Source organism: Canis lupus, chromosome 27 (assembly GCF_003254725.2).
Source record: "Canis lupus dingo isolate Sandy chromosome 27, ASM325472v2, whole genome shotgun sequence".
NCBI lineage: Eukaryota > Metazoa > Chordata > Mammalia > Carnivora > Canidae > Canis > Canis lupus.
Window position 1 is genome coordinate 17212531 of NC_064269.1, and position 256357 is coordinate 17468887.

Sequence of the window (256357 nt, forward strand, 5' to 3'; positions counted from 1 at the left end):
TTGAATTAGCCTCAGTAAGTCAAAAAAATAGTTACATTTGAGTATTTACATAATCATACCCATGATTCACAATGTTGATAATCCTTTTTTTATTTATTTTTTTTTAATTTTCATTTATTTACGATAGTCACACAGAGAGAGAGAGAGGCAGAGACACAGGCAGAGGGAGAAGCAGGCTCCATGCAGGGAGTCCGATGTGGGATTTGATCCCGGGTCTCCAGGATCGCGCCCTGGGCCAAAGGCAGGAGCCAAACCGCTGCGCCACCCGGGGATCCCCGATAATCCTTTCTCACAAAGATACACACACACACACTTAAAAAGAAAAGTTTTGAATTACAAAAGCAATAGATGCTTGTTGTAAACATTTTTAACAGTACAGAAATATGAAAAATAAAAGGTAGAAGTTTTTCATGTTTTTTTAAGCACAAACATGTATACAGTTTATTTTGAATATAAAGGTCATGTCATATATTTTTATTTCCTGATTTTTCCATGAAGTTATATATTAGATATATTTTTTTCTATCAGCACAACCACATTCTTAGCATTGCATTGTATAGATATACCAGAAATTATACAACCATTTCCTCCTGGTAGAAGTAAGATTGTCTCCCCCTTTTTAATATCATGAACAATGTTCCAGGGAACATCACTGCACATATATTCTTTTCTTGTGTGTTTTTATAGGAGAGATTCTGAGAAGCAGAATTGATGAAACAAAGTGTATGAGTGTTCTAAATTGTGAAAGCAGGTACACATTTTAATTGCTATTCTTGTACTCTCAACCTTGGTTTGGTAAGAGGGAACACCGCCAACCAAGGAAAATGTTTTCTATAGAAGACTGCTAAAATATCTTACTCGTTCTATGGCCTCTGATTCTAGAGGACAGCCTGCCTTAGCTGCCTGAGGCTCTAGTGGCATAACATTGTCACCTCTGTAAGAAGAGATGGCCCTGGGATTTTTTCGAGAATATGGAGTTATATATTTCTTTTCTATTAAATTTAGGATATAAATTTTTTTTAAGATTTATTTATTTATTCATGAGAGAGAGAGAGAGAGAGAGACAGAGGCAGAGACACAGGCAGAGGGAAAAGCAGGCTCCATGCAGGAAGCCCGATGCGGGACGGGATCCTGGGACTCCAGGATCATGCCCTGGGCAGAAGGCAGGCACTAAACCACTGAGCCACCCAGGCATCGAGGATATAAATTTTTTAAGTGAAAGGAAACTTAGAGATCAACCCCTTTGTTTGGGGGGGATATACTTTTACTTGCAAGGAAAAGAACTAAGTCACACTGGCTGAAACAATAGAAGGAATGTATTGGCTTACATCAACTGACAAATGACAGATATTGGGCATTATGATCTGATCCAGAGTTCATGATATACTCTGATATTTATTTATTTTTAGTTTTTAAAATATTTATTTATTTGACAGCATGCACAGTGGGGAGAGGCAGAAGCAGACTCCCCCTTGAGCAGGGAGCAGGATGTGGGGCTCCAAGGACCCCAAGATCATGATCTGAGCCTAAGGCAGACACTTAACTGATTTAGTGACCCAAGCACCCCATATACTCTGCTTTTTTAGAGTTTCTCTTGGCTCTGCCCTATTCTGTATGTTGGCTTCCTTCTTAGCCTGGCTTTCCTTATAGAGCTACCAGCAATTCTAGGGACTGAATACTTTATTTATTTATTTATTTATTTATTTATTTATTTATTTATTTATTTATTATTTTATTTATTTACTCATGAGAGACAGAGAGAGGCAGAGACACAGACAAAGGGAGAAGCAGGCCCCTCATAGGGAGTCTGATGCGGGAATCGATCCCTGTGCCCAGGATCACGCCCTGAGTTGAAGGCAGACACTCAACAGCTAAGCTACCCCAGTGTCACATACTTCTTTATTTATATACAAGGCAAAAACAGGGTGTTCCTTCCTCCAACTATCAAACAAAATTCTGGAACCTCAAACTAATTAGACCAACTTAGGATAAGTGTCCATCCCTGAATCAAGTACTCTTACAAGGGACATAGTATCACAAAGTCTTAGCCTACAACTAAGAATAAGGCCAATCCCACCCAAACAATATGAATGCTCCACAATGAGGGAGATGGGGGAACGGATTCTGAGTAAACAACCACCACTTAGGGAGAAACCTTTCCTCTGGCCTCATGTTTCCAGAGAGATACTTCTAAAAAGTAACCCCTTGCTTTCTCCTCCTCTGACTGGTAGATACCAAATTCTGACATTCATGCTCATTTCTCCACTGGATGGAGCTAATCTAATTAAAGGTTGCAAGCTGGATCCCTGGGTGGCTCAGCGGTTTAGTGCCTGCCTTTGGCCCAGGGTGTGATCCTGGAGTCCTGGGATCAAGTCCCACATCGGGCTCCCTGCATGGAGCCTGCTTCTCCCTCTGCCTGTGCCTCTGCCTCTTTCTCCCTATAAGTCTATCATGAATAAATAAAATCTTTAAAAAAAAAAAAAAAAAGGTTGCAAGCACTGAAGATTTAGCTATTTTCTTTCTGCCTGGAGTTTTTTGTTTTGTTTTGTTTTGTTTAAAGATTTTATTTATTTATTTATTCATGAGAGACACAGAGAGAGAGAGGCAGAGACACAGGCAGAGGGAGAAGCATGGAGCCTGACGTGGGACTTGATCCCAGGTCTCCAGGATCAAGCCCTGAGTGAGCAGAAGGCTGCTGAGCCACCCAGGCTGCCCTCTGCCTGGAGTTTAAATGGGACAGCAATACTACCATAAAGGTAGATGCTCTGCAGGCTCAAATATCCCCTACTATTTGCTGTGCCAGGGTCTGGCTTAAGGGAAGAGTAGGTTGGAGAGACCGGGAATAATACAGCAAGTCTTTTTTTTTTTTTTTTTTTTAAGATTTTATTTATTTATTTGAGAGAGAGCACGAGAGCACAAGTGGGGGGGAGGAGAGGTTAAGAGCGGAGGGAAAAGGAGAAGCAGACTCCATGTTGAGCATGGAGCCCAACACAGAGCTTGATCCCAGGAATCTGGGATCACCACCTAAGCCGAAGGCAGATATCCAACCTACTGAACCACCCAGGTGTCCGTACAGCAAGTTTTTTTTGCCCACAGATCTAAATTTCTCTCTTCTATTTTTTTTTTAAGATTTTATTTATTCATGAGAGACAGAGAGAGAAAGAGGTAGAGACACAGGCAGAGGGAGAAGCAAGGCTCCATGCAGGGAGCCCGACGTGGGACTCAATCCTGGGTCTCCAGGATCATGCCCTTGGACTGAAGGCGACACTAAACTGCTGAGCCACCCGGGCTGCCTTAAATTTCTCTCTTCTAATCAGTTTTATTGGTAATAGAGTCTATATTTTGTTCTCCATCTCTTGGTGTCCTATGTCTTCTCAACCGGTTCTATCTTGGGACAGAAAGTTGAAGTTGCTTTTTGCCCTTTTTTTTAAAGAAAAATTAATTTATTTATGATAGACATAGAGAGAGAGAAGGGCAGAGACAGGAGGAGGGAGAAACAGGCTCCATGCCAGGAGCCCGACGCGGGACTCGATCCCGGGACTCCAGGATCGCACCCTGGCGCACCCAAAGGCAGGCGCCAAACTGCTGAGCCACCCAGGGTTCCCCGCTTTTTGCCCTTTTAAAACCCAATACTATGCTATTCCACATTCTGGCTACTTTAGAGCTTTTCCTACCCACAGATGGAAACACCTGAATGTGATTTTCCAGGCCTATCCTTGACCCATTTTCTGCTTCAAATTGAGACCTTCTACCCAATCTAGTACCTGCATTTTCTATTTAGAATTTGTCATTGTGCTTATGTTATTGGAATTAGGCTCCTGCAATGCCTGGATGGCTCAGTGTTGAGTGTCTGCCTTTGGCTCAGGGAGTGATCCCGGGTCGGGGATTGAGTCCTGCATCAGGCTCCCTACAGGGAGCCTGCTTCTCCCTCTGCCTGTGTCTCTGCCTCTCTCTCTGTGTCTCTCATGAATAAATAAATAAAATCTTTAAAAAAAAAAAAAAGGAATTAGTCTCCTATCTTACATTCAGTCACTCTCCCTTGATGTGCTGATAGTACATTGGTATCTTGGATCTGACTTTGGTAACCTCGGTCCCCAGTTCCTTTCTTAGACTGGGCCTTTGCCAGTTCTCCTCTATGTTAGTTTTCTAGGGCTGCTGCAACAAATTACCACAAACGTGGGTGCCTAAAAGGACAGAAATAGATTTCCTCAGTTCTGGAGGCTAGAGGTCCGTCCGTACTGGCAGTATTGGTTCCAGTGTTGGTACTGGCAGTGTGAGGGGGAATCCATCCCATGGCCCTCTCCTAGCTTCAGGAGTCTCCAGGCAAATCTCAGCATTCCTTGGCTGGAGGCGACATCACCCCAATCTCTGCCTCTGTCTTCATGTGATTTTCCCCTCTCTCTTTCTCTTACAAGGACATTAAAATTAGATTTAGCGCCCACCTTAAATTCAGAGGCCCTCATCTTGAGATCTTTAACTTAATTATATCAGCAAAGACCCTATCTCAAATAAGGTTATATTCACAAGTAACAGGGAACAGGACTTGGAGATATCTTTGGGGAAGACACAATTCGACCCATATACACTCTTCATTTCTTAGTCCAACTGCAGAAACTGTGATTCTTGTGACTTCCTGAGGCTTGCTGCTTGCTCAGACTTCTGAATGTTACCTGCATTGGAGCCTCCCTTCTGCCCCCTTTTCAACAACTAAATCTTATGACACTTTTTATTGTCTAGACACCATCTAGAGATATGGCCCATCTTGGATGCCAAGACTGACGGCCAAACTCTTCCTATGTTGTTATCGGAGTACAGATGCATGTCCACCCAACACCATCACCCTCTATTGTTTATCATACATCATTGAGTGGGCCGGGGCTATGGTCTGGTATCTCCATTGGCTGCATATGATTATAAATGGTCATGTTCTGCTATATTCTGAGGTGTTACCTAAGAAGCACTGGACTTCTTAGAAGTTTCATCAGGAATTGCAAATATTTATGGACGCCCAGGTGGTTTAGTCGGTTGAATACCTGACTCTTGATTTTGGCTCAGGTCATGATCTCAGGGCTGTGAGATGGAGCCTGTATCAGGCTCCATGCCAGGCGTGTGAAGGCTACCTAAGACTCTCCGTCTGGGGACGCCTGGGTGGCTCAGCAGTTGAGCGTCTGCCTTTGGCCCAGGGCATGATCCTGGAATCCTGGGATCGAGTCCCATGTCGGGCTTCCTGCATGGAGCCTGCTTCTCCCTCTGCCTATGTCTCTGCCTCTCTCTGTCTCTCATGAATAAATAAATCTCTGAAAAAAAAAAAAAAAGACTCTCCATCTGCCTCTCCCTCTGCCCCCCTTCTCCTCTTTAAAAAAAAAAAAAAAAAAAAAAAAAAAAGAAAAGAATTTCAAATATTTACAATAATATCCAAGCACTAGTTTTCTGATGCCATAACTTCTGTTAACAGTCAAATAATGAGATATTGTATGTTAAAATATTTAGCTCAATGCCTAGTATGTAAATACAATACCTTCTATGTATTCTATGCTTTCTGTGTACCAGGCATTGGGCTAAGCACTCTATACATATTATCCCTTTGAACTTCATAACAACCCTATTTTGATCCTTATCGTACAAATAAAGAAATTAGTTTAATAACCTTAAGCAAATTGTCTTATAGGTGAGGAAGGAAGAAGGAAGACGTGAAAACAGTCATAGGTAGTGTGACTGTGGAGGGGGTCGCCTTTGCCAGAAAACCTAACTACCTCAAAAAATGCCAGGTGAGAATGGAAATTGAACAAGATTTTTGTAAGAATTTAAATCAATTCTTGTCAATCAACAAAAATGGCAGGAACTTTGAAACTGTAAAGTTTTGAAATATAGAATGCAATTAAAAATTGTCATTTATCTTTTGGCTTTTTTATTTTTAAATAGATTTTATTAAAGTCCAATTTATGAATATTAAAATGTACCATTTTGAGAGGACAATTCAATGGGTTTTGACAAATGTATGTGTCTGTGAAATGACTACCATAATCAAGATATAAGATTTTTCCATACTCTAGAAACTTCCCTTGTGCTTTTTTTGTGGTTGGTTCCCTATCCCACCCAACCCCTGGCCCCAGGCCGCCATTGATCTGCTTTCTGCTCATTTTAGAACTTCATGTAAATCCATTAATATGCTATGGACTCTTCTGCATCTGGCACCTTTGGTTCAGCATATTTTTGACAGTCATCACCTGGTTGCAGAGATCAGTAGTTCATTCTTTTTACTAATGAGTAGTAGCTCATGGTATATCAATCTACTTATCCATTCATCTGATGATGGCCATCTGGATGGTACATTTGTCATAAGGCAGAAACCAGTCATTTGAACAGGAAAATCTAATATAATTGTTAACTAGTAATAGACAGTTAATAACTTAAAGAGGTACAAGAGGAACTAGAAGTAGTAAGCAGGGTGAAGGAGAGCAGACTCAGGGGGAACCTAGGACTTAGAAGAGGATGCCCTGTCCCCAACAAGGCTTTGATTCTGACCTCTTTGAAAAGAGTTGGCTATCATAGGAATGCACAGCCCGCTTGTTAGTTGTGAAGAAACTTGCCAAAGGACATGGGCCAGAGCTGCCCCATAGGTGGCCTGTAATTACTAGGTGATGGTGTGGCCAGGGTCTGATCTGTAATAGCAGTCTGAGAGTGGGAAGAGCAGGACCTGAGATTGTATCTAGACCTACTCAGTGAGGTGACTCAGAGGTGAGTGCTACCAAGTGTTAGCACCTGTTCTGAATAAAAATATGGAAAAAGAACCAGAACCCAGAAGGTAGGTGCCTTCCTGCTGATGTATTTCTTGTAGAGTTCCTCCAGTGCCCTCAATTTGACAAAGGCTAACATTGTGCCAGTTGGCAGAGGGCAGATGCTTACAGGCTCCTGCTCTAATATCACAAAGCGGAGTGAAGAAGGATAGATTCAAACCTGAGAGACAATAAATTGTTAGCATAGGTTTTTTTTTCGTAGTTTGGGACTATTATGAATAAAGCTGTTATGAACTTTTGTAAGAACAAAACTTTTTGTGATCATATGTTTCCATTTCTTTTGGGAAGTATATAGGAATGGATTTTTCCTAAGTGTTTATTTAATTTGATAAGAAGCTACCACATGGTTTTCCAAATTGTAGCATTTTGCACTCCCACTAGCAATGCCTACATCTTTCCCAACACTTGGTATTGTTTGTCCTTTACATTTTATTTTACTTTTATTTTTTATTTTTATTTTATTTTATTTTATTTTTTTTATTTATGATAGTCACAGAGAGAGAGAGAGAGAGAGAGAGAGAGAGAGAGGCAGAGACACAGGCAGAGGGAGAAGCAGGCTCCATGCACCGGGAGCCCGATGTGGGATTCGATCCCGAGTCTCCAGGATCGCGCCCTGGGCCAAAGGCAGGCGCCAAACCGCTGCGCCACCCAGGGATCCTGTCCTTTACATTTTAGCCATTCTGGGGATGCCTGGGTGGCTCAGTGGCTGAGCATCTGCCTTCGGCTCAGGGCATGATCCCGGGATCCAGTATAGAGTCCCACATCAGGCTCCCTGCAAGGAGCCTGCTTTTTCACCTGCCTATGTCTCTGCCTTCTCTCGGTGTCTGTCATGAATAAATAAAAATCTTAAAAAATTTTTTTAGCCATTCTTGTGCATATGAAGTAGCATCTTTTTGTGGTTTTATCATCCCTGATGTAATTTAGTCACATTTTTCATCTCCACATGTTGAAATGGTGATGTTGGGCTCTTTATCCTATTCTTATGGGAAATAAGCATGTTTTCTTTTGTGAAATGTTTGTTCAAATATTTTGCCAACTTAAAGAATAGCATTGTGTTGGGGCACCAGGGTGGCTCAGTGGTTGAGCGTCTGCCTTTGGCTCAGGTCATGATCCCAGCGTCCTGGGATGGAGTCCCACATCGCACTCCCTTCAGGAAGCCTGCTTCTCCCTCTGTCTATGTCTCTGCCTCTCTGTGTCTCTTATGAATAAATAAATAAAATCTTTTAAAAATTGCATTTACATTTGAGTTGTAAGAGTTCTTTAAACATTTTGGATAAAAGTTCTTTGTCAGATAAATGTACTGCAAACATTGTAACATTGAGTTTTTTTATCACAAAATACAATCTACCCAAAAGAGAAAAAAATAAGCTTGTAGTATTTTTTATTTTTTATATTTTTTTAGATTTCACTTATTTATTCATGAGACACAGAAAAAGAGGCAGAGACACAGGCAGAGGGAAAAGCAGGCTCCCTGCAGGGAACCGACATGGGACTATATGGGACTCGATTTCAGGACTCTGGGATCACGCCCTGAGCCAAAGACAGACGTTCAACCACTGAGACACCCAGGTGTCCAAAGCTTATAATATTTTTAATGTAGGCTTGCTATTGTTTCAATAAGCAGACAGATAAGTACCATTAGTTTTTATAGGTATATGTATTTATATTCATAGAGAGACCTTGAAAACATACTACAAAATTATAGCTTCTCCTTAAGTCTTTTGAATTTGAGTGGGGTAAATGTTTAGAATGGTCTTTATACCTTTTAGCTGGGAGAAGCCTGAAGATTTTGCCTGACTCTTCCTTTTACTCTTTTTTTAATTTATTTATTCAGAGAGAGAGAGAGAGAGAGAGAGAGAGAGGCAGAGACACAGGCAGAGGGAGAAGCAGGCTCCACGCAGGGAGCTCGACGTGGGACTCCATTCCAGCTCTCCAGGATCACACCCCAGGCTGCAGGCGGCACTAAACCACTGCGCCACCGGGGCTGCCCTGATTCTTCCTTTTGATAACTCCCCAAATCACACTTACATAAATGCTCTTTTGGCTGCAAGTGCCAGAATTCCAATTTAAATTAGCTTAGGCAAAAAAGGTTAAATTCATGATAGCAGTACAGGATGCTTGCTCTGTTTGTCTCCTCTGTTCTGTCAGCCTCATTTTTCCCTCTCACTATTTTTCTTCATATAATAGAAGCGTGACTACTGATACTTCCTGACCTTTTCAGCTTACAACAGTCTGCCTGCAGAGAGACCATCTCAACTCTCTGGCCCAAGTCCAAGACCAATGGGAAATGGTTCATTGACTCAGCTTGGGCCACAAGTCTTCTTCTAGATCAGTCAACTGTGCAGAGAGGAGGGAGAGATGTGTGTGTGAAGTATCATATCATTGTAGGTCTTGAGAGAACAATTTGATGGGATGAAGGAAAGGGGTTCTCAGAAGAAGGAGGCAGTCCTGAGAAAAGAATTGAATCTACTATAGTATTATTGGGGGAAAAAAGTATGAGAATAGGACTAGATGATGAATAGGAACTAATGTTGGACGTTTTATGTGAGGTAAAGGGAGAAAAGAAAGTTTGGGCATTCCATTGAAAAAGTAAGGAGACATTTATGTGAGACTTTAGATAAACAGACATAATCAAAATGTCAACTAATATTGTGCCTAACTTACTTTCAAATACTTCAGTAAAAAATAGATAAAAATGGCACAATGTTAATATTAAAACTCAGTGATGGGTATATTGAGGTTCATTATTCTAGTCTTTATATTTGAAAATTTTTCATTATAAAATGAAAAAAATAGGGATCCCTGGGTGGCGCAGCGGTTTGGCGCCTGCCTTTGGCCCAGGGCGCAATCCTGGAGACCTGGGATCGAATCCCACGTCGAGCTCCTGGTGCATGGAGCCTGCTTCTCCCTCTGCCTATGTCTCTGCCTCTCTCTCTCTCTCTGTGTGACTATCATACATAAATAAAAATTAAAAAACAAAAGAAAAAAATAATCAAATTCCAAAGTGGATCACTAAAAAGAAGTAAACAGGCAAAAAATTAGTCAACTCAGATAAAGAGATTTCACAGACTTATAGATATTAGAAATGAAAAGGCCTTTAAGATTCTACAATGCTACAATGCAGTCTTTTAGACTTTGCTCCTGGTTCTGCCACTAACAGTGTATATTTGGATAAATCACCAAAATTCAAAAAAAAAAATCACCAAAATTCTGTGAGACTTAGATATTTTTATTTGTAAAATGAGAAGACTGGTTTAACTGATCTCAAAAGTTTGTGAGTTGTGTCAAACTCACTCAAAACTAGCATTCAGGTGTCAAATCCCGCAGGTGAGAAAAGAGTATAAAAAAGTAAGTCAACCCCACTTTCCTGGCATTCAAGACTCTTCAGCTCTGACTCCAGCTGAACTACTGTCCTCTACACATTTTTTTCCCTCCCTCTACACACTTTTTACCCCAGTCATTTCTTCTGTGGGAATGTCTCCCCTCCTGTCTCTAACTCATGAAATCCTTTTGCTCTTGTAAGGCCCATCTCAAATATTGCCACTTTCATAATATCTTACTGAATTCCTTAATAAGATTTGACATCCCTGCTCACTAGATCCTATATTGCTTTTTGAACTTGTCATGTGGAATACACCAGATTTTACTTTTTATTATCTTTTTGGTCTTTTAATTATCTTTGAAAAATATTTTCCTTTCTACTACATTATTAACTCCTGAAGAGGAGGGATCATGTCTTTTAAAATTCCATATTCTCAAAGCATTAGCACAATAACTTACATAAAGGAGATTCTTAGTAATACTCGATTCATTGTAAAAGGTAGAGAAAAATGTACGCAAAACCGTGAGTCAGCTTTTTGCTACCAAACTCTTATTGGCATAAACTAACCCTGTTTCTGAAACTATGAGGAGAGAATATGATTAGCAATTTTCCAAATAAACTTTTGTTGTGATAAGTTTCCCAGAAACCTAAAACCCGGAAGAAAATGTCAGTCAAGATTTCCTTTTGTTGGAATTGTGATTATTTGGCATGTTTCGTGCTATCTAGAGGTTAAAGTTGGGATCACTATTTTTTTTTTTTTTTTTTTAGATTTTATTTATTTATTCATGAGAGACACACAGAGGGAGAGGCAGGGACACAGGCAGAGGGAGAAGCAGGCTCCATGCAGGAAGCCCGACATGGGACTTGGTCCAGGGACTCCAGGATCACACCGTGAACTGAAGGCAGGTGCTTAACCACTGCGCTACCCAGGCATCCCGGGATTACTATTTTTTTTTAAAGATTTGATGTATGTATGTATTTATTTATTTTGATTTTATGTATTTATTTGAAAATGAGAGAGCACAAGCAGGGAGAATGGCAAGCAGAGGCAGAGGGAGAAGCAGGCCCCTGCCAAGCAGGGAGCTCAATGCAGGGCTCCATCCCAGGACCCTGGGATAATGATTTGAGCTGAAGGCAGATGTTTAATTGATAATCACCTAGGTGCCCCTAAAGTTGGATTATTGCCTCCACTGCAGGTTCTCAAGTCAGGCAGCAAATATACAAGGAACAACAGCAGAACGAAAGGCAATGCTCTAAGTATCTGAGCAATGATTTGCTACCTCTGAAGGATTCTGGTAAATCCTCAAATGGAGGGCATGATTTACGCTTGGAGGAGCTGACCCTCTGCTAGGTTCTGTGGTCTGCAGGAAGTTGAAGAGTGAGCCGTTGACTGAGCACTGCTAACCTGGTGGCATGTAGTAATTCTGTTAGTGAAGTGTGGCCCAATGAATGTGTGGGGCCTGAAATTACTTTAGCAATTTCTGCTGTCTTGGTTTTATGTATGTGTGGATGGCCTGATGGAGGTGAAGAATGGTATTGACAAGAATTGTCTTAGCATGGGAAGAGACATGAATCCCTCTTTTCCTCAACACAATTTAAATATTTTGGATGATTTATTTCAAGTCATTTTTTGTTTGCTTAGCTAAATTAATTATGTCATTAGTTTAGAGGAAAACATGTATGCTCATGATACATAGTTAATTCTTGCTTATCCTTTTATTTCATTGCAATTTAACGCGGAATATACCTACACGGTGTCATTCTGAAGTGATAATTAAGAATGTACCCAGGTATTTTCAAATTAAAGATTAATTTTGTAATTTGTGACAATTCTCTGCAAAGCTTTGGGAAAGATTTTGGAGATGTAGTCTATTTTTTATTTTATTTTATTTTTGATGTCTATTTTGATGAGATTTATATCTCATAATTGAATGCATTGTTTGCGTTTCTTTCAGTTTTTTTAAATCTTAACATTAATGCAAGGCTCACAAACTCATAAATCAGTTGCTTTTCAAGTGAACAAAAAAATGACATTCTTGTGGCTAGTGCAGATGGTAAATTCATTTTCTATTGTGCTTTGTTTGATCAGTCTAGAATCTAACAAGCATTCTGTAAGAAGCGATCACCAACAATTGTTAGGAGAAACACATATACATTCCAGTCACTCCCTCTCCTCCTTATTAGTGAAATTGTTTTATGTATTTCAGTACTTATCTCTATAGGAGGAAAAACAATAATTTTATAGCACCAAGTTAGCACACGTTCATAAATATTACCGATATTAAAGTTTGTATATTTTCTAGTAGCATCAACAACTTCTTACTACCTGGATAACCTTTTTTTCATTCATTCAATAAAAATAAATTGAAGGGCTTAGGGGGACCAGGGTTCTGCTAGATACTAGAAATATGATAAAACACAGAGCACGTCTTCTGCTCCTTGGAGCTCACAATCCAGATAAGACAAACAGAAAAAGTCATTACAGGGTGCTTTGAAGAAAGAATGCAGGGTGCAAAAGGAGCAAAAGGTCAATTACCTAGGCTGTGGTTCACCAGGATTTCTGGATTCTTCTTTCATTTCAAAATTGAAGAAAGCAAGCGAGGAGACAAGCTACAGTAAATGATGGTATGCATGCATACGTATCTTCCAGGAAGAGCATTATTCAGTCAAATAATTGTTCGTTCTCTCAGTTCACCTGCCTGGAAGGTTTGTGTGCCTACCAGGTATTCGTGATGCCCCCCCCCCCCGCCCCATCTTCTTCTCAAATCCTTAAAGAGTAAGGAGGGGCGCGGAAGGAATGACAACGTGGACATGGATCGATTGGGTTTTTCATGTCTCAGGGGAATAAAACTGGTTGGCGAGCTGCTTCTGCTTCTGTAGGCTGGAGTATCCGAAGCAAGAGCAGGGTAAGAAAGCCACGGCCTTGTGAGGAGCAGAGTTCAGGGTCTAATTCCTGTTGCCTTATCAGCCTCCAGTTATACCTGCAGGAGGAGCTAATATTATCCACCGAGTCCAGAGCTAGGGAACTGGGGGGCCCTGACCTGCGAAATGTCAGGATAAAGTACGGAAAGGCTGGCGGGGGTGGGGTGGGGGTGGGGCGTGGAATAGGCAATTGTCCTTTTCGAAGTCTCACGCTTTGTGGATATTGGGGTGTCACCAATTCACTGAGTAAGGACGGCTCGGAGATGGGGGTGAGGGCTGAGGAAAAGAGCCAAGGTCTGAGCTCTTAAAACGAGGCATTTACCCACGTCACAGTTTAAAAGATGCTGATGGGGATCCCTGGGTGGCGCAGCGGTTTGGCGCCTGCCTTTGGCCCAGGGCACGATCCTGGAGACCCGGGATCAAATCCCACGTCGGGCTCCCCGTGCATGGAGCCTGCTTCTCCCTCTGCCTGTGTCTCTGCCTCTCTCTCTGTCTCTCTGTGTGACTATCATAAGTAAAAAAAAATAAAAATAAAAATAAAAGATGCTGATGGTCCAGGCGGTGGTGGGAAATGGTCTCAGACCGGCTGTGAAGCTTCCCCAAAGCTGCATTTGATGTATTTATTTATTCATTTTTATTTTTAAGGCCAGGTAGCGTCTCCCACGCCGCGGCTAACGTCCTCGCCCGCCGCGGAGGCCAGCAGGCGTGTGCGCGGCCGCCCCCTGCGCCGCGGCCCCGGCGGGCGCGCTCCATCCCGCCCGCGCCGCGCGCCCCCGCGGAGCCCGCCGGAGGGGCGTGCGCGCGCACGACGGAAGGGCGCGCTCCCGCCCGCCGCGCGCGCGCTCCCCCCGCCCCCTCCCGCCCCCTCCGCCCCCTCCGCCCCGCGCGCCGGTGCTCGGCGCCCCCGCCCTCGCCGCGCTCCCACAGCCCGAGCGCCGCTCAGCTGACCGGCGGGCGCCAGACGCCGCGGCTTCCAGTGCGCGAGCGCAGCTGCGGCGGCGCGAGCCTCTCACGCCGACACTCCCCCTGCGCGCCCCTCCCCCAGCCGGGAGCGGGACCGACTGGGCGCGAGCTCGCGGCCGCTTCTCCGGCGCCGAGCGAGGAGCGGGGAGCGGGGAGCGGGGAGCGAGGCTGCGGTGACGAGCGGCGGCTGCGCGGCCATGGGCGCGCCGGTGTCGCCCTAGGACCGGCGCGCGGAGACCGCAGCCAGGGCGGCGAGCCCTCCCGAGAGGCGGCGGCGGCGGCGGCGGCGGCGGCGGCCGGAGCAGCGGCCGGGATGAGCGGGAGCGGCGCGGCGCCCGGCCCGGGCTCGGGCTCCTCCCCGGCCGCCTGCCGCTTCGCGCACTACTTCGTGCTGTGCGGGATCGACGCCGACAGCGGGCTGGAGCCCGACGAGCTGGCGGGTAAGGCCGGCGACGGCGGCGCGGGGGTCCCCTCAGGGACGCGGCGGGGACGCGCGGGAGGCGGGTTCCAGACAAAGTCGGCTCCCGGCGGCGCCCGCTCTCCATCCGGACCGGCGCCCGGGCGGCGATTTAATGACATTGTTATTTATGCCGCGTGCAGGGTGCGCTGCCGAGCCGGCGGGCGTCGCGCCGCTGAGGGAGCCCGCCCGAGGCTTCCGCCTGGCCGGCGCGGGGTTATTAATAACGGGGGCGGGGGCGGGGGCGGCCTCCGGGCACGGCCTCCGGGGCACGGCCGCGGGGCCGCAGCTGCTCGCGGAGGCGGCCGGTGGGGGAGGCCCGGCGCGCGCCGCCTCCCGGGCCTCGCCGCGAGCCGGTGCATCCCCCCGCGCCCCCCCCCCCCGCCCCCAGCCTCTCCGCCCGGCCGCGAAGTTTCGGCCCCGGCACGTGACGCGGCGCTCGGCTCCGTCGGGGGAGAGGCGCCCGAGACCCGGGCTGCGGGGGCTGCGGGGGCTGCGGGCGAGAGCGGGCGGGAGGCTGCTTGGACTGCATCCCTGCGGTCCCCGGGGCGCGCCGCTGCCCGCCTCGCGCTCCGCGGTGACGGTCAAGTCACCTTTAGGAATCCTGTCCATCTGGCGGCGTCACGGGAGCTGGGGAGGACCTTTGAACGCTTGAGACTCCGCACGACGCTTTGTTGACACCACCTACGCCGGTGCTGACTTTAGGAGTTGGCCGTCCTCCCCTCCGTGGGGTGCGCCGTGTGTGTTGCTACTGCTCGGCTCTTCCCGCAGGGGCACCGGCCGGGCCCTCCTCCGTACCCATCTGATGGCGCAGTGCAGGGCTGAGCTGGGAGCCGATGCTGGGGAAAGGGGCCGTTGGGGGATGACGGGGAGGGGTGGCGGGTAACGAGTGCGCAGTGCCGGCAGGAGGCCGAGGAGGAACAGCCCATTTCATTTTTCACGCCTCTTTTCGTTCTGCTGGCCTTCTTGGGATCTGAATCTTGATTTTTGGCGGTGGTTGTTAATGGGCGAGACAAGTGACACCTATCGCCTGAACTTTATCTGTGTCAGTGTTAAAACACTTAGGTCATAGTCTTTCAGAACAGCTCGCTTTGGACGTGGCATGCCTTATTGCTCGCACCAATGTGTATTTTTGTCTTCCCCTTTACTTTTTTGGGGGGTAACAGAGGGGACTGGAGAGACTGTATTAAATAATAATAGTAAACAAATGTGTTCAGCTCTAAGATACAGTGCTGATCAACCTGTGTCTTAGCCGAGCAAGTACCTTTCTAAGCCAGGCTCACAGCAAAACATTTTCAGCAAAAACTACGTGTCTAGTTTTAAAGATTTTTGGAAAAGAGGGATTAAGTACCAGGATTTTCGGTATGTGTAATTATATAACCATATTGTTTCTTGAACTGAGATTTCATGTACACGTGAAGAATGGCTTTGTTAAGGGATATGAAGTTAGAAAACATGTCTGCAGAGAAATTCGGAGAGATTCCTCTTTTGAGATTGAAGGGATTGTTTTATTTTTCTAGAGCCCTTTCTCCCTGAAACATCCTAATCATTTGTAGTACCGGGTCACTTGGAGACGTTTTGTCAGTAGTGACTGAAGAAAGGAAAAAGCCTGTATTTTTTTCTTTTCTATCTCAAGTCTATATGCCTAGTAAAGCTAAAACAACACCTGTAGGTGTAGTGCAGATGGCTTTAACAAAATTAAGCAGTAAAAAATTAATTTTTAATTCATTTTTTGGACACTGGCTTCTCCGCTTGGAATACTATGTATAACTGAATGCTTGTTTGAGATTTACGCTCATGATATTTGGTATTTTGAAATAATAGTAATTTTTGTCTGATAATATTTTAGTATCAGTGATTCATTTAACAAAAAATTTTGAAAGCCTTAAGGTATAGATTGTGTTCTAGGCATCGAGGACAGCTGTGAACAAAGCAGTAAAAAATCCCTGCCATCAGGACACCTGCGTAGCTCTGCGGTTGAGCGTCTGTCTTCAGCTCAGGGCGTGATCCTGGGGTCCAGGGATTGTGTCCCTCATCAGGCTCCTTGTGGGGAGCCTGCTTCTCCCTCTGTATGTGTCTCTGCCTCTCTCTGTGTCTGTCATGAACAAATAAATAAAATCTTTAAAATAATCCCTGCCATCATAGTGCTTACGTTCTAATGTAAACAAATGATGAAAATATATAGTTTGCTAGATGTCAATAAGTGCTATGAGGAAAAATAAAGCAGGGAAATGAGATGTACCAGCAGAATGGTGAGATTGTCGGGTTGCAGATTATTTATTTATTTTTATTTTATTTTTTTAAAGATTTTATTTATTCATGAGAGAGAGGCGGAGACACGGGCAGAGGGAGAAGCAGGCTCCATGTAGGGAGCCCGATGTGGGACTCAGTCCCGGGTCTCCAGGATCAGGCCCCGGGCTGAAGGCGGCACTAAAAGGCTGAGCCACCCAGGCTGCCCCGGGTTGCAGATTTTGAATGAGATGGTTAGGGAAGGCCTCACAGAAAAGGTGACCTTAGAAAAGAACCTTGACGGAGATGAAGCAACTTGTGTGGATTGTCTTGGGGAACAGCACTGCAGGCAGGGGAAACGGTGCATTCAGAAATGAGGTAGGAGAGTGCCTCATTTGTGCACTCTCCTAGTAAGGAGGCCAAGGTAGAGCTGTAGGAGGAGAGAGTAGTACATACGATCATAGAGAAAGGGTAAGGGAGGTTGTGTAGGGCCTAATAGACATTAGGCTTCTTGCCTAATAGACAGTTGTTGAACTTCTACTCTGAGACAGGAAGCAACTGGGATGTTGTGAGCAGTGCAGTAATGATACTTGATGTACTCTCTAAAAGGCTTGTTGGACTGGCTTGTTGATGAGACTGTTAGAAGCAGTTAGAAGCTGTTGATTAGACTGTTAGAAGGTTAGAAGCAGACTAGCTAGGAGGCTCTTTTTTGCTTTGTGATGTAGGAGGTGTTGGTGGCTTAGACCAAGGCGATAGCAGTGAAGTAGTGAGAAACTGGATGTATTTTGGAGGTAGAGCCAGCAGGACTTGCTGATGAATTAGATAAGATATTCGTATTCAAAGAAAGTGATCAAAGATGACCTTAAGATTTTTGGCCTAAAGAATTATAAGCATCTCTATTTACTGAGATAAGACTGATAGCGAAGCAGGCTGGAAAAGAATAGTTCAGTTTTGGACATGTTACATTTGAGATATCCATTAGACATTCAAATGGAGGTGTCAGGTGGGCAAGACCTCTCTCAGGGGTCAAAATTTACATGTAGACATAAATTGAAAGCCATGAAATTGGATGGCATTACCCAGGGAGTGAGTATAGATAGAAAAGAGAAAAGGCTCAAGAGTTGAATCCTAGGGATAATCCAACATTCAGGGGTGAGGATGAAGAGGAAATTGAAGAAATTAAGAAGCATGGCCAGTAAGATGAGAGGAAAACAAGAGAATGTAGTACCAGGTTCCCAACTAACAGTCTTCTTGACTGTTTCCACAGAGCTTCATTTGGGGATGTGGAAACAAGGCCAGTGAGTTAGGCAAATTTGTCAGGAGGTTGTTTCTGTTTTGCTGCATTAATTTCAAAGTTAAATATAGTTAAGTTTCTATTTTACTTTTATGGAACTGATCTATTTTTATCACACTGTTTCTTAGCAAGTTGTCACCTAGCCTGTAGAAGGTCTAAGTGACTTCTATTAAACATGAATTCTGCTGATTGCTTTGTAGACTTTTTTTTTTTTTAAGATTTTATTTATTTATTCATGAGAGACACAGGGAGAGAGAGAGGCAGAGACACAGGCAGAGGGAGAAGCAGGCTCCATGCAGGGAGCCCAACGTGGGACTCGATCCTGGGTCTCCAGGATCACACCCTGGGCTGAAGGTGGTGCTAAACCGCTGAGCCACCAGGGCTGCCCTATTAGAGCTTTAGATTTTTTCTTAGATACTTCTTGTAGTAAAGCCTAGCTTTACCAACAGTGGAAAAGACTTCTTTTATATTTAATATATATACACATACACATGTATGAAATATGCGTATATATACAAAATATATGTGTATGTACATATACATATGAAATATTTACATCTGAAATATATATATATATACATATGAAATATATGTGTGTATATATACACACACACCCACACCCAGGTATGCTGGTATTTCCTATTGTCCTTTCTTTTTTTTTTAAATCTTTTTTTTTTTTTTTTTTAATTTTTATTTATTTATGATAGTCACACACAGAGAGAGAGGCAGAGACCTGGGCAGAGGGAGAAGCAGGCTCCATGCACCGGGAGCCCGACGTGGGATTCGATCCCGGGTCTCCAGGATCGCGCCCTGGGCCAAAGGCAGGCGCCAAACCGCTGCGCCACCCAGGGATCCCTATTGTCCTTTCTTTAGTTCATCTTAGCTATTATGCTTCTCCTATACACTGTATATTTTTAAAATACACTTTATCCATAAACAAATGTCCTTTAGATATTAAAGTAGAAATATTTACGTTTTTTAAAATGTTAAATATATGAAAAATATTTCAAATTGATTGTTGCATAAAGAAGAAAGGGAGGGGATCCCTGGGTGGCTCAGTGGTTTAGCGCCTGCCTTTGGCCCAGGGCATGATCTGGGAGTCCCGGGATCGAGTCCCGTGTCAGGCTCCTGGGCATGGAACCTGCTTCTCCCTCTGCCTGTGTCTCTGCCTCTCTCTATGTCTATCATGAATAAATAAATAAAATCTTAAAAAAAAAAGAAGAAATGTGTAAATAGAAGTTGTTGGAATTAGTTGAGATGTAGAAAGGCAGACATTTTGAATTTTCTTTTATGCCTCTCATTTCCTCTGAGACCTAGCTGTAGGAATTTACATGGCTTGATTTACAGCAGTAGATCTTTTAGGCAATAGAAAAATGAAGGACCTTTATTTAAGTAACATAAATATGCAAACTCCCAGGAGGGGGCTTATGGTTTTTGCCTCTCTCTTCCATAGTACCTTATATATGGTGTTTAATAAATGAATGAGTATAGGGATCCCTGGGTGGCGCAGCGGTTTGGCGCCTGCCTTTGGCCCGGGGCACGATCCTGGAGACCCGGGATCGAATCCCACGTCGGGCTCCCGGTGCATGGAGCCTGCTTCTCCCTCTGCCTGTGTCTCTGCCCCTCTCTCTCTCTCTGTGACTATCATAAATAAATAAAAATTAAAAAAATTTTAAAAAAAAAAAAAAAAAAAAAAAATAAATGAATGAGTATAAAGTTTACATATGAGTCCACAAGTTGTGTGGTGGCCAGAATATTTTTAAAGCACTCCAGTGGTAGTTTGGATTCAGTTCTGCTGAGGAATACTGAAGTATGATGGGTGCAGTCACTGCCACAAGCCTTTGTTTAGAGTTCTTCCTTGTTGCCTCTATTTATTTTAACTTTGGTTTTCTCGGGTATCGTTTCCAGAAGAGCTTTGAGGCAGTGAATATGGTTTAAATTCAAATATAATTAACCCTCGAACAAAGGGAGGTTGGGGGCGGAATGACTTCCCCCATACAGTTGAAAGTCTGGATATAACTTTTGACTCCCCCCAAATTTTACTAATAGTCTCCTGTTGACTGGAAGCCTTACTGAAAACATAAACAGTCAAATAATACACACTGCGTATATTATTCTATTACATTCTTAGAGTAAGCTAAGGAAAATTTTTTGAATATTTACTTATTTTAGAGAGAGAGAGAGTGTGTGCGCACAAGTGGGGAGGAAGGGCAGAGAGAGAGGGAGACAAGCAAACTCCCTGCTAAGGAGGGAGCCTGATGAGGGACTCCATCCCAGGACCCTGAGATCATGACCTGAGCCAAAATCAGGAGTCTGACACTTAACCAACTGAGCCACCCAGGTGCCCCAGAAAAAAGTGTTTTTTTTAAGATGTATTTATTTATTTTAGAGAGAGGAGGAGAATGCGTATGCATGTGGAGCAAAGGGAGAGAATCTCAAGCAGACTCCCTGCTGATCAGGGAGCCCAAGGATCTCACCACTGTGAAATCATGACCTGAGTAGAAACCAAGAGCCAGAGACTTAACCAACTGAGGCACCCAGGCACCTGGAAGAGAAAATGTTATTAAGAAAATCATCGGGATGTCTCGGTGGCTCAGCAGTTGAGTGTCTGCCTTTGGCTCAGGGCATGATCCTGGAGTTCTGGGATTGAGTCCCGCATCAGGCTTGCTGCGAGGAGCCTGCTTTTTCCTCTGCCTATGTCTCTGCCTTCTCTCTGTGTCTCTCATGAATAAATGAATAAAATCTAAAAAAACAAAAAAAAAATCATAAGGAAGAAAAAATACATTTACTACTGTACTGTATTTAATTTTTAAAATCTGCATGTAAGTGGATTTGCATAGTTCAAATCTGTGTTGTTCAAAGGTCAACAGTAAAACATGTAGTTGATACTGACAGTATCATGCCATGATAGTTCTGAAAGGAGCCTTAGATATCATTTACAGTGAAGAAACCAAGGCTAAGAGATTAGGGGCCCTGAGAACTTTTTTTTTTTTTTTTTTTTAAGATTTTATTTATTTATTCATGAGAGAGAGAGAGAGAGAGAGAGGCAGAGACACAGGCAGAGGGAGAAGCAGGCTCCATGCCAGGAGCCCGATGTGGGATTTGATCCCTGGACTCCAGGATCATGCCCTGAGCCGAAGGCAGGCGCCAAACCGCTGAACCACCCAGGGATCCCTCAGAGAATATATTTGACTTGCAGCAGACAGCAGACTAGAGTCTGGTTATTCCAGTACACTGTGCTCCATAGTTATTTTATTTAAGCTTAGAAAAGAGATGAGCTTGACTTGAGTTTAGCAAGCACTTCAGGCTGCATGTCATAGTCAAGACTGTTAAAGTATGCCTTTTGAAAACTGGCCTGCTGCTGCATAGGCTTTATGGGTTAGAGCTGCCCTGATCTGACCACCATTGGTAGTATCTTGGTTGTTATCTTGACATTGTTAGTCTTAAACCTAAGTTATTTTACCTGGAATAAATATTATTTATTTATTTAAAAAAATATTTATTTATTCATGAGAGACACAGAGAGAGAGGTAGAGACACAGGCAGAGGGAGAAGCAGGCTCCATACAGGGAGCCCAATGTGGGACTCAATCCCAGGACCCCGGGATTACCACCTGAGCGAAAGGCAGACAGACACGCAACCATGGAACCACCCAGGTGTCCCCAGGAGGCTCTCTTATAAACAAAAAGTCCATTGGAATAAACTGGGAATTCAGAATGTAGCAGCTTTTCAGTGCCACTGAATTGTGACAGTCTCATATTGGCTGGGCTGTTGCCAGGTAAGAAGAAATCCTTTCTTCCTCCTCAGGTAGTCATTTGTGTTTGCAAGGTCTCTCTCTGTTGGTTCTGCTATTGAAGTGTGGTGGGGCATGAGAGCTCCCCCTTCTGGCCTGTGGCTTCCTATTTAATGAGGTTTCCCTTCATACATTTCACACCATCCTTGGCTCACAATGTATTATATTTGGGAGTTTAAAAGGTTTGGCCTGGAAACTGGGAGGCTGGGGAAAGAGAAATACAAGGATCAGCCTCTGTTCTAATAAGGCCAAAGAAGATTCAAGGTCTAGTTACTATGAGATAGTGTTAGCTTGATTTTTAAAATTCACTGGGAATAAAACGTTTTATAGTGAAATTGGCCTAGCAGTCAGCGCAGCTAAATTCCCAGTGATAACTGCAAGGCTCAGGCTTCTGTTCAATTGGTTAATGCAGGGCATATCTGCATAAGGAGCTCAATATGAGAGAAGATGAAGCAGGAAGGGAAAGGGGACAAGAGGAGGACAGAAATGTCTTTGGAGAAGAAAATAATAAGGGAAAGAAAAACGGGATAGGGAGAGACAGAGGAGGCTGGAGGAGTGCAGGTAACATCTGCTGAGGTGTTAAGACAGGAATTTCAGGTATTCTGAAATTTGCTTGTACTAATTCCACTGCTGGTCACAGATTTGCTTGGAGTAATGAAAGTATCTAAAATACAGTGCATTATTAGTTATGATTTTCATGAGGCTCCATAGAGAGGAAAACCTTTTCCTCTTCTGAAATTTAATGGAGGATAGAGACAGTTTTCCTATGTAAAATACTTTAGAAAACGAGTGCTATTATGTCCAAACCCTTAATATTTTTGATTGATTACAACCTAAATTTTGTTTTTAAGAAAGTCATAATTAGCCAGTACACTTTGGATTGTTTTTGTTTTTTTAAGATTTTATTTATTTATTCATGAGAGAGAGAGAGAGAGAGAGAGGCAGAAACACAGACAGAGGAGAAGCAGGCTCCATGCAGGGAGCCTGATGTGGGATTCGATCCTGGGACTCTAGGATCACGCCCCGGGCCGAACGCAGGCGCCAAACTGCTGAGCCACCTAGGGATCCCCTAATTGTTCAATATTAAATATTTACAGTGTGCCAGTTGTGTAGTATATATAAGTGACAGTAACCATTCTGTAAGAATCTGTGACAAAATAGCAGTAATAACTAACATTTGTTCACTGCTTTCCACATGGCAAGCAAGCAAGCTCGGTGGTAAATGCTTCATAATTATTGCTTCATTTAATCCTGACAACCACCTTAGAAGGTGGCATTATCTTCTCTGTTTTGCAGGTGAGGAAACGGAGACTAGGAAGTTTTTAAGTACTTCACCCAGGTTCTTACAGTAATTGATTATATGGGAGGAGGGATGGACATAAGTGTCTTCTCATATTCTGAACTTCCTATACGGTATGTCCTGTATTAACAAATGAAGCAGAAACCTGAACTCCGGATTGAAAGTCTGTCTGGCATGATCCATTCATGTCCATAACCACTACATTTGCCATCTCCTTAATGACATGCACTATTATAATGCAGATTGGAAAAATCTACCAGTGTAGGGACCACATGGATAACTTTATAATCAAATGAGATTATCTTTTTGCTTCTTATAGGAAAAATATTAAGAGGGAGACTACTGGTCTTTATGACTTTATGGTCTGGCCTAGCTTGTCTCTTTTATGGTCAGCACTGATAATGTCTCTTGTGTGAATGAATTCCCTTATTCATTCATTAAAAATTGAGGAGAGTATATATATGATGTTACTGTTGTTTTTATTAATGAATGTTTATAAAGATTTTACTATATAAATATAAAGCATTTACTAACTTCATAAATCTTTCTTTTTATTTTTTTAATTTATTTTTATTTACTTATTTATTTTTAGAAGATTTTATTTTATTTACTTATTTATTTATTTTTAAAAGATTTTATTTATTCATGAGAGACACAGAGAGAGAGGCACAGACACAGGCAGAGGGAGAAGGAGGCTCCATGCAGGGAGCCCTACGAGGGACTCGATCCTGGGTCTCCAGGACCACGCCCTGGGCAGAATGCGGCGCTAAATCACTGAACCACCGGGGCTGCCCTCTTTCATCTTTTTAAAAATATCTTTGCTCTTTTTACTGGGTTTTATCATGTCTTTTCTTAGCATAAATTATTACTTGTCCTTAGATAAGTTTATAGTTTTTTTAAGATTTTACTTATTTTTTCACGATTGACACAGAGAGGGAGAAGCAGGCTCCATGCAGGGAGCCTGACACGGGACTCGATCCTGGGACTCCAGGATCATGCCCTGGGCTGAAGGCGGCGCCAAACCACTAAGCCACAGGGGCTGCCCTGGTTTATGGTTTTTAAAAGGAATGTATGTTTACTTATGAAACCATAATTAGAGCTGGATGCACAGTCAGGAGCCAGGAGTCCAATCCTGGCCTGTGAGTTAGGACATCTGTGGGCTCAATGTTTTCATCTATTTCAAAGGGGTTAAGTGAAGTGACTGATTTCTGAACATACCACTCCTCTCTTCCATGAGCCTGAACTTGTTTTTGAGTGAAAAAACTAAATGTATCTGTTTTTGAAAAAATTAATCCTAAATGATAGAGTACAAGGGTATATATATATGTGTATATATATGTACACCACATATGCCACATGAGGACCAATTGAGTAATTATAATTTCAGCCACAAGGAAAGGAAAAAAAATCCATTAGTCTTTGCAGTTCCCTTTACAGGAAAGGTGCAGTTTTTAATAAGTTTTTTGAAATATTAATATCAGTTCATGGACTCTCAGTTATTATTTACATTGGCCCTTAGGGAGCCAGGGACCTCTGTTTGAAATCCCTGTATTAGATAATCTCTAGAGGTCTATACTAGCAGTATGAATGATACTGCCAACTATCCACAAATCGGATACTGCCAACTATCCCACTGTAGGATCTTAGAATATTTTTTTTCCACCTAAAATTCTTCATTAGCTTTCTTAGGATTCAGACTCTACCCTGTATCTTATTTTGTTCAGGCTGCTTATAAATAACAAATTTATTTCTCACAGTTCTGAAGGCTGGGAGTCAAGGTCAAGGTGCTGGCAGATCCTGTGTCTAGGGAGGACCCTCTTCCTGGTTTACAGATGGCTCTCGTGTGGAAGGGCTGACAGCTCTCTTGGTTCTCTTTTATAAGGGCATGAATCCTATTCATGAGGGTTTTACCCTCATGACCACTTCCCGAGGGCCCCACCTCCAAATACCATGACACTGGAGATTAAATTTCAACATAACGAATTTTGAGAGGGACACATATTTAGTTTATAGCAACCTGGTTTGGAAAGCTCTTCGTGATCTGGTCATGTCTACTTTTCCAGCCTTTTCTGATCGGATCACTCCTTCATGGCTATGTTGATTTTCTTGAAGGTCCTTAAAAACCGGAAGCTCTTGCTAGTCTCATACTGTGTTCATCTTCTCTTGTCTCCCTGAAATCCTCTTTTTAGACCAGCATTGTCCATTATAAATATAATATGAGGGATCCCTGGGTGGTGCAGCGCTTTGGCGCCTGCCTTTGGCCCAGGGCGCGATCCTGGAGATCCAGGATCAAATCCCATGTCAGTCTCCTGGTGCATGGAGCCTGCTTCTCCCTCTGCCTATGTCTCTGCCTCTCTCTCTCTCTCTGTGTGACTATCATAAACAAAAACAAAAACAAAAAAAATTATAAATATGAGACACATATGTAGTTTTAAGTTTTCTAATAGTCTAAAAAGAAATAGATATTAATTTTGATGATGTATTTTATTTATGTATGTAGGATATTATTTCAGCATATAATCAATATGAAAATTATTAATGAGATACTTAACATTCTGTTTTTCTTACTAATCTTCAAAATCCAGGGTGTATTTTACACTTACCTCACATCTCAATTTGGACAAGTCACGATTCAAGTTTTTAATAATCGCATGACAGAGCAGCCCCATATCTTTACAATATTGGCTTCTTCTCATCATTTAGGTCTCTGCACAAGTGTTACCTCCTCAGATTGGCCTCAGACCATCCTGTATAAAATAGTGTTCTTCCTTTCTCTGCCTGCCCCACTCTTGCCAGTAGCCCTACTTTATTTTCCTTGTAGCACTTATTGGCACCTGACAGTTTACAATAAATGTATTTGTTTACTTTTACTTTTTAAAGTCAGTTTTCCCTATTAGATTTTTGGCTCCTAGAGGGCAAGACCTTTTTCCTTCTTGTTTATTATTGCATACACAGTGACCAAAATAGTGACACACATAGATTGTTAGAATAAAATAATTTCGAGATAATTTGAGATGGACAAAAATAGACCTTTTCCTTTTTATTACTGAAATTAAAATTAGCATATTTGATTTATGTGTGGGTTTTTTTATCCTCTAAAATGGAATCTAGAGTTTTTTTAAAAATGAGAAACTTGGGATGCCTGGGTGGCTCAGCGGTTGGGCGTCTGCCTTCAGCTCAGGGCATGATCCCGGAGTTCTGGGGTCGAGTCCCACGTCGGGCTCCTGCATGGAGCCTGCTTCTCCTCCCTCTGCCTGTGTTTCTGCCTCTCTCTGTGTCTCTCATGAATGAATAAATAAAATCTTTAAAAAAAAAAAAAGAGAAACTTGAGATTGATGAAATAGCAAGAGAGGAGATAAATGATTAATTTTTGTAAAAAAGTAGGGATGCCTGGGTGGCTCAGCGTTTGAGTGTCTGTCTTCAGCTCAGGGCATGATCCTGGGATCTGGGATCAAGTCCCACATTGGGCTTCTCCCTCTGCCTGTGTCTCTGCCTCTCTCTCTCTCTGGGTCTCATGAATAAATAAATAAAATCTTAAGAAATAGTTTAGTAAAAAAATGTATGTCAGCTTTGTGGTGAGCTCCTAAAATTTCTTAGCCTATTTGCTCTTGAAATATACTATGACAAATTAATAATCTTTTTAAAAATCAGTTTTATGCAAGCAAGTGTATAGGTAACAGCAAATTTGTTTTTGTTTTTGTTTTGTAAGCGTATGACATTTATTAATAAACTAATGCTAGATGACATATAAATGGTGAGTAGTATTTATAAAATGTCAGAAAATGTTGTACTAAAGATTACTTGTAGCTTCAACTCTGACTTTAGAGGAATATCTTAGGAAAATGCCTTCATAGTTTCCTCCTTCCTGGCCATGTCACACCAGTTTTAGACAGTCAGCAGGACAGTTCCTTTGTTTCTATGAAGTTTAATTCTCTATATTTTCCCCCATATTTTGTCTGTATTTTTTTTTTAAATTTATTTATTTATTGAGAGACACAGGGAGGTGGAGACATTGGCAGAGGGAGAAGCAGGCTTCCTGCAAGGAGCCTGATGTGGGATTCAATCCCAGGACCCCAGGATCAGGACCTGAGCCAAAGGCAGATGTTCAAGCACTGAGCCACCCAGGGGCCTATTTTGTCTGTATTGTACAGTACTAAAATGTTACCATCTAATGACCTTTTAGCCAGAGATTCTAAAAATTTTTAATATGAGACTGTTTTTTCCACATTACTTTTCAAACAAAATGAGTATACGGAGCTAAGAAGTGAGAATTCTAGGAAAAAAAAAGGAAGTATATTAGATGCTCCTGAGATGGCACATCATGAAGATAAGTTGCTTTCCCAGACATCCCTGTGCCTTTTCAAAGAATCTGACTTTTACTAATTTTATTCTAAATTAAATATTATAACTTTTAATTAACATGAACTTTTTGAGTTAATACCTTTCATTTTTCTTTTATAAACTTATATCACTCGTACAAAGCTATTTTTTAATTCTTACTTTAAATGACTTTCAAAGACATGTACTAGCACTATTAAGTCAGAAGTCACCTTAATACAATGAAGCTATGAAAAGAGCTGACATTTATAGAGTCATGAATTGTGATTGGTGATTTATAAACATTACTTTTGGTCTTCACACTAACTTGAAGGTGTTATTTTCCTCATGTGAAGTGTTCACCAAACTCTCAGGGACTGAAAGCTGGGATTATCTCCCAAGCTGTCTGACTGCAATATAGTCCTCTTCCACTGTGCTCACCACCCCTTTGGATCCTCTAGACCAGCTGTCCTCGACTAGAGAGTGGTGACACATTGGTGGGCCTGCTGGTTCCGAGCTGAGTCACAGTAATTATTAACAGTAGTTGAGATACTGAGGTTGTAAATGATACGGGTTTTAAAAATAAGTGAGTAGAATCAAGGTTTTCTCTCTAATGATGCCATTCTCACTCAGTTCCATTCTCCTGTGCTTTTATTGGGTGGAAGAGGAAGAGGTGGAATCATAGGCACCACTGTAGTAAAAAAAAGAAAAAATTGTTCATAATCTGAGGACACACATGGGAGTATGTTTTTCAATACTATGCTGATCTAGACAATTAGATACTTTTTAGATACTTTGCTCAGTTATAAAATGTGATGGTTTCTTGGGAAGAGCTTTAAACCACAGAGTGAAATAAAAATAGGAGGTAAAATTATAATTTTAAAGAGTTGTAGAGTCTTTTAAGTTCAACTCTGCTGTGAGGACCAGCATGCTGAATGCTTAGATGCAGGTTCTGAAGTCTGAAACCTGGGATGCCTGGTTGGCTCAGCAGTTGAGCGTCTGCCTTCGGCTGGGGATGTGATCTCAGAGTTCGGGATCGAGTACCGCATTAGGCTCCTGCATGGAGCCTGCTTCTCCTCCCTCTGCCTCTCTTTCTGTGTCTCTCGTGAATAAATAAATAAAATCTTAAAAACAATAAAAATAAAATAAACTGTGAAACACAGTTTTAAGATAATTTAAAGTAGTCTATTTTCTACATCACAAAGGCCTTGTGTGATGTAAATCCACCTGTTTTACATAATTTTCTCCTACCCAAGCCTGGAGAATCCAGGTACCTGCTTTGAAGACCAAGTTTTCTTGCCCTTACTTCTTGTCTTCTTTTCCAGTATAGCACGTTCTTACAGTCATTTATTTAACACAGAGACTTACTCTGTAGTTCAAGGAAACAGTGTAGAAGTGATACATAAATTAAGTTTTTGATAGTCTATTTTTTAAAGATTTTATTTATTTGACAAGTTGAGAGCGCACAAGATGGGGGAGGGATAGAGGAAGAGGGAGAGGGAGAAGCAGCAACCCCCCCCCCCCCCCCAGCAGGGAGCCCGACGTGGTGCTTGATCCCAGGACTCCGGGATCATGATGTGAGCTGAAGACAGACGGTTAACTGATTGAGCCACCCAGGTGCACAGTTTTTGATAGTCTTAATTCTTCTGTTCAGTTTGGCACAAATTTGCTCAGACCAGACTTTTTGTACATTTTTTTTCCTAATCCTTTCTTCAGAGATCACCCTTACTTTCACCTCAGTCCTCATGAAACTGCTTAAAAAATTGCTCGTTTGGGGGGCAGCCCCAGTGGCTCCCCGGTTTGGTGCCTGCTTCAGCCCAGGGCTGATCCTGGAGACTTGGGCCTGCGTCGGGCTCCTTGCATGGAGCCTGCTTCTCCCTCTGCCTCTGCCTCTCTCTCTGTCTCTCATAAGTAAATAATATCTTAAAAAAAATAAATCCTTCAGTTACCTTCATCTCCAGCAGGAACTGGGCAGAGTTTCTTATTTTCCATGGCTTTTCAGGCATAATACTTTGTGTTCCTAGTATACCTTTAGTTTCTTTTTCTTTTCTCATAGTTATTTGAGAAAACAGGGACAATCTGGTAGATCAATATTTTTTCTGTATAATAAATTTACATCCTTTTTTCCCTTTCTTTTTGCTGTAAATTGGGACTAAAATAAGGAAGGATTGTTTCCCTCTAGACAGGTGAGACAGGAATTGTTGGGAAGGAGAGTGAGCATCTTGGACTCTTTTTTTTTTAAATATTTATTTACTCATGAGAGAGCGAGAGCGAGAGCAAGAGAGAGAGAGAGAGAGGCACATAAGCAGAGGGAGAAGCAAGCCCCATGCAGGGAGCCCGATAATGGGACTCTATCCCAATCCCAGTACAGGTACCGTAGGATCAGACCCTGAGCCGAAGGTAGATGCCCAACCACTGAGCCACTCAGGTGTCCCCTTGGACTCTTGTATGATTTCTTGATTATAAGAATCGGCATCAGCCTATCGAATGGAATTCCATGAGAATCATCTACAGACTTGCATAGGAATAATTTGAGCAGTAGAAATTTAGAACTGGTTATAGGTTTAAAGATTATGGATGATTCACTTCCAGGACCACAGTGTTTTATTTTATTTTCTAGGTTAATTTCTCTTCACTTCATTTAACCCTAACCTTTAAGGAAATTTAAAAGGCTGGGGTAACAAGATAACAGATTGTTTCAGAATGTTTCCCACCTCCTGTCTCAAGTGTATTCTATTTCTTAATAAATAAACTTTTGTCTGGATTTCAAGATATTCTGGCTCAGCTCCAGGGAAATTAGCTTTCCACCTTGACTTCATTTGCTTTGTGCCATTGTTCATGAGAACAATGACTGTGATTTCACAGTTTCTTGAGGTGATTGTGCCAAAATAGGTTATTTTGTTTAGCTGTTCTCACTCCTGGCCAGCAGTGCTTATTTTTCCATTGGCAGCTATAGCCACCATTTTATTTTATTTTATTTATTTTTATTTTTTTAAATTTTTATTTATTTATGATAGTCACACAGAGAGAGAGAGAGAGAGGCAGAGACACAGGCAGAGGGAGAAGCAGGCTCCATGCACCGGGAGCCCGATGTGGGATTTGATCCCAGGTCCCCAGGATCGCGCCCTGGGCCAAAGGCAGGCGCCAAACCACTGCGCCACCCAGGGATCCCTGATTTTAAATAAATATGTGAAAGGTGTGTGTGCTCAAATGTAAAATTTTGTGTACTCTCACAGTGAAGGATGAACAGACCTCATTTACTGTGAACCACGCGTAAACTGTCTTGTCCCTGGTGGAAGAGGCCAGCAGGAAGAGTGTAAAATACAGGTGTATGGAGGGTGGAAGGCAATAGAAAATCACACCTCAAGTCAAAAATCCTCTTTTCTTGATCTTACTAATTTTTCTCTCACCCCCTCTTCTACTTGGAACACAGATTTTTATGGTTAAGAGTGTGAGAAATTGTACAGAGGTATCCAGATTAGTGTCCTAGACCCTGGAGCCCCCACAGGTTTAATTCAGGGCTGGGGGAGTCATTACAGTCTCCTGCACAAATGTTGCACCTACTCAAGTTTAACAAAATCACATTCACTCTTCCCTGGAATGAAATCTCTTCAAAGCAGGAGTAAAAATTTAGCTTTTTTCTGAAGGTAGCCATAAGGCCAAGAAGTAGGCATACTTTGTTGAATCATTAGGGGGCAGAGGGCTCGATGTGAAATGTCTGTTGACATGTATGCATGTTTAGTATTTATTTCTGTGCCCCACTGAACTCCGTTGAATAGATCAGGTGACAGCTTTTATCTATCTGAAAGTCAGTCTTTGAGAGACAGCTGAAGCCTTGGTGTATGTGTGTGAGGGAGAGAGATTGGTGGTGTTTTTTTTTTAAATATAGGAGAAGTAACTTCTTAAATCCTTTGCTTTTAAAAATAAGAAATTGTTTTGTAAAATTCAGATTTGCTTTGGGACTGACAGTGTAAATGGTTGTATTATTTTAGTAAATACAACTGAAGAGTTTTTGAATGTCTTCTGAAATGAGATATAGTCTTCTCTCAAGTGTGGGAACTGTTTTATTCCCTGTTCCCCTGATTCCCTGACCTCTGCCTTTTGACCCTGCTGCTTTGTGATGAGATTATGGGCCCCTGAGCTTTTCCCCAATATACCCGAGGTTTCCTTACACAGCAACATAAAACTTTATGCTTCCTTAAAGGATGTTCTTAGAATTCAGAAGAACATTCAAATTTAATTGTGGACATGAGTTTTGTAAATATTTTTTTTCTTTAAAAAGTCTTTTTCTTTTTTTTTTTTACTTTCCATAGTACCTATGTATTTTCTAATAGGAACTTTAATTTGTGGGTATTTGTATTTGTATGACAATGTGTTTTTTCTTTGGAGTAAAATTTTGTAAAGTAGTGTTGATTATTTAGGGAGAAACTAAAATTAGAGCTTTCCAGGATAAGGGAACCCAAGAGAGACCCAGCTGTTTACTCTCCATTAGTTGTCTATTAGGTATGAAAAGTTAAAATTTGGATGTAGGGAGTGTCCTACAATAGCAACAAAATGAATGTTTTTGGAGAAAAATCAATGCATTAATCTGCTTTTCTTATAATAAAGGCTTTTTAGAAACTTTATCAGTTGTTTAAAATAGAGTAGAAAGAGAATCAGGGATAGACCAAAGGAGATGAACCCATATGGTTTTGCTACTTGTTGGTAGTACATATAAGAGGTTGTTTGTGTTTTTTTTATCCCCCCCCAGACATTTTAGTAGGACTTTCTGAGGAATGTCTGTTTTATACACTGAAATATTCCGCCAGGAGTGAGGATAAATAAAATAATTGTTGTGAAATAATAAAAGGCAGTAAGTGCTTTTTAAAAAATTGTGGCTTTTAAATTATAAAAATAATGTATGCTCATTTTAAAAAATGGAGAATACAGGATTGCATTAAAGAAAACAATGATTACCTGTAATCCCAAAGGGGTAGAATTTAAAATAAAAATAGAAGTTCTGATTTCTGGTCACTAATTAGAAGCCAGAGTGACCATTTTACTGAAGTGGTGTGGTTAAATGAGCTGAGCAATAATCTGAGAAACACAGTAACATTTTTTTATGTCAAAGTCATTGCCACTGATTTAGCATGTGACATTTTTAAAGACCTCTGTAAATAATTGTTGATTGAAAGAGTGAATAAATAGAGTTGTCTACTTCAGGTGTTTAATTTGAGGGATAACAATTAAATTCTTAGTACTTGCAACTTTTTTAAAAACCAAAATTCTTTATACTACCAGTAATTAAGGTGAAATGGGAAAGAAAGAATAGCTTTGAAACTGAGGAGTTTAATGTTACAATAATCTATCACAATTTTTTTTTCCCCACTATGGAAAAGAAAGGGGAAAGAAAGCACTGGTGACAAAGGAGATGGGAAGACAGGAGAGAAGCTAGTGAGCAAGAGGCAGTTCAGTGACAAATAAGGTAAACTTTTGATCTGGGAATCTGATTTGTTTGTAGTCACATAGCAGGATGGAAATTTATTTAGATGGTATAAGATACTTCTGACAGAAAATCTTTGTTCAGGTTTCTGGAAGAGAATAATATTTTAGGGAGACTGAATCTGGAAGCAGCAGTAGATTTAACACTTGTCCCTCACAACTCCTTTCCTGTCTCCCTTTGTAGGGACTGTGTAAACATTTCATGGTCAGTGCTGGCACTAGCTGTAGAGAATACAGAGAATGTCTGTTTTTCTTTTCATGTAGTGGAGTAGTAAGAACAAGGACAGTCTTTTATTGTTTTGCAGTGTTTTGGCTGAAAATTACTTTACTCCTAAAACACACTTGTTATTAGTTTCATATGTTTAAAACAAATTAAGACCTTAAGAAAGCAAAGAAGGGATATTTGTCATAGTAATTGAAAAAACTTATACAAGGGTAGATGTGCTTATCTCGTTTTCTTTAAATCAATTTATTAGCGTGAATAGGATTTTTGTTGTAATGACAGTGCTTTCTAAAATTTTTTTGAGTAAATTAAACCTTCCAAAAAAGAAAAAAAATACTTAAAAATTTCTTTTTAAGCACAAAATGAGGGGGGAGAGAGAGAGAGAGAGAAAACCCTAGTTAGTTTTTGTCTGGAGAGAGATTATTTGCATTTTTGTTTCTACTTAGGTTATTTTTTAGGATGGGCAGAATTAAGGTGAATTTTGGTTGCTCTAAATACTGTGACCGGCACTGGTTTTTAAAATTTTTTTTTTTGGAGCATATAACACAAGAAAGTAGAGGAGCAAACTATGGGGGAAAAGGAGCTTATTTTTCCCCACATCTATGCTCCCCTATTTTGTTTCTAGAATCAAATGTACATGTTACATACTTAAAAGATATGTAGACTAGCTTGCTTTTAAGTATTTCATGGAGTGGGAGATGATTTTGTAAGAGAGGTTGAATCTAACTTTTGGATGATTTTTCTGTCACAGTGCTTGTGGTTATAAGTCAGAGAGGAACCCAAGAACTAAAGGAATTTAGCTGCTTCAAATAACAAGTTTTTTTAGGGGTGGGATGTTCAGGTATAATTTGAGCAGAGTTCTGGCATTGCAGTTCTTTATGCTCTGTTTGTCCCCAGTGTTGATGACTTCCTTTTCAGTGTGGCTTTTTTCTTTCAAGGTGATAAAATGGTGGTAGGAGTTCAGGCTTCACATTTGCATATCACACCCTCCCTAGAAGAGATTTAACTTTCCTCCTTCACTCCCCACTCACATTATGAAATACAAATCTAGGTCTTTGCTGTGATTAGACCACTTTAGGTCGCACTTCCCCTGAGGCCAATTTTTAATACAATAGTGTGACAAGGAAGATGGGATTAAAGTAGAGACCAGGGCGCTTGGGTAGCATGGTCAGTGGACTGTCTGACTCTTGATTTGGGCTCAGGTCCTGATCTTGCAGTTGTGTGGCTGAGCCCTGCATCTGGCTCCATACTCAGTGCAGTCTGCTTGTCCCTCTCCCTCTCCTCCTCCTCCTGCTTTATCTCTAAAACAAATGAATAGATAAAAATCTTAAAAAGAAAAAAAAAGCTGTCTAAAGATGGTTCGGGATGAAAACTAGGGCTGCTTCACCATGGAAGGGGAAAGGAAGTGGCTGTTGGTAAGCAACCTAACTTAATGCCAGACTATGAAGAAGGCCCTTTGAGAGACAGAAAAGAGCCCCTCAAAGGTTTGGAGCAAGAGAATGTCAGCTCAAAGCTGTGCTTTAGGAATATTACTCTGGACGAAGGGTGTAGAATGGAATTAAACTAAGAAGAAACTAAACCAATTAAGAAATTGTTGTTCTGCAACTTTACCAGATTCATTTATTCTGATAGGTTTTTGTTGGACTCTTTAGTGTTTTCTATGTATAATATCATGTCATCTGCAAATAGTGACAGTTAAATTTCTTCCTTCCTGACTTGGTTGCCCTTTTTTCTTTTTTTTTTTCCTTTCGAATTGCTGTAGCTAGGACTTTCAGTATTATGCCAAATAGAAGTAATGAGGGTTGGTGTCCTTGTCTTATTCCTGACCTTCGAGGAAAAGCTCTTTTGTTTTTCACCATTGAGTGTGATGTTTGCTGTGGGTTTTTCATTTATGGGAGGCTTTATTATGTTGAGATATGTTCCTGCTAAATGCACTTTGTTGAGTTTCTGCATGAACAGATGTGGAATTTTGTCAAATGTAGAAGACTGTTTTACAAACTAGAGGAGAAGGGCCTGAATTAGGATAGTGGCAGTGGGAGTAAAGAAAAGAGGATGGATATAAGAGAGAGGACAGACATTAGATAAATTGATTGGACAACTTTATTGTATGTGAGATTGAAGGAGGGATGAGACACATAGAACTGAGATTTTGGGCCCAGGCAACAGGGATATATGATGGTGTTATTCAGAGAAGGAAGGAACACAGGAGGAAATAAGTTTTAGAGAACATTTAGGTCCATTTTGAATTTGTGGTAGTGATAGTACATATAACTATTTTCCTTTACATCAGGGAGGACTAAAACTACTTTCTTGGGACACCTGGGCTGCTCAGCGGATGAGCGCCTGCCTTCAGCCCAGGGCATGATCCTGGAGTCCCAGGATTGAGTCCCACATTGAGCTCCCTGCATTGAGCCTGCTTCTCTTTCTGCCTGTGTCTCTGCCTCTTTGTCTCTCATGAATAAATAAATAAAATCTTAAAAAAAACAAACAAACTACTTTCTTTACATCTTATTATGATAGAAATATTTATGTTAAAGGGTGTGTGTACAAATAAGTGGTGGAGCTAGAACTTGAATTCAGGGCTTCAGATGCAGAGTTCTGTGTTCTTTCCCTAATGTCACACTTACCTCCGTTTGTAGACATAACTCATGAATTTTTCCCTCCCTCCCTCCCTCCCTCCCTCCCTCCCTCCCTCCTTCCTTCCTTCCTTCCTTCCTTCCTTCCTTCCTTCCTTCCATTGAGGAACCAGGAATGGGTGCATGTTAATTTAAATCTGTACTTTTAAACACAAAATATAAAAATTCTCTAATTAAGAAAAATGTAGAGCTAGCCAGATACAAGCTGAGACTAGTTTTGAATTAGGATGGTTTGCTGGGCATTAATTAGTAAGTAATTTACCTATTTTCTGCAGTGCTTCAGTTTGTAGCTAAAACACAGAGGTTTTTTGTTTGTTTGTTTGTTTGTTTGTTTTTTTAACACAGAGTTGTTTTTGTGATAGACTTTAGTAGTGCATTTAAAATGTATCTGTATTCTTCAGCAGTGAACCGTATATCCTTTGACATTTTGGGGTTTGTACAGCAAGCAATTGTCTAACCAGTTGGAATGTCTGCGGGGTGCTTGCCATGGGTTCTAGGTGTCCCTACCTAAACTGTTGAGGTCATCTGGTAATACTCTAGAACTGTGTGTATTGTTTAGCTGATCTTGCGTAAATGGTGCTTACTTTAGAGCCTGACGGGAAGTTAATTGCTTGCTAAACATTAGCTATTATCCTTATTAACATAATTGGTTGGAGGAAGCCTCAGACACTCTGATGAGATTTAAGGTGTTGATAGAACTCTCCTTCAATTTCAAGACAATCCCTCAGAGGTTGTGTCCTTTTTTTCCTGAGGGATAAGTTTATCCATATAAAAAAAAAAAAAGGTAATACATTCATGTGGTATCATTTTCAGAATGTTTAAAAACATATATCTCATCCTTTTTCCTAGCCTTTCAGGTCCTTTCCTCAGACACAATCATGTTACCATGTTCTTGTGTGTACTTCTAGAGGTATTTTCTGTGTTCCATGGCATGTTTTTAAAGTTAATTTTAGATTATACTCTTTGAACTTTGATGTATTTCTCTTATGCATGTTACTGCCTTTTTACCTCACTTTTTTTTGTAACAATAATAAAGGTATTGTTCAAATTATATTTTCTATCGTTTGTTTATTTATTTATTTATTTATTTATTTATTTTAAAGATTTTATTTATTTTATTCATGATAGTCACACAGAGAGAGACAGAGAGGCAGAGACACAGGCAGAGGGAGAAGCAGGCTCCATGCAGGGAGCCCGACGTGGGTTTCGATCCCCGGTCTCCAGGATCGTGCCCCGGGCCAAAGGCAGGCGCCAAACCGCTGCGCCACCCAGGGATCCCTATTTTCTATTGTTTAAAGCAGGTCAGATACAGTCCCTAATTTGCAGTTGGCAGTCCTGTTCAGAGATGCTAAATGAATTGCCTAAGTTTACATTGCTAGTGGCATAATAATAATAATAATAATAGTTATTATTATTATTTTGCTAGTGGCAGAATTAGAACCAGAAGGAACGTTCTTCTGAGTCCAAATCCAGGCTCCTTTCACTACAGAGGAACTTAGCCATTCTCTTGTGTCAAAGACACAAGATGGACAACAATGCACTTGTACCTATAAAGAATGATAATAAACCCATACATGTTGCCTTAAATGACATTGTAAATGAAAACACGAATAGCTTTGGGCCATTTTACACTTGAGATTACAGATTTGGTTGGCTGCTCATCTATTTTAGGAGTAGATTATCTACATGTAATTAAATGCACCTATATAAGCAAGACATACAAGTTAGGCAAGAGGGCTCAACAACATAGATGTAAAAGGACTCAATAGGTAGAATCTTTTCTTTTTAGCAGGTAGTTGAAAGTCATCCACAAGTGTAAATACATATGTTGAATTAATAAAAGTTTTACTTAAAACCTTTATTATCTGAATTATATGATATCACCTTGACTTTATAGAGTCTTGTGCTGAAGGGAAGTTTCAGTGGATTATAGTAGTAAAGCAGGAAATTATACAGTATAGAATATTTTTTGTTTAGAAAATTAAAAAAAAAGTGTAGAAAATTTGAAACGTAAAATATGTTAGAAATAGTTACCACTTTTCTGTGTATGCTTCTAAAGATACTGTGTTCCTCTCAAAGCTCATGTTTGCTATAATATTTTCTCTATATAAAAGAGAATAGTTTAGTTAACTCTCAAGTGCCTGTCAACTAATTATCACCTGATCGCCAGTATTATTTCATCTTCACTGTCCTACCTCCTTATTATGCCTGTGAGTTGGTACAGTATTATTTTGTAATAAATTCCAGATTTTATGTCATTTCATCCATAATACTTTATAATGTGTCTCTAAAGATAAAGGCTCTTTTTTTTTTGTTTTTTTTTGTTTTATTGTATTTTTTTTAAATTTATTTTTTATTGGTGTTCAATTTACTAACATACAGAATAACCCCCAGTGCCCGTCACCCATTCACTCCCACCCCCCGCCCTCCTCCCCTTCTACCACCCCTAGTTCGTTTCCCAGAGTTAGCAGTCTTTACGTTCTGTCTCCCTTTCTGATATTTCCCACACATTTCTTCTCCCTTCCCTTATATTCCCTTTCACTATTATTTATATTCCCCAAATGAATGAGAACATATAATGTTTGTCCTTCTCCGACTGACTTACTTCACTCAGCATAATACCTTCCAGTTCTATCCACGTTGAAGCAAATGGTGGGTATTTGTCATTTCTAATAGCAGAGTAATATTCCATTGTATACATAAACCACATCTTCTTTATCCATTCATCTTTTGTTGGACACCGAGGCTCCTTCCACAGTTTGGCTATCGTGGCCATTGCTGCTATAAACATCGGGGTGCAGGTGTCCCAGCGTTTCATTGCATTTGTATCTTTGGGGTAAATCCCCAACAGTGCAATTGCTGGGTCGTAGGGCAGGTATATTTTTAACTGTTTGAGGAACCTCCACACAGTTTTCCAGAGTGGCTGCACCAGTTCACATTCCCACCAACAGTGTAAGAGGGTTCCCTTTTCTCCGCATCCCCTCCAACATTTGTTGTTTCCTGCCTTGTTAATTTGCCCCATTCTCACCGGTGTGAGGTGGTATCTCATTGTGGTTTTGATTTGTATTTCCCTGATGGCAAGTGATGCAGAGCATTTTCTCATGCATGTTGGCCATGTCTATGTCTTCCTCTGTGAGATTTCTGTTCATGTCTTTTGCCCATTTCATGATTGGATTGTTTGTTTCTTTGGTGTTGAGTTTAATAAGTTCTTTATAGATCTTGGAAACTAGCCGATAAAGGCTCTTTTATGTCCACTTTAATATAGTGAATTTTGATTTTCTATTTATTTTTTATTTTTATTTTTAAAAATTTTTATTTATTTATGATAGTCACAGAGAGAGAGAGAGAGAGAGGCAGAGACACAGGCAGAGGGAGAAGCAGGCTCCATGCACCGGGAGCCCAATGTGGGATTCGATCCCGGGTCTCCAGGATCGCGCCCTGGGCCAAGGGCAGGCACCAAACCACTGCGCCACCCAGGGATCCCTGATTTTCTATTTAATCTTTAGATTTCAATTACAATTTATGTATCGAATAAATACTATGAAATGCCGTAGTCTCATTAACCAAATGCAGTAATTAAATCAAGAAATACATTTTATGTGTGCTTTTAACATTTTTAAAGTAATATTGTCAGAGGTTTTGAGGAAGTAACTAATTATTAAAAATTATTCATATCCCAGCTTAGAAATTTAGAAATCTTAAAAAGTTTCTTTCTTTTAACACTTTTGTTATAAATAAGCTTGTCAATATGGCTGTTTCATTATATTAGTTAACTATTGCTGTGGGACAAGATTATCCTAGAATACAGTGCTCGGGGATCCCTGGGTGGCTCAGTGGTTTAGTGCCTGCCTTTGGCCTGGGGTGTAATCCTGAAGTCCCTGGATCGAGTCCCATGGCGGGCTCCTTGCAGGAAGCCTGCTTCTCCCTCTCTCTGTGTCTCTCTCTCTGTGTCTCTCAGGAATAAATAAATAAAATCTTAAAAAAAAAAATAAAATACAGTGCTCAAAACAAATGTTTATTATCTTGCATACTTTGTGAAGGTCAGGAATCTGGGAGCAGCTTAGCTGGGTGCTTCGGGCTCAGAGTTTCTCTTACAAGGTTGCAGTCAAGCTGTAGGCAGGAGCTGTAGCCATCTCAGGGCCTTGCTCAACTGTAGCTGAAGAATCCGCTTCTAAACTCATTCTTGTGATTGGTTGTTAGTAGGCCTCCCTCTCTGTTCCTCACCACTTGGGCCTCTCCAGTAGGCTGCCTGTGTGTTCTAATGATGTGGCTGCTGGTTTTTCTCAGAGCAAGTGATCAGAGACAGGGAGGGACAGGGATAGAGAGAGAGAGAGTGAGAGAGAGAGAGAGAAAGGTCCATGAGAGAAGTCAAAAAATTTTACAGCCTAATTTCAGAAGTGACAAATCATCATTTTTGCCTTATGCTATTGGTCACACATACTAGCCTGCCTGGTACACTGTGAGATGGAACTCCACAAGGTTGTAAGTATCGGAGGCAAGGTCATTGAGCCATCTTGGAGGCTAGCTACCACACTGATTTGGCAGTGTTAAAGCTTTTAAAGCTCTCATTTGGGACTTATAAACTTCAGGAACAATTTTATTTTATTTTATTCATTTTTAAAAAATTTTTGTTTATTCATAAGAGAGAGAGAGAGAGAGAAAGGCAGAGACGCAGGCAGAGGGAGAAACAGGCTCCATGCAGAGAGCCCAACATGGGACTCGATCCCAGGTCTCCAGGATCACGCCCTGGGCTGAAGGCGACCCTAAATCACTGAGCTCCCTGGGCTGCCCAGGAATGATTTTAAAAAGAGCATACTAAAGCTATAGTCGTGTGCAGGATTTTAAAGCAATCTGTATTTGAAAGAAATAATACATATCTATTTTATATATTTTTTAAGGTTTTATTTATTTATTCATGAGAGATAGAGTGAGAGAGAGGCAGAAACACAGGCAGAGGGAGAAGCAGGCTCTACACAGGGAGCCTGATGCAGGTCTAGATCCCGGGACTCTGGGATCATGCCCTGAGCCAAAGGCAGATGCTCAACCGCTGAGCCACCCAGGCATCCCTAGATCTACTATTTTAGAGAAGCACTGTTGCAGAGTTTGAGCCTGGGCTCTGAAGCCAGACTGCTTTGGGCAAGTTATGTAAATTCTCTTTACCTAATAATAATAGTACTCTCAACTCCTCTTGGGATATGCTGGTCAAATGCTTAGAACAGTGCCAAGCACATAGGAGGTGCTTATAAGTTTTTATTTTTATTGTTAAAAGACCTTGAGAATACAAGTGAACTCAGCTGCTTCTGTATCTGGAATATATGGTGGAATGTTGGAAGTTGAGTCTGGAGAGATGTGCAGGGACAGTGTGCTCCTTCACCACTGAGGCTATGCAGAATTGATTTGTGTTTGAAACTGTTGCTAACCCTTGGCAAATAGTGTTTATTTTAAAGTACTTTAAGAAAGTGGTTAGCTTCTGTAGCACTTCTTTGTCAATTTTTGCTTTGATAGTAACACCTGGATTTATTCTTCAGACTCAGCAGTACATGGCACACAGGTGTTCTTTTCTCTTTAAAAAATTTTATATAATCTTCGTTTCAAAGAGAAGTGATGGTGGTATTGCTTTTTAAAAACAGAAAAGTAAAATAAAAAAAAAAGAATGAAAAGGGTTGTAGTGGAGGGGAACTGAAACGTGCTTGATAAATTATGTAAGGAAGCATTTGGCTTTGGTCAGAAATTTAGTTGTTAGCCAGCTGCAAGCAAACCCATCTGGCACACTTTTTCATTATTCTTCTGAAATATTCATGGACTCCAACAGTCCCTGCCTTGTTTCCCTTAGATCGTCACATATTCTCCTCTTCCGGTAGCCAATCTGGAGTTGGAGTGAGTTGCCCTTGTTTTGTTTCCTTGTTGCTGTGGATGTAATCAATAAAAAAATAGACACTCAAGGAAAAGTTCATATATACTCGAATCTCTTACAAAATAAGCTGTGAGGCAAATGAAGTAATGTGTAGGATTTGAGAACAGACTGGCTAAAGGAATCAGTCACTACAGTTCATTATGCTTTAAAGTATCTGTAGTACTTTAAACATCTCTAAATTATGAATCTCTTCTGATTATTAAGCAGTACTCTTTTTAAAAGAAATTTTATTTTGATTTAGAGTGCATGTGAGTAGTAAACTTTGTTTTCTTGGTAAAAGATATTTGCAGGTTTCTTATCAATATCCTGTAGATCTCTTGAAATCATTTAGGATGCAGATCAAGGGAGATCATTTATATTTTTAAAATTAACTTATTTTACTTACAGTCATTGATACCAAGAATATTATTTAGCATTAAAAGTTCTGGAAACTCGTCCGATAAATTCCTCTCAAAGCTTATGAGACTGCTTTTTTATTCAATAGTAACTTGAGATTCACCTGGTTATTTCTACTTCTTTTTTAGGGAGAAACTTTACCACTATTTAGGAATGTCTTAGATGTTCAAATATGATTTTCTTCCATTAGCTCCCTGGTTTACATGAGAAGAGAGCCCCTTTTTTTTCCTTTAAAGGAGGTTGGCAGTTTGTTCATACCGACTGCTGAGATTTTACCTAGTTGAATGATAGATTAAGATTTTAAAAACAGAGTGGGGTTGATCTTCTCATTTTTGTAGGTTAGCTTTGTGACAGCTGTTGAAAAATAGGGGCTGCTTGTGTCAAATTAGTATGATATGGATTTTAATGTTTAAATCTAATCTTACTTTGGTTTCTCTTGTTTTAGCTTTGTTTCTTTTGTCTGCTCTGGCTTTGCAAGATGAAGAAACATAATGTCTTTATTGGGGTCAGTGCTTCCCAGAAACCTGGCTGACTTTAATGGTCAATAGGACCCATTTGCCACCTTTTAAACAAAGGATTTGAAGGCCTTGCAGGCTGCCCATCTGTCTTGGGAAGCTTTGTGCAGCCCGTGTGCAAAAAGAAGTTTTGCTTGACAGAAGGAGGCCTTTCTACAGAAGTATTTAGAATTTGTAAAAAACAGTTTTTAGGTAAATACTTGTAGTTTTGTGCTGTATTACAAATCATCTGATTTTGTCCTCACGTTTAGGAAGAGAGGAGTTGGGCAGAATTAGAATTCTTATCACTGAAGAAATTGAAGCTATTGTACAGCAGCTTTTTTAGAGTAGAAAGAAGTTGAAAATTAGTTGCTTTTTGTCACCTATTATTCATTTTATTTTTCTTGTAAAACTATCATTTCCTGGATTATATACTACTACAAGCCATTTATTTAAAATTTTATTTTTTTGGGAGTAATTCTGTAGTATAAAATGTATTTACTCTTTACCTATGAGTACTTCATTTGCTTTTTTTTTTTTTTTGTCAGGTAGACTTTGGGCACTAATGAGGTAGAGCTGGTTAGGTGTATTAATTAGCATTATTTCTAAGCATACCTTTCTGCCCTCTAGACTTGAAGCTTCTTGAGGGAAACAGGTTAGCATGGTAGTTAAGAGCATGGGTTCTGAAGTTTATTAATATTTTTAAAAGATTTTGTTCATGAGACACACACACACAGGTAGAGGTAGAGACATAGGGAGAGGGAGAAGCAGGCTCCCCGTAGGGAGCCTGTTGTGGGACTCCATCCTGGGACTCCAGGATCATGCCCTGAGCCAAAAGCAGACGCTTAACCACTGGGCAACCCAGGTGTTTAATCTGAGTTTAATCTGATATTGAATCCCAGTTTTGTTATTTGCTAGTTTTGCCTCTTAAATTTTCTAGGTGTTGCATTTTATTATCTATAAAACAGGGATGTATTTAACTCATAAAGTTGGTGGGTTGATTAGTAAGATTGTGTACGGTATCTGGGATACATAGGAAACAAGTATAATAACCTATTATTCATCTTTAAAACCTCTTTTCATCTGGTACAGTGCCATGCACATAATAGATGCTCACTGCAGATTTGTTGAAATGGAAAACTTCCAGAATATGTAGCCAATATGGTCAATATATTTGATAAATTTATTGAAAAGGGAAAAAAATGCTCATGCATCTGGTATTTATACCTCATTTCGACTATAGTCACTGTACTTGAGGCCTATCAGTCCTAACAGGTGCACAGTACATGTTTGAATAAATTCTTGCTTTTTCATTTCCTTATTGAAATGCAGTTTTTTCTGTTTGTCATTTTATTTTAAGCTAAACTGATTGGAGTGTTAGTTGTCTTTTTTGAAAACCGAAACTATGAATTTAGGAAGTCACATGTTGGTTAATCAGATTTAAATGATGATATTCTTTTTTTTTTTCTTTTTGAAACTAAGCATCAAGCCTCAGGTAAGCCTCTTAGAGATAAACTGTTATAGTTATATGGAGCAGAAATTATTTTTTATTTGCATATGCCTGGAATTAGAGTATATCTTCTTGCTGTTTCTATATTGCCATGTGTGGGTAAGGAAATACTTTGCTGTGCTTTAAGTTGTGTTTTATTTTCCCCTCCATGATTCTCTTACATTAGTGTGTAGCAGCTGTATGTTTATGACTCAGAGAAGGGCTCTGAGAATATATAGCTTCTTTTTGATAGTTGACCTTTTTTCTTCATTCTTTGTATATGGAGTTATCTTTTCAAGTCCCTAAACATGAGTGGAGTCTTGACAAAACTGTCAAGCTAGCTAATCTCTCATTCCATTTTCTCATGCAAATACTTTTGTAATTCTAGTATTTTTTTCTCTAGTCTTTGCTAGATGAGATGAGTTCATCAAGGGTAAGACCCCCCCCCCCTTTGTTTTTTGGTATGGAGGGGACTGAGAGCAATTTAAATAGTGTGGACGGGGTAAGCCTCACTGAGAAGTGATCTTTGAGCAAATACTTGAGGGAAATAAGGGAGTTAGCCAAGAAGATATTTGAGATAAATCCCTTTCAGGCTGAGAGAACAAGAAGAGCAAAGGCCTTCAGTGAGGCCATGATGGTTGTCTCGTGACTTTACAGAATCTTTAGGAGTCCGTGAAAACGAACAAATGGGGTAGAATAACAGGGCAGAAGGGTCGCAGGAGGCCAGGAAGACCTTGTATTATTGAAAGGGTTTTATTTATTCATGACAGACACAGAGAGAGAAGTAGAGACACAGGCAGAAGAAGGAGCAGGCTCCATGCAGGGAGCCTGACGTGGGACTCCTGGGACTCCATCCCGGATCTCCAGGATCACGCCCCCTGGGCTGAAGGCAGGCGCTAAACCGCTGAGCCACCGGGGCTGTCCAGGGTATTGGTTTTTAACTCAAAGGGAGATTTGGAGCCATTGCAGGATTTGCACAATAGAGACCCCTGACTTAGTTTTAAAAACATAAATCTGGCAGTCATATATAAAGACTTAATTTAGGGGGACAGGGAGATTTGTCAGGAAGCTTGCAGTAATCTAGGTAAGATATAATGGCAGCTCAGAACAGATGGTGGGATATGATTGGGTTCTGGATATATTTGGAAGGATTGAAGCAGTAGGATTTCATTACCAAGTGGTGGGGTGTGAGAGAAAGGGAGCAGCAGTCCAGGGCGACTTCAAAGACTTTGACTTGAGGAACTTGAAAGATGGAGTTGCCATCAATTTAAATGGGGAAGACTGTGGGTGGCATGGGTTAGAGAAGGGGTGGTGCAAATTAGGGATTCAGTTTTAAATGTGCTGAGTTTGAGATGCCTGTTAGATATCTTGGTCAAGTATGCAGTAAGATTTGTAAGTTTGGAGTTAGAAAAGAATGGAATTCTAAATTATGCATGTATTTAAATCCTTGAGATTAGATAAAATCACCAAGAGAGAGATTGTAGCTAGAGAAGAACAAAAGGGCCAAAGATAGCATGCGGACACCAACATTAAGACTATCAGTAAGCACACTTAAAACATTTTAGGTACAAAATTGTGAGTATTTTTTAATGGGTAGAATAGTAAAGAAGATGGCAACAGCCCCTGGAGTGTCTCTTTTTTCTTCCCCCCTTTCCTTCTCTTACAAAATTGTTAAACATTTTTTTATTTAGTAGTAAGCTCAAGGTCACAGTAAGCAACCGACTCTTTTCTTGGTAGATTAACATCGTGTGATTTTGTTCCTTTCACTATTTCATTGGTATTCTTAAATTTTTTATTAAGCATCAGGTATTTAATTGCTTAACAGATATTAATGAATGCTGTCAGATTCTTCTATTTCTGTTACACTTTCATTAAGTTGGACAATGAAACAAAATACAGGCAGAGTATCCTTACTGTTAACAATATATTTATCTATAAATTCTGAAAATGACCAGCTGTTGGACATGGTAGGTTTAATTTTTTTTCTTGTATTTTTTCTCCTTGCCTGAGATAATTCCAAAATATTTGTGTTTTGGCAACTTTATGTGCTTAAGCAGCACATCATAATGAATGATAGAAGGCACCCAATGACACCCAATCTAGCTGATCTAGCTGGGAAATTCTTGCCAATACTTTCAATTAGATTAATGGAGCAGATTGTGAACTATAATATTGCTTAGGAGAACCTGTCCTCCTCCTCTCTTCCATTCTGTATTCCCTGTTCTTTAAGCTTGCCTTTGAATTTGATTTGTTGAGGAAAAGTATCTTATGGAGAGTAGCTTGACTTGCCATTAGTTCATTTCCTCCACTAATGGAAAGATTCGAGTAAAACAGGTCAGAAACTGATTATTTTCCCTCTCCTCTGTAATAAGGAGTATCTTCAGTACTAGAATGGTAGAAAGTTTGCTTTTTGCTTTTCACCTGTGGCTAAAATGTTTGTTCCAAATGATGTATTTACCATTTGAATTAAAGCGTATTTGGTGATTGAATGATATTTGAAGGAACAACTATACTTTTTCCCCTACATATAGATAATGCTTTAACAATGCTGAATAAGTGACGGCCAGAAGAATTTGCAGTCAATCCTAATGAGGGATGAAATGGTGTTAGTTGCATTTGTTAATAAAAATCAATATCAGACTACATTCATGAGGTTTCTAGTTTGAAGAACCATGGAGTTTTAAATACTAAAAGAAACTTCCAATTGCTAAATGGACACATAGTCAATTCTTATTCATTAGATTGATTTATGTTTGGTTTTACTCTGCAATTAAGCCAGTCCTTTTTTTTTTTTTTTTTTTTTTAAGCCAGTCCTTTTAAGAGGGAAGTAATAAACAGGAGTTGATTTAGAGCATTGTGCGAAATGTGTTTTTATCCATCAGTGTATTTTTTTTGTTTTGTTCATGAAGTATGGGTTCAAATAATTGTTAATACAATATCCAGTTTTATTTACAAGGTCAGATAAGCCTTGTAAATAAAAGCTTGTTTGTTTTTTTTTTTAAGATTTTTATTTATTTATTCATGAGAGAAACAGAGAGAGAGGGGCAGAGACACAGGCAGAGGGAGAAGCAGGCTCCATGCAGGGAGCCTGACTTGGGACTCGATCCTGGGACTCCAGGATCACGCCCTGGACCGAAGGTGGCGCTAAACCGCTGAGCCACCCGGGCTGCCCTAAATAAAAGCTTGTGACCCTTGGGTACTAAAAGACTAGGAATCGAGTTATTTGGATCTTGCCTCTAAATTTTAGGAGTTCTAAGAAAAACTTGAAGTTAGACCCAGAAAGCCTACAAGTTTCCACAGATCAAAGAACTGTGGCTGACTTTTCTTATTTTACCATTCTTTTGATTTCACTGGAATAATCTTTGATGGGAAAACTGAAAACTCATGTTCTTATGAAGTATCACCAATGCAATTGCCTTTTGCTCCAAGCCCCAGAAAAAGAGGAAAAGGAGGAGCAGTAAAGCTCTGATCCATATTGGTACATCACAAAGAAGGAGATTCACAGTTGCTCTCTATGTGGAATTACTGAAAAGAATAAAACTTTGTGGTGATTGATATACTTCCATATTACTTTACACAGGGCTCTTGGAGTATAGTTAGAGCTAAATGATCATCATAGTGAGCTCGTAAGGCTAGAGTGTGTGATTGATTTTGTTTAGGGGTTGGCAGACTTAAGAGCAACTTTTCCTTGCACTATTTTTGATGTGGCAAAAGTGGTGAGCATCTCTGGTTTTAGCAGGTTCAGATTGTTCCTTCTTCTTTTTCTTATTTCTGCCTTTTTCCTACTCTCCAAAAAACCTGAAGTGTTTGTTAGTAGTTAGGTGGGTGAGGTTTTTGCTTTTGTTTTTTTTTCCATTGCTAAACTTCCTTATTCATCCCAGGCCTTGAATTTGTACTTCTGCTTTCTGCGTTTTTTTTTTTTTTTAATGTAATTGTAATTTTCTTTTAAGATTTTATTTATTTATTCACGAGAGACAGAGAGAGAGAGAAAGAGAGGTGGAGACACAGGCAGAGGGAGAGGCAGAGTCCAGGCAAGGAGCCTGATGTGGGACTCAGTCCTGGGACTCCAGGATTACGCCCTGGGCTAAAGGCAGGCGTGAAACTGCTGAGCCACCCAGGGATTCCCTGTAATTGTAATTTTAAAACATTGTGAATATATCATACACGATCTTTTAGAAAAATTGGGCTATACATGACATGGAAAAAGTAAAGAAGAATACCAATCGAACTGTGGAGAGATAGCTACTGATACATTTTAGTGGACATCATAGTTGTACCTATTCTATACATGAAGATGCAACGTAAGTAGTTTGTATGTATTTAATGTTATAGGTAATATTAATATATAAACATGTTTTAAATATTTTTGTTTCGTATGTTTTAATAATTGTATAATTTCACAGTATACAAATACTGTCTTAACCTTTTAAAACTCAATACTATGTTTTATTTATTTATTATTATTTTTCAGATTTTATTTTATTTATTCATAGAGACAGAGAGAGAGAGAGAGAGAGAGGCAGAGACACAGGCAGAGGGAGAAGCAGGCACCACACAGAGAGCCTGACTGGGACTCGATCCCGGGTCTCCAGGACCACGCCCCGGGCTGCAGGCGGCGCTAAACCGCTGCGCCACCGGGGCTGCCCTCAATACTATATTTTAGAGATGATTCCATTTTATTTTATTTTCATTCATAACAATTTATTTATTATTTCAGAGTGTGCAGTGGGCAGGGCAGAAGGAGAGGGAAAGTCTCCAGCAGCTCCAGACCAAGTGTGGAGTCTGACATCAGGAACCTGAGATATGACCTGAGCCAAAATCAAGTGTTGGACTCTTAACTCAGTCAGCTAGCCAGGCACCAGGAGATGATTCCATTTCAGATCTCCATTATCCTTTTTTTTCCCCCTCAACATTTTATTTATTTATTCATGAGAGAGACAAAGAGAGGGGCAGAGACACAGGCAGAGGGAGAAGCAGGCTCCATGCACGGAGCCCAATGTGGGACTCGATCCTGGGTGTCCAGGATCACGCCCTGGGCCGAAGGCAGGCACTAAACCAGCTGAGCCACCCGGGGATCCCTCCATTATCCTTTTAATGGTAAAACAGCATATACTTAATAATGCAGTTTTATTTATTTATATATTGCCTTCCTATAGGTTCTTAGGTTGTTTCACATTTTTAAAATTATAAACAGTATTGCACAGAATTTCTAGTAGGAAGATCTTTGCACACATTTTTATTTCTTGAGGTCACATCATTTCTGAGGGTAACTACTGGGTCAAGCGGCATGCATAATTTATTTTTTTATTGCGTATTACCAAACTGCCTTCTGTAAAGGCTGTACCAGTTTACTCTTCTACCAGTATTCTTGAAGGAATAGTATTGGTTTTGACTTCTTTTTTACCCTCCACTGTGTATTTTGTTAAGAAAACACACACCACTGAAACATTCAAAAGCTTTTTATTCTATAAATAATAGGTTTCTTAATATTGTTCTTCAGAAGCCTCTGGAATACCTATGTGTCATAAACTTCTGTTCTGAAAATTAAGAATGGCCTCTTATGAAAGCCCATATGGCCGAAAAAATAATTTTTAAAATAATACTTAGATACCATAATTAATATTTGCCTTTTAAAATAATTTTAATAATCTGAGGTTTTATTTACATTTTTATTAATAAAGTAATTTCTTAGAATTAAGGGGAAAAAAAGGCAGTGCCTTTTTAGTGTAACAGGAAGACTTGATTATCATCGCTGTGGGAGCAAGTGATACATTTTAATGCATTTCTGAACTTGCCTACTGAAGCCACAATTAGAAAATGAGCCTGGCTTTGCAGTATTGTGTTTATTGATCAAAGGTCTGAGTTTTCAGCTGCACTCAATAATATATTCTCTACATAAGGAGACTGTAGCACTGACCTTTAAAAAAAATAACCATTAATTAATTAAATTGGTCTCCTTGAAGGCACTCTTGCTGAAAAGATCTGTCCTTTTACCCAAAGAAGGAAGCTTGATTAATTTACATATGGTAGATTTGGGAAAATGTCAGGTTCTCATGAATTAAAAAATATATATGTATGGAAAATTCAGTTGTTGAATTCATTTCCAGAAGGATGTGGTGGGAATCAGGTTTGTTGAGAGGCAGTATGTCATGTGAGGAAAAAAACCTGGTCTCAGAATCAGATAGTTTGGTTTTTACTCTTGTTGGAAGAGTCACTTAACCTCTCCAGGCTTCTGTTTTCTCAACTGAGTGGAGTAGATTCAGCATGCCCTTCAGAAAGTTTAATGAGCATGCCAGTCACCTAAAGATCTTGTTTAAATGTTGAGTCTGGTTCAGTAGGTTTGGGCTGGGCCTGAGGCTCTGCATTTCTAAGAAGCTCCTGGGAATGCCAGTGCCTGGCTTGCGTATCACAATTTGAATAGCAAGAAATTATGATTTCTATGTTTCCTTTTAGTTCTAAAAGTCTCATTCTAACTTAAGCTATTGTAGACATTAAGTTTAGTACCTTAATACTTTAGATATTTTTAATATGGTAAGGTTTAAGTGAAAGAAGACAAATGTTTTTACACCTTCAAGTTTGCTAGGGAGAATTTTTTCTAATCATGTCTAAGATTTGTTTTAAAATACTCCAGCACTCACTTCCTCCCCTTAAAAAGTTGGGAGAGGAATAAAACAAGAATGACAAAATACTAATATTGTTGAAGCTGAGTGACAAGTACATGGGGTTTCATTATACTTTTCCTTATTCTCTGTCCTTAGGTATGTTTGAAAATGTGTTTAACACAAAAAAGTAAAGGTAAAATACAAACAAATATAAATTTGAATCTACCAGGAATATAGACTGAAGTTTTATATATATATTTTATATACATACACACACACACACACACACACGTATATATGTATATGTATACACATGTGTGTATGTATAGCCTCAGGCACCCAGTACTAACTTCTAATAGGAAACAATGTGGCAGTGACCTGAGAGAAACTCTTTGAAGGAGAAAAGAATAACAGCTAATGAAGAACATTTGCTGCAAAGAGAGAAACTCAGAGCTGCAGTTCTCCATGTGCAAGTCTCGGGCTGTTTGTTTCTGTTAAACTTTGCAAATATGTCTATGCCAACTAAATTTGAATGTGTTAGTGTGATATTTTTGGAAATTCACTTTGAGAACTGTAAACTCAACATAGATTTTGGTTGCTGTTGTTGAATATATCAATCAAATATTACTATATTTTTATAGGACAAAGATATTAATGTGCACTTCCTGTATTCCATTTTAAGCAAATGTTTACTTTTATTCCAATGGCCTCTTAGATGTTGGGTTATAATGTTGCTTTTAAATCCAGAGTAGGGGATCCCTGGGTGGCGCAGCGGTTTAGCGCCTGCCTTTGGCCCAGGGCGCGATCCTGGCAGACCCGGGATCGAATCCCACATCGGGCTCTCGGTGCATGGAGCCTGCTTCTCCCTCTGCCTATGTCTCTGCCTCTCTCTCTCTCTGTGACTATCCTAAATTTATAAATAATAAATAAATAAATAAATAATAAATAAATAATAAATAAATAAATAATAAATAAAAATAAATAAATCCAGAGTAATTTTACACTTTGCAATAAAGTCTTGATGATTGCTACTAAGTAGGTATTTTTCAGCTAGGAGTGGCGAACAAATAAAATGGAGAAAGAATGTAAGTTAAGTTTTTTGATACAGATTTGAGGAAATGATCAGAAAATGGTTCTGTAGAATGACACCTGTGTAGGAAATAACATTTTGGTATGAGCTAAACAAATATCTAATATAAAGCTAACTTACCTAGATTAGTTATTATATAGGTCATATATATAGTTTATAATTTGACAATATTTAAAAAGCATGAATTAACATAGGTTATTAAAGACAACTAGAAAATAAAAAAATGTTTTAGAAATGTAAACTCCAGCCACAACCACTGTTATTGTATTACTATATTTCCTTTTGTTTTTGGATGTGATCTTATATAGTTTTTCTCCTACCTTATATATCCTTTTACCATAATTTTTCCACTGAACATTATAAAATATTCACTTTTCATTACTCATTCTTTTGTAAACATTCCCTGAGTGAGATAATTATCTGTCAAGTCTGGGTGAAGACCTTCATGGTCCCCAAGCGGGAAGTCTAGAAATATCTTTCTACTTTGATTTATTTTTAGGCTAGGTACAGGTTGTCTATTATGGTGAGTAGAATGGATATAGGAAGTCATTTTCTGCTGGAGAGACCAAGGCAATTACAGGGTCCATCTGATATTTGAGTGAGTTTTGAACTAAGATTCTTATATGCATTGTGAAAAGAATGTAATCCTAGGTTGAACAGAGCCACAGTAGGACCGTTAGTCCAGACCTGTGATAACTCTTATGCCAGGATTCAGGACTTCAAAGATTCTTCTTATGAAAAATCATACTTCTGAATCAAATCCCAATATGAACTTACAGGGATAATTAGGATTTTATACTGGTAATTCTTATCAGTCCAGGGAATTTAAGACTCCGCAAAAGTCAGTTTGCCATTGGCCTTAAGGACAACAAAACAAATACATTTATATATGTGCACACGGATTAAATGAGCTAATACAAAAAAAGTGCTAAAAACAGTTCTTACCACATAATAAGAATGTAAATGTTTGGTATGATGTATAGAGCTGAAGTGACTTTTTTTTTTTTTTTTAAAGATGTTTTATTCATTTGAGAGAGAGAAGCACAAGCAGGGGTAGAGGGAGAAGCAGATTCCTGCTGAGCAGGGAGCCCAATGGGGGAGGGGGTTTGACCCCAGGACCCGGAGATCATGACATGAGCTGAAGGCAGATGCTTAATCATCTGAGCCACTCAGGACCCCAGAACTGAAGAGACTTTAAGTCAACTTTTATGTGTAATGTTAAATATATCAGAAGCTTTTGAATCAGGAAAGTGTGAATTTCTTTGAATACTGGATAAATTGAACCAAGTTGAAAATAGTAATTAAACTTGTTTCTGTCTCTCCTTCCGTTTCCCATTTTAGCCATTTAACCAAGAACCTTTCTCGGTTTTATCCATTTCTGTAATTTAAAAGCCTTTTTTTCAGATGCTGGAGTAAAATAGGAGATGAATGGTGACTGGTTATTAGAAGCAGGAGAACTAGCTAATAACCTCATTGGTAACTGACAGCTGCAACTTGAATATAAGGTCCTAGGTCTGTGTTCCTCTAAAGTTTAAAGCTTACAGAAGTATCAATGTACTTGTTCTTTTAAGGAAATTGTTTGAAGCGTGTTCTCAGAGAATTTTCATCATGTCTGAATGTAGTTTGAACTGGACAAATTTCTATTCTTATCATCAATTGATGATAATTGCTTTGAAAGATGTGAAAGTTGTGTATTCTACTTTAGAAATTTAGTAATTTTTCATTTCTGACACATTCAGTTTGTGGTTTATTTTGATTTCCAGGTCTCTAGCAATGTTAATTTTCAAACCTAAAATTTTTAAAAAGATTTTACTTACTATTTGAGAGAGAGCATGGCTGGGGGGATGGTGGGGAGAGGAAGAAGCAGACTCTCCACTGAGCAGGGAGCTGGACATGGGGCTCGATCCCAGGACCCTGGATCATGACCTGAGCTGAAGGTAGATGCTTAACTGACTGAGCCACCCAGGCGTCTCCCCCAAGCCTAAAAATTTTAAACTATGTGGATATTATGGATTCCATTGAGAATGTAATAAAATGTTTGAACTGACTTTCTAGAAAAATGTATGTTCAAAATATTATATAAAATTTCAGACTTTGCACAGAAATCTCAAAACTTGGCCACATATTTTTTAAATAGAGGTATAGTTGACATACAATGTTACATTAATTTCAGGTGTATGAAATAGTGTTTTTTTGAAAGAGCATGAGCAGGAAGGGGGGAGAAGAATAAAAAGAAGCAGGCTTTCCCTGAATAGGGGTGGGACTCTATTCCAGGTCTCTGGGATCATGACCTGAGCCGAAGGCAAGTTGCTTAACCAACTGAGCCATTCAGGCCCCCTTACAACATAGTGATTTGACAACTCTGTGTTATACTGTGTTCACTACAAGTGTAGCTACCATTTGTCACCATACAATGCAGTTGCAGTACCTGCTGTAATTCCCGTGCTGTACCTTTCATCCCTGGAACTTATTCATTCCATAACTGGAAGCCTATACCTACCAATCCCCTTTACCATTTACTTGTCCACCCTCTCACTCCCCAATCTCTGGCAATTGTAAGTTCTTTGTATTTATGAAACTGTTTCTGTTTTTTTGTTTGTTTATTTTTTTTATTTTTTATTTTTATTTTTTTAAAAGATTTTATTTATTTATGAGAGAGAGAGAGAGAGAGAGAAAGAGGCAGAGACAGAGACAGAGGGAGAAGCAGGTTCCATGCAGGGAGCCTGATGTGGGACTCGATCCCAGGACTCCAGGATCATGTCCTGGGCTGAAGGCAGGCACTAAACCGCTGAGCCACCCAGGGATCCCCTGTTTGTTTTTTTTAGATTCCACATATAAGTGATACAGTATTTATCTTTCTCTGACTTACTTCACTTAGCATAATACCCACTAGGTCTGTCCATGTTGCTGCAATTGTCAAGATCTCATTCTTTTTTATGACTATAATCCATTTTATACACACACACACACACACACACCCACATCTTCTTTATCCATTCATCAATCCACTAGACACTTAGATTGCTTCTGTATCTTGGTTATTGTGAATAATGCTGCAGTAAGCATAGAGGTACATATATCTTTTTGAATTAGGGTTTGTTTTCTTTGGGTAAATGCCCACTTATGAAATTACTGGATCATATAGTATTTTTACTTACAATTTTTTTGTAGGAACCTCCATATTGTTTTCCACAGTGGCTGCACCAATTTATATTCCCACCAAAAGTGCATAAGGGTTCCTTTCTCTCCACATCCTTGCCAACACTGTTATTTCTTGTTTTTTTTGTTTGTTTGTTTGTTTTTTTGATTTTAGACATGCTGACAGGTGTAAGTTGATATCTTGTTGTGGTTTTGATTTGCATTTCCCTGGTGACAAATGATGTTAAGACACATTTTTTTGTGTGTCTGTTGGCCATCTGTATGTCGTCTCTGGAGAAATATCTGTTCAGGTCCTCTGTCCATTTTTAATTGTATTTGGGATTTTTTTGGTGTTGGGCTATATAAGTTCTTTGTATATTTTGGATATTAAAACCCTTTATCAGATACATGATTTGCAAATCTCTTTTCCCATTCAGTGGGTTGCCTTTTCATTTTGTTGGTATTTTTCTTAGCAGTGCAAAAGCCTTTTATTTTGATTTAGTCCTAGTTTATTTTTGCTTTGTTTCCCTTGCCTGAGGAGACGTATCTAGAAAAATTTTGCCAAGGCTGATGTCAAAGAGATTACTGCCTTTGTTTTCTTCTATATACTGTTTTTAAAAACTGTTGATCCTCTATAGATATAGAACTGCTGTGTCCTACTGTATTCAGTTTCATTAAAATTGAACCACAGTCGCTGGTGTTTAATTTGCATAGCACAAAAGTTCTGGATTATGTGTTTGAGAGCAATAATTTTTTGGAGGGTGCAGAACTCAAGGCATTGGCTACTGATATGGCAAACACATCTGTTTTTATTATTTTGTCTTTTTAAAATGTAATATGGGAGATTTCTAATAAAAATTGGCATAATTTTGTGTTGGGCATTTTTCAGAGGGTATTTTCTTTTTTTCTTTTTTTAAATTTTTATTTATTTAATAGTCACAGAGAGAGAGAGAGAGGCAGAGACATAGGCAGAGGGAGAAGCAGGCTCCATGCACCAGGAGCCCGTCGTGGGATTCGATCCCAGGTCTCCAGGATCGCGCCCTGGGCCAAGGGCAGGCACCAAACCGCTGTGCCACCCAGGGATCCCTCAGAGGGTATTTTCTTGAGCAATGGTTATTTAATTCTTTTTCTGAGACTTGGAATGCTCTTGTGGAATGCTTAATTGGGTCTTGGTCTTTTTTTTGGGTCTTGGTCTTAAGTCCCATGTCTCACGGATGCTGGACCTCTCCTTTGACTAGCTGCATATATATATATGTGTGTGTGTGTGTGTGTGTGTGTATGTATATACACATATATATATGCTGCATATATATATATTTATTTATTATATTCATTCATTCATTCATAGAGACACACGGACACATGGGGGTGGGGGGCAGAGACACAGGCAGAGGGAGAAGCAGGCTCCATGCAGGGAGCCTGACCTGGGACTTGATCCCAGGTCTCTGGGATCACGCCCTGGGCTGAAGGTGACGCTAAACCTCTGAGCCACCCGGGCTGCCCTGCATATATTTTTAAATTAAGGAAAACCAGAAAATCTTCCAAGGCGTAAGTAATTTGAGCTTCTTTCATGGAATGCAGTTTTTTTTTTGTTTGTTTGTTTGTTTGTTTTTTGGAATGCAGTTTTCTTCAAGAAATGCTAGGTCCATCCAATTTTAGGATGACTGATTGTTACAAAATTTTTTCTAGTTCTTTTGTACTCTGATGTCTACTACCTTGTGATGTTACAGGTTGCTGTCACCTTGGTGATCTAGTCCAATGCCATAGCTTTAATATGATTCAATATCAGCACTGTACTGATGGTAAATTTATATCTCAGCCCAGACCTTCTTCCTGAAGTTCAGACTTAAATATCTAATTGCCTTATTACTATCTCCATTTTGAAATAGCATCTCAAAATCGTGTGTCCAAAACTAGATTCCTATTATTTCTCCTAAAGACTACTCTTCCCCTTCTCACTTGATAGTCCATCTCTTAAAAGCCTTGGAGTCATTCCTGACTCCTCTCTTTCTCACAACACTCCACATTTAGTCTATCAGTACTCGTTGCTTCAACCTTCAAAATATATCCAGGATCTAACTACATATCACTAAATCCACTGCTACCACCCTGGTCAACTACTGTCCTCTCTTGTCTAGATTACAGCTCCATAGATAGTTCCCTGTTTCTTTCTTCCTTTGTCTTCCACCCTCCAACCCTACCCAGGTCTTGTACATAAAAAGTTGAAAGAATAGGTATAAGAAACACCTGTGTAATTCACCTGTTGTAACATTTTGTTACATTTACCTCACGATTAGGTTCAGGCTAAGCATTTTTTTTTTTTTTTTTTTTTGGCAAGAATACCAGTAATGTTGTATAAAGACTATTCTTAACACAACTGCCAGAGTAATTCTTTTAAAACATTATGTCAAAGCACAACACTTCTCTGTGTAGTCTCCAGTGGCCCCCACTTTGCTCAGAGGAAAAGTCAAAGCCCTCCTGTGATTTGGTCCCTTGTGACCTGTCTAGTCTTCTCTCCTCTCACTTGTCCCCTCATTCACTGAGCTGCCTTGGGGCTTAATGCCATGCTGTTCCCTGAATGCCATGCTGTTCCCTGTTACCTTTTCTCTGGCCATTCTCATTTCCTAGAATGTTCTTCCCCTAGATGTTCTTTGGCCTACTCCTTGCTTGCTTTCATGTCCTTGCTTACATGTCCTCTTCTCAGTGAGGTCTTTCCACACAATGATTTAAAAAATTCCAGCTCCTGAGGCACCTGGGGGGCCTAAGCCTTGGGCTCAGGTCATGATCCTGGAGTCTTGGGATGAAGTCCTGCATGGGGCTCCCTGCTCAGCGGGGAGTGTTTCTTCTCCCTTTCCCTCTGCCCTTCCCCCTCATTTGTGTGTATGCTCTCTTTCTCTTTGAAGTAAAATCTAAAAAAAAAAAATAATAATAATAATCCCGGCTCTCTTCTGCTATCCTACTTTCTGTTCTTCAGTGCTCCTTTACTGTTGTGTTTTTCCATAGCACTATTATCTTCTCACAGACTATGTCACTTACTTATTAAATAATTTATTGTCTACTTCTCCTACTGAAATATAAGCACCACAAGGAAGGAATCTTTGTTTTGTTCACAGATCCATCCTAGGATTTTATTTTATTTTATTTTATTTTATTTTTTTTTATTTATTTATGATAGTCACAGAGAGAGAGAGAGGCAGAGACACAGGCAGAGGGAGAAGCAGGCTCCATGCACCGGGAGCCTGATGTGGGATTCGATCCCGGGTCTCCAGGATCGCGCCCTGGGCCAAAGGCAGGCGCCAAACCACTGCGCCACCCAGGGATCCCACCATCCTAGGATTTTATATTCATAGCAGGCACACAATATTTTTTGAGTAAACATGCAAAAATTTTATGTATTTTAGAGATTTATTTAGTTGAGAACAAGAGCTCGAACAGCAGGGGCAGAGGAAGGAGAGAAGCCGACTTCTGCTGAGCATGGAGCCCGACGCAGGGCTCTATTTCACAACCCTGAGGCCATGACCTGAGCCAAAACCAAGAGTTAGATGCTTAACTGACTGTGCCACCCAGGCGTCCACATGAAAAAACTTAAGATGAACGTATCCAACTTTGCCTTGCCTCACGAAGAATCCAAGGCAAGATTAAAAAGGGAAAAAAACACTTTATTTTGAAATAGTTTTAGATTTGTAGAAGAGTTCCAAAGATAGTACAGAGTTCCTAGGTGTACTTCACCCAGCTCTCCAAATATTATTCCACATAACTATGGTACATTTATCAACATTGGGATAATACTGCTAATTAAAACTATAGGCTTTATTTGGATTTCACCAGTTTTTTACTGCTGTCCTTTTTCTGTTCCAGTGGCCAGTCCAGGATACCACACTATATTTGGTTATGTCTTTTTAGTGTCCTTTAATCTATAGGGAGACTAAATATTTCCTAGGAATACAACCTTTTGTGAATTATTGTGAAACACTACAACTTGTGCATTATTTGAGCAGGTGACTATGTCTAAGGGAAAGATGATAGAACTCAGGAGCACTAAAAATATAGAGTCACAGGGCATTGTTGCCCTTTAGACAAGGTTCTATGATTTGACCTATTCTATGAGTTAGATGCAGAATATATCTAGTTCCTTCTCTTGCCATCAGAACTTCCTAGCCCCATCCATGTTATCATTTTAAAAAGTGATTTCTAGGGCAGCCCGGGTGGCTCAGCAGTTTAGCTCTGCCTTCTGCCCAGGGCGTGATCCTGGGGACCCGGGATCAAGTCCCATGTCGGGCTCCCTCCATGGGGCCTGCTTCTCCCTCTGCCTGTGTCTCTGCCTCTCTCTCTCCTGTGTTTCTCATGAGCAAATAAATAAAATCTTAAAAAAAAATAAAAAATAAGTGAATTCTAGAATAACTCTTAACCATTTGTGGCTTTTTAATGGGTAAATTTGACTATACAATTTCACTCGTTACCTATCTACATTATTCAGTGGTAATTAATTCTATACTACAGTAAAGATATATTGAATTCTTGCTTTATGCAAACCACTGCATTAGGTCTTGGGAAAGTGGGTGCAAAGAATAAACAATTTTTACCATTCAGAAACTTAGTTTCTGTTACAGGTAATATAATATATGATAAGTATAATACATAATAACAACTGTTTGGGACACCTGGGTGGCTCAGCAGTTGAGCATCTGCCTTTGGCTCTGGTCGTGATCCTGGAGTCCTGGGATCGGGTCCCACGTCAGGCTCCCTGCATGGTGCCTCCTTCTCCCTCTGCCTGTGTCTCTGCCTCTCTATCTCTCTCTCTCTGTGTCTCTCATGAATAAATAAATAAAATCTTTAAGAAGTAATAACAGTTTTGCCAGCATAGAGGAAGTTATTAATTTTTACTGGGGGAAGTGAGAAATGGGTGAGAATCATAGTTGGACTTGCCCTTAAAGTATGCAAAATTCTAATTTTTTAAAGCAGCTTGACTGATATAATTTGTATACCCTACATGTAACAAACATACCATTTAAAGTAAACAATTCATGGAGTAACAGGATAGCTCAGTTGGTTAAGTGTCTGACTCTTGCACTTGGCTCAGGTCAGGATCTCAGGATCAAGAGATCAAGCCCTGCATTAGGCTCTGCCCTCAGCACGGTTGTGCTTGAGATTCTCTCCCTCTGCCCCTCCCTCTGCTCCTGTGTGCTTGTGCTTGCACATGCTCTCTCTCTCTCTCAAACAAAATACATAAAACCTTAAAAAGAAATAAACAATTCAGGACACCTAGGTGGCTCAGACAGTTAAGCATTTGCCTTCGGCTCAGGTTATGATCCCAGGGTCCTGGAATTGAGTCCTGCATTGGGCTCCCTGCTCACCTGGGAGCCTGCTTCTCTCTCTGCCTGCGGGTCCCTCTACTTGTGCTCTCTCTCTGTCAAATAAATAAATAAAATCTTGAAAAAAAAAACACATTTGTTTAAAAAAAATTCAGTGGCTTTTAGTATATTTGCAGAGTTATGAAACTATCACCACAATCAACTTTAGAACATTTTTTCACCCCCAAAAGAAACCCCATACCTATGTTGATTCCTTTATTCTTCCCTTCGCTACTCTGGCAGTTACAAACCTACTTTCTATCTATGTAGATTTGCCTATTGTGGACATTTCATATCAAATGGCATCCTATAGTATGTGTCTAACTTCTTTCACTTAGTATATTTTCAAGTATAAAATTTTCATATTGTAGCACATATCAGTACTTGATTCCTTTCTGCTGACAAATATTCCACTATATGGACATACTACATTTCATTTTTCCATTTATCAGTTGATGGACATTTGAGTTCCTACTTTTTGACTATTATTATGAATAATGCTGCTGTGAACATTCATATACAAGTTTTTGTGTGGACATATATTTTCAGGAATCTTGGGTATTGAAATTGTGAGTGGAATTGCTAGGAATAGTCAGACTGTTTCCCAAGGCAGCTATACCATATTATATTCCTACCAGCAGTGCATGAGGGTTCCAGTTTTTCCACATTCTAGTCAACATGTGTTGTTGTTATGTTTTAAATTTTAGCTTAATCCTGGGCAACCCAGGTGGCTCAGCGGTTTATCTCCACCTTCGGCCTGGGGCATGATCCTGGAGACCCGGGATTGAGTCCCACATCTCCCATGTCAGGCTCCCTGCATGGAGCCTGCTTCTCCCTCTGTCTATGTCTCTGCCTCTCTCTTTCTCTCTCTGCCTGTCTCTCTGTCTCTCATGAATAAATGAATAAAATCTTTAGAAAATAAAAAATAAAATTTAGCCTAATCCTAGTATGAAATGACATCTCATTGTGGTTTTGATTTGTATTTTCCTGATGACTAATGATGTTGAGCATCTTTTCATGTGTTTATTGGCCATTTGTATATATTCTTTTGAGGCATCGAATTTTAATAGGTGGAGAAAGGGGAAGCTAAGGAAGCACTTCAGCCAAGAGAATAGGGACAAAGTCCTGAGAAATGGTGAGACAGTCAGTAAAGCTAGAGTAAGGTTCCCAGAGGAAAGGAGTGAGAGAAGATGCTGGGAAATTGCTTGGACTCTTAAGTTTGTTTTTTGATGGGTCAAGTCACACTGTCCTCTGCTTATCTTAAGTTTACATTGCTCAAATTTCAAGGATATTCCTTTTTTTATAAATGTCAAAAAAATGTTGTGGCTAGTTCATTCAGTTGATTCATTCAACCCTAAATAAAGAATTATTGAGGGCCTACCTCATTTCAGGTGTTCTTAAGCCCACTCAGGGAGAGGGGGTAAATCAGTGAGTGAAAATAAACAAGATCCTTGGTTTTCATGGAGTTTATTTTCTAGTGGGAATGATTTTGCACCAATAAAATCCTCTTTTTTAGAGACTGCTTTTATCCCAGCATTTCAGAGTTTGGTAAACAAATCCAGGTCTGCTTTATTTATGCTGTTGCTGATTTTATTAACTTGGGTCCCAGCTCCTTTCAGCTTTCACCTTTTCAGATTTTGGTTTTAATCTTTAATCACCTTTACACAGCAGCATCCTGAAATTCCTTTTGGCATCTTTGTTTCTTTTTGGGGGGACTGTTGCGGCTGAAGTCCTTTCTTCCCACTGTAATTGGTACTAATAAATCAAAAAGTCTGGTAAACTATAAAGAAAGGTCATATGTATATTTTAAACCTTTTCTCTTAAAACCTGCATATGTATGTTTCATCAATATGTTTTAGGACCAAGGCTTTTTTCCTTTGAAGAAGGATCTGCTAACTATAATTTTTTTGTGATGTTTCTTAATATAAACTCCACATATAATGAATCATGTATCTTTAAAGTGGAATGAGAATTTAAAGCCATTTCAAAGAAATCTGAAGGCAAAATCCTTCTAGAGTTTTACAATTTTCTACCCTAATCTTTAGTCTTCCTAATCTAATTAGACAGCAGTTTCGTGTTTAACAACTTGGCCAAATATATACATTCAGCTTTATTTTCATAGAAATTATCATTTTTTTCAGAGTGGTATTTTATAGGTTTGCTTAATAATCAAATTTTGAGGGCAGCCCGGGTGGTTCAGCAATTTAGTGCCGCCTTCAGCCCAGGGCATGATCCTGTGTCTCTGCCTCTCTCTCTCTCTCTCTCTCTCTCTCTCTCATGAATAAATAAAATCTTAAAAAAAAAAAAAACCAAATTTTGAATTCACTGTCATGTTATACCTACATAAAGAGTTTGGAAATGGGTGTGATAAGCAGATTCAAATAGAGGAAGCAGAAGTGCTACTGGCCATGAGCATTTTTGGTCTACTGGGGACACAACCAGTTCAATCCAGGCTATTGGTTAGGAAAGCTGTGGTATATTCCAAGTTACATAATCTTCCACTGTGTTCTCCTAGCACACCGTAGATACCCCTTATTATACTTATCTCACTGCTTTATAGCTATCTACTTGTTTATCTTCCTTATGGGGTATCATACTCTCTGAGGGCAAGAGTATACTCTCTTGTTACGTTCATAGTTCCTAGTATATACTTGGCATATAATTATTTATTTTATTTAATTTTTTTTAAATTTATTTGTTTATGATAGTCACACAGAGAGAGAGAGAGGCAGAGACACAGGCAGAGAGAGAAGCAGGCTCCATGCACTGGGAGCCCGACGTGGGATTCGATCCCGGGTCTCCAGGATTGCGCCCTGGGCCGAAGGCAGGCGCCAAACCGCTGCGCCACCCAGGGATCCCTAATTATTTTTTTTAAGATTTTACTTACTTATTCGTGAGAGACACAGAGAGAAACATAGGTAGAGAGAGAAGCAGGCTCACCGTAGGAAGTCTGATGTGGGACTCGATCCCAGAACTCTGGGATCATGACCTAAGCCAAAGGCAGATGCTCAACTACTGAGCCACCCAGGCATTCCTATATATTTATTTTAAAAAATAAATTAACTACAGGCTCAGTGTAACTCAAAAAATGACTAGGCTATTAAAAAGTAAGTTTAATATGACTCCTTAGTTGCATTGTTATATGTACTGTTTGGAATAATTCCACTATATTCAATATATTTATTTTAAAAAATAAACTACAGGCTCAGTGTAAATCAAAAAATGACTAGGCTATTTAAAAATAAGTTTAATATGACTCCTTAGTTGCATTGTTGTATGTACTGTTTGGAATAATTCCACTATATTCAAATTGTGTTGAACTGGGATGGTAGATTTTAAGATACATGTTGATTAACTGGAGCATATCCCTAAATTGTTAATTTTATGAGATAGGGCCTATGTCTATATTAGTAACTGCTGTATCTCCGATACCTATAATATTAATGCCTCACAGAAGATACGTGCTTGGAGTGTTAAAGAAGAAACACAGGGAGAAGAGAATAGGATGATGTAGGTTCTTTACTATTTTTTCAGAAATGGTAAATTGATTACAGAGTGTGCTTTCTTAGAAGAGGACATTAGTGAATATATCAGTCAATTTTGAAAATTTGAGGCCTGGTCTTACAGAATAAAATGTGGACCTCAGTAGGTCTGGAGAGCCAAACTGGGACTAGAGAATTATAGGAAAGCTGTAGGACAGCAGATTGCATCTTAAATTTTTTTTCTAATTTTTAAGACTGTTTTTTAAAACAGAATATATTACTTCATGAGTTCACTTGAACAGAAGTTTAATGACTTACATCAGCGATGTAAAAAAATTTTTGTGTGAGATGTCAGATTGGTCTAGATAAATTCTAAATTAATCTTATTTTAGGCCCTGTGAACAGTAATCTCTTGCTTCAGTCTTCTGTTAATATTCTTTATCAGAATATTATTTTTGTCACATAAGTTAGACATTAAGGAGAAATAAAAATGATTTCTTATCTCCATTTAATTTTTCTTTGATAGAGAGCAGATATTGTATATTATTACAGTACAAAAAAAACTTTAATGGTATTCTTATGGTTTAGAAATCTAGATGGATTGGCATTTGATAAATCAGATTTTGAAAAGTCTCAATAGTCGGCTTCATTCATTAGTTGTACACTTGGTTGTGTAAATTAATCTGGCATCAGATTGCTGATAGTACAATAACATTTGTTAAATTTGCTGAGCACAGTAGTCATTATATTTCTGCAATGATATATGATGAACCTGAGTATAGTAATGAATAAGTTCTATGAGATATTACTATGAGATAGTACTATAGAATTCTGGATCTTTAAATCTTTGCTGCCTCATATCATAGCACTTTGCAGAGTGTTTTATTCATAGAAGCTATTCATTAAAGGGCTGAAAAATCTCTTGAGTCCTTAAAAAAACCAATCACCCTTATGAGGAATTATTTTTTATTATACAAAAAGTTGATAAAACAAAAGTGTTTTGGTTCAGATATCAAGATCATTAAATTACCTTGTTAATTTACTGTTATATGAAAAAAAATCTTAATTATGTCTTATACATTTACCCTCCAATTTTTTTTTTTTTTTAAGAGAGAGGGAGAGAGAGAGAGAGAGAATACATGCATGCAGAGTGGGGAGGGAAGGGTAGAGAGAGAGGGAGAGAGAATCTTAAGGTTTCACACCCAGTGCAGAGCCTTCCCATGGGGGCTGGATCTCAGGACCTTGAGATGACCTGAGCTGAAATCAAGAGTTGGTCACAGGATGCTTGGGTGGCTCAGTGACTGAGTATCTGCCTTCAGCTCAGGGTGTGATCCTGGAGTCCTGGGATCGAGTCCCACATCGGGCTCCCTGCATGGAGCCTGCTTCTCCCTCTGCCTGTGTCTCTCATGAACAAATAAATAAATAATATTAAGAAGAGTTGGTCACCTAACTGAGCCACCCAGGCACCCCTACCCCCAAATTTTATGATACATAACTATAAAAATAATTTTTCTCTAACTGCCAAAAAAACTTGTTTTTGTGCTTCCTTTGCTCTCTTCAGATGGGCTTTTTCTAGTTTTTCCATGTTAACATCTGTGGTGCATTCCTTTTTGAATAGTACCCATTCCTGTCATGTCTACAGTATTACCTTTCTCGTAGACTCATGTGTATGTGGCCCAAAGAACAATTTTATTTTCTAGAAGAGCTAGAGAATATACAGGTAACTTTCCTGTTTCCCTTTGTGTTGATCATTTTGAAAAATTACTGGAGGATGGTGCTTCCAAATTAGTTCTTGAACTTCATGTGGAATCTTTTGTTTGGCTTCTTCCACTCAACAAAATGTCACTAAGATTCATCCACATTATTGTATGCACTAGTAGTTATATCCTTTTTTATTACTGAGTTGTGTTCCATTGAATGAATATACTACAATTTATATATCTGTTTGCTTGTTGGAGGGCATTTGAGTTTCAGTTTCCAGGTTTTTTTGCTATTATGAGTAAAGCTGCCATTTTGTACACAGTGTTTTGCGGATGTATGTTTTCTTAGTAGAACTGTAGGCAAATGGTTAGGCATATGTTTGATATGTTTAATTTTGTAAGATAAATTGCCCAACAGTTTTCTAAAGTAGTTTTACCGTTTTTGTTTTATTCTTGTGGGAAGTGGTTATACCGTATTTACTCTAATTCTTTTTTTTTTTTTAAGATTTTATTTATTTATTCATAGAGACAGAGAGAGGCAGAGACACAGGCAGAGGGAGAAGCAGGCATCATACAGAGAGCCTGACGTGGGACTCGATCCAGGGTCTGCAGGATCACGCCCTGGGCTGCAGGCGGCGCTAAACCGCTGCGCCACCGGGGCTGCCCATATTTACTCTTAATTCTTGTAGGAAGTCTCTTAAGAGCTGGAATTTTTCTTGGCCATATTTTTGTGACATTTTACTACAGGGCAGTAGATGCTTAGAATTTACTAATAAAAGATAACTTCATTTAAAATATGATATATGGGTGGCTCAGTGGTTTGGCGCCTGCCTTCGGCCCAGGGTATGATTCTGGAGTCCCGGGACCGTGTCCCACATCGGGCTCCCTGCATGGAGCCTGCTTCTCCCTCTGCCTGTGTCTGTGCCTCTCTCTCTCCCTGTGTTTCTCATGAATAAATAAAATCTTTAAAAAATAAAATAAAATATATGTTATTCCTGTGCTTATTACTAAGGGTCCTTCCAACTCTTTTTTTTACTCCATGCATTTGTTTATCCCTTCCCATATACATTCTTCCACTGATGTTTCTAAGACATGATTCAAAATTACTCATGATTAAAAAAAAAGAAAGCTCACTAGTTTTTACTTAAAAGACAACAAGGAGGCTCACTGAGCTATTAGAGATGTTAATTAGGATTCATTTCCTTTAATATGCTAGAAAGAATGTTATGATGCCACTTTACTGATGAACAAAATGAACTTAATCACATCCTAAGAGCTAAGTATTCTGACATTAATCTCTTCTCTCAGAGCACATCCCAGCAGTCTTAGGATTCAAGAGCTATTCTGGACAACCTTATAGAAACACATGTCTCATATATGCACACTGAAGGAATTTATGATAGTTTTGGTAATCCTGCAGTATTTTTCTCATACTTTTTCATTTTTAAAAATTGATGTAAAAATTTGTGTAACATGTTAACCATTGACCATTATTTTTTTTTAAAGATTTTATTTATTTGACAGAGAGCACAAACAGGGGGAGAGGGAGAGGTAGGCTCCCTGTTTAGCAGGGAGCCGGATGTGATGTGGGGCTTGATTCCAGAACCCTGGGATCATGACCTGAGCTGAAAGCAGATGCTTAACCACTTAACCAACTGAGCCACCCAGGTGCCCCAACCATTTACCATTTTAAAGTGCACAATTCAGTGGCATTTAGTACATTTACAATGTTTTACAACTCTTCATATACTTTTTAGGGGTGCCTGATAGCTCAGTTGGTAGAGCCTGCAGCTCTTGATCTTAGGGTCATGAGTTCAAGCCTCACGTTGGGTGTGGAGCCTACTTAAAAAAAAATAAAGGGTGCCTGGGTGGCTCAGTTGTTTGAGCATCCAACGGGCTGATTTCAGCTCAGATCATGATCCTATGAGCTGTGATCTCATGGGTTGACCTCATGGGTTGTAGCACCACAAGGAGCTCTATGCTGGGCTGGGAGTCTGCTTCTCTTCATCATCTCCTCCCCCCTCACTCACATATGCGTGCTCTTTCTTTCTCTCAAATAAATAAATCTTTAAAAAAAATAGTAATAAAATTTAAAAAGGAACAGTTTATTTTCAGGGAAACAGAAAAACAAAATTATGTCAAAACAGAAACTGTGGAAGGAGCTATGATGTCCTTCAACAGATGAATGGATAAAAAAGATGTGATTTTATCTTTATCTTTTATCTTTATATATATAAATATATACTATTTATATTATATATAATTTTTATATGTATATATAGATGCTTAACCACTTAACCAACTGAGCCACCCAGGTGCCCCAACCATTGACCATTTTATGCGTGCGCGCGTGCGCACACACACACACACACAATGGAATATTACTCAGCCATCAGAAAGGATGAATACCTACCATTTACATTGACATGGATGGAACTGGTGGGCATTATGCTGAGTGAAATAAGTCAGTTAGAGAAAGACAATTATATGGTTTCACTCATACGTCAAATATAATGATGAAAAGGACTATAAGGGTAAGAAGAGAAACTGTGAGAGACTCCTAACTCTGGGAAACAAAGGGTTGCAGAAGGGGAGGTGAGGGGGATGGGGTAACTGGGTGATGGGCGGGCATTAAAGGGCACATGATGAGATGAGCACTGGGGTATGCTGTATGCTGGCAAATTGAGTTTAAATAAAAAATAAAAAAAATATGGCAAAACAGACTAATAAGATGTCCTAACATTAACTCAAAAATAATGTCCCTGTGGTAAAATGATGTAAGAAATCTACCACCTTACACTGGGGCCACCACATTCCCACTAAAGTGACAGTATCTGGTCAGCAACAGGATAGCCTAAGCAGTCAGTCATCTTCTCTCCTGATGTCAGCTTTCTAAATCCTCCAAAATTGCAGGAATAGATCAGTTTTATCTTTCTTCTTGTAGGGATGGTGAGCATGTTTAGGGAATCCACCAAATTGGTCACCTATACCCTAAGGCTTTGGGAGTTTTGCAGACACATTCTGAACCTGAGAACAGCCCTTTCCTTGGGAGTAGGGAATTTCGGGCATTCTATAAAGTCTCCTTTAGAATGACTGACACACAAGTTGTTCTGAGGTCTCAGGCCACCCTCAGTAAACTGGAAGTTGCAGGGTGCCTGCAAGACCTGCTCCCTCCCCTTTAAAAATGGAAAAGTATTTAGATATTTTTGTCATTGATGCTTTACTAGGATCAGGTAAGAATTTGACAGATATTTAAAGGTTTTTTTTTTTTTTAAGATTTTATTAATTTACTCACGAGAGACACACAAAGAGAGAGAGAGAGAGTCAGAGACACAGGCAGAGGGAGAAGTAGGCTCCACGCAGGGACTCGATCCTGGGCCCCCAGGATCACACCCTGGGCCAAAGGTGGCCCTAAACCGCTGAGCCACCCGGGCTGCCCTCAAAGGTGTTTTTGAAAGATGTTTTTAAAATTGTTGCTATAGTCTCCCTCACATACCTACAGTCTTAAGAATTAAATACCATCTTTCTTGACCTAAAAAGGAATGGAAGAATAGGAGGAGGAAGGAGACATCTGTGAAGAAAAAATAGTCTGCTTAGAGAAATGATCATTCCAACATTCATCTTAATGATTAGAATAGGGTAGAATAGAAGCAAGAAGATGAAACTGAAGAATAACCTCCTTAAATAGTAGTATCCCAGTTTTGTTTTGTTTTTTAAACAAGTTGTTGGGGGATGCCTGGGTAGCTCAGCTGTTGAGCCTCTGCCTTTGGCTCAGGGCATGATCCTGGGATCCAGGATTGAGTCCCACATTGGGCTCCTTGTGGGGAGCCTGCTTCTGCCTCTGCCTATGTCTCTGCCTCTCTCTTCTTGTGTCTCATGAATAAATAAATAAATCTTAAAAAAAAAAAAAGTTGTTGGAAGAGCAGTATTGATGATTATGGGCATACCAAGGATATTGTTAGCAATCTTACTATTTGAAATGTCACACCAGCCATAATCTTTTTGATATTTCCCTCATCTGTGAAGTGGAGATCTGTCCAATTCCCAGAGGAAGGTGCTTTTAGGACTGCAGAGTATAGCAAATTTCAGCTCCCACTATGGCTGTGCTTTCCTAAAAATTTCCAAAGGTAATTTGACTCTGATTTTAGTTTTCTAGGGTCCTTTTAGAGCCAGACCCTCATAAAATCTGACTCCGTTGCACATTGTGACAGATGCTGTAGAAGGGAGTTTAGAGCAGAACATCTCTAACTTTCCCTGGCAGGAAATGGGGAGAGTTTCACTGAGAATGTAACACTGAACTAGGAACAGATGTTTGTTAAATGTGCAAGGATTGAGGGGAGGATGTCTTAAATATAGGGAAAACATTTAAAGGCAGGAAGAGAATATGACAGCAAGAAATTTACTATAGCCAACATGGGAGAGAAGAAGAAGAGTAGTAAGTATAACTGGAGAGATAATCAGGGCCAAATACAAGGTTTATATTACAATCTAAGGAATTTGGATTTTTATCCAGCCATAAAGAGGCACTGAAGGATTTTATGCAGGGGATTATAATGATAGACTATCATATTAACATATTAAGAAGATCATTTTTTGGCAGCAGTATGGAGGCTAGATTGACAAGGAGAACTGTTAGGAGTCTACTGGAATAATCTGGGCAAAAGATGATGAATACTTAAGCTAAGGCAGTCCCTTTCGATGAATTCAAACAGAAGCTAATTTCAATAATCTAAGGCTATGCTGCTCAGTATGGGAGCCACTTAACCACATGTGACTGTCGAGCATTTAAAACTTGACAACTCCAAAATGAGATATGCTGTAAATGCAAAATATTCAACCAGGTTTTTTTTTTTTTTTTATTCAACCAGGTTTTAAAGACTTAATATCCCACTAAAGTTTTTGTATATATAAAAAAAAACTAAAATAAAATAAAATTTTTGTATATTGATTACAAGTTGAAGCAGTGTTTTGGATACATTGGGTTCATATCATTACAGCTATTTTTATTTTCTATTTCTTTTTACTATTCTAAAAATGTGGCTCATAGAAAATTTTAAATTTTATATATGACTCACATTATATTTCTATTTTTTCATTGCTGACTAACTGCATTTCAGTTCAGTTACCTGCTTAACTTTTATGTTGTTTGATTAGAAAGTGTTTCATTTTAATTCATAATAAGTATCTGGCAATAGTGATAATGCAAATGATTTTCATATATTTGAGAAACAAGGTTGAAAATTCTGTAGGACTTTATAGCTAATTTTATTAGTAAGAGCCTCAACACAGTATCTGTAGGCAACTGGCTTTTGCAGGTGAGGTCACAATTCATTTTGAAATCCGTAAGTTGAATACTATTTATTCACTATTCCTACAAATAAATTGTTTTTGCAAAGACAGTTCCTAAATTGGTGCATGGATAAACTGGACTAGAGAAAAAGTTTATGTGAAAAACATTTTTTGAGACTTTTTTATGTGTTGTCTAATACTCTTAAAAGTTTTCGTTGTTGTTGTTTTTGCCATGTTCCAGTTGACAAAGGTCAAGAAATGCTGTACAGGTAACAAACACTACTAGCAGTTAGGGATGGCTGCATTATCAAAAACTATCTACTAATGGGCACAGAGTTTCTTTTGGGGATGATGAAATGTCTAAAATTAGTGGTGGTAGTAATGATACACAACCCTGGGTATACTACAAACCACTGAGTTGTGTATCTTTTTTTTCAAGAGGTTGTAAATCGTTTGTTGATTATACCTGATAATGGATGATACACAAGCTTTATTTTTTTTTAAAGATTTTATTTATTTATTCATGATAGAGAAAGAGAGAGACAGAGACACAGGCAGAGGGAGAAGCAGGCTCCATGCTGGGAGCCCGACGTGGGACTCCATCCGGATCACACCCTGGGCCAACGGCGGGCACTGAATGGCTGAGCCACCCAGGGATCCCCAATACACAAGCTTTAACCCCATCTATAATTTTATCTGATACCATAATTCAGTTTAGATAATATTGTATAGGATATGCCAGCAATCCTATTAATAACCAAATAAATTCCATGATTTGTCTTGGGTGACCATTTTAATGGTGAATTCTAGGTCATAACACATTAACTGTCAGTTCATCCACACCAGGGTTTGTGGAGACAATGGCTACTCTGCCCAAGCAGGTTGCAAATAAATTTCAAATGGAATCTGGAATCCCCCTGTAGGAATTCTTTTTTTTTTTTAAGATCTTATTTATTTATTTGACAGAACATGGCAGGCAAGGGAGAGGGAAAATAAATAAATTTTATGCTTAGCAGGAGCTGATATGGGACTCAAACCTAGGACCCTAGGGTCATGACCTGAACCCAAGGCAGATGCCTAACCAACTGAGCCACACAGGTGTGCCCCGCACCATGAAGGAATTCTAACTGCATATTGTTGGGGTAATTCACTGAGATGGCTTCAGAGTAGACTAACTTTACACAGCACATTTATTTATTTTTATTTTTTTTAAGATTTTAATTATTTATTCATGAGAAATAGAGAGGCAGGCTCCATGGAGGGAGCTTGATGTGGGACTCGATCCCGGGACTCCAGGATTATGCCCTGAGCTGAAGGCAGACGTTCAACCACTGAGCCACCCAGGGGTCCCTACATAGCACATTTAAAGAAAAACAAAACATGTATTCAGTGTCATGATCAGACTATTACATTTAGCTATCAAGAGCATGAGTGCAAAAAAATCTACATTAAAACCCTTTGTTGGAATGCTTTACGCTTTCCACATAAGAGAAACTAAAATAACCTGTTATACAATTAGTCACAAATACAGTCCTCGAGTTTTTTGCCCATGCATGTGAATATTGTCTAAAACATGTCTCCTTTGTAGCAGTTAGGCCTTCCCACAATGTGCTTGGCTGAGTTCACAAATCTGTTGTAACCTGTAGTTTCTCTTTCATTTCTCTGGCACTCCTCTCCTGCTAAGCTTTGTTTCTTGGAGGTAATGAAAACCTACTGCCACTGCCGTAGCTACCACTGCTGCTGGAACTTCCACAGCCACCTTGTTTCATGGTTTGTCATATATTCTGGAGCTCTGCCTCCAGAATTTCCTCCTTTCATGGGTCCAAAATTGGAAGATTGATTGTCATAATTGCCAAAATCATCATAGTTTCTACCTTCTCCAAAATTGCTTCTATCATTACCGTATCTGATATAGCCATTCCCACTGCTACCATATGTACCACCACCTCAACTGACACCAAAGCCACCTTGGCCACTGAAGTTTCCTTCATGACCAAAGTCGTCATTCCCACAAAAACCACCTCCACAACCACCACCAAAGTTTCCAGAACCACTTTGACCTCTGTGGCTGAATGAAGTCCTAGCCATCTCTTGCTTAGGTGGGGCTTTCCTTACTTCACAGTATGATATTTTTGAATGACAGTTTTACCTATGCTGTCTTAGTCATCAGTTGTTACAAAAGCAAGCCTTTCTTCTGGCCACTGCCTTGGTCAATCATGGTTTCAGTCGCTTTAGTTTTCCCTTACTGTTCAAAATAATCCCTTAGATGATGTTCTTCAGTGTCATCTTTAATGCACAAAAACCTTTTTCACAATTAAGTGGGTACCAGGTTTTTGAGAATCTTCTCCTGAGACTACCCTCTTCGGTTCCACAACTCTTCATCCAGCTTGTGTGGCCTTATATTCATGGCTGCACGCTCCTCCTCCACAGTGGCATATGTGACAAACCCAAAGTCTCTGGAATACTTGGTGTTTGGATTTCTCATTACCACAGTCCATGAGCATTCCCTGTTGCTCAGAATGGCTCCTCAGACTGTCATTGGGTTTCAAAGCTCAAACTTCAGTGAAGAGCTTCTGCTGCTGTTCGAGCTTTTTGGGAGGCTCAGACTTAGACATGGCACTGGTGTGAGAGGAGACTTTAATGATGCTTACTCAGTGGTGTCCACGGACAGAAAAGCTGAATTGTGTACTTTCAGAGGGTGAATTTTAGGGTATATAAAATATATCTCAGTAAAGCTGTCATAAAAAATATCTGGAAGTTACTGACTTATCAGCCATTTAATGAGAATTATATGCACAGATGAACAAAAAAGCAGCCATATGTTCAAGAACTACTATGATCAGATAAAAACAGTCTGCCCTTTTTTTGGCTCCTCACCAGCCCCACAAAGCTGGTGGTAAATATTTGGGAAAGCTTAGTGTCCTATTAAAAAATATATGTGTAGATAACAGGATTGAAAGGCTGACTGAATATACTTCATTCTCATTTAAGTTCTAGTACAAAATGAATGTGATACTCTGAAAGGTGTAGGCTGAATCCTGCAAGTGATTAGAAAAAAAAAAATACTCCAGTATTTTATCACTTAATGTTGATGTATTTATTCCTTAATAATTTTTTTAGTCAAATTTATATTCGTTTATATCTACTCTGGATCTTATTAGGCATGTCTCCAGTTTCTTGTACCTCAGGTTCATCCTCTAAAAAACCACACCGTTAAACTCACTAGATTTCCAAAGAAAAGCAATGCAGTGTTTCCAGCTATAGAGTGGCAAAGGATGCATTTCTTTTCCTTTCGCTACCATCTGAAGTAAGGAACATTTCCTGGCTAGCCACCAAGCACTCATCATCCCAGAAAGAAAGAAAAAAAGAAAGCAAATTTGGTGGATCTCTTTTTTCCCATGTATCCTCTTTCCAAGTCATTTCCACAGAAGTGCCAAAGTGTGGAAAGGAAGCTGGGCCCCAATTTTATGTCGTGAGCAAAACTCTTCACATAGATTTGTACACAGCTGCTGCATTTGTCCTCATCCCTTTTCTGAACAGTCTTGTTACTGCCGCCTTGCTCTGGGGCTGCTTTTGGTAACCTTTCTGACACAGGTTTAATGCTGATTAGTCCCCACACAATTCTAGGGCAAGGCTCCCTGCCAGGATAAAGAATGAACAAAATTGGTTTGCACACAGGCCAGCTGCAGTTGCTGCAGCTCGAGTCTGTCAAATGCGGACCATTTTCTTGTTTACCAAGATGAGGTTAAATTAGCACAGCATGAAGCAGAGGGATTAAAAAAAAAAAAAAACAGCTAGCTATGCTAGTTAAATATGATGCAGTGAGTATGGAATTCAGGTAATTTTAAATGTGTTTGAGAAGAGAAGGTAGTATACAGCACTAAGAGTTTGATGAAAAGCTGCTTGAAGGATTTGCTTGCTCTGAATGGGGGAGGGGGTAGGTGGACTGCATAATCTCTTAGAGATTATTCGAGTCTGGCATGTTATGAATTATTCATTTATGCGGTATTATTTTCTAAAATATTTGAATTAGCATGTACATGTCTGTAGAGCCATCTTTAGTAGAGGGACTTCCAATCTGGATGGGAAGGTAAGATGAACCATGTAAGAGAGACCAAACCCAAGAGGCTTTTGACTTTACCCATTGGTTTTCCCAGCCCTGTTTCCTGGCCTTTCATCTCTCTGCACTGTTCTCATTGCAGAGCTGGCCCACAGGGAGCCCACGCTTCTTGCCCCTCCAGTGCAAGGTGGAGGAGGAAAGAAGAGCCCCCTTGGAGCCTGCCAGGGCAGAGCAAATAGCTGAGGTTATAAAGGGGAGGTATAGTATAGGAAGGGTGAGAGGAAAAGAAAAGGCAAATATAGAGAAGAGAGAGAGACACAAAGGTGCTGGTCTGCAGTTTCATCAGACTCCCAGCCCTTCACAGCTGTCCAGACCCTCACCTCTGTCCCTCTGACTCTCAGATCCCTACTGTAGGGCTGGGGCAGTAGATTATGGGGAATGAATTCTCTTACAGACCAACCCCTGAGTACCACCACCAGGAAAACTAAGGTTATTAGCTTAAACTGCAATCTGTGTAGTTAGAGAGCATCCTTCCTTTTTCCCACTGTGTACTTCTCTTTCAGCTTGTTGCGCTATTCAGCTTCGTGCTGTACTTCTCATTGCCCTTCACCTTTGCTGATGTGGTTTTACCTTTTGCCTCAAGACCAAGGCAGCAGCAACGGGACCAAGTCAGGACACAGCAGTGTGGTCAGGGTGTGAAGAACTCACAGGCCATGTTAAGCTCAGGTTGGAGGAAACTGTCACAGGAAAAATAAAGACTTGCCTCTATTAGGTAGAAAGAACAGAGGAGTCATAGTGGATGGTGGAATGGTGGGATTATTTATACAAGTAGGATTTCAGCTGAGCCCTGAAGGATAGTGGTCTTCTGATCTCCAAGCCTAAAGGGTTCACTGAGGAGCACAAAGAGGGTTTTTATTATATCTCTAAAGTTTTATTTCTATTTTAAAAAATTGTGAAGCGGGCAGCCCGGGTGGCTCAGTGGTTTAGCGCCGCCTTCGGCCCAGGTTGTGATCCTGGAGACCTGGGATCGAGTCCCATGTTGGGCTCCCTGCATGGAGCCTGCTTCTCCCTCTGCCTGTGTCTCTGCCTCTTTCTCTTGCTCTGTGTCTCTCATGAATAAATAAATAAAATCTTAAAAAAAATTGTGAAGCAAATATAGCATGTTAACACTAGTTGAATTTGGGTGGAAGATACTTATGTGCAGGTATTCATTATTTCTGTTCTACTTTTCTATATGTTTGAAATATTTTTTTTAATTACAAACATGAAAAATAGCCTTAAAGCTGAGCAGCACAAGAGAAAAAAAGAATTTAAATAATATGCAAGTTGGTAGCCAGCTCTTAAGTAGACAAATGGTAATGGTAGTCACTTATCAGGGTCTTTTTTTTTTTTTTTTAAGATTTTATTTATTTATTCCTGAGAGACACACAGAGAGAGGCAGAGACACAGGCAGAGGGTGAAGCAGGCTCCATGCAAAGAAGCCTAGTGTGGGACTTGATCCTGGGAGTCCAGGATCACACCCTGAGCCAAAAGCAGACGCTCAACCACTGAGCCACCCAGGCGTCCTTGAAGGCGGCCTTGAAGGAACACAAAGATGGTATATTTTTATGCAACTAAAGAACTGAAAAGTGACTAAAGTCATACATAGTGAAGGAACAAATTAATGGAAAAGTGTAAAAAGTAATTAACAGGTCAAAACTTTTTCATGGCTTGGGCTTAACCTCGTTTAGGTGTGAGATATACTAATATAGAATTCATGCTGTGCATCACTAGAAGAATTTAATATAAATAAATAACTTATTTTAGTTATTATCACCAAAAGGAGCAAGCCAGGAATACTGCACAAGAAATAAGGGTAATCTGTACACCTGGTTTTCACACCCCTGTATCTACATGAAAAAAGAGAAATGTAAGCACTTCTCTGAAAGAGTAGCTTTAATGCATATATTTAAGTTCTTATAAAATATGCTGTTGTAGCCTCTGTTTTGATATAATTGTGTTCACCAGCTTGAATTATTGCTTTCTCAAGAACTTCTTCTAATAAGGACTAAGGGAAGAACCATTATTAATAATTTTTTGTATTCCTAGAATGCTTTGTTAAGCTTATAACAAAAACTGAATATATGTGTTGATTGGCAATATATAATTTTGAACAGTCTATTCACCCCTAGTAAAATTGTGTTCCTAGTGAATAAATTTAATCTTACTGTAAAAAGTATTTCTATGTAACGTAGTTTTTCTAAATCACAGTCTATTAATTATTTATATGTTATTGAAGTTCGAGTTTGTTGGGTTTTTGTTCATTCATTCATAAAAAATGGAAAGGCCATCCTAAAAGAATTTGACTTACTATAGTCTCTCACAGAAGTATAATTTAACAAACTTCTGGCAGTAACATTTATCTACCATGTAAGTATATCTGCAAAATTATAAGTATCTGGAATGGTCTTACGGAGGCACAAAATCCATAGTGCAGTTTTCCTGTTATTTCTCAGCTATTGTCAAAAAGAAAACCATTTTATCAAAAATAGTAATGATAATTTAAAAAACTTTATTCCAGTATAGTTAACATATAGTATTATATTAGTTTTAGGTGTACAGTATAGTGATTCAACAATTCTAAATATTATTCAGTTCTCATCATGGTAAGTGTACTTTTAATTCCCTTCACTTTTTCTTTTTCTTTTTTTTTAATTCCCTTCACTTTCACCTATCCCCCACCTTCTTGCCCTCTGGTAACCATCACTTTGTTCTCTGTTTTCTTGTTGTTGTTTTTGTTTTCTGTATTTAAGAGTGTTTTTTGGTTTGTCTCTCTTTCTCCCATTGTTTGCTTTCTAAATTCCACATATGAGTGAAATCGTATGGTATTTGTCTTTCTTTGATTGACATATTTTGCTTATTAGCACTAGGCTCTCTAGCTCCATCCATGTTCTTGCAAATGGCAAGATTTTATTCTTTTTTATGGCTGAATAATATTCCATTGTACTATATTTTCTTTATCCATTCATGTATTGATGGACACTTGGGCTGCTTCCATAATTTGGCTGTTGTAAATAATGCTACAGTAAACATAGGGGTGGGTGCATGTATCTTTTCGAATTAGTGGTTTTGTATTCTTTGAATAAGTACCCAGTCCTGCAAACACTGCATCATAGGGTAATTCTAGTTTTAATTTTTTGAGGAACCTCCATACTGTTTTCCACAATGACTATATTTTGTATTCCACCAGTAGTGCGTGAGGGTTCCTTTTTTCCCTACATCCTTTCCCAACACTTGTTGTTTCTTTTGTTTTTGATTTTAGCCATTTTGACAGGTGTATGTTGATACCTCATTGTAGTTTTGATTTGCATTTCCCTGACGACGAGTGATATCAAGCATCTTTTCATGTGTCTGTGGGCCACCTGTATGTTGTTTTTGGAGAAATGTCTGTTTATGTCTTGTGCCCTTTTTTGATAGGATTACTTGGGGTTTTTATGGTGCTGAGTTGTATTTCTTTATATATTTTGGATACTAACCCTTCAATAGTTTTGTCACTTACAAATAACTTCTGCCATTCAGTAGGTTGTCTTCTAGTTTTGTTGATGATTTCTTTTACTGTGGAGACACTTTTTATTTTGATGGAGTCCCAATAGTTTTTTTTTTTTTTTTCTTTGCTCTTGTTTTTCTTACCTCAGGAGACATTTCTAGAAAAATACTTTTATGGATGATGTCAGAGAAATTACTCCCTGTGCTCTGTTTTAGGATTTTTATGGTTTCAGTCCTCATATTTAGGTCCTTAATCCACTCTGAGTTAATTTTTGTGTTTGGTATAAGAAGATGATCCAGGTTTATTCTTTTGCATGTGGCTCTCCAGTTTTCCCTACACCATTTGTTGAAAAGGCACATTGCATATTCATGTCTCCTTTGTCAAAGGTTAGTTAACCATATAATCATGGTATTGTTTTGGGGCTTTCTGTCCTGTTCTGTTGATCTATGTCTTTTTTTTTAAATCCTGGTACCATGCTGTTTTAATTATTACAGCTTTGTAGTATAACTTGAAATCTGGAATTATGATATCTCCAGCTTTATTTTTCAAGATTATTTGGCTGCCTGGGGCTTTTATGGTTCCATATGAATTTTAGGATTATTTGTTCTAGTTCTCTAGTTCTAGTTGGTATTTTGATAGAGATTAATTAAGTCTGTAGATTGCTTTAATTAATATGCACATTTTAACAGTATTTGTTCGTCCAATCCATGAGTGTGGAATATCTTTCTATTTGTTTATATATCTTTTTCTTTCTTTCATCATAGTTTTATGATTTTCAGAGTATAGGTCTTTCACCTCCTCAGTTAAGTTTATTCCTTGGTATTTTTTTATTTTTGGTGCAGTTGTAACAATGGAATTGTTTTCTTAATTTCTCTTTCTGCTGCTTCATTATTAGCATCTAAAAATGCAATGGATTTCTGTACATTGGTTTTGTATCCTGCAACCTTACCAAATTCATTTATCAGTTCTAGTGGTTTTTGGTGCAATCTTTTGAGTTTTCTCTATATAGTGACATGTCATCTGCAAACAGTAAAAGTTTTACTTCTTCCTTGACAATTTAGATGCCTTTTATTCCTTTTTCTTTTCTGATTGCTGTAGCTAAGACTTCCAGTACTCTGTTGAATAAAAGTGGTGAGAGTGGACATCCTTATCTTGTTCCTGATGTTAGGGAAAAAAGCTTTCAGTTTTTCACCATTGAGTATGATGTTAGCTGTGGGTTTTTTTTCTTTTTCTTTTTCTTTTCCTTTTTTTAATGCTTTATTTAAATTCAATTTTCCGACATATAGTATAACACCCAGTGCTCATCTCATCATATGCCCTTCTTAATGTTCATCATCCTATTACCCCATCTCCTCCCACCTCTCCTTCTGCAACCCTTTGTTTCCCAGAGTTAGGAGTCTCTTTTTTTTTTTTTGAGTTAGGAGTCTCTATGGTTTGTCTTCCTCTCTAATTTTTCCCCACTCAGTTTCCCTCCTTCTCCTTATGGTCCTTTCACTATTTCTCATATTCTACATATGAGTGAAACCATATGATAATTGTCTTTCTCCAACTGACTTATTTCACTCAGCATAATGCCCTTCAGTTCCATCCATGTTGAAGTAAATGGTAGGTATTCATCCTTTCTGATGGCTAAGTAAAATTGTTTTTTTTTTTTGTTTGTTTTTTGTTTTGTGTGTGTGTGTGTATGTATACACATCTTCTTTATCCATTCATCTGTTGAAGGACATCGTGGCTTCTTCCATAATTTGACTATTGTGGACATTGCTGCTATGAACATTGGGGTGCAGGTGTCCTATCATTTCACTACATCTGTATCTTTGGCGGTAAATACCCAGTAGTGCAGTTGCTGGGTCATAGGATAGCTCTATTTTTAACTTTTTTTTTTTTTTTTTTTTTAATTTTTAACTTCGTGAAGAACCTCCACACTGTTATCCAGTTTGCACCAGCTTGTATTCAGCTGTGGGTTTTTCATAGATGGTTTTTACTGTGTTGAGGTATATTCCTTCTAAACTTACTGTATTGAGGGTTTTTTATCATGAGTGGATGTTGTACTTTGTCACATGCTTTTTCTGCATCAGTTGAGATGATTCTATGGTTTTTTATCGTTTCTCTTATTGATGCCAGTGATTGATTTGTGCATATTGAACCACTCCTGGAAATAAATTCCACTTGATTGTGGTGAACCATTTTTTTTTTTTTTAATGTATGTTGAATTCAGTTTGCTAGTGTTATATTGAGAATTTTTGCATCTGTATTCATCAGAGACTTTGACTTGTAATCTTTATTTGGTTTTGGTATTGGGATAATGCTGGCCTCATAGGTTGAATTTGGAAGTTTTCCTTCTCCATTGTTTTTTTTTGGAATTTTTTTTTAAGCTTTTACTTATTTATTAGAGAGAGTGAGCATGAGAGAGAGCGAGAGTGCAAGCAGGAGGAGGGACAGAGAGAGAGGCAGACTACCTGCTGAGCAGGGAGCCTTGTGCGGGACTTGATCTTAGGACTCCAGGATCATGACCTGAACCGAAGGCAGATGCCTGACTCAGCCACCCAGGTGCCCTTTTTGGAATAGTTGAGAAGAACAGTTATTAACTCTTCTTTAAATGCTTGGTAGAATTTGCCTGTGAAGCTATCTGGCCCTGGACTTTGTTGGGACTTTGGGACTTTTTTGATTATTTTTTGTTGTTGTTGTTACTTTTCTGATTACTGATTCAGTTTCATTGCTGATAATGGATCTGTTCAAATTTTCTATTTCTTCCTGTTTCAGTTTTGGTTGGTTATATGTTTCTAAGAATGTATCCATTTCTTTTAAGTTGTCCAATTTGTTGGCATATAGTTTTTCATAATATTCTTTTATAATAAAAAATTCTTTTATAATTATTTATATTTCTGTGGTGTTTGTTGTTATTACCTCTCTTTCATTTGATTTTGTTTTAGTCCTATTTCTTTCTCTCCTCTCTCTCATCCTTTTGATGGGTCTGGCTAGAGATTTATCAATTTTGTTGATATTTTCAAACAACCAGCTCCTGGTTTCATTGATCTGTTCTATTGTTTTTTAAGTTTTTGTTTTTGTTTTTGTTTTTGCTCTGAACTTTATTATTTCCTTCCCTCCACTGGTTTTGGGTTTTGTTTGTTCTTTTACTGGCTCTTTTACTGGTGTAAGGTTATGTTGTTTATTTAAGATTTTTCTTCTAGAGGTAAGCTTATATTGCTATAAACTTCTCTTTTAGAACAGCTTTTGCAGCACCCCAAAGATTTTGGACTGTTGTATTTTCATTTTCATTTATCTCCATGTAGTTTTTTTTTAGTTTTTATTTTATTTTATTTATTTATGATAGTCATACAGAGAGAGAGAGAGAGAGAGAGGCAGAGACGTAGGCAGAGGGAGAAGCAGGCTCCATGCACCGGGAGCCCGACGTGGGATTCGATCCCGGGTCTCCAGGATCGCGCCCTGGGCCAAAGGCAGGCGCCAAACTGCTGCGCCACCCAGGGATCCCTCCATGTAGTTTTTTATTTCCCTTTTGATTTCCTAGCTGATCCATTTATTGTTTAGTAACATATTATTTAACCTCCATGTATTTGTGCCCTGTCCAGATTTCTTCTCATGGTTATTAATTTCTGGTTTCATAGCATTGTAGTCAGAAAAGATGCATGGTATGACTTCAGTCTTTTTGAATTTGTTGAGATTTGTTTTGTGACCAAATATGTGATCTGTTGTCGAGACTGCTCCATGTGCACTTGAAAAGAATGTGTACTTCACGGTTTTAGGATGGAATGTTCTGAATATATCTGATAAATCCATCTGATCCAGTGTGTCATTCAAAGCCATTGTTACCTTGATCTTCTGTTTGAATTATCTGTCCATTGATGTAAGTAGGGTGTTAAAGTCCCCTATTATTATTGTATTACTCTATTACTTCCTTTATGTTTGTTATTAACTGCTTTATGTATTTGAAGGCTCCCATGTTGGGGCAAAGTATTTACAGTTATATTATATCTTCTTGTTGGATTGTTCTGTTTATGATTGTATAGTGTCCTTCTTTATCTCTTGCTACAGTTTTTGTTTTAAAGTCTGTTTTGTCCAAAATAAGTTTTGCTACCCAGCTTTCTTTTCACTTCTCTTTGCATGATAAATGCTTCTCCATCCCTTCACTTTTAATCTGCGTGTGTCTTTAGGTCTGAAATGAGTCTCTTGTAGGCAGCATAGAGAAGGGTCTTGTTTTTTTGTTTTTGTTTTTTTCTGTTTTTTGTTTTTTTTTTTAATATTCACTCTGTCAATCTGTGACTTTTGTTGAAGCATTTAGTCCATTATATTCAAAATAATTATTGATTTTTTGCCATTTTGTTACTTGTTTTATGGTTGTTCTTGTAGTTCTTCCCTGTTCCTTTCTTCCCTATTGTCTTCTCCCACGGTTAGTTGGCTGTTTTTAGTGATATGTTTGGATTGCTTTCTCTTTATTTTTTGGATATCTATTACTTGTTTTTGATTTATGTTTAGCATTAGGTTTGTATATAACATTCTGCTTATAGTAGTTCATAGTAAGTTGATGGCCGTTTAAGTTTGAACCTATTCTGTACTCTTCTCTCCCCACATTTTAGGTTTATGGTGTCATATTTTACATCCTTTGTGAGTCCCTTGACTGATTTTTATAGATAATACTTGTTACAGCTTTTTGCTTCCTACTTGTTTTACTCTTTCTTTTCGTCTTTCCTTTCTGCTCAAGAGTCCCCTTTAACATTTCTTATTGGACTGGTTTACCGGTCATGAATAGCTTTTGTTTGTCTGGGAAGCTTTATCTCTCCTATTCTGAGTGATAGCCTTGCTGGATAGAGGATTCTGGACTGCAGATTTTTCCCTTATAGTACTTTGAATATATCATGCCCTTATCTTCGGGTCTGCAAAGTTTCTGCTGAAAAATCAGCTGGTAGCCTTATGAGGTTTCCCTTGTATATAATTGCTTTCTTTTCTCTTGTTGGTTTTTAAATTCTCTATCATTACTTTTTGCCATTTTAATTATTATGTGTCTGGGTGTGGATCTGATGAGTTGATTTTGTTGAGGGATCTCTGTGCCTTCTGGATCTGGATTTTTGTTTCCTTAACCAGATTCACTAAGTTTTCAGCTATTCATTCCTTCCTTCCTTCCTTCCTTCCTTCCTTCCTTCCTTCCTTCCTTCCTTCCTTCCTTCCTTCCTTCCTTCTTTCTTTTCTTTCTTTCCTAAGATTTTATTTATTTATTGGGGGGGGGGGGGAGAGTGCACTGTTGGAGGGGAGAGGTAGAGGGAAAGGGAGAAGAGGGCTCAATCCCAGGACCCTGGGATCATGACCTGAGCTGAAGGCAAATGCTTAACCAACTCAGACATTCAAGGGCCTCTCAGCTATTATTTTTTAAAATAAATTTTCTGCCCCCTTTTATGTCTCTTCACCTTCTAGGATTCCTGTAGTGTAACTGGTTACTATGCTTGATGGAGTCACTGAGTTCCCTAAGTCTATTTTTATTTTGCATAATTTTTTTTTTCTCTTACATACGCAGCTTGATTACTTTTCATTACTCTGTCCTCCAGGTCACTGATCTATTCTTCTGTTTCTTCTAGCCTACTATTTATTCTATCTAGTGTATTTTTAATTACATTTATTGTTTTCTTCATCTCCTTCTTTTTATCTCTTTTTTAAGGGTCTCACTATGTCCTCCACTCTTCTCAAATCCAATGAGTATCTTTCTGACCATTACTTGAAGTTTTCTATCAGTCATATTATGTATCTCCATTTTGCTGAGGTCTCTTGCTGTGATTTTGTCCTGTTCTTTCATTTGGGATATATTCCTCTGTGTCCTCATTTTCTCTGCCTCTTTGTGTCTGTTTCTGTGTGTTAGGAAAGTCAGCTTCCCCCCTGCTCTTAAAAGTAATGAAGTAGTCCTGTAGCCCTATAGTGTAGTGTCCCCTGTTTACCAGAACCTGGTGCTTAAGAGTATCTCCTTAGTGTGTTGCATGAGTGCTGCTACTGTGGCTGAACCACCTTTTCTTACAGTGGCTCTCTTTGCCTGTTGTAGGCAGTGTTTGGTCCTTGTGCTGTTAGTGAGCAAGTGTGGGGCTGCCATGAGCTTGAGTTGAGTCAGACCAGGTGTTTGCCAGAGATGGCAGTAGCACCAACTGGAGGGCACTTTTCCCAGTGTTTTCCCTGAGAAGCTTATGTTGGTGGGCACGGCCTGCAGTCAGACCAGATGTCTGCCCCCAGTCCACTGCTGGAGCTGCAGTCTGTGGTTATCATTTTATCTCTCTGGGGCAGGAGTCACTTTGGAGTGTCACTGGCCCCTGTCCAGGCTGCTTGTACACTGCCAGGCCTGTGGCACTGCCCTGGATTGGCTCTGGCCAAGTGGAGGGGGAAGACCTGTAAGGTACAGAGTGGGAGGGTAGCAGGGTTTGGTGTAAGCAGATTATGTAGCAAGTAACGCTGAGCTGTTTCCCACTGGGGGCTATATGTTTATATAGGGGAATGTGAGGAGGAAATGGCACCCACCAGCATCTCTTTTCTTGGAGGAGTCTCCCAAGGATCTCTGCCCCTCCAGGACACCTCTTAAATTAGTAAACTACTCTTCTTGTTTGCCTCAGAGATTTTTCAAACTGCTGCTTCTATGCTATATCCTTAGGGGCTGTTTGTTGTTCTTTGTCTTTTAAGGCAGGGTCTAGGCTCTCCCAGAGCCAAACCTGCCAATTTCTAAAATTCCAGGTTTTAAGTCCCACTGGTTATAAGAACTCATAAAATTCGGGCCCTCTGCTTTTCAAATCACTGTGCGGTTTATTTTCCCCATACAGGATCCCCTATGTGCGGGTCTTTTCCCTTCTCCATGCCCTTGGCTCCTTCCTTACTGCAGATAGCCCTACAGGTTCCTTTAGTTCCTAACTGACTGCATTTCCACCCTACCTACCCTCTTCAGTGTGGCCTCTTCTCTGCATTTAGTTGTGGAGTCTGTTATGCAGTCTTCAGGTCATTTTCTGACTTACTTACTCTGATAAGAATGTTATCTATATACCATGGGACGAGGTGAGCTGAGGGTCCTCCTGCTCCACTGTCTTCCAGTAATGATCATTTTAACATATAATTTCAGTACAATTATAATCACAAATCTGAAATTCTTATTAAATGACTTTTATTCCTCCATGAAACTATTATTCTAGAATTTGTACAAACAAGGTAAAAATCTTCACATAAAGTCAGGAGCAATCTCATGTTCATTTAACTATCCCATATTTTTAATTATTCATTTCCTTAGTAAATGGTCCTTGAATTTGTATTATGCTAGGCACTGTGTAGGCCTGGAGATTCAGAGGTGAACAAGATACAACCTTATCCTCATAGAACTAAAGGCTTTTCCAGAAGAAATGCCTATAAACGTAGAACTGAAGAGTGGCTAAGAATTGGTGGAATATAGGGGCAGATTGGTGGGGACAATGCTGGAGGAAATATTTGCGACCGAACAGCATAAGTAAAAGTTGGCTAATTTGAGAGGATATTGTACATATGGTGAACAGCTAGTAATTTCTGAGTGACTAGAGTGCAGAATACAAAGGATATAGAAAATCCTGTGGGAAGGGTTAAGACATAAGCAGTCAGGTTGTGAAAAATGTTGAAGCTGTGTTAAGGAATTTGAGATTTATCCTTAGGATGATGAAGCACTACTGAAAAATTTTGAAAGAGTGTAACATCACATTTGTATTTAGAAAGATATGTTGGTGGCATTATGGAGTAAGAGTTGGTGGGAAGTAAGCTTGGGGGCACTTGGAACAGTGATGACATGTAATAATTCAGGATGAGAGATGGTACTGGATCAGACTATAGCAGTGGGGGTGGGGAGAATTAGATTTAAGAAAAATAGGTTAAATCAGTAGGATGAAGTATGTGATTAGATGTGGGGAATGAGAGAGAAAGAGGAGTCAAGGATGACCAGCTGTCTGGCTTGAGCCACTGGGTCAGTGGTTGTTACTACTCATTGATGTAAAGAAATTACCAGGTAGGGCTTTGGAAGTGATTCTCTCTTTGGTCTATAAGAACTCTTCTGAGTCCAATCATTTGTGATTCTTGACTAAGAAAGCTTATTTTACATCCTGCAGATTAGACTATTTTTACTGCCACTTACTTAAAAGTGGGAAGGAAGTAAACATGTCATTCCCAAGATGTCCGTATCTCTGACTACTCAAAGACTTCAAAATAATAGTTAAGATTTGTTAGAGTTCATTGGTTTGTTTGTTAGAGAGAACCCTGTTTTCTATAGGCAGTGTATAATTTTGTCTAGTTACATATATAACTTAGTTATGTATAGCCCTTTATAGTCAATATAGTCTTGTGTTAAATAGCTATAATGATGACAGAGCCATTGTTGTCAAGATGACAACATAAATATAATATTTAACTAAATTAATACATGTTAAAGAAAATATTTAACTCTTTAACTTATTGCCAATGGGAATACAAAATGGTACAGTCACTTTGAAAAAGACAGTTTGACAGTTTCTTATAAAAGTAAATACACTTTACCATATGATATAGAACTACTCCTTGGTATTTGCCCAAAGGAGTTGAAAACCTATACACACATGTTTATAGCAGCTGTATTCATAATGACCCAAACTTGGAAACTTGGAAGTGTTGCTTCCAAGATACTCTTTGGTAGGTGAATGGATAGTCTATGATATATCCATACAGTGGAATACTGTGCAGTGCCAAAGAAAAATGAGCTACCAAGACATGAAAAGACATGGAGGAACTTTAATTGCATATATATATATATAATGATTCCAGCTCTTTGACTTTATGGTAAAGGCAGAAGGATGGAGGCAGCAAAAAAGGTATACGTATGTAGTTGCCTTGGGTTGGGGGCAGAGAGCTCAGAGGATTTTTTAGGATAGTAAAACTCTTCTGTACCATACTGTAAATGATAGATACATGCCATTGCAAATTTGTTAAAACCTTGAAAATATATATTACCAAGAGAGAACCCTTGTATAAATTGTGGACTTTGGGTGATGATGCATGGATCTTCCATTTATTTAGGATTACCTTTTACTCAGAGACACACGCAAATTTTTTTTCCTGGCATCTACAGTATTTGTTGGAAATGCTGCTTATATCTTTTATATTAGTAACTATAGGACATTTCTTCCAACTACAAATCAGTACTTAATGGTAGATTCATGTTACTGAAGGGTTTGGATTTTATGCTTAAAATTATTTTCTTTAAAAAAGAAAAGGACCTTTATGGTAGTTCCTGTTTTTATAAGATAACTTCATTCATTATTGCCATTTTCCTTAAGTAGTTTACCTAAGGTCACATATAGTTTAGTTTATATTTTGTAAACTAAGTATTTATATTCAATATTTATGCTCTAGAAACAGAACAGCTAAGATTTTCTATGTTATGAGGATATTGAACCCTCTTTGCCTTTTTAAGATTTTATTTATTTATTCATGAGAAACACATACACAGAGAGAGAGAGGCAGAGACACAGGCAGAGGGAGAAGCAGGCTCCATGCAGGGAGCCTGACGTGAGACTTGATCCCAGGTCTCCAGGATCACACACCGGGATGAAGGTGGCACTAAAACTGCTGAGCCACCGGGGCTGCCCTAGAATGACTTTTAATCAGGAAGTCAAATCTGGCTAAGTACCAGATAGTACTCTGAGTGCTACAGTAAAATAGTGAATATGAATCCCTTTTAGTGTTAACCCTTCTTCAGGGATGAGTAAGGAGATAGCAGTACTTAGCAACTACATGAATTGTGGCATCAGTAATAGAGGAAAAGCATTGCGGGAGATGATGAGTTCAGTTTTGCAAGCATTGAACAAAGCTGCTGGTTACTGAAACAGCTGAGTACAGGTTCTTGGTGGGTAGTAGGAATTGTGATTTGAAATTCAGGGCTTGAGATCATCTTGAGGGTTTTCTTCTATGTCTGATGGAGACAGAAAGGAAGGCTTTGTTTTTCCTATAAGGAAGAGAAAAATTCTACTCTTCCCTCCTGTTTTTATCCATGGTTGTTTTGTTTTTTGCTAATTTTTAAAATTTGAGAAAGTGGTTAAAATGGTTTTTTTTCACCCTACCGTAGGTGACTTGACTTTTTTCTTAACTTTTTAAAGTATGCTAGACAGTAGCTTTGGGATCTAGGAAGTTCCTCAACAGGTCAAATTGTCTTCTTCCTAAGATATGTGGACCATGATTTCATAGGTTTGTGCTATCCCCCAATACCATTTTAAGAACTGGAATCCCTGCAGCAGTTCATTTTAAAGCCTGAATGCTCTAGCATTTTAGGGGAGGGCCTTGAGGACCTTTGGATAAAAGTGCATCTTGATGAAGAGACTTAGAGGCCACTTTCACTTAGCAACAATTACATCAATGGAGCCATTCTAGCTGCAAAAAACTTCAGGTAATTGTTGGAATAATAATACTTCTGTTCGATTCTTATAGGAAGATTTTCTTTCTCCGTGAATCTTAGTAACATTTTTTGGCCTGTTTTGCTCATATAACCATTTCATAGACCTTGAATCAGGGGGGCATTAGTAAAACAGATGAACCCTTTTTCCTAGCTTGTAATTTATATCTTTTTTTTTCTTTCTTTTTTAAAATTTTACTTATTTATTCACAAGAGAGACACAGAGAGAGGCAGAGACATAGAGGGAGAAGCAGGCTCCCTGCAGAGAGCCTGATGCGGAACTCAATCTCAGGACCCCAGGATCATGACCTGAGCCAAAGGCAGACACAACCACAGAGCCACCCAAGCAACCCTGTATCTTTTCTTTAAAGAACTAGTTGATTTCTTTTGCAGGTGTTTTGTTGTGTTTTGTTGAAGAGGATAAGAGGAAGAAAGTGGTATTCTTGTATATGTTCCTTGGTATTGCTGTGCAAACTAAATGGAGTTACTTGTTTCTGACTCCTTATAGTTTTTTTTTTTTTTATGAGAGTTTTGGCAGGAAAAAGTAATGAATGGAAATGAAGGGAAAAGCCTGTGTTAGCTCTGAGCAAATAACTGCTTCCTTGAGTCATACATCAGAATTGTTTCAGGTTGAATCATCTTAGAACTGTAGCCCTATCGTGTTACTTGTCAGCTATAAATATTTTAATGCTGGATGCCTTTCTTTTGTTCCTGAAGGCAAAGGGTGGCTCCCTTGGTATCCTTTTAGCAGAAAATAAGTTCTTTAGCAATAGGAAGGATTTGTTTATACTGTATAACATACAGCATCAAATAATAATATTAATACGCTTTCCCAGAAATATATTGCATAAAAGATCTTCACACAAGATAGGTCTCTACTAATACTAGTGTGTTGTTATTATGTAATCTGTATTTTATATATGAGGAAACCTTTGCTCAAATAAATTATGATTTGTCCTAAACTATTAGAACCCAAGATAGTCAGCTAGAAGTAGAACCTTGTTTTCTTGGCTATACTTATTACTTGAAAGTCACTATTATATTCTTCAGAATAATAAAATCATTTACTAAGCACTGGTAAACACATGGTACTTATTTGATTAACCTAAAAATTATGGACCCTTTCCTCTTAGGGAGTTTTTTCATATGTTAGCATACTTCAATGACTTTAAAACATTTTTTTTCCTTATCTCACATTTTATCAGAAAAGGGATAGTATGAAAAACATGGCTTAGAAGCAGAGTGCTTTGTTTATTCCTCATTATCAGAGGACTATAGATCTTGAATTAATTGCTAAGTTTATTTTTGCAAGTAAATAATCTGCTACTGTATTCTGTTCTTGGCAATATAATGCACAGTGCCTAATAAGAATTTGGTCTCTGTCCAGGTTCCTAGCACACAACTTCTAGAACCTGGTAATTTCCTAAGTAATAGGAGTGGGATCCTAATGAAGTAATGGTGGGCCCCTAGATAGCCTCAGGATAGGGGCTGGTTATCAGAGGACTTGAGTCAACTGGGCTTCTGGGGAAGGGAGGAAGTTAAGGATTTGAGTCATCACATGGCCAATGATCATATCAGTCCTGTGTATGTAGTGAAGCCCATTAAGAAGCCTAGGTACTGCAGGCACCTGGGTGGCCTAGTCAGTTAAACAACTGACTTGGTTTAGGCTCAGGTCATGATCTCGAGTTCATGAGATTGAGGCCTGAGTCGGGCTCTGTGCTGACTGCTTGGGACTCTCTTTCTCCTCCTCTCCCCCTGCCCCGCCCCCCAAATAAATAAAATAAATCTTTAAAAAAAAAAAAAAAAACTCTAAATACCAAAGGTTAGTGGAGCTTTTTGTTGATAAACACATTGTGTGTGTAGTGGTGGCAAGTCATATACCCCGATTCCACAGGAGAGAGCATGAAAGCACAGCATTCCCTCCCAGACCTCACTCTGTGTATGTCTCCATTTGTGTGATCCTTCTGATTTGCATCTTTTGTAATAAAACTGCAATCACAAGTAATAGTGCTTTCCTGAGTTTCATGAGTTGGTCTAGTGAATTATCAAACCTGATAGTCATGGGAACTTCCAAATGTATAGCCAACGTGTGAGAAGGGCAGGTGGGCTAGGGATCTCTGAAGTCAGGGCAGTCTTTTAGGGGTCCATGCCCTTTAACAGGTGACCTCTCCGCCAACACCAGGTGATTAGTGACAGAATTAAATTGAGGTACTTCCATTTGGGATTGAAACAGAATACATGTGTTGTGTATTCTAGATTTCCAGTGAATAAACTTCAGTAATTGAAGTGTATTTAGTGTTAGCTAAGTACAGTGTGGCTCTTTAATTTTGATGTGATCAAGGGATCCCGGGGTGGCGCAGCGGTTTGGCGCCTGCCTTTGGCCCAGGGCGCGATCCTGGAGACCCGGGATTGAATCCCATGTCGGGCTCCCTGCATGGAGCCTGCTTCTCCCTCTGCCTGTGTCTCTGCTTCTCTCTCTCTCTCTCTCTCTCTCTCTCTCTGTGACTATCATGAATAAATAAAATCTTTAAAAAAATTTTTTTTTGATGTGATCAAGAATGAAATGTGTTGTGAATTTCTTAGAAATTTAAAATTTACTAGATTGATATTGATGTGCTTTTATTAATATCTTAAACTTTTAAGATTACCATGGTTAGTGGTTTTTTATTGATGATTATTCCTCAGTAAGGTCTATAAATTTTCAGAGATCCTTCAGCTTTTGCTTGATTGGCTTTATGATCAGCCACTTAGACCTGCAAGATTGCTGACTGGATTTAGAAGTTGTATTTTTAGAAAGTTTAACAAGTCCATCATGGGTTAAAACCTGTAGTCTTGATTAGTAGCTTAGTAGTGGATGTGTGGCTTCTTCTATTGAAGAGTAGAGAGCATTCATAAAAAAAATTGGCAAACTCTGTCCCATATTTAAAGAGCTGCATTTATTTTGTACAATAAAAAGCAGTCTAGAGAGTTATCAAGAAATAGAAGGCATAATATAGTCAGGAACTGGTAACATAGTAAGAAGGTCAGTGCTAACACGAATAAAAAGCCAGGGTAATCCAGAAACACATAAATAGCTAACTGCTCTAACAATAACCCAAACTATCAGTGGCTTGAGACAATAAAAGTTTATTTCTCATTTAATGTTTAATCTAATGTAGGCCAGGGTGGGAGGGACTCTATTTTGCAGAGACATTAAGTGACCCAAGTTTTCTTCCATTGAGTGACCTTCCTATCTCTTTACGGTCCTATTTCTATTTGCATTTAGCTGATAGATGGCAGAGGACGGACAGGTATGTGCCTCAGCCTGGAGGTGACACATGTCACTTCTGGTTATTTTTCGTTGGCAAGAACTAGTGATTTGACCCTCACCCAGATGCAAAGATATTGGGAAGGAGAGAACATGGTTGTTAGCACCTGTAGTCTGTCACAGATCCAGGATCAGTGGTAGTTGTACTCTGGTGCTAAGGTAACTGGCGTGCCTTATCCAAGTGAGAATAGTGTGGGACCATTTCTACGAGTACAAGGTGGGGAAAAATGTAATGGAGTGAATGCAATTTTTAGGAGTTCCGTGTCATGTTATACAGCCTTACAAGGATAAAGTAGATAAACTTGCTGGGGATAGGAAGAATGGTTACCTGGGGGAGTATAACCTGTTTTAGCCATGATGGCATATGGAATGGGCAAAGTCAGCTCTCTGGGAAGACAAGATAGGAGAATGAGAGATCCTCACAGGGACTGTACTGTACTAATCCTATCCAGAGCATCAGTCACTGTGCCAGGCACAGTGTAGACACCTTTTATCTTTAAAAAACAAAACAAAACAAAAGCCTTTCCCTTCCATATATTCTCCAATATTATACATTTCTCATCTTTCCAGCAAAACTCTGCAGAAGAGTTACTTATACTCTTTGCCTCTACTTCCTCTCTTTGCATTCTTTCTTGGAACACCCCAACCTTTCACATCCACCTCTCCACAGACTTCTCTTCAGGGTCACCAGTGACTTCCACGTTGTTAACTCTTTCTTTGTTAAAACATTTTCTTTACTTGGCTTTCATGATGCCCATGCTTCTGGCCTTTCTCTTTCCTTACTGGTTGCATTTTTCATTTACCTGTTTGCCTATTCCTCTTTCTCTTAATGTTTATTCTTGAGCCTCCCAAGAACCTGACCCCAGCCTTTCTCTCTTCACCTACATTCATTTCCTTGGTGATCTTATCCAGCCCTGTAATGTTAAATACCATCTGTTTGATGCTGAATTTTCTAACTTCTCCCTGAATTTTAAACTCACATTTCTAAATGCTTGATGAAAAACTTCATTTGGATATCTAATAGGCATCACAGACTTAACATATCTAAAACTGAATTCTTTATTCCAGCCTCCCAGCCCTCTGGTAAAAACCCTCTCCTTCTACATTGTTCCTCATCTTAGTAAAGAACTACCATATTCATCTAGGTGCTCAGACTAGAAACCGTGGGTATCGTGATATCCTTCTTGACTACGCCTTTTTCTCACATCTAATTTGTTAGCAAATCATATCTTTTATGTCTTCAAAATATATTTAGGATCTTACTGCTTCTCCTTACCCTGATGCTATTTCCCTGATCCATCATCTTCTGCCTAGATTATTGTATCATCTTCTGCCTAGATTATTGCAGAAGCCTCCTAAGTTCTTTCCATTTCCACTCTTATCCTCTACATTCTGTTCTTACAGCTGTCAGGGTGAGCTTATTCAAGCCAAGTCACTTCTGTCTTTAAAATATTATGCTGAGTGAAGTAAGTCAATCAGAGAATGACAAACATTATATGGTCTCATTCATTTGGGGAATATAAAAAATAGTGAAAGGGATTATAGGAGAAAGGAGAGAAAATGAGTGGGAAATATCAGTGAGGGAGACAGAACATGAGAGACTCCTAACTCTGGGAAACGAACAAGAGGTGGTGGAAGGGGAGGTGGGCGGGGGGTTGGGGTGACTGGGTGACAGGCACTGAGGGGGGCACTTGACGGGATGAGCACTGGGTGTTACGCTATATGTTGGCAAATCGAACTCCAATAAAAAAACATACAAAAAATAAAAATAAAACTTTTTTTTTTCCCTAAAAAATAAAATTAAAAAATAAAATACTCCAGTCGGGATCCCTGGGTGGCTCAGCGGTTGAGCTTCTGCCTTCAGCCCAGGGCATGATCCTGGGATCCGGAATCAAGTCCCACATCAGGCTCCCTGCATGGGACCTGCTTCTCCCTCTGCCTGTGTCTCTGCCTCTCTCTCTGTGTGTCTCTCATGAATAAATATCTTTTAAAAAAATTAAAAACTCCAGTTACTCCCCATAAATAAAGAGCTTACCATGGCCTCAGAGGCCCTGTCTTATCGGGCCCTGGTTACCTCTCTGACTTTGTCTACCATCTCACTTAAATACATTGCACTGACCTCCTTGCTGCATCTCAGCCGTGACAAGCTCATGGATACCTTAGGGATTCCGCACTTGCTGTTTCCTCTGCCTGAAATACTCTTTCCTGAGATGACCTCCTACATAGAATTGAGAGCACACTTGGAGCTAGGCTGTGTAAGTTTGAATTTTAGAGTTGTCTGACCTTGGCCAAGTTATTTAACCTTTTTTTGCTTCAGTTCCAACATCTATAAAATTATAAAATAGGAGCTACTTTATAGAGTAATTATGATGAAATGATTTAATATACGTAGAACACTTAGAATAACACCTGCTCTATAGTAAGCACTGTGTGTTAACTATGATAATTATTATTACTTCACTAGGTCTCACCTTAAATGTCACCTGCTCAGAGATTATTTAAATCGTGGTAGAATCATTAGAATGGATAATGAATATGCAGCCTTCTAGGGGATCTATTTCGAAGAGGACAGCTCACTGTGATGTAGAAACAACCCATGTGTAGGAAATGTCTTTTTGTGAATGTCACAGGAGTACCCCTTCGTTGTTTTTTTTTTTTTTTTTAACCAACACGTGGGATCCCCTTGCCCCTGCTTTCCTTTCCCTAGTCAGTCTCTCTTGTAGGATCTACTGCTGTCCAGTATTCCCTCTACAACTCCAGATCATGTCAATTCAGGCAGGGATCTTTGGAGACAGACAGTTGGGGACCTGTAGTGATAGACATAAGAGAGAGAATTACCTCACCACTACATCCTCCCTTCCTTTTTGCCTCAGTATGGATTTCATAGGCAGCATCCATAACTCTCCATTTTCTCCTCTCACCTTTACCAAAATATTGGGAAAAATTTATTGACTTTAAATATTGTATCTACTATTACCTGTGTGGGTGCATGCTTGTGTGTGTGTGTGTTTAAACTTTCCCTTTAGAGTGAAAAGGAACAAAAGGAAAAGGGCAAAAGAAATTACCTTTTAACTTCCTATTTGTTCTCATTGTTCTTATCAGCAAGCTTTCTTTAAAACATCTAGACTTCTGTGGTATCCTTTGGGGACAAGAGGATAGGGAAGTATTGTGAGGCTTGCCCTTGTTTTGTGGAGAAAATACTCAGTCATCTGAGATGACAGGCTACAATGGAAATGGATAATGAGGGAGGGAACTTACTGAGGCCCTGGAAGCAGGTAGGTTTAGAGAAAGAGGGTAATGGGACCACTCAGGCTGAGAAGGCTCCAAGGTTGACGCATATCACAAACCCTTCTCCACTTGCAACCCTATATACAAGTGGTAGAAATTCTTACCCAGTGGCTTGGAACTGGGAGTACCTACTCTCAGTGCACTGAGAGGAAGTATGGAGCCACTGAAAATCCAGATCTAATGCTCCCAGCCACAGTGAGAAGAGATGTGTTCTTGGTATTCTAGCATCATCTACAAACATAGTAGCAGGCTCTTTATATTATGACATATTTGAGATGCTTTATGGAAGTTAAATTTTTGGAGCTCAGTCCTTCTAGAACTACACATTTACACTCTAGTATATTTATTTGTCACATTTCGATTTTATTTTATTTTTTATTTTATTTTACAGTGAGGGAGAGAGTGAGCATGAACTAGGCAGGGAGGAGCAAAGGGAAGGGGAGGCAGACTCCCCACTAAGCAGGGAGCCCAATGCGGGGCTTGACCCTAGGACCCTGAGACCATGACCTGAGTCGAAGACAGATGCTTAAGTGACTGAGCCACCTAGGGACCTCTTTTTTTAGTTATACATTATCTTTTTACATATATGTACTATAAAGTAAGCTTTCAAGTCCAAATTTGATATAACAGTGATTCACATTATAGCTTTGTATGAAGCAGATGCACTTATTTCATTGGAAATTTTCTAAAATATTTAGACCATGGTTTATTGGATTTTAGTAATCTGGAGGCGAGGATAAAATAATTGAATATCTAAATCTACTAAAAAGATTTTTGCTTATATATAATTCTCTAAGTTGACCTAGAATAACTTTCATATTTTTCCTTTTTTTTCCCCTTTGGTAAAACCAGAAACAGGAGCTATATGAAGTAATTGAACTATTGGTAAATATTCCTAGTGATATTCTCAGCACCCAAGAGTTTCTGTCTTAATTAGGACAGAATAGCCTTTAGATGAGATAGGCCAGAATTGTGAGACCAGTTAATGGATTAGTCTCCCTACTTTGCATCTCATTTTTGTGAGAGTAATATTTTCAGTTGTAAAGTCCAAGTGGGGAGATTTTTGTGTCATGGCCTAATACTTCCCTATTCTGCTACATCTGTACTCATTAATGAGTAGTAGTTCTTGTAAACCAGAAAGGAAAAACAAAAACAAAACCCTATCGTATGTATTTAATAAGTGAGGCCTGCTTCTTGAATTCTTCCTTGCTAGTCCCAATCATAACAATTGTTTGCCTCCCAGAAGTGTGCAGTATCCTGGAGGGGAGTATACTGACTTGTGTGCCCACTGGGGCACCCTCAGCCAGTGACCTTGTACACTGCCTGGGTGTATGTGTGGGGGCTATTCAGAGGTCTGTTTTGGGCCATCTTTCCCTGATGATAAATGTCAACATGCCATCTGGCTGTCTGGAAAGATCCAGATAACCTCCTTGGTGATTTCAGGGTGTCTTTGGCCTTTTGTAATGGATCAGTTCCTTTATTCCTTCAGTTCATGAGTTCCAAAGGCTTCCTTCCCTAGTTCTTTGTTTTTGTTATTGTCTTGTGAAGGGAGAGTGCACAGAGTTTCTGCAAACCTTGATTGGGATATTTCTGTATCCACTCTCACAATATATGTGGGCAAATACCCTCCCAGAGTAGAAGTGTAGCCTTTGTCCTAAGACCATTCAGACCTTTGAGGTATAGATAGAAAGATTCCCTGGCAATTAGGACCCTACATTATCATTATTTAGCTCTTTAAAGGGAGGACTGGATATCTAAAATTTGTAGACATCTGGATAACCTATTCAGAAGTTTTTACACTCTTCAAAGCTGCCAAGTTACAGAGGTCTAATGTGAGTTTCTTAACTGCCTATGTCCTTACTGTAGTAATTTTCCTCCAAGAGTTGACACTTCTGGTTAATAGCACATAAAGGGATGATTGATTAAATGGAACCTCAGTACAGAGCATACTTCAATTCATGTTTGCATAGAGTGATTTCCAAAAGGTAGGTTACTTATAAGATTGCATACTGTATGATTTTGTCCTTACATAATGGAATGCTTTTTTAAAACAGACTTGATTTTTAGAGCAGTTTCAGGTTTTAGAAAAATTGAGATGATAATACAGAGTTCCCATATAGCCCATATCACCCCAATCACACACATTTTTCCCTATCATTAACATCTTACAGTAGTATATTTGTTACAACTAACAAGTCAATTGATATATGATTATTAACTAAAGTCGTATGTACTCTATTCAGATTTCTTTAGTGTTTACTTAAAGTCCTTTTTTCTCTTGGGGGATCTCATCCTATATAACACATTATATTCAGTTATCTTGTCTCCTTGCACTCCTCGTGGGTGTGACTGCTTCTCTGACTTTGCATTTTGATGTCCTTGGTAGTTTGGCGCAAGTAATCATCAGGTATATTGTGGATTGCTTCTCTTGGGATTTATCTGATGTTTTTCTCCTGATTAGACTAGAGCTGTGAAATCCTTTGGTAAGACTGTTTAGCTTTGTAAGAAATGGCCATGCTGTCTTCCAAAGTGGCTGTATCATTTTGCATTTCCACCGAGCAATGAATGAGAGTTACTGTCACTTCATGTGTTTGTCAGGATTTGGTATAGTCATTTTTTTTGGACTTCAGCCATTCTGATAGGTTGTGCAGAAGTTGAGATGTAATTTTTAAGGTTGGTCATTTAGTCTTGCTATCATATTTTATCTGACTTTGGAAGCCTTGGCTTTCTCCTGATATTTCTCTTCAAATCAGCATTGAGAAGAATATATGTGCTTTTTTCCCATGTGAATAATTGTTAACAGATGTTTAGTATTTCGCATAATACATTAAGATAAAATTACCTATTTGTGCTTTCTTATTAAAAGTAGCTTATAAGCTACATACTATTAGTGTTAAGCTACATTCCATTGATGTTAATGTCTCATGTTTAATTGCTTTTGTTTAATTTGTTATTCTCATTTTCCATTCTTCAGAGTCATTTTGCTTTTGTGTTTGTGTTTCTTTGTTTATAAAGTTTTTTGTTTCTGTTACATTATGTAGTTTTGTACCAATGGCTAGAAGCAGATCGTCATGGCAAGAGCCAAGATGCTGCAAATACGACTTCAGGTAAAAATAAAATAAAAGTAAAAATAAAAATTGAGGTGTTAGAAATCCTTATTTTAATTCACCCCAAGCCCATAATAATTGATTTTTTGTTTTCATTATTGCTTGGGTAAAAAATAGGTATTATTTTGTATTTTTGTTCTCTCATCTGCATCTTAATTTTTATAAAGACCTCATTTGCTTCATGCCTTGAAAAAATTATTCACTAGTCTTAAGCTCTCTTGGCAGATATATACTATTTTCTGAGGAGGAAAGGCTGAATGAATTGCAGCTTAAATTTAGTAGCAAGTTACTTAACAGTATTACTTGGAATTAAGTTTATATGTGTTTGTAGTGGGGGATATTAATATTTGCACAAATTTACAATCCTTGATCATTTCAGGATAGTGTTAAAAAAAGGTAGATTTTAAGTTAAGTAAAGGATGTTTGTGTATAATTTCAATTGCCTGGGAACCCAAATTCTTAGACTGATTCATTTCTCCTGCTAAGTCTTAGAAGTAAATTCTAAGTTAGAAATTCATTTTTAATATGGGTTCAAAATGAAAAGACTAGATTGTTCACCCATCTCCCATCTTCAGAAGGCTTCTTAAAGATTCTCTTCTTTGCCTATTAATAGTAATGATAACTACATCCACTCATGTCTAAATCCTTAACAGTGTTATCAGAATTTCTACATAGTTGGTTCTTCCCTTAATTTACTTCAAAATGATATTTGCCAAGACAGCTATTTATATACAGCAACGATCTTTCCTATTGCCCCCTTTTTCCTGGCCGTCTAGTAAGTGGTGGTGGTGGCAATGGTGGTGGTAGTTCTATATTTTCTTTTCTTAGATTTGTGTTTCTTTTTAGTGAGTGTTTCCATTTTTTTTGCTTTTGTGAAATTTTTTCTCTCTGAAAAAGGTGATTTTCCTTCTCTCTCTTCTGGTGATTCCATTGTGCTTCAAGAGGGTGTGGTGTTCCTTAGTTAATAGAACAATTATATTGAAAATGGCACTCTCATGACTTTTCTGAGTTATCCTCTGCCCATTAATAACTTGATATATGAGTGAAGATAATGTTAGTATTTTACCAGACTCAGGCAGGAATTCATTAAAAGGTAAGTGTTGCAAGGAGTTATATCTTACATTATGTGCCGCTTATTCTGTTCACAAAGTGTTTCACATTTTATTGACACTTATGATAAAAATAAACATTTCTGTGGGTGGGTGAAGGAGAGGAATTCTTGGTTGCTGTATATTATCTGAGGATATCCTGTTCCTGAGTCGATAGCAGAGTCAGAAGCATAGACCTTTAGGACCAAGAGAGAATTTTTGTTTTGTGTTTTCTGTGATTTAAAGTGAAGGGAAAGTAGTATTTTTTTTTCTTTTTTTAATGAAGAAGTAATCAAAAAATTATTAGTGTTTGCATGAAAATCTAGTATCAGCTTAAAGATGTCGTTTACCCTTCCTGAAATCAGACATTCTGAACCCTAACTCTTCTTCAGGCACACTAACTTGTGGACACTTCCACATTTTTCCATTGATTTTGTAAGCATGCTCTAGAGGCATGTTGCAAAAATTCATAAACTATCCTCAGGGATGCTTTTAACAGTTTTTCTTCTAGCTGTGAAAGCTATCTATCTCTTAGAAGATGGAAATGTGGAGTAGAAAGATAGAGATGAAGCATTTGCCTAGATAAGTAAGAAGAATCCAAAGGAAAATAATCATTGGTCAAGGGCTAAAATTACAAATAGTAGGTTAGTTGCTGCAGCAAATCTGTTTAAACTCTGTGCCTTTATTCAGAAAAGCTTCTGTGTATTTTATATCACAGTTTCCAACAAGATTTTAGAGTGTGACATTTCCCTCCTTTGTGATCTGTTAAGTTTTGCACTAAAAGGTGTTTTGGTATGCATCTTTTCATACTTTTACCAAAAATGAAAACTGAGTCTAAATGCCCAATTATGATTTATAAATTACTTTGATATCTTTACTCATACAAATACTGGTAAGTGGCATTTATCTTTTGATATGACAGTTTGTGTTTTACGCTTAATTAAAACTTAAGTGGAAAAAACACAGGAGTCAGAATGATATTCCAAGGTCTTCTAATTCTTCATTCTCAACTTTTTGACATTGAGAATTGAAGAGCCATCCATCCTAACTTTTTTTTTGTATATTTTTTTATTGGAGTTCGATTTGCCAACATATAGTATAACACCCAGTGCTCTTTATGGAACTAAGGCATTTGGGAGAAACCGGTCTCCCGGGAATTAATTTGGTCAAGGAGATAAAGAACTGAGGTGACAGCTATAATAGAAGTTTTTTTAAATATGTAATAATCAAAGTATAGCCTCCCTTAATTTTTTCCAGAATTTTGGCAGGTAATAAATTTGGCTTAGAATAGCTTGTTTCTTTTCATAGGTTTAGGGTGTTTAAAATGTTCTGTCTACTAAACTAGACAACTCAGTAATGATGTTTCTAATTCTGTTCATTCTGTTACTTGTAAAAGCCTGGGTACAGTCACATTTGTCAGATTTCTGTGGAAGCACAAGCAAGATTGCCTCCTTGAGCATGGCAGCATTGTATATCCATGTATAAAATCTCAGGATCAGAAGTATGATTCAGGATGCTCAATTTGGGATGTTTCTTTAATAAATTAGATGTTTCCAAGTAGATATTTTATCACTATATATTGAAACAACAATAATTAGGTTACAGCAAAGATCATTTTGGTAGATTTTGATTTTTAGTATTGTTATCTGGCCAGGATGCTGAAATTCAGATTCTGAAGTTTTAAATGCAGATCCTTTATTAACAGTTCCTTTCAGTTGTCCATTGAGGATTTTACAGTTCAGACTATTAGAGGTAGAAATTGAATCAGATTTCAACATTATTAGTCAATATATCTATAAAATAAAAAATAAAACTATGACATGTTTGAAAAAAAAATTTAGATATTAGCTAATTATTAATTATTTATTATAGGTGAAAATTTTGACCAGAGTCCTTTGAGAAGAACATTCAAATCTAAAGTGCTGGCACACTATCCTGAGAATATAGAATGGAACCCTTTTGATCAAGATGCAGTGAACATGGTATGTATGTTTTTTCCATCTTTAGCCTTTTTGTTTCGTTAAGATGACAATAGTAAAAAAAAAAAAATGACAATAGTAAGTATATTTTGAATGTTTACATTATTTTATTGAATGTTTTAAATAAACAGTTCTGTAAGGTGGATAATATTGTTCTCATTTTATAGACATGGAAAATGAAGCTCTGAGAAGTTACTTCCCTATAGTTTCCACAGCCAATAAGTGTATACAACAGACTTTCAAAGCCCATTTTTTTTTAAGTTTTTATTTAAATTCCGGTTAGTTAACATACAGTGTAGTATTAGTTTCAGGTGTATAGTATAGTGATTCAATACTGACATACATCATCTGGTGCTCATCACAGCAAGTGCCCTCCTTACTCCCCATCACCTATTTCCCCAATATCCCACCCATCTACCCTCTGGTAACCATCGGTTTGTTCTCTATAGTTAAGAGTCTTTTTTGTTGTTGTCTCTCTCTTTTTTCCCCCTATGCTCATTTATTTTGTTTCTTAAAGACCACATATGAGTGAAATCATATGATATTTATCTTTCTCTGACTGACTTTTTTCACTTAATAACATAATACTCTCTAGCTCCATCCATGTTGTTGCAAATGGCAAGATCTCATTCTTTTTAATGGCTGAATAATATTCCATTGTGTGATTACTACCTCTTCTTTATCCATTCATCAGTTGATGAACACTTGGGCTATTTCCATAATTTGGCTATTCTAGATAATGCTGCTGTGAACATTGGAATGCATGTATTCTTCAAAGCCCATTTTCTTTTCCTACTATTAAGCTGTGTTGTGGGTTTGTATTAATTATACATAGATGCTTTGATAAACAGTAATATTTGTTTGCCTGGAAAGGAGCCTGATAGAAGGAGCGTGATTACAGTTTTCATATTTCAAGGAATGTTGTATGATGGGCCTGTAATTTATCATATTCACAGAGTAAAGAGGAAAAGGAACTTCAATTCATCATTTAGACATTAGTAGAAATTTATTTATAACGACTCTGAATTAATGCAATGAGTTACCAGTGGTGATTATAAGTACCTTTAGAGGGTCTTAGAAATAGTCATAGTTTTCAGATTATTTAGGAAGGGTCCTAACTAAAAGCCTGGGTAATATTTTGGGATTCCATGAATGGAATTCTTTGATTATAAAAACCAGAGTGCCCTAAAGTGAGCAAATCAGATATCAGGCATCATAGGCACAGAAATAATTAACAGTGGACTGAGACATTGATAGCTGTAGAGTGTTTTGAGTATTTTAAAGGTAGAGCCAACAGATCCCATTATGCTATGATACTATAAGGGAAAGAAATTAATATACAGTAGATACCTGCTAAATAGTCATGTAAGTTACTTTTGCATACATGCTTACATGTGCCCATTGAGAGTTCTTATTCATATTTTATAGAGGTTACTAACCCATAGTTATGCAAAGAGTCTCAACGGTTAAATCCAGATCATTCTTACTCTGTAGCTGACTTTTTCCCTATCTACATGCTGCCTCCTCCAAAGAAAAATGATATAACTTAGTTTTGAGCTGCACCTTAAAATGATGTGGGTCACATTGGACCTTTTGTGATATTTCTGTATCACAGTAAATTCATTCCAGTCTCAGTTTGCTGCAAAGAGGGAGTAACATGGTACTTTTTCTAAGTACAAATGCCTAAGGCACTTGGCACTTTGACTTTGATTCTTCACAGAACACAGTATAGTTATTTCTCTAACCAGAGATGCCATTTTGCTGGAATACTGTGAGGCCTAGCCTCATCTTTGGTGAAGACAGCATCATAGATATTAAGTAGAACACAACTGTTTGTTATATTTATGATACTTGGAGGGAGCACAGGCAAGCTTCTAACTAAAATAGTCGACAGCAATGACAAAAAATAATTTATCAGCTGCTGTGCCAGCAAATTAATAGAAAAGTATTAAAGAAAAGAGTGTCTAAATGAAGCAATGGAAACCTAGATAAGAATGTAAATAGACTACAACACTTGACTTCTTAAATTAGTAAGATATTTCAAAGTATAAATTTATCTGTGAGAAATTAGAATGGTTCTTACTACAGTATGAATCCATAGTCATTTGGAACAAAATGCCACTTTTTCTTTCTGTTAGTCATTTGAATGCATTAATAATGAGATATCCATGATAACTTTAGCCTTGATCTGTAAAGCATTCATCTTTAAAGCAGTGATCAGCTTCCTTAATCTGCTTTTGATATTTTCTTTACCCTTGCCTCTGGGGTTATTTTATGTAAGCAACCAAAGTCTTCTATGAAAAATAAACACATAGGCTTGTGTTTTAATGGTTAAACACCACATAGCATTTGTTTATTGCTGCAAATCTAAAAGGATTTGCTGGCATTCCTTGAAAATCTCTGAAAAGCATCCCATTAAACTAGTCTGCATTTGGGTCATAGATGTACTGCCCTTAATTTCCTCTGATTTATTTAGTAAGTGCATTTGTATGAAGCTATAATTTATTCCCACCTAGAGGTATAAAGCTTTCTTCTTGCCTTTAGCAAAATCTCACTCCAATGAGTCATCACCTTCTGTAATATCAGTCATTTAACAAGCAACAGTAGTGCTTTGAAGAAGGATGATTAATTTCATACAGAAATTAAATACTCCAGAGCAGTGAACGTTTTTAAATTAAAAAAATTCCATGAGTGCCATGCAAATGAAATAGAAAATAAATGTAAGGGACAGGTGAAATTGTTTCTGAATTAATTGCTTTCTATGTCTCTCTTGGTTGCTGATTGAGAGATTTTCATGAAAAAAAGGCAAAAGGGAAGTATCAGAAAACAAAACAACACCAACAGTCATATACCTAGAACTAACATATTTCAACATTGACAAATTTACTTCAGATTTGTACTTTTTCTTTTAAATGAAGCAAAGCATTGCAAATGGAACTGAAGTTCCCCTGCCTCCCCCTACCCCTGTTTCAGATCTCTGCATATTGGCATCCATGACTATATAATGTTCTGGTCAGTAGAACTTACCCTTAAGAATGTAGAGAACCTAGGGATTGTTAAGAAGATATGATCAGTACCTTTTTAAGCAACTTATATGAAGTATGAAGATTCTGTTTTGTATAACTGTTCTAAATGAAACATCTGATATATATTTTAAGTAAAAGAGTCATAACTTATAAAGCTTTTTATAATCTATAAAGCTCTAAGTTTACAATTTCTAATTTACTTCGATCACAAAGAAAGGTAGGGTGGAATGATGAGCAAAGAGTAAAGGATAAAGGGTTGACTGAGAAAAATCTATTTCAGATGCCTATCTTATAAGATTCAAAGGATAAAGAACTATATATACTTTTTAGAGACTCAGCAAGTGCTTGAATTTGAGATGGAGAACCCTTAGTTAGATTAATAGGGTTGACATTAGAATGAAACTAAGCCCTCATTTTCATCCAGGTTTAAGTTCATGTCTCACAATAAAATTCTAGGAATGGGGCTTTAATCCAGCTGTTACTGGAGGAGCCACTTGTTTTCTTTTTTCTTTTTTTAAATTTTTATTTATTTATGATAGTCACACAGAGAGAAAGAGAGGCAGAGACACAGGCAGAGGGAGAAGCAGGCTCCATGCACCGGGAGCCCGACGTGGGATTCGATCCCGGGTCTCCAGGATCGCGCCCTGGGCCAAAGACAAGGCGCTAAACCACTGCGCCACCCAGGGATCCCAGCCACTTGTTTTCTTAACTTTGCAGCTGGAATATTTACTGGTGTCTCAAATTTAACATGTCCAAAACTGAATTTATGATCTTCCCACTAGCTTTGGTCAGTAATGGTACAACCATCCACCTGGTTGTCTTAGCTGAAAATCTGGCATTATCCTTGAAGGTTCCCACTTTCTTACCCTCTCCCATGTGCAATCAGATATCTATCTACTTCTCTCTGTTTCTACACACTCACCTTAATCCAAACCCCCAAACTTAAGTTCCTATCCTTTCTATTCTTTACACTAAAGCTTCTGCGTCTGCTTTTCTTGGGAAGGCTCTTCCGCTTCTCCTTCTCCTGGTGAATTCTTAGTGACCCTTCAGGTTTCATTTTAAACAATTTTTCAGAGAAGCCATCCCTGACCACCCTTCCACCATTCAGTCAGGTCCCTTCAGATTCTCTTAGGACCTTTTAGCACCTTGTATCCTTTTGTAGTACCTATCACAATTGTAATTAAATAATTGATTATGTAGCTAGTTATCAGCTCTGTGTCTCTTGTCATAATGTAAGCACCACGAAGATAGGCATACTCTCCCTTATTCATTGCTGTATCCCTAGTTTTACATACAGTAGAGGCTGAAATCATTGACTAAATGAAGGAATGTTTGCTTACTTATAATACTTCCCTTCCCTTACAGAGAAGTATTGTTACCTTCCCTGCAAAGTCATCTTAAGCAGGAGTATTTAGGTGCTCTCTCTTCTCTGTTTCTATAATGTCTTGAACATACTCTGCAACAGCACTGATCCTGTTATTTTATAACCATTGGTCTGTGTGCTTGCCTTTTTTACCAGACTGTGAACTCCCTGAAGAGATTATTTTCATATTTGTCTTTTGAATTACCAAGATCTAATGTAATACATGACATAAAATTAATATTTATTAAAGGAAAAAGGTGGGAGAGAGGGAATGAACATCAGAGAAAGGAAAGGCAAACAGACCAACTTTGAATAATTTATTTTTGTGTAATAAGAGAGGGCATAGAAGTCATAGAACTATAGAAAATGGAAAAAGAAATTGTTAAAATTCTAGCCAAACTGCCTGAAATAGCCCAGAGAGATAATAAGGACGTAGTCAGCTCAAACCAGGAGCGATACACAGCATTGTGAGCCCACTTTTGACTAAAGTAATCTGATTACCAATGGTAATCCGGTAAACATTGACAACCCTAAATGTTTAGTTGTTTTATTGTGGGAGTGTGGGTTGGAAAGGGAATACTGTTAGTAAGGAGCAGTATTAGGGAAAAAGAGATTGTTGAATGCCCTAGTGAACAAATCTTGATTTATGCCTCAGGTTTTCTGAAAACTGAACCTCATAATTCCTACAAGAATTCTCACTTTTTAAAAAAATGAAAAGGCAGTAGCATTTTCCAAGTCATGGTTCCCAAATTAGAAATATAATTCTTACTTTTTTTGATTCGTAGGAAGAGAATTTGAGAGTTCTTACATCTGTTCTCTGTAGTGTAGAAAGTCATTCTTTACTTTGAGCACAACTTTTGGCAAGCTTTTCCTGTAAATGTTTGAATGCATGCTCCAGAAAGCTACAAAACCTTAGGGGAATATTTGGCAGCTGTTCAAAAACAGTTAGAGCTGTAATTTTGTGGTTTATGATGTCAGGAAAGCCTATCAAACTAAGTCTTTATTTCGACTTTGGAGGTCACCTGTGTTTCTGTATTGTCTACTACATGTAAAAAGAGAACTATAGACTTAATCAAGAGAGGAACTAAATCTGATCCTGTGCCGCTAGCTGTTGTTTTGTTTTCTTATTCACTTGTTTGTTTATTCTTTCAACAAATACATACATGGCATGCACTATCCCAAATAAGTTTGAACATAACCTGGAAAAAGAGGGATTCAAATCTTCCTTCCCATAATCTTTACTGATAATAATAGATGTCACATGGGTTTTTATTCATAAAACAGCAGAGAATCTCCTCTTCTTATAAAGATGAAAGCAATTTTAATGTAAAGACATAACTATAAAAAGGCCTTGTCATGGCCTTTCCTTACACAGCTATTCCCAAGATTGGGAATAAACAAATTTTCGTCTAACAAATTCAGGTATTTGTGTTTTACCTAACTCTGTTTTATTCTGCCCAAATATACATAGTAATGTAATTCTTACCAACATTTATAAAAATAATTACATAAAGCTACCTTAGTTATTTCTAGGTCTCATATTCAGTGTTTTGAAATATAAAGATAAAGACATTTTCACTGACCTAATAATACTAAGCTTCATGATTTTGCTTTTAGTATTATTATCAATTACCATTTATGGCCCCAAATAGTATATTGTTCTGTGCATGGTACTCTTGTATGTTTACAGTTGTAAAAATATAGCACCATTCCTAGAGTCACTTGCAATCTAGAGAGCCAAACAAAATAGAGAAACTAGTAATGTGTCAGTATACAATGTACATGTGTATACAGCGGTATACTTCCCCATTCACTAAAGACTTTCTAGAGGAAAAGTGACATTTTAATGGCATTTATAGGATAAAAGCAGTATTTTTTATGGAATGATAAAGGAAAGTTCTTTAAGATAGTATTTATGTAGAGACTTAAAGAAAGTTAAGGGAGTGTTTCCATTAGCTACTGCTGTATAACAGACCACCCCCGTATACTACTTAAGTGACTTAAAACATGGATTGTGGGTTTTTCATAATCTGGCCATTTTTTTTTTTGTTTGTTTTTGTTTTTGGTTTTTTTTTTCATATAGGGCTAGATAGTAAATAGTTGAAGCATTATAGGCCGTTTAGTTTCTGTCAGTTATTCATTTCTGCTGTTGTAGTGCAAAAGTAGACATAGACAATGCTTAAATGGATGAGTGCTATTGTGTTCTAATAAAATTTCAATTACAAAAACAAGTGGCAGATTGGATTTGACCTAAGGACTATGGTTTGTTGACTCTTGATTTAAAACAACAAAACTGTTACTTTGCTTACAAATCTGCAATTTGGGTATGGTTTATTAGCAAGGTAACCTCTCTGCACTACTGGGTGTCAGATTGTTTCGAAGGCTAAAGACTAGAATCATCTGAAGGTTCACCCACTCACAGGTGATATTTCCTGGGCTGGAAACATTGCTGGGGAATCCTCAATCTCTGTGCCATCTCTTTGTGTGATCTCTAGCATGGCAACTTCACATTGGTCAAATTTTTTATATGTTGGAGTGTATGTGACCAGAGACATGGAAGTTGTATTGCATTTTTAAGCCTACCCTGAAAAGTCACTCATTTGTCACTTCTCACCTCCGTTATATTTTACTTGACTGGGTGAGGGGTAGGCAGACTGGCCCTCTGGGCAAATCCAACTGGCTTCCTATTTATAAATAAAGTCATAACCATTCCTTATGTGTGGTCTGTGGCTGCTTTTGCACTACACTACAATGTTAGTGCTGAGTAGTTGTGACAAAGTTTATAAGGGCTGCAGAGCCTAAAATATTTATTATCTGGCTTTTTACAGAACAGGCTTTCAGTTCCTGGGTGTAGGCATACTCAGTGAGCCACCCATGACCTTGATGGGAGAATGGCAAGGTTCTAGAACAGCATTGTAGAACTATCTGGCTTTTTACAGAACAGGTTTTCAGTTCCTGGGTGTAGGCACTCTCAGTGAGCCACCCATGACCTTGATGGGAGAATGACAAGGTTCTAGAACAGCATTGTAGAACTAGAATTACTGTTGGAGTCGTTTTTAGAAAGTACAGTCTGCCACAGGGAATGAACTACATGGAAACTTAAAGGAAGATCGTTCCAGCCAGAGGGAACAACAAATTTTGGCAAGTGCCTGCAAGGTGTTTTCACAGAACAACAGTATGGCTAGTGTTGCTGGAACAGAGTAGGTGAGTAGTAGGAGATGAAGGCAGAGAAGTTGCCAGGGCCAAGTTCGTGTGGAGCCTTATAAGGGCCTTATATTGTAAAGAGTTCAGGTTTAGTGAGGTAAGAGGCCATTGCAGGTTTCGAGAAGAGGAACAAGATCTAGCTTATATTTTCTAAGGATCACTGTGGCTACTCTGTAGGGACTACAGTATGGGGATAAGGACAAAGGCAGGAAGACTGTTGAGCAGAATATTAAATAGTCTTCTAGCTAAGAAAGGAAGATGGCTTAATTAGAGTAGTAAGAGTAAAGATGGAGGAATTTGTTTCTGAATATAGTTTTGAAGGTGGAACCGATGGTCTTTGTTGATGGATTGGATAATGGAGTGAGAGAGAAAGAAGTCAAGATGACTCCAAAGCCCTGAGGCATTCTTGCTACCTCCTTGGACCCCCTCTGAAAAACACTGCGTTTCAGTACAGGAAGATTGACATGCTAGGTGGCACAAACAGTTCCATACCCCTCCTGCTAAAACCCTGCAGAGGCTTCCCATTGTCCTCTTCAGATTTCTAACATGACTCACCAAACACCTTCACAACGTAGTTTCTGATTATTTCTCTTGGGTTCTTTTTAACTTCCCCCTATCTCGCTTTCTGTTCCCCACCCAGAAAAAAACACATGTCACTTCCTCAAACCCGCATATTCTGTCTTCTGGGCTTTTGCACACGTGTCCTCTCTGCCTTCTCTCAATCTCACTAACAGCTATGCTCATCTTTAGGCTCCCACTTAGACTTCCTGTTTTTGTTTTTGTTTTTGTTTTGCTAGCTCCTTCTTTTCTAATTTAGGTCCTCCTGCTATGTTTTTTCCATGGCAATCTGTATTTACTCCATCACAGTACTTCCCATACTTTACCATTTATTTTTTAGTCATTTGTCATCCTTACTGGACTGGAAGTTCCATAGGAGCAGGAGCATGTCTTATGTCTTTTTCACCTGAATCACCCCCACAGGGCCTGGCTCATAAAGACACTTAATAACTGTTTGTTGATAATTTGAATGAAGGACACGTAACTTTTAAGGTGAATTGCATTTTCTTAAGTAACATGGGGAGAACTTCCAAATTTCACATCAGATCAATTGTTAAGTCTGAAAAAAGAAAAATATAATAGCTATGGTAAAATTATTTATATGCAGAAAGCATATTGTAATACAAAAACAAATACATAAGAATGATCATTATGTTAAGGTAGTTAAATTACAAAGTTTTTTTCAAATTTTTTGTAATTTTTATTTTGTTTAAAATGTTTTAAAGAATGAATTCTAATTGCATTTTAAGAATTTTAAATTAGGCATCTTTAACTTTCAGGTCGTTTTGTTCCCAAATTTGACTCAATCCTGGGTAGTTACCAAGACCTAAAGCATAATACTTACTGGAATGGATCTAAAATGTCATTGTTTCTACTCTTCTGCTTCAGTAAATAAAAAAAAATTTCCATTTTTAAAGTTTCTGTTTCTAAGATCAAGTATCATATTGCTCAAAATAGTAACAAAGTGATACTATTGTTTTTTTTTTTTCAATTTATCAAATGAGCCTTCACCTACTTCTCTAGTCCTCTGAAACATTACCATCATCACTTCAGAAATGGTGATTAATACTTAAATATTAAATGTTTGTAAAGTACCTTTGAATATTTTGCCTTCAAGTCATTGATTAGCAAATGTAGATAAAGAAAGTGAGACTTGGAGAAGTCACATGCAGTGTTGAAGGTCACAGGCTTGGATAAGAAGTTTACTGGGAGCAAGTCAAAGATCTCATTCTTAGTCAAACCTCCTGCACATAATATACAGTAAAGATGTTTTTCCATCTCTATATATTTATATATATGTATGTATGTATGTATGTGTATATATATGTATGTATATATAGATTTCTTTTAAAAATAATTTTATCAATGTGTAAATGAACTTACAGTGTATTTCTAAGGCTACTGCTAATAATATTAAATATGGATAAAACTTGTGTCCTTTTGAGTCTTGTTAGGTTATAAACAACAAACATTTTCTCTAGTTTGAAGTTATTTGTGTACAGCATTCTCATACTTTTCCCCCTTTCCTCCACAGTTGTGCATGCCTAAAGGGCTGTCTTTCAGAACTCAGACTGACAATAAAGACCCTCAGTTTCACTCATTTATAATTACCCGGGAAGATGGCTCTCGTACCTATGGTTTTGTTCTCACTTTTTATGAAGAAGTTACAAGTAAGCAGATCTGCACAGCAATGCAGACGCTCTACCAGATGCACAATGCGGAGCATTATAGCAGCGTGTATGCTTCATCCTCCTGCAGCATGGACTCTCTGGCAAGCAGTATTGATGAGGGAGATACAACTTCCCTTTTGAAACTCCAGCGATACAACTCCTATGACATCAGCAGAGACACCCTATATGTTTCAAAAAGTATATGTTTGATCACACCACTGCCATTCATGCAGGCCTGCAAGAAATTCCTTATCCAGCTTTACAGGGCGGTTACCTCACAGCAGCCACCGCCCTTGCCGCTGGAGAGCTACATCCATAACATTCTCTATGAGGTACCCCTCCCACCTCCAGGGAGATCACTGAAATTTTATGGTGTTTATGAACCTGTCATCTGCCAGAGACCTGGGCCCAATGAACTCCCCCTCTCCGATTATCCTCTTCGAGAGGCCTTCGAGCTTCTGGGGTTGGAGAACCTGGTGCAGGTGTTTACCTGTGTTCTTTTAGAGATGCAGATCCTTCTCTACTCACAAGGTAAGTCTTCCTTGGATTTTAAATCTTCCCCCAAAAAGTACTTATAAATCCAAACTGCTGCACCTCCATGGGGTATTTATTAGAACCAAATGATTAATGGTCAGAAGCCTTCTGTTTTGTGTAAAAGGAGCACCTATTTTAGGTGGGACCAGAGGCTAAGATTTTACATCTCTTTGAGGCATCAGTGGCTGTGGAGGAAAACAGGAAAGCCTACAGAAGCATTAATCTGATTGACTTGAATATATTTATTTTTTAATAGAAATAGGCCCTTTTTTCTAGATAGTACATAATCATCATAAAAGAAATACATTTCTTTTCATATTGAAAGTGAGAATGATGTTAGTACCAAGAACATGTAGCCAGCCATCTCATTTTTTGCAGATCAGTAAAGGTTCACATCAAAACTCTGTTGACATTGGACAGGGATAAATGAGATTGTTGACTCTGAAGTTTCCTAAGGCATTCATCTTTGGAACTTTGCCTATGGGAGATCTCACTAGCTGTGACTCTCCTGGGTTAAAGGTTCTACTGGAGTTGTATGGAGTGCTTTTGTTTTATTTTGCCTTTATTCCCAAAAGGAAGTTACCTTTGTGATGTTTTCCATTCAAAGTTCTCTCAGCATATACTTAAGAAACCTAACAAAATTTGAGTTTTATATTATGAGTGCATTTATGATGACTAATGTTGAGTCTAAACTAGAGTACTTGTTCCAATCTAAACATGATTTTGCAGAGGAAATAAAGATGCTCTGTCTTAATGAATAGTGAGTTGAAGGAAAATACAAAATGGTTGCTACACATCGATGTGTCCTTTGAAAAATGTGGCACAAATATTTGGGTTAGCTTTTTGCTAACTTGTATTTAGGCTAGCAGGATTGTAGTGCAATCTCCTGACTGCTGCCGTCAAGCTTATTTTACCACTTTCCTTTTTTTTTCTTTTCTATTTTAAATTATAAGTGAAGCTGAGCCAAGTAGGCTATATTTGTACTTCCCCATCTTGTGTGTATGTTGACACTATTTGTGTGTTGACAGCCCTTCACGAGGTTGTGTTTTCTTCAGTTTATCCTACATAATGTTCTTTGATAATGTGTTCTGATGTCTCAATTTTTGTTGTCAGGAAGTTCTCTAATGACCAATCTAAATTTTTTCCTTTCCTCTTGCTCTCACTTTCTTAGGGCTGATCATTACCTGTAGATCACGTGTTTGTATCTAAAACACGTAACTTTAAGTAATTTTCTCTTCCAATTTCTTCCCTTCTTGCTTTTTTCCCTGAAGCCAGGGTAGGGGTTAGAGAGTTGCTGGGGAAGAGCAGGGGCTCGGAACTGGATAATTTAGATCCTGGATTGAGAAGAGATCTTGAAGGTCGTTTGGTTCAGCTTTAGTTCTGACTTGGTTCAGCTTTGGGCCAGAAAGAATATTGGTTTTTGAAGTCATAACAATACTAGGTTCGGATCTCTGCTCTGTCACATACTAACTGTAACCACAGACAAGTTACATAATCTTCATGTCAATTAATTCATCTTTATGAAGATAACAGGGTTTTTCCCCTTCTCTCTCACTGATTTATTGTGAAGGCTAAATAAGAAAACCTGTACATGATACTTGGCACTAAATGATAGCTGATATTACTGTAATTATTATTGATTTATCAGTCCAACATAATCCCCTATAAATTATGTATATTTTAAGTTGCATGGGTCCAACATATTATTGCATTTAAAGTATAGCTTTGTTAAATTAAATAGTCAAGGCATTTGTTTCAGGGTTGAGGACCTAATAAATGTTCTCTTATATTGAATGTTAGGACTTTTTTTTTTTAGCCCAAAACAAAACAAAAAAAAACCTTTCATTATCACACTTTCTCTTTTAAAAGGCACTGTATGTCTCACCGTGTGTGGTCTGTCCTGAGCTGTCATCTTTCCACTGTTTGATTAGCTTATCCCAGCTGGTTCATGGAAGCTGTTGAAAAGTTATAATTGATTAATATCTGCCAATTTAATTCAGTTTCAGATGAAGAAACATGAGTGTTTATGAGCATAAATGAGATTTATTTTTTTTTTGTAAGGTTTTGTGGTAATTTGGTTTTATGAATCCTGAGATTATAGGACCCACATGCTCTCCTCACTCTCTCTGTGTCTCTCTCTTTCCCTCTACACACACACACACACACACACACACACACTTTTAAGTGTCCTACAAAAGAAAGTCTCATATTTTTTTTAAGATTTTATTTATTTATTCACGATAGATATATATATATAGAGAGAGAGAGAGAAGCAGAGACACAGGCAGAGAGAGAAGCAGGCTCCATATGCCAGGAGCCAGACGCAGGACTTGATCCCGGGACTCCAGGATCGTGCCCTGGGCCAAAGGCAGGCGCCAAACCACTGAGCCACCCAGGGATCCCCAGAAAGTCTCATATGTTAATTTTATAACCACTCACTGAAATCACTCTATGTTAGGAATTATACTATAAAAATGCCTTGTACTTTTTGGGGTTTCTTCTCTGTTCAACAATGAGTTACTGCTCTTATCCATGTTTTATCAAAAGAAAGTTGAGGCTCAGGGAAGCTAAGTAACCTTCCTGAGATCACACAGCTATTAGGTAATGTTGTAGAGGCTAAGAATGGGACTTGGATCTGTCTTTCTCCAGAGTACTTAACCACCATATTAACTGTATCAGGCACTACACTTAACCTTTCCTTATCTGTCTTAATATTTATTTTTAAATTATTAGCTCACTCTGCTAATCTGTTTTAAAGATATCATGCTAAATAACTGTAGAGTATAAAATGAAAGCTCTGCATAAATGCACATTTTAATATTGACAATGTCTCTCCCATTAGAGAAAGAGATTCAATTTAAATGAATGCAATAAAAGTGATTATGTTGATTTGTACTCTGGTGCCCTCCTTCATTCTTCCTGTGTTAAGGGGGTCTTAATAACATCTAATACTTCTTGTTTTATTCACTAATAAAGCTATGCCATAAAATTTAAAAACATTGCAAAGGCTAAACAATAACCATGAAAACCCAAAATGAATCAAAGTAGATGGATTTTAATGATGAAACTGTCCTTCTAGACGGATTTGAAATTCTGGTCCACAGCCCATTTAAACAGATTCAATCTGCCATTTACAGAGTGTGTATATTACACTCTAAAGTGTGTATTAACACTTTATGATGGTAACTAGCTAGAAGTTTTAAGTAGAGAATGCACCCAAGAGATAGAGGCTCTTTTCCAGGACCTCAAATCAGAAAAGGTAACTGGGAAGACTGGAATATGATCCTCTTTTCAGAGGAATAATGGAGGGAGGAATAAAAGGAGAGCTTAAACACTAGTGTCTGGTTTTCATGTCCATAATTAAAGTCTCAGGAACACTTTGGGGCCTTGCTTACCTTCTTTGACTCTTTACAATGGAGATAAGCAGTTACCCACAGCTCACACTGGACTGCCATCCCAGCCTGTGATTCCTTCACAATGCCCCCTCCCCACCTTTCTTCTCTTTCCTCTTGTAAATTGTGCATGAAGTAACCCAGTCAGAAAGTAGAAGCTACTTAAAGTTCTCTTGAAAAAGTTGGAAGCCTTCTAGTCACAAACTGCTAGTTGTGCTCAGCTGAACACCATAGCTGATTTGGTTATAGGATTTTTAAGGTTTTATTTACTTATTCATGAGAGAGAGAGAGGCAGAGACACAGGCAGAGGGAAAAGCAGGCCCCATGCAGGGAGCCTATTCTGTTTTAGGTAAGTTCTTGTATTTCAGTTTATTCTGCCAATCTTTCTGTCGCTGTACTAAATTTTTACTATAGCTTTAAAGTAAGTCTTGGTATCTGGTAGGGAGCTTCCCTCACTACTTTTATTTTTTTTCCCCAAGAAATAGACTATTCAATATGCATTTTTCACATGTGTCTATAGGTACATTGCAATATAAAATAATGGCATCATTTTAACACGTAAAGCTGAAAGAGCTTTCAAAATCATTAATCCTTTGAAGCCATACCATCATTAGCACTTTGTAACAAAGATAATGCTATGTTACAGACAATACTACACCTTTTTTATTAGAATTGCATTGAATCTGATTTGAGGACAATTGTCATATTTAAAATTTTGAGTTTCCCCTTCCACAAAAATGCTATAGCTCTCCACTTCTAAGGGTCTTGTTTAATGTCTCTCAGTGAAGTTTTTACAATAGTAAACAATTGCAAATAATGACAATTGTGTTTCTTCTATTCCAGTATTTCTCACCTTTATTTCTTTTTCTTGCCTTACTACATTAGCTCTCCGGTATAATATAGAATAGAATTGATAGTAGCAGGCATCTTTGTCTTTTTATTACACATTTATTTATTTAAAAAAATACACATTTATTTATTTATTTATTTATGAGAGAATGAGTGGGGGTGGGGGCAGAGGAAGAGGGAGAAAGAATCTCTATCTGGCTTCACACACCCAGTGTGGAACACAAGGTGGTGGGACTCCATCTCACAACCCTGATATCATAACTTGAGCTGAAACCAAGAGTTGGATGCTTAACCAACTGAACCACCCAGGCACTACTAAAAAAAAAGAACACTTACTGTTTCACTTTATTATAAAGTATAATATTTGCTGTAGTGTTTTTTTGGTGACTGCCTTGTAACAGGTTAAAGAAGTTCCCTTTATTCCTAGTTCAAGTTTTTAAAAATCATGAATTCATGTAGTATTTTATTGAATGCTCCTTCTACATCAAATAAGATGATCATATTTTTCTCCTTTTAATCACTTAATAAGGTGAAAAATCCATCCCTCTACTCCTGAGATACACCTTACTTGGTTATGATGATGTATCATTACTTTTTAAATATGGTTTGATTTAGTTGGTTCATATTTTTATTAGAATTTTTGCATCTGTGTCTTCGCTCCTAGTGTTCATTTCATGTACTATCTTGTCTGGTTTTTTTGTATTAAGGCTATTCTAGCTTTATAGATTGAGTTGGAAAGTGTTCTATTTTTTTCTGGAAGATAGAGAAGACTTTATTTAAGGTTGTAATTATTTGTTCCATGACTGAGAGAACTTGTCTACAATCTGTTTGTTGTTGTTGGGAAGATGTAAGTTACCAGATCATTCTAATAGTTTACTTAGTTTTTTTTAAATTTCTCCTTCTCCTCCTGCCCCCTCCTTCTGCCTTTCTCCTCCTCCTCCTTCATCATCACCATCATCATCATCAACTATGAACAAACACCAAATATGTTTTATAATACCACAGGCTACCCGCTGGTATTTGACCATGGATCCCATATAGCAAAAGAATCCTGATAGTTAAAAGATGCTGGCAGATTACTAGTTCTTACTAGTCCCATTCAGTCATTAACAGTTCAATCCATCATCTTTATTGTATGAAATGTCTCACAGGCTGAGGTTGCTCAGGTTTGCAGACTTCCATTCGTTCTTGTCAGGTCAGGTTCCAGAAGCAGTAGTGGTCTAAACAATACACGTTTCACCCTTTCAAGGCATGTGGTATAATTGAACTAATGAATTACAATAGTAGATAATTGTAGATAGAGATAATATTATCTCTTGCTCTATGCCTCTTTTGAGGTGTTAATGTATATTGGATTTCCTTTACTACATAATTCATTTATTCTTTCCTTTACCCTCAGCTGCTATTCCTCCTTTTTATTTAAACCCAGATGCTTCTACCTTTGGAATAGCATGCCTTAGGTTCCAGCTTAGGTTCAGCTACATACAAGTAGATTTCCGGCTTCTACAACTGGAAGCTCTTTGTACATTTCCAGAGTCAGTCCTGTAGGAAAAGAGGCTCCTGGTTGTTTATCTCCTCCTTGCATTCTCTTTGTAACAAGATCCTGTATAAATAGTTTCCATTTTATTTTGGAATTCATCAAACATTGCCTTCTCCATTAGAGTGTTTTTCCAGCATTACCTAAGACATCATTAGTATTTCAGGTTTCAAGATTATGTCTTTCCTTTTTTTTCTTTTTTAAAGATGTTATTTATTTATTCATGAGAGAGAGAGGCAGAGACACAGGCAGAAGGAGAAGCAGGCTCCATGCAGGGAGCTGGATGCGGGACTCGATCCCCAGCCTCCAGGATCACCCCCTGGGCTAAAGGCAGGCACTAAACCGCTCAGCCACCCGGGCTGCCCTATTTTATGTCTTTCATGCACAGGAACAGTTTAAATTAATGTTCAGTAGCAAGCTGGTAATTGACTCTCATGGAAATTCTCTAGTCCAGCATCCCAATACTCAATACTGGGACATGCTCACAGATTTTTGCCATACCCCAGTCTGTGCTTTGCACATAGGGCTGTGGTGCAGACTTTGTCCATACCAGGATTCCTGTTGCTTTACTCTGTAGGCTCAGACAGTTTTATTCCCATGTAGCTTGTCCAGTTAATATTGCTTGAAGGGCAATTTATAGGCTTTCTCTTTTACTTTTGGGGAAAGTGTTCTGCAGTCATACATAGTATCTGTTGCCATAAAACATTCAGGTAAGCCTGTTTGTTATTTTTCATTTAAAATTTTAGTTAGGTAACATACAGTGCAGTATTAGTTTCTGGAGTAGAATTCAGTGATTCATTGCTTACATACAACATCCAGTGCTCATCACAAATGCCCTCTTTAATCCCCATCACCCATTCAGCCCATCCCCTACCTTACTCCCTCAGTGTGTTCTCTGTTGTTAAGAGTCTCATAGGGTTTGTTTCCGTCTTTGTTTTTCCCCTCCTTCCCATATGTTTATCTGTTTTCTTTCTTAAGTTCCGCTTATGAGTGAGATTATACGGTATTTGTCTTTCTCTGACTGACTTAGTTCAGTTAGCATAATACACTCTAGCTCCATGTTGTTGCAGATGGCAAATTTCAGTGTTTTTGATGGCTGACTAATATTCCATTTTATATATATTCCATCTTCTTTAAAATGGACATTTGGGGTCTCTCCATAGTTTGGCTGTTGTTGATAATGATGCTCTAAAGATCGTGGTGTATGTATGTACCACTTCAAATCTGTATTTTTTTTATCCTTTGGGTAAATACCTAGTAGTGCAATTGCTGGGTTGTAGGGTAGTTTTATTTTTAACTTTTTGAAGCACCTCCACACTTCTCCAGGGTGGCTGCACCAGTTTGTAGTCCCACCAACAGTGCAGGAGGGTTCCCATTTCTCCACATCCTCACCAACACCTGTTGTTTTTTTTTTGTTGTTAATTTGAGCCATTCTGACAGGTGCGAGGTGGTATCTCCTCGTGGTTTTGATTTGTATTTCGCTGATGATGAGTGAAGTCGAACATCTTTTCATGTTTCTGTGAGCCATCTGGAGGTCGTCTTTGGAAAAGTGTCTATTCATGTCTTCTGCCCATTTCTTAACTGGGTTTTGTTTTGGTGTGGATTGTTTTTTGTTTTTGTTTTTGCTTTTGTTTTGTTTTTGGTGGTTGAGTTCTTTATAGATTTTGGATACTAACTTTTTATAAGATATGTCATTTGCAAATATCTTCTCTCATTCCATAGACTATCTGTTTCCTTTGCTGGGCAGAAGCTTTTTATCTTGATAAAATCCCAGTAGTTCATTTTTGCTTATTTCCCTTGCTTCCAGTGACATACATGTCTGGTGAAGTTGCTATGGCCGAGGTCAGAGAGGTTGCTGCCTGTGTTCTTCTCTAGGATTTTTGATGGATTCCTGTCTTTCATGTAGGTGTTTCATTCATTTTGAATTTATTTTTGTGTATGGTACAAAAAAAAGTGGTCCAGTTTCAGTCTTCTGCATGTTGTTGTCCGGTTTTCCCAACACCATTTGTTGAAGAGACTTTTTTTCCTTTGGATATTCTTTCCTACTGTATCGAAGATTCGTTGGCCAAATAGTTGTGGGCTCACCTCTGGGTTTTCTGTTCTGTTCCATTGATCTGTGCGTCTGTTTTTGTGCCAGTACCATACTGCCTTGATGACTCCAGCTTTGTAACAGAGCTTAAAATCTGGAATCATGATGCCTCCAGTTTTCTTTTTCTAAATTGCTTTGGCAGGGATCCCTGGATGGCTCAGCAGTTTAGCGCCTGCCAGGGCGTGGTCCTGGAGTCCTGGGATCAAGTCCCACATTGGGCTCGCTGCATGGAGACTGCTTCTCTCTCTGTCTGTAGTCTCTGCCTCTCTCTCTCTCTCTCTCTCTCTCTGTCGCTTATGAATAAATAAATAAAATATTTTTTAAAAAATTGCTTTGGCTATTTGGGGTCTTTTGTGGTTCCATAAAAATTTTAGGATTATTTGTTCTAGCTCTGTGAAAAATGTCGTTGGTGTTTGATAGTGATTGCATTGAATATGTAGTTTGAGGTAAAGCATATTTAAACACTGTAATTTTTACCCAAACTTCAACCTTAATGCTTTCAACCTTCAAACTTTTTTTTATTCTATCTAATTTGTAGCCCACATTAAGACTTCACTAAAAGGTTTCAATACTACAGTACCTGAGACTTCTATGTAAAGGAGTCTCAGAAACTTCTCTTCACCCACTGACCATTTTCCCCACTCTTATGCCTTACTTATAGATTTTGGGTCTCCACAAGGGCGTGAGCCAGACCCTGGGCCTTTTGTCAATATTTATGTTTTTTTAAAAAGATTTGTTTGTTTATTTTAGCAATAAAGAATGAGAGCAAGAATGTGCAAGCGAGTGTGGGGCGGGGCAGAGGAAGAATGAGAGAGAACCCATAAGCAGACTCCCCAGCTGAGTGCAGGGAGGTCCTGGTGCCAGGACCCTTGAGATCATGACCTGAGCCACAACCAAGAGTCAACCACTCAAGTTCCTAAGCCACTCAAGCGCCTCTGTTAATATTTATCTTGATTATTCTGCCCGACTGTTGCCCTAGAGGATTCCAGGTCTGATTTCTCCTTATAATCTTTGCCTTTCCCACATTTTAAATTTCTCGAAACTGGGGTAAATAGACCCAACTTGTTTGGCATCTTTTAATGTAGGAATACCAAGAAGGGGTTCCTTTGGTCTATCTAGTCTTAGAGAGTGCTGTTATTAAGACCTTGTTTCAGCCTCATCAGTGTCTTTTATCCCATTTTTCAATAACCATCTAAAGAATTCTACCCTGCTGGAATGAGTCCCTTAACACTCCTTTTCCTTTTCCTCTTTGTTTCATTCCTATCAATATTTGCTTTATTCACCCTATCTCTTAATAACTTAAAAAATTTTCCACCCTGCTAGGAAAAGTCCCATGGCTCTCCCCCTCTGCCTTTCCACATATTCTTGTTAATTAATTTAATGTTTTTATTAGCATCTATAAGATCCATGAGGAGCAGCTGAGATAGCGAATTTGATAAGGCTTCTCTGATGGATTTTATGACAGTAAGGCTACAGCAGGTACTTGGGCAAAAGGGGCCCCCTGCATTTACTATGAACTAGGTAATGGGCATATTCAGTGGGTGAATATCCCAGTTACTATAAAGCCAGTCCTACATGGCTTGCATATGAAGCATAGTAACTACTTCATCTGGAATGTTCCACTTGGCATTTATAGAAGGAGTTAGGCAGTCTCCATTCCTCAAGATAAACCGAATTTACAGTGACTTTTGTCCAGTCTACCAGACTGTTCCCTTAGGAATAACTTGCTGCGTGTGTGTGTGGATCGTGAATAGCCACCTGTGATCGTCTCATAGTTAGCTGTGGGTCTTGTATCAACCTACACATGCTTTTCTACTCTACAGTTTTTCAAAACAAAGATACTGCTTATGAATTACTCTCAATCCATTTTAGAAAGGATTCTTGAAGAAGTTGATACTGATCTACAAAATGAGATGGTTCCTTCCCACCAAATTCCACCCCTGCCCCCCAGTTTCAGTAGTTTCTTGTTTGTTTGTTTTTTAAGATTTTATTTATTTATTTATGAGAGAGACAGAGAGAGAGAGAGACAGAGACAGAGACAAAGGCAGAGGAAGAAGCAGGCTCCATGCAGGGAGCCCGATGTGGGACTCGATCCTGGGTCTCCAGAATCACGCCCTGAGCTGAAGGCAGATGCCCAACCACCAAGCCACCCAGGCATCCCAGTAGTTTCTTGGTTTTGACCTGCCCTACAATATAGCCTTGGGGGCCAGAGGTCTTAGAAGTGCCTTTTGTTGTCCTCACATAATTTTTCTCTTTTGGAATAGCCTTGAAGCCACTTGGCAGAAGCTCAGCTTGGTGTCATGTCAAGAGTGACCCAGCACTCTTAATTTTATTTTTGTTATTATAGATAACAATAATGAAGGGATTATGTAATTCACTTTTTTTTTTTTTAGTGATTTGCATTTCCTCAGGCATCCCATGAATCAGCTCCCAGGAAGTCAAATCCATCTATAAATTCCATTGGTAACTTTTACCTTCAATAACTTACCTCATCTGCTGTTCCATATACCCTTGGCCATGTGGCCACACAGGAATCAACTTCCTCATCCCCCACACTTCCATCCTTTATCTTCCCAAATCACAAGCTTCTGTGAATCTGGACCATTCTAGTCAATCTCACATTTTTCTGATACCAAATGATAGTGTTTCTTGACACTAAACAAGAGCTTTTTTTCTTTTTCTTTTCCTTTTCCTTTCCTTTCTTTTCTTTTCAGGTTTTTTATGTATTCATTTAAGAGAGCGAAAGAGAGAGCACAAGCAGGGGGAGAGGCAGAGGGAGAGGGAGTAGGAGACTCCCTGCTGACCTGGGAGCCCAGTGTGGGGCTCTATCCCAGGACCTTGAGATTATGACCTGAGCCAAAGGCAGACACTTAAACAACTGAGCCACCCAGGCACCTCTAAATATTACTGTCTTTAAATAACTTTTACCTTTGTTAATATTCTCTCTTATATCCTTTCTTCTATTTGATTTCTAGTTTTGTTAATTGTTCTCTTCTTTCTACTATTTCCTTTGGACTTCATTACTTTAAATCTTTTTTTCACATCTCTCCCCAGATTTTGAGTCTTTGAAGTCATTGTAAACAGTTGAGTCTTGTGTTAGCTGTATCCCACAAGTTTTAGTATCTGGCATTTCCATTATTTAATTCAAAAATTTTTTAGTTCTTATTTATTTTGACCATTTGTCTTGCTTTTCTCCGTCTTTTTTGCCTTTTTTTTGGGGGGGGGAATAATTGGAATGCCTTTTTTTTCTTGTTTCAGTTTTTTCCCATTTTTTAAATGTAGATATTATAAACTCTCCCTTTCTATTTTAAGATTTTATTTATTTACTCATGAGAGACACAGACGTAGGCAAAGGGAGGAGCAAGCTCCCCACAGGGAGCCGAATGGGGGACTTGATCCTGGGGTAGATGCTCAACCACTGAGCCACCCAGGCGTCCCAGCGCTTTCCCTCTCTTAATGGGTTAATTTTGGAATTTTAATATGAACACTTAGTCTTGTGTCAATCAGAATCTTTAAAATAGGGAACCCTGGGTGGCGCAGCGGTTTGGCGCCTGCCTTTGGCCCAGGGCGCGATCCTGGAGACCCGGGATCGAGTCCCACGTCGGGCTCCTGGTGCATGGAGCCTGCTTCTCCCTCTGCCTGTGTCTCTGCCTCTCTCTCTCTCTCTCTCTCTCTGTGTGTGACTATCATAAATAAATAAAAATTTAAAAAAAAAAAAAAAAAAAAAGAATCTTTAAAATACTAATATTGAGGGGATCCCTGGGTGGCTCAGCAGTTTGGCACCTGCCTTCGGCCTAGGGTGTGATCCTAGCGTCCCGGGATCGAGTCCCACATCGGGCTCCCTGCGTGGAGCCTGCTTCTCCCTCTACCTGTGTCTCTGCCCCTCTCTCTCTTTCTGTCTCCCTCATGAATAAATAAATAAAATCTTTTAAAAAATAATAATAAAATAAAATACTAATACTGTAAAGTGCTTTAATTCTAGCCACCCCTGTCATAGCTTACTTGATACAGTTGTTCAGAATTTTGATAATCCTTCATGTAAGTCATTTTTACTTTATACACTTGATTTTGTTTAAATTTACCCACCATTAAATAACAAAAATTAAACCAAGTAAATTATAAAGATATAATTGGCTTTATTAATCAATTCATGAATTGAGCAGTATTCCATCTAGCAACTACAGGGGTGCTCCAAAGGTCTATAGAAAGGGAAAAGTTTTTAAAGGCAGGACAAGCAGGTCATAAAAAGAAAAAAGGATTATTTTAAGAGAGGTCCCCCCACCTTCCTATGGGGACAAAAGGGTCTTATTAGGTAGATTACCTCACGAGTGCTGACTAGGAAATTCCACACTGACCAGTTATGACTGCATTTCTGGAGGAGGTTGAAACTGTAATTAGATTAGATAGTAAGCCCCAGGTTGGTGACATGGCCTACCTAGTATAAGTAACCCCATTTTAGATCTGTGGTTTTCTTTTTAATACCACAACTGCCATTTCTTAAAATTTTACATTCCATTTTGTATCTTAGGTGGTTCTTCTGGGATCTGTCTCCTTCCTAAAGTGTATCCTTAGACATTCCCCAAATGAGGTGGCATTTTCAATGAGATTTTGTTCATCCGAAACTGTTTTCATTTCTTTTTTTTTTTTTTTTTTTTTTTTGTTAAGATTTTGTTTATTCATGAGAGACACAGAGAGAGAGGAGAGAGAGAGAGAGAGGCAGAGACAGAGGGAGAAGCAGGCTCCGTGTTGGGAGCCCGACACAGGACTCGATCCCGGGTGTCCAGGATCACACCCTGGGCTGAAGGCGGTGCTAAACCACTGAGCCACCCAGGGATTCCCTGAAACTGTTTTCTTTTTGCCTGTGTTTTTAAAAGATGATTTTAGGGGATCCCTGGGTGGCTCAGCGGTTTGGCGCCTGCCTTTGGCCCAGGGCGTGATCCTGGAGTCCTGGGGTTGAGTCCCATGTCGGTCTCCTGGCATGGAGCCTGCTTCTCCCTCTGCCTGTGTCTCTGCCTCTCTGTCTCTCTCTGTCTCTCTGTGTCTATCATAAATAAATAAATAAGTAAATAAATAAATAAATCTTTTAAAAAAAAGAAAGATGATTTTATTGGATATTAAACTCTAGGTTAAAAATTGTGGGGGTTTTGGGGTTTTGGTTTTTCTTTTCTTTCCTTTTAGCATTTTGAGAATAAGATTCTACCGTCTGCTGGTTTCTAGAGTAGCTGTTGAGAAGTGTCTGTCAAAGTTACCCTAATTAAAAAAAAAAAAAAAAAAAAAAAAAAACAAAGTTACCCTAATTGTCATTCCTTGGCCAGAAATCTGTCTTTTCACTCTGGCTGTGTATGAGATTTTCGGTTGCCTTTCATGACCTTTATTTTGACTGTAATTTATCTCCGTGAGGGTTTATTTGTTCTGCTTGTGGTTTGTTGTGAAATCTAGGGTTAATGTGTTTCAAGTTTTGGGAAGATTTCTATTTTTCCTCCTGAAACTTTCATTAAACCTGTTAATCTGTCTTGCTTCATCTTCCATATCTCTCAACCTCTTTTTGTATCTCTTTGTCTTTTTGTTGCATTTTGGGTGATTTTTTTTCACATCTGTCTCCCAGTTTATTCTCTTCTTACCTGTGTTTAATCTGTAGTTAATCTTTCCTTTGACATTTTGCTTTCAGTGGCCCTAAAACAGTTTACTCCTTAATTCTTTCTTTGATTTCCTTAAACATATTAAACAAATGTATTTTATATTATTTATCAGACAAATTCAGTATCTGATGGGTTAAAGATTGAGGATTTCTTCCTGTGGGAATGATTTGTATTTACTTTCACAAAGCATCTGAGTTCACTGGCAATACAGGACTACTATTTTTTTTTTTAAGTATGCTCCACACCCAGCGTGGAGCTTATTAACAAAGACCTACTTTTTTTGTTTGTTTTTAAGTATTTTAATTTAAATTAAATTAATTAACATACAGTGTATTATTCGTTTCAGAGGTAGAGTTCAGTGATTCATTCAACGGACTTACATAATACCTAGTGCTCATTACATCACCCAGTGACCCCATCCCCTACCCTCGTGCCCTCCAGCAAAATTCTCACCTTTATGTTTTTCTGCCTTACAGATAGCATGAGTTGGCGCCCTAAACATACCTGGAAATGGCCAGTAGATAGAAATTCTCAAGGGACTGTTTTCCCCTCCCTCCCAGAGCTAGGGCCAGGACAGACAACTTTCTTGGCAGTAGGGTATTTCTTTTTATTATTCTTGTTTTGTTTTTCCTTTCTGGATCCCTTTTCCCTGAGATTTCTACCATTTTGGGTCCTAGCTTTTATGCAAGAGGATCTACTCTGTGAATCCCAGCCCTTAGACTTTGTACCTCAACATGCACAGAAATAAAACTGAAGCTCTGGGCCACTTTGGATCAGTAAATGCCTTGAAGAAAGTGAGACACTTCAGCCTTGCCACTCTGAACCCTTGTTCCCATTTTGTTCCTGACCTCTAATAACTTCTTCCCTTACTTTTTGCAAATCCATATATTCATGAATTTGGTGTTTTAAAATTATTTTCTTTAGCATTTTTATTTTTTGTAATATTTATGAGAGAGAGAGAGAGAGGCAGAGACACAGGCAGAGGGAGAAGCAGGCTCCATGCAGGGAGCCTGACGTGGGATTTGATCCGGGGTCTCCAGGATCACGTCCTGGGCTGAAGGCAGGCAATTAACGGCTGAGCCACCCAGGGATCCCTTCTTTAGCATTTTTAGTTTAGAACAGGAGCTCTAAAAAAAGAACAGGAGCTCTAGTCTATCATACTATCATAAATAGAAGTGTTTGAAAAAGATTACTGAACTAAATTTAAAATGAACATATTGATTGTGTCAGCTATTACAGAATATAACAGCTGCTAGGCATAATTTAACTAACTAATAATAATATAAAATAGGAAAATAATCCATGTCTGTTTTCTCTCTTGCCAACAATTATATTCAATCTACTTTAAACAACGTAAGTACTTAATTATATGCAGATACTAAATTTTTCTCTTTTTTTAATTTATTTTTTTAATTTTTTTAAATTCTTTTTTTAATTTTTTCTCTTAACGTCTGTTGATGAAACAATAAGAGATACCACTTTATACAGGTAGTCTGGGTACTAGAAAATTATATTCTTATGAATGAAGAGATATAGAGGGGTACATTTTTATTTTATTTTATTATTTTTTTTTAATAATTTATTTATTTATGATAGTCACACAGAGAGAGAGAGAGAGGCAGAGACATAGGCAGAGGGAGAAGCAGGCTCCATGCACTGGGAGCCCAACGTGGGATTCGATCCCGGGTCTCCAGGATCGCGCCCTGGGCCAAAGGCAGGCGCCAAACCGCTGCGCCACCCAGGGATCCCCATTTTTATTTTAAATAATTTGCTTTAGAGGCACCTGAGTGGCTCAGTTGGTTGAACATCTGCCTTCGGCTCAGGTCATGATCCCAAGGTCCTGGGATCGAGCCCTGCTCATCAGGGAGCCTGCTTCTCTCTCTGCCTGCTCCCTTGCTTGGGCGCCCTCTCTCTGTGTCAAATAAATAAATCTTTAAATAATTATGATAATAATTTGCCTAAAAAAAGGCCTGATGTCAATCCGTTGCCAATGAATTTTAGAGGCACTATACAGTGTCACGGGTAACTTGTGATTAATGTACTTTTTACACTTAAAATTGTGAATTAAATAAGAATTTTTAATAAAAAAAATAATTCTCAACATTTGGTTCATTACCTGTTTTGCAAACGCTGTTTGACCTGAAACACACACATATATATATATTTTTAAAAGTCATCTAACATCAAATAAAACCTTCTTTTCAAGTTAAATTCAAATTATTTATTCTCATAAATTATCCATTTTTTGTGGATTCTGTTGCCCACAGATTATTTTCATATAGATTAGGTTTAGCAAGTTTTTTAAAGATTTGTTCATTGGGACACCTGGGTAGCTCAGTGGTTGATCATCTGCCTTTGGCTCAGGTCATCCCAGGGTCCTGGGATCAAGTTCCACATCAGGCTCCCCATAAGGAGCCTGCTTCTCTCTCTGCCTGTGTCTCTGTCTCTCTCTTTGTGTGTCTCATTAATAAATAAATAAAATCTTTAAAAAATAATAAAGATTTGTTTATTTGAGAGAGAGAAAGCATGTGTGGGAGGGAGAAGCAGAGAGAGAGAGAATCTCAGACACTCCCCGATGAGCCCCACATGGGGCTTGATCACAGACCCTGGGATCATGACCTGAACTGAAATCAAGAGTCAGAATGCTTAACTGGCTGAGGCACCCCTGATTTAGCAAGTTTTTAAAAAATTGTGTTTAAAGAGGTACATACTGGAGTACCTGTGTGGCTTAGTTGGTTGAGCATCTGATTCTTGTTTATTTATTGTTTAAGATTTTATTTATTTGACAGAGTGAGTACAAGCAGGGGGAGCTGCAGGCAGAGGGTGAGGGAGAAGCAGACTCCCTGCAGAGCAGAGAGCCCAATGTGGGGCTCCATCTCAGGACCCCGGGATCATGACCTGAGCTGAAGGCAGACAGTTAACCAACTAAGCCACTCAGGTGCCTCTAAGCATCCAACTTTTAATTTCAGTTCAGCCCATGTCAGGCTCTGTACTCAGCAGGAAGTCTGCTTGAGAGTCTTTCTCTCCCTCTGCCCCTTCTGTACTCTCTCTAAAATAAATAAATAAAACTTAAAAAAAAAAAAGAAATATATACCATTCATTATCTTACTTCTTAGTGAACAATTCAGTAGGATTAAGTATATTCACATTGTTATGCAGTCTCTAGAATTTTCATCTTATAACACTGAAACTCTGTACCTTTTGGACACTTCCCCACATCCCTCCCCTTCCAGGCCCTGGTAACTCCCATTCTACTTTTGATTTCTGTGAATTGACTACTTTAGGTGCCTCATATAAATAGAAACACACAATATTTGTCTTTCTGTGACTGACTTACTTCACTTAAGTGACCCTCAGGGTTCATCCATGTTATATCATGTGTCAGAATTTCCTTCCTTTTTAAGGTTGAAAAGTATTCCAGTATGTGTATATACCACATTTTGTTTATCCATTCATCCATTCATTGATGGACACTTGAATTGCTTTCACCTCTTAGCTACTGTGAATAATGCTACTAAAAACATTGATGCTCAAATATCTTTTCAAGTTTCTTCTTTCAGTTCTTTTGGACCTATACCCAGAAGTGAAATTTCAGCAAGTTCTTAATACTTAGCTGCTGCCAAGGACACTTTCGTTTTCTATGTTCATAGTATAGATGTGCTTTTAATTGCGCCAGTATATCCCATTATATAACTGACCACAACTGTTATAATCAGATCCTTCTTGTTAGATATTTAGGGTATTACAAATAGTTTACTGTTATAAATAACACTTTATACATAAAACATCACATACATATGTTTTTTGATACTTACATGATAAATTCTTAGAATTGGAATTGCTGGATCAAATGATCTGTGGATTTTTAAGCTTTTGATAACTATTGCCAAATAGCTCTAGCAACTTGTGAAAATACATTTTCCTCCACACCTTTGCTGTGATTTTCTTTTTAAATCTTTGTGAACATGGTAAGCAGAATGTGACTCATTATTCACCCATTGAATTTTTTTATGGTTATTTGGATTTGTATTCTGTCTTTTGTGATGTTTTTGTGAGTTTTAGGCAGTTTTTGTTGCTGTTACAATAGTTTTATAAAAACAGGTCTGTGTGGGGACAAGGACAAAAAGTACATTAGTTAGCTCAAATGAAGTGTAGTGCAGCTTCTTCACATCAATGCCATCCATACTTGGAGGTCAAGGGTCAAGTTCTATCCTTAGAAAACTTGTAATCCTAGCTCTTGCTCTGGGAGCTTCCAGAGGCTGTGCCCTTCATTTTGAAGTACTGTAAGGCATTGTTGGCAGTATCAGAGATGAATTTCTGGAGCCAGAGAAATGAGCTAAATTATGCATGCACTAGAGGCCAGCATTAGGTGGTGACCAATCTCTGCACCCAGGATTGTAGGTGTGTAATCTTGTAGCCGTATCATGATCACCGAAGGTGTGCTGGCCACCACCAGCCTCATGCCTCCATTGGCAACACTTTGCAGTATACAAATCCCAATAGACGTGGCCTCCTCCTTGGACAGTGAGCCAGAAGCCAATGCTGGAGTTGCCTGTGCCACTACCCATCCTGTGCCCCCTACCTCAGGTCTAGCTGCAGGCCTGTCAAATGTCCAACCATGGTCTTCACAATGATGCTGGTTAGACAGGGGCTGAGATAGCAGAGGCAGGGCTCTCTCAGGGTCTGCATATAGCCACTGCTAGACAAATTTTTGTTGATGTATTCTGTATAACATAGTAAAGCATAATTTTTTTAATGTCTGAATAGTTTTATTCTACATGCCTTAAATATTACATATTTATTTCTTAACACACATTTACCTTGACCACTCACTATGTGGTAGGCTCTATACACCAAGTACTGGAAATTCTGAGATTAAAAATACAGTCATTGTGTGACACCTGTGTGTCTCAGCAGTTAAGCATCTGCCTTTGGCTCAAGGCATGATCCCAGAGTCCCGGGATCCAGTCCCACATCAGGCTTCATGCATGGAACCTGCTTCTCCCTCTGCCTGTGTCTCTGCCTCTCTTTCTCTGTGTGTCTCATGAATAAATAAAATCATTAAAAAAATTCAGTTATTGCTGTCTGACAGATGATGGTACAGTAAGGAAGAGGGACATATAAACAGATAATTAGAATCGTAATAGTTTTAATGAGATGAATAATCACTGTGATGGAAATAAAGATAGGGTGCTGTGGAAGCACATAGAAGGGACTCTACTAATGATGTGTTTCAGGAAGGCTTTGCAAAGGAACTGTACCTAAGGAAAGAGTGGAATTCAGCCAAGCACAAGGGGAGGGGACCTTCTAGACAGAGAAAAAGTATATACAGTGGCACAGAAACCTGTGGAAACATGTTAAGATTCAGTGAATGGATTACAGGCAGATGATTTGTCTGTGTACAGAATGTGGTAAGAAATGAAGCAGGAAAGGACCAAGTCATGAAGAGCCTCGTATGTTGTGCTGAGGCATGTCTTAAATATGAAAATAATGTCTTGGGGGATCCTTGGGTGGCTCAGCAGTTTAGTTCCTGCCTTCGGCCCAGGGCGTGATCCTGAGGACCTGGGATCGAGCCCCACATCGGGCGCCCTGCATGGAGCCTGCCTCTCTTTTCCCTGTGTCTCTGCTTCTCTCTCTCTGTATCTCTCATGAATAAATAAATAAAATCTTTAAAAAAGAAAAGAAAAGAATGTCTTTTACACACTCAATCACTTTGAGTATCAAACAAAAATAATTTTCCTAAAGTCAAATTTTTCAAAACATACTTAAAGAAGAAAGCTCTTTTATTTCTTGATTCAGTTAAAAAGAAATGTCTTGTATAAAAGGATGTGGGGAGCCTGGGTGATTCAGCTGTTGAGCGTCTGCCTTTGGCTCAGTTGGTGATCCCGGGGTCCTGGGATCTAGTTCTACATCAGGCTCCCTACAGGGAGTAGGGAGCCTGCTTCTCCCTCTGCCTATATCTCTGCTTCTTTCTCTGTGTGTCTCATGAATAAATAAATAAAATTAAGGAAAAAAAAAAAAGGACGTGGCATTTCAACCAGTCTTGAAGAGAACACAGAACTGGAAAGAATAGACAGACATAGAATACCCAAGTAGGTAGGAGAATGGTACTGAAGGAAATAGAAACCATATATATGAGTCTTTCAAAGTCTGATAGAAGAGGGGAAAGTGTGTAATTTATTTTCACTCTCCATGCGAAAGTTTTCCATAATCAAAGCAAGAAAATAGCCTAAGGTGCTACTTCCCATTACTTGAAGAATTTGTTTTCTCTGAGATTGAACATTTTTCCTACCAACAGTTAAAAAAAAAAAAAAAAAAAAAAGGTAGCCAGGCTGCTAGGGATTTGATTTGACTGCTTAAAACCCCGGACCTTTTAACTTAGGTCCAGTCAGAAAACAGATTAACCATATCTGTAATTTAAACAGAGAAATGTAATATGAAGAATTACTAAGCTATAATAGAAAGTATAAAGACATGAAGAAAACTCTAACAGGTACCAAGGAAAGACAGATGTGGAGGGGGGTGCCCATTTCCAAAACACATTCATATCTCACTGAATAAAGTGTAGTTGCGGCCCATTGAATGGTGGAGAAAGTCAGTGGGTTGCCTGGTCCAGAGCTGATCCTTAATTTGCTGGGCAAAAGGAAACAAACCTCTGAGGGTCAGGTGAGCTGTGGCTGGTGAATGGGCACAGAAATTGTCAGGGTCTACGGCCATACCACCCTGAACGCGCCCGATCTCGTCTGATCTCGGAAGCTAAGCAGGGTCGGGCCTGGTTAGTACTTGGATGGGAGAAATTGTCAGGACACCACTGTGGGTGTGAGAGATCCATGTTAGGGGGGCCATGGGAAAGTGACCACTGGCCCAGTCACTGAGGCTACTCCCATTCCGCAGATGGCTAGGGAAGTATACCCACCAGATGTCTTCATATAACCACACCACTGACCAAGCATGCAACAGGAGCAAGAACAGACAAAACACAGTTGTACACTAGAACCAAAACGAAAAGCTCCTTCCTCCTGCAGTATCTCTGCATCGCCTTCTACTGGCAAGCCTTAACATTGTGCTCACTGTAAAAGAAAACACTTGGTTTAGTCCATTGTCCATAGACCATGTACTGAGGCAATAAATGTGTAACTGGCACAGGATCAGACTGCTTACAGTCTTGAGCCTTTCACCTGTGCCTGGCTTACAATTGAGAAAGGAATATTAAAGTAGTCACAGACACCCAGGAACTGATCAAGCTCTCAAGCTAGGGCTCACTTTAATGCATACTGATCTGATGTTCACAACTGAGCCATGATGCCTGTAGAATATAAATAGTCCAACAGGAACATCCACTTCAAGGGAAGACCACTGTGCACCCCACAACATACCAAATATCTTCTCTTGCTGAATTAGTAACTGCTGGTTCACTTCCTTACCAAATACAGTTCTAACCCTACCTTAATCAGCTTTCTCTATATCAGATATATTGAGATACCCTGTCATAGAAATGCCTTCATTTCTTACAGTATCTAATCCAAAGCAAGTCTCTACTTCCTTATACCCTCCCAAAAATTATCCAAACCCAGCCCAAATGCTATAATAGGTGATCTCTAAGCCCCCTTATGAAGACATTCCACAGATCCCCAAGGTGTGTGTTCTCCCTCTCAGTAAGGAGTAGTAGTAAACACAACCTGTTCAAATAAAGGTATGTTCCTGGGGTTTTGACTGAAGAGCAGTGACAGAGTAAATGATCACTATTTCTTAACCAAATGGATCTTCTCACTCCTCCTTTTCCTTAAAAACATTATTCTTTTTTTTTAAAGATTTATTTTTAGAGAGAGAGCACATGTGTACACACATGCATGTGAGCACGGGACAGGGGGCAATGGGCAAAGGGAGAGAATATTTCAAGGAGACTCCCTGTGAGCAAGTTGTCCCCCAGCCATGAGATCATAACCTGAGCCAAAACCAAGAATCTGACACTTAACCAATGGAGCAACATTATTTTTAGGGGTGCCTGGGTGGCTCAGTTGGTTAAGTGGCTACTTTAAACTCAGGTCATGATCTCAAGGTCCTGGGATCCAGCCGAGCCACTGATTAGACTTCCTACTCAGTGAGGTGTCTGACTCTCCTTCTGCTCCACCCCCCCCCCCCACTTGTGTGCTTGCTCTCTCTCTCTCTTTCTAATAAATAGATAAAATCTTTTAAAAACAAACATTATTCTTAGGTAAGGTATTTGTAAATTGGAAGTAGGTAAGGGATTAGAGGAAGAATATCCCTCCTACTTTAAATTACTTAAGGACATTTAAGTAGTTTTTTTCTCCTATATAATGTGTAAAACTGTAATTTTTTAAAACCTAGATTTTTGTGTTACTGCTTTTTCTTTTTTAAAGAAACTGATTAAATTAGAAACATTGAACTTTAAGGAATTGTCTTAGAAAACTAATCTTTAATAATACCAAAAAACCTTGGTAATAGCTTATTTTATAACTTTTCTTTTTTTAAGATTTTATTTATTTATTTATTCATGAGAGAAACAGAGAGAGAGAGAGAGGCAGAAACGTAGGCAGAGAGAGAAGTAGGCTCCATGCAGGGAGCCCGATGTGGGACTTGATCCCAGGACTGCAGGATCATACCCTGGGCCGAAGGCAGGCGCTAAACCACTGAGCCACCCAGGCGTCCCTATACTTTTTTCGACAATAAAATTCTATAGACAGTAAAACTGATAGCCATTTTTATTTATTTGTTTTTTTTTTTTAAGTTTTTGTTAAGTAATCTCTATACCCAACATGTGGCTCAGACTCATGACCCCAAGGTCAAGAGTCACATGCTCTTCTGACTAAGCCAGCCAGGCACCCCAAATAATAGCAATTTTTAAAAGTTAGCAGATATGCATCAGAACAATCAAGTTATTTTTCTAATAGCCCATCTACATAATACATAATGTACATTTTGAATATAGTCAAATCATAAAATATATAAAAGAGGAAGCTATAAAATAAATGTTTTCTTCCCTTTATTTTTTCTTTTTCTTCTTCTTTCTCCTTTCTTTTAATTTTTAAATGAGCTCTGTTTTCCTCGAACCTCAGGAATGACGTGTAGAATAAATCTTCCTGGTAGAGCAACATTGTGCTTTCATTCTCTAGGCACTTCCAAAAAGCTGTGGAGGCTTCCTGAGATCCTTTTTCTAAGAAGGACTCCAATCCTCGGTTGAAATGGGTGACCAATAAAAGAGAATCTTAAAGATATTTCTCTGAATTTGGTCTCATAGTTTGTCTGCATGCCTTCCTACTCCTTATTTTGTGTTTTGTTAGGACTTTTGCAATAGGAGAAGAAAATTGCTAACATTCCATAGCATCATTAAATTTGGTCAGTAGGGGCACTTGAGTGGCTCAGTTGGTTTAGCATCCAACTTTTGATTTGAGCTCATCATCATGAGATCAAGCTCCAGGTTGGGATCTGTGCTTAGTGTGGAGTCTGCTTGAGATTCTCTCTACCTCTCCCCCCGTGCACACATGCATGTACTCTCTCTTTCTAAGATAGATTAGATAGATAGATAGATAGATAGATAGATAGATAGATAGATAGATGATAGATACATAGATAGATAAATAGATGAATGAATGAATGAATGAATGTTTTTTGGTCAGTAAAATTTGATCAGCAGTGCTATAAATTAGGCACTGTGCCTTATAGGCAGACTGAGATAACATTTGTACCTCTCTGCCCTTACTGAGCCCACAGCAGAGAAAAAAAGCCCATAGGGCAAGTGCCATTATGGAGTCCTGTCATACTTCAGAGCTACAGTTACTAGGGACTTTCAACAGATTTCAGGGGGTTCAGGTCACCTGCGAACCCCTGCCCCTGTGAAGAAGGACTCCCATGTCCTACAGCTCGTACATCTACCCAATCATGAGCAAAGTGGTCAGTGGCTGTTACCTGATCTCCTTTGACCACCCCATCTCCACAGAGTACCAGCAGTCTCAGCCCCGCTCCTCTGGGCCTTGGCTGGTGCGCACACGTGTATGTGTGTTCATATGTGTCCATGTCCCCACCTGAGTAATTGGGTCAGCTATTCGTTTTCATATAACTGACCCCCTGCCCCTTGGGCCACCTGGTGTTTGTGTTTTAAAAGTATTCCTATTGGGGCGCCTGGGTGGTTCTTTCGGTTAAGTGTCTGCCTTTCAGCTCAGGTCAGGATCCCAGGGTCCTGGGACATTGGGCTCCCTGCTCAATGGGGAGCCTGCTTCTCCCTCTCCCTCTGCCACTCCCCCTGCTTATGTACTCTCTCTCTCTCTCAAATAAAATCTTAAAAAAAAAAAAATCTTTTAAAAAATAAAAAAATAGGGCAGCCCAGGTGGCTCAGAAGTTTAGCGCCGCCTTTAGCCCAGGGTGTGATGCTGGAGACCCAGGATCAAGTCCCACGTCGGGCTCCCTGCATGGAGCCTGCTTCTCCCTCTGCCTGTGTTTGTGCCTCTCATGAATAAATAAAATCTTTAAAAAAATAAAAAAAGACTTAAATTTTAGGTGAAAATCTGTTTATAAAAAAAAAAGAGAAAAGAAAACCTGTTTATAGGAATATTTTTATTTTTTAAATATTTTTTAAAGATTTTATTTATTTATTCATGAGAGACAGAGAGAGAGGGAGAGAGGCAGACACATAGGCAGAGGGAGAAGCAGGCTCCATGCAGGGAGCCTGACATGGGACTCGATCCCGGATCTTCAGGATCACTCCCTGGACTGAAGGTGGCGCTAAACTGCTGAGCCACCGGGGCTGCCCTAAGTCTTTTTTTTTTTTAAGAAATTTTTTAAATCTCTACACCCAACATGGGACTCTAATCTGCAACCCCAAGATCAAGAATCACATGTTCTACCAACTGAGCCAGCCAAGCGCCCCATAAAATTTAAGGCTTAATCATGAATCACATAAGGAAACTTCTAAGTATACTTGGCTGTGGATAGCTGATGATTCATTACCAAAATCCCACTGTAGTCTATTAAAGGTAGTCGTATATAAATTATAAAGCGGCACAAGAAAGATTTTTAAGGAGAAAACATCCTGTTTATGCTTGGTCAGGTGTTCTTTGAATTAATGTGAACCAAATAGCATCTGATCATTTTCTTTTTTTTTTTTTAATAATTTTTTTTTTAATTGGTGTTCAATTTACTAACATACAGAATAACACTCAGTGCTCATGATCATTTTCTTTAACCTTTTTAAAAGACTTCCCCAGGATCTTACTCCCCCCAGATATTACTGTTTTTGGGAACAGTGAATTCTGTGAGCAAAATTACAAGTCCATTAATATCCTTTCTCTTCAATTCTCAAATCCAAAAAAATTCAGAAAATCAAAGTTTCTTTTTATAACTTAATTCTGAAAAAGCAAACCTGAACCAAAGTGACCCTATTTAAGTTATTTATCTGTCCTACAGGGACACTCCTAAAGTTTGCTGCAGAAATATTAATGTGTTTTATTATAGGGTGCTGCCCTAGATATTTCATGTATATGATATATGCATAATACTCCTTTATTAAAAAAATGGAATTCTAAATACATCTGTCTCCAAAGATTTAAATGAGGATTATAGACAATGGATGTATAAATCACCCCCATGGCATAGTAGTTTAAGAGAGTTCTTTATTTGTAGCTATGTGAGGTAACGGATGTTAACAGCTGTGGTAATCATTTTGCAGTACATACATATGTCAGATCATTATATCATAACACCTAAAACTAATACAGTGTTATATGTCAATTATATCTCAATAAAATGGGGAGGGCACTTTAATATTGCAAGCAGTTTTTAGTTTTGATAAATTAATTCATGAGGAGAAAACACAAGCAAAAATTACCCTTTAATTTTCTGGTAACTTTCACATTGTTTCTGGATTTGGTAGTTATATAGTTGGGGGTTAAATATAGGAAGTATGATTATAAATGTATATGTATGTGTGTGTGTGTGTGTGTGTGTGTGTGTATATATATATATATGTTGGATTTCTTTTGCCCACAAAATGAAGGCTAAAATAAATATAATCAGGATAACCATAGGTCATAATTCTGATCATATATATATATATACACACAAGAAAAAGCCTCTGAATTGGGGATTATAGTGATATGCATGTATACAAAAAGTGATCAATAGCAATATCCTTGTACATTTTCATTGGGGACCTGCCAAGAGCAATTTAATTGGTCTTGTTTCCTCCATGTTTTAAGGGAATGGAATGTAAACTTACATCCTGGTGATTTCAGAAGCAAGAATAAGATGATGTTTCCCACCTACTCATACCCCCTTAATACCATTCAAGTGAAATCATTTAATTCTCTACTGGGATAGAACTGACGTATTTTCTACATAATCATAAACATTTTATTTATTTAAAAAAGATTTTTTTTTCTGGAAAGTAATATTTTTAAGCTTAATGCAGTGATTATGTTTTTATTTGGAATCTTCCTCTCCTTTTTTCCTTGTTCTGTACAGATTATCAGCGCTTGATGACTGTGGCGGAAGGCATCACCACACTTTTGTTCCCATTTCAGTGGCAACATGTTTATGTACCCATCCTCCCTGCTTCTCTACTACATTTTCTTGATGCTCCTGTCCCTTATCTGATGGGCCTTCAGTCAAAAGAAGGAACTGACCGTTCTAAACTAGAACTTCCTCAAGAGGTAAAACTTCTAATGAGTGATGAAGCATTTGCTGTTTGTTGATTTAGGTCAAGGCCACTTTATTGTTAGACAGCGTGGTCTTTGTCCAAACTGTGTCTATGACTGTCCTGAATCTCCCAAGTAGGGTTAGGGTAGAGCCTGAGCCGTAGAGTGCAGATCCTGACTTTTGATGGTTACCATGACTAGTTAATAATTAAGCATGGTTCAAACAGGACAGTGACAAATTTTCACAGCTATAAATTTGTGAAGATAGAGCAACAGCATGGTCTAATTGCTTTATTATTCTAATAACATTTAATTATTTTTTCCACATTCATGTTGTAAATTCTGCTTTTAAACAGTATAGCCCAGGTTTTCACATCATTAAAATCTTTAAAGTCATTGTAGTAATTGAGGTGGATTTGATTCTTGACTTCCATCAAATGAAAAGTAGCATCTCTCCGCAAGCTATAGACAATGGAAATACCAAATACTTTAGTATTCTTTGTTTTCAGACCTAAAGCTAGTTACCAAGTTTTTCTAAATGTCAGCTTGACTAGGTGGTTGAGATAAGAATTCTAATCCCATCTTTAGACCACCTTAAGGTTTTTAGGCTTTCTGAATATTGTATTTTCAGATGTTGTTTAAGAAGAAGATAGGAATTCTTGGAAGCATTTTGAATCTAGTTTTTAACCATCATTAATGGTACTCAGAATTGGAATGTAAAACCTTTGAAATGAAATATTGATGAGGGTGCCATGGCCTATTAAAAAACATTAAATAGTTAACTACGTTGTATTATTAGCTATTTAATTAGCACCTTTCTTAATAAAATCTTTCATGCTGTACTTTGCTTTTATTTGTTCTTATTTCCCATGGAGATTCTCATTTTAATAAGTGAATTTAAAATACCACACACTAGGCCACAGCCATTGCACCCAGTAATGATTCCTGTAATCATCTATTGCTCACTTTATTCCAATGAATGTTTCCCTACCAAAATTAACATTTTTTTCAGGGGAAAATAGCTTGATTCAGATCATACAAAATGTATATGTGAGCTTTCTTGCTCTTTTTGAGCTTTTGCATGTTCTGCTTTTGCCTCCACATTATATCTCTTTTATCTGAACTCTCTTGTTTTCTCTTTTATTAGATTAATCTAAGTATCTTGTTGGTTCAAAGAAGTAATCCTTTAAATTTTCAAGGAAAAAGAAATAGACTAGCCAAACATATTTTAGATGCAGTTTAAGTTTGAAGACTTTAATAGTTACATGTTTTTAGTTTCCTGTTGAGTATCTGGTCTATTTGTATATTAATTAAATTATATTTTATAAGGCAATATGTTTAGGTGTATAAATATTCTTTCCATTTTTACATGAGTTATAATTGTTGAGAGTTTTTAAATGGCACCTAAATATTTTTGTAGTGGGGAAATCTGTCTGTCTCCATATCTGCATGTATTCTCTGGCTCTAAAGATAAACTTAAAAATCCTGAAAGCTCTTGCAACAGTGTCTGTGATTTTCTAATTTTTTACTCATTAAGTCAACACTCTTTAATAAATATATATGCCCATCTATTCAGAGAGTAGAATAACAGGAAATACCCTGGGTCAGCTGTGGAAGTAGCAGTGCTTCTGTATAGAAAATGTATGTTAGTATACCCATATTTTAGAAGAATATGCTAATAACTGACCCATGTTATTTCCTGAATGGATGAATGGATGGATGGGCATGTACATTTATTAGAATCTTGATTTAATGAGTAAAAAATTAGAAAATCACAGATATTACTGCAAGAACTTTCAGAATTTTTAAGTTTATCTTTAGAATACCTACAGATCACTTTGTGTTTATAACATTTTACGATGATATAAAAAAATCTACTTTACATAATTTTGGAGAAGTAAGTTAAAAAAAAAAAAAAGCCATTTTAAAGAGTGATTTAAATACACTCACTCGGGCAGCGTGGGTGGCTCAGCGGTTTAGCGCCACCTTCAGCCCAGGACCTGATCCTAGAGACCCGGGGTGGAGTCCCATGTCAGGCTCCCTGCAAGGAGCGTGCTTCTCCTGTGTCTCTGCCTCTCTCTCTCTATGTCTCTCATGAATAAGTAAATAAAATCTTTTTAAAAAATAAAATAAATACACTCACTCATAATATTCACCTCCTCCTTCTTTTCCCTGAAAACTGTAAAATAAAATAATAGCTAAAAATAGTGACAGGGCAAAAAAAAAAAAAGGGAGAGAGAGAAAGAAAAAAATAGTGAGGGGTTTCTTAGAATAGTTATGAAAATGATAAGTTTACAAAATGATTATTTTAGGAAGGTATGATTTTAGTTGTTAGCTAACTAATGTAACTACATAGACTTATAATTAACCACCCACTTACTTTTCCCATAGTTCTAAAATGATAGGCACAGGTAACCATTTTGTTATATTGTTTTTTGGGGGTTGGGGTGAGGAGAGTGTTGGTAGGATATAGCACTGAGGAGCATGAATTGCAGAGAATGGCACCTCACTTTCTCCCATTCTCGCTTATCTTTATAGTAAATGGTAGGCAAAAAATAAAAAAATAATAAATTAGAATTACTTTTCTTTTTTATTGTATCTTGCCTGAGGTTCTATGGGAATATTTTATTTTCTATGGGAATATTTTAAATATTCTCCCCTGGTTCACCCCTATGCCAGCTTAACTTCATCCATTGAGAAACTGTATCCTTCGCTAAGTATAGAGAAAGCTGCCCTGACTTTACATTCCTGGATATTTCCTCCTCCTATATACATTTTTGGAGTACCACAAAATGACTATCTCCTTGAGCTTTATTCAGTCATTCACCAAACAGTTGTCTCATACACTACCAGTGTAGGCTAGATTAGGAGACATTGAGATAAGTAAGATATAACTTTTGCTTTTCAAAATAAGTCATTTACAAATATTACAAACAGGTTAAAAAAAAGTAAGAGGAATGAATGAACTAAGCATATATGCAGAAGAAATCAGAACTCCTTTAGGGTAGGGATGTAAGATGGCTTCATGGCAGAAGAAATGATTAAGCTTCAAGTCTTTGTAGGAAGGAATGTCTTTCATTTTTAACTAAAAGTGATAACCTACCATGAATGTGTGAGCAGCATTGGTCAGTAAAGATAGAGAAATATCTAGTCCTAAAACAATGTTAAATTGAGATGTCAAGTGTATTTTTATTGTGTATATATTTCTTGAGCTCTTCTGATAGAATTTTTTAGTTTAATGGTATTAAAAGTGAAAAAAAATTATCATCAGAATGCCCTATTGTATGGAGTTCTTTGTTTTAGAAGAAAAAGCTTTTTAGTTTTTCTCCAGTAAGTCTTCCTAACACAAGTTAATAATCCTGTTTTCATTTTGTGATAATCAAAACCCCAACTTGGGCCCATCTAAGCAATCATAGGGAAGGTATGAGAGACTTATGGAAACATGAAGATAGGCCAGTAATGTGGTGCTGGAACAGCCACCTTGCCCTATCCTTTCAATTCAGCAGTGATTGTATGAGCATAACAAGCTTTAAAATTTCCCAGATGTATCATTTTCTCTTTTCATAGAAGAAGGATAGAAAAGGATAGCAGGAAGACATTAATGAAGGAGACAGTACAAAATGTAAGAGGTGGGAGGTTGCTAGCTAACATTTAGATTAGCATGTTAGTGAATTTTTTTCTTCCATTTTTAAAGACTCTGAATCATCCATCTGAATTATAGTGACCTACTTTCTCTCCCTAAGCCTTTCAACACATCCTGCTTTCTAGAGACTATAGATACGTATATAAAGATGTGGATTTGGAGAAAGCTGTAGGCAGCAATACTGTCTTCAAGATTTGCCTTCATCTCTTATTTTATTTAGAGGAAACTACTGATATTGGAGATAAGGAAAATTGGAGGAAAAAAAGTCTTTAAAGCCACCAGGCTGTTTGAGGATGCTTATCTGGAACAGGTGTCAGGATGTTGCCTAACTTCTTAGGGCTCAGTTTCTGCATCTGCAGAATTAAAGAGAGGGATTCACAGGTCATTTCAGGCTTGAGAGTAATCATTGTTGATTCTCTGTTTTTAGATGGAAGGTAATCTTGAATTTTGATTGAGCTAAATACAGAAATTTTCTGTGCTTTTTGTGCACCATCACCTGACATAGAGCAGGGATCAAGAGAAAAGTAAAAACCCAACTCTTTGCTCTCTTCTTTGCACCTTTCACCATATAGGATCAAAGGGCAGTACGAATTGTCTCCTTGCTGACCTGGGTGGAGGGCTGTAGGAGAGAGAGGGAAACTCAAAATGAAACTTTCTATTCTGTTGATTGACTTCCAGCCTATGCCCTATGTTGAGCCACTTACATAGTCAGGATCAGTTTTATGTAATGGGCTATACCTTTGGCTTCCCACCCTTCCACAGTCCATGAGCATAATCTTCCTTTATACTGACAACCTCGTTCTGATTAATAAGAGAGTATGAACAATAAAAGTAAAATACTGTTATGGAGTCTACTGTAATCACATACATGAGGGATAATGAGAATTTCATGCATGTACTTGGCCCCTCGAATTATCCATAACTACTTGGAAAATATTTAAAAGTCTTTTTATTCAATATAAATTCAAAATCTATAGTGTAAGCAAACTCAAAAATTTTTTTCCTCTGATCTCTATTTCCTCTTTTTTCAACTCAAAAATGTCTCCTGAATCAGCTCTTAATTATTCAAGGAATAATCATTTGTAATTGTCTAAGCACTTGCCTCTACTGCTCTCTGCCTCCTGCTGTTTGTCTAATAACTCCTGAAATGGTTTTGCTAAGAGGTTGAAGCTAATTTTGGATAAAGTGAAAATTTGTGGGTTTTCTGTGAATTGGATTGTTCTTTGCCAATTTCATCCCATTTGGGGGGACTACAGCTGCTAAAATTTAGCAATTATTGTTAATTCTAAATTACAAATAGTGTCAAAGCAGTAGAATGGCAAAGAAAGTTCAGACTGAATTCATCCAGTGAGCATTTTACCCAGTGCTTTCTATTTGTAAGTACAACTCTGTCCACCTTTACTCATTTTGGAATGCCTAAGAGATGTCATATATTATGGAATCATGTCCAGATTATAATAAATTGCTAAGACCCAGAGAAAATATCCATTTATATTAAAAACGGTATAAAATATGTATGGGAAAAAAAATTTTTTAAGAATAAAAATTCTTAACCTTCAGAAGGTTAACATAAAAGGCAGTGTAAGGTCTTCAAAGTTCACATCACAAGAAAATAATTATAATTATGTGTGGTGATGGATTTTAACCAGACTTACTGTGGTAATCATTTATAATATATATCGAATCGCACACATAAAACAAAATGTTATATATCAGTTATATCTCAGTTTTTGAAAAGGCAATTTGTAATCTATGGTTTTATTTATAATAGTTGGTGAGAATATTTTAGAATATAAAAATTTTGTTATCAAACCTTTGTATTACTTTTTTTTTTTTTCAGGCTAATTTGTGTTTTGTGGACATTGACAACCATTTTATTGAATTGCCTGAAGAATTTCCACAATTCCCCAATAAGGTGGATTTTATCCAGGAACTCTCTGAAGTGCTTCTTCAGTTTGGGATCCCTCCTGAGGGCAGCCTACATGGCAGTGAGAGTGCCACCAAACTGAAGAACCTGGTCCTGAAGGACTTGGTTAATGATAAGAAGAATGGCAACGTCTCCACTAACAACATCAGCATGTATGAGTTGCTGAAGGGCAACGAAACCATAGCCCGCCTCCAAGCTCTGGCCAAGCGGACCGGTGTGACCGTGGAAAAAATGGACCTTTCTGCCACATTGAGTGAAAAAGAAAAGGATTTAAAACTGCAGTGTGAAGAGGCAGAACTGAGGGACTACCAGCTCAATGTGCAGCTCCGTGAGGTCTTTGCTAACCGCTTTACACAGATGTTCGCAGATTATGAAGCATTTGTGATTCAGACTGCCCAGGACATGGAATCCTGGCTGACCAACCGAGAACAGATGCAGAACTTTGACAAAGTAAAAAAACAAAACAAAACAAAAAAACCCAACAGTTTCCCTTTCTATGGCTCTTAGTTGGCTGTCTTACTGATCTTGTTAACTTTTTTCACCACAGATTTTTCCTCTCTCCCTTCCCATTAAGAACTTATTCTTCTATTTGGCCTTCATCCTATAATGACATCTCAACTTGTCCATGTAAAAATAACAGTTTAGTTTCAGAAGACAAAGTTTTACCTCATCTTAGGATCAAAAGAGAGAAAGTGAATAAATTAGGTTTTATGACTAAGTCTAAGGTTCCATTCCAAAGTTTGTAGGAAAGGAAGACAGAAAATGACACTAACTTTCAATTGTCCTGCTGAAATCGAAGCTTCTTTCTCAGGTTTCCTAGAAAGTATTCTTCTGGCAGATTTTCTGGACGCATCCACCACTTTTTGTGTTTGCTTTTGTTTTCATTTTCCAGACAAAAGCACTTAGGGGTGTGCATTAACTCTTTCAGGTCATTAGAGTGTAGTGCAGTCCTCTGCCTCTGATTGCCAAGACATCATACTGCTAATAGAATGCATTATGGCTTTTTGCTAAATGGTAGCTTTGTGTCATGAAAGACCTCTCAGAGGGGCTAATGTATTCTAAGAGGCTAATCTACAATCATGGAGTCTCTGACAAGTAAATATTAATAAACATTTTTTGTTAAGGTGGTGGGTAGTATAAAAAATTATTTTCAGACATTTTTTTCAGTTGGAGCTTATAAACTACATTGAGCAGTAAGTTTTGGTGCATTTTTTGTTTGAGAAAACCTCTTTAATAAATTAAGCCTTCACTTCTCCAAATGTATTCCTGTTTTTAGGTTCCTTTCTTATTAAGCTTAACCATTTTTTCCTATCTGACTTGGAAGTAATCTGTGTACACTCATGATTTATCCTTGGGGCAATTCAAATTCTTATCTAAATGGAGCACTGGTACTTTCTTCCTTCTTAATCTTTATGTAGCTTCAGACTATAAATGGAATTCTTTTTATATAACCACTAGAGAAATGAAAGTTTCATGTAGCTTCCAGAAGGCCTGTAATCATTTCGTTTTTCACTAGGAAAATGTACAGGACTATCACATGCTAGTCCTCCAAGCCAAGTCTTTGCTGACTTAAATGTAGTCCATGAGGGTCTGAATACCAAAAGCCAAATATTTGGCTCGTTAGGAGGGAGAAGAAAAGCTGTTTGCCGTAGAAAAAGTAAAATTGATATTTATGTATAAAATATCTTTTAAAGAGGTGAATTGATTTTTAGAGACTACTGTGAATCTTTTACTAGCTAACTGGATTTATGTAAATGCATCTAAACTATGGAGGCACTTAAATTGAGTAAGTGGTTTTCTTTTTCTTTCTTTCTTTCTTCTTTTTTTTTTTTTTTTTTTTTTTTGAGTAAGTGGTTTTCTATATGGAACTTTTTTAAAGGTTTCCTAAATTTTAGAATGAAATATAAATATTCTAAGAAGAAGCCAATGAGAATTAAGGAGACTAATCTTATGTCAGAACTTTCACCTTCTAGCTTCTGCCACACTGCACCTACTCAGTAGAATGAAAAGCAAAACCAGTTCAGCAGCTGAAATAGTAAATCGCCTCCAAATGTCAGCTAGTATCAAACTCTGACTATAATTCCTGCAAACTCATGAACCTGAAGAACCACAAAAAAAGAAACACTTTGTATTAGGAACTGATTACAATTTACAGAACCATTCCATGCACCATACAGACTGGTAACAGGAACATGCAGCAGGCAGCAGTTTATGCATGTTTTCCGAAGGCTTGGTTGGTTCGGGTGGTTTTCAGGCCATATATATATATATATTAGTTGTTAAGGCCTAGACTTTTTTAAATCAGCACAAATCAGAAAGAAGTATGATCTCAAAGTAACACTCCTTTGTCAGTCTGAAACAGTATTGGGGCCTAGCAAAACATCCACTTGAGAGACAGAAAGATTTCACCCATAAGCACGAAGTCCAAAGTTTGGACCACCACAAAGCACAAAGTTTTTTTTAAGGTTATTACGTATATCTCAATCGTATCCATTGATCACGTCAGTGCCTTATGACTCAGAGGTATACTGCATAGGCTAGGAATAGCAAGCAGGAAAAAAAAAATCACAGCTCACTGGAAAAGGGCTCAAAAATTATTGGTAAGTAAAGAGGATGATTGATGGTATTGCAGCAACTCATCCACCCTCTTTGATTAGTGATGCCCTCTTTTCTACCTAATCATGAGTACCAGAATGTAAATCAATTTTGAAAGGTAGAAACAGTGCTAAAGGCCTAAGTGACCTAAATTCCATGAATTTAGAAGGAAAAGTGACTTTTTTTTTTGAGATTTTTTAATTTCAAGCATCAGGTTTGCATGTTATACAATTTTTTAAAAGTGACCTCACCAACAAATTTTCAGATTTATTATGTAGTACTAAGATGGTCTCTTTGCACTAATAATTTCTAATTATTCTCATTACAGGCTTCCTTTCTGTCTGACCAGCCTGAACCTTACCTGCCATTTCTTTCACGCTTCATTGAAACACAGATGTTTGCCACCTTCATTGATAATAAAATTATGTCTCAGTGGGAAGAGAAAGATTCTTTGCTTCGGGTCTTTGACTCTCGGATTGAGAAAATAAGACTGTATAATGTAAGGGCACCCACCTTGAGGACATCTATCTATCAGAAATGCAGCACTTTAAAAGAAGCAGGTACATTTGTCTTGCCTTTTAAAATTAACTTAAAATCCATGATCATTTCTCTTTACACATTGTTGGCCTTATAAACCAAAACTTAGGGCAGCCGCGGTGGCCCAATGGTTTAGCGTCACCTTCGGCTCAGGGCATGATCCTGGGGTCCCGGGATTGAGTCCCGTGTCGGGCTCCCTGCGTGGAGCCTGCTTCTCCCTCTGCCTGTGTCTCTTCCTCTTTCTTTCTGTGTCTCTCATTAATAAATAAATAAAATCTTTAAAAAATAAAATAAACCAAAAGTTAGCTTTCAGTTTTTGACTTAATGGTTAATTCTTTGTACTATATCAAGTGCTTTCTAGGTTTGTTTCTTTCTGTTTCCATGAGTTAATGTCCATTCCATTCCTACTTAACATTCCCCTTCCTTAGAAGAGGAGAAACAGGGGCACCTGGGTTGCTCCGTTAAGCAACTCTTGATTTTAGCTCAGGTCATGATCTCAGGTTTGTGAAATCAAGTCCCTCATCCAGCTCTGTGCTGGGCATGGAGCCTGCTTTAGATTTTCTCTCTCTCCTACTCCCTTTGCCCCTCACCCCCTCCAGAAAGGAAAGAAAGAAAGAGAGCGTAAGAAGAGGAAAAACAGTAATAAATTGAATGGAATATAACCATAAGGTTGCTATGGTTTTTGTCTTACTCTCTTTCATTGCCTTAATTGAAAAATGTACGTTTCTTTCATGCTACTCATGTTGCCTTTTTATTTCTCACTTCTTTTGTCTTCATTAAAGGAAAGATAAGTATTAATTTAAAATCATAAATCTGACAGGATGCCTGGGTGGCTTAGTCGGTTAAGCATCTGCCTTCAGTTCAGGTCATGATCTTGGGGTCCTGGGATCAAGCCCTGCTTTGGGCTCCCTGCTCAACAGGAGTCTGCTTCTCCCTCTGCCTCTGTGCTCTTTCTCCCTCTCTCTCTCTCTCTCCCTCTCTCAAAATAAAAATAAAATATTTTTTAAAATAATAAATAAAATAGTAAATCTGAGATGCTGCCTAATTTATATAACTATTACAGTATATTTACTTTTTAATGGTGCCAGTAATTGTAATAGTTTCATTTATTGAAATTAAACCTCTGGATTCTTGTGGGTTTTTTTTTTTTTTTTAATTTTATTAATCATGAGAGACAGAGAGAGGCAGAGACCTAGGCAGAGGGAGAAGTAGGCTCCATGCAGGGAGCCCGATGCGGGACTCAATCCTGGGACCCCAGGATCATGCTCTGAGCCGAAGGCAGATGCTTAACCACTGAGCCATCCAGGCGTCCCAATCTCTGGATTCTTGTATTCAAATTAGAGCTTTCCCAACCCTGACACCAGTTTTCTCCTTAGAGAATCAAAAGTCTTGACTAGTCTTCTCTGGCAGTAATAAACTCCGTTAAATAAATAATCCTATTAATAGCCAGTATTTACTGAGCCAAACATCATACCACATGTTTTACATGCATTTTTGCATTTGATCTTAACAGTGGGGGTGTGTATGGACAGAGTTACTTCCGTTTTATTACTATCCTTATTTTGCAGTTGAGAAAGCTGAAAGATTAAGTAACTTGCTTACGATTGCATAGCTAGAGGCTAGTGGAGCATGATTTGAACTCAGATTTGACTAATTCTATCACTTGAAGCATTAGTACTATATTAGATTTTTATTTAGTAAAGAAACATATGAAGTGTACCAATCCACACAATTTTAGACGTTTGTACATTGTTCCTAGCACTGTCTTTGCCAAATAAACTGATAACTATTACCTGAGTGCCACCCCCCTTTTTAAAGTTTTTTCCCCCTTCTAATATAGAAGCTATTTGAGAGCAAGCTTTCCTCTGGTGCAAAAAGAGGCAAGAAAGAGTTTTGTTTTGTTTTTTAAAGATTGTATTTATTTATTCATGAGAGACACACAGAGAGAGAAAGAGGCAGAGACACAGGCAGAGGGAAAAGCAGGCTCCATGCAGGGAGCCCAATGTGGGACTTTATCCCAGGACTCCAAGGATCACACCCTGAGCCGAGGGCAGACGCTCAACCGCTGAGCCACCCTGGCGTCCCAAGAAAGAATTTCTTTGCTTTGTCTCCTTGCTTGCCTTCCTTACTTTATTTAAATAGATCAAAGTCACAGGAGTGGTGATGCTGTAGTTATAGCGTATTTAAGGAAAGAAGTATGTAAATGATGTCTTTATATAATCTTAAGAGGTCTTTTTGATAAGCTGAAACATCATTCTGGTGTATTCCCACTTAGTAGAGTAGATCCTTGGAGCCTCTTCAGGAAGTAGCAGTTACCTCTGTGTTTCTGGAAATTGAAGGAGTGGAATGAATGAGATTGTCTGTGCCTGTTCAGAGAACTGTATGACTTTCAGTGATTTAATAGCCATGTGAATAATATAATGCCTTGTTGAGAAAATTTCATTCCTCCCTTCCTGACAGAATTTTTTTAATGGAGCTAAGCACTGATTCCTTTATTTGTGTGCCTCCAGAAAATCTTTTCAATTAAAATATATTTTCTGTCAGCTTCTCAAAAAGTTTGACATTCCCACTGTCATCACAGAAATTATGTAATACTCTTGAAAATATACCATTATAGGTTTAACATATGGAAATGAGATTAGGCAAAAGCAGTAGTCTCCCAGGAACCTAATTTATCAAAGACTTTTTTTTTTTTTTTTTAAGTAAAAGGAGACAGCTGGCTCTGTCTATCCCCTATAAATGGTGCAGTTACTGATTTCATCAGATAAAATTATCCTCCTCCCACCCCCCAACAAAAACTATAAAGATGGGCGTTTTGTTGTTTTTTATTGATTTGGGGGAGGGTTCATCCTTTGTTATTTTGCTTTTATTTTTGTTTTGCCTCTAACTAAAAAGAACTTTAATTTGCAGGTGAACACTTTAGGCAGAGGCTATCTGCTGTTGATATTGTGGCACCAGAACCTCATGATTTCTGTGCAGAAAGACAAGTTGATAGTAATACAGAGTTTTTCTTTTCTCTTACCAATCACAGAAAATGAGCATTGGCACAAACCCTTGAAGATCTAACAGACCCATGACCTCTTAAAGCAGGCATTTAATAATTTCTGAAAGTTCAGTATTCACGGGTGGTATAATTACTGAAAAGTAACATTGCATTATGCTCCCTATGGCAATCTTCAGTATAAACCCCAAAATAACTCATTGTGAATCATGTTTCTTGTTTTTAAATATCTTCCTACTAAAGGAGAATAACTCCATATCAGATGGATTTCTCTGTCATTTTAAATCCAGCGGAAAAACTGAAGCTACTTTTTTTCTTCCTTTCATGAGAACAGAACCATTCATTGGCAGAGATGGAATTTTGTAGTATTTCATGGAACAAAAAATTGGCAGGGACTTCAGAGGATTCCATGCCATGAATGTAAGCTTTATTTTGCCTAAGCCATCTGTTAATTAAGTGTTTTATAAATATTAGGAAGCGCTGAGAGTATAGATAGGGTTGTGGAGAGCCAGAGGGCATCATTGGAAATTAAATACCATTTCATGTTAAAACATGGCATTCTTTCGCCCAACGTAGAACATATGGACTGTGTTTTAAGAAAAGTTACAAGTTACACATTAAAAATAAAATGAAATTCATGAAGTTTTAGATAAGCTCATATGAATTATAAAGGAAAAATGAGGGAAATTTGAAGTAGGTATCTAATATTGTGAATTTTAAGTCATTGGAGCTAATAGGGACTTCTGCAAAGCATCCCTAAATGCTGTCATCAAGCACAAGCAACTGGCTTAGGTGAAGCATTTATGTCACACAAATGGTATCAAACATGTTATTTTGACAAGGGTGGAATATGTCATGGACAGACCCCTCTCTGCTCAAAAAGAAAGTTTGTAAAACTATGTATGAGGAATAACCAGCAGTACTCAATCTGCTGATAATTGAAATGGGCAAAATAAACTATTCCATGAAATACTTATAAAAATACCTTTTACTTCTCTTAAATCTCAAGATTAGCAGTTCCCAGAGTGCGTTCTGTTTATCATACCACCACAATTACTGCTTGTTCTCTCCTTTTAATAATCTGTAGGCAAAGGATTAAAGACCTAGAGTCTTGCTTCACAAATGCATTTTTCTCTTGAAAATTCAGTTCATAAAAACATTTAAGAACTGATTTTTCTACCAGAGAAATAGTTTGCTATTTTTTGGGTCTTTGAGATATCCTCCTTACTTTAAGTTGTTTTAAATAGAAATATTGAATGATTCCTATCTTTTGACATTGGCTTATTTTATTCTTCAGAAGGTCAGTTGCTTATCCTCTGGACATTTTCTAAATGCCTGCTTATTTTACTGTTCTCTGCATTACCCCTCTTGATCTAATAAACACTCCTAAGTGACTCCTACTAACGAGAATGTGTTGCTAAAAGTGAAGTAATAAACTTTATAGTTTCTTGTTTTCACAAATGGAGAACTAGAAATATTTAATGAATCTTAATACAATACAAAGAAATAAAGTAATATAAGGCTGCTGTGCTTGCTTTTCCTTCCCTTTCAGTTCAAAGCCAATATTTTATTTGCCATCATTTTCTTAGAAGTTGTACTTAGAACCATATTTTCATTAAGAAAATATTTTTCTTAAATATTTAATATTGAAGTATTAAAATACTGATATTCCACTTAAGGGAAACTTGTTTCAGTACTGTAGATTTTCAGCCCTGCTGCCATGCTTTTGTCAGAGGCAGAAAATACCATGAAAATTAGTCATCTACTATTCACTTGAAATTAACCTCTTTATACTTACATCACACTGATTTCTCAAGAGCTTTTATGAAAATCTATCTTAGAATGTAAGAAAGATTGAGTTCCTTATTGGTGCATGAGTGGAGGAAACATTGTTTTAAGGTTTAGCCAATGAAATGTCTCTAATTTGTTATAAATTTAATTTTTAGCCCAATCAATTGAGCAGCGACTAATGAAAATGGATCACACTGCAATCCATCCACATCTGCTTGATATGAAAATCGGTCAAGGCAAATATGAGCAAGGGTTCTTTCCAAAGTTACAGTCTGATGTCTTGGCAACAGGACCAACTAATAACAAGTAAGCATGTTCTCCATTTGAGCAGTGAGTTGAAGGGATAAGAAGGGTGCAATGCTGTGCAGCTCGAATGGGGCACTGAAGTCATTAAATATCTTATCGATCTGGATCACTTTCTTCAAATCAATCCATTTGGAATATGGATTGTCATTCTGTGAGTATTTGACTTTAATTCCATCATGTGGAAAATCCAAAGACTAGAGATTTTTTTCTTTGTTAAAGTAATGTGCACTTGGGAATAGTTTCACTTTAAATATAATGCTAATACTGTCTAATGGAATTAGAAAATGTATACTTTCACTGTTGTATTAGTTTCCTAGGACTGCTGTAACAAAGTACTACAAATTTAGTAGCTTTTAAAATAACAGAAATTTATTCTTTCACAGTTCTGGAAACTGGAAATTCAAAATCAAGGTATTGGCAGGGCCATTCTCCCTCCAAGAACTTTAAGGGAGAAGCCTTCTTTGCTTCTTCAACTTCTGCTGGCCTCAGGCATTCCTGGACTTCTAACAGTGCTAACTCTAGTCTCTATCTCTGTCTTCATAACCCTCTATGTCTGAGTCCTAGTGTCCTCCTCTTATGAGGACACCAGTCCTGTTGGATTAGGCCCCATATTAATGACCTCATCTTAACTTGATGACATTTCCAAAGACCGAATAAGGTCTCATGGTCATAGGTATTGAGTTTAAGACTTCAACATGTCATGGAGGGAAGAGAGGTAGGCATAGTTCAACCTAGAACACCACCTTTTTTTAAGAATCAAGTGCAAAAATTATCAAAAAATAAAGATAAACCCTGTTATTTTTTATGACAGATGATTCCATTTAGAAAATATCTAAATGTGATTAGAATTGAAAGAATTATTTGGGTTAGGGGAATTCTTAACTTTAGGTGAATATAGTGTTTAATTAACAAGTGAGTAATATTTTTATGCAAAGATGGTGCCAAAGGTGAAGAAGGAAGCCCCTGCCCTTCCCAAAGCAAAAAACAAAGCTAAGGCTTTCAAGGCCAAGAAAGTGATGCTGAAAGGCATCCACATTTACAAAAAGAAGATCCGTATGTCACTTACATTCCTGTGACCAAGACATTGCATCTCCAGAGGCAGCCCAAATACCCTCTAAAGAGTGCCTCCAGGAGAAACAAGATTGATCACCATGGCATCATCAAGTTCCCCCTGACTACAGAGTCAGCCGTGAAGAAAACAGAAGCCAGCTACACACTTGTGTTCATTGTGGATGTCGAGGCCAATAGCACCAGATCAAACAGGCTGTGAAGAAGCTCTACAACATTGACTTGCCAAGATCAACACCCTGATCAGGAGAGAAGAAGACATATGTTCTACTGGCTCCTGACTCTGATGCTTTGGATGTTGCCAACAAAATTGGGATCATGTAAACTGAGTCCAGCTGGCTAAATCTAAATATAGATATTTTTTTTCACCATTAAAAAAAAAAAAAAAACTAGCAAGTGAGAAATAGAAATAAAGGAGGGTTTTCCAAGAAAGGACACAAAGAGGGGTGTCTGGGTGGCTCAGTTGGTTAAGCATCTGCCTTCAGCTCAGGTCATGATCCCAGGATCCTGGGATGAAAGCCCATGTTGGGCTCCTTGATCAGCAGGGAGTCTGCTTCTCCTTCCTCTTCTCCCTCTGTGTGCTCTATCCGGCACTCACTCTCTCTCTCTCTCTCTCTCTCTCTCTCGCAAAAATAAATAAATAAATATATTATATGTGTGTGTATATATATATATACACACACATATATATATATATCTTTAAGAAAAAGAAAAGACACAAAGGTATTAAAGGAGAAATACTGTAAGTTTCAAAGAAAGAACTTGGAATCAAATAAGTAATTCTGGAATTTATTCTTAACCACTAACCAGCTTAGGAACCTTAGACAAGTTGGAATCATTTGCCCCTTTCTCACCTGAAAAATAATTTAAGATTTTATTTATTTATTTGTGAGAGACACAGAGAGAGGCAGACAGACACATAGGCAGGAGTAGAAAGAAGCAGGCTTCCCACAGGGAGCCTAATGTGGGACTCGATCCCCGATCCAGGGTTCACGCCCTGAGCCAAAGTCAGACGCTGAACCACTGAGCCACCCACACGTCCCTCACCTGAAAGTATTCTTTTAACATTCTACAACACCTATCATCTTACCAAAGTGGCTAGAGGAGGAATGGAAAAAGCCATGCTGTGGCAAAGAAATGGGAGGGAAGACTGAGGTAAAGATTGGATACACAAGATGGAAATGGCATTGAGCCACCTAAATTTTTAGAAGCTAAGTAGAGAATCAGTGAGGGGAATAAAAAAGAGGTAGAATTATGTCTTTTGACCTAAATGGCCCAAACTAAATAAGTAATGTGAAGATTCTCGAAAGATGGTTTAAAAGTGTGATGTTTGTTTTTCAGGTGAACTACTTAACTTCTGTGTTGCAAATTCTTGATTCTTGCCTCTTTTTTTTTTTTTTAAGATTTTATTTATTTATTCATGAGAGACACAGAGAGGGGCAGAGTACACAGGCAGAGGAAGAAGCAGGCTCCATGCAGGGAGCCCGATGCAGGACCGATCCTGGGACTCCAGGAACACACCCTGGGCTGAAGGCATACGCTCAACTACTGAGCTACCCAGGCGTGCCGATATTTGCCTCTTTATTTCCTATGATGTTCGTTATGATTCTATTGGTCAGGAAAAAGGAAAACATAGTAATTTTATCTATATAATATGTGATGGTAACACTTGATTTAATTTGATGAACACTATTCTAAGCTAGGTAGTGTGGTATTTGGGATTTCTTAGGGTGCATGTACGTGTGGTAATACTTGTGTATTCTTGTGTTTGTACTGCTAATACCCTATTTTTAATAACCTGAAAGGAATGAAACCGTTAGCATTTTCCTAGCTAAAGGTGTTCCTTAAAATATGTTTCTTAAATGTGTCAAATGATTGATTCATTTTAGTTCCAAATGGAGAAAGCTATAGTGATAACAAACGCATCAAAGGAGAAAAAGTGATAGGTGTGGATTAAGGAAAAGAGTTACAGTACCAAAAAAAAAAAAAAAGAGTTACAGTACCATTTACATTGTTGCTTCTTTTCCTTTCAGAGTCTAGTTCTGTATCATCATAAATATATACCCCTTAACAGATCTCAGTCAGAAAACTTAGAAATTTTCATCCTCTGTCAAGTAATTATTCTTCTTTCCTTCATGTTGTCTGCTTCCAAATAGACCTTTCCTGCCAGTGGAGACCTCTTCACTCCAGGAGAGGGGTGGTTATGTTTTATTGATATTAATAGCTCATATTAAGCTGATTCTACACTGGCTTCTCTGCTAGACTGCACTGAGTACATTAGCTCATTTTTACAAACATATCCCTATATATAAAATCTATATTGCTTTATCCATTTTATGAATGAGGTTCAGAGAAATTCAATAGCTTGCTCCAAGATCACATAGCTAGGAAGTGGTGAAACTAAAATTCAAACCTAGGCCCAGCCCAGGCCCTTAAGTGATATACCACGTATATATATTGTCTGGCTCAGTTACTTCAAAACAAGGGTGACAAATGACTTTTGTTACTTTTGGAGTTGGAAACTGCTTTGGTTGCCCCCAAGAAATTTTGAATAGCCTAAAATATTGGACATACATGTGTACTATGGGAAAGAAAGATAAGCACCAAAATTTTTTAATACATACTTTTACAAGTCATCTGAAAGAAACATCATACTTTTAAGCTACCTTTCAAGAACCTTAATATGGGGCAGCCCAGTGACTCAGCAGTTTAGCGCCTCCTTAGGCCCAGGGTCTGATTCTGGAGACCAGGGATTGAGTCCCATGTCGGGCTTTCTGCATGAAGCCTGCTTCTCCCTCTGCCTGTGTCTGCCTTTCTCTCTCTCTCTCTCTCTCTCTCTCTCTCTCTCTGTCTCTCATGAATAAATAAATAAAATCTTTAAAAAAAAAAAAAGAACCTTAATATGACTTCGTTTGGGCCACTTAAGTCAAAAGGCATAATTCTACTTTTTTTATTCCCTTCTTTGAGTCTCTACTTGCCTTCTGAAAATTCAGGTGACTCAGTGCCACTTCTGTTTTGTGTACCCAATGTAACAAGATCTTCCGCAATGAAAGAGCCCTCAGATACCTCACGTCTGCCTTAAACGACTCTATTAAGAGGGGTGGCCCCAAAGAAGATAGGATAATACTCTGCAGAGCAAGGTACATTTGTAGGCACCATCTTCCCTAGTGAAGAACTACATGAAGCAGTGGTTGAGTTCAAATAGCCTAACCATGAAGACAATGGCCTTATGTGTTAGAGGAGTCTGAACTTGGGTTACTGGCAAAGTTAGGAGTGGAACTCAGGTCTCCTTGCTCTAGGTACCATGTTCTTGATATCTCTCTTTTTTTAAAGACTTTTTTTTTTTTTTAAGATTTTATTTATTTATTTATGAGAGACACAGAGAGAGGCAGAGACACAGGCAGAGGGAGAAGCAGGCTCCTGACAAGGAGCCCAGTGTGGGACTTGATCCCAGATCCTGGGATGGTGCCCTGAGCCAAAGACAGATGCTCAACTGCTGAGCCACCCAGGCATCCTGATGATATCTCATTTATAAAGCCTGGAGTTCTAGAAAACTTTCAGTCCAATATCCTTTTAAAAATCTTTAAAAAAAAAGGAGCAGCCCTGGTGGCTTAGCAGTTTAGTGCTGCCTTCAGCCCAGTGTGTGATCCTAGAGACCTGGGATCGAGTCCCCTGTCAGGCTCCCTGCATGGAGCTTGCTTCTCCCTCTCTTTCTCTGTCTCTAATTAATAATTTTAAAAATCTTTAAAAACAGAATTATTGATCTTTAAAGGCTTTGATTTAAATAGATTGTCTAAACTTTAATGAAGTCAGTAATGGAGGAGGATTTCACGAGAGAGGTGGAAAAGTTATGTATTCACATTGAAATCTTCCCCTCCTGTAGAAAATGCAAGTGTTTATGCTAAGGTCTTAGAAAGGAAGATTGTAGAGATAATTTAATATGCCTCTCACAAGACAGAAGTAAATAGCTGATGACTGAAAATGTTATCTTATTTATCTTAGTTAACTTGTAGGAGTTTACCCTCCATTGAAGAGCTATTCCTACTTTTTTTTTTAATTATTATTTTTTAAATGTATTTATTAGGGAGAGAGAGAGAGACAGAGACAGAGACACAGGCGGAGGGAGAAGCAGGCTCCATGCAGGGAGCCCAATGTGGGACTTGATCCTGGGACTCCAGGATCACGCCCTGGGCCAAAGGCAGGCACTAAACCACTGAGCCACCCAGGGATCCCCTATTCCTACTTTTTAAAACTGTGACCTTAAAAGTGTGCTAAAAGATGTTGAACATTAGGAGGTTCAAACTTCCCAGATGATTGTACTAGATATAAAATGTTCTGTTTTTCAGAAGTGAATGAGAATTTTCCATCAGAACAAACTAATCATCCATTTACTTATTTTTTGTTTGTAAAATATCCTAATTGTTTGAATTACTTTCATATTAGTAGACTATTAATTTAAATGAGTTTTAATTCCTTTTAATAACATTAGATTGTACGTTTGTTCATTTTGGCAAATATTGATGGAACTTCTACTGTATGTGAGGCAGTGCCCTGTTCACTGGGAGTTGAGCAATGAACATAACAAAAATCCCTGCTTTTAAGGAAGAGGAAACAAACAAAGAAACTTAATATGTAAAACAAGTAACCTATCAGTGATAAGATTTGTGAAGAAAAATAAAGCAAAAAAAAAAAAAAGAAAGAAAGAAAAATAAAGCAGAAAAGGGAAGTAGGAAAAAAAAAAAGAAAAAGAAAAGGGAAGTAGGGAGTTTTAAGGAGGGAAGAGTTCAACTTCAATTTTTACTGCCATGTTTTCTTTTTTTTTTTTAAGATTTTATTTATTTATTAATAGAGAGAGAGAGGCAGAGAGACAGGCAGAGGGAGAAGCAGGCTCCATGCAGGGAGCCTGACGTGGGATTCGATCCTGGGTCTCCAGGATCAGGCCCTGGGCTAAAGGCGGCACTAAACCGCTGAGCCACCCAGGCTGCCCTCTTGCTTTTATAATCTTCTATACAATCCCAAGGTCTCTTATTTCCAGACTAAGTCCCAAGTATTACATTTTCAGGTAGATTGTAGTCTGAAAGGGAAAAGACCTAAGAACTCATTGCAGGATAAAGAGATGTATAATCATGCCTCTGCAAATTGGTTGATCAAGTCTTAGAATTTCATATGCTGCTTACAAAACAAGAGCAAATAAGCAGTCATTATTATTTTAGCAAACGTGATTATCTTTGGTAAAAATATGCTTAGTAAATGAGACTGAATAATGAAAAAAGCAATTCCTTAATAAGACCAAGAGTGTATAGATTTCATAGTAATTTTCTTAAGCAGATGATTACATTCCTGTTTTGAAAATAAAATAGGACATTTTGTGCCACAGAGTGTATAGTAAGATGCTAGTTTTATCATGTAAGTTAATATTTATCCTTTTCTTTACCTAAAGCCTTTTCCACTTTTGCCTGCCAAGGGAACTGTTCTGCCACTTATATTCTATTCCTTCTCTTTAATTATTATTTAAGTTCATTAGCTGGTGCTTATAGTCTGTTTCCTAATTTTACTATTTATTTGAACCCTAGTTTTTTAAATTCTTGAACAAATTTTGCTGTCTTTCACTGATGTTTTTCTACAGGGCTATTTCTTAAGAACATTTTGTTTGTTAACCTATATTTCCCCTTTGTTTATCATGAAAATTTATCTTCCTGTGTTTATATTCTACTTCAAAGTTGTTAAAGAAGAAAAAAAGAAACCAAAATTGTTAAAGAAAAAAATATTCATGACACTTGTTTGAAGACGGTAACACAGACTTTATTCGAGGGAGGCCATGTAGGGACCATTGCAGTGGGCAAGAGATTGAGATTGAACTCTATTCCAAATATAATGTGGATAAGTAGGAATTTATAATCAAGTAGCAGAATAGAGAGAAAATTACTAAGAGGAAACATCAAAGGTAAGGAGGAGGGGTGGGGATTTTGACTAAACCACCCAAACCGGATTCTTGCTGAAGGTAGGCCTGAGTGATCAGACATCATGTGGAAGGTGATGAATGATGTAGAAGCTGATCAGATATGGAGAATGATCATATACTGGGGCGGGGAGGGGGGATGGACTTAGCAAGGCTCTTGTTAAATGGGATTTTATAAGGGAGTGCAAAGATGGACCTAGGAGAAAGTTCAAGAGCCTAGCTAAAGTTTGATCAAACAAAGAATCTTGGGACACCTAGGTGGCTCAACAGTTGAGCATCTGCCTTCAGCTCAGGGTGTGATCCCGGGTCTGGGGATGAGTCCCACATCGGGCTCGCCGCAGGGAGCCTTCTCCTCCCTCTGCCCATGTCTCTGCTCTCTCTCTTTATGTCTCTCATGAATAAATAAATAAAATCTTAAAAAAAATATATAAAGAATCTTTGTCAGTGTATTAATATGTTTTTTCTGGATCTTTCTCAGTCATTGCAGTTCTATTTGTATCGTTTTATAGTCTAACTTTGATCCTTTGCTATAGGGACAGTTCCAAGGATTCCACTTCAAAGATCTATCACTAGGACTTTGTATTTGTTGTCCCAGTATAAGCCTGTTTTTCTTAACTATTTTAAGAGGGGACTACCTTTCTCGTTATCATTTTTATCATAATTATTCAGTGTTCTCTAGTAGCCTGAGATGATTCAGAAACTTGAAACCAAAGGCATGCATAAATTATTTTATTTTTTTTTTAACTTTTATTTATTTATGATAGTCACAGAGAGAGAGAGAGGCAGAGACACAGGAAGAGGGAGAAGCAGGCTCCATGCACCGGGAGCCCGACGTGGGATTCGATCCCGGATCTCCAGGATCGCGCCCTGGGCCAAAGGCAGGCGCCAAACCGCTGCGCCACCCAGGGATCCCTATTTTAAAAGCAAGAAAAAAGCTGTATTCTCATTTTAAGCTTTTGTAAATTGCATACTTTATTAAATAAAAAATTAAAAGTAATGAACTGCCAGTAATACAATATGACTTTTCCTGAATGGCAAAAGTATAAATTCATTTTTTACATTGTGTACGGCTCTGTGCTGGCAAGAATATATTCAAGAGTAGATATTCTTAGAACTAAGTGTGATGACTACATAATCATGAGAATAATAAGTCAAAATCTGAGGAATTTTTAAAATAGTTTGGTATAAAATAATATATGCTTATTAGAAAATTGAAAGTGATAGGGTAAATTTTAAAACACCCATAATGCCATCACCACGAGATGTTAAGATTTGCTGTTAGGCTCTTCCTCATCCATGCGCATGGATCCTGATGTGCATGTCCACACTTTTAAAAACAAAATTAGCATATTACTTATACAGTGTTTTATCTTGATTCTTCTTTTCTTTTTTTTTTTTTTAAAGATTTTATTTGTTTATTCATGAGAGACACACAGAGAGAGAGAGGCAGAGACACAGGCAGAGGGAGAAACAGGCTTCATGCAGGAAGCCCGACATGGGACTCGATCCCTGGTCTCCAGGATCACGACCTGGACTGAAGGCGGCACTAAACCGCTGAGCCACCCAGGCTGCCCTATCTTGATTTTTCACTCATTATTATACCATCAACAGTCTCCCATATTAATATTCCTAGCAATTTGATTTTTTTTGTGACTGTATCTTTCATTATATAGCACCCCCTACTGTTGAACATATAGATTGTTTTGAACACAATTACTTGATTTTGAGTAACTTGGTTGTAAGACCTGCTATGAACTCAAAAACTTTTTGGAACTATTATACATTAAACATGCATATGGAAAAAGAGACACATCCTAATTCAGGAACATTTAGAAGCCAAAATGTGAGTCTTGGAATAAAGGAAGTAAATTTTGTTATATTCATGCTGTGAGGAACATCTATAAACCTAAATATTGAACTAAATCTCTGATTATTTATTTAGAGTATATTCATAGAAGGGCCAGATGATGTACAGACTGCCAGTGAAACAGCTGACGGGCACCTGGACGGTGCAGTCAGTTATGTACCCGACTCTTGATTTCAGTTCAGGTCCTAATCTCAGATTCATGATCTAGCCCTGTATGGGGCTCTGTGCTCAGTGAGGAGTTGGCTTGAGAGTCTCCCTTTCCTTCTCTGCCCCTCCTGCTTATGCTCTCTCCGCCTCTCTAAAATAAATAAATTGTTTAAAAAAAAAAAAAAAACAGCTGACAGACATGATACCAGCCCTTCAAGAGTTTATAGTAGAGAGGATTTTGTGGGAAATAGAGATAAATACAACACAAAGCTAATACAAATGGGGAGTGTAAGAGGGGTAGACAGTTTAGATTTGGAGGAATCAACACTTTCTTGTGCATTGAAGCTATCTGAAAGAAGAACAGAAGTGGGAGGAAACCAGGACAAAGGCTCACATGTGACCGAACTGACCCCATTGGAAATACAGACATAGTTGAAAGTAGCTGGAGGTGTAAGGTAGTGCTAAGTATAGCAGAGAGTTTGGGTTGGCAAAGAATTGAGTGATTGCTCTGAATATGGCAGCTAGAGGTGTAAATGGCTTCAGGAGCATTGTCAGGGGAAGCTGATTTAGATAAACTGAAGATCCAAAGGTAAAAAGTTGAGGCTAAGAATTTTTTCATGAGAAGAGTGAAGAAAGAAACTAAGTATAACTTTCAAGAGCCAAGAGAGAGATCAACCTGCTTACCAGCTGAAGGGAAGTATTCAGATGAGAGAGAAAAATTGAAGATACAGAAAAAGAGATGATTAATGCAGCAGGTTGAAGAAGTCAAGAGAGAATGCGTCAGGGAGTTTCTTCTAGGTGGCAGAATTAGTTTTGAGCCATGACCAATACATTTTATACTTTGTGATTGATTTAAAGGAAGATGAGAGGTATCTATGTGTATACATTAAGTAGAGGGCAGGAAGGAGTCAAGGGTGGGCCATCAGTTGAGGGGAGTCACTTGATGAAGCGAAAGGTTTGAAACATTTTTTGAGGGGAATGTGAGAGAGTTGATCAAGGGCAGGTAAAGTGATTCTTGGGGAGTCCTGAAAGAAATAACTAATCTGCATAAATAGAACAGAGAAGAGGATGGTATTCATTCAGATTTGTGGCTCTGTTGGACACTAAAGTGGAAAGAAAATAATTTTTTTTTTAAGATTCTATTCATTCATGAAAGATAGAGGCAGGGAGAGGAGCAGTCTCCCTGCAAGGAGCCTGATGTGGGACTTGATCCTGGACCCCGGGATCCAAGGCAGACGCTCAACCGCTGAGCCACCCAGGTGTCCGGGAAATGATCATTATGAGGAGATACTGTGTATTTTTTTAACCTCATTTTTGAAAAAGTATTGATTGTAGTGATGGTTGCATGTCTGAATATAATAAAAACCACTGACTTACATGCTTTAAGTGGATGAATTGTTTGGTATTTAATTATATCACAATAAAGCTGTTCTATATTTAAAGAATTGATTGAAAAGCAAGTATTGTTAGTCTTTTGTTTTAAACAGTACATTTTTTCTAGTTTAAAGATAAGTTGTCACTTTTTTTTTTTTTTTTTTTTTTTTTTGGTTTAGTTGTTTGTTTTAACCTGCACCTTCTTGGGTATGGCTATCTTTCCAGTCGCTGGGTAAGTCGGAGTGCCACGGCGCAGCGCAGGAAAGACCGCCTTCGCCAACATTCTGAGCACATTGGATTGGACAACGACCTGAGGGAGGTATGTGGGCTGCCTTTCTGGGATGCCTCCATACAAGAGCCACAACTCAGCTAACTCAGCCCAGCAGTTGTCCTTGTGCAGGTTCTTCCTCATTCTTTTACAAAAGTTCAGTTTCATTTTAAAGTAGTAATATTTTTGTACTGACTTACAGCAGAAAACACCATTTTCCCCATTTTTGTAATTTTAATATACCTAAAATAAGGCTCTAAAGCAAATCTCCCTGTATAGTGCATCAAGTAAAGGTTAAGTTTTCAATAAAGTTTTGGTCAATATGTCTCTTATGGGAAAAAAAATATATACAAGAAACAGATTTTTTTAAAGTTTCAAACATAATTTATACTTAGTAAAAATGTATTTGCTTGTGCTTTATCCTAAGCTTGCTGACACCCATTTTTAAAGTGTTAGAAATTATTTTTTAATTAAAATCCTTATGCTTTATTTGTAGTACTTGAAAATAAAACCATATTTATACATTTGAATAATTATATAAGGTTTGATTATTGTGATCAAAGAAAATTGCAGTCAGAACATCTGTTAACTGTTTTCTAAACTCAGATGTTTAGAAATAAAGCAGAAAACATCATTCCAAATATATATTGCTTTTTTGTTGAAATGTTCATACATTTATGATTTTAAGCATTTTCTTAAAAACTGAAGTGTAATCTGTCCAGTGCTTTTCTTTGTGCTACCATATTTTCTTCTCTCCCCTTTTGCTGTGACTTTATCATGTGCATGCATGTTTTGCTTGTCTCTTTCTCCCTGTCCTTTTCTTTTTTGCTTTTCTGTCATTGGCACTTCTCCATCCTCTTAGCCTTCCGGGGAACTTTTGGTCTGTCAGAACTCCATGGCATTCTGGGAGTGGGATCAGGGTCCACCTCCTCCTGCACGACTTCCTAAAAAATCCTTCTCTGAGTGCTGCCTGGTATGTTCTTTGCCTGAAAGTGCTTTGCAGATGTTCCTGAGTTCTCTTTGGTGTTCCTTGAATTATCCACGTGTGTGTGTGCGCACATAGCTCTAGAATGCCTCACATCACCTTGTGACGTGAACTGTCAGCCTCTCCGTTTTGCTCTCCACTTCCTCCTGTGTTTGGTACCTTTTCACGGTGGTGTATGCTAACATGAGTAATTCTATACAGTTGACAGGTAAAACTGATCATTTGAATTCCTAATTTGTGGTATTTTGGCAAGTGAAGGGAGAGGAGTTGTAGAGGGGCCAGACTAGCATGTTGTTGTTCTTCCAAAGGAGAAATACTCAAACTTCCTTTTATTTACACATCTGCAGAAATACAGAAATAATTTGTTTTTGAACAGCTTTTCTTTTTTGGCTGGGTTTTATCTCCACAGTATTTTAGTGAACCCTTCCTGATATGTTTTTTGGTTTTTTTGTGGTTGTTTTTTTGGGGGGGGTATTATTGTTGTTGTTTTTTTTTTTTAGTTTGAAATTTACTTCTTTTATTCATTGTCTGTATTTTATGTGGTTAGAAAATCAGGTCATCAATATAGAATCTTAGTTCTAAAAGGAACCTTTGAAGTCACCTTGTCCAACGTGACATGAAGTCCAAGAGACTTGCCGAAAGTTAAATGGACACCCAAAGGCAGAGCTGGGCCTATAGCCCAGGACTGCTGAAAGCCAAACTGACTGATACTCTTCCCAGTAACCCAGTATACCAGGTTGCAATCAGCAGCTATCTGAGAGCAAGAGTATCATAGGACTCCTGATTTGTAGTTTGAGGCTTTGACAGAAATGAAAAAAGACATAATAGAAATCTAGGGTCACTTCCTTTTAGTAGTGAGATAGGCTTTCTTACAAAAACATTCCTTGTGAAAGGTTTCTCTTTCTTCTCCATTTTTCACCTTAAAGTACACCTTTTCCTCCAGCTGCCCCAAAGAAAATTACATCTTTATCATCACTTGTTTACCGTTAAGGCAAGTACTCTATTTTTGCAATATACAGAGGCAACATCACTTCTTGATGTGAGGAAAGGCCTCATGCCCACCACACGCACACGCACACACACCCTGTATCCTTCATGTGCACATCCAAGGGATGTTGCTCATTCTGTGGCTTCAGCAGAGCTGCTCGAGAGGAGACTTGGCCCTGTGGAGTTTGCCGTTGGCTAATAATTTTACTGCCCTGTATGTGCTGTGTGCTTGGTAAATATGGCCAAAGGATAGCCCCATTCTAGCTTATTTTCATTTGTAAAATAGAATGTAAACTTTAACAGTGCTTAAATTCTTAATCTAATATGGACTTAAAATCTAATTGTTGATATATATCAGAAGAAAGAGAAATGCCAGGACCTATTCCTAGCCTCTTGCCTGTGTTTCTCACTCCTTTTCTTCTAGCCAGTATGTTTCTTTCTAAGCTAAATTTGATCCTTACTTTTTCCTGAGAACTAAGTCCTAGTAGTTCTCTCTGCCTTTGCATAAGTCCTAAAGTAGAGGAATTGAGGCTGAGGAGAAACAACCCCTTTAACACATGGCAGTTAATATTTGTTTATACCAGAGGTGATAGTTACCTTTCATTCTCAATTTTCCCTATTTCTTTGACCCTCCCAAAAGAGATTTGAAGCAGAAAGATGCATACACAAGTATTATAGGAATTCTTACAGCACTCATTTTTTAAAAATCTGTCCTTAAAATGATTGCACTGGAAAGGAAACGGATTATTTTGTTTATGCAACAGCAGGAAACTGATTAGTTGAATCCCTAATCAGTGGGGATTTTTAGAAATTTGTACAAGATTTAGCAGATCAGTTTTCTTCCAAAGGGGAAATACTGTAAATGTACAAACTCCCATTTATTTAGAGAATGTAAAGGAGTTTACACATTTTCCCTTATAATATAAAATTCTTCCCTTGAGATAGTAAAGATAGATTTCACATATGTGTGTGTGGGAGGATGTGCTGGCTCACAATCTCTCTCCCCTCAACAAACTGCTAGTTTTACTATATAACTTAGAGTAGTCATTCTATAAATATGGCCCTAAGACACTTGGACATTTTAGAGATTCTGCTTTATGGTCCTGATGCAAACATAAGTATCTAGATGAGCTTTTGCATGTGGCACAGGAAGAAGAGAGACAACAGATGTACGGTGATAATAACCTGTAGTGATTTTTTCCCCCGGACATTCACTAACTAAAGCTCAAGAGCAGTGGACTGGGTCTCTGAGTTTCTGGGTTTCTCTCTGAGCTATCACTATCTCTGAAAGTAATATAATGTCTCTGCTTTCTCTCGATTATGGAACAAGGCAAGGGAGGGAATGTAGCAAACATGTTCAGAGTGAGTTCATAGTCTTTCTTGTGAGGTGGGAGAGTGTGTTTTATGCCCGTTTTACAAATAAGCAAATATGCCTGAGGTTATAAAGTTAGTTGCAACCAGATTCTGGAGCTCCTGATTTTACTGTTGTGACTTGATTAGAACAAAGGGTTGGTTTGAAGAGCATTGTCCAAGAGACTAGAAGTATGTTGAGTATCTTGATCTGTGGGACAGGAAGAAACCAGTGATCTGAGTTCTTGGAGAACCTTGGATTCGTAATTTAGAAACCCAAATTTTTTTCATCCCTGTCATGATCCTGACTAATCACAACCTTGGGTATTCCCAATAAAAAGATTAAACGAGGTGAGCTCCATCTTATTATGAATGTGTTTTAACCTGACACGATTTCAAGTGCCCTCATTTTCACAGGAGTTAACAACTGGGGAGTGGGGGAAATACAAACTGTCCTCTGCCTGTTGGTAGTGCTAAAACTTGAATTGCTAGTGCATGAATACACTTACAGCCTTTTTTGCATCTTGTTTTTTCTCACTTGTTTGTGTAATGTTAAAAGTCAGGAGAATATCTGATATTTGTGTATTAAAAGTACTCTTTAATTTTTAGAAATATATGCAAGAGGCACGAAGTTTAGGAAAAAACCTGAGGCAACCCAAATTGTCAGACCTCTCGCCTGCAGTGATTGCACAAACCAACTGCAAATTTGTAGAAGGCTTATTAAAAGAATGTAGAATGAAGGTACGTATTACTCACTGATGTGAGACAGTGTGCACTCAACTCCCATTTGAGCTTGTAGCTTTCCTAGAGAAAAACTTTAACTGAGGATAAACCTCATAAGTTCTTTACTGAGCTCATGAACCTTTGTGGGTTCTATGTTGCCCATAGAATCAGTGACATGGGAGCCCTGCAGTTTTTCTCACCTTTTCAGTCTTTTCATTGCTGTCTTCCTCTTTAGCATGAACAGATAGTAAGTAAGTTAAAAGCTGTGGGATGCCTGGCTGGCTCATTCAGTAGAGCATGTGACTCTGGTTTTGTTCATTTTGTTTTGTTTTTTAGAGAGAAAGTTTGGGCGGGGGAATGGGGGGTGCATGCTGCACAGGTGGAGAGAAACTTCAAGCTGACTTCTCACTGAGCACAGAGCCTGACTTGGGGCTAGATCTCACTACACTGAGATCATGACCTAAGCTGAAATCAACAGTCAGACACTTAACTGACTGAGCCACCCAGGTGCCCAGAACATGCGACTCTTAATCTCAAGAGTTTGAGCCTCACATTGGGTGTGTAGAGCCTACTTAAAAGAAGTAACTTGCATCAGGAATGTGGTCATTTTATATGAAAGGCAACACATTTTTTTGTATAGAACATTGTCCGAAAAAAAAAAAAAAAAAAGAACATTGTCCGTGTCCATACACGTACATATACCCATAAGGAAGAAGACCTTAGCTGTGTTGTAGTTTTGTGTATATCACACACTAGTCTCTTCTTAAATATCCATGTTTATCAAAGGTAGTAATACAAATTAACAAGATTCAGAACATCATTTTAGCCAGTAATTTCATCCTTTTTTTTTTTTTAAGATTTATTTATTTATTCATGAGAGACACAGAGAGAGACAGGCAGAGACACAGGCAGAGGGAGAAGCACGCTCCATGCAAGGAGCCCGATGTGGGACTCGATCCTGGGACTCCAGGACCATGCCCTGGGCAGAAGGCAGGCGCTGAAACACTGAGCCACCCAGGGATCCCAATTTCATCCTTTTATTTGAGTCATTTCTTGAGTACCTTCTGTGTATATTCAATAAATGCACTATTTTCAGCATCAGCACACAGTGTTGAATCAGAGACAAGGTCCCCACCTAAAGCAACTAGATTCTTTCTCACTTTACATTTTATAAGTACATCTAAGACTGCGGTGAATTATTTACTTGAAGCTGATTTCCACTTCCCTTCCATTTTCTGGTACATACTCATGAGCAGAGACAAGATAAAAGAGGAAAAGAGGAAGGAAAAAAGAGTCCTGGTTCACCAGTTAGGGAGTTCTAAAAAAATTTGGAGCTGCCTATATGTGTTGTGGTTTTTGCGTAAGTGCAATCAAAACTAACTGCAGATATCTTCAGTATGCCAAGATGCAGGGACAGTGGAGGGTTAGTTGTAACAGGATGGGTTTCAGATTCTGACAGTACATTTTATGGGTCTAGTGTAATTCCCCAGTGTTACTGTAGATAGTAATCCGAAGATAATCGATCCTAAGGGTTTACATGGGATACTTTAAAATAGTATTGTGGGAGGCAAAAAGATAGATGATTGATGATAGATAGATAGATAGATAGATAGATAGATAGATAGATAGATAGATAGATAGATAAAATAGTATCCTAATCTCCCTCTGGTGGACCCCCTATTTATCTAACAAAATACTAAAAGTATATGATATTACTGTAGTTAGTTGACCACAGAAATTAAGACACTTTTCCCAGAGTGATTAAATTCTACAATTAGAAGTATGATGAAAGGGATGCCTGGCTGGCTCAGTTGATGGAGCATGCAGTGCTTGATCTTGGGATTATAGGTTCAAGCCCCACGTTGAGTGTAGAGATTTCTTAAAATGTTTAGGGTACCTGAGTGGCTCAGTCAGCTGGGCATCTGCCTTCAGCTCGGGTTGTGACCCCAGGGTCCTGGGATGAACATCAGGCTCCCTGCTCTGTGGGGAGCCTGCTTCTTCCTGCCTACCACTCCCCCTGCTTGTGCTCACTTGCTCTCTCACTCTCTCTCGCTCTCTCTCTCTGTCATATAAATAAAATCTTAGAAAAAATTTTAAAATTTAAAAAATAAAATGTTTAAAAAAGTAGTATAATGAAGGGAATCCAGGTCTCTGATCTAGTGGTTGGTTGACTTGTTGGATTTTGGCTTCACTGCTGGGTTAACACTTGTACTCACACATGATGCTTTCAGACAAAACGCATGTTGGTGGAGAAAATGGGACATGAAGCAGTGGAACTGGGCCATGGAGAAGCAAACATAACTGGCTTAGAAGAGAACACCTTAATTGCCAGCCTCTGTGACCTACTGGAAAGAATATGGAGCCACGGCTTACAGATCAAGCAGGTATAATCTCAGGAGGTCCTGGTGACATGGCTGATTAGGAACGCTGCCCAGAAATGTACAAGGAGAGGCACTTAGTAGCTTAGTTGGTTGAGCTTCCGACTTGATTTCAGCTCAGGTCAATGATCTCAGGGTCATGAGATTGAGTCCCAAGTTGGGCTCCATACTCAGTACATAGTCTGCTTGAGTTTTTCTCTCGCTCTGCCTCTGCCCCTCTCTCCCATGCTCTTTCTTTCTCTCTCTAAAATAAATAAGTAAATCTTTAAAAAAAAAAAAAAGGAAAAGAAGGAGAAAACGATATAAAAATTAAAGGTTATGGTTCTTTGTCACAGGATGACTAGAAATGCACCACAGGCTTTTTAATTCCAGAAAAAGAAAATAAAACCCATGATTAAGAGGTGGTTTGGGGCTCTTTCATGGTAAACAGGAAAGGATAAAACAGCACATTTACTGCAGAGGTTATATCCTCTTGATTCCATTAAGTGTCTGCCTTCGTCACTGTTCAGGAAAAAAATCTGTTAGCCAGAATTAACAGTTCTTTACCATTTTAAGTTATGTAGTTATTCAGGGTAGAAAAATTCAGGTAGTTTCTTTGCTTTTGTTTCTCTTTATCTCCTATTCTGATTTTTTTCTTCTGTTGTGGGCATGTTCTTTCTTCCTCCCCTTTGCTCCTTCTCCTCTGGCTCCAGTTTTCTTCCCTAGTTGCTATTCTGTACATCCAAATATATTTTGTATATGGATGTACACAATTAAATTCTGTGCTGCTAGAGCCTTTTCATTCTGTGGTTACTAGTGTGGCCAGTGTAGATCGTCCTAATTATATACAACTAAGTACCAGCTTAGCTGAAGTCAGAAAGCTCCGTGCCTGTACTCTGGCCTTTTGTTTAGCTGCCTTTCCCTAGGCTGCTATTAATCTTTCCAGTGAGGCAAAGGATGACACCCATTTCACATGAAGTGAGTTGCTCAGAATATCACACAGATAAGAATGGATGAGCTTGGATCTCCAGACTTCAAAATGACCATTTCAGTGTGAATGGTTTTGATGAGAAATTATTTTTTGATTAATTATATCTTATAAAATGAAAAATTTTTTATACCTTATAATTTCAGGGGAAATCAGCTTTGTGGTCACATTTAATTCAGTTTCAGGACAGAGAAGAGAAGCAAGAGCACCTTGCAGAATCGCCAGGTGAGAGTTCATTGATTATTTCTACAGAACTGGCAGCAGTAGAACCTGTGAAGAATCAATACCATTTGGCTTTGTCTTTACCTCTCTCTCAGGCTGAAACTTACCCATCTTGCCAGTAGTGAGATAAAGTAGAAGAAGCAATATTACTTACTAGCTGTGAGACCTTGACCTTTCTGATCTTCAGCTTCCTTATCCACAGGATAAAGGAACTAATATTAAGCTATGTAAAACTATGATGTTAAGATAACATGTGGAAACCCCTAATGAATTGTAAAGGATCATACAAGTATACCTTAACTCTCACCAGTGTTAAGGTGTAGTATATACTGGATTTTTTTCTTAAAGAGGTTTTATAACCATCATTAATAATCTTTCACAGAAAAAAACATGTATGTATATGTCTCAAAAGTCTTCAGGAGTCAGATTTCTTCAATTTATCCTAAGACATCACATGTTAGAAGTGTTAGTATACTTTTACTAATTAGAGTTACATAGAGTTTCTAGATGTGCTGCCTTCTATGTATTTTTCTTTATGTAAAATAACTATCTAGGGTTGTCTGGGTGGCTCAGTTGGTTAAGCAACTGCTTTTGGCGCCTGGGATCGAGCCCCACCTCGGGCTCCCTGCTTGACGGGTAGCCTACTTCTCCCTTTCCATAGCTTGTGCTCTCTTGATCGCTCACTCACTCTCTCAAGTATATAAAATCTTTAAAAAATAATAAATAAAATAACCATCTAGTTCACAAAAAGCAGTAGTAATGGTGGAAAGCTAATAAGAGATAAAATGTTTTATAGTGAATCAGCTATTTGGAAACCTTTTCTAAAATAATGGGTTATTTTAGATATTCAGAAATATTTAAATATTTTTTAAAATATTTTTAAAAACTCATAAGCCAACCACCAGCTTAAGTATTGCAAATATGATTGAAGCATACCCTATTTCCATTCCCTCATTGCAATACTACCCTAAATATGGTATTTATTGTTGGAAACCTCGTTTTTAAATGTATTTGCTGAGACAACTAGGAATGTGAATTTGATACTAGATTATCCTGGAGCTCCACTAAAGAGAATATCAAGGTCCTAATGTCCTAAGATATAATTATATTTGTAAAGATTGAGATTAAATTTAAAAGCATTTTCTAGTATCCATCTCTTTGCCCCATTTTCTGTTGAAAAAAGTAAAAATGCATTGGTGTATGCCCTATCTCTGTCATTTACTTACGTTTATAGAAAATTTAGCTGTTCGGATCATAAAACCGTAACCAAGGTAGCTTACCCTAATTAGAAAAAATAAATTCCTAGGAAGTAATAGCCATTTGTAGGATGAAATTTTGGAAAACTGAGCCTAGTTAAGGCAGGGAGATGGAAACATTTGGCTCTTTTGCCAAATGAAGCATGCGAGAATGTGCCCACCTGTTAGAGTGAGCAGCTGCCAGGCAACACCAGCAATTTCATGGCTTTGGCTGGTCAAGTGGTGGGTGGTTGAGGTAGCGACCAGAGACTCAGCTGTTTGCAGTGGCCTTTTATTGGCCAGTAGTAGGACCAGCAAAACTCTGAAGTCAAGGCTAAGAAGTATCAAATGTGTTAGAGCCTCATGTAGTCACTATTTATGCTGCACTGTCAAGTGTTGATGAAAGGCTAGTGACAAAACAGTGAACACACACAAAGTATGAACACAGGCTAAATATTTTACTGGTCCTAAGTAGGATTAATGTAAGCCATGAAGCTTTTGGAATCAAATTTACTGTCTGTTAGGAAGGGTGGGTTTTATTATAAATATTGCTGTAACACTTCTGATGATTCAGCCCACGAAGTTAGGATTTTAAAATATGACAGTGTGAAATATATATAAAAACACTAACTTGAAAATAAAATATTTCATTATCGAGAAGCAGTGTGTTCTAATTATATGGAAATTAGCAGTTATTGACTTTTCTGCTTTTAAATCTGGGTGGATTTTTTTCCCAAAAAATACTCTTGTTTACCAACTGTTAAGCATCCTAATTAATGACAGTAAACAGTCTGTATTCTCATATTAAGGGGAGATCCTCTATGTACTTAGAAATTCACAGTAGGTTTGAACACACGGCTGTTACTAACATTCAACCAGGATGAGACTCGATGATAGATCATTACTGTTACTTCAGAAGCAACACTAAACAGGAGTCAGAGACATTTTAAGGGTTGTAGACAAATGGAAAAAGTCTTTCTTAGCAAGAAAACCATAGCAGGGTAGATTATCTTAATTTTTTAAAATAGACTTTATCTAAATTTTATTTAACTTCAATTAAATCCACTAAATTTTAAGTGGATTTTTAAATCACTCCTTGGCAAGGAGTGGAGGAAGATGCAGGAGAGAGTGGAAATACTGCTTTTAAATGGTTATTCTGGGTCTAGCTCAAGAATTTTGAGATACTCTTCAATTATCTTCATCAAGATTTTTCTATTAAAGAGGTGCTTGTGTGGCTCAGTCAGTTAAGCATCTGCCATCAGCTCAGGTCTTGGTCCCAGGGTACTGGGATAGAGTCTTGCTTTGGGCTCCCTCCTCAGCAGAGAATTTACTTCTCCCTCTCACTCTGCCCTTCCCCCTGTTCATAGGCTCAGGCACACACATGCTTGCACTATCTCTCGCTCGCTCTCTCCATCTCAAATAAATCTTTAATACATTTTTTCTGTTAGGGGCACCAGGCAGTTGGTAGAGAGTATGCAGCTCTTGATCTCAGGGTTGTGAGTTGAAGCCCCACATTGAGTATAGAACTCACTTTAAAAAAAAAGTTTTCTATTAATCGCTTACTTGCCTGTAGACTCTAGATGATTCTATAAAAACAATATATACAGTCTCTGCTCTGCAAACTTACTGTGTAGCAGCTTTGATTCAGGCAGATACACAAAAGGAGTTTCTGCAGCTAAATATTAAGTCTACAAGTGTTTATGTTGAAGGAGAAAGTGGCCTATTATATTTGAGTGTGTTGAAATAAATAGTAATATATGCTTGCATTTAAGTGGTGTATAAATTTCTCTTCTGGAGTAGATTCCATGGAAACCTTCTCAGAGTTTAGATCTCTAGGTGAAATGTATGGCTTCACGCATTAAATACTTTCTGCTCACAGGCTTCTGAACTGTTCCCTCCAAAGTCACTAATAAACTACTGTATTGCTTTCCTGGCTGTCGTATTAAAGTACCACAAACTAGGTGCCTTACACAACAGAAATTTATTGTTTCACAGTTCTGGAGGCTAGAAATCCAAAATCAAGGTGTCAGCAGGGGTGGTTTCTTCTGAGGGTTGTGAAGAAAAACCTGTCCTCCGCTCCCCCTCCTAGCTTCTGGTCATCTCAGAAATGTCTTGGGCTTTAAGTGGCATATTCCACATGTCTTCACATCGTCTTTTCTCTACTCATGTCTATCTTTGTACCCAAATTTCCCTTTTATAAGGTCACCAGTCACATTGGATTACGGTACACCCTCATGACCTCATCTTAACTTGATCATCTACAAAGAACCTATTTCCAAATAAGGTCAAGTTTTACAGGTCCTGGGAGATAGAACTTCTACATCTTCTTGGGGGACATAATTCAAATCATAATAACTACTATTGCCTACTCCCCTGTCAAACTCCAGCTATCGGATTAGCAGATTATTCACAAATCTCTTTCTCTGGCCCTAGTTCCTATGCATCCATCCTAATGGCCCAGAGGGACCTCAAATTCAGCACATCTGAAAACAAACTAATTGTCTCAGCACCTCTCCCTCGGTCCCTATTAGGCTTTCTCCCTTCTCTCCATGTTATTTAATGTCATCAGACTCTTCTCTCAAGTTTAGAAGCTAGAAAGTCATTTATAATATTAACAGCCCACTGGACATGACATCAGAATACTCTGCCCCTTTTGATGAGTATATACAATTGAACAGGATTCTTCACTTCTTTGAGCCTCACTTTCTTCATTGGCAACATTAAGATTAACAAATCCAAAGGAAAGTAATAACTCAATGAGATTATTTTTATTAAATCATTTTATATTTATACTTAATTTTTTTTTTACTCTTGAGTCTTGCTCACTTTCTAAATCAAGTCATGAAGTTCTGTGTCTTTTCCCACTACGTATTTATCCTCTTTGTTCTCCCTGGCTGGCACAGTCTTAGTTCATCCATAAACTGGCCTTTGAAATAACTTCTAGCTCATCTCCCTTATTTCTCTTATACCATCTTACTGTCACTGTTTGATAACTTAACTAAAAAGCACTCAGGAGCATAGCATTCTTTTCAGAATCCTCTCCCCCTTCCTAGGAATTCTACAGATTTCTCACTTGTCATTTGAGGCTCTGCCGCCATCTGGCCCTAAATAGTCTCATCTTCCTCCATGAATATTTGTTGACATATATGTGGTATGGAGCCTCCACCAGGCCCTGTGGGTATTCTAAAAAAGGATGTGACTGAGCCTCAAGAGGCATATAGTTTAATAGCAGGAGAAAGGTTAAATTATGCTAAGTTTATATTAGATGTTCAGTTTCACAGGTCCTGTTAGAGAGAATAACCTCTAACAGTGTACCTTGGAAAGAGAGCATATTCAGGAAAGATTTCACAGAGAGACAAAATTAAAGCTGAGTTTCGGGGATCCCTGGATGGCTCAGCGGTTTGGCCCCTGCCTTTGGCCTAGGGCGTGATCCTGGAGTCCCGGGATCGAGTCCCACATCGGGCTCCTTGCATGGAGCCTGCTTTTCCCTCTGCCTGTGTCTCTGCTTCTCTCTCTCTCTCTCTATCTCTCATGAATAAATAAATAAAATCTTAAATAAAGCAAGCAAGCAAACTGAGTTTCATTTTATTTACTGAGAACTTACTTTGTGCCAGGCACTATTTTCTAAGTGCTTTTGCATCTATTTGAATAAGGCACGTATTAATTCTGATTCCAATTTGCAGATGAGAAAATAGACCATGAAGAGGTTAAACAGCTCACCAAAGTCAATGAGCTGCTAAGTTATCTGTAGAGTTTGAGAAAGCCATGTTCTTAACTACTGGCTAGAGTGCTCCCAATCTAAAATGCTAATAAATAGGCTATAAACAAGGAGAAAGATAGAGGAGTGTTAAAGGGTGAGCTAAAGACCTTTAACAGGTTGCAGGAGACATGAAAAAAGTACATCACATGTTTAAGAGACATTGATCAGGGAAGAATGGGGGAAATAGGGTTCCAAAATAAAATTCCCAGGGCAGCCTGGGTGGCTCAGCAGTTTAGCACCACCATCGGCCAGGGCATGATCCTGGAGACCTGGGATCAAGTCCCATGTCAGGCTCCCTGCATGGAGCCTGCTTCTCCCTCTGCCTGTGTCTCTTCCTCTCTCTTCTCTCTTTCTCATGAATAAATAAATAAAATCTTTAAAAAAAAAAAAAGAATTCCCAGAAAATGCTTAGGTCTATGAATGCTCTTCTTATGGATGCTGCCGCTCTTTCATTGTCAGCCTCCTCTTTTATCAATTAAGTGTCTTGCCTGCTCTCTGCTGCTTCCAGAGGCACGACTCCTTCTCGTTGTTTTGTCTCCCTCTAGCCAAGTTGCTGATTATGGTTTCACTTCCTTTCTCCTGCCTCATAATCTTTTTTTCTCTTTTCCCTCTTTCAACCTATTATCACTGATACGGCCCTCTTTCATGCCATCTAATCATCTGGAGTGTAGAAGTGTTCTCTGAACTATTTCACTTTCTCATCCAAACAGAGAGATGTACTTTCATTAACACACTTAAATAGTGAGAGTCTTGGGACACCTGGCTGGCTCAGCAGTTGAGCATCTGCCTTGGCCCAGGGCATGATCCTGGAGTCCCGGGATCGAGTCCTGAATCGGGCTCCCTGCAAGGAGCTTGCTTCTCCCTCTGCCTATATCTCTGCCTTTCTCTCTCTCTCTGTGTCTCATTAATAAAAATATTTTTTTTAAATGGTGAAAGTCTCAGACAGGAAGATTAATCTAGCATATTCCCTGCAAATCTCTGGAACAGTTTCCTTGGTGCCTGTTACCTCCTAGGTATCAAGATAAAACAGTGCTTTTAATAACCCATTGAAAACTCCATCTGAAACTGCCCTGACAAATGGCCCATTTATCACCCACCTGGTGTGGAAGGCCCTCAAAAGAACTGCCTTTAGGTTGGCCTGGCCACAGTCTCTTTGTCCTGGCAGCCCTGTCCATACTCATTCATACCTGCCAAGTATTAGCCTAGCCTTTTTCACCAGCTGCAGAAACGTGCAGATCCTAATATAACAGAATGTACAGTGCCAGCTTTAAACATACCTGTGTGTTTCCACACTATACCCTAGCCCCTCTAAAGTAGAGGGAGAAAGTGGGATACCTGGGTGGCTCAGCAGTTGAGCGTCTGCCTTTGGCTCAGGGCGTGATCCCAGTGTCCAGGATTGAGTTCTGCATCAGGCCCCTTGTGGGGAGCTTTGCTTCTCCCTCTGACTCTCTCTGTGTCTCTCTTGAATAAATAAATAAAATCTTTAAAAAAAATAAAAACTGAGAAATGTGGGTTTAATATACAGTAAAGCCTACTTCTTAAATTCTAATGCTAACAGTGTATTTGTTAAGTGTGATGTTGCAATTTAGTTTTCATTTACAGATAGGAAAATGGAGATAAAGTACAGAGATACAGAACTCCACACCATCTCATTTAAAATGAGATTGAGCACTCCAACTTTATACGTTAGCTAACAATTGATTGCTTAGTTATTGCTATAAAAGGGAACAATCTTCCCTTTTACAAATGTTAACCATTCAAGGTCCAAAGAAAATGACTCATAGACATTATACTTGTGAATGTCCACTTAGATTACTCACTTTGCATGATGTTTATTCTATACTTTGGATTCTGAACTTTGAAGTAGAAATTTACCAGGCTGGAGAGCCCAGACTCAGATTTTCCATTTTAAACACTCTTTCACAATATAAGGAAATTATATGATTGCTTTCTTGCAGTTACCCAGAGATTATTAGAATGAATAACTTTAGAAAATGACTGGTCCTCATGGCCAAAATTTGCACACATTGCATTATTTGCTAAGTGGGCTTTTATGATTCATTTTAAATTTCCAAATGCAGCCCCTGATTAAGTAGAAAGAAAATAGCTGTTTTACTGTATTAATAAAGTAACAACATTCAGGGGGAAAAGTTTGAGCTTTTCTGTTGTCTTTAAAATTTGTTCTTTTCAAGGTAATTTTAAAGTATTTATTTATAGAATGTGAACCATGTAGATATTTTTTTTGTCCTTGCTATTATTTTTCTAATACTTTGCTGATATTTTTTTACATAGTTGCCCTTGGACCAGAAAGAAGAAAATCTGACTCAGGAGTTATGTTGCCAACACTCAGGGTCTCTCTTATCCAAGACATGAGGTATATATATATATATATATACACACATATATGCACTTGAAGATAATTGTCAAATATTTATGGCTTTCACTTACATTGCTCAATTAATTATGACTATGTGTATTTTTTGCTTACATATTCTGAAGAAAACATTTTTTGTAATCTTGCTTATTTTGTTTTTATACTATTATTTTTTCCCTGACATTAAATTCAAAGGGAAAATGGAACTGAGAAGAGTTTTAAAGTAGCTAAATTATTTTATAATTTCTTTTGTTCAGTTTTTTAAAACCTCCTTAAATACTTGCTGCCCACAGACACAGACCAAAAAAAAAAAAACTGCAAATGATGACAGGTTACTTGGCAGAAAGATTACTGTCAGGTAGGTTTAATTTTAAGCAAATGCAAATCTGAGAATTACCATTTGCAATTTTTGGTCTTAGAAATTGTTAGAAAGCATGGAGATATATAAAATAGATTTACTGAATGAGGAAGACATGCTTTTTGTCTTTTAAATATTTTAGGTACAATACTTAGCTCTTAAAATATGTAGATTTAAAGTCAATGTTAAACCTCAGAACTCTTAACTTTCCTTTTATGGTTTATTGCTTTCGTAATATTAATTATCGAAGTTTATTTGGTTTGTTAGATACTTGCAACTGAAAAGCATAGCTTTTAAGAGTGGCAGCTTGGTATAGCTGCCTACAGAGGTTGCTGTTTCAGCTCTGCCATGCACTACTATGGCCCCAGGCAATTACTTATACTCCCAGTTTTCTCACTTGTAAAATGGGATAATAATAGTCTTTCTTTCAAAATGTTGGTATAAAGATTTAGTGAGGGGCACCTGGGTGGCACAGTTGTTTAAGCGTCTGACTCTTGGTTTCAGCTCAGATCATGATCTCAGGGTCATGTGGGGGCCCAGTGCAGAGTCTGCTTGTCCCTCTCCCTCCCCTCTCTTCCTCCCCCATCTGTGCACATGCACTCTCTCTCTCTTTTTCTTTCTCTCTCTTTCAAGTAAATAAATCTTTTGTAAAATAAAATGAGGTAATGTAAAGAACCTAAAATAGGGCAGCCCGGGTGGCTCAGTGGTTTAGCGCCGCCTTCAGCCCAGGACCTGATCCTGGAGACCTGGGATCGAGTCCCACGTCAGGCTCCCTGCATGCAGCCTGTTTCTCCCTCTGCCTGTGTCTCTGCCTCTCTCTCTCTCTCTCCTCTCTTCTCTCTCTCTCTCTCTCTCTGTGTCTCTCATGAATAAATAAGTAAAAAGAACCCAAAATAGGCCTAGAAACAAATGTGTATTATTACTCAAGCATGTGCATACATATATATTTATTTCTGCTTCTGACTTTATTTATATGTGTATATATATTTTTACATACTACACAGACATTTATTTTTAAACCATGAATTCATAAGGATATTTAGGATTCCGATTCAATACTACAGGGATCTGTTCTCTTATTTGTAATTTCTCTCTCCAATCATAAAAAACTTGGCTTTTATTATCTATAATATATTTCCTTATATGTGCAACCCTCGTATACCCATAAGAGTTTCAGAATTACTAACCTATATCCCTATAAGAAACAGAAGCAAGTTTACTAAATAGGCACAGTGTTTGTGTATTTCTATGCATATTGGTTACTAAATACCTTCCTCCAATGAAAATGGATAGAACTACAACCAAGAAAGTATGAATTTTATTGCATATATATTAAAAACAAACAAAACAAAACAAAAAAAAAAAACAACCAGAATATAAGGAGAGCCAAAAATGGAATACAGACTTAACACAAATGAACCTAACTGTATTACAAATGAATAATATAACCACACTGAAGGGAGTGAAGGAAAAAAAGAATACTTCTAAATTCTAGAAACCAGTAGTTTTGCATTTTCACAAACACACACTCATGATACAGAACAGTTCCATCATCCCAAAATTCCCTTGTGCTACTTCTTTTGAGTCATTTCTTCTCCCCCAGTTTCCTGCCCCTGTCATTCACTGATATATTTCCAAGCTCTTCCCACTGAGAGGGCCTAAAAGTAGTAATACCCCAAAATAGCAGTGAGCTCACCTAGCACCCACATAGTGGTTCCTAAATACTTTCCTTCAGTGAAAGAAATTGGAGATCCTTAGAGAAGTGATTTATTCCAGGCCTGGGAAATGGAAAATACAGGATGAAGCTAGTGAATCTTTAGTGTCAAAAAAGTCAGTAAGTACTCAGAAAGGGACATGATGCAATAAAGACACAAGAGCCAGCCTAAAAGAGCTCCCAGTGGCCAAATCTGAAACAGTTTGAACAACAGAATAACAGTAGTACTGCTGGAGTATATCGCATATAGTAAAATAAATATCCATGAGTCTATTATGATATAAAGAACTAAGTAAATAAATGGGAGTAACAGGATAGCTCTTTTGTACAGAAGCCTTCCAGTTAATAAATGTAAAACAAAGAAAAATTTATGGATGAAGGTTTAAAGTGAAACCAGGACATTTGTGTGGTCTCAAAATATTTCCCACAAGAATTTATTAATTATAAGGGAAAAAATAATCTTACAGTAGAGAAACCCAGCAGCAGACACCACCTTAACCAAGTGATCAGGGACACCTGCGTGGCTCAGCAGTTTGGCACCTGCCTTCGGCCCAGGGCATGATCCTGGAGTTCTGGGATTGAGTCCCACATTGGGCTCCCTACATAGAGTCTGCTTCTCCCTCTCTGCTTGTGTCTCTGCCCGTGTGTGTGTGTGTGTGTGTGTGTGTGTGTGTGTGTCTCATAAATAAATAAATAAAATCTTCAAAACAAAACAACAATAAAAAAACCCAAGTGATCAAAGTTTAACGTAATAAGACATGACACCACGTACTCCCAGATATGATACACCAAAAAGAATAAATCACTTCTGCAGTATTCTTGTCATAATTCTAGTCATAACTTCAATCTAATCATGAGACTACATCAGAAATATCCAAACCAAGGGGCATTCTACAAAATAATTGACCAATACTCTTAAAAAATGTCAATGTCATGAAAGATGGGGAAAGACTAAGGAACTATCACGGACTGGAGAAGACTAAAATGACAAGCAAATGCAATATGGGATCCTGCATTGGATTCTGGAACAGAAAAGGAAGTAAGAGGGAAAGCTGGTGAATTAGTCTGTAGTTCAGCTAATAGTATTGTACAAACATTCATATCCTAGTTTGGTTATGTACGATGTTAACATTAGGGGAAGCTGGGAATACAGGAACACTCTATACTTCTTTTACAATATTTTTGTGAGGCTAATTATTTAAAAATAAAACATATACTGTGTTTAATGTGTGTGTTTAAACCAGGTCTGGTAAAAAGGAAATGTATAGGAACTGTTACACAGACAGACAGGCATAGATAGCTTATTTGTACCTCGAGGGTACAATTCTTGGTACACTGCTGCTCACCTGTTCCCACTGAATGTTTGATCAATGAACTGTCACCTCTCTAATCTAAGCCCAATAATTTCTCACCTGGATTACATCACGGTTCCAATCTTTCATTGCTTGCCCTACTGTAATTCACCCTCCCCATAGGTAATATGGTGATCTTAGAGAATAAAATCCAAATCCCTTGCTCTGTTTGGCAGAGCCTACTTGATCTCACAGCGTTATCTTCTACTCTTCCACCTCCTACCACTTCTTTGGTTCCTCCAGCATGCCTTCCTTGCTTCCTGGCCTGGAGCCTTTTTCTACTTGTTCCCTTCACCTGATAGCTTTCCTCTAATACCTGCCCCAAAAGAATTTCCACAGGCCAAACCTCCTTCTTGGCATTTGCATCTTAGTTCTAATGTTGCTTCCTCCAAGAAGCCAGCCCAGAGCACCTGTTATGAAGCAGCTACCCAGTCTCTCTCTTTCACACCGCTATTTTAATCGCCCCCCCCCATAACAGTTGAGTTTGGTTTTTTGTTTTTTAGGATTTTTTATTTATTTATTCATGGGAGACACACAGAAAGAGAGAGAGAGAGGCAGAGATACAAGCAGAGGGAGACGCAGGCCCCATGAAGGGAGCCTGACGTGGGACTCGATCCCGGGACTCCAGGATCATGCCCTGGGCCAAAGGCAGGCACTAAACCACTGAGCCACCCAGGGATCCCCTGAGTTTGCTTTTCTGACATTATTTGTAAATTTCATGAGCAAGGGCAATTTATCAGACATGTAAAACTGTTGAATTGCTAGTGTTAATGGAGTCCAACACATAATTGGTGCTCCATTAATTGTTAAATGAAGGATTCGCCTATTTTAAGCTCCATGAGTGTTCATGACGGGTGTGGGTGTGGGTGCATGCACACGCGTGCATGTGCACTCATGCATGCACTCATCTAACATTTTTGCATATATCTTTATATCTTTACCTGATTCAACTGGCCAAACTGCTGTTAAATTATTTTGGTTACAGTTTCAAAGCTTTAGAAAGGTGGTTGATTGCTGAGAAACATTTTACTAACCAATTAAAATTTAGAATATAGAAGAAGTCATATTGCTTCTTAGCTTATTTTTACGGATATGAATCTCAGGCCCAGGCAGGTTAAGTCTAAGACCATATTGCCAATTTATAGCAGAAATGGAACTAGAACTAAGATTTCCTGAACATAGCTCAGATCTCCTTCTAACTAGATGTAAAAATTGATGTCCTGTGGAACTTAATACTTAAGGGTTACTTTGGCTTTCAGTTTTCAGTCTTTGTCTTATAAAAAAATCTGAAGACCCATGAGTATCCTCAAGTGATGTTTTGACCAAATGTTAGATGTTTTTAATAAAACTTGATTGGTTAGCAGGGTACCTGGCTGGCTCACTCAGTAGAACATTCAACTCTTGATTTTGGGTCCTGACTTTGAGCCCCATGTTGGGCATAGAGTTTACTTTAAAAAGAAAAAAATTGTTTGATTTGCTTTCAAAAAGTGTTTAGTAAGGTGAAAGACATTGCCAAGAAAAGACTTCTCGTGGTTTTTCCCTAACGTTTTATCAAAAACAATTTTAACCATCCAACAAAGAACAGATTTTATAATGAACACAGTATACCCACCACTTAGATTCTACCATCTTTCTGTGGCTTTTTTTTTTTTTTAAGATGTATTTATTTGAGAGAGTAAGAACAAGCACATATGTGAGCAGGGGAGAGGCAGAGGGAGAGGGAGACAAGCAGACTCCTTGCTGAGTGGGGAGCCTGATACAGGCCTCCATCCTAGGACCCAGAGATCGTGAGAAGAGCCAAAATCAAGAGGCGGACGCTTGACCAACTGAGCCACCCAGGCACTCCTTTTTTTAAAAATTGTGGTAATGGTAAAAAAAAGAATTAAACTTTTCCAGTTGTAACAAGTACAGAGAGAAGAGTACAATGCTAAGCAAAATAAGGCAGTCAGAGAAAGACAAAAATACCATAGGATTTCACTCATATGTTAAATTTAAGAAACAAAACATGAACAAAAGGGGAAAAAAGAGACAAGCCAAAAAAAACTAGACTCAACTATGGAGAACAGATGGTTAACAAAGGAAGATGGATGAGAGGATGGGTGAAACAGGTGAAGGGGATTAAGAGGACACTGATCATGATGAGCACTAAGAAATGTATAGAATTGCTGAATCATCATAGGGTACACCTGAAACTGATACAACACTGTATATTAGCTTTGAATTGTAAGAAAAAATACATAGATAATAATTATGTATGTATAAAAATAAAACTTACCATTAAGTACATTCACATTATTGTGTGACTATCACCACTGTCCATCTCCAGAACTCTTTTGGTGTTTTGTTTTGTTTTTTTTTTTTAAGATTTTATTTATTTATGAGAGACACACAGAGAGAGAGAGACACACACACAGGCAGAGGGAGGAGAAGCAGGTTCCACACAGGGAGCCTGACATGGGACTTGATATCGGGTCTCCAGGATCAGGCCCTGGGCTGAAGCAGCGCTAAACCGCTGAGCCACCAGGGCTGCCCATCTCCAGAACTCTTATGTCATCCCAAACTGAAATTCCGTGTCCATTAAACAATAATTCCCCTTTCTCCCTTCTCCCCCAGCTACTAGTACCTACTGTTTGGTTTTTTGTCTCTGTGAATTTGACTATTTTAGATAGCTCATTTAAGTGGAGCCATGCTTTTTGTATCTGGTTTGTTTCACTTAGTATTGTACTTTTTTAAATGTTCGTTATCAGATGTTTGTAATGTTTATCCATGATGTAGTATGTGTCAGAATTTCCTTTTTTGGGTAAGAATTCCATCATATATATGTATGTGTGTATATATATATATGTGTGTGTGTGTGTGTGTGTGTGTAATCCATTATCTATCAGTAGACATTTGGGTTGTTTCTATCTTTTGGCTATTGTGAATACTGTGAATATGAGTATACACGTATCTGTTCAAGTCCCTGCTTTTAGTTTTTTTGGGTAAATACCCAGAAGTGAAATTACCTGGTCATGTAGTAATTCCATGTTTAATTTTTTGAAGAACCACCATACTCTTTTTCCACAGCAGCTGTACCACTTTACATTCCTACCAGCAATGCACAAGGGTTCAATTTTTCCACCTCCTCACCTGCACTTGTTATTTTCTGGATTTTTTTGACAATAGCCATTCTGATGGGTGTGACTTCCAGTTTCTTTTGGTATACATAGCAGCACTCTTTCCAGGTCTTCATAGACCATATGGTAGAGTCTCTTCAGCTTTCTGAGCTCAGAAACCAAATAATTAGTAAGTCAAAATAGTCAGACTCTAAGATACTGAGTCCTACTAAGACATTTCCTTCAAATACCTAAGAGAGATGTAAAAGTAAGGGGCTAGAGTTCAGTCATCTGTCAACTCTGGTCACATCTATGACCAGGTAAGAGAGAATCACAGGAAGCCAATGAAACCAAAACATTATTTCCCTAACCAGGTGACTTGATATTCTTTCACTGATATGGATGTTCTCTACCTGGAAGCTAGATAAAAATCAGAAGACTGCTATCTTCAGAAGCAGAGATGTGAAAGCCTAATCACCCAGCTCTGCACTAGTGATCCTCATGTTCATGGGACTGATACCTCAAGAAGCCGTGAAGAAAACACTGTCCGTGGTTGTTTCTCCCTTTTCTCTGCTTCCATTCTCCCCATTTAAGATGATATTTTATATATTGTTTTTCTTATTCAAGATCTGTTTACTTCAGAGTTTTAATTCCCAGTGGACAGGATTATTTTCCTATTACCAGGTTTTTGACAAGTGCTTCATTTTAGTCCTTAATCATTACCTGGATACTGATATATATGTTTTTCCTTCAAGAAAACACCCAAGTGATATCCTAAACGTCGATTTTTTTCAGTCCAGACAATTTAAGAAAAAACTTTCCAAGATTAGTGTACCTTTCTGAGTCAGTGTTGTCTTTTGAGCATATGTCTCTGTTGGTACCTCCTATCTTTCTAGGTTTATCTCTTGAGGCAAAAATGCGCTGGCACTTTGAGTCCTCATAGTTGTCAAGAGTCTCGGCACCAGATTGCTCACTTAGCTTTGAGTCTAGGACAGATATACATAAAGGCTGTCCCCTTTGTATTAGAATCTTAGACAACTCCCCAAGACCTTTTTAGATGCCAACTATCACAAAACTGTCAGTTATAGAATGATTTTTTTGTTCCATAGAGAAAGGCTGGGGATAGTAAATAATTGTAAAGATTATCTACATTTAAAGGAGATTATCATGATGTTGCCAATATTACAGTTTCTTTCCAGAGTAGCCATGTACATACATGTCATCAAACAGAACTTTTATTCTTAATGGCAATGTAATTCAGGTTGAGGGGCACAGTAGAACATCACATGACCAAGGAGACTGAATACTGTAATCCAAGTCTAGGTATTCTATGTAAACAAATGAACAGGATGCTAAGTAAATCCTAGAAAAATTCCTTTTATAAAGATGGAAATCAATTACCTAAGGGTAAAGTTGCTAGTTCCACCTTTTTACTAATAATGTGTGCACTAATAATGTGCTTATGAGCATCTGGCTTTATTCTACAGTAAAATTAAGTTATTATGATTGATTTTGTTACCCTGGGAAGAAATATTTTGAGGAATTTTTATGTCTGTACAGAATATGAACTTAAACTAAAATTGGCTAATCTAATTTATTAGATTTCTCTACTAAATAATACTTGCTTAAGTGGATGAATGAATGCATAATACTGGGTTTTGTTAATGATACAGTGAGGTAAGCATTGGTTTTGGATTCAGGAAATGTAACTCCAAATTTAGAGATGCTACAACTCTTAGAAACCTTTTGGTTTTAGGGAACAGCCCATTCAAACCCACTTCAGTAAAAAAGGATGAATTTATTGAAGATACATGAGCGTGTCTTCCAGAACCCAGGAACAGGAACTGTAGCTCCTAACAGTCTTGTCACAGATTACTCTCATTGTCTCACTGGAAGCAAATTGTCACTATTTATCCCTTCACATCTGTTCTTCCCCTCCCTTCCCCTTTCTTTCTGTTTTATTGTGCATATGCTTGTCCAAGCCCTGGCTCTAACAACATTTCTTATTTTTAGCACTTAACAAAAACTAACTTGGTTTTCTTCCAGTATACTAATGCCTAGTTTCTGAGAGAAAATCTAGTGGGCTCAGATCAGATCCTCTTATTCAGTCCATTCTAGCTAAAGGATTAAGATCATGGGGCCATAGGTCATGGTGGTAAATAGAGTTGTGTCTTCTGGGTATGGAAGGGGAACTTCTCCAAGAATGTGAGTGTGAGGAAAAAGTAACTGGTAGAAGATGGATGACATCTCTAGAATAATACATATTATTTCTGTGACCTTGAGTGGATCACTTAGTCTCAATTACTCTGTTTTCTCATTCTTAAAGTGAAATAATGATGATCTCCCTCTTACTAGTTTTTGTGATAATCAGATAAGACAAAGTACCTAGAAACTATTTTTAATTAGAAAGTTTTGTAGCAGGGTTAGAAATAAATCAAGTAGGGATCCCTGGGTGGCTCAGCAGTTTAGTGCCTGCCTTTGACCCAGGGCGTGATCCTGGAGTCCCGGGATCAAGTTCCGCATCGGGCTTCCTACGTGGAGCCTGCTTCTCCTTCTGCCTGTGTCTGTGCTTCTCTCTCTGTCTCATGAATAAATAAATAAAATATTTAAAAAATAATAATTTTTAAAAAGAAATAAATCAGGTAAATAAGTTATTTAAGCCATACCATATATGCTTTTCTGTGAATTAACAGGAAGTTAATACTTGTATACTAATATATTGAATTCGATTATAGTTATCTATAATAAATTATTCTAGTTAAAGGCAGATTCAGATGGTATAACTGCACAGCAAGTTTTTAATAGATTTGGGTTACAATTTAATAACACATATAAATTGTTTTATTTTTTTATTTTTTATTTTTTTTATTATTTTTTTTTTAATTTTTATTTATTTATGATAGTCACAGAGAGAGAGAGAGAGAGAGAGAAGCAGAGACACAGGCAGAGGGAGAAGCAGGCTCCATGCACCGGGAGCCCGACGTGGGATTCAATCCAGGGTCTCCAGGATCACGCCCTGGGCCAAAGGCAGGCGCCAAACTGCTGCGCCACCCAGGGATCCCTATAAATTGTTTTAAAGCATAAAGTTAGATACGGATTTACAAAGCTACAGTTTTTGAGCTCCTATTATGTGCTAGGCCCTCTTACAAATAAGGCTGCAAGGCTGCTAAGGAATAATGGGATCCTTTTCCCAGGGAGCTTTTACAAGCTGAGAAAAGTGTATTCCAAGAGAAAAATAGTAAAAGAAATAAGCAGTACATGGCAAATGTAAATTAGACTACAGAATTTCATAAATTGAAGAGGTCATTGAATGCTGTCATGGTCATGGAAAGATATCTAGAAGAAACTGAGATCTGAAACACCAATATAATCAAGTAGGGAAACAAGAAGAAAGTACTTCAGGTAGTGGAATGCAATCTTATGAGTCAGCTGTCTGGAATGGAATTTTTTTGAATAGGAAGATTGTTGAGGGATGCCTGGGTGGCTCAGGGGTTGAACAGCCGCCTTCGGCTCCGCACTTGATCCTGGGATCTCAGGATCAAGTCCCGTGTCAGGCTCCCTGCATGGAGCCTGCTTCTCTGTGTGTCTCTCATGAATAAATAAATAAAATCTTTAAAAAAAAAAAATATGTTGAGGCTGAGGGGTAGTAAGTCTTGAGTGTTGATCCTGCATAGTGCAGGCGGTGTATCTTGTGAGTTTTTGAAGGTTCTGGAACAAAGGAATTATATTGAGGAGACAATATTTTAGTTACTTTCCTGGTACCAGTAAATAAGATGGGTTTGAGGAGAAGAGTCTGGAGGCTTCATCTCCCAATTCTCATGCCTCTTTGCAAAAACAAAAACAAACAAACAAACAAAAACAACTAGCACAAATAATTTTATGATGGGGATGCTGATTGCTACCTAAAATAGACTGTACATTATGTATTCCAGTCTTTCTCATTTTCCTTAACCATAGACAGATTGTTTCTTCAAATTATAATTATTTTTCACTTTGTCATTCTTACCTATCATGATGTCTCCAGATAGTTGTTTAAGGCAAACATAAAACTTACTTCAGTAGATTTTACTGGGTTTTTGTTGTTTTTGAAAGAGAGGTGAGGGTAGGGGCAGAGATAGAGAGATTGTTAAACAGGCTCCACACCCAGTGCAGAGCAGACCTGGGGCTCAATCTCAGGACTCTGAGATCACAACCCGAGCCAAAGAGTCAGATGCTCAACCAACTAAGCCACACAGGTACCCTGATTTTACTGTTTTAGAGTAAAAGAATACTGAAGAAAAGATTATACAACATAAGTGCTTATCAGACCAATTATAGATTCATTTTCAGTGAATACACTTTGAATCAATTTGGTATTCCTCAATTATGTGAGCTCTGACTTGGCACTGCACTCACAGGGTACCTTTTAAATACTGTTGAACTCTAAGTGGTAAATGCCTGACCATTTTCCCTTTGTTGCTTTTAGTCAACTGTGTCATCATTTGGGAAATGTTAGCAGGGTAGCAGAAGAGCCAGTGCTACTTCATAGGCTTTACTGGGGGTGCCAGATTGGGTTGTCAAGTGTCCCACCACTGCCAGCACCATCAGTAAGAACTAGAGTCTAAGAGGGAGAGCTTGCCTCATGACAGCTTTCTCCATTCATGACCATGTATACTGGTATTAGTCCTTTAAAGATAAAATAAGTGTGTCAAAAATTCTGAAAAAATTCTTAGAATAAGGTGAGGTTAGCTAAGCCCTACAAAAATGGCTTTTAACTCGTCATTCTGACTTATTTTTAAGCCACCTCTTCAATGTGTCTGTGTAATGTGATATAATGCTTTATATCTTGTTTATCAAGTCTTTGATCATGTATCAGCACTGAAGCTTAAGGACCTAAATCTTCAGATCCAGGGATTAAGAGAAAAAAAGGAAAGGAAAAAGGGAAAGGATAAAAGAAAGAAAGAGGGATCCCTGGCTGGCTCGGTTGGTTGATCAAGCATGCAATTCTTGATCTCAGGGTTATGAGTTTGAGTCCCATGTTAGGTGTAGAAATTACTTAAAAATAAAATATTTGGGGCACCTATGTGGCTCAGGCAATTAAGCATCTGCCTTCAGCTCAGGTCATGGCCCCAGGGTCCTGAGATGAGCACCACATCTGCATCCTCCTGCTCTGTGGAGAACCTCCTTCTCCCTCTGCCCCTCCTCCTACTTGTGCCCTCACTCATATGCTCTCTTTCTCTGTCAAATAAAATCTTAAAAAAAAAAAAAAAGAATTTTGAATTTTATAAGTGGAGTAAAGCCTATCTCTATAATATAGTGTATTAAAGTTGTGACAGCTATTTAGTCAAACCTAGACCATTATTGTGAATAAAAACTTAAATATTAGGTGTTTTGTTACTTTTATTTTCCTGAGGGTCAGGAATAACCAGCTGCCAGATTTCAGGTATCCATGAGGCTGAAACAAGACCATTATAAAATCTGAAAGAAGAAACAAGTGTTAAATGCTTTATCTGAGGGTGTTGCCTCTGTACTTGTGTTATAATGGTGATTCTGATGTGGAACTGAATTCATGATTCAGATGGACCCTTTGAAGGGTTTAATCAGCATAAAGTGTGAATCACCCGTTCACACTTCTGCTAAGTATGAAAGAAGTGTTCTGCACAAAGTGCTGTAATGCTTTAGTTCTTTTCCAGCCCAAGATCTTAGGATCTACATCTCTGCTGTTGCTACTGTTCTGTAGGCATATTCAGAACATGAGTGAGATCAAGACTGACGTCGGACGAGCTCGAGCATGGATAAGACTATCTCTAGAAAAGAAGCTCTTGTCACAGCATCTCAAGCAGTTGCTCTCCAACCAGCTACTCACCAAGTAAGAGATAGCCTCTTAGAAATTTTTTCTTCTGTGACTTGTGTGTCTGCAAAGTAAATTGCATAAGCTGGCAAACTGGCTTCTTCACGAATTGCTGATTCCTGTGCATGTGCATTCTTCCTTTCTAACAGGCATGTGCTTTGGAACATCTGTTGTTTGACATAGTATTTGATTTTACCTGTGAGGACACACCGAACTTGACATCCGAAGGCCAGATTGCTCTGTTCTCAACCAGAAAAAAAACTAACACAGGCTGACAGTAACATCCAAAAGATAGTTTGAATATATGTAAACCTCATATAATATTGTAAAGATCACAACAAAACTTTAAGTAGCAAAAAAAAAAGAAAGAAAGAAAGAAAAAGTCCGCCTTAATATGTTTCTTCTGAGAGTCTTACCAATGTTTACATTCAATAGGTCAGAGCCAGGAAAGCAATCAAGTGCATGTTAGTTCATTGCTAACTGTTTGATAGGTTTCTCTCTACTCCATCAAGAAATACTCTTTGATGAAATGCATCATCTACATAATATATAAGAGCTAGTTTGAAGGCTGAAGACTTAGGTCTTTAGAGCAAAGCTATGCAAAAAATTCAGCAAAGATCTCAAACTTGATAGTGTGTTGCAGTCTCATCATCATAACACATTGGGTTGCTTACCCCCGAAGCATTTTAATGTCCAAAGAGTTTGATAAAAAATGCAAAGTGAAATATAGCCTATGAATCTGATCTTGTTCTCTGAAACTGGTTACTCCCCTTACCCATCCCTGCCTATTATAAGCCATTCATGGCCACTGTGGCCAAAGTAGAAGAAAATTATAATAATCACTTAAAATCCTTCTGCATAATTGTTGGGCACCTGGAGGTGCCTGGCTGGCTTCGTAGGCAGAGCCATGCGACTCTTAATCTAGAAGTCATGAGTTCAAGCCCCATGTGTGGCACAGAGTTTACAGATACATATATGCATAAGAAAAAAATCCTGTTACATAAAGGTAAATAGTAAATATCTCAGATATTTTCTTCTGTACTTTCTTCTATGCATGCTCTCTTAGTTAAGATTATATTGATTTACAATTCAGTATCATACTTTATTATTTTTTAAGATTTTATTTATAAGTAATCTCTATACCCAACATGGGGCTCGAACTCATAACCCTGAGATTGAGAGTTGCATGCTCCACTGACTGAGCCAGCTGGGCTCCCGAGTATCATCCTTTTTTTTAGCTTAGTGTATTATAAACATTTCATTATATCATAAGAGTTCAAGCTCTGAAGACTGAATGCCTTTGTTCAAATACTGCCTTTGTTATTTACTATTTGAATGACTTTGGACAAGATACTTAACTTTTTTGTATCTCTGTTTTCCTAATTTATAAAATGAAAATGCTAATAGACTGATACTTCATAGGGTAATCATGAGAATTAAATGTATGGATAACTATAAAACACTTGGAAAGTGCTTAAATGTAAGTGCTTAATAAAAATTACTATTTTTAATAGTAGTTTTGTTGTTATTAAAACTTTTCCTAAACTTTATTTTTAATGCTCATACAGTATTCCAGTGTATGCATGTATCATGATATATTTTTCCATTTACAAATAACATTTTAGTGGATATCTATGAGTAAACCTTGCCCATATTTCATATTATATTCTTAGGACTGAGTCCCAAAAGTAAAATTAATGTATTTGGCTTTTACTAAGTATTTGTTTTTAGTGCAAGCATAATGAAAAGCAAGAAAAATATACTATTATTTTGTACTCATTCCTAGGAAGCTTTATAAGCGTTATGCTTTTCTACGTTGTGAAGAAGAAAGAGAGCAGTTTCTTTACCATCTTCTTTCCCTCAATGCTGTTGACTACTTCTGCTTCACCAGTGTGTTCACCACTATCAGTAAGTCTGGAGAACTGGCTACTAAGTGAAGAGTTGCTCAGGCGACTAATGGAATAGAGTTTATGTTTTTAAAAGTGAGATATATGATAGTACAGTGAGATAGACACTGTGAGTGAGGCAGGCTCCAGACCTCTATTGAGGAATGAAGGTTGTGCCCCAGCAGCTGGGAGTGCTGTGGGAAGGCAGCCATCAGCTGTCAGCCCCTGTGGGGAGTGCCTCACCAGAACAAACTATCCACCACCCCGAACCCCTGCCCAAGATGATCCCTCCTAGCAAGGCAAGCCAGCATCCTAGGACTGCCAAGCGCTTTTGAGAACTTAACCTTGGGATCCACTGAGGACTTCACTGGGACTGCAACAAGCTCAACTTCTCTCGCAGGCATATGGTCTTCCCAGGAACAACATCCCTTATGCTGATTTCTGACTCTCTCTGCTTCCCAGGAAGCCTAGTCTCCAGTAGGAAATGGAATGAATATTAAAAAGGAATGTTTGATTAGAGATACCTGACTGGCTCAGTCAGTGGAGCATGGTACTCTTGATCTCAAGGTCATGAGTTCAAGCCCCATGCTGGGCCTAAAGCTTACTTTAAAAAAGGAAAGAAGAAGAAGAAGAAGGAATATTTTATTAAATGGTCCAATATCTTACATAAAACATAAAATTTTTTAAATCAGCATATAGTAATGTGAACATAATTAAACTTGGATGATTCAGAAAGACCTTACTGAATAATGTAGGTCTGTAGAGAGAGGAAATGCTGACTGGAGATGTGTGTTTGATAGAAAATCAGGGGATCCCTGGGTGGCTCAGCGGTTTCACGCCTGCCTTTGGCCCAGGGCGCGATCCTGGGGTCCCGGGATCGAGTCCTGCATCGGGCTCCCGGCATGGAGTCTGCTTTTCCCTCTGCCTGTGTCTCTGCCTCTCTCTCTCTCTATGTATATCATAAATAAATAAATCTTTAAAAAAAAAAAGAAAAGAAAATCAAATTAGGGCATTTATTCTGTTCACCAATACTAATTATTATGTTCAGTGGCTCCCCTTCCCCACTTTGGAGAAATTTTACTTGTATGAGTTAGGAATTGTGTTTAGCTACAAGAATCAGAAACTTGGAAAATGGTGCTTTAAACAAATTGGTAGTTTCATATTTCTTATATAATAAGTTTCAAGATAGTCTACAGTATGTTCACGGAACCAGGGTCTGTCTGTGTTCCTCTCTCCCTACACAGTCCTCAGTGAGTGCTCATCACCTCATGGCCACAAGATGGCTATTCTCAATCCATCTTCTAGCAGGAAGAAGGAAGAAATGTCAAGGAGGAAAAAGCAGCACTTGTGCTAGAAAAACAGGATTTTCTAAGAGATCCCACTAAATATAACATTTCACTGGCCAAAATTTTGTAGGTTTTGGCTTTCTAGTCTCTGATAGAGGCAGACAAGGAAAAATGGAGCTAAACTGGGGTATTGGGCCAACCAGTAATATCTGTCAACTATCCATTAGTACCTAAACCATCAATCAGTTTAATACATTACTGCTGGTATAAGAAGCTAAGATGTTAGGAGCACCTGGGTGGCATAGTTGGTTAAGCACCTGACTTTTGATTTCAGCTCAGGTCGTGATCTCAGGGTTGTGAGATTGAGCCCCATGTCCAGCTCCCCACTCAGTGGGGAGTCTGCTTGAGATTCTCTCTCCCTCTACCACCTCTAATCCTTCCAAATAATACATCTTTAAACAAAAAAGCTAAGATGTTATGTACAGTTTTAAAACAGAAGAAATAGCAGAGGTAGGTAGGACGACTCCTAAGACCCTACTCATATCTGTAGATTTCATATAAGTAACTTCAAGGAATTAAGATCTTCATGAAAGAAATATTTTAAGTTTAATAATATTAGTCCTTTTATACTTTATGTAATCACTGTTGTGCATCTGTGGTCCCTTTGCAGCCACAGAACTGTTGACCTTAAACCCTTTTTTTTTTCGTAGCTTTTCTAATCCTCTCAGTGAAAGGAATGAGCGAAGCCTCTGGCACCTAAAATAAAGTCTTGCACTAACCTCTTCTGCTTTCAGTTTCAAAACCCATTTGATTCTGATGATTACTAAACCGTGAAAGTTCGGCCTTTCCTCTGACATTTTCCTTTCCTTCGGTCAAAATAAAAAGGCGAAAGGGAGGTTATTCACCCAACATAAAGAAAGTCGTCTGTGTAAAATTAGGGAAATGAACCATTTATCCCATTCAGTTTCCTCATCTAAGAGTGCACTCAACCATGATCTCATTTTTCTGAGGCTGTATCTGGGCACCTTGTCCAATAGATATGTATCATCCTATGTATAGGTCATTGAAGGAGGGCTTCTAATACCTCTTCTTCTGACTAAATGAGCAGAAATCCCAAAGATACCAACAAAAATTGATTCTACCCTGCTTTAAAAAAAAACAAACACAAATATGACTCTGAGGGATAAAAATGCTCCAGTGTGTTTGAGCCATCCCCATTTTTAAAAGAGGATGAAAGGAATGTGCAGTTTCTAACTTTATCTTGCTACTCTGAGCAAAAGACAGTGATAGGACAGTGACATCTAGTGGTGTGCCTTTTGAAGACCCTAAGGAAAAGGTTTCACACATCTTTCTTTCCCCGGGACTCCTCTTGTACCTGAGTGGCCTTAATAGCCTTCCAAATTGTGGTTTATAGACTTTATGTTTTGTCCAGAATGGCATTGTTTTTACTACTCTTGGCTTTGCATATTGTGCTGTAAAATTGGAATGGGAACGTTCTGAAACATTGTGCAAGAAAATTAGCAACAAGGGGATACTGTCCCAAGAAGTCATTCACCCCCTTTTACATATGAACCATATCAGTAACCATGTTCATTTGTATACTTGATTTTAGAACAACATTTAAAACGTTAATGAAAATTCTGTATAGCCGTCAGGTCTGGTATTAGTGCCGGAGATTGTTGTTTTTTTTTTTATAAATGTAGAGGTTATGCATATCACCATGGTGATACTCTGCATGCCATACATACCTGGTGAGATATATATATATGGCACAGAAACCAACACAAGTATTGGGATTTGTGGTTTTTAAACTGGACCTCATCTTTTTAGACTGGAAGAGGTGATCTCTGCTTTTTGTTTAAGTACATATTGATAAATCATAAAGAGCAAACTATCTGTGAAAGGCAACAAAGTCATTAATATATATACTTGCTTTATTATCAGGAGTATTTTATTGTAATATTTAATTAACTTCAGTATTGTTCTTTCAGTGATTCCATATAGGTCAGTGATCATCCCCATCAAAAAACTGAGCAATGCGATCATCACATCGAACCCTTGGATCTGTGTATCAGGAGAGCTAGGAGACACAGGAGTAATGCAGATTCCCAAAAACCTCCTCGAAATGACTTTTGAGGTGGGTTCAACTGATACTTTTCTTAGCAGAAAATATCATACATAGTTCTACACAAGGATTCCAGTTTTGCTTTTTCATTTTTCCTCAAATCAAATAATATAAAGGAGTACTCAAGCATGCAGGATAGTTTTTGTGAGTATACAACTAAAGTGGTCTTAAACACAGTAATTGGTTTTGTATTTTTATTGCTATAATTTTAATTATTAAGCTCTATTTTTCTACTTGCAGTGGAATACTTTTGGCGTTGCTAGGTCCCATTTCATGATTGCTGGTGCCTAGCACAGAAGTGGGCAGCTAGGGAACATTCAAGTAAATGCCTTTCCCACAGTGGTTCTCTTCCTTACTGTAAAATGCTCCCTGCCTGAACCTGCACAAAAGGACAAAAAGACAGGAGAGCTGACATCCATGCTTATGGCTTGTAAACCCCATGGTTCTATAAAAATACCTCTATTTTAGGTATATAATATTATAGTCAGTTTTCAGGTCCCGCCTGGCGAAGTATTCTCCTATCTTTGAACCCACATGTGTGTTGATCCTGGCATGCAGGAAGAAGACAAATACCTGTTCTTGTTTCGGGAGGGAAGGAGTACTAACTGAATGTCCTGTTCTCATGTTCCTTGGGGGTCTAGGAATAGCAGTTTCCACTCAGTCATAGCACACCCAGGAGCCTGTTTTAGCATATAAAAGATTAAAATCCTTGACTTCTCTTTGACTAGCAAGCATGGAACATAAACTCTGTAAGTTCCATCATTCTGTTTCCATCCTCCCTCACCTGGATGGCTATGTCTTCTCACCTTGATACGAAGAAGTCAAGGGCTTTAAGAGCTCATAGCTCTGATGTTCCTAACCATACATAGTCAGTTGGGTGGTTTGTGATATTTTATCAGAATTTAAAAGTCAGAATTCAGGACTCCTGGCTGGCTCAGTGGTTGAGCATCTGCCTTCGGCTCAGGACATGATCCCAGAGTCTTAAGGATCAAGTCCTGCATCAGGCTCCTGCATCGTGCTGCTCCCTCTGCCTGTGTCTCTGCCTCTCTTTGTGTCTCTCATGAATAAATAAGTAAAATCTTTTTAAAAAATAAAGTCAGAATTTAATTGACATTTATTTTTTACTATTATCATTGCTTTCTTTTGTACGTGTCCACCAACAGCCAGGAAACATTGATAACTATATTTTTTTTATGATAGCCTCAAGACTTCTAGTAGATGAGGTTTAAGGCCAGTTCTGCCTTGGCATTTTATTAGAAACAGAAAAATAGCCATGTCAGTATTTTTTTTTTAATATCTGTAGTCGTTTTCCTGACCTCACTGTAACTGAATCTAAATAGCATTCTTTTGCCACTTCTTGGAATTCTTCTCATCCTAAAGGCACATAGTCTGGGTTCCCAGTTAGAAATAATTTTTCCTTTTCCATTGTTTTTCTAGTACGTATTTACATCTCTAGTTTAGCACCTTGTACAGTCTTCTCATTTGATAATGTCCCTATGTGTCCTACTTGTCTCATTAGATGGGATATATTAGATGTGAATATATCTCTCTAGTGGAAAGAAGAGCACATTATGCAGGATGGTCCTCTGCAATTATTAAATTATATGGAACCAAAATATACGACTAAAGCTAAAAGGTAGTGGATGTGGAATCAGGCTCTGAATAACTTCTGGTCCTGTCCCTACAGTGCCAGAACTTGGGGAAGCTGACCACCGTTCAGATTGGTCATGATAACTCAGGACTGTTAGCCAAATGGCTAGTGGACTGTGTCATGGTCAGAAATGAGATCACAGGACATACGTACAGGTAAGTAAATGTCCTTGAGAACTCAGAATTATTTCTTTGAGACACTTTAGACAAGAAAAGGTTGAAGAATTGTTTTATTTCTGAGGTGCCTGGCTGGTTCAGTCAGAAGAACATGTGACTCGATCTCAGGGTCGTGAGTTTCAGCCCCCTGTTGGGTGTAGAGATTACTAAAAAAAATAATAATAAACTTTAAAAAAAGAATTGTTTTCTTTCTAAAGCTTTCTCACTGCCCTCATAATTTTAGTTTAGGTTTTGGGGTTGTTTAGTTTTACTTTTTATGTAATACAAAATTGCCCCAAAAAAACTTTCAAAAAATCGATTGTGTTTGCTCTGAATGCCTAGTCCACAAGTGTTGGAAAAGAAAGATTGATATAACTCTGATTTAAAAAGGGGGGAGGAGGGATCCCTGGGTGGCGCAGTGGTTTAGCGCCTGCCTTTGGCCCAGGGCGCGATCCTGGAGACCCGGGATCGAATCCCACGTCAGGCTCCCGGTGCATGGAGCCTGCTTCTCCCTCTGCCTGTGTCTGCCTCTAATTTCTGGCTGTATAAGAATGTATTTTTCAGAGATTCATACTGAAGTGGCTTTAGGGGTGAAATACCCTGATGTGTGAAGTGGACTTTAAATGTTTGAACATATGGGACGCCTGGGTGGCTCATCAGTTGGGCCACTGCCCTTAGGTTGTGTCATGATCCGGGAGTCCCAAGATCGAGCCCTGCATTGGGCTCCCTGCTTGGCAGAGAGCCTGCTTCCCCTTATGCCCCTCAGGCTGCTTGTGCTCTCTCTCTCAAAAAATAAATAAATAAAGTCTTTAAAAAAGAAATAAAATACTTCAGCACAAAATAAAAACAAAGCATATGGCAAAACATTAAGTCAGGTGATAAGAATCTGAGTGTCTTATACAATACTCTCTACTTTTCTGTGTGTCTGAAATTTTAAAATTAAAATTTAGAAAACAACCCATAGGCACTAAAATGATGGGTTTCATCCATGGTGTCATTTAAAAAATTCTGACTAGGACAACCTTGGGTGGCGCAGCAGTTTAGTGCCACCTTCAGCCCAGGGCGTGATCCTAGAGACCCGGGATCGAGTCCCACGTCTGGCTCCCTGCATGGAGCCTGCTTCTCCCTCTGCCTGTGTCTCTGCCTCTCTCTCTCTCTCTCTCTCTCTCTCTCTCTCCCCCTCTCTGTCTCTTATAAATAAATAAATATTTTAAAAATTCGGACTAAAACTAGTAAAATACTGGTTGGTGATGGAGTTGTTTTTCTGACCTACAAGGTTCCCATGTGGGCGGTGGCTGGGGAAAGGCGTTGATGATGGAAGCCTGGAAAGGATCCTTATTGGGGAACTGATGACCTCAGTGGCAGATGAGGACCTGGTAAAGCAGTGTCGGACTCCACCCCAGCAGAAATCCCCCACCTCAGCTCGGAGACTGAGCATCACTTCACTGACAGGAAAAACTACGAGTAAGTACCATCATTATTGTTAAATTTTCAGTGTACCTCAGATGTTGCAGGCATCATGCAGCCATTTCACAGGAAACTGTTGCATTAATGAATTGCAGTAAGATAGATTAAAAAGAAGAAAGCTAAGGAAAATTAATTTGAGCAAACAGTTTGAAAAAGAGAGGGAGAAGGACTCCAGAGGGACTCCTGAATGGCTCAGTGGTTGAACGTCTGCCTTTGGCACAAGGCGTGATCCCTGTCCCAGGATCCAGTCCCACGTCGGGCTCCCTGCATGGAGCCTGCTTCTGCCTCTACCTGTGTCTCTGCCTCTCTCTGTCTCTCTCTGTCTCTCATGAATAAATAAAATTTTTAAAAGAAAAGGAAGGAGAGAGGAACAAAAAATGGGGCAAGAATTTAATTAAAAGCCTGAAGAATTCTAAGGAGGGCACTTGATGAGATGAGCACTAGGTGTTATATGTTGGCAAATTGAATTTAAATAAAATATTTTTTAAAATAAAAGATTCACAATCCCCCCTCTGAAAAAAAGCCTGAAGAATTTAGATTTTAAAATCAAATAAGGGATACCTGGGTGGCTCAGTGGTTGAGCATCTGCCTTTGACTCAGGGTGTGATCTAGGGTCCTGGGATCCAATCCCACATTGGGCTCCCTGCGTGGAGCCTGCTTTTCCCTCTGCCTGTGTCTCAGCCTCTCTCTGTGTGTGTCTCATGAATAAATAAATAACATCTTTTGAAAAATCATAGCTTTTAAATAAAAAATAAAAACTGTATGCTGTTTTGATTAAGCTATGAAAATGTGGGTAAGTAATATTTTGACTAAAACCTAAAGGAGGAAGGGCTCCTGGCTGGCTCAGTCAGTAAAGCATGCAACTCTTGATCTTGGGGTTGTAAGTTCAAGTCCCACCTTGTACAGTAGATTGTACTTTAAAAACAAAAACCTTAAGGAATAAAGACAGTTCATATTACAATACTCCCAAAGAGCTATATCTAACTATTCAGAACCCCTTTTTCTAAGAGAAAATCTAAAAATTCCTCTCCCCACCCCTATCTTCCTACAGAAGTAATAAAATACTATAAAGGAGTGACTTGGGTAGCCCTGGTGGCGCAGCGGTTTAGCGCCGCCTGCGGCCTGGGGTGTGATCCTGGAGACCCGGGATCGAGTCCCACATCGGGCTTCCTGCATGGAGCCTGCTTCTCCCTCTGCCTGTGTCTCTGCCTCTCTCTCACTCTCTCTGAATGAATGAATAAATAAATCTTTAAAAAAAAATCTATAAAGGAGTGACTTCTGTGGATAGGATGCTGTGCACATCCTTTTTTTTTGTTTGTTTTGTTTTTGTTTTTATGAGAGACAGAGAGAGAGAGAGAGAGAGAGGCAGAGACACAGGCAGAGGGAGAAGCAGGCTCCATGCAGGGAGCCCGATGTGGGACTTGATCCTGGGTCTCCAGGATCACGCCCTGGGCAGAAAGCAGCACTAAACCGCTGAGCCACCTGGGCTGCCCACATATGCCATTTTTAATACTACCATAAACTTCCAATTTATGCTTATGTGAGCGTTAGTAGGGTGAATAATGTCTCCCAAAGGTATTAGATCCTAATCCCCAAAATCAGTAAATGTTACTTTATTTCGAAAAAAGATCTTTGTAAATGTAATTAAGTTAAGGGCCTTGGGATAGGGAGATTATCCTGGATTGTGTAGGTGGGCCCTAAATGCAGTCACACATATTCTTAGGGAGGCCGAAATTGGAGTGATCCAACCACCAGCCAGGGAATGCCAGCAGCCACCAGAAGCTTAAAGAGGTGGGGAACGTGTTCTTCTATGAAGCCTGCAGAGGGAGTGTGGCCCTGTCTTAATTTCTGCCTGGTGATAATTTCCAACTTGTGGCACTTCAGGACTATGACAGAATAGATTTCTGTTGTTTTAAGACAACACATTGGTGGTAATCTATTACAGGAGCCACAGAAAACTAAAACAGGCAAGTAGGATTTAGTGAAAAATTATAGAAGTTCATCAGTGAAGTGGTTTTATTTCAGCCATGGACAGTAAAGCCGTAGGTAGAATAACAACAGTACCTGAGAGTTCCTTAGTTTACCAACAAAGAGGTTTCCTTGGGTATTTTCCGTCCCTATCCATATATTAGCATATGGTGATATATTAACTATTAGAATGATAGAGTCTAAAAATCCCCCCTATTCTTTCTCCAATTATTCCCCTGATTCCTAATTCCTTGTTGCCTTCAAAAGTAAACTTGACACCACACACTAACTAGAAAAACTAAAATTACAAAGACTGGTAACACCAAATACTGGTAAGGATGGAGAGCAGCAGAATGCTCAGACATTGCTAGTGGGAATGCAAGAGGAAAAATAGTCTGGCAGTTTCTTATAAAGACATGCGGACCGGTAGCATACACTTGACACAGAATCCCACTCCTAAACTTTTACTCAAGAGAAATTAATACATGTAGCTACACTAAGATTGTAGTCAGATGTTCATAGGAGCTTCATTCATACTAGTCAAAAATGGAAACAACCCAGTATCCACCAGCTGGGGAATGGTGGATAAGCAGAGCATGCTGTATCTACTCAGTGGCATGCCACTCTGCAACATATAAAAATGAACAAACTTGATACGTCTAACAACACATGGGTGAATCTCAGAAGCATTACTGTATGTGAAAGAGAACAGAAACAAAGAACAAGGTGCTATACGGTTCCATTTATACTAAATTCTAGAAAAGGCAATATAATAATGGTAGAAAGCATGAGCAGCAGTTGCCAGGAGTTGAGAGTTAGGGAAGAGGATTGACCAAAAAGGAGCATGGGGAGTTTTTTGGGGTTGGTGGAAATTTTCTACATTATGATTGTGGTGCTTGCATGACTATTACATCTATCAAAGTTCATCAAATTGCACTTAAAATTGGTGAATTTATTGTATGTAATCCTAAATTTACTTAAAAGAGTAAGTTGAGAGATTTCAACCCAGTCCATCCAAATTATTACAACTTCTAAAACAGTCCCAGTTTAAGTGGGACATTACTGTTTTGAGAGGCCTTATCTCCCACTTTTGGTCATATTTCCTTTCCTTACTCAATAAGTAGAAAATTCTTTTTTTTTTAAGATTCTATTAATTTATCTGAGGGGGCAGATAGAATTTATCAGGGGGAGGGCAGAGAGAGAAACAGACTCCTGGCCAAGCAGGGAGCCCGATGCAGGCCGGATCCTAGGACCCAGAGATTATGACCCAAGTCGAAGGCCAGGTGCCTCCAATGAGTAGAAAATTTTAAATAATGAGTTTTAAAATACTATTGATTAGAGGCACCTGGCTGGCTCAATCAGTAGAGCATAAGACCTTGATCTTGAGTTCCATGTTGGGTGTAGGGATTAATGTAAAAAATGAAATCTTTAAAAACAAATAAAATAAAATACTACTGATTAGTACAGTGCTGTTTTAGAATGAATAAAAGTTTTCAAAATAGATTTGCATGTTTAAAAGAGAAACAGGGACACCTGACTGGCTTAGTCAGATCATATATGATTCTTGATCATGGGGTCATGAGTTTAAGCTCCATCCTGTGCAAAGAGATTACTTTAAGAAATTAAAAATATATATATTCAGAAAAAGGAAAAAAAATAACTAGCAGCTGAAGAGGCCACAGTTATCAGTCAGTCCTTCAATCATTATTGGTATAGAAAAAACTTAACTTGAGCTTTACCTGAAGAGTGTTTTATGTGAGAAATCCTCCAGCAGTATGACAAAGATTCTTAAACACTAGAATGTGTAGCTTGTCCTTTATGGTATGACATGTATTAAATTTAGTAGTTAATCACCACAAGAAATTATCAAATATTTAATTTTTCTCTTGTTACCTACTTTGTCCCTAAAATCCTTTTTCTTCTTAACCATTCTTGGGGTTAGGGAGGCAAAGGCAATTTAGGTCCCATTCAAGCAGCCCAGCACACCTCCCTCAAGAACAGGGCCTGAGAGATGCCTGGGTGGCTCAGCGGTTGGGCACCTGCCTTCTGCTCAGCTCATGACCCCGGGATCCAGGATCGAGCCCCACACCGGGCTCCCTGCAGGGAGCCTGCTTCTCCCTCTGCCTATGTCTCTGCCCCTCTCTCAGTCTGTGAGAGAATAAATAAATCTTAAAAAAAAAAAAAAAAAAGAACAGGGCCTGAGAGTGTGCAGGCAGGGCAAACGAAGCAGTGCTCAGATGGACTGAGTAGCCAGAAAGGGAAGCAGTTCTGGGCTTTAGGTGCCTCAGTATACCTGGCTGTCCTCTTCCCTTTATTTTATTATTTTTTAAAGATTTTAATTATTTATTTGAGAGAGAAAGAAAATGAGAGAACATGAGCAGGGGGTGGAGTAGAGGGAGAAGCAGACTCCCCTGCCAAGCAGGGAGCCCAATGTGGAGCTCGATCCTGGGATTCTTGGATTATGACCTGACCTGAAGGCAGACACTTAGCCAACTGAGCCAACCAGGCACCCCTTCCCTTTACTTAAAGCACAATAGCAAAAACACAGATTTCAGGGTAGCCCGGGTGGCTCAATGGTTTAGCGCCGCCTTCACCCCAGGGTGTGATTCTGGAGACCTGGGATCGAGTCTCGCATCAGGCTCCCTGCATGGAGCCTGCTTCTCTCTCTGCCTGTGTCTGTGTCTCTCACTCTCTGTGTGTCTCATGAATAAATAAATAAAATCTTTAAAAAAAAAAAAAAAAAACAGATTTCAGATTAGCCATTCAGAGCTTCACAAACCTTTCTTTGCCCAATAAGGGACTCAGGTAGATAGGCTAAGGAGATACCTAAGGAATGATGCTATGGGTCTTTCCCATCTCACTCCTCAGATCCAGGGGCTTGCTAGCATTGTGTGACAGGTGCCATGCCAGGGATTGACATCTGTCATATCTCATTCACTTTATCCAGTGACACATGAGATGTATATTTTCCCTATTTTAGGTTAACGCAATTCAGACTCAGAAGAAGTTAGACATTTAACCAAAGTTATAGATTGCAAGTGGCAAGATTGGGATTTGAATCTAAGGGTCTCTTGGATTCTTTTCCTTTGTGCCAAGATGCCTCCCACTTGGCCAAACTGGCCTGAGGCAAGTTTCACAGAGTCCCTGACAAGCCAGCCTGCTGTGGTGAAGTGTTTCCTGCATGGGTGGACACAGGTGATACCCCATAGTACTTTGGTTTATTTCCCTTGCATGAGAATTCAGCCACTGTTCATTATTTTTTCAGAACCCAATGCTGGACAGATCCAAGAAGGAATTGGAGAAGCTGTGAACAATATTGTGAAACATTTTCACAAACCTGAAAAAGAGGTATGATAGTCTATAACACTTAATATAAAGGATTTTAAAGCCATTTTTATACATATTACATAAGGCAGTAGAGAGGGCATGTTAATTTTTATTTGTAAGCTTTGTAATAGCTACAAAACATGCTTCATCGTTGCCCTCACTCAGCACCTGTTTCTCTAGTGTCTTCTTAAACATAAATGCAGCAGATTATTCTTTGGCACTGCATATTTCGCTTTACAGAGAGGAAGCCTCACGGTGTTGCTGTGTGGAGAAAATGGACTGGTTGTGGCACTTGAACAAGTCTTCCATCATGGGTTCAAATCTGCCCGCATCTTTCACAAGAATGTCTTCATCTGGGACTTCATAGGTAAATCAAAGCAGATGTGTGTTGTTATAAGGTCACTGAAACGTTTCTTAGAAAACTCAAAGATCCAGGAGTTAAAGCAAATAAAAGTTAGTGACAATGGAGTACATTTTTTGAAATAAATATCAAATTAGCTTTTCATTCAGTCAGCAAGTATTTATAGTGTCCATAATATTCCAGACACTATTCTGGATGCTTGAGATATACATCAGGGGGCACCTGGATGGCTCAGTTGGTAGAGCATGGGACTCTTAATCTCGGGGTCATGAGTTCAAGCCCTCCATTGAGTATAGAGCTTACTTTAAAAAGAAAGATAACACATCTAGAGATAAGTAAAACACAGAAATTGCTATGGTTGACAAACTTATATTCTAGTGGGGGCAGGAACCCAGACAATACACAAAGACACAACAAGTATGTGATTCATCTAGTATGTTAGAAGGCGATGGTTGATCTGAAAAAAAATAGAGCAGAGTGACAGGACATGGAGTGGAGAGTGCTCTTAAGTGGGGCAGTTAGATGCTTTGTGGACAAGGTGACATTTGAACACAGATTTTTAGGGAATTGAGGAATCAAGCCATGTGGATATCAGAAAAGAGCACTGCAGGCTGGGAGAACTGCTAGGGCAGAGGTCCCAAGGTGAAAGTGTGCTTGGCCTTTTCATGGAATAGCAAGACTAGTGTGACTGGGGCAGAGTGAGGGAGACAGAGTTAGAGGATATTGGGAGAGAAGGCTGTTTACTGCCAGAGCCAGGTGCTTGAGGAATTTCTAGGCCGTTGGAAGGACTTTGGTCTTTATCATGATTGAAATAGGAAATCATTAGAAGGCTTTGAGTCAGGAGTGAGTGACATAATATAACTTAGGTTTTAGAAGGATTATTCTAGCTTAATACTGTTCAGTTTGGTAACCACTAGCTACATGTGGCTATTTAAATTTAAACTGATTTAATTTAAATTAAATTTAAAATTCACTTCTTTAGTCACACCTGCCTTACCTAGGAGCTATTAAATTGAACCTTGCAGTTATAGAACATTTCATTCATCACACAAAGTTCTGTTGGAGTGTGCTGCTCCAGCATGCTAAATAAGCTTTGTAATCTTTATTTTGGTATGCGGTTCTTCTAGAATTCCTAGTTTTTTTAGAGGGGTGATTAATCATTTTGTGTCTTGTAAATATGGTCTAGATGAAGTAGTTGATTTTATCCAAGTTAGAATTTTTAGACAAAGAAAAGGTTGACAGAGCTAGGCCTCCAGGAGTGATTTTTTTTTTCTTTTGGAATGCCTAGAATCTTACTGCTCCTGTTTCTGATATGCATACATATCTCTTCCTCAGATTTCCTAATCAGTTCCATTTCTTTGTTTTTTGTTTTTTATAAATTTATTTTTTTATTGGTGTTCAATTTGCCAACATATAGAATAAAACCCAGTGCTCATCCCATCAAGTGCCCACCTCAGTGCCCGTCACCCAGTCACCTCCATCCCCCAATAATCAGTTCCATTTCAAGGATTTTGTTGCAAAGTATTAGCCATTCTATAACCACAACAGAGGGCACCATCTTAATGGCTACTATGTATTGGCTGGTTACTCCTAGAAGATTCTTGATAGAGGAGTCCATTTTTTTTCTTTTTTGGCAATTTCCATTGCTTGAAGGTATTCTAAGGAGAGTAAACTTTCTATCCTTTTGGAATGTGGTCTAGATTAGAAAATAAACTCCTGGGAGCATATTGTTCCACTGGGAAACATGGATCTCTATAATTCCTTGTGAAACCAATGATAAAGTAATGATTTTGGTTTCTGGACTATAATGCAAAGCATCATTACTATTTCCAAAATAAACTAAGTGATTACTCTTTCTGTACATGAAGTATTAATGTGTATTGTGATATCATTCTGACTCCCTTCCCCAGAGAAAGCGGTTGCTTATTTTGAAACCACTGACCAGATTCTAGACAATGAAGATGATGTCCTTATTCAGAAATCATCCTGCAAGACCTTCTGCCACTATGTAAATGCTATTAATACTGCACCCAGGAACATTGGAAAGGACGGCAAATTCCAGATTTTAGTTTGCCTTGGAACACGGTATAAAGCCAATTCTTGAATTTCCCTATCTTTGTTATGTGTTGGACAAGAATCTAGAAGGGTGTATCATGCTCCTTCCAAAGCTCTCCCGTGGCTTCTTTCATTCCTAGTTTTATTATGACACTACTGTTTATTGGATCCTTGCTACGTGCTGGCCCTTTGCTAAATGTATTACGTTCATTCTCTCATTTAATCCTCCTATCACTTCACTACCACACTACCTGAAGTAGCAACTGGTAACCTCATTGTGTAGATGAGAACACAGAAAATAGATGAGGCACAGCTAAGTTAACAAACTTTCCCAAGGTTATCTTTTTTTTTTTTTTTTTAATTTTATTTATTTATGATAGTCACACACAGAGAGAGAGAGAGGCAGAGACATAGGCAGAGGGAGAAGCAGGCTCCATGCACCGGGAGCCCGACGTGGGATTCGATCCCGGGTCTCCAGGATTGCGCCCTGGGCCGAAGGCAGGCGCTAAACCGCTGCGCCACCCAGGGATCCCACTTTCCCAAGGTTATACAGCCAGAAAGAGGCAGGGCCAAGATTTATACCCAGTCTCATTTGAGGACTCTGAACCATTCTACTACACTGGCTCCAAAGGTAGGTAGATAGGCAGTAGGTAGTTTGGTAAGGAATTTGACACACCAGCAGATGCATATATATTTACAGTATACCACCATGTTGCTTTAAATTTAGTAACATTCTAGGGCAGCCCCAGTGGCTCAGCTGTTTAGCGCCACCTTCAGCCCAGGGCCTGATCCTGGAGACCGAGGATCAAGTCCCACATCAGGCTCCCTGCGTGGAGCCTGTTTCTTTAACTATATAAAGTCTTCTCTTTAAGACAATTCCCTATCCATTTATTTTTTGAAAATGATGCACAGGAGCTGTAAATTCCATTCATTTTAAAACAACTATCACAGTTGTAAGAAATGAAACACATAGACCTTTAGAATAAGCTTGTTTTATTTTTTTTTTTAAGATTGATTTATCTATTTGGAGACAGAAAGTACAAGGGAGGGGCAGAGGGGAAGGGAGAAAGAGAATCTCAAGCAGACTACCAGCTGAGTGTGGAACCTGACACGGGACTCGATTTCAACCCTGAGATCACGACCTAAGCCAAAATCAAGAGCTAGACGTTTAACGGACTGAGCCTCCCAAGCACCCCAAGAAAAAGATTAAGTTATCTTTGCGTGTTTGTTTCTTTCTGCAGCCCTAGAGCCCCAACAAGAGATTCAGGATGGCCTGGTTATGGCTGCTCTTGTCATGAAAGGCATGTTGTAAGGTGCCTGGCTGGCTTAGTCAGAAGAGTATGTGACTTTTAAACTCAGGGTCATGAGTTCGAGCCCCACGTTGGGTGTAGAGACTATACAAAAACTTTTAAAAAGGGGAGGGGGAAGGGGAAAGGCATATTGAGAGATGCTCAGTAAAGATGTCTTAGATACTTAGTGACAGATAATTAACGTCAAGACACACCAGAGGTTGAGATGTTATCCTCCTGGAACAACTGGTTTATAGAACTAAGTTCTGTATTTCTTCATAATAAAAGGGGCCAATTTCAGCTATGCTTTTAAAATTCCTTTTGAGGGGGTAGCTCAGTGGTTGAGCGTCTGCCTTCGACTCAGGGCGTGATCCTGGGTCCGGGATCAAGTCCCACATCAGGCTTCCCACAGGGAACCTGCTTCTCCCTCTGCCTATGTATCTGCTTCTCTCTGTGTGTTTCTTGTGAGAGAGAAAGAGAAAAAGAAAGAGAGAGAAAGAAAGAAAGAGAGAGAGAGAGAGAAGGAAGGAAGGAAGGAAGGAAGGAAGGAAGGAAGGAGAAAGAAAAGAAAGAAAAAGAAAGAAAGAAAGAAAGAAAGAAAGAAAGAAAGAAAGAAAGAAAGAAAGAAAGAAAGAAAGAAAGAAAGAAGAAAGAAAGAAAAAAGAAAGAAAGAAAGAAAAGAAAGAAAGAAAGAAAGAAAGAAAAGAAAGAAAAGAAAGAAGAAAGAAAGAAAAAAAGAAAAAAAGAAAGAAAAGAAAAAGAGAGAGAGAAATATAATTTCTTTGGAGGGACGCCTGGGTGTCTCAGATGGTTAAGCATCTGCCTTTGGCTCATGATCCCAGGGTACTTAGGATGGATCCCCACATTGGGCTCCCTGCTCAACTGGGAATCTGCTGCTCCCTTTCCCTCTGCCTCTCCCCCCTTTCCACCTGCCCACTCATGCTCACTTGTGCACTTTCTCAAATAAATAAAATATTTTTTAAAAATTAAAAATAAAATTCCTTTTGAACATGATCCTTATCTTCCTTTATCTCTTTACTGATCTGACTTATTAGACCAGTGCAACCCCTATTTTGGTTTGTAAAATCTACTTAGTATTTTTCTGCTTTGATTTTGTTCCTTGTTACATTGTGTCAGTTTTTTTTTTTTAATGCTAATCCCAACTGTTTAATGTAGTCAGTCTTTCTTCCCAAAGAGTCAGTATATTTGGGCATACCTTGCCACAGATGTCTGAGTATCACCCTAGTAAAAAAGAAACACAAAATGACATTTAACCAGCAATTTCCAAATTCTTGACTTTGGTTTCCTCTCTGCTGACCTCAGAACTTGCCTAGATTTTGCTCCCTCCAGCCCTACTCCTTCCCATTGAAATCTTTCATATGTGTGTTCTGCAGCAAGGTCAGCAGGGCTCAGGACTTCTTTTTCTTTGAATCTGTAGGGATCGCCTGCTCCCACAGTGGATCCCACTCTTGGCTGAGTGTCCTGCCATTACCCGAATGTACGAGGAAAGTGCCCTCCTGCGAGACCGCATGACTGTCAACTCTCTCATCCGCATTCTGCAGACCATTCAGGACTTCACCATAGTCTTGGAAGGATCACTCATCAAAGGAGTGGATGTGTAACCCAAATGACTAGAAACTCTCAGTCCAGACCCCTTGTTCCTGAACCTTCCCCAGCTATGGGGACTGATTTGGACTTGTCTGACAAGGTAGTGAGTCACTGCAGGGGCATCATGCAGTATTACCCAATCTGAATAATCCTCACACTGCAGACAAGGCAAAATGCTGTATTGTAGTTCATTTGAACCTGGAATTTAGTATAAAATAGAGTATTTTCATGTGTTAGATGTGTGTAAATATGCTATCTTCTTTAAGAAATTATATTACTCTAATAAGATACTTTTCTTAGATTGAATATTCCTGTGACTTAAAATAAGTAGCTCAACCGCATTGGGAGTTGGGGAGGGGAAGAGTGGTGCTAGCCAGGAAGAAGCCAGTAAACATGTAATTACAGTGCAACCCAGTTGGGCTTTTTTTTTCCCTCCAGGTATCACAAAGGAACCCAGAATGCATTGTTATGTCATCGCCATCCATCCTGGCGAGTCCAATCCTTTGTATTGTGAATGTAAACAGCTTTACCTACTGTATGTGATAGTCCTCACTTCTATTTTTAAGTTACACATGGTTTCATACATTTGAATTGAGTCATTTTTCCAGTCTTTTGGAAAAATTTTTCCACCGGCACAAGATAATGATACAATTCAAATATTTTAAATACTGGACCCCAGGAGCTTGGCTGAACTGGAAAGAGAACACAAAGCCCCGAGAAGTATGTTAAATTGTAGGATTATAACTTCTTTACACTTTGGAAAGATTAGCCTAGACTAGCTTCATTCTTGGCATTTTTATTCTTGTTATGTGAGGTACTTTGAAGAGATGTGAATTTCAAAGTGTTGATCTCCTAGTTATAAGAACTGCAATCGGCAGTTTGATTCTGGACTGCTAATTTGGCCATCTAAACCCTGCAGCAGTTCCTTACCTCCAGGATAATCTCCAACCCTGTCTTTGTTAGGTTCCAGCAGCCCCCCTTCCTGAGCCCATCCCCCTCTCAGGAAATGGAAGGAATGTCTAAGAAGGAGGAGGGCTCTGTGTAGCTTGGAATGTTTTTGTGAAAGTATTTGTTGACCATGATAATGCAAATAACTGGGAAAGAGAAAGAATGAACCCTTTCTGGGTGTTTCAGGGCAAGTTCTGTGTTCCTTTTTAAGAAGGGGTAATAATATAAAACAACTGGCCCAGAAAAGGTAACAGCTAGGAAAGCATAGATGGACAAAAATGGAAGCAGAACAAGAGGCAACAGTTTTGAAAGACCAAACATTGTAACTTTCCAGCTTGGTATTTTATAAGGAAGTTAAATAAATGTGGTGTTAGCTCATTACCTTAAGTCTTCATTTATGGCAGGTCCTGTAACTAATTAGGCATTCACACGTTGTTAGCAGTGAAATTGCCTCAGCAGAGCTCTGGGTTTTATTCCCAGTTGTGGCTGAGAAGCAAAGCCATGGCCTCTCAGGACCTTTGTAGAAACTTGAGGGTCCTGGGCTTTAGCCAGCAGTGTTGTTTCCCTTATTTCCTTGAGGAAGAAGGTAATGAAACAAGTGCCTCACTCCCTTTATCAAACACTGTATTCGGCCGGGGTAACCAAGGCGCATCCCCTTTTAATATGTGACTTAGTACTTGCAGAGCAGTGTGGGAGTTGAAGGCAGCATTTAGAAACCCATGGAAAGGGTTTAAGAAGATTATTCTGGGTGACCTGGGTAGACTGGAGATTTGTTCTCCTGGGGCAAAAGGGTATCTGCATTGGTGTAGCTCTTCCAGGGACGTGGAAAGTCTGTCATGGGAGGCATCCAGACCTATTTCCCACAGGGTTCTTGTGTTGCAGTCATCAGAAACCATAGAATGATCAGTGCAGAGTTTTATTCTTACTACTTTTCTCATAAGGCCGTATTTCTGGCACACACTGGGCAGCTGAGAGATGACCTAGGTTAGCATGCTAGCATTGAGTCATCGTTTTATAGATGGGTACACTTGAGGATCAGAGAGGTTAAATACTTAGCCCCACAGCTGATCAGTGACAACGCAAGAGTCTAGAACTCATGTCTTTTATTACACCAAAGCTCAGAGGCATTCATGTTAATAGTCTTTCTACCCCTGGATCCACCCAAACAGCTAGTAAATACGTGTTAATATTCATTTATAATAGTCGTTTATAAGAATTAACATTCATTTTAACAGATTGTTCTCAAGTGGTTGAGAATTATAGCTGTTATAAAAACTGGGAGCAAAATTGGATTTGGGGCCTGTGAATAAAAACATTACATTAAAAAGTAGTACCCCCAAAAAAGTTATACCTAAAGCCTTATCCCACTTTGTGTAGTATGACCATAACAGTGGAAATGACCAATTTCAAAAGAAATAGTCACACCAGAATTGACACATCCTCTAGAATGCTGGGCCCTCTAAATTGGTCCCCTTGGAAGCCCATATACTTATTCCAGTGATACAGCCAGGGCTCCAAACAGGTAGGGACCTCCTTGTGAGCTGCTTGAATAGCCTACAGCCCATTCTTCTGAATATTGGCCAGTTATGGTAAATCTCAGGCTTTCAGAAGAAATTTCATATTTGGAAACAAAAAGTCCTTAGGATCCAAGCTAATGAATAAAAAGGATGCTTATGCAGAGTTTGAGGTCACAAAAGAAACAACTCTGAAGAAATAAGACTTCGTTCTTATGTGGCTTATCACTGTCTCTAAGCCAATACCAGGATATTTTGAACAGGACAGTAGCAGAACCCTTACCAGAATAAGTGTATATAGCTAACTTTTGGAAGGACCGTACCCAGTTAGAGGTATCCTTTTTGCTATATTAATTTTTTGAATTAGTATGTTGCTTCATAATCACACCTCAAAGTTAAAGTTAAGTAAAAAACAATTTTATAATTGACTTTTTTTTCCTCAGAATAAATTAAAAGTAATGCCTGGAACCATAATTAGTATTTTCACATAATAATAGCTTGAGAGGAAATTGTTTTAAAATGAAATAATCGATTAAAAAATAATAATAATAAAATGAAATGAAATGAAATCATTGCCAAAAATGTTCCCTCTTGAAACATCTGATTTCGAAGTGTTTTCCAAATGTCCCAAACCTCCTAATGGGAAGCTTTCCGACGGTGGCACGACACTGTTGTTGGTATATTACGTGTGACACTGGAAAGCAGTGCCCTGGTTGGGGCTCACGAGCACCTTAAAGATGACCCAGGCTCAGTGTGGAGTGGCATAAAGTGGGGTTCTGGTTGGCCTACAGGGAACAAAAGTTCTTCCTCTTTCCCACTGGGATCAAGAATTTGATATAAGAAACCTGAAATGTGCAAAAGTTTGCAGTTGCCTCTAAAATTTATTTTAAACCTCTCACACGTTTTTGAACCTTTGTGACTCTGTGGTATTTACTTTAACCTGCGTTTTTAAAAAAGAATTGTAATGAACTGTCACACTACGTGAATGATACAGGGGAAATACTGAATTGCTTGTTTTTCCTTTTTTTGAAATAAAGCACTGTGGTATGTGAATTTAAGTGAAAGAGGGGTAGAGACTATACTTAACAGTTTATGTGTAGTCTATGTTGACACCTCTAAGATATTTTGAAACATGAGGCAACAGACGAGGACCTCAGATCCCCAGGGAAGTATTTATTTGACAGCATTGAGAGTATAGCGCTTAATTGAAATATCTTCTTTCTGCTAAGATTTATGATCTTTCAGTAGATTTTCATTTTGAGAATTGTGAGTATTTTCTCTGTGAGGTTTGCAGAAGCTATCCTTTTCACTATGTTGAAAGGACAATCTGAACCTTAGCTATTTATATTTCAGTATTAACACACCTTCATTGAGAATGGTCTCGAGCTCCTCTCTACTTTTATAAAGTGAATCCTGTTCCCAAAGTCATCAGTTTGTTTTGAAGCCCCTCCCTGTTCCTTACATAAGTAGGTTGTTACACCACCATTTAGCTTATAAGGAGATGGAAACAAATAATAAGCTTCTAGGTCCCTTATTCCTATTAAAACACATTTATAAATCTCTTGGATTTCCAAGCCTTTTTGAAAAGAGTGCTGATGATGTGATCGGAGGAATCCAAGAAACTCCTACTCCCAGATCTTCCTTGAGCTGATCATCCTCTCAAGGACAGAGTAAAGCTTAGCTCCAGAAATGTATCACATTGAGCAGTTGACACCAGAGTGAGAAAAAATATGTATCAAAAAGTTTCTCCTCATTTGAAGGAACCCAGGGCATCCTTGGGTTATGGTAGGAGAGAATCTCACTTCATCCATTTTCCTGAATGTATATGTATGTGGCTCCGGTCTAATCCAAACCAAATCTTGTTGACAGTAGAGAGGTATGGTAAGGAGTTCTGTTGTCAATCAAATGAGGGTGTTAAACATAGAAAAAAACTCTCTGTGTTACACTTGAACCCTGTATAAATGTACCCTGTGTATCTTTTTAAAAAATGAACATTTCTGCATTTAAATTATATTGTGTTTCTTTGTATTGTTAACAATGCATCAGAACTGGATTTTTTTTTTTCCTCATCTGAACATAATATAAAATTTAAAGAGTATTGTGATATCAAGCACTTTAACATACATATCAGAGAAACTGACGTGGGTTTTTCAGGTTTTGGAGTACATTTAAATATGACTTTTCATGCTTTGTTCTTTACAAATAAAACTGTGGGGTTGATACTTTGTTTTGCTTTGTTATTATACAATCTTAATACTGAGCGGCAAGGGACTTCAAAAGTAGAGAAACAAACCGAAACCATTATATAGTAAACATACAGCCTGCTGTGCAACTGGTTATCCAGAAATGGTTAATGGTTTTAAAAAAATTTTTGAAACTACTTCACACCATACAGAATAATCAATTCTTGACCTAATAACCTAAATTAAAAAGGAAAAACAAACGTTTTAGAAGAAAATACAGAATGTATTTATGAACCTGGAAAAGGGAAAGATTTCTTTTTTTCTTTTTTTTTTTTTTTAAGATTCTATTTATTTACTCATGAGAGACACAGAGGGAGAGGCAGAGACATAGAGGAAGAAGCAGGCTCCATGCAGGGAGCCCGATGTGGGATTCGATCCTGCAACTCCAGGATCATGCCCCAGATTAAAGGCAGGCGCTCAACCGCTGAGCCATCCAGGCGTCCCAAGGGAAGGATTTCTTAAAAACACTCAAACATAACTACCATTATAGTCTACGATAAAAATAGAAAGCAAAGATTCATTGGCTACTCACTGTAAGCATTACTTAAATCGTTGCATTAAGTTATGGACACCTAGCATTTTATTTTTATTTTCACACATGGCATTTTAAACATCAAATTCCTGCTGTTACAGAATTTTTTTTTTTTTTTGGATTTTATATTCTAATGGAAGAGTTACACAATAAACATGAGAAGTAATACACATTGTAGTTAACAATAAGATAACAAAGAAGAGATTGAAAGTGTGATTAGGGCTGCCTGGAGGGGGACTGCAATTATAAGTGGGTTAGCCAGAGAAGGCCTCCTCACTGAAAATGGTTCCAGGCATTACTGAAATTGGGAAAGTGCAGGAGAAACAAGTTAGGATCAATATCAAAAGCTTATGTTTTGGGGGCACCTGGTGGCTCAGTTGATTAAGCATCCAACTACTGATATGGGCTCACATCATGATCTCGGGTGATGAGATCAAGCCTCGCATCAGGCCCTGGGCTTAGCGGAGTCTACTTCATTCCCTCACCTTTGGCTCCTCCCCACATGCTGTCTCTCTCTCCTCCCTCTCTCTTTTAAATAAATCTTTAAAAGGTAAAAACAAAACAAAAAAAAAAAGCTTACTATTGGACCTAAGTTTAGAATACCTGTTAGATATCCCAGTAGAAAAGCTTAGTAGGCATTTGCATATGTGGATGAGGATTTGTCAGTGTCCAATCAAGAGACAGAAACCACACAGCTATTTGAAGAGAGGTGTTTTTTAAATTTTTATATTTTTATTTTTTTAAGTAAGCTCTATGCTCACTGTAGGGCTTGAATTAATGACCTTGAAATCAAGTTGCATTCTCTACCTGCTGAGCCAGTCAGGTGCCCCAAAAGGGGTGTTTTAATGTAAAAACTGGGATCACTGGGTGGCTCAGCAGTTTGGCCCCTCCCTTCGGCTCAGGGTGTGATCCTGGGGTCCTAGGATTGGTCCCACGTTGGGCTCCCTGCATGGAGCCTGCTTCTCCCTCTGCCTGTGTCTCTACCTCTCTGTGTGTCTCTCATGAATAAACAAAACCTTTTAATAATAATAATAATAATGTAAAAAACTATGTATGAGAGTTCTCCCCAGAAACAGAACCAAGAGATGGTGTGTGTATGTAGAGACTTTAAGGAATTGGCTCATGCAATTGTAGAGACTTGGTAAATCCAAACTCTGCAGGGTAGGCTGGCAGGTCGGGCACTCAGAGAAGACTTGCAGTTCAAGTCCAAAGGCAGTCCTCTAGCAGAATTCTTTCTTGCTCAGAGGTCAGTGTTCTGTTAGACCCTCAAATGATTTGTTCAGCCCCACCCCCCCCCCAAGCTATGGAAGGGTAATCTGCTTTGCTTGAAGGCCACCAATGTAAATATTAATTTCACCAAAAAAAAAAAAAGTTTTCATAGAAACATTCAGAATAATATTTCTATTTTAATATTTATTTATTTGCAAGAGAGAGAGCATGAATAGCAGGAGGGGCAGAGGCAGAGGGAGAAGCAGACTCCCCACTGGGCAGGGAGCCCAAAGCAGGACACAATCCTAGGTCCCTGGGATCATGACTCAAGCTGAAGACAGATGCTTAACCAACTGAGCCACGTAGCCATCCCCAGAATGATTTTGATTAAATATCTGACCACCATGGTCCAGCCAAATTGATACATAACTATTAACCATCACAAACTCTAACAAGAAATAATAATGATTTGCTACCAAGCAATAAAAAACTCAAGAATACAAGAATTAAAAAAAAACAAAAAAACACAAGAATAGTATCTATATGAGTAGCTTACTAACCCTAGGCCTGAGGCCAGCCCAAACCTAAAATGCCCCATTTCCCTCAGGCTTAGGGCCAGATTTTGTTAGGCCACAACCATGGTCCATTAGATGTCAAAAAAGTTAACTGAAATGCTGCACTAGTGGCACTTGTGAATCTGCTGTGAGGTGCCATATCTGCAGGGAGGTACCATATCCCAGAACTTGCTGGGAGGCCATCCATGGAAAGGTACTGTGCCAGTAAGACTCACCGGAGAGCCACCCAAGGGAGTGCCAAACAAGGGTGGCTGCTGAGCACCACAAGGGCCAGGAGCTTCCTGCCGCAGGAGCTCGCAGAGCGGAGCACAGCAGAAGGGGGGAGGGTTCCCTCCTCAGTGCCTCTCCAGTGCGTTCCACTGGCAAAGGTTCACACTAGGCCATCTGGCAAAGGAGAAATGTTTACAAGAGGGCCTAGCTTCATTGTTGCAGAACAGGCAATAAAGGGTAGATTTGGAGCCGAGCTGCAGTAAACTGATAACTGCCCCAGTTCCTGATGTTCAGTTACAGAAGAAACAAAGGAGGGGGGCACGAAGATGCAGAAGAAAAAGATGAGACGATTAAAGCAAATATCTCCAAACTTTATGGTGCAATGCTTTACAGACCTGTCTTCCATGTCTATTTGAACTTGGTCCAGAGCTATCTACGCAGTTTTCATAACTACCCTTTAAAATATTAACTTTAGGGGATCCCTGGGTGGCTCAGCGGTTGAGCACCTGCCTTCGGCCCAGGGTGTGATCCTGGAGACCAGCGATCAAGTCCCACGTCAGGCTCCCTGCATGGAGCCTGCTTCTCCCTCTGCCTCTATCTCTGTCTCTCATGAATAAATAAATAAAATCTTAAAAAAAAATATATATATATATATATATTAACTTTAGGGCAGCCCGGGTGGCTCAGCGGTTTAGCACCTCCTTCAGCCCAGGGCGTGATCCTGGAGACCCGGATCGAGTCCCACGTCGGGCTCCCTGCATGGAGCCTGCTTCTCCCTCTGCCTGTGTCTCTGCCTCTCTCTCTCTCTCTCTCTCTCTCTCTCTCTCTCTCTCTCTCTCCCCCCTCCCCCTCTCATGAATAAATAAAATGTTTAAAAATAAATAAAATATTAACTTTAATTTAAAAATATTGATTAACTGCAGTTAAGGTAGGAGGCTTTTGTAGTCTAAGAGAAAGAAGATCACAGGGGTAGCAATGAAGGTGATAGAAGGGTACTGCGTATATTTTAAAACTAAAGCCAAAGATGGTTTCCTGATGGTTTAAATGTGGGGGATGAGCGAAAGAAAAGTCAGGAATGACTCTAAGGATCTTGGCCTGAACAACTGGAAGGATGAAGCTAGAATTTCTGTTAACTGAGATGAGTTAAGGAAGTGGGGAGAGGGATGCCTTGGGTGGCTCAGCGGTTGAGCATCTGCCTTTCGCTCAGGGCATGGTCCCCGGGGTCCGGGATGGAGTCCCACATTGGTCTCCCCGCAGGGAGCCTGTTTCTCCCTATGTCTCTGCCTCTCTCTGTGTCTCATGAATAAATAAACAAAATCTTTAAAAAAAAAAAAAAAAAAGGATGTGGGGAGAACTGGCTTTGGAGACAGACCAGAAGTTCAAGTTTGGACATATTAAATTTCAAATATTAATTAGATATCCAAGTGGAAATGGTGAACAGGAAATTGAATGTCTAAGTCTCTGGATTTTGTGAGCAATTGGACTTCAGATATAAATTTGGGAGTTGCCAGCATGTATAGATGGAATCTAATGTCTTAAAACTGGATGACAACATAAAGGGAGTAGGTTATTAAGTAATCTCCCAAAACATTCATTTTAATTCCATGATATGGATACGGCAAGACTTGTGTAACATTTATTAGATTTACCTCTCAATTTTTTCACCATTCTGAAAAATACTATGATGAAAAACATCTACATAGCTCCCAATTCTTTCACTATTCTGAAAAATACAATAATGAACAAAAATCCTTGCTTTGTGAGAACTTACCATTTTTGTAGGTCAGAGGCAAATGACGACTTTACATGGTTCAACCTAGTATTTGTGATTGCTTCTTTTGGTTCTTTATCCTGATGTGTTATAATTTGATTAAAATAGACACTGTAACCTAGATGGAGCAATTAATCTCTGGTCTGCAAAGCCTAAAAATAAATCACTCTAGATAGAGCTACCATGTGGGGCCACATGTTTCCTAAACTCCAGTAAAACATAATTCTTAGGTCTATTATTTACCTACTCATAACTTGTGTTCTTAAATGACCCCAAAACTTTTCCTGGATTTTTCATTAACATCCTAATCAAAAATAGCAGAGCTTCAGAACATATGAAATAAAAACTGGTGGAATCAATGAGAAAGAAACAAAGACTCAAGTATAGTAGGAAAAGCATTCCTTTCTCAATAACTGAGTAAATAGATAAGGAAATCAGTAGAAACATAGAGGACTTGGACAACACTGTCAACCAACTTGACCAGATTAATATTTATAGAATATTTTCACTAACAGCAGATACAAATTCTTTCCAAGTACACAAAGAATACTGACCAAGACAGACTATATTTGAGGCCATAAAATATATATCAATAAATTTAACAAGATTCAAGTTGTATAAAACATGTTCTCTGGAGACAAGGGTCAAAAAAATAAATCAAAAGTGAAAGCAAAATGAGCATCTGAAGCAGCTCTTAAAGATTAATAGCACTGAACACCTATAGTAGAAAAAGGTTTTGGGGGCACTGGGGTGTCTCAATTGGTTAAGCATCCAACTCTTGATTTCAGCTCAGGTCATGATTAGAGGTTCATGAGATCGAGCCCCAAGTTGGGCTCTGCACTGGGCATTGGAGCCTGCTTGGGATTTTCTCCCTCTCTGTCTGGCTCTTCCTTCTCCATTTCTCTCTCTCTCTCTCTCAAAAGAAAAGATTTTCTATGTTATATATGTAACAGATGTTATTATGTTCCATGCAATATATGTTAACTAACATGTAATTTGAAACTCTGTTTAGAAACTAAAAAAACTGGGACACCTGAGTGGCTCAGCAGTTGAACATCTGCCTTCAGCTAAAGGCGTGGTCCTGGGATCCAGGATCGAGTCCCACATCAGCCTGTTAGCAAGAAGCCTGCTTCTCCCTCTGCCTGTGTCTCTGCCTCTCTCTCTCTCTGTGTGTGTGTGTGTGTCTCATGAATAAATAAATAAAATCTTAAAAAAAAAAACTAACAAAAAAGAAAATACTAAAGATTAGAGCAGAAATCAATAAATTAGAAAACAGAAAAAGAAAAAAAGAAAATCAATGAAACCAGAAGAAGGTAATTCTTTGAGAAATCAATAAAATTGATAAACCTGTAGCCAGACTATTAAAGAAAAAAAAAAAAAAGACACAAAATACCAGTATCAGAAATGATAGAATTGACATAAATACAGATCTTACAGATATTAAAAGGATAATGCAGGAATAACATGGGCAACTTTTTGGCAATAAAGTCTCTAACTTATATGAAATGGATGAAATGGATAAGTTTCTTAAAGACATCAACTACCAAAGATCATTTGAGAAGTGATAACCGGAATCACCTATGTCTATTAAACAAATTGAATTGAAATTGTTATTCCATCTGAATTGAATAGTTAACTTTCTTATAAAGAAAATCCCAGGCCTAGATAACTTCACGGGTGAATTCTATTTAAAATTCAAGAAAAAAATAATGAAAATACTACACAAACTCTTCCAAAAATTGGTGAAGTATGTGTTAATTTGCTAAAGCTTCTATAACAAAATACCACACACTAGGTGGCTTAAACAACAGAAATTTATTTTCTCATAATTCTGGAGGCAACAGGTCTGAGATCAAAGTGTCAACAGTGGTTTCTTCTGAGGCCTCTCTCCTTGGCTTGTAGATGGTCATCTTCTCTCTGTGTCTTAATAGGGTCTTTCCTCTGTGCATGCCTATGTCTTAATTTCCTCTTATTAAGATACCAGTCATATTGAATTACCACCCTAATGACCTAAATTTTAACTTAATTACTTCTTTAAAGACCTTATATCCAAATATAGTCACATTCCTAGTTACTAGGGGTCAGGGCTTCAATATGTAAAATTTAAGAGGGCACAATTCAGCCCATAACAAGGTAATACTTCCCAACTCATTCCACAAGCCAGCATTGTCCTGATACCAATTACCAAAGAAATTAAAAGAAAAGAAAAATATAGACCAACAACCCTCAAGAACATAGATGTAAAAATTCTAAGCAAAATATAATCAATTCAAATCTGATGATAAAAATACAGCATGACTAATTGGGCCTTATCAGGGAAAGTAAGGCATTTAATATTCAAAAATTAAAAAACAAGCAATATAATTCACCACATTTACAGCCCAAAACATAAAAGCAAGTTTTATGCTCATCTCAGTAGATGTGAAAAATTTATTGACAAATTCTAGCATTTATTCATGATTTAGGGAAAAAATTAATTCAGCAAATTTCCTTACATCAGATACGCTATGTTCATAGGTCAGAAAATGCTAATGGGCATCTCTAAAAGACCTATAGCTAAATATCATACTTTAATGGAGAGAGGCTAAACACTTTCCCCTGAGGATAAAAGACAAAAGTCTTAACACTTCTATTCAACATTGAACTAGTTTCTAGCCAATGCAATAAGACAAGAAAAAGAAAAGACATCAAGGAAGGGCCTGGGTGGTTCAGTGGGTTAAGCATTTGCTTTCAGCTCAGGTCATGATCCCAGGGTCCTGGGATCAAGCCCCACATTGGGCTTCCTGCTCAGCAGAGACCCTGCTTCTCCTTTCCCTCCCTTCCACTGCCCTTCCCCCACGAGCTTGTGCTTGCTCTCTTTCTGTCAAATAAACAAAATATATTTTAAAAAATATTTTGTTTATTCATGAGAGACACAGAGAGAGAGAGGCAGAGACATAGGCAGAGAGAGGAACATGCTCCTCACAGGGAGCCCAATGCAGGACTTGATCCCAGGACCCCAGGACCACAACCTGAGCCAAAGGCAGACACTCAACCACTGAGATACCGAGGTGCCCCAATAAATAAAATATTTAAAAAAGAAAAGTAAAGGCATCGAGATTGGAAGGGAAGAAGTAAAACTATCTGTTAACAGACGATATGATTGTCCATGTAGAAAATCCTATAGAATTTACTAAAATGTTACTAAAACTAAATGAGTTCATCAAGGTTACAGGACACAATGTACAAAAATCAATTGTACTTCTGTATCCAATAGCATTACAAATCTGAAATACTTGAGAATAAATCTGACCAAATATGTGCAAGACTTGCTCACTGAAAACTACTAAGAGAAATAAAAGAGGCCTTAAATACATGGAAAGATATGGTGCGGAGAAAAAAGAAGATATGGTATGTTCATAGGTTAGAATAGTCAATATTATTAAGAAGTCAATTCTCCCCAAATTGATCTATAGAGTCAAAGGAATCCCATCCAAAATTCTAAGTCTTTTTTTGTAGAAATTAACAAACTACTTATAAAATTTATAATGAAAATGCAAAGGACCTAAAAGAGCCTAAATTACTTTGAGAAAAAAAAAGACAAATTTGGAAGACAATATAACCGATTTCAATAGTTATAATAAAACTACAGTAATTCAGTGTGGGGAAAAAATGAGGTGGACAATAGATCAATTCAACAGAGCAGAAAGTCTGGTAATAGACCCACGCATACATGGTCAATTGCTTCAATGAAGTTGCAAGGGCAATTAAGTATCAAAAAGAATAGCCTTGGGCAGCCCAGGTGGCTCAGCGGTTTAGCACTGCCTTCAGCCTGGGGTGTGATCCTGGAGACCTGGGATAAGTCCCACATCAGGCTCCCTGCATGGAGCCTGCTTTTCCCTCTGCCTCTGTCTCTGCCTCTCTCTCTCTCTCTCTGTGTATGTCATGAATAAATAAATAAAATCTTAAAAAAAAAAAAAAAAAGAATAGCCTTTTCAGTGAATGTTCATATGCAAAAGAAATGATGTTCAATCCACACCTTATACCATATACAAAAATTAACTCAAAATGCATCGTAGATATATATGTAAATCCTAAAACTATAGGGACACCTGAGTGGCTCAGTGGTTGAGCATCTGCCTTTGGCTCAAATCATGATCCTGAGGTCCTGGGATCTAGTCCTACATCAGGCTCCCTGTGGGGAGCCTGTTCTCCCTCTGCCTATGTCTCTGTCTCTCTCTGTCTTTCATGAATAAATAAATTAAATCTTTAAAAAAAATCCTAAGACTGTAAAACTTTAAAAGAAAATAAAGGTAAATGGCCTTAGGGAAGGCAAAGATTTCTTAGATATGACAACAAAAGATACAGTCCATAAAAGACAAAACTGATAAACTGGACTTCATAAAAATTAAGAATATATGCTCCTCTTTTTTTTTTCAAGTTTGAGATATTTATTAATCAGTGTAAAACTCTAAAATAATACATAAATATGATTTTGAGCATTTAGAGGGGAAATAGTTCTTGGCTAAGCAGAAAATTGTACAAATGACTTCTGGAAAACCTTCATCCTAAGCAGTTTTACAGTGAAACACTTCATTTAGAAGTCTGAACCCTCTTTCTTCAGTTTGCTGTAATCTATTGCATTGATCATTAGGACACACTTTATTCTGAGTTCTGGGTTACTCTCTCCATCCCAATAGATAGCTGGATTGAACAATGCCATACACAAGACATACACTGCTGCTCCAGTACCTCCAGCTCCAATAAATAAGAAAAGAGAAATCAAGCTTGAATGCTTTTGTGGTCTAACCAAGGAGCTAGGGGAGCATATTTGTGGCAAAGTCCTCTGGTGCAAAAGGAGAGGAGACCTAGGCCCTAGGCCAGGCCTAGGACTAAGTAGTCTCTGCCAAAAAGCACACTCTTTGAAGGACACTATTAGGGGACTCCTGGGTAGCTCAGCAGTTGAGCATCTGCCTTCAACTCAGGGTATGATCATGGGGTCCTGGGATCAAGTCCCACATTGGGCTCCCCATGAGGAGCCTGCTTCTCCTTCTGCCTATGTCTCTGCCTCTCTCTCTGTGTTTCTCATGAATAAATGAATAAAATCTTTAAAAAAAAAAAAAAAAGAAAGAAAGATACTATTAGGAGAATGCAAGATAAGCCACAGACTGGAAGAAAATATTAGCAAATCATATATCTGATAAAGAACTTGTATGCAAAAAAAAAAAAAAAAAAAAAAAGAACTTGTATGCAGTGTGTGTATATATATATATATAAACTCAAAAAGCAATAAGATAAACAGCCCAGGGACGCCTGGGTGGCTCAGCAGTTGAGTGTCTGTCTTCGGCACAGCGTGTGATCCTGGAGTCCTGGGATTGAGTCCTGCATCGGGCTCTCTGCATGGAGCCTGCTTCTTTCTCTGCCTCTCTTCTCTGTGTGTCTCTCATGAATAAACAAATAAAACTTAAAAAAAAAAAAAAGATAAACAGCCCAACAAAAACAAAAAGGGGCTAATAATTTGAGTGGACACTTTATAACAAACAAGATATATAGATATGGGGCACCTGGGTGGCTCAGTAGTTGAGCATCTGCCTTTGGCTCAGGGTGTGATCCCAGGATCAGGGGATCAAGTCCTGCATCAGGCTTCCCACAGGGAGCCTGCTTCTCCCTCTGCCTATGTCTCTGCATTTCTCTCTGTGTCTCTTATAAATAAATAAATAAATAAATAAATAAATAAATAAATAAATAAATAAATAAATAAATAAAATCTTTAAAAAAAGTACACAAAAAGATGCTTGTCATCATTAAGTTATCTCATAAATGCAAATTATAACTAAAATGAGATACTACTACACACCTCTGAGAATGGCTAAAATTGAAAGGACTGATTATACCAAATGTTGGTGAGATGGAAGTCTCATCTGCTGATGGGACTGTAAAATGGGACAACCACTTTGGAAAACAGTTTAGCAGTTTCTTAAAAAATCTGGGGCAGCCTGGGTGGCTCAGCGGTTTAGTGCTGCCCTCAGCCCAGGGCGTGATCCTAGAGACCTGGGATGGAGTCCCATGTCGGGCTCCCTGCGTGGGGTTTGCTTCTCTCTCTGCCTGTGTCTCTGCCTCTCTCTCTCTGTGTGTGTCTCTCATGAATAAATAAATAAAATCTTTTTAAAAATAAAAAATAAAAAAAATAAAAATTAATTTAAAAAATAAAATCTTCTAAAAACAAACCTAACATACACTTATTACATAACTAAGCCATTCTATTCCTAATTAGTTACCAAAGAGAAGTAAAAACATATACCTATACACATACTTGTACATGAATGTTCATCACATTTGTAATAGCCAAAAACTGGTATTAACCCAATTTGTATCAACAGATGAGTGGATAACAATTGAACAATTTGTAATATAGCCACACAATGGAATATTACCAGCAATAAAAAGGAATATACTACAGATATATGCTACTACACAGATGACTCTCAGAATAATTATTCTGAGTTTTAAAAAAGGCAAAAAATGAATACATACTACAGGATTACATTTGTATAAAATCAAACAAAAAGCAAAGAATTTGCAGTGACGGAAGACAAATGGGTTGTTGCTCGGGGACAGGGGCTGCTGAGTGGATGGGATGATAAAGAGACACAAGGAAACTTTGGGGTGACAGATAATATTCATAATCTGGATCGTGATGATTTCACAGGTATATATATATGTGTCAAAAGATAACAGAACTACGCTTTTTCAGTATGTGAAATTTGTTGAATTTCAATGATACCTCAATAACGCTCAATAAAGGCTTTTCTAATCTAATTGAAAAGTTGAGGGATGCCTGAGTCAGTTAAACGTGTGCCATCAGCTCAGGTCATGATCCTGGGGTCCAGGGATGGAGCCCCACATCTGGATCCCTGCTCCCTGGGGAGCCTGCTTCGGCCTCTCCCTCTGCCACTCTCCTTGTTTTGCTCTCTTTCTCTGTCAAATAAATAAATAAAATCTTAAGAGAAAAAAAGTTGAAAATATAGACATTGAAATTAAAATGGAAAAAAGTGGGGGAATCACTATAAGTTGATTTACCCATCATTCCCTTCTACTTCATCCAATGGGCTTCTTAGTACATCATTTGGTTCTCCACAGCCTTCAGGCATCTTGAAGATGTTGTACACTCTATGCTAAAAGCCAGAAGCAGGTCAGGTAAATCTGGACAAACTCAACAAATGCCCAGCGTGAAGAGACACACGACTGCAATCACAGTTACACACTCCTTCAAAGAAGGCCAGCTGGCATTTTTTAAATAAAGATTTTATGTGAGAGAGAGCATGGGGGCGGGGGGAGCAGAGGAAGAGGGAGAAGGAGGCTTTCTGCTGAGCAGGGAGCCCAACAGGGGGCTTGACCCCAGGACCCAGGGATCCTGACCTGAGCTGAAGGCAGACACTTAACCAACCGACCAAGCCACCCAGGAGCCCAGGACACTGGCATTTTAGCTTTTAGGATCCCCACACAGCAAGCTGTTATGACTCTTTAAACGCCTCCCCTTAATATTCTTGCCCATTTGTGTCCAACAATTCTAATGTATTTTATCATGATCCCACAGCCCTCCTGAAAGACCCACCTTAGACCGGTTTTCAAAAGCTCAGTCAATATGCAGACTTTGCCCTCTACCCTCTGCCTTCTGATAGGCGGCTCAGGCTGTCAAGGTAAAACTCTTCCTTGCTGTGCAAGCAAATAAACGGATTGTTTTGATAATTCAGGAAGCCAGGATTCGACATGATTGATCATATTTTCTCTTCTGAATTATTTTAGTAATCTTTGCCCATTTCTTCATTTTGAACGTATATTTTTGGTTTTGATTTGTAGTTTGAAAACTTTTTTTTTTTTAAGATTTTATTTATTCATTCATGAGAGACATGGAGAGAGAGAGATGCAGAGACAGGCAGAGGGAGAAGTGGGTTCCATGCAGGGATCCCGATGTGGGACTCGATCCTAAGACTCCAGGATCACAGCCCGGGCTGAAGGCAGGAGCCAAACTACTGAGCCACCCGGGGATCCCCTTTTTGAAAGATTTTATTTATTAACGAGAGACCCGGAGGCAGAGGCAGAGGGAGAAGCAGGCCCCACTGCAGGGAGCCGGTCTTGGGGCTCGATCGAGGGACCCCGGGGCCAGGCCCTGGGCCGACGGCAGGTGCTCAGCCGCCGAGCCCCCGGGGCCCCTCCTGGAAGTCCTTAACCTTTAGGGCAGTTGTGAGCCCCTCTGAGAAACAAAGAAAAGTCAGCAGCACGCTCCTCAGAAGAATGCACCTGTGCACGCGCGCACTGCTCTGCGCCTCGGCACGGAGCTCGCACAGGCCTCCAGCACGCGGCCCTTTGAGGGCCCAGACTCCCGACTGCTCCCGAGCAGCACCCCAGCAGGTCACAGGAGCTTCCCGAGCAGACCTTTAGCGAAACGGTCGGAGTCCAAACCCCGAGGCCGCCTCCGAGCTCCTCTGAGATGCAAAGGGCTCTCCTCTGGCCGGGCTGGGGCGTCCGTGTTCCTTCCCCTGCGCCCCGCAGGGCCGGGCCCTCACCGGCGGGGGCGGGGCGGGGGGCAGCGGGGGTCGGGGGGTGAAGGCTCAGCTCATCTTCTAGAATCCTTTTTTTAAAAAAAAAGATTTTATTTATTTATTCATGAGAGAGGCAGAGACAGAGGCAGAGGGAGAAGCAGGCTCCATGCAGGGAGCCCGACGTGGGACTCGATCCCGGGTCCCCAGGATCATGTCCTGGGCCGAAGGCAGGCGCCAAACCGCTGGGCCACCCAGGTGTCCCTAGAATCTTTTTTTTTTTTTTTTAAAGATTTTATTTATTTATTCCTGAGAGAGACAGAGAAAGGCAGAGACACAGACAGGAAGGAGAAGCAGAGGGAGAAGCAGGCGCCAGGCCGGGAGCCCGACGCAGGACTCGAACCCGGGTCTGCAGGGTCACGGCCTGGGCCCAAGGCAGGCCCCGGCCCCGGGTGCTGCGCGTGCCCGCGGGAGGTTCGGTGTCCGCAGGAGCAGCAGCTCCGGGAGAGGCGGGCGGGAGCCCCGGTGGCCCGAACTGCGCCCCCCCCGACCCCCACCCCCCACCACCGAGGCGGGCCCAGGGTCGCTCGCACCCCTTCCTTCACGCTTCTGCCTCAAACAGCCCCGGCGGCGACGTCCTTTGCCCGGAGTCGCCCACTTGCCGGAGCTGGAAGCCGAGGCGGACCTCGCGGGGGCTCTTACCGCTCCGGGGGCTGCCCGGCGCCGCGGGCCTGCTCCGGCAAAGGCCGGGAGAGGGGTGGGCCGGGCGCCCCCGGGGAGAGCTGACTGCCTGGGGGGGGGGGGGTGCGCAGTGCACCCGGCTCCCCCCCTCCCCCCAGAACACGGTGCCTGCAGTTTCAAATCGCTCTCCGAGATCCTCCGTTTCCGTGGGTGCATCTTCCAGGGCTCCGGGGGCGAACCCGGTGTGCACCCCATCCCCAGCGCCCGATGCCCAGCAGGTACCCAGTAAGTCTCTGCCCCCGGCGGGGGGACTGCGCCCCTGGAGGAGCCCCGGTTCCTCGGAGGGATGCAGGAGGGCGAGCCGAGCCCCACCTGGGAGGCACCTAAGTCCTGGCCAGGTTGTCTCAATTAGGGCTCGGCAACCAGTATCCCCTGGGGGTAAATCCTTCACTGCATGTCCTGATTATTTCCTAAGGATATTTTCCTCGAAATGGGATTACTGGGTTGAAGGGTATGCGCATAGTTAAGCCTCTTGATTCGGAGTCCCTGCAGCAGCGCCCCAATGAGTCAGCTTGCCAGAGAGCTGGCCAAACTCGGGATCATCAGGCTTCCTTTTTTTCTTTTTCTTTTTTTTTTTTCTTTTGCCATCTTAATAGAATGAAAATGATACCCCGTTTTATTTGCATCTCTTTGTGGATTAATTAGGTGGAGATTGGACTAATTTTAAAGAAATACGCTAAGGAGCCCCGAGAAACCCTGTGTGGGAAAGGAGACCATCGACCCCAGGCACGTTGTGCCCAGCAAGGTGAAAACCAAAGGGCACCGGCTGTCTGGTACGATTTGACCTGAAAATGTGAACTTTGAGCCAGGTTCCAGAGGCTTCCCCTGAGCAAGGGAGGGGGAGCTGTGACTCACGAGCTTCCCTAAGGTTGGTTGTTATTTTCATTTCCTGATGAGGAATGAATGTTATAAAACAGATGAAAAATCTGTATACTGATCTTTAAGAATGGCAAGGAAGGGGATCCCTGGGTGGCAAAATGGTTTAGTGCCTGCCTTTGGCCCAGAGCATGATCCTGGAGACCCGGGATGGAGTCCCACATCGGGCTCCCTGCATGGAGCCTGCTTCTCCCTCTGCCTGTGTCTCTGCCTCTCTCTCTCTCTATGTCTATCACAAATAAATAAATAAATCTTAAAAAAAAAAAAAAAAAAAGAATGGCAAGGAAAAGTAGAAATGGGAAACCGATTTCAGCTTAATCTGGTGGGCAAGAGCTAGGGGTGAAAGGTCAAGTTGGAAGGCCCTTTGAAGGCTGTGGCTGAGGTGGGAGGTAAGTCTCTGAAAGTCCCTGGCGGCCTGGCTTGTAGGGAGTGAGCAAGAGGCCTCCCACGGCCCTGGAGACTTCCTACTGGAGAGGCTGCTGCTGTGTGTTTGTGGCACTTACAAGGCCTGGGATCCCTGGGGACCCGGAACTGGCTTTTACTGGACTTCTGAGGCTCAAACTTAAACTGCCAGGCACAAAGGAAGGGGTAAGGAAGCGGAGGCCCTGGTGCAGCTCAGGCTGTGCTGGGGAAGGGGGAAGAGGGAACTGGCACTTTCAGAAGAAGAGGTGATGGTGGTTCGCAGAGCTTTGTGGGCTGTGAAACAGTGGAGACTTCGTGCCGGGTCAGAGCCCGGGGCTGCCCCCCAGCCCTTCAGATATCCACTGGGTTCTTTTGCAAACCACACCCAAGAGGATAACTGATTTACCAATGTTTACAGGCAATTTTATTTACTAATCTAGCTCTCATTTACTCTCAACTAAATTTATAGTTCTAATTACAGTCATCAGCATTTTCCTGATAATAAACATACAGGATGTGTTTTATGGTTGTTTTTTTTTTTTTAACTTTGTGGGGGATTTTTTTCCTGATTACTTTAAATTTCCTATGAAAGTCTTTTTTTTTTTTTTTTTTTTTTTTTTAAGAGAAGGAAGGGGGTGGACAGAGAGGAATCTTAAGCAGGCTCCACACCCGGTACAGAGCCCGGTGTGGGGCTTGAACTCACAACTCTGAGATCATGACCTGGACCAAAATAGTCAGTTGCTTAACTGAGCCACGCAGGTGCCCCTCCCCCTTTATTTTCTATTAAAATGAAAGAGAGGCAGAGACACAGGCAGAGGGAGAAGCAAGCTCCTTGCAGGGAGCCTGAGGTGGGACTCGATCCTGATCCTGGGACTCCAGGATCAAGCCCTAGGTGGAAGGCGGGCGCTAAACCACTGAGCCACCCAGGGATCCCCTAAACCAGAAGTTCTTAGAGGTTTCAATGAATGATTTCCAAACCTTGTCACACTTCAAAAATCACTTGGCAGCTTTAAAAAAATGAGTTTTCCCTCCCTCCCTCTTAGAGGGAGACTAAATGTGTAGGGCTGGTACATACCTGAAGCTGTTTTTTGTGTGTTTTTTTTTTTATTTAAAATTTTTATTTATTGATTGATAAGAGACACAGAGAGAGAGGCAGAGACATAAGCAGAGGGAGACGCAGGCTCCATGCGGGGAGCCCAATGCGGGACTCAGTCGCAAAACCCTAGGACCACGACCTGAGCTGAAGGCAGAAGCTCAACCACTGAGCCACCCAGATGCCCCGAAGCTGATATTTTTGAAAAGCCTCCTCGGTGATTCTGGAGTTGCTGCTGCAAAGACTAGCTCTGGGGAACTGATGTCCAATTGCTTATCTATTTTGTTTGTCTTAATGAAATTTGGAAATGGCAGTTTTAACTTCTAAAACATTCAATAAGGCTTTGCACATCTGGAAACTGTTCTTTTCACCTCCCTCTCCATCTACCCCAAAGTCCAAGGGCTTGACCTTCCTGAACTCTTCAGTCCTTCCTTACCCAACACTCTCTGCAGACACTGGACGAAGCCATTGCCGTCACCACCCTCTTATTTCCCAAAACTCCTGCTTTCTCCCATTGGCAGGTGTTTGGGGCTTTCTTCCTATCCTATCTTTCAAAGCCCTGATGCTGTTTAGGGCCCTGGAAACTTGAGGTCCTGGCCCCAGGGCCACTCCCACAGGTGGCATTGGGTACTGTGATTCTTGGATCATCAATGCTCACTGTTTCTCTGGGCGATCTCCAGATGCCCACATTTCGACTGCCTACGGAGCTCTACTCTTCAGTATCTCACAAAGCACCTCAGACTCGGTATTTCTCAAACATTACATTCCTAGCAATCTTTGTTCTTTGTGGGTTTTTTTTGTTTATATTTAGCAACCTCTACACCCAGCATGGGGCTCAAACTCATGACCCCAAGACCAAGAGTTTCATGCTCTTCCTACTGAGCCAGCCAGGATCCCCTGTTCCTTCTGTTTTGTATATCAGAGGAAGGCTCTGCTATGTCAGTCTAGCCAGAAACATGGAGGTAATCCCTTTCATCCATTTAAAGCCACTGTTCTAGGCACTGGGGTTACCAGAGACTACAAAAATCCCTGCCCTCCAAAAACTTGTATTCTAGAAGAGGAAGACAGGCAGCAAACAATCAGTCCCCAAATCTAACAGACTCCAACTTCTAATATCTCTAGCATCTACTCTGTCTCTCCAGGCATCACCTTATTTCAAACCCCTGATGGCCTCCTTCATTCTCTTACTCCCTCTAGTCCATTCTCCCCATAGCAATGTAATCTTTCTAATTCTAAATTTTACAGCTCCTGGGCCCCGCTGGCCTCTCCATCACATATCTCCACCCACGTGGCCACTCTGTGCCCGGCCACACTGAATTCCAGCTGCAGGCCACCCCACCTGCCACTCCCGACTCTCTCCCTCCCCTCCTGCCTAGCTGACTCCCGTTCACTTTGCAGATCTTGGCTCAGATACTACAACAGGCAGCCTCTAAGCTGGCCCCCCACTGAACCCTGCCTCCTACCATTAATGCTCTTGGGATTTGGAAGAACAGAACGTGGCAGAAGCAGCCATGTTTTGAACTGGCCTGCGATGAGGGCCGCGTGACCGGGAACAGAGGGAGGCCTCCAGCCAGAAGCCTGTGAAGAACTGAATCCTGTCAGCAACCATGTCAGTGAGCTTGGCATCGGATCCTCCCCCAGCTGAGCCTTCAGATGAGTTGGCAGCCCCAGCAGTCAGGTCAGCGTTTCCTGCCTCCTCCTGGAAGACCTTCAGCCCTGAGGCAGCCGGTTAAGCCACGCCTGGATTCATGACCCAAAGAAACTGTGAGATAATAAATGTTTGTTGTTTTAAGCAGCTAAGGTTTTGTTAATTTGTTACACAGACCTAGATAACAAATACCACCTCTGGACCCCTGCCCCTCCTCCACCCCAAATTCAGTGCCCTTCTGAGTGGTAGAGCCCATGGTATTTTTCCACCTGTCCCCCCCCAGTACTTAGCCCTCAGTACTAATTAATCCAGGATATGTCCATATCTCTACCCCTAGGTTATGGACTCTATAAGGAAAAGGAGGAAGATAGGGAAGAAAGTCACCATTTGCCTTCTCAAGACTCGGAATACCTGCTCTGGTTTGGCCATGCCTTTGTCCAACTGCAGTGTCCACGGTGATCTCCGTGAAGTGCGGCTGCAACCCGAGGCAGAGGCTCTGGCCAGTTGTCCTCACCTCCCTGACACACGTGCGCACACACACACACACACACACACACGTGCTGCAAAAAGAAGCATGCACACTCACACTTTGGGCGCATTGCCCTTTAGTCAGGAGGAGAGTGGGTGGAGCCACTGCGTGCTCCTTCCACACACCCTCTGGCTACACTTTGTGGGTTTTCTGAATGAAGGGTGGGAGGGAGAGCCGCCTTCTGCCTTTGAACTGCCCGGTTCCTCCACCTTTATTTGCAGCCAACTGAACTGTTCCAGGAGGTCATGGTGTGACTCCCCTGCAGAGGGAAAAAAAAAAAAAAAAAAGGAGGAAAAAGTGCCCAAGTACTTCTTGCTGCTTTCATTTTCTGGTGTCTCAACCCACAGGCCACTCACTAACTGTGACCTAACCCTGAGATCTGAATGAGGTGCCACCTCGATTCCCAGAGTGCTCGGTGGCCCCCCTCTTGGGGCTGACAGCAGCACTGCCCTCGGGCTCGGGTTCACTCTCCTGCCCTTTGGCAGACGGAGAGCAGTGCCCTTGGCCTCCTGATGGCCCTTCTGTCACCCTGCAACGGCCCCACACTACCAGGGCGGCAACTTCCCCAGTCTCCCCGCCACCCTCCACCCCAACACACTTCCTACCTCCCTCCACCACCACCCCCATCGCCTCGGCCAGTCTGCCAACATGTCTATTGTGTCCAAGCAGGATGAATGAATGTTTGAGAGGCATGCCTGGCTATGAACACGCCTCTGTCTAGGTTAAAAAAAAAAAAAAAAAAGCTTCTAATAACATTGCACCTATGGTGCGTGCTTCTGTCCTGTCGGCCCTCCTCCAGCACTCGGGCAGGCTTCCTCTTGGCCTTCCTTTTGTGATTGCTTTCTGCTCAGCTGCGCGCTGTTGCTAAGAAGGTTATGCCCCCTCGGCTGTGCTCTAGACTTGTAGTCGTGTGATAACGGGACGGACGAGGGTTGGGGGGCAGCAGATCTGCCTTTCACCAGGTTTGATCCTGGTTGTGTTACCTGGCCTTCCTAGGCCTCGTCCTCTGGTCGGGTCTGCTCATTAGCCTTTTCCCCCATTCTGAGATTAAATTAAATAAACTACAAACAGAAAAAAAAAAAAAAAAAAACTACAAACAGGACAAGGCATAGTGTGTAGTACTAGTAGTAGTAGTACTAGTAGTAGTAGTAGTAGTAGTCGTAGTAAGTGTTCAATAATTGTTCCTGTGTGTTTTAAAAAGACCTTAATAATCTTTGTAAGTTTTCCTTGGAGGCACAGAAAGCAAAAGGTTGTTGATGTCTAGTTGAGAAAGGTGCTCCATCAGTTTTGTTTTTTTGGCAAGAGATGGAGCAGGAGAAGGTTGAGGGTGATGTTAGGGGACTGCTGATTTACTGGTTTTTAATCTGACTCTTTTGCTTCTGCTGTTCTGGAATAATGCTGTGGAAACCAGCTGCTCAGATGCCCGGGGAATGGATGTGCCTGAACCTGCCACGGCCTCCCAGGTGGGAAGGTGTTTATCACGCTTGCGTTCCAGTCTCTGTGCCTCGGCTTTGCCCTGTCACAGTTGAGAGGAAGGGCCCCTGGCGCTGAGAGCACACCAAATGCAGAGGCTAGCACGCTGCACACTTGCTGCCGTATTAGCACGGGTACAGACTCTGAGGATCCACCAATCCCATTCAATTTCCAGATCCACAAGCACTTGTCTCCAAAAATCAAACTTTCTTTCCACTGCCCAGAGGGGACATAGTGGCTAGGATATCAAGTAATGGATTTCAGCGCTCTTTTCATTTTTTTTTTTAAGATTTTATTTCTTTATTCATGAGAGACACCGAGAAAGAGGCAGAGACATGGGCAGAGGGAGAAGCAGCCTCCCCTGTGGGGAGCCCAGTATAGGACTTGATCCTGGAACCCTGGGATCATGACCTGAGCTAAAGGCAGATGCTCAACTGCTGAGCCACCCAGGTGTCCCATCAGTGCTCTTTTCAAATCAATCCAGTTATGATGGATTTCACACTAGTGCATGACTTTATGTGGTATCAGAGGAGGAGTCAAGCACATTGTGTTGAGGGGCACTGGGTGGTTCAGTCATTTTTTTTTTAGACTTGCATTATTGAGTTTTAATAGAAAACATTAAAACAACTTAACCACTCATAATGAATTATAAAACTTTGACAGTTAAATTGTACTATCATTTATGAGGCATTTATTTGTCACTTTTTGTAGACCTGAAAGAAGCTTTGCATCCTTGTGTGTCATTTAAGCATCTACCTTCAGCTCAGGTCATGATCCCAGGGTCCTGGGATTGTGTCCCACATCGGGCTCCCTGCTCAGCAGGGAGTCTTAATTCTCTCTCTGTTCCTCTCCCTTGCTCATTCTCTCCCTCTCTCAAATAAATAAAAATTTTTAAAAACCACATTGTGTTGAGATATTTACATATTTAAGTCAACAGTAGAAGTTTGTGTTTTTTTTTATTTTATTTTATTTATTTATTTATTCATGAGAGACACAGAGAGAGAGGCAGAGACACAAGCAGAGAGAGAGGCAGGCTCCCTGTGGGGAGCCCGATGTGGGACTCAATCCTGGGACTCCAGGATAATGCCCTGAGCCGAAGGCAGGCGCCCAACTGCTGAGCCACCCAGGAGTCCTTAGAAGCTTTTTTTCTTTTCAAGATTTTATTTTATTTTTTTAAAGGTTTTTTTTTTTTAATTTTTATTTATTTATGATAGTCACACAGAGAGAGAGAGAGAGGCAGAGACGTAGGCAGAGGGAGAAGCAGGCTCCATGCACTGGGAGCCCGACGTGGGATTCGATCCCGGGTCTCCAGGATTGCGCCCTGGGCCAAAGGCAGGCGCTAAACCGCTGCGCCACCCAGGGATCCCTCAAGATTTTATTTTTAAGTAATCTCTACACTCAATATGGGGCTCAAACTCATAATCCTGAGATCAAGAGTCACATGCTCCACAGACTGAGCCAGCCAGGTGCCCCAATAATAGAAGTTTCTATACCCACAGAACATGCATTATTGTAACATTTCAACTTTTTCTCACGATGAAAAATTACCATCGTTTGGTAAACCAAGGTAGTCAAGAGCAAATCAAAATTTGAATTCTGAAGTTTACATATAATCTTCTTGATAAGATGAGTAGGAAAAAGAAGTATAAAAAGGTAGTTTGAGGGACACCTAAGTGGCTCATAGGTTGAGCGCCTCCCTTCGGCCCAGGGCATGACCCTGTGGTCCCAGGATCGAGTCCCAAATTACTACACTGCTGAGCCACCCAGGAATCCCCAATAAACAAAATCTTTTTTTTTTTTTTTCCAATAAACAAAATCTTAAAAAAAAAAAAAAAGGTAGTTTGAGGGGCACCTGGGTGGCTCAGTGTTTGAGTGTCTGCCACTCAGCATTTTTTATAACCGAAGTCAGCACTTCAAATACTACTCCAAAGGGACATTTACTTTTAGTCAGTTTCTTTTCTTTCTTTCTTTCTTTCTTTTTTTTTTTTTTTTCTTTTTTCTTTTTTTAAAGATTTTATTTTCTTGGGACACCTGCATGGCTCAGTGATTGAGTGTCTGCCTTAGGCTCAGGGCATGGTCCCAGTATTGAGTCCCACATCGGGCTCCCCACAGGGAGCCTGCTTCTCCCTCTGCCTATGTCTCTGCCCCTCATGAATAAATAAATAACATATTTTTAAAAAAAGATCTTATGTATTTATTTGAAAGATGAGAGAGAGAGAGAGAGAGAGAGAGAAAGAGCAAGCACAGAGACGGAGAAGTAAACTCCCCACTGAGCTGGAAGCCCGAGGGGCTCAGGATCCCAGGACCCTGAGATTATGACCCAAACTGAAGGCTTAACCGACTGAGCCATCCAGGCTCCCCTCAGCCTGTTTCTTCTAGCAAAGATATCCGAACTTGCCCTCCACCAGAGCCACTTAGAGTTGTTGATTTTTTTAAATTATTTTTTAAAAGATTTTATTTATTTATTTGACAGAGAGAGAGCACATGCAGGGGGAATGGCAGACAGAGGGAGAAGGAGAAGCAAACTCCCCACTGAGCAGGGAGCCCAACAACACAGGGCTTGATCCCAGGACCCCTGGATCATTCCCTGAGCCATCCAGGTGTCTTGTTTTTTTTTGTTGTTTTGTTTTGTTTTTTAAGATCTTATTTATTTATTCACGAGAGAGAGAGTAGGAGAGAGAGAGAGGCAGGCTCCATGCAGGGAGCCCAACGCAGGACTCAATCCTGGGTCTCCAGGATCATGCCATGGGCTGAAGGCAGAACTAAACCACTGAGCCACCCGGGCTGCCCTGTTTGTTATTTTAAATGATAAATACTACTCTTCAAGTATAATAATTTGGTAAGGGGCTTAAAGAAAGCAAAAATAGGGGCACCCAGAGGCACCTGGGTGGCTCAGTCCAAAGAGTGTGTGACTCTTGATCTCAGGGTCATGAGTTGGAGCTCCATATTGGGAGTAGAGATTACTTAAATAAATTGAAAGAAAGAAAGAAAGAAAGAAAGAAAGAAAGAAAGAAAGAAAGAAAGAAAGAAAGAAAGATGAAAAAGAAAAGAAAAGAGAAAAGAAAAGAAAAGAAAAGAAAAGAAAAGAAAAGAAAAGAAAAGAAAAGAAAAGAAAGCACAAAGACGTTGGGCAGCCTGGGTGGCTCAGCGGTTTAGCACCACCTTCAGCCCAGGGCCTGACCCCGGAGACCCCAGATCAAGTCCCATGTCAGGCTCCCTGCATGGAGCCTGCTTCTCCTTCTGCCTGTGTCTCTGCCTCTCTCTCTCTCTCTGTGTGTCTCTCATGAATAAATAAAATCTTTTTTTTTTTAAATAAATAAAATATTAAAAAACAAAAATAAAGACGTTAAGGAAAGAGGCTGACAGGGTTTGCTTGTTCAGACAGGACTGTGATAATTTATTGAGGTCATTAAGTCCAATGTTCTCAGTTTTGAAGATCCCCAGGCCCTGTTTTGCTATTTTGTGAGTGATTGCTCAGACTCATGGTGGGGGCTACTGGTAACCAAACTCCTAAAAGACTGATGTGATAGCCAGTTGCCAATTTGTAGTGTTTCAGTGAGAATATAATGCCAAGACCAGGTGGTCAGCACAGTCTCCCTCAGGGCAATAGCTGTGAGGTGGTGGGAAGCACAAGGTAAACAAGGGTAATGGAACACAGAGACCAGGATTTCTGAGGTCAGGATCTGAGAGGTTGAGAAGCCCTTCATTATTGTGATGAAGTGAAAATTCAGGTTACAAAACAGTATGTACAGTAAAAACCCAGCTTTGTTTAAAGATAAAATTAAACCTGGAAAAACATGTATGATAATGATGCCAGCAGTTATAATCTCTGGGTCATGCATGCTGTTATGGACAATTTTTTTTTTCACTTTAACATTTTCCACAAAATAATTACAAGTTCCTTTTGAGGAAATAAAGGATGAATTAAATATCCTACTAGAAACTTTGTTAAATAAATCATGATAGTCCATATGGAATGGTATGCCCTCATGAAAACTATGTTATTCAAAAGTTTTTAATGCTTAGGGAAAGAACAGTTAATATTTATGAGGTGCCTACTGTGTGTGAAGCACCATTCTAAGTGTCTTCTGTGTCTGAATTATCTTAATCTTGTACTGAGCCTGCATGATAGGTGAGAAACCTGAGGTGGAGAAACGTTAAAAAAACTCGCCCAAGGTCACATGACTGGATCCAAGGTCAGTTTCATTTTCTGTAAAATGAGTTCCCTTCCTGACATTATCTCATCAGGTTGATATGTGAATTAAAGGAGAAAATTAATATAAAGAAAATAATCCAGAGTCCAGAACAGAGGCCAGCAAACTTCCATTTGGCCCCCAGGCCAAATCCAGCCCTGCCACCTTTTTTTTTTTTTAATTGAAGTATGATTTTTAAAAAATATTTTATTTATTTATTCATGACACACACACACACACAGAGGGGGGCAGAGACACAAACAGAGGGAGAAGCAGGCTCCATGTAGGGAGCCTGATGTGGGACTCGATCTGGAGACTCCAGGATCACACTCTGAGCTGAAGGCAGATGCTCAACCGCTGAGGCACCCAGGGATCCCTAATTGAAGTATAATTAACGTACAGTGTTATATTAATTTCAGGTGTACAATATTATGATTCAACAATTCTATACATTACTCAGTGCTCATCACAGTATGTGTACTCTTAATCCCCTGTATTGGTTTCACACTGGCCTTCCCCTGCCACCTGTTTTTGTGTGACCCATGAGCTAAGAAATGCTTTCACACTTTTAAATAGTTCTAAAAAATTTGAAAGGAGGGACACCTGGGTGGCTTAGTTGGTAAATGTCAGACTCTTGGTTTTTGGCTCAAGTCATGATCTCAGGGTCACCGGATGGAGCCCAAGTAGGGTTCTGCACTCAGCTCCTCAGAGTCCGCTTGAGGTTCTTTCCCCCTTCCTCCCTCTTCCCCTCCACTCCCCCCCCCCAACAAATGATCTCTCACAAATTAATTAATTAATTAATTAAAATATTTTTAATTTTTTGAAAGAATTATATTTTATGACATCTGAAAATTATATGAAATTCAAATCTAAGTGTCCAAAAAAAATTTTATTGAGACACTGTCAAGCTCATTCATTAAGCTTGTACTCATTGCCCATGGATACCTTTGTGCTTTTCTGTGATGAGTAGTTGCAACAAGGTATGAACTACAAAGCTTAAAATATTTACTTTCTGACCCTTTACAGAAAAAGTTTGCCAAAAGCCCCAGTTGAGGTCCAGCAGTGATTATAACAGTTATATGAAGAAAGCCGTTTATTAATCGGTTAACATAGCAGTCTCCAAATCTAGCCACCCTCAGAACCTTCCTTAGGCGCCCCATTGCCCTTCCTAACCATTAACCTTCACAATTGTAGCTTAGACTGTGGCAAAGCAGGTATGAAGTTTATATGTTCAAGTGCAGACTGTGTCTCGTATGTTCAGGTTTACATACATCTTATTTAATTTCCTCAGCAGTCCTATGACAGTGGTATTATGGCCCTAGTTTTACAGATGAGGAAACCAAGGCCCATAAAATTTAGGTAATTTGCAGAAAATCATATAGTTCTGGAAGTGGCAGTAGTAACAGTTCTCCGAAGCAGGTTCAGTAAGTAATCTCTCCATACACACTGCCTCTCCTGCTTTGTTTATTCTACTCCATATGACCCTTGGTCACTTCCTGTTTGGGGCGTGCACCCCAATCCCACACAGAAATCAAACATCAGTTTTACATCTACCAAGATGAATGGCTAATTCTCCAGCCAACTACAACTCACCAAAGGGTAAAAGCTCACCTCAGTGACTCCTTCCGCTCCTTGGTAACATTTTAATCCCAGTATATTGCAACACTGTTCTTCTGGAACCTACATTGTTGTCTTTTGTTGAGGGTCTCTGTTTGTGGACATTCGCTCTGGGAAGAGAGCACAATGGCAGGTTGATGGGAATTTCTATTTGGACAGGTGTGACTCTATCAAAATCACACTGCGCAGACTTTCACCTTTTCACAGGGCACTTGTGTAATCATGCAACTGTTCATTTTTACAAAATGAAAAATGTTTCTTCCTTTGTACGCTTGCATTTGGGTGCCTCATGCTGGCCGATAATGTCAATTTGTAGCACATAAAAGACCCATAGATAATATGAAATTCAATGGTACAGTGTTTATTTACACCCAGTTTATTAGTAAACCTTGGTGCTATTTTTTGTCTTCTTTCTTGTAGCATCTAGACTTATTTTGTCTCTATTTTTGAAGTCCTTTTTAGACTATTACTTCAATTCATTCTTTTCCCTCCTGGGCACATTTAATTTCTCTTCCGTTGAGCCCATCCCCATGCGGCCACTCGGAAGCCAGGGCAGGCCAAGGGGAGAGCGTTGGGTTCATTTGCTGCACCGGTTTTGAAGCAAAGACTTCCAGCGACTGTGCTCTCAGGAAGCAGGCACAATACCTCTGGGGGCCCAGGTTCAGCTGAAGTGTCTTGCTAAGTTTCTGCTTTCCTGGACTTGCAAGTTTTAAATAGTAAATGATTTGAAGGAACCTCATTAGGAAAGGCATATTTTACCTCCTTTCCTATCATCATTATAATAGAGGATTCAATCAGGTTTAGTTTTTCAGCCAGGTGCCTATGGAAGCTGCCTCATTTGTTTGGCTTTGTTTTCACGAAATCCCTTGTCAACTGTGTTCCCAGCGTCAGGGAGCTAATCCTGCCGCTCTGTCAGATGCATGGTAGACAAAGGCCACTAACACAAAGTCTCCACAATGAGAACGGCAGAGGATCTATTAATGTGTCAGTTGCCTGTGAATTATGGCCAAGATATTTGCCCAACATATGGCACAAGGTTATCACGTTGTAAAAGCAACTCATTTGAAGCCAAACATCCACGCACGCACACAGACGCTCATAACTACTTAGTGGTCTAAAAACATTATGCCCAAGGACAAGTATTCTTGGGGATTTGAAGCAACCCCTAAGTAATAGTCGAGTTGATCGGTTGGGAGTATTTTGCTTTCCATAGGATACAAATAAATTGGAGATAAAATAAAATCAGAGCCATTTTCAAGGATAAAGTAGAAAAACAACCCCATTTAGCTCTAATCCTCAATTAGAACTGAGGGGCGTCATCCAGGGGCAGGAAAGAGTTCTACAACCAGAGTCCCATTTTATCCATGAGGACATTTCAATGGAAAGGAACAATGCGATGTCATGGGGACCAGTGTCACCTGGCCTTCTGTCAAATGGGGCCAGGAAGTTTGGGTCTTAACTTTGCAGAATCAGAATCTTAAATTAGTCAGCAGCCCAAACAGGACTCAAATACTAGCTCACTAACAAAGCTCAAAGACGGGAATGTAAAAAAATAGAATGTCAAAAAAAAAAAAAAAAAGAATGCCAAATTATCCATTCCCATGAAAACAGAAATGCCCAACTTCAAGGGTACTGAGTCAGCCTAATCAAAGAACTGTCCCCCCCTGCCAGTAAGAGAGGCCCATAGTGTGAGCCAAAGCCCACACTGGGTAAGTTCCGTGGGGGACTGTGCTTGCCGGGTAGAGAGCAGGGAAGTGGGCACAGCGGAGCAGGTCCAATGGCATCGCTTTCTCCTTCCAAAGTCCTGGACTAGATTTTGAAACCCCACAGGGAGTCAGCCATAGCCTGAAGCAGGTCAAAAGGTTTAGGGAGGTTTTATGACAAAAGGCCATGCAGAGTTCAGATAAGGGTCCCTGTGCTACTTTCCTGGGGCTGGTGCAACAGAGTACCCCAAACTGGGTGGCTTAAAATAACAGAAATTTCTTCTTCTTCTTTTTTTTTTTTAAGATTTTATTTATTTATTCATGAGACACACACAGAGAGAGGCAGAGACACAGGGAGAAGCAGGCTCCATGCAGGGGGCCGGATGCGGGACTCGATCCCGGGATTCCAGGATCATGCTGTGAGCTGAAGGCAGGCGCTAAACCGCTGAGCCACCCAGGTATCCCCCAGATATTTATTCTTTCACGATTCTGGAGGCTAAAGGTTCAAACTCAAGGCATCAGCAGGGTTGGTTCCTTCCCAGAGCAGGGGGGAACAACTTGTTCCTTGCCTCTCTCCTCGCTGCTGGTGACAACTGGCAATCCTTGGCATCCCTTGGCTTATAGATGTGTCACTCTAATCAGTCTCTGCCTCCTTCTTCACAAGGTGTTCTCCCTGGTAAGGATTTTCCTGTTGCCCACACTCTAGTCAGGTTCAACTAGTCAAGCCTGAACTCTCTTCTCAACTAGGCATGGACTTTCTGAGTTCCATCTCCCTCCATGCATCACCCAAGTTTAGCCAGAATTCCCTACCCTTAATATATCATTGAGTTCATTATCCTCCACCACCCCCAACCCCAACCCCAGGTAAGGTCTGCTCACCCTGGCCTGCCTTGTGGCAAGGATCTCGTTAGGTTAGCTTGGCAAAAAATCCCCCCTTACCTCTGATGTTCCCTCTTACTGATTTTCCATCTACTGACACCCACCCTGCTCCCTGGCTATAAATTCCCAATTTCCTTTATTGTGTGTTTGGGGTCAAGCTTAATCTCCACCCCCCCCAAAAAAAAAATCCCAGTGCAGTGGTCTCTACAGCTATTGCAATAGTACCCCTTAAAAATCAGCCTTGCTATTGTTTAACAAGTATCATGAATAGTATTTTCTTATAGACAAAAGCTGGGACACCTACGTGGCTCAGCAGTTGAGCATCTGCCTTTAGCTCAGGTCGTGATCCTGGGGTCCTGGGATTTAAGATTCTGATTCCACATGAGGAGCCTGGTCCTCCCTCTGCCTATGTCTCTGGCTCTCTCAGTGACCCTCATGAATAAATAAAATAAAATTTTAAAAAGACAAGTTATATTAGATGAATGGCTCATACTACTCCATGGTGACCCCATCTTAATGAATAACACCTACAGTGCCCTTATTCCCAAATAAGATTGCATTCTGAGGCACTGGGAGGTTAGACCTCAACATCTCTTTTTCTTTTTTCTTTTTTTTTTTTTTTAAAGATTTATTTATTCATGATAAACATAGAGAGAGAGAGAGGCAGAGACACAGGAGGAGGGGTAAGCAAGCCCATGCCGGGAGCCTGACGTGGGACTCGATCCCGGGACCCCAGGATCACGCCCTGGGCCAAAGGCAGACGCGAAACCACTGAGCCACCCAGGGGTCCCAACATCTCTTTTTCAATTCAACTCATAAAGGTCAGGCTCACTGCTGCACATAAAACATAGTGTAGTAGACATTCTTTTTTGTTTTTTTAAGTTTATTCATGAGAGACACACACAGAGAGGCAGAGACACAGGCAGAGGAAGAAGAAGGCTCCCTCCAGGGTGCTCCAATGCAGGACTCAATCCCAGGACCCCAGGATCACGACCTGAGCCAAAGGCAGATGCTCAACCACTGAGCCACCCAGGTGTCCCTGTAATAGACATTCTAATGTCACCTCATCCACTTTTATCCCCTTTTCTAGTAGCGTTCCTCCTTTTCCTTCTATAGAGAGTATTCCCCAGCACTCCAAACCCAGGATTCCATAACCCTGGCCACAGAGGACTGAGATGTCACTCAAGCAGGGCATGTGGCTGCTCAACTAATACCCTTCCCTCAGATTTTTCTGAAGAGAGCTAATGGGGAAAGCCTTCCCTTTCTGGGATGTGGGGCTTGGGCACAGAACTCTAGACCTGCTGCAGCTATGTCCCCAAATACATGGAGAGAACTTGTCTGTAGAAAGAGAAAATGAAGCTGAGAGGAGAGGAGCTGAGACAGAGGCAGAGAGCCAGAGCCAGATAGCTTAGGGGTTCCTGCTTCCAGCTCTCCCCATAGCTCAGCCCCGACTCTTCCAGGCTCACAGAATGAATCCAGCCCCTTTATGTTCCAACAAGTTTAAGTTCAGTTCTATGACTTGGAAGGAATGAAGTCCTAGGAGATACAAGTAGCAGAGCAAAGACAAGAGACAGAGCTTTAAGCCCTTGAGGCTTTCCCATAAGGGAACCTCCTGAGGAGAGCCCCCAAGGAGGAGGACGTCCTCCCAGAGGAACAGAGGGGCTGAGTGGAAAAGAGAGGTGGACTCTGAGAAACACTTGGTGGCACTTCGTGGGGCTGAGGCATATGTCTCTACAGGGGAGCCACTAAATCAGGAAATTTGGTGTTAAAGCTCAGCTGGACTTTATTGTGCCCCCATGGGACCTGAAGATTTTTGAATTAGAAATGAGATGGACTATCAAAAGAGAGGTTGGTGAGTCTGGATCTACACAAGCTATATGATGTAAATATTTACTGGTATCAGGCTCTGATGTCTGTTTTCACAGTGTAATATGCCTATCAGGAGGATATTAATTTATTCATCTTTCAACAAATATTTATTAAAGACCTATTATGTCTCGGGCACACTGGTAAGGATGAGTATACAGTGGTACACAAAAGACACGTGATTTTCGCTCCCATGGAGCTTTCAGTCCATGAGGGGAAAGATAATCAACAAATAAATATACTAGTAAATGTATGATTACAAATTATAGTATTATGAAGGAAGGTTATGAGAAGAAATTATGAGAGATCTACTTTATTTTTTTAAGACTTTATTTTTCAGTAACCTCTACACCCAGTGTGGCTCAAACTGACAATCCTGAGATCAAGAGTCACATGCTCTACTGACTGAGCCAGCCAGCGGCCCCCAGAGATCTGCTTTAGATCAGAAGATTTAGAAAGGCCTCTCGGAGGAAGGGGTATTGAGGCTTGCAGGTGAGTAGACATTACCCAGGCAACAAACGTATGGGGGAGAAATGAAAGCAAGGCAAGACAAGGAAAGAGTATTCCACGCAAGGGAAATAGTGTATGCAAAGGTCCTAAGGCTAGAAAGAGCTTGATTAGAAATGAAGGCAAAGCATGGCTGAACTATAATAAAGGAGGGAAAAGAGAGGCTTGAAAGGAGCCTAGAGAGATAGACAACAGCCCTATGTAAGGATTCCAGATTCTATCCTAATTGCCACTATAGAAATTTCCACAATAGAAAGCCACTGAAGGACCTTAATTAATGTTCCAAATTACCTTAAAAAGAAAAAGAATTAATTGAGGACGGACAAGAGAGCAAAAAGAGACCTGTTAGGAGGTAATTTGCAACAGTTCAGAGGAGAGAGTATGGCCGCTTGGACTAGGTGGTGGCAGAGAAGCCTGGCTTTGAGCTACAGGTGGGAGGCAGACCTGATGGCGCCAGCCCTGGTGTGGGTACGGTAGGTAGGTGATGGAGAGGGGGCCATCAAGAATAACTTTCAGGTTCCTGGCTTGAGCTTCTGGCAGTTGGTACTGCCATTAACTGAATTGAGAAATAATGAAGAAAGATGTTGCAAGGAGAAGGGCAAGGAGGATCAAAGAGTGATTTTGGTTTTAACATGTTAGGTAGAAGGTGCCTGTAGCCCTTCCAAGTGGAGATATTAAATACCTATTGGGTATGTAAGTCTCCTATGCTCTATGAAAGATCTGAGCTGGTAGTACAAATGTGTGAACCACCTGACAAAAACAATAGGAATGGATGAGACTGCCTAAGAAAGGAACTTGAGGACCGAGATCAGAGGAACTCCTTACACTTAGTTGCTGGGAATAAGCCAAACGTGTTAACAGTGGAAACTAAAAAGGTGCTACCAGGCATTGGCAGAAAAACCAAGAGTGCAGTGTCACAGATTCCAAAAAGAGAGTTAGAAGCAGCCACTGATCACATACGTATATCAGCGGTGAGAAGTCCAGTAGGATGAGGATGGAAATGTTTACTGGATTTGGCAAACAGAGGGGCTTTTGAGGACCTCATCAAGAGTTTCCCCAATGGAACTTTGAGGGCATGAGCTAGACTGGATGGGTTGAAGAGTGAATGGGAGGTGGGCAAAGGAGTAAGGATGGGTAGACAAGGCTTTCAAAATCTATATTTACTATGGGGAGCAGAGCAATGGGACAGTAACTCAAAGGGAATGCGAGGTCAACAAGGGCTTTATTTATTTATTTATTTTTAAAGATTTAATTTTATTTTTTAAATTTTTAAAAAGATTTTATTTATTTATTCATGAGAGACACACACAGAGAGAGGCAGAGATACAGGCAGAGGGAGAAGCAGGCTCCATACAGGGAGCCGGATGCGAGAACCATGCCCTGAGCCAAAGGCAGACACCCAACCGCTGAGCCACCCAGTGTCCCAACAAGGGCACAATTTAAAGAGCGGAGATGCCAATGCATGTGTGATTGTAAAAGGGAATCATTTCAACTAAGCAAGGGGATAAAGATAGGAGAGACTAAGGAGGAAACACTCTCCCTTGGACAGGGCTGAGGTGGGCAAAATCCACCTCCAGCTTCACTTTTGTGAAGCTTTTCTTGCTGATCCACAGCCTTCTCTACTCATGGACTCCCTCAGATTGACATAAGAATGCTTCACTTATGTTAAAATTTTTCATTTTCTTCATTTAAACTCTGAGCCAGGATCTTTAAAGGGGATAGCGTACCTCTGCGTTCATTCCACTGCATTTTGATTTTACAGTTTAGCTCTTTGGAAAGTATGTCCATCTTTCTTACAATGAGAAATGTTCTGTCCGAATGTACCAACCTATTCCATAGGTGACTGTCTAAGTGGCATGATTGGAATAACCTAGTAAAATTTATCCTTGCCCCAAAGTATCATTTAGTAAGAAATAATACTAACTAAAGTATAGGAGTTACCTTTAATGTGCATCTTAATTTCACAGATATTACCTCATTTAACCTTCATAAGAGTTCTGTAAGGTAGGTTTTGTTATCTACATTTTTTTAAAGTATTTATTTTTAAAAAAGAATTTATTTATTTGAGAGAGAGAGAACACGAGCAAGAGGGACAGATGGAGAGGAAGAGAGAATCCCAAGCTAAGTAGGGAGCTGCAGCAAGATGCAGGGCAGATCTCATGACCCTGAGCAGAAATCAAGAGTCAGATGCTCAACCAACTGATGCTCAACCCAGGCACCCCTTGTTATTATCTTCACTTAGAAATGAAGAAAGTGACACCACGGGACACCTGGGTGGCTCAACGGTTGGGCTGCTGCTTTTGGCTCAGGGAGTGATCCTGGAATCCCTGGATCAAGTCCCACATCAGGCTCCCTGCATGGAGCCTGCTTCTCCCTCTGCCTATGTCTCTGCCTCCTCTCTGTGTCTCTCATGAATAAATAAATAAAATATTAAAAAAATGTGACACCAGGAAGTGTTAATTGATTTGCAAGGTTTCATAGTTAATAAATGGCAGATCTTGGGTAGTTTCAAGAAAAACTCAAACAAAGCTGTAGTTGGATCTTTTCATGTATAGTTTCATGGACCTTGAGATTGATGTAGAAGATGAGATAATCACAGATGTTCTGACCACACTCCTCAGCTGTGAGCCCTAGGAACAGGAGAGGGAGGGAGAATGGAAGCACAGAAGCACCTAAATAAAGTTCGGCTCTGGGGGTGTCTGGCTGGCTCAGTTGGAAGAGCACACAACTCTTGATCTTGGGGTCATGAGTGAAAGCCCCATGTTAGATATAGAGATTACTTAAACAAGTAAATATTAAAAAAAAAAAAAAAAGTTCAGTTCTGAAAGACACTTCTGAGTGCCCTGAATTCATCACTTGGGGATCTTTCATAGATCAACTGTCATTTCACATAATTCAGCTCATGTCCTCACAAGTCAAAATAAGACTGTGAAACAACCTGGTTCCTGTGGACAATCAGATTGAAATCATGCATTTATTAACTACAATTAACCAGGAAAAGGCTTATATTATTCCTCTTCTTGTTCCAGCACAGAGAGTGGAGGGTCAAATAAGAGTTTCCCGCAACTTAATTTTCTGAGAATGGTGTTCGAAGTTGGGATGAGATAGTGGATATGAAACCCCCTTGAGAATAGTACTGCCCCGTTGCTGCGTGATGTATTCCTGTGGTGTTGGAAGGACACCGGCAGCTCACTGCATCATCTCAGAGCTCAGGACCCCCCTACAGCGGTGGGGCGGGGGGAACACGTGGCTCCCATGTCCCCCAGCTGCAGCACTCTGATTGCTGAATGGCCCATTGCTCTTCCATCACACCAAGATTGAGACAGAAGATGGACAGCGTCCTTTGGAAGCTGTAAAAACAGTTCAGAGACCCAAGTTGATTTGTTCTTATTTGTACTAACTAAACAAATGTTTTGGGAAATGTGACTGTGTAGGTAAGCTGTAGGACGACTCCACATACCCTTAGCGATAGACAAACTCAGAAGAGGTATCCCTTCCTTGGGAAATTATCCTGATAAACTAAGTAGGCAGCTTGAGTAAAATACCAGTATTTGGATTCCAAAGGGCCGGGGTACAATCCCATTTCTATCATTTACTAGCTGTGAGACTTTACTTCATTTCTCTTAAGTTTATTTTGCTCGGTGATAAGAAAGGCTATGAGAATAATAATGCTTCACTCACAGGAATAGGTAAAGAGATAAAGCAGATAAAAGGGATAATGTAGATGAGAGGTGCATGGTGTCTTCCATTGCAGGGGACAATATCAAATATTAATTCCCCCCCTCCTCCACCCCTAGCTTAGCCATTGGTCTGCAGGTGCAATTTAGATACCTTGAGAAAAGTATGAGGAATTGAGTGAGGTGTTGAAAATGGTTTTTCCGAGAGTGAATGAAGTGCCGGATATGGAGAACTGGAGAGTCCTGGGGTGCGTACTGGGGGCTTGGTGTCCTTGGGGCTGTAGAAAGCCATACGCAGATGTAGAAAGATTTGGACTGGAAGCTATGAAGCTTGTGCCACCAATCATTTCTGGCACATTAAATAAAGTCTGTCATATTGACTTCTAAGTTCAAGGTTTTAATTCACCTTGGAGGGCAAAGCATTTTGCAGCTAGATTCACTGCTTGGTTGTAGTCTCTTTCCTGAACTCATGTGCTTTTCATTTCTCAGAACCAGTTTATCGAGACTGAAGACTAATTCCTGTGCTGTTAACTTGTCTGGAGAAAACAAAGCCATTAATGATAGTTAACATATTAATTGCAGAAAGTGCTTCTTTAGGTTTCTGTTGGCAACAAGTTACCAGTCTAACAGAGTAAGTGAAGTGCATCCAGGCTCACTTGAAAACCTGGCCAGGCAGGATTTTTAATCTTCATACTTCAGGTTTTCATTATTACTGTTGCCAAAACGCCAAGCTTATAATTTACAAGTAGTACCCATGTGTCACTGGGAAAGAAACCCTAACCTAAAAATAGAAACGAAACTCAGGAAAACACCAACCCAGATGAATAAATCTTATGTCAAATGCAGAAAGCTCATAAACTGGTGCTCAAGGTTACACAAATTGTTTAAAATTTCAATGGTTTGAAACAAGTGCATTAATCAGTCAGCATGTCAATGCCCAGGGGAGAGTGACAATTTTTTTCATGTTTCAGAAAATCTTTTTCATGTCATTTCTTGCTCTTTTTTCTTCTTCTGTCTGAATGATTACTCAGTTCTTAGGTAACAGACTGCTTTTTCTATAAAGGTTAATATTTCTATTGGGATTACTTTTACCTAAAGCATAGCACTTAGGGAGCCAAGGCCACTGACCATTCCTATATAGACCTCTGTTACATTGCCACACGCTGCATCCTTAACCTCAACCAGTTGTTGGAAATCCACGTGCCACTGTGAAGGGTAGGACAGACGTGAGAAGGATAGTTGTAAACCACTGACTCCAAGCCTTTTCTCTTTTCCCCACATACCCTAGCCAACCACCAAATCCTGCTAAGATTTTCTTAATTTTTATTCTTATTTTACATTATCCATCCTTCCTTTCTCTGTTTGATGTGTCAACTTGGCTAGGTTATAGTACCCAGTTATTTAATCAAACACTAATTAATCTAAGTGTGTACTGATATGAAGATATTTTGTAGATGTGGTTAACATCTACAATCAGTTGACTTTAAGTAAAGAAGACTATCTTTGATAATGTTGGTGGAGCTCATCCAATCAATTTAGAGTGTAGAAGAGGAAAAATTTTTTCCCTATCCTCTTAGGTTGAGTGCATGGGAGCTGCAAATTAAACTGACAAAAGGCAGATTAACAGGAAGGGGGAAAATGGTACTTATTTATTACATACTGTGTGTATAGCAGGAGACCTCAGTGATGAGTAACCATAGCAGTGGTTAGAATTTGGGGCTTATATACCATCTTAATGAGTGAAGGGGAAGGGAAGAAAGGCATTTATGGGAAACCAAAGACTTTTGGAAAGGTAAATGGGTGTTCAGGAGAGAAAACAAGAGATAAGAAAGTTTGTGATAATGTTTGTCTCCACAGGTATGAGTAGTCTTTCTGTTTCCTTCAGGGCTATAAAAAAGAAAAAACCCTGTACAAGGGGTTTAGGGTAGGTTTTTATTCACTTTCTCCCTTCTGGGAATAGCTCTGCCCTGAAGAGGAATTGTTGACAGCTGCGTTTCCCAGAAGTTGCTGTTGTTAGTCAGATAAGGGGAACTCTGTGGAAGCCTTTTTCTCTATTTGTTGAATCTCAAATATCTTCAGCTCATGATCGTCTTTACACAAGCTCTGGGGTTCCAAATGGGTCCCCAAAAAAGACTGTAAGAGCAAAAACTGATGGCAGAAGTAATTCTCCCTCAAGACTGCAGTGTCAACTTTTGCTTCAGTTCCGAGTTTCCAGCCTATCCTACAAACTTTAGACTTGTCAGCCTCCAAAAGCGCCTGAGCCAGTTCCCTAAATACATCTGTCTCTGTAGTTACACAGGTAAGAGATAGATTGGTTGATCGATAGGTCTCTAGCTTGTCTATCATCTATCTATCATCTATTTATCTATCAGATAGCTAGCTAGCTAACTAGCTAGCTAGCTATCATCTATCTCTATCTCCTATTGCTTCTGTTTCTATGGAGAACCCTGAAAGATACACATTGCCACTAGCCTAGTCAAAGATCATTGGAAACTTAACTAGTCCTTGTATTTGAAGTGTGTCTCAGCTCCAAATATTTAAATCAATTTTAAGTTCATCTTCCTTTGGCTCCCCACCAAAGCCTACAGGACACAGCCCAGCTCATTAAGGAGGCAATCTAGGCCCTCAGCAACTTGGCATACCCTACCAATCCAGTCTCATTTCCCAGCACCATATTTGTACTTTTATTTATTTATTTTTTTTTAAGATTTGATTTATTTATGGGATCCCTGGGTGGCTCAGCGGTTTAGTGCCTGCCTTCAGCCCAGGGTGTGAATCTGAAGTCCTGGGATCGAGTCCCTCGTCGGGCTCTCTGCATGGAGCCTGCTTCTCCCTCTGCCTGTGTCTCTGCCTCTCTCTCTTTCTGTGTCTCTCATGAATAAATAAATAAAATCTTTTTTTTTTTAAGAATTGATTTATTTATTCATGACACACACAGAGGCAGAGACACAGGCAGAGGGAGAAGCACCATTTTTTGTTCTTGAAAGCTGGTTTCCTGGTTCCCAAGTATGCTGTGGACATTGTCACCTTCTCCTTAGCTGCTTTTTTTTTATCACCCGTTTTCCCATGCCCTCATCTTTGCTTATACATGTCCTACCACTCTCCCAAGGTCCAAATTTTCTGACAAATCTTCTTTCACCCCTTATATGAGTTTCCAATTGCTGCTGTAACAAATTACCACAAACATAGTGACTTAAAAGAACACAAATTTATTCTCTTACAAATCTGGAGGTCAGAAGTCAAAAATCAGTTTCACTGGGCTAGATTGAGTTGTTGGCCAGCGTGGCTTATTGTTTCTGGATGCTGAAGGGAAATCTATTAACTTGTCTTTTTTAGCTTTTAATGAACACCTATATTCCTTGGCTTGTAGCCCCTTCTTCCATCTTCAAAGTCGTCACTCCATGCTCTGCTTCTGTTTTTGTCAAATGGCCTTCTCCCTCCTATGGTAAAATCTCCCTCTGCCTCCTGCTCCTAAGGACACTTTCGATGATAGGTGGGTCCACCAAGATTATCAGAATAATCTCTCTTTTTTTTTTTCTTAAAGTAAGTTCTATGCCCAACATGGGACTTTGAACTCACCCCTCCAAGATAAAGAGCCACGCGCTGTACCGACTGAGCCAGTCAGGCACTCCTAAACTCCCATCTTTTTTTATTTTTAAAGATTTATTTATTTATTTATTTATTTATTTATTTATTTATTTATTTATTTATGATAGACATAGAGAGACAGAGAGAGGCAGAGACACAGGCAGAGGGGGAAGCAGGCTCCACGAAGGGAGCCCGACGCAGGACTGGATCCCAGGACTCCAGGATAGCGCCCTGGGCCAAAGGCAGGCGCCAAACCGCTGAGCCACCCAGGGATCCCTAAACTCCCATCTTAAAGTCCTTAATTTAGTCTCATCTACAGAGTCCCTTTTGCTATATAAGGTAACACTCATGGGTTCTGTGGGTTAGGATATCTTTGAGGGCCATTATTCAGCCTAGTACATTGTCTATTTTTTCTACTTACTCAACTCCAACCAGCATGGTTGATTGTTTAAACCACTTTCCAAAGTCCTCCCCACTTCTTTGTATCCATATCTTCTCTCCTACCTAGCCCAGTAACTTATTGTTTCTAGAACTGCGAGTCCTCCTAGGCAGGAAAAATTAGGCAACTACAGATCATCACCACTACAAATTTATGATGTCCAGTCTCAGCTGAATCCTCAACCTCCTCAACAATCCTTTGAAAAGCTCTCTCTCCCACTACTCAGTAATGGTTCCAAAAAAAAAAAAAAGAAAGTAATGGTTCCCTCACAATTCTCAATCTACTCAAGCGTGGGACTTTGACTCTTAAACAGACTAACTGGCTTCCACTTCATGGAGAAAAATCCATGTCATTAAGCAACAGATATCTGATCTCTCCCATTCCTAAAAATGTGGCTTTATTTTCCACCATGGTTCCAACCTTCCCGTAAGTCTTAGAGGATGAGATATCATTCTACTCTCCAGACTCACTCATCCACCTTTGCTCCTGATTCTCTTCTGCATTGTTTTCCCCAGGACCTTACTTTATCAGATATGTTTTCTCTTTATCTCCAATTTTTTCTTCTCAACTCACTCATCCTTTTTTTTTTTTTTTTAAGATTTTATTTATTTATTCATGAGAGACAGAGAGAGAGAGAGAGAGAGAGAGAGGCAGAGACACAGGCAGAGGGAGAAGCAGGCTCCATGCAGGGAGCCCAACGTGGGTTTCGATCCCAGGTCTCCAGGATCATGCCCTGGGCTGAAGGCAGTGCTAAACCACTGAGCCACCCGGGGTTCCCTAACTCACTCATCCTTGAGTCTTAGCCTATGAGCATGATCAAGTTATTTACACACGAAAACAAAACAAAACATATAAACAAAAAAACTTCCCTCGACCTTTCACCCCCTCTAGCTTCTACTCTTTCTCCTTCCCCTTCTCAGATTAGATCTGATTATCTTCTGCTCTAGACCTGTTTGCTTTCCAGTTTTCTTAATCTCAATTCTTGTGATCACCATCCAAATTAGAAACAGGGGTCTTATTTTAGACTTTGTGCTCTCTTTCATTTATATTCAGTCAATAACCAAGTACTTGTTGTTTTCCCTCCTTGAAATCTCCCCAGTCTGTCCTCTTTTGTTCATTCTTGTCCAATTTTGGTCCTTACTGACATTTTGCCTAAACTATAGCATCATAATCTGAAGTAATCAGCCTGCCTTCAGTCTTATTTCTTTTAATTCATTCTCCACACTACACCTAGAATTGGATACTTAAAAGCATAAATCTAATCATGTCACTCCCCTGTTTAAATGCTTTTAATGGCTCCCATTGCCTACAGCCTAAATTCAAACTCTTTATTAACATGGCTTACAGGCCCTCCATAACCTGACCAGACTTATTCCCTATAAATCCCAATCATGCACTTGACACTGTAATGATTCTGCATGTCCCTTCAACATGGCATGCTTTTTCCACTTATGAGCTCTTGCTTGTGCTATTTCTGCAGCATGCAAAGCCCTGCCCATGTTTGCTCACCTGTCAACCTCATATCCATCCTTCCAGATCCACTCAAGCAACATTTTCTCCAAACCTTCTCTGAACACCAGACTGGACTAAATACTACAGTTTTGTGTACCCTTAGTACCTTGGATATATTTTATTATCTTCTGCTGAAATTATCTATTTACCTATCTGGTTTTCTTACAAAGTCCTTAACTTAAGGGCACAGACCATCTGAACTCATATAGTAATAATGGTGTATATATTTCATTTAATACAGAGCTTGTTTTATTTAAATTTTTTTGAGTATTTGGGTATTTACTTTTATGTCACTGTTTTGTCCCCCTCATGGGGCTAGAAACCCATTAGGGGTTGGAAGTAGGGGTGCTTGAATGGCTCAGTTGGTTAAGTGTCTGCCTTTGGCTCCGGTCATGATCCCAGAGTCCTGGATGGAAAGACTGCTTCTCCTTCTCCCTCTGCTACTCCTCTTGCTTGTGCTTTTTCCCCTCTCTCCCAAATAAATAAATAAAATCTTTAAAAAAAAAGAGTAGGAAGTATGTTTTATAACAACATCCTTATCATATAGCAGATAATGTACTTAAAGATATTTATTACTATTATTTTTAAAGATTTTATTTATTTATTCATTAGAGACAGAGAGAGAAAGGCAGAGACACAGAGGAGAAGAAGCAAGCTCCATTCAGAAAGCCCGATATGGGACTTGATCCTGGGATTCCAGGATCATGCCCTGAGCAAAAGGCAGACCCTCAACCACTGAGCCACCCGGGCATCCTTATTATTATTATTATTTTTTTAATTTTAATTTTAATTTTTTATTATTTTTTTTTTACAGAGAATCAATAGCAAATTTGTTTTTATTTTCCAGTTTAGGTCTATTTCTGTTTCTTTCTTTCTTTCTTTTTTTTTTTTTTTTTGATTTTTTAAAAATTTAAATTCCATTTGCCAGCATATAGTATAACACCAAGTGTTCATCCCATCAAGTGCCCTCCTTACTGCCCATCACCCAGTCACCCCATCCCCCCCCAAAACTTCTGCAACCCTTTGTTTCCCGGAGTTAGGAATCTCTCAGGGTTCGTCTTCTTCTCTAATTTTTCCCCACTCAGTTTCCCTCCTTTCCCTTATAGTTCCTTTCACTATTTCTTATATTCTGCATATGAGTGAAACCATATGATGATTGTCCTTCTGATTGAGTTATTTCATTCAGCATAATACCCTCCAGTTCCAACCACGTCAAAGCAAATGGTAGATATTCGTCCTTTTTGATGGCTGACATAAAGATATTTATTAATAATTATTATTATGAACATTATGAAGAACAACTCAAGTATATACTTTATCAATCATGGGACAGCTCTCTCACCTCTGTGTAATAACAGCAGTTCATTTCTGATCAAATCTAATCACAACAAATTACAACGAGATATCTAAATTCTTATACTGATAGTTAATATAATACACACAAATTTTTGTTGTTGTTATTGTTAAGCATCTAACAGGCAGATATATTAACAAAAATAGTTTCCTTTACTAGGCAATTCCTCAGGTAAGGAACACCATATTTTATGAGACATATGTAGTCAGTCCTGTTCAACCACATTCCTGCTGTAGTCCCTTTTAGTCCTCTTCCTCATCCCAGATAAATTCATCCTTTTTCAAAGCATTTCTAACACTACAAATTCTTACAAATTCAAGAGAATTTAGGGGAGCCAAGGCAAACTCTTTATTTTTCCGTTATAACATAATCATTCTTTTTCAAGTGTGATATGCATTAACTAGGGATGCCTTTCAAAGGAAAAGGAAGAGCAGAGCCATCATAAACGGCAGTATATAACCTGAGGGAATGATTTAAAAAGCCTGTTCTCCTCATTGCTTCTGGCTGTTTTTATGTTAACATCTAAGATGTGTTTGAGCACACCTCTGTCCCAATTGTTCTACCTGTTATCCTCAAAATACACTACTTCCTTGAGCTTATGCCCAGCTGATCCTTACAGGGTCCCCCCCATCACCCAACCTCTTGGACTTTTCTTCCTGTAAAGGGAGCCCTGATTCTACATTTGCGTTTAAAAAATCATTGATGATTATTCGTACTTTGACAAATATTTATTGGACATCTGTTTTTCACACAAGGCACCATGAACATTCAAAGATGAATCAGGTGTGGATAATCTGAGCAGTCCTCAACCCTTGGTGTGAAACAGAGTGACTGATGCAGGTTTTTAAATGTGTAGTTAATCAGGCATCAACTGTAGAAATTCTGATTCCATCAGTTTGTGGTATGAACACTTTTTAACAGTTCACAGGTATGTTGATACCAAAGTCAGAAAAAGATACTATAAGTAAACTACAGACCAAATTCCTTATGAACATTGATGCAAAAATCCTCAACAAAATTCTAGAACACCAAATTCAGCAGCATATTAAAAAGTATTATATACCATGACCTAGAGGGGTTTATTCCTGGAATTCAAGGGTGGTTCACGACCTGAGCTGAAGGCAGATGCTTAACCAACTGAGCTACCCAGGTGTCCTGGTTCAATATTTTTAAAAAACAAAACAAAGTACATGATTATTTCAATTACTGCAAAAAAAGTTTCTGATAAAATTCAACACTTTTTTAATGATAAAACACTCAACAAACTAGGAATAGAAGGAAACTACCTCAATATAATAACCATATCTGAAAAACCCACAGTGAATATCATACTCAATGGTGAAAGACTCAAAGTTTTTCCTCTAAGATCAGGAACAAGGCAAGGATGGCTACTTTGCCATTTCCATTTAACATAGCACTGGAAGGTCTAGCCAGAGCAAATAGGAAAGAAAAGGAAATAAAAAGCATCCAAATTGTAAAGGAAGAAGTATAATTATCTCTATTTGCAGATACAGGGGAGAAAAAGATTTCCCTTGGCCCTCTTAGGGTCCCTAGCTGCATCTGAAAATTAAAAGGACAAAAATTAAGAGAAGAAAAGCATACAAATTTGTTATGTAACATGAGAGCTTTCATAAGAAGGCTTGAATAAACAAGTCTGAGTATTTTTATGCTAAAAAGAGTGGACAGTCATGAAGAAATATGGTAGGTCAAAGAGTACGTGGTAAGTATAGTAAACTGAGGGAAACTTAGCAAGGTCTGCTTGTTTAGTCTTCTTAGCATCTCTTTATCT

General features: G+C 39.2%; 1 protein-coding gene and 2 long non-coding RNA genes across 9 annotated transcripts; 2 read left to right on the forward strand and 1 right to left on the reverse strand.

Moving 5' to 3' along the window:
- Positions 1-8369: 8369 nt before the first annotated feature.
- LOC118352572 (uncharacterized) lies at positions 8370-16582 on the reverse strand. The gene is made up of 2 exons (XR_004809861.2): positions 15055-16582; positions 8370-13546 (listed from the first exon to the last, which is right to left on the reverse strand). It is a non-coding gene; the product is annotated as an uncharacterized LOC118352572 (long non-coding RNA).
- On the forward strand, positions 14074-213634 carry DENND5B (DENN domain containing 5B). Of its 7 annotated transcripts, XM_025455527.3 has the most exons (24): positions 14097-14444; positions 98316-98381; positions 101342-101451; positions 111134-111800; positions 137787-137974; positions 143443-143979; positions 146453-146684; positions 149572-149655; positions 151609-151759; positions 162400-162493; positions 163305-163415; positions 166374-166505; positions 168719-168871; positions 169979-170057; positions 177342-177423; positions 189662-189790; positions 191559-191680; positions 194936-195081; positions 196757-196875; positions 198152-198339; positions 203576-203658; positions 203878-204004; positions 205909-206083; positions 208781-213634. In XM_025455527.3, the coding sequence occupies exons 1-24, from the start codon at positions 14318-14320 to the stop codon at positions 208962-208964; spliced, it is 4086 nt and encodes a 1361-aa protein (XP_025311312.1). In that variant the 5' UTR covers positions 14097-14317; the 3' UTR covers positions 208965-213634. The 7 variants fall into 7 exon arrangements, with proteins under 7 accessions (XP_048958261.1, XP_025311312.1, XP_025311313.1 ...); XM_025455528.3 differs by lacking the exon at positions 98316-98381 and having other exon boundaries at positions 14098-14444; XM_025455529.3 differs by lacking the exon at positions 149572-149655 and having other exon boundaries at positions 14100-14444.
- A 13482-nt stretch (positions 213635-227116) lies between these two features.
- Positions 227117-231378, forward strand: LOC112665583 (uncharacterized). Its single transcript, XR_007406507.1, has 3 exons — positions 227117-227437; positions 227858-228080; positions 230982-231378. It is a non-coding gene; the product is annotated as an uncharacterized LOC112665583 (long non-coding RNA).
- Positions 231379-256357: the final 24979 nt, after the last annotated feature.

Excerpts from the sequence above, each read along its gene's own strand:
- DENND5B (XM_025455527.3), top strand. The coding sequence starts at position 14,318 with ATGAGCGGGAGCGGCGCGGCGCCCGGCCCGGGCTCGGGCTCCTCCCCG. Across the intron at positions 166,506-168,718 it reads TAAAAGAATGTAGAATGAAG|ACAAAACGCATGTTGGTGGA; the intron begins GTACGTATTACT and ends TGATGCTTTCAG. Across the intron at positions 198,340-203,575 it reads ACTGACAGGAAAAACTACGA|AACCCAATGCTGGACAGATC; the intron begins GTAAGTACCATC and ends TTATTTTTTCAG.